Source organism: Diuraphis noxia, unplaced genomic scaffold (genome assembly GCF_037042655.1).
Source record: "Diuraphis noxia isolate RWA-SAM2 unplaced genomic scaffold, SU_Dnox_SAM2 contig0005, whole genome shotgun sequence".
Classification (NCBI taxonomy): domain Eukaryota; kingdom Metazoa; phylum Arthropoda; class Insecta; order Hemiptera; family Aphididae; genus Diuraphis; species Diuraphis noxia.
Genome location: NW_028301715.1, coordinates 36,819,121 through 37,074,063, shown reverse-complemented (window position 1 = coordinate 37,074,063; position 254,943 = coordinate 36,819,121). Strand labels below are relative to the sequence as shown.

Genomic DNA, 254,943 nt, shown 5'->3' with positions numbered 1-254,943 from the left:
TTACATAGTAGGCATAAACGTAATCTAAACCATAGTTATTTATTTTTGTTTGTATAATTAATTATATAATTATATAAATAATATCATTAATTGTACAATATAAATTATGAATAAAGGACGAAAGTGTTGTATGCATTTTATTTAGATAACGAAATTATAAACCATTGGGATCAAATGTTGCAGATTATTGACGATTTAAAATATTTCGAAATATGTAAAATATTAATATTGTTGCAAACAGACACGTAGACATTGTAGTATTCAATTGTCGTATTAATAATATAAAATATGAAAGAGAACATGTGTAACAACATATATTGTAGAAATCTGAATCATATAGTACAATATACATTCTTTGCATAAATACAGCCGAAGATGTGTATACCAACATCTAAAAAGCCTCTTGGATACACCACTGCAGGTTGCAAATAATATTCCTTTTTAATACCTTTGGCACTTGCGATTATTGTTTAAGACAAATATCATTTATGGATGCATACACCACAAACAAATTTAAAATGTAAGAACATTAAACGTTACAATATAGGTACATATAATAATACCCATTATTCTGACAATAATTTCGTCAAAATAAAGAAATATTATAAATACATATATGAAATTAAAGTTATACAAAAATTTAATCAAAGTAAATATATCGTTTAAAAATTTAAATTTATGAGATAATGTTTGAATTTTGAAAGAACGAACAGAATGTTTTAAAATATATTGTTTTCTGTAACGTTGTGTGACACATAATGATATTAAATTTTTTGGTTTTTATCAAACCTGGTGAATTTCAAAGTTGTAAAAGTATTTTCTCTGGGCTCAATTTTATAAAAATTAAAAACAATTTATTATGTGATGGAAAAAATAACGTCAGATGAAAAGAACATTAATCTATTAACGAGCTATCCGAAAAAAAGTTGAGATAAAATCAAAAATTAGTTTCAAAACTATTTTAAACACTTAACAGTTTTGATTGCTTTTCTAAAAAATACTATAATAACTATACATGTAAGTATGTACTACGTTAAAATATCGTAAAAATATACAATTGTTAAAAATCAATATACTTATTAATTAATCAGATTTAGTTTATTCATCCAATAAAAACTTAAAACTATGGCGTAATAATACAGGTTATGACAGAAGTAACTAAGTTTATAGGTAGGTAACTATATATAAGGTACAGTTATTGTGGGGTAAAATATTTTTATCCATTCAATTTTGAAAAACCAACAGTGATATAATATAATAGTTGTTGGTGTTCTACGCAAATCCTCCAATGACATATGGTCTGGCTGCATAATAAAAATATGTTATACATATTATTAATTACACTCTTCAAAACTCATAACTAAAATATTCTGTATTTCTATATATTGATAACTTAGATAGATATTATTTAATTTATATTATTATGGTTAAACATATTTCTAATTCAATCATTATACTCGAAAATCTTGAAGAGTAGAAATATTAAAATAATGAAAGTCGTTACCATATTAATGAAGTTAATTATAAAGAGTAAAAGAGCAATTCAATATTTTAAACAAAATGCTTCCTTTAGCTACTTCCTTAAGCTACTTAGCTATAATTTTTTTTTTTTAATGGGATTTTAAGTACATAATTTGAGTGATTTTTGTTGTCTTAATTCAAATAATATGTATTACATAAAAAAAAGTAAAAACATTTCATACAAATAAATCTCGGATTTAGGATTTTAAAAATTCCTAAACTCAGGTTCTTGATTATAAAATTCAGATTTATAAGTTAAATTTTTCTCATCCAGAATAAACAAAATATGATTAATATTATTATAATATTATACTTAAAATTTTCTACAATACATTTTAAGGTTACAGTATTACATGAATCAAAAATACTTTTATTTCTATGAATGGGTAATCAGCCAGTATATAGTGATCAGTAAAAAATGATGGTTCAGAATTTAAATTTAGTGTGAATTTGATGTCAGACAAGCCAAAAATTCCAATGCCATCTACTGCTGTCATTAATAAACTTCTCAAAGTGCAAGGAAAAAGAACCACCCTCAATTGTCACAAACTTTTGTCACTGTATAACACTGACTTAAAGGCCCCAAAGTTATAAAAATGTAAAAAATGAAAATAAAAATTTCTCAAACAGTAAATTCAAATAAAATGAGAAAGAGGGTATTGACGCCCACAGGAAAATGCATTTCAAGAAGCTAAAAAAAATTTTGTTAAAACTATATAGTTGTAATAATACACAATAAAGACCTCAAAATGCGTGTAAACTCAAAATTAATAAATGCAATGTACCATATTAAGAATAATTAAACCATGATAAAATCATTATTTATAGGGCACATCGTTTATGAAAGTTAAAATTAAGTAAACAAAAATCTAATAGATTCAAATTATGAAAATAAAAATTGGAAAGAGGGTATTGGCGCCCGCAGGCAAATGCATTTCGAGAAGCAAAAAAAAATTTAGTTTAAACTAGTTATATAGTTGTAATACACACTGATGACTTCAGCGTGTAATCTCAAAATTAATAAATGCAATGTAACAAATTAAAAATAATTAAATCATGATAAAATTATTATTTAAAGGGCACATCATTGATAAAAGTTAAAAATTGAGTAAACAAAAATCTAATAGATTCAAATTATGAAAATAAAAATTGGAAAGAGGGTATTGGCGCCCACAAGCAAATGTTTTTCGAGAAGCAAAACAAAAATTTAGTTTGAACTAGATATATAGTTGTAATACACACTGAAGACTTCAGCATGCTAATAAATGCAATGTACTATATAAAGAATAATCAAATTATGATAGAATCATTATTTATAGAGCACTTCGTTAATAAATAAGTTTAAAATTGAGTAGGTAAACAAAAATCAAATTATGCTTGCAGGCAAGGACTTCAGTGAATTTTTATTTACTCATCAAATTGTATTGTATACCTTTAAATTAAAGAATAAAATATGATTAGAGGACCCATTATTTATTATGATTGATAATAATATTTATTTTTTCTTTGAAATACTGGTATAACAATAACTTGGCTTTAAAATCTTGTTAAAAACTACGGTAATATTAATCTCGTTGTATATTTATTATTTCCTCTGCAATATTTAAATATTTTCTTTCATTGATATGTTTACAATGTCGTATACCTTTATAGTTAATAGGAAAAGATCATTTCAATGGTCACGACCAGTGATGGTAGTCATCTATCATCACCTTAGCTTCAACTCACCAAAGTCTATACAATAGACTCTATAGGTACCTAACCTAACCTTTCTGCTTATCACGCGGGGAAGGCAGTGCCGTAGCCAGGGTTAGGATTTGGGGAGGGTAAAAGTGTATACAGTACTATACACCCAATATCCCTCCGAAAGGCTGACTACATCACTGTGTTTAATAAGTATCAATCTGAATTATCGTAGAAAAATTAATAGAATTTGGGTAACGCGTGACAGACGGATAGTTAACTAGGACACTTTGAATAAAAAGATCCTTAGTTGGTTTCTGATATACATGTTTGCTTATCAACTTGTTCTATTGATTGTTAACCTCTTAGAACAATTTTTTACCAGAAAAAATCTAGGACTGGGTGGAAACTGTTTAGCACAATACTGCCACCTTATAGCTTCTTAGAACTTATGTCATACTTTATGGGTAGAATCACACTGATCTCGTCTGCGTTAACAATTTAAAACACATAATATACATGAGCGACGAATCACTGACATATATGGATTCGCGATATGAAGTGTCGGGATACGGTCACATCTATAGTAAATGATCTAAGGACTAAGGTTGACACAATAACTGTGATCAAATCTCGGGAATATGATTGGACGTAAATAGTAAAAGTTATAATAATTATCATTTATAACTTAGATCATACCTATTGTTAACTGCTGTACATAAAGTTTTTATATTTTGCACTTGTAAGAATAACTGAATACTTTGACATTAATGATATCCTCATATTAAAGCAAACAACTTTGAAATGTAAGTTTATAAATGGGTTATAGTATCTAAACTCTGACCTCATTCAACACTAAAATTATAGTTATTATTCTTTTCCGGCCCCATAAACGTCATGTGGCATTATGATTATTTTATTTTATTTTTTATATGGACATATGGTACCTAAAAAATTGGCCCTCGACACTAGAAGTTGAATTATTACGGGTTTGAATATATTTTTAAGTGAAATAATCTAATAAATAAAATGTTGCTGTGTGATAGGTAATCTTTAAGTCACAGTGTCTGTATAATTTTAGAAAACAATGATGTAATATGTAACAAAAATTAAGTTTCCAGAAAAAAATGTAACCATCCAAAATATTTCAAATTACTTACATACTTATTGTTAATTATTATTCTTGAAAATTTTAATATGAACTATGATATCTTATATAGACTTAAACAGTTTACAATTGAATAGCCAGGCAATGCTTGGAAACATTAAAGACTACGGTCAACCACCGCGCCACACCAGTCCAACATTACTCTTTTTGTTAGGTGTGATAATTGTGTGCATACACCAAGCTAGATAAAAAATTTTTTCCGGGCATAATCTACATAGCCCAATTTTACATCGGCAGCTATTGCAATATTACGAGTGTTTGCTTAGAAACACGTGAGCGTGTGGGGCAAGGATTCGTCACTAAGAACCCAGGTGGTCACCCATCCAGGAGCTAGTGACGCCAGGCGATGTTTGACCACGGCAAACCACCGCGCCACACCAGGCCCCAAAATACACTTTTGTGTATTCTAAATATAAATGTTATTTTTTGGTATTCTCATATTAGTATACGACTAATGTATGCATAATATATCAGATCAAGAGGCAATTTTTTTTCAAGGAATCTACTGCATAACCTGATTTTACTGTTTGGTTTAAAATAAATGTAAATGTAAATAGGACGAGGATTCGTTACTAAGAACCCAGGTGATCGTCCATCCGGGAGCTATAGTTACGCCAGTCGATGCGTTGACCTCAGAACAAGTAAGTGACTGCGGCCAACCACCGTACCACACCAGGCCTCAAATTTACTTTTTTAACATATAAAAACCATAACATAATCTATTATATAAGGTAATTAGTACTTGTACGTCTATCTTTTTATCAAGTTCAAGTATGTTTTTTTTGTTTATTTAGATAATAATTACAATAGATAAGTCATTTAAAATATTGAATAGGTAATAAATACCTATGTAATCGTTATAACTTTTTTTTTAATGTCTAAAATCTTAGATTTAAAAAGTCAATTAGAATAGTCAAAAGAATAAGCAACTAAATCTAGTATAGTTTCCAAAAACTCTACTAAAACTAGATGTTTAATAATGACTGTATTTCTCTAAAAAATCACCTATCACCAGATCTTATTCTTTTCCAGCATTAGAGATTTGAATTAATTTTATAAAACTAGTAAACGATATTGCATTTAATTTCGTAACGTAATTCTTATAATAATTAACCACATTCAAAAATTGTTTTAATTTTATCTGGTCAAATTACTAGTACAAATCTGTATTTAAATATTTTTACGTAATACTAGAGCAAGGACTTTTTATACATTTTGAATATTTTTTTTATTTTTTTTTTTGTAAACTTAGTCTACATCAGCTTAGTTAGTATAGGTACAGCTTATTTCAAAACGTATGTGATCATATCTTAAATGTTTTTAATGCATATTTTGATAGTTTATCGAAAATCTTAGGTAAATATTTTCCTGAATCAATGTATTATTATTAAATTAAATTAAATTAAATTAAAATAATAAAAATAATAAATGAAATAAAATGAAATTTGTACTTTGCTGTTCAATTAATTTTTTTAAATTTATACATCCAGTGTGATCACATAAAAGTAATTTATTATGTTATTATGTTTTGAATATTGCATTCAAATCCTTATTATTTATTAGTTTTATACGAATATAATATTTCTTCACTAGTCACGACAAGTTAGTCTTAGTTATCTACTAGAACTCGGGTATCTACTGGTTTATTTCTGTTTTAATAATAGAAGGATTAAGTATATAATTACTAATTAGTTGGTGTATTTGATTTATTTCAATATTTTATAAATATTATATCAATTAATTATATAAGATTTTTTAAATATTGTTTTTTTAGAAAATAAATTATAAGCGTGGTTATGATAAATAAAAGTTAGGTATATAACGTAGATAGTAGGTATCTCCTATATGAAAAACATCAAAATAATAATATTAATTGCAAAATGTTGAGGGAAATAAGAATTCCTGTATGTATGTATATTACACTATTTATATAGATACGATAATACGATTATTAAATATATTTTTCATAAGCCCACACACGGGGTGGTCATCTGCAGACAGGATAGGCGTTTACCACTAGGTGAACATTTTTTTTTTTTAGATGCAAGTACAAGATAATTAGTCCCTATAATAACGGACATTAGATGAACAATACAATTTATATATAACTATAATATATACCTAATTTAGCAATAGAATATACGTTATGCTAATTAATAGTTTCCTATGACTTCTATAGTGTTGGATTTAGAAACAATACTAGTTAGAAATAAAATTGTCTTATGAGTTATGATTAATCAGTTATCATGCAGGGTATTCCTATTAATTAAACCAAAATTTCTAGTTCAAGCACCTGCCTAGATTATAATTATTATAATTATAGTACCTACGCCACCCGGTGACCTGAAAAACGACGACAGAGTTAGAATTATTCGATCTTGTGTAGATATATTTTATGCATTTCACGCTCAAAAATAAAATATGCGGCTACGACACTTGGGTAGCATGTTTTCGTGACATTAAATATTTATTTAAAGTTTGAAAAATAAATTTAAACTCCAAAACAATATGAAAACAAACTTACCTTAAACATCTACTCTTTTGAGCTTCGGTGCAATCCGTGACGTGTGCACTGTAACGCTGACGTGAGAACGCATCAAATGTGAATTGAAAGTCTGGAAATATTGTAAATTATGAAAAAAAAATCGTATAGAATGCGTTATGTTTTTAGTTCAGAATTACTTTGCTCATTGAGATTTAAGAATTTTCTGAAATAATAATATTAATAATAAACTGAGTCTTTCGCAACGACTTAGATAATCGCCATAGACGATATTTTTATAGCTATATTACGCCAATAAAATAAACCCAAAAATAAATGCAACTTAAATCAGAGAGTTAAATTATTTGTTCATTCATTCATTCGTTGTAATAATGAAATGTAATACTATGTATAAGTACATCAATAACCAAAATGTATGATTTTAAATTTAAATTATAACAATATATTATACAATAATATTTTAACTATTTTTTCATTATTTGATTATTTATTAATAAGATGATATTTAAATTATAGAAGCGCATGCATATTTTTATAAAACTTTTTTTGTGAGTTATTAAATATAAATATTATTGTAAAAAAATGTAATTATTACTGCTTTCCAAGTGGGCAGTGCGAGTACTGCAAATTATCATAAAGGTATGCAGCGAATACATAAAATTTACTGTACATTTACCTCCATAATTTTATTCACAGGCGATTAACTATTAGTTAATTCAACATACTATATAGGTACTATATGCAACGTCTACAACTAATACATTAGGCAGTGAGGTGTTTTGGGTAATTTCTCGGGAGGTGTCCAATATTTAATGAATATACACATAGGTACTAAAACAAAAAAATGATAAAATATAAAATAAATAGGACTTTTTTTAAAAAATTCGGAGGGTGCCAGACATGGAAAACACCCCTAAAAAAAAAAATTCGCCACTGACATTAGGTATACCTATGACCTATATGTATACCTTATGAAATTATTCATTTACCCGAACGGAATTTATAAAATTACCTTTTGCCATAGGTTAATGTTTATAAACTATTATAGTTATTATTGTATGATAAATAATCAAATGTATTTATAGTCAGAGATTTTAGAAATTTACCGCGTTCACCGATGACATAGGTAGCCATCGTGATAATATTATGTCGTATTCTTAAAAATATAAAACTTTAACCGTTATAATAATTAAGTTCTACTTGATATAGTTTCAGTTGTCTTACAAACGTAGCTGTGTGTGTCAGCACTCAGCATACTACCTTGGGATAAAGCAAAAAGGCTTTGTTGTATAACTATACCAAATACCTCTGATACTTTGAAATCACATTGGTCGTCCCCTCGATGATAAGAATAAGAATTCAAAAGTTATCAACAAATTGCAAAATATTTTATATTATTTCCAATCATGGGCATTGAGTAAAAAAAAACTTTTAACTCATATTAGTACCTACACAACAACGATAAAAAGAGTTTTTCTTTAATAATATTAAGGAATATTATTTTATTCCAAATGTACCACTAGAATATTAAGATTTACTCTAAACGTCTAAAATACCTACCACATTTGATCACCTACCTAATCGAAATGAAATTACAACCATTTGAGGTAATTACCACCCAATCGACAAGACTGAAATTATAATACATAAGACTTATATAGTTTTATGTGTGCCTGGATGATTACAATTGTATGTCTAGTTCCTTACTTTCAATAATTATTTTTATACTACCTACCAAGTTTATCCCTTGAATAGTTCGATGATATACCTACTAAATGTATGATCTGGCAGTGTCACACTAGGTATTATGCATAGAGTAATAGTATTATGCGATCCTGCACTATAATTTACCATATACAATATACAATATACACATAACAAATTACAAGTTATTAGTTAAACTAAACGTCATTTTTATTTTGTTTCAAATTGGTATTAATTCCATCATCGAAAAATGCAAAAAAAAGATTACTTTAAAAATAACCAGTATCACAGAAGATAAAATACCAATATTTTTTTTGGGTGGTTGGGGGGGGGGGGGGGGTTGGAAACCCCTTACACCCCCCCCCCCCATAACTACGCCACTGGTACCTACACATCTATGTTTATATGTCTATACCTCGATTTGTTAAGCGACCATGAGCGTCAACTCATGACGTACCACCTATTTTCCGTGACGTCACGGTTGTAGTCTGAGCGTTTCAAAGCGCCAAGACGAACGACGCGGAAGCGCTTAAAGCGTTCAAAACGCCCATGTCAAACGCACCCTATACTAACTATTTAATATTTATAGATCAAGTGATAGTCTTTTTTTGTTCCATTCTTTTATAGTTTATCATCTATAAGATATAGGAAAAAGTTAACAATTTAACATAATTAAAAAAAAAAAATAAATAGCCATTTTATTTTGAACAGTGGAAAATAATGAATTTCAATTTTCGTACTCGTATCTTATTTAATATTCATGAGAGTAAACGGGATAAGTTATGTATTTAAAATGCATCTACTTCTTTTATTGTAATTTGCAGTGTTACAATTTGATAAAATGAAACCCATAGTTGTATAAATTTAAAATGTTTTTTTTTTATGTCAATAAATACAAGAAGTGTACTTTTAAAGAAGACAAAAAAACTGTTTTACATTTTTATTCATACAACTGTATTACCTACCAGTATAAATAATTATATAAAATAAATATAATATATATATATTTTTATAAATATTATGAAAAAAATATTTTTAAATTAAACAACTAGGTACCTATAGATACTATCATTAATCATAAATACTATTCAACTTAAAAGACAGTGATGTAGTGACCTGCTAGCCTAACAAAATGTTTTACTGAGCCGTAGTATCTCCGCTGGGAGGCTTCTGCAATCTGCCTTTTTATTTTTATATTTATTTTAGCTATATACCATAAATTGTTCTTATTGTTCTCTTTTTTTTTTTTTTTTTTGTAACAGATTAAACAAAAAACTTATGACAAAAAATTAATTTAAAAAAAAAAACAAACTATTAATAGATATACACCGTAAACATTGGAGAAATTCTTTGATATTCATGAATGTAACATAATTTCAACAGATATTTATTAGTTTTTACTTACTCATCTATAAACTCATATGCAATTGCTTTCAATTGAGTATTTTATTTTTTATAACTAAATATTAAATGATTTTAAAAATTGAACATTTTTCAAATGTTTAACCATGGAATAATTTAAAATGTTCAATTTGAAACATTTCAACATTTCAACTTTAAACGCTTAAAAAAAAACCATGCTTATATATTTTTAAAATTTGAAACTGCTGTTAAAACAACTTAAGAGGAACTTTGAATTACATTTTCAAACTTATTGACCCAACAAAAACTTTTAATCTGCATTTGTATAAAAACATTTAATTATATTAATGTTCCATATGCTCTTAAATAACCCTAAAAAAGTGAAAATATTTCCAATATTATCACGTATAGAAAATTATAAAGTTAATATTTTGTGTAAATTTCAAGCATCTATATTCTATAGTTATTCATTTTAAAATTACGAATTAGATGAATATCTTACTTCAAACGCTCATATTTTTTTTTAATTTTTGATTATAGATGGACACTCCTACACATACTTACACAAGAACTATAGTATGTCAAAATTTAAGGTGTACATGTACCTAAATGATTATGCAAACATTAATTTTAGGTTAGATGAACTTCAATTACATAAATTCCAATAATTTAAGAAGGTTGGTACCACATAGATGATCGGTAGGTAGTAGCCACTAGGTAAGGGCATCACCCTTTTCCGCCAAAATTTATTTTTGTGAAAAACGTTTCCGTCAATTTGGGAACCATGTACAAATATTATATATTCTTATCATATAAAAATATTTTTAGTATTATAAATTATAAAACAATTAGATAATAATAATACATTATATTATTTAACTATTTCAAATTATAATACAAGTATAGGTCAAATATAGTCTCAATAGAGTTTTGAAAAAACATATCGTTATTTTTAAATAATTAAAAATATTAACAAATTCCATTTTGAAAATCGTATTAACTGTTGTTAAACTGATGACGAACACGGAACAGAACAGCTGATACTGAATTAAAATATAAGAATTTAACATTAGTCAAATAATTATTGTGTGCAAATTATAAATAAACTATGATACAGTAATACAATATAATATACCTCCTTTCGTTATCGATGATTATCAACAATTATCGAAGATTATCGCTGTATACATTGTTGTACCTATTTGCAATTTCGCAATTATTTACAAATGTCATTGCTATTAAGTATTAACTACATTTAACCAGTAGCGTGGCGATGGGGGTAATCGAGAGGCGGCCGGCTCTCAGTTTTTTCGGTGGGTGATGTGTGACACTGAGTGAATGGGAAATAGTTTAAATTCATAATAACGAATTTAGGAAAATAACACAGAAAATGATATTTTAATATTGTTTAATATTGATATAAACGAAAGCTAGTATTCAGTAGGCAGTGGTTACTAACCATTAGTTGGCAATAATACCTACATAATAAGTACAATTGTCTGTGAAAAGCAATCACCCCCCTCACTCTATTTCCAATTGGGATTTGGGAGACAAAATTATGGTTGATGGGTTGGTGGGTATCGCAAAATTGAAAATATACTTGCCTCTGAAAATATTCGAGTTCGCCACGCCACTGCATTTAACATTACTATTTACTATTTTATTTTATATACACCACAACATTATATATTGCTTAAAAATTAAAACCATTGGTTTCCAAACTTTTTTTTGTGGAAATGTCTTTTGGCGGAAACGGGAATCGTACCTTTTTCGTTTTTGGCGGAAAAGGGCTATGGCGGAAACGGCTAATAATATTTTGGTGGAAACGGGTAACTCCCCTAGGTAAGCTGGTTATATCCTTAGGTTTGTATCTGCATACAATGATATTACGATTTACGACAGCCATAAATCATACATTATAAACGTATAAAACAAAAAACATAAGTAGCAATCAAATTGATTTCCTTTTAGTTTCTTTTTATTTTATACTCAGTTCTAAACAATATTTCATTACAACAGAATATTTAATGCAAATCAATTCCATGTATAATTAATAATTAATATAGATGCATTTATAGTATATTATATTATTAAACTACATTACATAAAATAGTTAATTAACATAATAACGCAATATAATATAGATACTTTAAACAATTAAGAAAATCAACCAACATTCATAAATAATCATACAACCTAGTGTTAACAATTTATTTTACACAACTATAATGCTAATGAGCAATATATTTTATTATGTTGTTAAATTAAGTGATAGCGCAAATGGTAAATTGTAAAAACATTTTTTTGTGCTTGCAAGTGCTTGAAATGAGACACCAAACCCTATCACTTTCTATTATAGCGTAGTCGCGTGCAAAAATGATTATTGTTAGGATATAAGTGCCTCCAAATGGATGGTTTTTATTTTGTTTTGAATGTACGATACCTACAATGAAAATATTGCACGCCACCGCCATTGTAAATAATTTTAATTAAGAGGATATCAGTGCACTATTTGTTTTCTCCATATAACCCAAACGTGCAACACAGGACATTTAGTATTTACGTTCAGCAAAACAAATTTTATGTGGTTGTTGATCCATTTAAGAAAATTGACCATCCCTTAAGTTGAGAACATTAATTATGTTCTTACGTTGACCTTTATACGGTACCTAGGTAATTTAAATTTTTACGCGAGTTATACGATTAAAATACTAAAATGTTGCAATATTTGATAATTTTCATATAATATATTGCTTTAAAATTGAAACATCTTAAAAAAGCTAACGTAAAAACGCATATAATATTCTTAACTTTTAACATGATAATTTACTTTAGTACATGTCTACACTAACGACACAATATTGGTTCTGCTAAAAACAAATTTGTTATGTTGCGCATAGTTTGGTTAAAAAAATAATTAACGCACTGACATCCTTTAATAACAATTATTGTATAATTATAACATTGATTAAAAAAATAAATTAATAATTATATTGTGTATATTAGTTATATTTCTCAATCTCACTTATAAATTACTTCTTAATTCGACTTAGTTTATATAGTTACACAAATCGCAAAGGTAAGAGTCGTAAAGGCAATACGTTAATGACTAAAAATGTAATTTATATTTTTAGAAGCCAGAAAATATTTTCAAAAAAATACATTTAATTCTCTTTACCTTTCAGTCAAATGAACTTGTTTACAATATATATTTTGGAATGTCTTTTTGTTACAATAAACTAATAAACATAATATAAATGTATAAGTGTAAAGTATACTACTTTAGTCTTCTATGGTTAAAAATGATAAATATGATTGAATATAATAACATTACATTGTAGTCTGTTAAACTATAATATAATCACACAGTATGTACCTATATAATATATATATGCATATATATCATATTAATTATATATAATATAATAATAAACCACATAACATTATAAAATACATCAAACATTAAACCTCCAAAATTTCATAAAATAATAAAAACTCAATAATTTTGCAAACTAAGAGATCAAAACTAAAACAAACTAAATATTTTATAATCATAAAGTATTTTAATTATTTGCTCAAATTAATAAAATCAATATTTTTTTATTCACTAATGCACTTTTATTTGAGCACAAACAGTTTTAATAATAATAGCTGTAATACTATAGTTATAATTACTAATTTTTCTTTCACATAAAACAATAAGTGCTTATATGTCATCATATCCCCACATAAAAAAATTGTATTATGTGTCTAATATTTTGTGTAGCAGACACTAATATTTTATAATTCAAATAGGTATGATAGGTAATATCTCACTGTGACTTCTGGCTCATGTTGCCAAACTCAAGGTCCTATGGTATAGCTAAACTTTCAGCGGTGGAAATAGATAGTCCACTTAAAAAGTTAAGAAACCCTTAAAGTCAAGGGAGAGTTGGGTAATTGTATACCACCCTCTGGGTAAATAAGTAAATGTTCATCTGTTGCTGATTAAAGTCATTGAGTATCACGCTGGTTTTCTGGTCATAACACATTACAGGAAGTACTTATTAAATCATTTCATGAGCATGATAAGATTATAAAAGTGTATTAATATTAGATAGGTACCTAATAAATAATGAGATAACATTGTTCATGTTTTTCTGGGTCACAGTAACACTCACATACCAAACAAAAATACTTAACTATGGATGAATTTTAAATGTGTACAGCATTAATTTCATTTTTTTTTACCATGTCGTTATCATCAACATTCAAATATAAACATGAAGTAACAGATCTTGTGTTAGAAGGTTGGAATTTTAGAGGAGGAACAGTTAAATTTTCCAACTCTTGAGCTGTAGATTGATTAACAATAGCAGTGCTTATACATGACACAGTTGACTCTGAAGCAACATTAGAAAATGGAGAAGCGTGTCTTGCACGATTTTTATGTCTTTCATTCATATTTATGTTTCGTAATTTCTTACAACAACGATATGGATATGGTCCATGATCATAATCTGAACCAAATACTGATAAAAGTGATACTAAGAAAAAAGTTGAGTAAAACCAACTTATGAACATTATAATAATCAAAAAGATACCGAGCTGAGCATAAGGTAAAACATCTGAAGGCAACATAAATGCTCCACTAGCACCAGTCGTGATTGCACCCATCAAAGATGGACAAGCCATTAAAGACAATGCTTTTGAAATGGCTGTTGCTCTTGGTGAATCTTCACAAGCCAGCTGATACTCAATAGTATAATGAAGACTAAAATCAACAGATAAACCAATAGCTACAGAAGTAGCGATAGATTCCAAGACGTTGAGATGCCAACCCATCAAAACTAACATAGCAATTGTAGTGCATATGATAAAAAATATGGTGAGCACTGTAATTACAGTTAATGAAATACTTGTAGTTACAAAGAACATTATCGTAAAAGCAAGAAAAATTGCAATAAAAGCTGACATTATAGTATCTTCAATTAATGTCTTTTGAAGATCATAGAAACCAAGATGACTGTAAAACCAACCATTTCTGAGACCAGGCGGAGCAGTTTCCATCATTTTAGATGACCATGACTCAACCTAAATTGTAAACAATCAGTTTTAACATAAAACAAAAAAATTTTATTAGTATACAGTTATATAAAATCAAAGTCAAATTACTTGTTTATAAAAGAGTTCCATATCCGTATAAGATGTAGTAAAAATAAAATTACTCTCAAACTCTACTACAACAGCTTTTATGATTGGCATGAGTGTTTGGTTATCTGAATGAAATAATGGATTTGAAAACTTAGGTCCTGCAGCAGAAGGGACAAATATGGAAACTGGTGTATTATATACAATATACATAGCTTTCATAATACAAAAATGAAATATGTTTCTTGGATATGGAAACTCATAAGAATTACAGCATGGCCATCGATCTTTTTCAAGATTATTTAAACATGCATGGCCCATCCACTTAACAAAAGTTTCCATAAAACAATTTGTCATTTTTGGTCCGCCAACAGCTCGATAGAAAGGTTGTAAACGTAAATTTGCACAAAACTGCAATAGCCAACTTTGAGACTTTGGATGCGCTATATCAAAGTTTGGATCATACACTAAACTTCCATGATCTTCTGGATCCAAATGATTACCCGTATCATTGGGAAACACACCCCAGACAAAGCGCAATGGAACACGATTTTCTGGATTATTATCAATCTAAAAAATTAAAATTAAATATGATACAGTTGAATTTATATTTTAAATAATAATTATGGTTAGACTTACCCTTAAAATTTTTTCAAACCAGAATTGGTTTTTATATACCAAATCATATTGCTCGAATGGATGAGACTCTCGAAACAACTGAAATTCCACAGATTCTGGTAGTTTCATGCCTGGCCATATCCATATTATAGTTATACTCAAAATTCCTAAGATGAAAAATAATACTATCCACACCCAGCGAAATCGAAACACAATTTTCAATAACCATGCATTAAAAGAAGTTTGAATTCCATGTAGCATTTTCTCCATTGAAAGAAATTTATTAACGGGTCCAACTTCAAATAACACAATATTATGCCTGTTCTTTGAGCTTAAAAGTACAATACAGGATGGCAGTAAACTTACAGTTATTAACAAATTCACAAAAACTGCCATAGCTGAAAAAATACTAAAAAAATAATAATGATTAAAAGAACAAAATATTTTTTGATAAATATGATTTTAATAAACATACCTAAAACAACTAATCCCATTAATAGCACTGAGAAAAGATGATGCAAAAGCACAAAATGTCGTTGTTGTGGATAATGATATAGATAGTAATGAATGTTTTAATGTCTTAGAAATTACATCAATCAAAGATCCAGCCTGATCATTGATCTTGATTACTTTCCACACATCACACATGATGAATGATGAATCTGCACTGACTCCAATAAGTACAATTATGGCAAGGACATTCATGAATGGGAAAAAATGTATTTGAAACACAAATGTATAAATAAAATAGGAAACAGATAAGGAAAACAGTATATTCAATAAGGTCACAATTGTAATTATTATTGACCAAGTGTAAAATAATACACATAACATAATGAAAAAGATACTCAGGAAAATTAGATATATATCCCTGACAAGCTCAAGATCAAATAACTTTTCTTTAATGCCTAAAAATAATTAATATATTTATATAATAATATAAATTTTATATATAATAATTTATCATTAAGTTATTTTAAAACATATTTCTTACCAAAATCAATCGCTGAAATTCTAACTAATGGTGTTGATAAATTAGCATCTTTCATTGCTTCATATACATGAACAATTGATCCTTTTCCAAATGGTAAAAACATCATTGAACTTGTTAAAATATTAGTAGGAGCCTAAAAAATTATATGTATATGTATATATTACGTAGATATGTAACAAAAAATTTGACTTACATGTGGTGGCATAAAATTCACGTCTAAATGATAATGCATTAAATTATAAACACCACTAAATTGAACACATTGGCGAGGTATTGTTTTATGGTCTGTTTGCCATTCAAACAACTTATTGTCATGATAGAAATGAGTACATCCTTCAAGTATTGTCATTGTTGCATTAATATCTCTAGGCTAAATAATATATTATGTAACATAATTAGTACTTTAAATTTAAAACTAATTAATTTTTATTCAAAATACCGTAATTTCAGAGCAAGACTTATGTTTTCTTAACAACGTAATATAGTTGACCAAAGACCACGGTGGGCAACATGCATGGTCTTGCATATCACAAACATCTTTATATGCTACTAAGTTTTCTAAATGCTCCTGTATAAGACACATATCCTTGATTGCTTGATATGTAAATAAATGTTCACCATTAGTGGATGTAAATACCACCCTTGCATGATCATACGCTAAAAATCATAAGAATAAATAATTTTAATTACAATAATGAACGTACTAAATAATTAAAAATTTAAGATGCTGATGTTGTGTATTTGATTCAATTTTCAAACTCAAACACACAAATTTAACCTAATATTAATCTATTTTAAAATTGAACCAATTTAATAAAAAGATTTAATAAAACATCGCTGACTAATAATATTTTTAAAGAAATGGTGATAGTAAATTTTAAAATCGAAGTAGATAATTACAATAAAATGCCATAAATCATTTACCCCAATTTTTAAAAATATAATATATTGATGATTGAGATTTTCAACCTCTATCTGTACACAAAATATTTACACAGAAACCACTTTTCAGTCAATATTGAAATTACATAAGACTTTTGAAACACATCTAATCCCCAAAACATGTTTACCAAGAAGTATATTATTTCAAGAACTTTTTATTCTCCTCAAACCACAATATACAAGACATCAATTTATAGCACTAAAAAGTAAGTACTGAGATATACAATACACCTATACATTAAAATCATTAAAAAACTATATTTATTATTTCAAATTCAAAATTATCTAGAAAATAATAAACATTTTAGGGTATTTTCTAATCTGAAATTCATATAACTTTTTTCTTTTGTTAATGATATACCCACAATAAATAATATTGAATGCATAATATGAAAAAAATAGCACTACAAATTTAAAATGCTCAAGACATCCAATATAAAATTATATATTTATTTAGAATCCTCAATGCACAACAATTTTAGCCTTTAGTCTTTATCCATAATAATTTATATTAATAAATATTTTTCTGTATCTTAAAATAATTATGTCATAAAATCTGATTAATACCTATATAAACTAGTAAAATAAAATAGAACTGTTAAAATTAAATTAAAAGTTTAAAAGCATTTAAAAATTAATATTACTAACTTGGTTTGGAACAAAAAAAATCTAATCTATTCTTTCGTCTTTTTTTATCATTTCGTTGAATCATAATTTCAGTTTCTTCAAATATTTCATCATCTAATGGAGACGTTTGAGGTAGAAATTTCTTTAAATCTGTACTTGTAGACTCAGTATCAGAATTCAAATTCTTCTATGAATAAAAAAATTATAGAATATTGTACATAAATAAAATTTTATTTACAAGCATCTAAATTTTAAACATTTGAATAGTGCCGTAAAAATACATATAGCAATATAAGAACATAATAGTATTCAATTCTTATCTACTTCTCTCATCAAAACTAAATGTACAAAATTAAATATTTGTAATCAACATATTTAATTTAGATAGTATTGTATATAAATCAAAAAATAATATAATTTCACTAAACTATCCAAAGGATCATAGTTTTTAATAAATTGAAATACATTGAATTTTAAGTTATTTAAAATATTTAAAAAAAATGCTAAAAATAACCTACATAATTAACTAAAACTTCATTTTTTTTTAAGTCCATATCTTTATATTGTTGTGGTAATATATTTGTTGGTATTCGTGTGATATCATCTATTATCTCTGTGCCTTTTTCTAATGCTTTAATTAAATTGTCCCAAGTCACTTGACGATTACCGATTTCAGTACCACGTGTCTCAAAACCCTGTTTAAAACATAAAACATTATTTAAATAACTAAATTTTAAATTATATAGTATAGTTTGTAGCAATAGATATGTTTTGTATATAATAAATTCACAATATTATTTTATAAAACAAAATAAATTAATATTAAAACAGCTTGAATTTACTAACTAGTTTTTAGTTTATTTAAAGTTATTCTAGCTATGAAATATTGTTCTGTTAGCAGTATTCTACTCATTCAGCCAAGGGTGGATTCTCTCTTTCTTTATTTCTTTGTTATTTTTTTTTTTAACCATAATATTATGTTAACTAATCTAAACAAAGCAATTTAAATGCCTGACAAAAAATCATGGACAAAATCAAACAATTAACATAATACATTCATAAATAAAATCTACTCCTTCCCATTTTAAAATTGTTTTTTTGTCGATTTGATAAAATAAATATTTTAGATATAAATCATAATTGATTAAATAAATATAAAAGTTTTAAATACTTACAAGTTCAGGATGTGAAAACTCTGGTAAGCGTCCAATAAAATAGGGTATAAGAATAGTGCTACTACATAATAACACCACAGTCGCTATTACTTTACGTGGATGGTTTACTAATAATTTCACATACCTAAAATAATTTTTAAAATAATGTAAATAAAAATAAATGAAAAAATAAAGACAAATTTTAATAAAAAATACTAAATTAAAATAATAATTCATTTTAAGAAATAATAATTAAAATTCACCAACATTATATCATCAAGACAATACAATCACAAAAATTTATTTTTTTAACTAGAACTAAACTATATTATTAAAATATTATAATTTATGAGTTATGAGCAATTACAAACAATTATTTATAATTACACAAATTGTATCAGCATTTGCAATAATGTCATAAAAGATAAACTCTAAAGCATGCAAGTATGTATGTATAAAAATCACTTAAATTTATTATAAAAATAAAAAAATAAACAATAAGAAAAATAATAGATTAAATAACCAAATTACACAAAAGTTAATACCTACTTGCCTATGTCAATTAAATCAACATGTCACTACCTAACAACTAAATTACTATAAATATAACCATATCAAAAAACATCACCCACAATTGATTATTATAAAAATAAATCAATTATACCATTTATACCTATTATTTGTATCTAACATAGTAATGTTTATACTGTTAATAGTTACTATTAGGTCCCAGGTGTCCATGCATATCGTAGAATTATATAGGTAAAATAAATATAAATATCTACACAGAAATTCAAAATATACAAAGAATAGGTGTACATCAAAAATCTATAATACCCATAAGCACAAATAGTGTTTAAAGATTTGGAGGAGGGAGCTGAAGCTCAAATCGATTCTTATAAAGCTATTTTGGTACCTATTAAAAAACCCCTAAAAAATATTGAAAGTATGTAAAATCTTAAAAATTTTTAGGGTGGAAGGGCTAAATTAAATTTAGATGTTTGACCCCTGGACCACACTACTTACACCTATATTAATAACTATTCATAAAAAATACTTGGAAAATGATATAAAGTTTGTATTACTTTATTAAGATTATGAAACAATTTAAACTACATTAATAGAAAATTATAAATTTAGTTTCGAACAAAATACTTAGAAAACTATGGTAAATTTATTTATTTATGTCACAAAATAATTTATTGGCTCGCCAAAAATCAAAAATGTAATGAAACTTAAATTTATTATGTTTTAATACTCATAAAATATGCAACAATAATGTAATCGTCTAAAATTATATAAACTTAATGAAAAAATTAAATATAATGTTATATTTACCAGTCAATCATTTTAATAAAATCAGAGAACAAATTGAAGACTTAATTTACAAAATCGAATAATGTGTAGTAGGCACCTTATAATACACTATAAATTAATTTCTTCCAAAATTCCAACCATCAATTTATATACCCTGAAAATATAAATACATTAATGTAAAGTCTAAACATGGTTCTTTTTAACTTAATTTAAAGTTAAACACATTAGAAACACTTATTTAGTTTGCAAATATAAATATATTTATTAACCCAACAGGCAACCACTGATTTATCTTTTGCCAACTATGTTTAACTTATGTTTCATACTCTCATATATAAGCAAAATCAAAATCTATTTTACATTTCTAATTGATATATGAAACAAAAAAAATAGCAATGAATCACGGTAGCAATAGAAATAACTAATAAGACAAGGGCGCTTATACGTACACTGAGATTGGCACTTCCGGAATTCCTTTGAAAAATTAACCACATGGACATTGGAGCATTGGACATGGCTATTACTTTTTATATAGCCGACATTTGGCCGGTGCAAACACTACTTACGGATATCCCGCAGTGGACTTTCCACTATAATTTGTCCAGTAGTATTTAAATGTAGGTATGAATTTCGATATTTTGGAATACCCACAACACAATTGTGACACCGGTCTTAGGTCGTAAATAACAATTAATGGCAATAATATTATTATGATAAGATTCCAATTATTAATATATTTCAAATACTCCAGAATATTCTAATCTATAGATTTTAGTATTTTCCATTATCTTAATAATAATGTAGATTATTATGATCTGGTCAATTTATGGTTTGGTGGTAGCGGAGCAATGTTCGTCCCGTGTTCAACACAAAACCATTATTCATCACAATATTACGATAAGTTTAAATGATTGAATAAAAATGTGCAGTTAGAGTTGTAGAGTATTGCAGACTGCAGTACAAGTCATAGGTAACTAAAATACCTATCCTTTTTTATAGATGCGAGTATCGTGTATTATTGTATTATGATTTATAGGAGCCGTAGAACTATCGAAAAATTATCAAAGGTATTAAGTCAATAATAATAATCACATCGCTCATAAAAATGTGCAGTTTAAATTATGTGCAAGTCTATGAGATTTGTAAATATTTCAAATAATTGATATATTACACGAACACGATGCTATAGTTTCACATAATATACCTTCTCGTTTGAATAAAACTATAAGGAAATGAATGTGCACATCACAAAAAGTAGAACTAATATTTATAATCGCAGTAAGTTATAAACTTATAACGCAATTTTGATAGATACTGATTCAAAATGTTTTGTATTTTTTTTATACATTTAATATCATCTTTTAGAGCAAGGTATTGTTTAAACCAAGTCGTACAAATAATATATCTCATAGTCTTACTTTACAAGTGCGATCTCAAGACGATTTAAAATTACACTGTACCGTCTGTACCTAACCAAACACATTTTACACGTCTCACCTAAACACATGGCAATATTTACGAGGCAATTTATATGCTTAAGCTTAAGAGTCAAGAAAAATTAATTAGCCCAAAACTCATAACATACGGCGTGCTATAATAATGTAGTCAGTAGATGAGAAATACCCAACAGGTATACCTAATAATAACTCTTTACCTAAATCTGTAATGAATAATGATTGTTAAACGACGTGCTCAATCGAAAACGATTATACCAGCTGGTATTAATGGTAGAATTCGAGCAGTCGGTGGTTTGGCGCGTATTTATTGATGTATATTGTAATGTAAATGTTGTGATTTTACGAGGAAAATAATATGATCTCTCGAATACCGAAATGTGCTACATACCTGCATACATTTAAAATGAATAATTATAATAAATATATTTTTTTGTAGTTTTAAAAGCGTCAGTTTTGACCACAATCACATATAGTACATTAGTACGTATAGGTAATCGTTAAAAAGCGGACGTTTTAAATGAGCAAACATAAATACTACATAGGTAAATGGTAATACAGTTTAAAATAAAAGATCTTGTTAATATCGGAGTCAATTCCTGTCATTATTCACAATATTATACTGATGAATGATGATAAAATCATTATAAACAAGCTAAAAACCTATGATCTATATAAAAAGCATGTTAACTATATAATTAACCATTTATTTAAGATAGATTTATATAAAATCAACAAACCACTGGGTCAATCTATTGTATATTTTGAAATTATTTCGTTTTATAAATGTATTAGCTACTTATATTAGTGTACTACTGTATTATTATTTTGTACCTATTAGTAATCGTAGTTATATGTATTAATTGTTAAAATTGGATTGCAATGTGTTACCTAATACCTACAGATGAATATATATTACATAAAAAAACACTTTGATAAGAAATGTTGATTTCTCACAAGCTTGAACACATTTGGAGGCAAATAGACAATCATTTATATTGTTAAACAGAACCGTATTACAAACGTATTGTAAAACATGTAACATACTAACATGTAAATAATAATTAGAACGCAATGTTGTTCGGAATATCCTATAATAAGACATACAAATCCCTTAAAATTATACTACATTCTAATATAAAATTTTTAAAACGTCACACATAGTCTCGGTTAGATGGGCCCCGCTTTATAGCATAACTATTATATTATTATTACATGTAGCCATGCAGGTACATTGGTACATACCTAGTCTACCAGACCTATACTAGTCGGTCTCGGTTGGTTCGAAGACGACACGAAAGAAGATTAAACGCCACGCATACCGCAATGGTTATGTATATTACAACGACCACAGACGTTCGCAAATGTCGACGTTAAATTTTAATATTGACGATCTATGCCACGCACGATAAATGAAAACAAGCGATGCACAATCCGTGCGATCTGCAACGGGCGACGACCCATCAGTACACATCGCAGACACGGCACAGCACTAAGGACTGACTGCACTGAGCGCCGGCCGCCGACTGAGCCACTGAGGAGACTGACGGGCCGCCCGAGTGGCAAGCGCGAGAGAATGTCGTCGTCGTCATCGTCACCGTGGGTCGGCAGACTCGGCAGATCGTTAGAGCCTTGGCTTGTTCGGGCCGTGCGCCCGTGCAGGGCGCCGCGGTAACGCCACCGACAACGCGGTAACGCGGTATACGACAAGTGATTACGGGCGGGAAAGCGCGGCGAGATCACGGTTCCCATGGAAACAACGACATCACTGCACCTGTACGGCTGTACAGCGGCTCGCTACATGCGTACATGGTACATCCAGCATCAGCACCACCGCCACCACCACCGCCCCACTGACGACCAAGACACCTGTTGGTTCGATCGGTTCACACTTCACATCGGCTTCTAATACATGAAGATAAGGTGGTGGGGAATAGCAACGTTTACCCAAATCTCATAGGATTTCACTGATCTGTCATCTGTGCATTTAATACGTTGAAAGTGGGGCCTAACAGAAAAGGCTAACAATGAATAATCAAATAAATGCAGTGTCCGACAATGTAAATATTGTGAAATAATACTTATAATAAACAGTCACACTGATGTAGATTTATAAATTTGGGTAATTAGAAAATACAAGCTAATCAACAGAGGAAAGGATACCACTATCATAAATTCATAATTAGAATAACCCTAACCCTACAATTTATCTGTAAATTTACATTAACATTTTAGTCACAGTCACACAGAACAATAGACCATGACCATTGACAAAAATTAAAATTTAAGTTGTAATTTCCAGAGAAATTGAGTTGTGATAGAGTGGACTTGATTTGAATTGAGTAGGTAATATTTCAAAATATAAAGTTTACAAATCAGTGGCGAATCCATAAAAAATATTGGGTGAGGAGATTTGAAAAATAATTGAATTGAATGAACGAATGAAACATTATTTATTGATTTTTTGCAACTATTGATACTTTATGGTGGGTTAACCCTTCAAGTATCATCACTAATGTTAAATTTCTGAAAACAACTCTAACCTCAGGCAGCGGTTAAAAAGCATCCACTTTAAAATGTAGAACCTAGATGGCAAAGTATTATTTGTAATTTAAACTTTATATAAATTACAAATTTTAACAACAGGTACCATTGGTACCAATATCATAAATATGTCATCTTAGCAGTCGTAACCTAATAATTTTTCCCATCTAAATTATTTAAAGATAAAGTTAAATAAAAAATATGTCGCATACTCAATTATATCTATAATAATATGATCTAGTGTTTGTATATTTTTTACCTATAATGAAATATATCTAAATTATTATTGATTTGTCTACTGTCTACTAATACGTACTGTAGTTTCCTTAAGAATTCTATTTATTTGTCGTTGACTAATCCCTAATTGACCTTTTTTTAATCAGCTTTTTGTATGTGCAATTATAGCTCAACAAATGAACAATAAATTTAAATAATACACTATATTTATAATAAGACTAGATGCTGAAGCCAGCCTCCAATATAAAGGTTCTGATTTAAATTATAACTATTTCTAAATTAGAATTAAGAATAAATAAAAGGTTAGGAGTGATATAAAAGGCTTTAAGAGAGTTAAACAGAATAATGCACTCAACTTGATATTGATGGTTGATTGTTGGTCTGGTTCTATTGATCTGTGGAATATGGTGTTTTTTTCTTATGTCTGTATTTTTGACATTCAGTGATTATATGTTTGACTGCGTGTAAGCCAATCAATACATTTCACTGATTGGTGGCTCTTTATGTGTCTTAAAATGGTTGTGTGTGATATATGTGTGTCCTATTCGTAGCCAAATTAGTATAGTTTCCTCTTTCCTTTTTAGTTCTGGGTTATGCCATAACTAGATGTTGTTTTTTATTTAGTTTAACTTGGCATCCTGGTTTGTTTATTGTATGGTATCATTGGTGGTTTTGAACTTGCTTAGTTTAGTTTTTTTTTTGTCTTCATATGTGTATATATTGAGAAGTGGGGGTGTCCTTGGAGGAAGCTGCATTTGACGCTTCTATATCTGCTTTTTCGTTACCTTGTATACTACATTACTACAGTACCCAGTTACCCTTAGATATTGTATGTGTATTTGTGGGTTTTTTCTTGGATAAGTTTGGATATGCCTGAAGGGTGTGTTGTGTTTTTGATTCTGTGATGCTACTTAGTGAGTCACTGATTATGAGATACTTATTAGGTATTGTTTCTTTGTTTTGTAATATATGTAACACTGCACCGCACTTTATATTGCTGTAATGCTGTTGCTTCAACTGTATAGATTGAGCATTCAGTTGGAAATATATTGTATATTGTATAATAAGAGAATGCTACATTTGTATGTGTAGTCTCTATCTTACAAGTGTATATCTATCATACCAAATGATATGTTTTGAATAATTCATTGAACTCTGTTAAGTTTAATATTAAAGTAAATTTACCTATTATAAAATTTAAAAATAAGAATATTATCTAGTGAATCTTGGGACTTTTGTTTTCAATTTAAATTTGAAGTGTTAATGTCTGTAGTGTAAGTTAATAGCATTTTAAAATGTATAAGAATTTTATAAATTTAAAATGCTTTTAACTCGCTTTAAACTTAAAATATAAAACCTATGAGATTCAGCAGATACTATTCTTATTTTAAATTTGATAAAAGGTCATTTCACTCTAATATTTAACGTAATAGAGGTAAATTCATTATTCAGGACCTATAATAGTGCTGCACTATTTTATTTTTAATGAAAATAACAATAATTCTTACATTAAAGTAATCATTAATATTATTTCACTTTTATTTTAAATCAAAAAAAAAAACTAATTTTACAAAAATAAACTGAAGTTAAATAATATGATAACAATAGTTAATAATATAATAACTTACAAAAATTCATATAAAATTTGATATATTTCTAAATTGAATTAAACATTCTTCATAAATAATTTTAGTACATGAAAATGATACTAAAATTTAACTAGTAATTTATAATTTGATCAATATAAGAGTATAAATTACTTGGATTTAGAGTTAAGTTTACTTTTTGAAGTCTTTTTGTTCTTAGTTTGTGACTCAATTTCTGGCCTCGATGATTCAAACACAAGTGGAGTAGACACTCTGAATATAGTCGGAACCATTGTTGCTAGTATTCCAAACACTTCTTCAGATATTCCCTAAGTATATTATTATTATTATTTTATATTTGTTATCAATTTTATAAATACATTAGGTAATCAAACAGTAATATAGTAAAACTCACTTTTGGAACTAGGAACTGGATAGTTTTTAGCTCTGATCCACCTAATGATACAGATTCTATCATAAATCCTTTTACACACTTTAAAACTAGTTCTGCTCGTTTCTGACACCAAGGAACAGTCATATCCTAAGCAAATAATCAATAATTTATAACAACAAAATTAATATAGGTGACAAATAATAGAAGTTTAATTTAAAATTAAATTTTAACTAAGAGTATTTTAACTTGAAGACTAATATTCTTTTATAATTTAAACTTTAATAAAGTATTTTTTAAATAAAGGAGCAACACTTAAAATTTGTATATCCAAAGAATTTTCTTATGTTTAAAATTTAAAAAGTTTAATATCAAAGTATATTAAAAAAAAAAATTATATTAAAACTTCAAGGAATGAATTAAGAACACGCATATAGAGGTTAATAACTCAGAAATCAGATTAAGAAAGAATATAATAATTAATTTTGTTTATAAGATGAAAGCTTATAAAATAAAAATAGATTAGGGGGGGGGGAGATTTGCCAAGCATTCTAAGGCATTGACTATAATGCATGCCGTCGCTGGTTTGAACCTCGGTCACAAGCAGCACCTCTCTTCAAGCAGTCAAAGGTGTCTGGAGAGAGGCCGCTATTCCCCACCCGGGTGTGGCAGAAACCTACAGGTGCCCACTATGAAATTCTGCCAAAACACACAAGTGTTTCAAACTCTGTAGTCCCAAAAACCCAATAGTACCAACCAACCAACTTACAGATAATAGCCTCAGTTGTTGAAGCTTAAAAAAAAATAATTAAAATCATTAGCGGTGAACAGTATACATACATCATTGCTCCTTTAGACACAACTTTAAAAAATGGAAATATACAGGGTGTAACAGAAACACCTGACCAAAAAAAAAAAAAATATACTAATTAAACGTATGACAACAATTGATAACATTATATGATAAGTAAATCATTTAAGAAATATACTCATGTCAGCATATTCTCAAAAATCATATTTTTTAAAAAAGGAATTATATTCCAAATTAATTTAACCAAAAAATATTGGAATTTAAAAAAAAATCTAAAAAATAAACTACTTGACTTAGATAAATCTTTTAACTGTCAAAATTGTTCTTATAATAAGATTCACAAATAGGATATTTTGAATTTATCCAAAAAATTTTTATTTTTAGTACTAAGAAATAAATATAAAAATTAATTTTATCAAAAGTTAATCGAAAAGTCAGTTTTAACCTTTACACCTTGTATATGTCACTGCTTGTCAAAAGGTTAAAAAGGTCCAGAACATAAAATGTATTCTTTTTTTTTTTTAATTTTAATTTGGTCTTCTTTGGTATATATTGAAGTATTTGTAATTACCTCTGTCATTTCATGAGTCAAAAATAATGGAATTGTAATCATAGTAATATCATATGAACAAGCTGTTTTTAATATATTCCTTAATCCTAAAATTACTGGATGTCTTGAGTTGATATCACCTAAAACCATTAATTAGTGTTAAAAAGTGTCACATATTTTTTAAAGGCATACTAAATAGCTAACCTGATTTTAATGAATCATCAATAACCATATGAAATACAAGATGAACCGAAGCGAGATTTGAATGTTTTGTAATGTAAACATCGCCACATTGTAAAAGTTTTGATTTATTTCGTCGAGCCTACAATTTCACAAATTTTGTACTGATAGAGGAATTAAATTAATAAACAAATACCTTACTTGCAATTCCGGGGATAAAAAATTACTAACGGGTCCCTTGCACTTTCGATTTTCAACAGCAATTTTAAGATCAGATTTGATAATTTCTAATTGATCTTGTAAAGAATCAAAGTGAAATTCTGTACTGCTTTCGCAAATATCAAAAAACTCTACAACAAAGACATTTACTATAAATTATAGAGTCAAATTAAAATGATATTAATTACCTTTTGCTAGACCAGAATAGAAATCTAAATTATTTGTATCAATAAATAAAACAAGACCTTTAAGATCTTGAGAATATAATTCTAATACTGTTTGTAACCTTTGAGGATGATGTACAACTGTTCTAAAAAAAAAAAGTGTTAGTAATTATTGCTAACAATATATTTAGCATATCACATAAATTAAATACCCATTTTCTTCCAATGTAAGATTTAAAAGGTTTAAAGTATCTGCTGACATAATGCGAATGTTATGGGTAGATTTCATTTGTGACCCAAGATGTATAGTGAAGCTTTCTTCCATATCATATAAAGACATATTTGAAATAGTAAACCCATTTGTAACAATACTAATAGGAGAATTCCTATAAATTATTACTATTTAAACATATTTATTTTTTTTTGTTATTGTTTTTAGTTTTTACCCAACAGGGGAATACAATCCATCAATGCCTTGCATTTCTTCTACTGTTTTCATAACCCATTCTCTATACCCAGTACGCTGTTCCTGCTTCAAAGTATCAAGTCTGCTATTCCATTTACCCTAAGAACATTTTTTTAAATAAGATATTTAGTCACAAAGTACAAACTATAGTAAAGTAATAACATAAACATAAAATCTGTAGATCATCCTTGGCATCTAGTCCATTCCACAAGAGAGTAATCAGTCTGCTGACTGATTTCCATCAGAACTGCGCATCTCTCACCTATTTTTCTGTGTTATCGAGAACAATGTAGTTCTTGTGATGCCAATGGAATCATTCCACATTCTTGATGCGTGAAAAGTGATTATTCTCTTGTGGAATAAACTATAGTCACAAAAAGTTCATAGTTCACTATCTGTTATTGCTAATGATGTCATATACAGGGTGATTCTTTTAAGTGGGTATACTAATTATCTCGGAAAGTATCTACTTTTTTTACATGGCTTCAAGTTGTTAAAAAACCAACGTTTTCATTAAAAAATTATATTTTTAAATATTTTTTATCCTTATCATTTTTTTAAGTTTTTTTACTTTTTTGAATGACAACATAGAGTTTTAATTTCATATTCCAAAGCAGAATATTTTTCTAAGTATTTTGATTCATAAAAATCGAATTTAGGGCTAGTAGTTTTTGAGTTATAAGTATTCAAAGTTTAGATTGGCAGAATGGAGTTGTACGGGGTTACCCCACAAAATGTTTGTCCACTACTCCGCTTCACTAAACTTGAAATACATTTAACTCATAAACTACTCGTCCTAAATTCGATTTTTATGAATCAAAATACTTAGAAAAATATTCTGCTTTGGAATATGAAATCAAAACTCTATGTCATTCAAAAAAGTAAAAACTTAAAAAATTATAAGGATAAAAAATATTTAAAAATATAATTTTTTAATAAAAACGTTGGTTTTTTAACAACTTGAAACCATGTAAAAAAATATTTTTAAAAAAGTAAATACTTTTCGAGATAATTAGTGTACCCACTTAAAAGAATCACCCTGTATATAGCATGTAATAAAATAAAGAAATAAACTTTAGATCAAAAAAAAATTAAAAGATAATTTGTATTTTGTACCAAAAAAATAAAAATAAAATAAAAATAACTGTGGATAATTCCACTAAATCTATGGTCAGTCATGGTTGAAGTCTGTGGTCTACACCACTAAAGTCCTCATGGTTTATTCTAGGAATATTCAATCACTATAATATTTTCAGAATTACAGTATTCCAATTACTATAAGTTATTATACATTATAGTAATTCATGTTGCTAATTAAAAAACAATAATATTACTTTATTATAAAGGGATTAAGTATTTAAATTACTTGAAGTAATGTTTGGTCATCAAAGTGCTTTAGTGCTAAAGCATTAATATCATCTTCAGTAGTGTATTTATTTAACCCATCCATAGCATAATTCATTTCTTCAGTTTGACTAAACATAATTTAAAAAATTTAGTATTTCATTCAACGAAAACAATTTATTTAAATTATTTTAACACACGTTTTTGTTAAAGATGTTACTTGTCTACATTTTCTACTCATGATATCTTGGACTGCTTGAGCATAACCATATTCAATATGAAGAATAGCATCTAAAGAAGGTCCCGAATGAGCTAATTTGTGAAATGCAGTACCAAACAATTGATCATTACTAGGTCCTTTATTATCAGTGAATGAGAAAGTTTCCTAAAAGCATTAATAATTCAAATTAAATCTGTAAAATACAAACAAAAAAAACCATTTATGATCTTGACACATTACTTCTAGAAATGCTTTTTCCCAATATTTAACAATATCTTCTACTTCAATGCTTTCATTTTTAATGCTTTCTATAGCGTCAATTGTTTGGCAATCATAAAATTCAGTTGTGCATTTTTCAATAAACTTTTTTAACTCAGCAGATAGTTCTATAAAGATAAGATAAATAAATAAATGTTTTTATAATAAATATAAACACAACTATATTATTACCTTCTATGACATATAACGGTAAGTTAAACCCATTTATAATTCTATGACTGAATTCAACTATACTACCTTCAAATGGTATATGAACTGGCACTTCAATCTTATAACTGTCAGAAATATTAAGCGTAGAAATTGTGTAACAGAAAGTTTTTTGGTGTTTTTTCTCGAAATCCTTTACTCCATTCATCCTTAAAATTAACTTAAAGTAACCTATTATAAATTACAACTTACAATAAACCACAGATGTAGTATAGATTAGATAGATATAGTAATATCTAATCTAATAAGTTCAAAACTTTGTAAACAGTAACAGTTATAAGCAGATCATATCCATAGATATTAGATAGTAAAAATCTTTACAGAATTTATTTACAGAAATTGCTTATCAACTACCTCCTTTATCAATAAAATTTATTTAATCTCAGAAAAGGTGATATCACATATCATCAGATTTCCAGCAGTAATGAACATGAGAGAATTTTAAAGATTCTTTAATGTTCGTCTTTGTAAGCTTGACCATAAACATAAACTATGTGTCTGTACACATCTTATTATACATTATTGCATGACAAATTTAGTTTCTAATATCTATTATCTACTTTATCATCCATTAATATATAATTAGATATTATGATCCAAGGGTTTATTAATATTTAATTTTATTGTTTGAAGTTGTTGAAAAATAAACCCATTAATATGACTATTGATTTATACATTTTAGGTATAAGTGTATAAAATAAATTTATAAAACCCATGACAAATAAAATCTTATTTGTTATGGCTCGTGATTAACTCCACATTAAATTGGTGACTTTATTATCTGCTAATATCGTTTATTTTTTTAATATTATTATTATTTGTACACAGCAAAGCTCTCAATTTAGAACTAATTTAATTTATGACCAGTATTTGTTTATTCATGCTTCATACATACATTTTGTAGACTTATCTACAATACGAGTTTTTTCTATAATTTATGAAACTCCTACAGCATCTAAAGCTAATTAGATTTCAATTAAAGAAATCCTTTTAAACTTAGTTGAATGCTAATGTTCATAGAGTTTTAAAAATGATTGTATACACACTTAACATTTAAGTACAACCATACAAGAATAAGATGAATAAGTATTTTGGTAAGTTCTTCATACACTTTTTAGTGAAATATTTTCTGCAGACCAAAATTAAGAGACCATATACTTTTAAGGTTTTCTAAGAGACCATGATAATTTTATATTATTTACATATTATATTTAAAAATGAATATAAATATTTATTTAGAAATAACTGATTAAACTTTTCTTTTTTTTGTCTGTTATTCATAATAGGCACATCAATTTAATTTTTAACTAGAAAATATATTCTAATCAAATATTTAAATAAATCTTGCAGACTAATGATTCAAATTAATGTAAAACTGTTAATATTCCAATAATATATACAATGGTCCATGAAAAATATTCTTGTGTTGTTGTTCTAACTCAATAGTGTGGAGTATTACATCATGCTTAAATATACTTTATCATTTGGATAAATTAAATTTACAATGAAAAACATAACACTGCTCAAATGCTGATTTCTAACAGAAGTCCATTACAAGGAATTAAATTAAGTCATATAAAATCATTTCATTCTATAATCTCGTTTCAAAATCTAGATTTTTGTAAAATATAATGCAATATTAAAAATATTAAATTGAATTCTTTTTTATTCAGAAAAGTCAAATATAATATCCATTTTACAAGAAACTGGTTGTTGGGCGTCGGATAGAGAATGTATTATAACGACGACGTTTTCCTTCAACACGGTGAGGTAGAGGGAAACGAATATCACTGTCGTGGAATTGTTTCACATGTGGTCTTCTGGTGTTCTTAGCCTTCACAACTTCTACTTTAATGATCTGAAAAAAATTATATCCCATAAAAACTTGAATAAAAGTAAAATAAATTTTTAACAATTTATATCTTATGTTATTCCCTGGATAGTCATAACCTAGGTTATACATCAACAAAAATATTCATTATACCTATTGTCGGATAATTTGAAAATAATAGTCAACTATAATATGACTTAAAATTACTATAAACTTTTCAATATGTCTTTCTCTTTTTTATATTTTACTTAATTGAAGAGTAATATCATTGGATATTTACTCTTAACATGTGAACCCGTGTCAACAATTCCTTAACTGTTATTAAATATAGATTGCAAATAAAAAAAAAGGAAAAATACTTGATTAGTTATTTTGTAATAAATGTAGAAAAAGCTTATTTTAGGAACAATTTCTTTTTTTTATGCATTTTGATAAAACCTTGAAAAATTACTAATTAGTAATTACTAATCAAACTAGTTAAAAATTCATAAAAATTATCATTTTTATAGGTGACCAATATTAGAAATTATAATTGAAGATTCCAAATAATTTATTTTACCTTTATCAAAAAAAGTTCAGCAGAATGTTATGTTATTTAAACCAAGAAATATTTTCAATTTTTATTAAGTTGTTTAATTTGTTTATTTATTCGAGTATGACACAATGTCTTAGCTCAGAATAGTCTTCAATTTGCAATTTTTTAATATTGAATTTAATAAAACCACTTCCATTACAATGAGTTCAACTTGTATCCTATAATCTACAATTTATCAGATTTGAAATTCTTATTAATTAATACAAATGTACAGCATATTCTGCTAGTTTTATCAGTATTCTATTATATTATAATCAATGCTACCATAATCCAAGCACTAAAAATAATGGAATTCAATGATTTTTATCCAAAAAGACAATCTTTCATACTGGTTTCTAGATTTATATTTAAAGTTATTCATTACCATTTTTTAAATTTTAAAGTAAAATTTGGCAGCATATATGTATAACACTTATTAAATTAACAAACTAATAAGAGGTATTTTCTCAAGAATTTAATTAACAGAAGAACAAGTTCAATAACTAATGGGCAAAAATTAAAATAAATATATTGAAAAATAATTATTAAATTCACTGACAAACAATCATTTTGATTTAAATTAAAAAATAGCATAATATAGTTTATGGAAATCTGTATGCTTCTAAAAAATGGACTAATATGTTTAAGTATTTCATTTGAAATCTCAATTAGAACTGAATAATATTGTTTAAAATCTAAAATTTAATTACAATAAAAACCAACCTGGATAGCATGAGCCCTGGCTCTATGTCTAGCACCCATATCTCTGTAACATTTAGTGACAGCACTAGCAACAGTGGTGTCTCTGTATTCACGGTACATGTTGTGTGTACCTGATCTTGAATCATAACGTAACCACACTCCGAAGTTCTTAATTTTGGTTGGCGATTTATCAGTAACCTATAGAAAAATGTATAGCATTAAGTAAATTATATACATTCAGCAAGAGCAATCATTATAGAAATACATACTTGTTTCAAAGATACAATTTCTCCTGTGCTTTTTTTAAACTTCTTAAGTTGTCTTAAGAAATACCAAAACCTAGATTTGGCAACAATGCGATCTGGAGCGAAAATCCTCATCTTATATAAAGGTGTAGTCTTTTCCTTCTCGGTAGGCAATTTGCGTCCGATAACCTCATATTCTTTCAACTACAAACAGTTTAAACAAATATAAATAACTAAATATAATGCAATCCGCAATTAAGTTTAATTTCACTCTAGTGCCACATGTCATGTGATAATGAATACTTCATCATTAAATCAGTTGGATATAACTCAACATAAGTATTATAAGTGTAATATCTGTGGCAATATACTAAATATTCTAAATAAATAACTAAAAATATGAAAATACTTACATCTCCTTTGGCTTTCATCTTGAATTTGACAAAATCCTAAAACTCAAAGGAAAATCGTAACTACAGAAACACTTCAAGAAGACAAGAAATGAAAGAGCTCCAAACATAACCCCAAACCTGATTGAATAATTATTTAATCTTCTATTCCAATTGACACTGGAATAATGGTCATGGAATAATAAATCTAATCTTGCTATACAATCTCTCTACAGCTGCAGCCACCACGATACGACATTTTGCGCTTTTTAAATTTATGAAACCGCAACACTGTGCCGTTCCAAAAAAAATATATTATTGTTATTATTATATTATTATTCATTGGCAGATTGGCTGTATTAGAGATAAGAATTTTATTAATAATTTCAGACGACAATACAAGTTTTTTACGTTTCAACTGTATATATATATTATATTATATAATAGTAATAATAATAATGAATCATTAACCAAAACATTCGTTTTTTCGTTATGTGTTGGCAGATAGTGATTGAAAAAAAATATCAGTCTCGAAGGTCGTGACGTTAAACGTGTATGGCCGTGGATAACTATGTCTGCTACTTGTCAAAGTAAAATATTATGATTGTTCGGTTATCGAAAAATAAAGCAGTCATAACGTTTCAAGATGGCCAATTGGACTGCTTTCACTTCCGACAGCTGTATGTGGTTTTTATTTTCGTCTATTTCATTTGTTTTTTGATATCTTAATGAAGAGATTTTTTGTGTTTCAGCCCCCAAGGTGCCAAATCGTCCCGCTCCCCCACCTCCCAAAGTGAACAAGCCTTTGTAAGTTGAAAAGTACTTTGTATGTTTTTTATAATCATAAAATATTTAACATTGTGTTTATTTTTTTATTAATATTTGGTTCGAACTCAATCAAGATTAGCAAAAGTTCTTTCTTTGAAACAGTCAAAATCTCTCAATGGTTTTCAACAACCTGTCAAGAAGAAACCTCCGCCTAGACCACCTCCCCCTAAATTTGCACAAACACCTAAACACCAAGTAATACATAAACAATATTTTATTCTTTTATTTTTACACAGTATGTTGTAATTTGTTGTTAGGTCTTTCATTAAATTTTAAATCATCATCAATCAGAAGGTATAAAGTTTTACTCTATTAGTAGATAATAAATAGGTAGTAGAATCTTCCTTTTCTTAAATAAAATTGCCTATCTAACTAAACCTTTAATTTCCTTTATTAAAATATGATATAAGTCAATTTAGAAATAACAAATATTATAGAATATTTGTTTTACAACAATTGAGTGTCATCTCAACTATTGTTTATTGAAACATTTAACATTTTTTACATTATCCTAAATAAACTAGATGTACTCATTTTTATAAAAAAATATATTTTACACTCATGTTTAACAATTACTTTATTTTTAGGGAAAATCTGTTTTGTCATCTTTAATTGGATTTAAAACGAAGCATACTGTCCCAACACCTTCTTGGGTTGCAAAACCCAATGAAATACCTAAGTCTTCAAGTACTTCTCAGATGGTGGGTTGTCTTATAGACTTTGGTTCACCTCAAACATCTCCTACATCTACTCATAAGTTTGTATTTTATTGCAAAAAATAACTATGATTGAATATTAACCAAATACAATTATATTTATAGATCTAGTAGTGATGGAAATAGTGTTGATAGCTTCAACAGTGATTTTGGGCCATGGAAAGGTTCTCAAGCTGAAAGCAGTGGTTTTGAAGATGATTTTGATTTATTATGTTCAAATGCAGATATGGATTATTTCAAAAATCGTTTTTCAATTGAAAGTTCATTACCACCACCTTCATTACCGCCACCAATGTTACCACCAGATGCCCTAAATGTATTATTAAATGGTCCTAAATTACCTCCAAGACCAAATGAGATGGTAAGTCCAATATATTAAATCAAAAGATAATATTTGATTATTGCTGTAAATAAACTTCATTCATCAATGATTGTATCCATTTTATTTTAAACACAATATTTTGTTTTTATTTATTTTTAAATATTAATAATATAATACCATGAGCGCCAAACTTTTACTTGGAATGAATACATAAATACTTAAAGTATTTTTAAATCATTCTACTTATGATAAAATGTTCAGTTTTTTAATAGTTGTTGTACTAAGAAAGATGTTATTTTATGCAACTCATTACAGTTCAAAATTAATTTTCAGTATAATTTTTTAAAACTTATTAATTTTAATTGTCACATTTTAATATTAAATACATTTAATTAAATAGCAATCACTACTTAATTATATATGTTATTTAATATTATATTATTAACTATGTTTTAATCTTAAACCTTAGATGGAATATGCAGATAGTGATCACAAATCTAAAGTGTATTCCGGTTATATTAATAATTATTAATGCATTAGTATCATAATTATAGATTTATAATTTGTTGTAAACTATAATAATAATAATTTATTAATATTCTAGGAAACTCAACTATCAAAATCACAGTCGAAGTGTATTGCTCAATATGATTACTTGTCTGGTCATGCAGATGATCTAGATTTTAAGGTAATACTTTAACTATCTATATTTTAATAATACTCTTATTTGTTTAAATATTTATAATAATCTTAGAAAGGAGATGAAATTTTTATAACACGGTGTGTTAACGATGAATGGTTAGAAGGAACATTGAATGACCACACTGGAATATTTCCCATTAGTTATGTTGAAGTTACTGAACCGTTACCCAAAGAATCTCTAACCAACCAAGAAATCCGCAAAGTAATAGCTGTGTTTGCATTCAAACCAGAATGCTGGGAGGATCTAAGTATACAAGTAATAAAGAATAATTGTACACTAAACATTTCCTATTAAATATTATCATTAATGTTTAACATTTAATACTAATTTCCAACTATTATTTAGGAAGGCGATCAAATTCAAGTATTAAGAAGAATCAATGAAAATTGGTTGTACGGGGAATGTAATGGATCTAAAGGTCAATTCCCATCAAATTTTGTTACCGAACTACCTGATGATTTATAAGAAGCATATTGTGATATTAAAATAAAATACATATACATATTTACCAAATTAATTAATTTTAATACCTATTTTTTTATTTTATATATTTAGTAAAGTAATTACATGTGATGTTAAAATTATATACAGTATGATAACTAAATATTAATGAGCATATATGAAATCAAAATGTAAATGATCAATCTTTAATGCTCAATTATTTAACGAACAGGGTATTATTATTATTTATTTCTTACTCATTAACTTTGCTTAATTTGTTATACCGATATTTTTTTTATATTGTTATTATATTCATTTTCATATTTCAATTAAAATGTTAATTGTAATTATTTTGATTTTTAGGTTACATAATTTTGTCCATAGTATGCCTAAACGCCAATATGCCATTATTAGTTGTATTATACACAATTTTTTTTATGAATTTATTATATTATGTTCTCTGAAAGTTATGTTTCACAATTTTTATTAAATTATTCATTTTGAATTTAAATAAACACTTATATAATGAATTATTATTTTTAGTCATAATCTTATTTAAATCCTATAACTGAACTTAATTTCTACTTGGCACTGTTATCAACAAATATATTTAGCCTAACATTAGTGTAGTGTTTTTGAATTTCTAAATACATTATAATATAAAAACGAAAGTAAAAAGGCAACTCATAATAAGTTCCATATTTTATACTTTTATCACAATATTACATTATGACAACATATAATGCAAAGCTAAGTTGATGGTTTAATACACTTAGATTAATTAATTAAAATCTAAGCGTAAAAATGTAATATATATTAATATGAAGAACAAAGATCTTTCAAGCAGACTTTTATGCCAAAAAAATTCACAGCACACCTGTGTCTTGAACCTCAATGACGTTTAGAATTTTAATTTTTTTGGCGTTTACCTATTCTAGAATAACAATTTTTAGTTTATACAATAACATATGGTGTCACTAAATTGATTTAATAATAAAATACTTTACTTTGTTATCTTATTTATAAATTTCCTTGCTGTATGTCCAAGATCCAATGACTAAAGTCACAATCATGACTGGTTTGTCATTTAAATATTCATCACTGAATTACCCAACTGCATAATTTTAATCTTTTTGTCAGTCTTTTCTATTACAGTCTAATTATAACTACACCTGTTAAATATACTATACAGCCTAGTTTGTATAATAAGAAACACTAGTATTTATATCTATTTTTTTCTTTTATTCAGAAGTTAAACAATATTACACTTAAAACAATAAATAATAACTATCATAATATGTATAAGCTCGTTTACAAACAACATTTATTGAAATTAATATTTACACCACAATTACAAACAATTAGATAATACACATATTAACATTAAAATATGTATTTATGAAACAAATTAATCACTTGGAACTAAGATACTTGATCCTTTGGAAGCATGTACGTTGGATACGTAATTAATATAAAAAAAAATATAGGTTAATCTTAATATATCTCATACAGTTAAAACCGAACAATAATAAGTTTACTTGCATTTATAAACTAAAGTTTAAAATAAATAAAAAATACAAATTTATGTGATGCTGTCATGAAAAATTTACTTAAACATATATATATATATATTAATTTTTTAAGTACTAAGTTTAAGTTTTAAACTTGATATTAATTTTTGTTCAAGTAGGTAATTGACTTAAAATTATATTTTTAAAGTCTAAAAGTTATAAAATCACTTTAAAAATAAATAAACAGGTCAGATTTTTTTAGCAACGAGATAAACATATAACTCTCGATATTAAGTACCAATCAGGTATCACACAAATCGATATCACATTAAATCATAATTTTTAAATTAAGTATTAAAGGTATAAAGACATAAACTTATATCTTTATTTCATTCAACTTTGTTGAAAGAATTATCGAATCATACATTTAAAAATTAATGAAATATATATACAACTAATTTAGTTTCACATAGTCATAAATCCATTTTATTTTACGATATTGAGCAAGTTTGGATGACTGATAAATAACTCCAAAAATTAAAATTGATAAGAGTACATTACAAATTCTATATATTACCTGGTAAAAAGATTATTGGTTTAATTTTATTGTGCCATGCAAATTAATAACTAACCAATATCCTATTTTTACACTGATAGAAATAAAAAAATGTAAATCTTAATGTACAATTTTACCTAATCTGGTTTATAAATTGGTATTTTTGGAATAAACTCCACCAAAAGTACCTGTAAAAAAAAAAAAAAGTGAAATTTCAAAGTAGAATAAAGTTTTTGTAGGGATAATAGACATTTCTTAGTATTTTACACTACTTGTAATGTAAAATTTTTTCTGCAATACTTAATAAAAATATATTTTAATTAAATAAACGTTTGAAAATTATTTGTAAAAGATCCACATTGTAAATTATCCAATTAAACTCAAGTCAATTTATAGTTAAAAATAAGTAAAGTAGATAATTGCTCTGCTGTACAGTAGGTGTTGAGTGCACCTTGTCACTGTAATGTTTATTGTGTTAATTTCATTTTAAAAAAAAGATTCTGAACAAAGGATATCTGTCAGCAATGTATTACAAGTATATACAGTGAAACCTCCCTTAACGGACACCTCCAAATAATGGAAATTTTTTTGGAAACGGGGACAATTTCACTATTATTGTACAGGAAAATCCCTAAATATTGGACACTGTTACAGAGTTACGGTAATTTAACTTTGATTTCAACAATTCTAAAATATAGAATAATCGTGGAATGCCTTTATAAATATCAATTTATCTATTATAGTTTTAAATTAATCTTATCTGTCCACTATCTCGTCAATTAAAACATTTTTCTAGTTTATGTTCTGAGAAGTATCCTAAATTACTATTTCCTACTCGTATTTAGTTGTGTTTGTTATTCCATTACATATGAACGTGTTCATAAATGTATTATTTCCAATGCAGTTGAATTAGAAAATGTCTTGATACACTAAATTATTATGCATCAAGGTCTAAACAAGCTAAAGTAACTGAAGTTATAAATATGTAATTATTAATTTCTCAAAGTTGTCCTCTGAATAGAGAACATCTCTAAATAACCGACAAAATTACGGCAACCGAGAGTGTACGGTATTTACAGGTTTCACTGTATAAGTTAACCTATATTAAGTATTCATAAGTTATTTGATATTGCTATTAAAAGAATTAATTTTACTATTCATTAGTCGTTTTTGATTTACAATAAAATAAGAAAATAATTTGTCAAGAAATTGTTATTTTAGAAGTGAATATGAACTTTTGTTAACACAAGACAGTTAAGTCCCACCCCAACAATGCTTGCATAAACACTATACACAGAGGCAGCAATGAGAATGGTGAGAACCGATTGATTTTCAACTAATGATAAAATGTATAGTGATTGCATGGATGGTGGAGGGGGTGGGGGATTAGGCAGTGGTCATCGGTGTGGTCTACATGCCAGAAAGCAGTTCAATCTTAATCTGAATAGAATATAGTACATTAATCCTGACTCTACCAACATGTAAAATACATGCAAATTAATTTTTTTAATAAATAATTTGCACTTTTCATACTTATTTTTGGAGCACTGGATTTGACAAAAAAAAATTTCAAATATACAAGAAGTTTAAAGAGTGTTACTGATGTTATACATTAAAACTTAAATACATATTAATAATCATGTTTGTTTGGTTGCTTTAATATATACAACAACCACTGTGTACATAAAATAAATTTGTTTAAATACTATACTCTAGTTCATAAAAGAACATTATTGTACCACACTCTTACAACAATTACCGACACAAATGTTATTGGTATATTAAATTGGTGGAGGGTTACATTTTAGTCTGGAAATGGTAATGTGTACAACATTTTATAACTTAGCTATCAATTATAAAGGTTAAATATAGATTAAAAATATCATACTTTAAAAACTTACATATTCCGTTATAGAAGAAGTATCTACTTTTTGTTTGTTTAATCTCCAATGCAAACCAATTTTATTATAAAGATGATTATTTTCCCAATCGAGTAATTTGTTCAAACTATGCTGAGTCTGAAATAATAATAAGTTTATTAATTGACATAATAAAATAATTTGATAAATAAATACATAAAACTAAAAATATTATATTAATAAAATTAAGAGTAGTTACCCGTTTGCTAAGGCAAATAACAGGCCAAAGTGAACAACCAAGAGTACAGCAGCAACACATACATCCACAAAACAACCATTTAGCATTCATTGGTAAACTTTTCTTTAAAACAGAATTGATTCGTGCCATTGTTTCTTCAAATTCTTCAGGAGCCACACGTGATACAAGCGCACTTGGAAATTCTGATTGGAATCTGCTACTCAGTCCAAAACTATAATATATAAATAGATATGTATTTACTAATAAAATAATTGCTTATATATATATATATATATTATATAGATACAGCCACACAAGGTGATATATTTAACAAAGACACTTGAATATTATAATTAATAAGAGTTTCATACATAAAATTGATCACCGTGTATATATACAATACTGTCTATGTAATTCATATTTCACCATTAAAATATATATTATAAAAACTTCATGTGTTTTGTAGAAATTTAAAAAGAAAAAGGATGTGTTAAATTTGAGTTCAATGATTTAAAAATATTATAAATGAAAAATGATTCTGAGCAAACATGATCTCTCAGCTTAATATTACTTAGAATATTATATGATATTTTTGTGATTAAAATAATTTGTTCTACTATTACGGATTAGTACTATAATAAAAGGTTGAATTCATTTTTAACAAAAAATTGCATTTGAAAGTGTCATTATGTGTAAAAGTACAATAATATACTCAAAAGTTTCAAGTACCAAAAATGATATTTTGTTTGATTACAACAAAAAAACTAAAATTGATATATTGTAATATGTTTAAATACGCCCATATTTGAACTTAAAATGTATGTTAAAAAGAATGGTTTAAATATTTTTAAGATTCATTACTTACAATAAGAATTATTTTTAAGAATCCTGGTTTTAAAGTTTTAATCCTTAGCTATAAGAATTGAACATTTTATAGATAAAAAATAATTTGAAAATTTTTAAGTAAATGTTGTCGAAATTTGAACTTTACTAGTTTAGTACTCAGTTTAGATCAGTGGCGTGGCGAACTTCATTAAGTTATGAGGCACAGTTATAATATCAGACCAACCACCCACTCGAACCATCACAAAAAACATTAAAACATTTTTTTAAGATAAAATATATTTATTCATTTAAATAATAATGCTTTTTTTAACATATTAGATGATCTTCGAGGACACCCACCACCCCTCAAACTGAGGCACGTGCCTCAAATATAGTCCTTCGTCACGCTACTGGTTTAGATAATGATCATATTTCTGTTGTTAAAGAGTGTAAATTTAAAATGTTTGAACTACATAAAATAAACTATGTACACACAATTTTTATCACTTGGGATAGTTATTTTAAAGATGAAATAAATAAATAAAAGTACCTATAAAACTGCAATTAATAGAATTGTGCAAAAAACTTTTGAATAATCATGTCAATAAATTATCATTATTAGACTCGGAACATTTATACTTACACAGTAAGATTCCCAATTCCTCTGATTATCACCGGGTCTTGAACATGCATTAGGTATGCTTCATCCATAGACGTGCATGCAATCTCTTCATCGTACTGCTGTATGTCGTCGAATACAGCCATGACATTTGTGACGGTATACGCTGAATAAACAACAATTTGGTTAAATCAGCTTCAATTACTCAACGTGACTCAGAGATAAGCACAGATTGCAAGGGCATCCATCTTAGAACTCGTTGGATATAATTGGTAAGTGGTGAGTGGTATAGTTTATCAGACCCACCAAATTTTCGGAAATGGGACAAACGGCCTGGATATCTTACTATATATTTTACATTACCTATATTAGCTGTATTCTTGACGAGTCTTAACAAGCAATAATTCCAAAACAAAATATGGTACTTACCCTGAGATCTAGCGTGATAAATAATATAATATGTAGATCGTGTCGATCGCCGAGTTTTCGGCGAGAACGGTCTACCGCACCAAAAGATACTGACAGAGAGACAGACGAAACCAAAAATAAGATGACACGAACAGTAAATATTGATGCAAGTTAGAAGTATTTATTATTATTAAAGCAGTCGGGTTTTGTTATTTATTAATTATTATTATTATAACTATGTTATTGTTCTTCGTCGTACAGTAAGTACTAAGTAGCAACAGCACTACATCAGTAGAAAATAATTATGTCATTGTGATTTAGAACGCAAAAATAATAATATTTTGTTTTTGTTTTCTCGTTGTATTGGCAACAACGACTGTGCTACTACCACCACTGAATGATATCATTTTCTTTTATCAATATCGCACGATATCTAGAAATCCGCGATTATCGACAAAAATGTAAATATTAATAAAATATCTAATAGGCATTACTCGCCTATATTGGCTATATTTTATTATGTTTATTGTTACTGTTCATGTTTTGGTAATTTAGTATTTACTGATTTGATTTGTATTTTGTCCACACTTCCAAGTTCTAGTCTAATTCCTTGCCTCCTGGATAACAGATGCATTAGTGTAAGGGCACCAGACGTGTACGTGCATATACGTACCTACGATGGAAGAAAACAGAGACAAGTCGCCGGAAGACAGTATTCCTTTGGCGGACGATGACCCTCAAGGTATGTTTCGAACAGTAGATTTGACAATATTTACTGCTTTGGTCCCGCGTTGGCGTTTACTTTAATATTAAATTATGATCACAGCCATTATCCACGATGACCAAGACATATCTCAATGTTCTGATGTCATTGTGCGCAATCAAAGTATGGATTCATTACAGTCATCATTTACGAACGGTAGTAATAGTCCAAGCAGAAATAGTAAGTTTTCTATGTACATTATAGAGTTGCCATTTGTTCATATTTTACCAGAACTACACTACGAGTCTAAATAACTGTTTGTTTTTGTAGGTTTAGATCGTGATATGAGTCCTGATGAATTAGAAGAAAAAGCCAGACTTATTACACAAGTTTTAGAACTACAAAACACATTAGATGGTAAACATGTTTTATTTATATAATTGTATTGCAGAGGAAAAATTGAAATAAGTACATGATTAAAGTTGATTAAACATAAAATATATTTTTTAGATTTATCTCAACGTGTAGATAGTGTAAAAGAAGAAAATTTAAAACTACGATCTGAAAATCAAGTTCTTGGCCAATATATTGAAAATCTTATGTCTGCTTCTAGTGTATTCCAGACTACTTCTCCAAGAGTGAAAAAGAAATGAAAAATAAATTATTTATTTTATTTGCTGCCATAAACAATGCAAATTAATTTAATTTCAATGAATACAATACACACAAAACTTTATCATATACTTTAACTTCAAATCTTTAACACCATACACAACTTAACAGTTTTTAAAAATTATTAATTTACCCTCAATATTAATTTTAACATATAAAATCTAAGTTAACATTTTTATTTTTAAATACAGTTGTACTAGACTATTTGTTAAATTTAATAATTTATTGAAAAAGTTTATTTTTATCTTATTCTTATCATATCATATTTACACGATGAGAATAATTTACAAAAAAATAAAATGGACAAAAAGTTTCTATTTAATTATGTTAAACAAATAAAACATATTTTGAATTATTTTTAGTTTATAATACATTCCACCCATTCCACCCATGCTTATATTATGTAATCAGTATATTGTTATGAAAATAGTATATTTATTTTTTTGTAATTCCTTATAATAAAATATTTACAAACAGCATAAGCTGTTAAAAATAAAGTATGTACCTCATCATCAGTATTTAACTAATTTGATTAAAATGTAGGTGCTTATTTAAAGTAGATTATTGCTTTAGTTTTAAATTTAAATGTATTATGATTGTTTTTATTTTAAATTATAGCTAGATTATATTTAAACATTTATAATTAATATTTATGTCTTATTTTATCATAATATACTGATGGCTATTATAATACTCTGTTTCAAAAGACGGCAGTCAGTTTTTACTATTTACACATCATGAAAGATTGACACGTAAAAACTATACATTGATACTGGCACAAGTTAAGATTTAATTGTTTAGTGGTAGCTGGTAGAAGATATACAGAACTGGATGAAGATTTCTAGGGAAACAGCTAATTCTCTTCAAACAGTAATATAAATACAGAAAAAATAATACCATACAAATTTTACTATTTTAGTAATAACTTTATTTATTTATTTTAATGACATAATGAAGAATCTTAATACACAAAAATAATGACTAGTTTAGTAATACTTACAATAGTAATGTTATACTAGCCTTGACTTTACAGAGCTTCAACTTTTTCGCAATAAATAACTATTAACTATTATAATAATATTATTTATTTAATATTGTTTTCATATTATAAATATATAAAATAATGTTATATCTGTATTGTGTGCTAAATAAAACTAAAATTTTACTTTAAAACAAATTTCATGAATTTCAAAAATAAAAACTAGATTTAATGCTTACTATAGAGTATAGACTATAGCCGGGGTGGCCAACATTTATACGCCTACAAGCCACATGGACCAAATAAAATGATATAAAGAGCCAAAATGTTAAAAAATACATTTTATTATTTTTATAATGATATTGTATTTTATTGACAATAAGTAAATGGTGGGTTTTTTTAAATAAGACACGAGCCGCAAATTGGCCACCCTTGGATTATTAAGTACCTATTGATATATTTTATTTGACAATAATTTTGAAATTGTATTTAAATAAAAATTAAAGAATGTATGATGAATTTTACCTATACAACAATTGTTAAAAAATGTGTAGCATGTTGTCCTCTTTTAGTTGTTGGGCCTAATTTTATTTTACCATTTTTTTTTATAGCCACATACCATTTTTTTCGTTGATATTTATAAGATAGGTATGCACTGTAAGGACCTTCTGGTTGTTCAATGAATATTGTTGAACTGTTGTTAGGATCGGCCTAAGAATTAATGAAAATAAATAAATTTTAAACTTGAAAAAAATTATTAGATACAATTCTCACTTCTCCATAAAGAAGTCCATCTTTATTCATAGCTAAAAACAAATTGGCTTCAACTCCTCTAATACGGACATGACCAGGAAACATTGATGTAAATTCCATCACACAATGACTGTCTATGTCGTCATCAGAACTAGACACTTTTCCGTCCTGAAGTATTAAAATATTATACCCATGCCTGCAGTTCAATTTCATCCTTCGGCCATAATGTTTGAGCACACGTGAGTCGATAATTACTGATTTTTGATTCTGCTGAGAAGAATGACCATTTGACACATGTGCATTGCTCAACATGTGACTAACATAAATCACAAAATTCAAAAAAATTATTCATATTTTTAAAATTGGTAGTAAACATATTAACCTCTTGGAAGCTGCTACATTGTATGTTGTTGTTTGAGATGTTTCTTCTTCTTCTTGGTCCATGAAAAATGTGCAAATAAAATTATTACGATACCAGAAAACTAGGTAGGTACATTGTTTTTTAACAATATATCTCCAAGTACATAACAGAATTCACTAAAAATAATAATAACTACCTACATGTATACATTAAATATTATGTTTATGTACAATAAGTCATAAGAGGCAATGCTAAGATTGCCAATGAGGCATGTGTGGGTTTGATGTGGGCAGACCACAATCTAAAATTAAATTTGTTGAGCCCCTCCATAACTTATTATATTATGTAATACTAATATAGTATAATTTAACTAATTTAAGCTATTCGCTCTGAATATTAAGATAGGTAGATACCTAACCCAGTGACTCCAAACGTGGGCATTTTTTATTTTGAAGGGAGCGTTTTTATGAGGGGGTGCTCATCTATCATTTAATTTTTTTTGTTTATAACTGATTGTAATGAAATGTATAACTGCGTAGAATAAAATACCTAATTTAATCCACAGAATTATGTAGGTATAATATTTATAGACATTTAAAAAATATCAAAATAATTATCTTGACAGGTACTTGACGTTAGGTTAGGTTTTAAATTTAAAATTAAAATTAACTAAATTGTAGTGTTAAATTGTTAAATGATATTTTGTCTTAAATTAAATACCTTATTAAAAAATAAAACGTTTGTCATTTTAAAAAATTGATTGGGGGGGGGGGGGTGTAAGATTTTTAAAATCTAAAAGGGGCGTTGAGTAAAAAAAGGTTGGGAAACACTGTCCTAACCAAATACAAAATATTATGTCTATGATCCTATAACCTTTCATTAATTATTGATAAAAATATAATTGCTTGTTTAGTTATAGTCTTTATATGCTTAATAATTATACTCATTCATATCAGAGTTCGAAACTAGCTAGGAAACTATAATTACTAAGTATACTTGCATAGCGTTTTGAATGTCCATAAAATGTACCTCATGAATATCATAACCATATCGCTTATCAAAAGTACCTATAATATTGTATTTTTGATATTTATATTTTTTAAATTGTTGGTTTCGAATATCGGTACCTACTTGCTTATTTTATTCGATTCCGATATCATTTTAGATATCGATTTTGGTTTTGTACGGTTTAACTGGTAGATATTCCATATAGGTATTGAACTATTAATAATGGTTTCAAGTCCTACTGGGGGAGAGTATGAAGTTTATACACTTAAAATATATGTGGAAGAAATGTTTGGATCATAGACGTAAATAGTGAGGGGGGCTTGGGTGGGCTAGCCCACACTTCAGCCTCACAAGCCATCTAAAATGAAGTATCAATTGTATTTAAATCGTATTTCTTCATTGAAAATTTTGGTATTCATATAATTTTAATATATTTTCGTGTTTATTAAAGGTGAGGGTGTAGTCCCACAACCCCTCTGTTAAACATTTTGGCTATGGGCTTAAGCCCACTCAATTTAATGGCTCTATAGTAGCGTCTATTGTTTGGATTTCAAGTTCTAGCTTTTAATCTTAAGATTAAAATTAAATGTATTATTATTATATTTATTATTTGAATTTAATTTACAAAAAAAAAAAATATATATTTATAATTCTTCTTTTTGGTGTTACGACAGTTTATCAGAGATAAGGCAAAAAATGTAGATATATTACCTCTCTTTAACATGACGGCGGTGATTAGTGATTTTTAACGCAAAATGAAAATTGTAAAATTTTTTTTTTCATACATTTATTTTTTATACAATAATTAAATTGCACATTTTAGATGGTAACCGTGGGGCGTGGGCCGTGGGCCGTGGGCCGTTAAGATAAAAATGGTCGGGCTGTGTGTTTAATGCCTGATGTACCACACGGGAGATGAAAAATAAATATAGGTACAGCAGTAAAAAAATGCATAGATTTTCAATTTTTATGGTGGTTTCTGATAGCGAAATGGATTCATAGTTATGTAAGATCAAAATGAAAAGTTCTTAGAAACTTTTAAAATAATTAAACTGATAAAATTAACAAATTTATAATTTATACAACTTTTTATTTTAAATAAATTAACGGAAATGTTGACTTTTAAGGAACTGTGACGACTCCTAATGGTAAAAAAATAACTATAGATTTAAATGAATAGAATAAAAAAGGAAAGGGAAACTAACCAAACGCATTTTAAAAATCCAAAATCAAATATCAGGTACAATTCTACAGTACAAACACATACTATACAGACTATAGTTTACAATATTCAGAATCTTAACTGAAAAAGCCATATTGAAAGAGGAACGTAAAGGAAAATATGTAAATGATTCAATTAATGGCTAGAGACATCAGTCAATTATGATTATTATGAATTAAACACTAAAAACTATTGCACCAATAGGTACATTAAAATTTTTAATTTTTCTTAATTTATTTATTAATTAGGGAAACAGTATAGGTACGAATTAAAGCAATATAAATTTAAAGGTATTAAGAAAATGATTTGAGTTTATTATTCGTTAAAAAGAGCAGTTAACGTAAAAAACTGATAGATAATTAAATAATCAACTTAAAAATGAGAACAAACGAATATGATAAGTTATGGGTCATTAATCATTATACATTTATTTTATACTATATCAACTGGATCGGAAAGATATCAATATATTTATACTTAAAGATCGCCGGTTAATACAATAGTCTGTAAGAAGATAATTGAATATTAATAATTGTTTTAAAATGTTCACACGAACAAAATTTGTTGAGCAGTGAATTATGTATTTATGTATATGTATAAGAACAAATAAAATTGGAAAAATAACTGAAGTGATAAATATTGAAAAACAAATGTGTACAAAACTACATACAGTTCATGTACAGTGTAGGTAGTATAGTTACCTACCTATTCTGTTTGCGGAAGAAACTAGAAAGTGGTTACACACAATTCAAAATAGGTCATAAGTACCGTATCACAAACACCCTAATCCACAGCTCTTAGATCCATTTAAACTCACGAAAAAACTACCTTCTAACGGTTAACGGGGTAAACACATTTCATAATGCACACTTGTCACTTACTAAAAAAAGGACTTGGGCACCCAACATACTGCAGTCTATAAATAAATAAAAGATAAAATGAAACCAGGTTAAGACATTGTAAATCAAATCAATTATGATAAAATTAGGAAAAAAAATGAGAAGGTGAACATGGGCGCCCGCAGGTAACTAAGTCATAAGAAGCAAAACAAATTATACAATAGGAATACACACTGCAGATTGCAGTATGTTATTTCAAAAAAAATTAATGCAGTATACTATTAAGAAAAATTATAACTATTACGAGAATCATTATTTATACTATAAATATAATATATAAATTTTATAGGATACATGATTATTTTTAAAGTTGAAAATTGTGTAACAAAATATAAACCAGAAATAAAAAATGAGAAAGAGGGTATTGGCGCCCGCAGGCAAATGTATTTCAAGAAGCAAAAATGAAAATTAAAAACAATTTTACAATAGGAATACACAGTGGCGTATTTTTGGTGATTTCTCGGGGGGTGTCAACATTTAATGAACCTCAAAAACAAAATTTTTACTATTATTTACTAATGTAAAAAGACATTGAATTAATTTTTTAACAAATTAATATGTTAGGAATTGACAAGAAGTTTTACATTTGAAAAAAATAGTATACCATAAAATAAGTGACAACACTGACTTTTTTTTAAATGTCGGGGGGTGTCAAGACACGGAGGACACCCCCCCCCCCACCAAAAAAAAAAATTAAAAAAAAAAAATACGCCACTGGGAATACACTCTGCATACTGCAGTTCATTATCGCAAATTAACTAAATGCAATATACTAATAAGAAGAATTGAATTATAATAGAATCAATATTATTATATTTATAGCGCACATGATTATTTTTAAAGTTGAAAATTGTGTACCCAAATATAAACCGGAAAAAAATGTAAAAAAATGAGAAAGATCGAGGGTATTGGCGCCCACACGCAAATACAATTCAAGAAGCAAAAAAAACAAAATTAGAAAAAATTATAATTGTAATACACACTGAAGACGTCAGCATGACAGCATGTTATCTCAAATTAATTTATTGCAATGTACTAGATTAAGACTAATTAAATCATGATAAAATCATTATTTATAGAGCACATCGTTTATGAAAGTAAAAAATTGAGTAAACAAAAATCTAATAGATTCAAATTATGAAGATAAAAATTGGAAAGAGGGTATTGGCGCCGGCAGGCAAATGCATTTCAAGAAGCAAAAAAAAAAAAAAAATTAAAAATTATAATTGTAAAACACACTGCAGAAGACTTTAGCGTGTAATCTCAAAATTAATAAATGCAATGCTCCATATTAAGAATAATTAAATCAAGATAAAATCATTATTTATAGGGCACATCATTGATAAAAGTTAAAAATCGAGTACACAAAAATCTAATAGATTCAAATTATGAAAATAAAAATTGGAAAGAGGGTATTGGAGCCCACAGGCAAATGTTTTTCGAGAAGCAAAACAAAAATTTAGTTTGAACTAGATATATAGTTGTAATACACACTGAAGACTTCAGCATGTTAATAAATGCGATGCACTTTATAAAGAATAATCAAATTATGATAGAATCATTATTTATAGAGCGCTTCGTTAATAAAAGTTTAAAATTAAGTAGGTAAACAAAAATCAAATTATGCTTGCAGGCAAGGACTTCAGTGAATTTTTATTTACTCATCAAATTGTATTGTATACCTTTAAATTAAAGAATAAAATATGATTAGAGGACCCATTATTTATTATGATTGATAATAATATTTATTTTTTCTTTGAAATACTGGTATAACAATAACTTGGCTTTAAAATCTTGTTAAAAACTACGGTAATAATAATCTCGTTGTATATTTCCTCTGCAATATTTAAATATTTTCTTTCATTGATATGTTTACAATGTCGTATACCTTTATAGTTAATAGGAAAATATAATTTCAATGGTCACGACCAGTATCATTAATAACTGATGATCATACCTGTGGGCGCGGCAAGTGCCTAAATACAAATAATAGGCTGGCTTGTTCGCCTTAAATGAAAATAAATAAATGAGCCTTATAATAATAAAATGTAATAAAAACAATGATTTATAGAAAAATGATAATAAATATAATAATAATAATTTATGCAATAAGAAATATTTGTGCAATAACAATAATAATAAGTATAATAACAATAATTCGAGTAATAACAATAATAATACTGGCCTTATAGCTGCACAATGACTACAATAAAATAATGCAATAAAAATATTACAAGAAAAATATGTGGCCCATACGGCACACAATAAATAATTAATAGGAACACTATTTTTATAAGTATAATAATAATAAATAGCCTTTGCGGCTAGGCCCGTCGGCCTTAAACAATGAAAAAACAAACAAATATGGTCGACCAATACTTACATGTGATTGTGATTGATGGCGGATTTAATCCCAACGCGACCGTACCAGAACTGTAATGACCTGCCTAAGACGGCACACAGCAGTATTATAAAGTAACGATCACAGTCCAGTACGTGCGACCACCAAGCCACAATCACCAACGAAGACAAAATACAAATTGCTGTGCTCTGCAGACCAAGAACGATCACACAATTGACAAAACAACGTTATTCACAGGCGACCGCTGGCAAGCTAAAAAACAAAGAAAGGTTTAGACGTTGGACAATATTAAATTGCCTCGAACGATACTTTACCAGACGGCCGATTCACAAAAACGAAGAGGTGACAAAAACGTGTTTTTCAAAAGAACAAATGGCTGCAGACACAGGAACATAAACGAATTGATGTGTACACTACGAGAAGTAAGCGCAAAAAAAACAACGACGGTGCCGACGACATTCACCACGAAGGCTATGCCGCCGGACACAACAAGATGAAGATAAGTGTCTCAGTGCCACCACACAAAACTGGACAAACACGCGAAATTAAGAAAACTTGTGACACTGAGAGCATGACTTTAACTTTTTACTAAAAACATAACCGAAAAATCAAAAATGTTAACACACAACGAACATTTCCGTGCCATGATAACAGCGCGATTACGTAACCGGTCTGTCGCACACGGAGGCTTTGTTGCCGCCGCCGACAATGACCGCGGCTACGTAACGCACCGATACGCAACGCAATGCATCGCGCGAAAATACTAAAACGAAAACAACAACGAATGCAACACCATGACATATAAACGCGAACATTCTCCCCGCCTTGAAAGGACGCAGGAGTTTCAATTCAACACAAATTAAATATGATATAGTATAACATAAACATTCGATTAGCTAACAATATAAATAGATTATAAACATTTAAAAAAGAAAACAAAAAAAATAAATAGATAATAGCAATCCAAAAAAAAAAAAAAAAAATATAATAACAAATAAATAATGGTAATCCAAAAAAGAATATGATAACAAATAAATGAATTCAATGAAATTAAGAAGGAATGGGGTCTTCGGAATCTGCAATGTCGACAGTACTGGGTAAGAGTGCAAGTTTGACGACAGGTCTCTTCATTTCAGCACCAGCACTCTGTTTGATGGTCACAACTCGAATGATTCCGTCTGCCCCGGGGTGCACGGCACTGATTCTGACTAACTTCCACTGTAGAATGGGGACATTGTCTTCCTTAAGTATTGCCAGATCACCGACTTGAATAGCTCTGCTTGGAGAAGTCCACCTACCGCGTTTTTGCATCTGTGGTAGATATTCCATGCTCCAACGGGTCCAGAATCTTTGTAGCTGTGCTTGCATTAATTGAAATCTACGCAATCTGTTCATAGGAACGGCCGATAAATCCGGCTCTTGTGGCAACATGAGATTCCCTCCAATAATGAAATGACTTGGAGTAAGGGCCTTATATTCACTGGGGTCATCAGACAACGATGTCATAGGACGTGAATTTAAAACAGCTTCGATCTTACACAACAAAGTATTCAGCTCTTCCGCAGTAAGTAGTGCACCCTTTGTGATCTTTAGCATAAGCCGTTTGGCGGACTTTACAGCTGCCTCCCAGAGGCCGCCAAAATGGGGTGCAGAAGGAGGAATAAAATGCCACTGTATTCCCTGGTTAGCCATCAGATCCGTGACTCGCTGGTTTTTGCTACTTTGTGAGAAGTACTGTTTCAACACCTTGTGAGCTCCTACAAAATTTGTAGCATTGTCACTATACAAATGCGAGCACATTCCCCTCCTGGACATGAACCTTGATAGAGCAGCAATAAATGCATCGGCTGTCAGGTCAGTAACTAGCTCCAGGTGCACCGCTCTGGTAACAAAGCATACAAAGACGGCGATGTAACATTTAATAGCAGTGACTCGTCTAATACCACTCCTAATTAAAACTGGTCCGCAGAAGTCTACTCCAGTGCGATTAAAAGCTCTGTCAATTGTCACACGCTCCTTTGGTAACGGAGCCATTGGTGGGGCTGAAAATCTAGGATTCGCTCGAAAACATTGTACACATTGCTGGACAACCTTTCTGGCTACAATTCTGCCTCGAATAGCCCAATATTTTATAGATATATGAGCCAGTAAAGCTTGAGGGCCTACATGCATGAGGCGACAATGTTCGTAACGAAATATTAATTTAGTTATTGTGGCTCGGGAAGGAAGAACGATTGGATGCTTGCTGCTGCAATGCATATGCGCATTTGTAAGTCGACCACCAACCCTGATTAAGCCTTCGTCGTCAATGAACGGACTTAGCGAAGTCAATGCACTTTTGCGATGCACATTTTTTTTAGCCTTCAAGCACACCAATTCATCATGAAATGCAGAACTTTGAGCCTTGATTAACCAAAAACGTTCAGCTAGCAGTAACTCATTTAGTGTGATAGAATCAAAAACACGTCTCTCAGGGTGTTTTGATAGGGAATCCTTGCAATTGGAGACAAATCGGCGTACCAAAGCAGTGATTCTTATGAGCATAATCCAACTTGAATATTTATTCAAAATCCAGAAATTTTCTTCTGCTATGGCCGACAATACCATATTGATAGGCCGAATTTCTGGTAATTCTGATGGTAAGGTAGGATTTTTGGGCCAACTTTGTTTATCTTTACTCAACCATTTTGGACCGTGCCACCAAATGTAACAAGTGCTTACTGAGTCTGCATCTACACCTCTGGAGATTAGGTCTGCAGGATTTTCAGAAGTCGGGGTATGATGCCATTGTGATGCATGCGTTAGATCATTTATTCGAGCAATGCGATTGGCAACGTAGACTTGAAAGAGAGATAAACTATTGATCCATGCAAGGACGATAGTTGAGTCCGTCCATAAATAAGTATTATTTGACGTCACGGTAATATTTGATTTTTTGAGTTCGTCCTTAACCTCAGTAATTAATTCAGCCAATAGTAAAGCACCACATAATTCAAGGCGTGGAATGGTAGTGGCCTTGATTGGTGCAACTCGAGATCTGGATGTATATAAATTTACAACAAAAACATTGTCGCTGGTCTCTGAACGGATATAGACACAAGCACCAAATGCATTCTGTGAGGCATCACAGAAGCCATGAAGTGTATATCTGGTAGAACAATGTGCTAGTGCTAATCTTGGTATGATCAATTTATCAAGGTTACCCAAACTCGAATAAAACTTGATCCACTTTGAATATAATTCTCCAGGCAATGGTTCATCCCAATCCATTTTAAAACTCCACACTTGTTGCATAAAAATTTTGCCTTTGATTAGCACACAAGAAATGAAGCCGATAGGATCATACACACTATTTATATTTGATAAAAGACTGCGCTTGGTAATGAACTGAGGTGGCGTCCATTTCTTCATTAAAAACCGAAAACTGTCAATAGATGGCTGCCACAACAGTCCCAAGGCACTCACTACATCGTCCTCACTTAATTTGACCATAAAGTTTGGATCATCCTGCGCATGAGGCAGGCGATTGAGGAGATCTTTAGAACTTGAGCACCATTTTCGTAGAGGAAAACCAGCAGAGCCCAAAATGGATTGAAGCTGTTCATATATTGAAAAACAATCCTGATCAGAGTCACCTCCACTAATGAGGTCATCTACATAAAAATCATTACAAATAGTTTGACCAATTGCAGTATCACGATGTTCATAACCAAGTTGGAATAGGCAACGTGTTGCCAAAAAGGAAGCAGACTTTGTACCGTAGGTCACAGTTTTTAAGTTGAAATGTTTCAAAGATTCATCAGGATGCGAGCGATAAACTATTCGTTGTAGATAACAGTCTCCTTCATCCACTAACACTTGGCGATACATCTTTGCCACATCAGCAGTTAGTGCAATACGGTTTAAGCGGAAACGCAATAAAATATTATAGATATCAGGTTGGATCTTTGGTCCTCTCAGCATAATATCATTTAATGAAAGTCCAGAAGTTGATTCCGCAGACCCATCAAAAACTACACGAAGTTTTGTTGTTGAACTGTCTGATTTGAAGACCGCGTGATGTGGTAAATAATACATAGGCTTGTCACTGGCGGATGTTGTTAATTCCATGTGACCTAACGCTATGTACTCTTGAATGAATTCATCATACTGCTTAGCTAATGAGTTGTCTCTGGCAAGTCTTCTTTCTAAATTGAAAAACCTTTTTTCGGCCATAGTGAGGGAATTGCCAAGTACATCAGGATTTTGAGATAGTGGCAACCGCACGATAAAGCGACCATTTGTACTGCGACAAAAATTCTCTTTGAAATGCTCCTCGGCCCTGAGTTCCTCCATAGTACGTTGATTACTTTTTGATATAAAAAAAGACAAAGCAGAATCGTGATTTACCATCAAGGCAGATGACTTGTTACAGTTTGATGTCTCCAGAACCTTGCCAGTAACTATCCAACCAAATTTCGTATGGTGGAGAGCAGCATGTTTATTCAGTGCGACCTTCGTTCCAGAAAAAATTTCAAAAAATAGGTCAGCACCTAGTAATAAGTCAATTGGTCCTGGTAGATGAAATTGTGGATCAGCTAAGAGATTTTGCAAGTTATTAGGAATTTTCAAATTTTCACGGATAACTAAATGGGATGGAAGTGAGTTGACAATGATTGGCAATGAATGCAACGTAATTTTTGTAGTATAATCACCGAAACGTGAACACACAGTAGTATCTTCAAGTTGTTTGGATGAAGATGACATAGACGAAACACCAATAATATTGAGAGACTTCATTATTTCAGATAGTTTCAATTTTTTAGCAAAGGAATCCGTTATAAAATTTAATTGAGAGCCCGAATCCATAACGGCTCGACATGAATGCATAGTTCCGAATTTGTCACAAATGTTCACAATAGCAGTGGCTAGAAGTACATTTAAATTTGAAGAGTGTGTGTTGGCTACCCCAGTGCACATGGCAGTGGCAATGGGATGTGATGTTAGTTCATCATTGGTTTGAGAAATGCTTGGTCTTTCACTAGAAGGTTCTTCATGCAATTTTGAATTATGCCTTTTGTTGCATTTAGGACAATGCGAAAATTTACAATCTGCACTTTGATGACCATAATTTAAACAATTGAAGCAGAGCTTGGCATTTCGGACCACAGTTCTCTTCTCAGATAATGGCAATTTATCAAACGTATCACAATGATATATTCTATGTGCAGATGAACACAATGGACATTTGATAGTCTTTTGATCTGATGAGCGAGTAAACAACGATTTGTTATTGCCATGGTTATGATACGGAGGTTTAGCTTTGGAAATTTTATCTGATATATTGACTGAATTAGAGCATACTTCATATGCTGATACACGCTTAGACAAGAATAGTTCGATCTGCTCATAAGTCGGAAGCTCTTTGTTGTCTTGACGTAACTGCCACTCGCCAGCGGTGATTGAATCAAGTTGGCTACAAATTAAAGTCACCAGCCAGGCGTCCCAGTACTGCACCGGCTGACCAAGAGCTTTAAGAGCACGAACATGTGAAGCAATGTGGTGGTGCAATTTTCGTAAATCAGCTGCAGAAGGTGAAGTTATTTTGGGTGATTGCAGTAAGGCACGTATGTGTGTCTGAATGGTTAGACTTCTATTTTCAAATTGACGTACCAACTCATTGTAAGCAACCTGATAATTTTCAGCAGTGATCGTGAATGTTTTTATAATATCAGCTGCAGGTCCACACACACTGGTTTTTAAGTAATGGAGTCTTTGCACATCATTTAAAGTTACATTATTGTGAAAGAGTGCATTAAACGTATCAAAGAATGAAGGCCAGTCTTCAAGATTTCCATTAAAGGTCGGAGGCTGGATTGTTGGAAGTCTTAAAGAATCTCCAGTGGATGAATGAGATGAGTGTGAAGTGTTAACGATTTCAGCAGGTGTATTTTTGGCAATAAGATCTTCCATGGTAGCCTTCAATGTTAAGCATTCATCTTCAAACTTCAATCGCTCCCTTTCTTCATCATGTCCTTGATCTAAATCAGCAATAGACTGTTGAGCTTCATTAAATAAATCAATACATTCATTTAATTTAGTTAATCTTATTTGCAATTGTCTACTGGAATGAATTGCTGGATTGAAGTTTTTGACATATTCATTTATAACTTGGATAGTGGATTTAGTCGAGACTCGATGCTTGATCAATTTGCGCATTTCCTTGGAAGGCCCAGCCTCAGGAGTCGACATGGTGCAGTTGAGTTTGTGATTGATCTGTTGAACTTGAATGTGATGTGTTCGACAATTAAGGAGAATACAAAATCAAAATAACAAAAAATATGAATATAAGTACAAATCACGTCGAGGTCACCAAATGTGGGCGCGGCAAGTGCCTAAATACAAATAATAGGCTGGCTTGTTCGCCTTAAATGAAAATAAATAAATGAGCCTTATAATAATAAAATGTAATAAAAACAATGATTTATAGAAAAATGATAATAAATATAATAATAATAATTTATGCAATAAGAAATATTTGTGCAATAACAATAATAATAAGTATAATAACAATAATTCGAGTAATAACAATAATAATACTGGCCTTATAGCTGCACAATGACTACAATAAAATAATGCAATAAAAATATTACAAGAAAAATATGTGGCCCATACGGCACACAATAAATAATTAATAGGAACACTATTTTTATAAGTATAATAATAATAAATAGCCTTTGCGGCTAGGCCCGTCGGCCTTAAACAATGAAAAAACAAACAAATATGGTCGACCAATACTTACATGTGATTGTGATTGATGGCGGATTTAATCCCAACGCGACCGTACCAGAACTGTAATGACCTGCCTAAGACGGCACACAGCAGTATTATAAAGTAACGATCACAGTCCAGTACGTGCGACCACCAAGCCACAATCACCAACGAAGACAAAATACAAATTGCTGTGCTCTGCAGACCAAGAACGATCACACAATTGACAAAACAACGTTATTCACAGGCGACCGCTGGCAAGCTAAAAAACAAAGAAAGGTTTAGACGTTGGACAATATTAAATTGCCTCGAACGATACTTTACCAGACGGCCGATTCACAAAAACGAAGAGGTGACAAAAACGTGTTTTTCAAAAGAACAAATGGCTGCAGACACAGGAACATAAACGAATTGATGTGTACACTACGAGAAGTAAGCGCAAAAAAAACAACGACGGTGCCGACGACATTCACCACGAAGGCTATGCCGCCGGACACAACAAGATGAAGATAAGTGTCTCAGTGCCACCACACAAAACTGGACAAACACGCGAAATTAAGAAAACTTGTGACACTGAGAGCATGACTTTAACTTTTTACTAAAAACATAACCGAAAAATCAAAAATGTTAACACACAACGAACATTTCCGTGCCATGATAACAGCGCGATTACGTAACCGGTCTGTCGCACACGGAGGCTTTGTTGCCGCCGCCGACAATGACCGCGGCTACGTAACGCACCGATACGCAACGCAATGCATCGCGCGAAAATACTAAAACGAAAACAACAACGAATGCAACACCATGACATATAAACGCGAACAATACCTATTGTTAACTTCTGTACATAAAGTTTTTGTTATACTTATATAAGATAATTAGTACTTGTACGTCAAGTTATACTTGTATTTTTTATCAAGTTCAAGTATGTTTTTTGTTTATTTAGATAATAATTACAATAGATTTATGTCATTTAAAATATTGAATAGGTAATAAATACCTATGTAATCGTTATAATTTTTTTTTAATGTCTAAAATCTTAGATTTAAAAAGTCAATTAGAATAGTCAAAAGAGTAAGCAACTAAATCTAGTATAGTTTTCAAAAACTCTACTAAAACTAGATGTTTAATAATGACTGTATTTCTCTAAAAAATCACCTATCACTAGATATTATTTTTTTCCAGCATTAGAGATTTGAATTAATTTTATAAAACTAGTAAACGATATTGCTTTTAATTTCGTAACGTAATTCTTATAATAGTTAACCACATTCAAAAATTGTTTTTCTTATATCTAGTCAAATTACGTACTAACACAAATCTTTATTTAAATATATTTTTACATATTACTAGAGCAAGGACTTCTTAAGCATTTTGAATTATTTTTATTATTTTTTTTTTGTATACTTAGTCTACATCAGCTTAGTTAATATACATCATATTTCAAAACGTATGTGATCATATCTTAAATGTTTTTAATGCATATTTTGATAGTTAATCCAAAATCTTAGGTAAATATTTTCCTGAATCAATGTATTATTATCTAATATATAATATTAAATATGAATGAAAAATGAAATTTGTACTGGCTGTTTAATTTTTTTTTAAATTTATACATCCAGTGTGATCACGATTTAAGGTAACATTAAATATCACAGGTAGATGACCTTTTATTGAAATAGTTTTCAGGAGGTGATAGAAAGTACCTAAATACATATTTTCAGATAAACTTCAAATTCTTAACACTTTTGGCGTGTATACACACGCACAATACACTTACTCTCTATCACCTCCCAAAAACTCCATATCAATACAATGTTATCCACCTGTGATATTTAGTATTACCTTAAATCGTAATTGCATTGTATACAAACATATGATAAGTACATAAGAAATTAAATTTAGTGATTCTTGATGAGATGAAGGAATGTAATTTTTTTAGGGCATATTAAATTGCATATAATTGATACATTTTTAATACATAACATAGAAGTCCTCATTCTACAGTTATTACTTATTACTTTTAGTTCCAATCATGCCTTGCCTACTTTCAAATTTACTATTTTAATCAAAGTTATAGTCAACTGTTGTAAAGTACCTACTTTAAAGTCCTCAAATGAATATTTTAAGAATGAAAATTTATGGCGTAACTAACCTAACCTAACCTGATTAAAATAATAAATACATTTAAAATTTAAAAATTAATTAATATTATAACCTATACCTTGCAGCTCTCCCTAATATTTTAACACACTTCTGTACTTGAATACTTTATGAACTATCTTTTACAATACTGTGAAAATGTAAACAATCAACAATCAAGAGCTCTTTCAACTTGATAACACCTAAGAGGATGTCAGGGCATTTCTTTTCTCTCTCTCTGACCCATGCACTTGAATCATAATAATTTCTAAAATTAGAATGAAATGATCTCTTTTAAAATTTAAAGATAACCTAACCTAACCTAACCTAACCTATCATATATGATTATTATCTAGAGCACCTCATAGGTTCAATTTTGAAGCGAGTTATGAATATTTTAAAATACTTATAATACTCCCTTAAAAATTAATATATAATAAATAGCCTATGATATGCTCTAGACAATAATCTGACCATTCATTTCACTCTAATTTTAGAAATTATTAAAATTATTATCATTATTGTGAACGAAGAATTTGCTATATCGCACATGAGTCAGAAGGATCCTCTTAGCCTAACCTAACCCACCAACATCCTCTTAATCAAAAACCAACCTTCTCTTTTAATTCTATCCCATAAGTCGAAGGATGCAAACCTATTAACTTGGTAGCTTCAGCCAAAGGGTCGAGTGACCTTTGCATTTCAAGATCCTTTCCTACGTATTCGAAATTGTTATCATACGAGGTATATCCAGAAAGTAAGTTCCGTTTTCTATTTTTATCGCGTTTACGATGTTATCTTAATTACGGTCATATCAGATTATTTCATTTACTCATTTAGAACATTTTAAAACCATTCCGTGACTAGTTAGTGTACGTATGTCACGTGGCGAGTGTTTTAAAATGGATAAACTAATAGAAAATGCCGCCACATGTGAGTTACGATCTGTGATTCGTTTTTTAAATGCAAAGAATATCAAACCAGTTGATATTCATCGTCAAATTTGTGAAGTTTATGGAGAAAATGCGACGAGTGATTCAATGGTAAGGAGATGGGTGCGACTTTTCAATGAAGGCCGTACAAATGTTCACGATGAAGAACGAACTGGGCGACCATCTTTGATTAGTGATGTTTTGGTGCAAGAAGTTCAAAAAAAAATTCATGAAAACAGAAGGTTCACCATGACGTCATTAGCAAAACATTTCCCTCAAATTTCTCGTTCTCTTCTTTATGAAATTGTGTCAATAAAATTAAATTTTCAAAAATTGTGCGCTCGTTGGGTGCCGAAAATTCTTACTGATGAGTGAAACGTCAAGGTAGTGCACTTCAGTTTTTGTCACGATACGAAGAAGAGGGAGATAACTTTTTAAGCCGTATTGTCACAGGGGACGAGACTTGGGTTTCTCATGTCACCCCTGAATCAAAACAACAAAGTATGGAGTGGAGACATACCACATCGCCATCAACGAAAAAGAGCAAACAGACACTGACTACTCGAAAAATCATGTGCACGGTGTTTTGGGACAGACAAGGAGTTTTGTTAGTGGACTTTTTACCGCGTGGTCAAACAATCAACGCAAATTCTTATTGCGAGACACTTAAAAAACTACGTAGTGCAATAAAAAATAAACGACGAGGCATGCTTAGCCGTGGCATTGTTTTCATCCACGACAATGCCCGCCCGCACACAGCAAATGTGACAAAACAACTTCTTGCAGATTTTGCATGGGAACAATTTAATCATCCGCCCTACAGTCCAGATTTGGCACCCAGTGATTTTCATCTTTTTTTACACATGAAATCATTTATGGGTGGCCAGAACTTCAACGAAGATGATGAGGTGAAAAGGGCTATTAGCGCAATTAAGGTCAGAGAACTCACTCTACTCTCGACCGGTTCGGAGTCTCGGCGGATCGACTGTTTCAGGCGCGCTTATCGCGTGTCGGTGTCGTCGATTGGCGGTTGAAAAGAGAAGTAATTGCGCGGGTTTCCGCGTCAGGTTGTCACACATTATAAATCGAATTACCTATTATTATTATTTATTTATTGCAATTTATTCAGAAATTATAAATATTGAAAAAATTACAAAATAAATCAGAAACCTATTAATTATTTATATTTAAATTAGTATTGTGCATTTAATAAATAAGTACATTTTGTTGAAAGTCAGAAAGTTGTATTTGTCAGAGGGAGCGAAATAAATTTCAGGGTAGGCGTTCGCCCCCCCCCCCCTTGAAGTATACCTGGATTCAATACTGTAGGTAATACATTTCGCGCTCAGAAATAACATAATTTGTGTCTAATTTATACGACCGCAGCACTTGGATCACATATTTTCGAGACAATATATATTTATTTGAAGTCCAAAAATTAAATTTGAGCCCTAAAATAATTCGAGTACAAACTTATCTTAAACGAAAACTTTCAGGTTAATCTTAGACGCGTGTGAACTGCAACGCTAGTTATTCAGTTACTGATAGTGATTTAAAAAAAAACTGTACGTAAACGTAATGCGATACGATTTTTGTTCAATTCTGCAGTCTGAAATTTTAAAATCTTTAATCGGTTACATCTTCTGCAATGACTTTGGCAATTGCCATAGATTATAGGTATTAATGTATGGCGCGAATAAGATAAATCCAAAGATATATATTATAATACAACTTTTTACATAAAAGTTTAATTTTTACAACTTGTTTATTGAAATAAGAAATGAGATATAATATCTATATATAACAATAATCAAAACAGTTTATTTTTTTAAATTTATTATTTTGCTTACCTATTGATTAAACCTACCTATACATGACATTTTTTTAAAGTTGAAATTATAGTATGAATAGTTTTAAGAATATTAAATATAAAATTAAATAAGAATTTAAATGTGAAAAGATGATTGAATGAACATTTTAAGATTATATGGCAGTGTGCTAAATCACTATTGTAAAATGCACACAAACATGGAGATAAACTTAAAAATTTACCACCATTATTTTGTTGACAGGCGGTAACTATATACTATACGTCCGTCATAAATACTGATTTATAAGCAGTTAACTATAATATATTATGACACAAATATACAATGTTTTTGTCAAAAGTGAATCCAACATAGGTACCTTATACGTCATTGATTATTTATAATCAATGCTTATACCTATCTATAGTAGGTACCTGCAGCCTACTTATGGGCTATGGCCTATGACAGCAATTTCACAAAGATATGGAGTATTTTACATATAAATATATAATAATATCAATGTAAAAGTAATATGATGTAATATAATATGAATAATCTATAAATATTAGGTAATAGATAATAATATATGGAATAAATTAAATCCAATTATCCAAACATACTACTTCAATTTTGTAGTCAAAAGCTGTAAAAATATATTTTTTTCAAATTTAAATTTGTTAATAGGTAATTATTAAGACACTTAAATAATAGCAGCAGTAGCTAGTGTACGCCAGACGCCAGCTAGTACAGGTATTTAAATATTAAATATAATTAAGAATAATAGGTTAGGGGTTAGGTACCTATAAGGTATATAATAAGAATTTTTAATACATTTTCTTATATTATACTATTCAATTAAAACAATTACTCATAAGACATTAATCGTGGTGTCTAGCATGTACTCTTCCCATAGTCTCATTTACTCACGCTAGAGAAAAAAAATTTTATTTTAATTCATAGTTTCATCACGTAATCACAGAATACTACGAGAAACCGGAGAAACGGACTATCTTAGTCAGTGCTACGAGAAGTAGAATAGGTTATAATAGTAACTGTCAGCTGACCTGATTGTTATTGAATGTTATCACACAATGGACTCGTACAACAGTGTACACTGACAAAGTGATAAAACATATTATAATGAAAAGTGTGAAACTAAGAATTCGTCATAAATATATATACTTCAGTGTTCAGTATAACACAACAACAGTATATAATATTATCATTATTTTCTATTAGATATTTTCATTCTATACATTTATAACTAGAATTTTAAGTTATTTATTTATTAGGTAGGTATATCATTGTTTCTTTTTTTTCTTATATATATATTTTATATAATGAAAGTTCTCTTAATTGGCTGTGGACTTACCTCTACAATAACTGCCTACCTGTTACGGACCCGCATACCAAACATTCATTTGACAATATGGGACAAAGCCAGAGGCCCAGGTGGCCGCACTTCAGTCCGTCGTGGCCCCAACGATACATTTGTCGACCTTGGTGCTCAATTTATTACCTCTGATGCATCAACATTATCAAAATACTCTGATATATATGAACCATTAATTTCCACGAAAACATTGACACCTATGAATTGCAAAATCGAAGGGATTACAGAATCAAACCACAAGCAGCATTTTATTGCTCCAAATGGTGCTAATTCATTAGTAAAATATTTTTTAAACTATGCTAATATTGATTGCACCAAATTTCAAAAGAGAGTTTCTGCAATCACATCTACAGGTCAAGTGACTTGTGTCTGTGGAAGTGAAGAGTCGTTTGATTTAATAGTTATAACAGCACCAGCACCACAAATTCTTCAAATAAATTGTCCAATGTCTCAAACGGTTCGCAATGAACTTGAAAAAGTCATCTACAGTACACGTTTTACGTACAATATGTTTTATGAAAAACCTGTACTAGAAACAGAATGGGACGTAAAATTTTTGGATGATGAAACATTCAGATATGTTTCTATAGAAAATAGAAAACGAGAACAATATAATTCACCAGATTGCATTATTTTCCATACAACCAAGGAATTTGGACAAAAACATATAGAAGAAACCAAAGAAAGTGTGTTTCCAATGTTAAATGATAAAGTACACAAATTGTTTCCAGACTGGCCATTACCTGCATCATGCAATGTTCATAAATGGTTATATTCACAAGTGACAACTCCTTACAACAACAGTCCAGGATGTATTTTACTAAATGAATCCATTCCAATTATAGCTGGTGGTGATAGTTTCACCCAGTCAACATTCAACGGTTGTATAGAATCTGCATTTAAAATTTGCGAGACTGTAGAAAATTTAAGGTCATAAACATGTATACTTTTTTTAAATTATATTTAATAACAAGAGGATGCATTTTAAGAGTTATTATTAAAAATAATTATTTGTTGAAGCAATGTTTTTTTTCTTAATCTATTTTGTAGAATCATCATTATCATCTATATTCAATTCATCTAGGTCATCATCCAGATCATCTAGATCTTCATCTACAAAAAGGTTTTCATTGATTGGGATCGTAGCTATATCAGAATCATTAAATCGATTCTGGGGTAGTCGGGTACCAGTATCATCAACTTCACTTGCTTCCGATTCTAATGTTTCTAATTGAATTTCTCTAACCTATAAAATCATAAATTATAAACATTTTATATGGAAAAATGAATAATAATGTATTTAGGTATACATATAAATGTTCAAAACATAATACTTTCATAAGTTTTAAAATAAATTAATTTTTAAGGTTTAAATAAATATTAAATTGTATGCACTGTAGCTGCAGGCCCTAAACCATGTTTATCTTGGTGAATAAATGGAGTTTATATGCCTGACGGTTGAGAAAATTTGGAAATATGAAAGCATGTTTTTACAGCTCAATTATGTTACAAGAACAGCCTCTTGATCAAGTACAATTTGAGGGAATGCTTAAGAAATAGAAATTAATAGTTCAATAGGAATTTGTCTAACTTGTTTGGTTTTTTTACTTATCTGTAAGTATGAAATATTAACTGTATAAATCAACAAATTGAATAAATGTATACCTTTTCTATTAGATTATATAGATATTAAATAGATTACTCTGTAATTGCTTTGTATTTGATTATTGAAGTACTAAAAACATTTTAGTAAGTTTTTCCAATGGTTTTTACAATATTAAATCTAAATTTAATTTACAACTTACTTTAACATTTCCATCTACTTCCTCATCTTCATCACGTATATAAGCATCAAATGCTTCTTCTCCATCATCCATTGAGTCACCAATTGCCATCTCAGGATTAAATGAGAACATTTCACGACCAGAAAGCTAAGAAATTATAATTTAGACATTTAATTAGACATTAAAAAAACAAAAAATAAATTACGAACCCCAATTTGTCTTCCAGCTTTATAGTCTGTTCGTTTCTTTTCTTCATCTTTAATTATTGCATCTTTCTTTTCTCTAACTTTACGTTTTTTCCAAGCTAAAAAGCTTTCTAAAGTTACTCTTGTAAATTTAACAGAATTTAATGCAGCTCTTTCTCTTTCTATTAAATCTTCTAATTGAATTTCATCCTTTTTGTCATCTTTTTTCTTATCCTATTTATATATATATATAATAAGTAGGTAATATAAGGACATAAATAATATTTAGATATCCTGTTATTTAATAAAAATAGTATTCTATATTATACATACAGGGTGATTCTTTTATCAAACAACACTCATTATTTAAAAAAGTATTGACTTTTTTCAATTTTTTTTTTTTTCAAAATTGTAGATTTACACTCTTCTTGAATTGTTTATTATTTTTATATTTTTCACCCTTATATTTATTATATACACCACCATCAACTTTTGATTTTCAAATGGTAACCTATACTTCAAATTTCATAATTTAATAAAGCTATTTTTTTAATTAATTATTACGTTAAAATTTTGAATTTAGCGCTAGTAGTTTATGAGTTATAGGTATTTAAAGTTTAGATTGGCAGAGTGGAGTGGTACGGGGTTACCCCGCAAAATGTTTGTCCACTACTCCGCTTGTCTAAACTTTAAATACTTATAACTCATAAACTACTAGTCCTAAATTCGATTTTTATGTATCAAAATTTTTAGAAAAATATTCTGCTTTGGAATATGAAATTAAAAAACTATGTTGCCATTCAAAAAAGTAAAAAACTTAAAAAATGATAAGGATAAAAAATATTTAAAAATATAATTTTTTAATAAAAGCGTTGGTTTTTTAACAACTTGAAACTATGTAAAACAATATTTTGAAAAAAGTCAATACTTTTATAAATAATGAGTGTTGTTTGATAAACGAATCACCCTGTATATTAAGAACCAACCTTTTTAAGAACAAACCCTGGCGGTAACGCATGTCTATAAATACAAGAGGTACCATTTGGACATGACCAGAACCATCCATATTTACTTTTTTCAACAGCTTCCAAAAAAAACATGCAAATCTAAAATAGAAAAATCACATTAAAGTTTAGTTTTATACAATATCTAAACGTTTAAGTAACTAACAATATCAGTTGTTGGATGTTTTTTATCAGTTTCTCCGTGTTTTTTGTTCACTACTTCTTTAAGCTTGTCTTCATCCCAGTTTTCCATGGTATCATTTTCTTCACCATCTCGTAGATCCACATACATACTTCTTTTTTCAGCTTTCTTTTCGGTAGCCAAATCATGAGAAAATTTACATTTTGATCCTTTAGCACACTGACCTTGTTTGAAAAATGCACATAGGACGGATTTTGGATCGGCACCTAATTTATTTGTTACGTAATAAAATCTTAAATTATTGCTGAAATTATAAATAATACAGGATATTTTTTCAAATTAATAAAGTAGATTAGGACTAGCTGGATTCTTTTTTCATATTAAAATATACATGGTACGTCTATTGATGCTATTACACAAATTAAGTTTTTAAAATTTTCAAAATAAGGTATTACCTACTAGATATTTGAAATATTAATGCTAATTTTTACTAAATAATAATGTATGAATAATGAATTGACGTTTGTAAAAAATAAAAATACCTAGATATGTTATTATCATACTAGTTATGCTTTTGTCTTTACTAACTAAAGAATTAAATATAATTTCTTATGAACCTACAAAAATAACAAGCTAAACTGTAAAAAACTATATTAAGTAGGCAAAGAATTATAGATTTTGGTTTTTGGGTTTTTTTTTATTTGACAAAACATAATATTTACAAGCTTTATTTACCAGTTATACAATAAGTAAATGCGATGGTGATTGATTGACAGGAGGAAGTCGCCCAGTGACGGCACCCCGTGGAAAGTGAATAAAGGAGATAGTAGGTCCCTACACCAGTTCTTTTTCAGACGCCATTATAGATTTTATAGGACTTAAAATAACTTTTTAACTTTAAACCAAATCTGAAGTTTTACCTTTTTCAACTTTTTGAACTGGTTTAAATATCACTCCTAATTCATCTTTAGTTTTATCATCTTTTTTCTTTTCATCCGTTTTACGCACTAATCCACCAGATTTAACTTGTTTCTCAACTTGCTGAATGAATCTTTGTTGTTTAGCCCCTTTTTTATTTTTTAGGCCAAAAGTTTTATCCTATAAGCCAAATAAGTAGGTAATTGATAAGATTTTAAACAAATGCTATACAATTTTTAGTATAGATTGAATATAAAATTGTATATCTTACTTCAATAACCCTTTCTTTTTTCTTAGCGTCGGCTTTTTTACTAGTCCCCTGAGCTTTCGGCTTGGGAGGCATTTTTTTTTTTTTTAACTTCTAAGTATTAATTAAATTAGTTTATTAAAAATAAATACATAAAAGATTTTATTCTAGTTAAAAAGTGTAGAGAAAAAAAAATTACAATATTTATAATATTTATAAACAGACATATAAAAAATCATGACAAATTTATCATGTAAAAAAATTATAATAATGAATACTGAATAGGTCTTACTTTACTTGTAAGAATAATATATCAAATTATCAAGTCTTATGAACCATAACCTTAAAAATAACAAATTATCGTGAAAATTCAGTGTGTCAAACACAATCAAAATACATAATATATAAAATATAGATAAAATACAGTATTACCAGTATTACCCTTAGATAATGTATACAATTTTTATTATTGGGGAAGAAACGAAGAACCGAGTACAAACTTACTTACAAAATATAAGTTACTATACTCTAATCCACTGAACTCTATATAGAGTTCAGTGCTGCCGATACACGCCAGCGGGGGTCTGAGTCTGACTGTCTGAGTGGTCTGACGGTTGCCGGCGGCTCAGTTGCATGCGCGAAAGTGGGAATTCTTATTTTGAATAGTTTTTTTTTTTTTTTTTTTATACCTACTACTATATCAACTAATCCAAATTAATTTGCACTATTGGCAGTTTGTTAAATTTGTCCATGGGCTCTTTAGATTTTGGTGACCCCGCGATTTAGAGTAAATGGGTAGAAATAATAATAGAAAGTCTTCTCTAGATCGTGGGTAACCCCTAATGCTGTATAGATTACTTTAGGTCCACCTAGTTTGGGAGTTTTAGGATGATGGCTGGCCTATATTTTGAGTTGCCTACCGAGATTTTCTAAACAATGGCTAGGCGACCACCGACTATATTAGTGATGTACTGAACCACTAATTGTTATTCACTATTCACTTAAAAATATACTACTATATTATTGTCTAAAACATTGAAAATTAATATGAATCTCAAAGGCTCACCTATTAAACTAATGACCCCTGTAAAATGTTTTTTTAAATAAAAATAAATAAATAACAAAATCTGACTACAATGTATGAAAGCTTTACCTGTAAGACACGTTTTTATAGTAAAAACCAGACCAGATCGAACTGAATTAATAATTATGACTTATATAGTTCATGTCATCAATCAATGTCATAATCCATTGTTCTGTAGGCTGGCGTTAATGAGCTAAATTAACACAATGAAAAACTTTTAACAATATTTAAACAAGCTGTTTAAAAATTTTAGTAGTTCTTAGAACTTAATTCTTCTCACTAAAAAAATTAAAATAAATTGCTATAAATTTATTGGCATTTTGTACTTTTTTTATGGTTTACTGGTTCTGGGATGACCAAAAAATATTTTGTCATTGGTAGAAATATTGTACATTACAAATCAAAATTTAAAACTAGCATTAAAATCAATCTGTTTTAGCAATATTTCATTCAAAAAGTTAAGAATATTTTTAAATATTATTTGAAATTAAATAAAATTAAAAAATATTATATTTGACACATGCAATAATATGCACATAAAATAACATACAATTTATGCAATACAAAACATATTATATTTCTTAAATATTGGCTAACACTTTAGTCTATAACTATTAACTTCAAAGTACACCAATTAAGTGAATACACAATATCAAAATATTATGTAAAAAATTTGATTTTTTTTAACTAAGTTATGGTAAATTTCATCACCATTCCCTTTGTTTTTTTTGCTGTACACCTGTCAGAATATAGTAAGCCTTGTCTGTTTGTCTGATGCTCATTTGCTTATGTTTTTGAAAAGTTTTGCATAAATTGTATAGTCGTTGATCCCTGGTAACAAAGTAACAATCCTTGCAACGCTTTCTTACTTTTCCAAAAACTTTGAATCCTCTAGAAGGAACTATAGTTGATCCTTTAACTGGTGGTGTTTGTAACACTGATACAATTTGAGGAGTTCTAGTTATTATTGTGGCTCTTTTGAATAAATTGCTTAAAAAATTCATTCTGAAACACAGAAAATAAAAATATTTTAAATATACATTATATTATGTATTTTATACATTGAAAAATAGGTATATAAAACTGTTTATAATTAAAATACTGAGTCGTCATCATTAACCAACCTGGATTCCTTGTTGACAATCTGCAGATTGTGAAGATTGAAGTACAAAGTAAAGAAATTGTCGAGCGATTCAAGCCAGCCCTGGACAACAATTTACATTCTTATCAATGTTTTTTTATTCTTTATCATAAATTAATATCATTGGAATATGTTGACTTAAAAAAATTGTGGAATAAAAGATAGTGACTTTTTCCATTATCAATTTATCATATTGAATGTATGTTATAAACAATATAAACTTAAATTTTAAATTTTAAATTATCTAGTAAATTTAAACTATTTCTTGGTACACCGTACTATTATAGTACTAATTTAATATAATCTAAAAAAAAAAAAATGTATGTATTTAATGTTTGAGTTTTAAAAACTTACTTGAAATATATAGTAAGGACCTAAAATCCAGAGTTCAAATATTTGTTTTAAAAACATTCAAATTTCAAGTGTTAATTGTGAAAAGTGAGTTGTTATTCTATTTATATTGTCATTATCATCTAATTTAAATGTATCCAAATAATTTTTAATTTTAGAAACTATTATATAAGTATAATGAAAATTGCCATTGAAGGCTGTGCTCATGGAGAGCTTCAGCAAATATATAATACAATAGGTTTGATTGAAAAACGTGATAACATAAAAGTAGATTTGCTAATATGCTGTGGCGATTTTCAAGCAACCCGAAATACTGAAGATCTTTTAGCAATGGCAGTACCACTTAAATATAGACAGATGTGCTCTTTTCACAAGTTAGAATTGAGATTAAATTATTTTGAAAACAAATTAAAATATTTAAATTGTTTACAGATATTATTCCGGAGAATTAGTGGCGCCAATTTTAACTATATTTATTGGTGGAAACCATGAAGCTTCCAACCATTTACAAGAGTTAAGCTATGGTGGCTGGGCAGCACCCAATATATACTATATGGGGTTGGCTGGTGTAATAAATGTTGGTGGCATTCGAATTGGAGGATTATCTGGCATTTACAAATCTAATGATTATATGCGAGGTAGATTTGAAAAGCAACCGTACACTGAACAAACAAAAAGAAGTATATATCATATTCGGCAATTGGAAATATTTCGTTTAAAACAAGTAATTATTAAATTTTATTTTTTTTACACAAGTAAATTAAATATGCTTTAAAATGCCTTAAAACAAATACGTTTATGCATTTTTATAGCTGCGACAACCAATTGACATAATGTTATCACATGATTGGCCTCAAGGAATAGAAAATTATGGAAATTTACAACAATTACTTAAATACAAACCTTTTTTTGAGTAAGCACAAAGTTTAATAAAATATTTTTTAATCATGATTCAAAAAAAAAAACAAATTTATGTTATTCATAAGTCATGACATAATAACATGTATTGTTTTAGAACAGATATTAATGAAGGGAAATTGGGTAGTAAACCTACAAGAGAATTGTTAGATGAATTAAAACCCAAATACTGGTTTTCTGCTCATCTTCATTGTAAATTTGCCGCCATAGTTAACCATACATCAGACAATAATGTAACTATATTTCTAGCAATAATAATTGTATACCATTTTTTTAAAAATATATTGCATGCACATAGGCGTGTGCAGACTTCAATTTCCAGTCGAACTTAGAACAATTTTAGTGCCTTAATACTTGAACAGTGCTCCTCTTTATTTTTTTAACACATCAGTATTATAAACCTATAAATTAGTTTATTGGTGATAGGTCTATGATCAGTATACATTCTAATATTAGTATTAGTATTTAGTATTATTCTAATATTAAACAACTGTGTTATTTATATTCACTAGAATTTAAATAATAATAATAATAAAATATTGAGTCATAATATTTTACAGTACTATGTACATTAAAAATCTAAATACAGTAGACGCCGCTTATAAGACTCACTTTGGGACCAGCACAAAGTGAGTCTTATAACCGAATGAACCTTATAGGCGAAGTGGAAAAAAAAAATTAATTACGTATTTATAAATTTTATTTTATTACATATTTTGCTTTGATTTTATTAATACATACATTAAAATAATTAAACGTTAATACATATTACATATAAAAATTATTTTTGAAAAAAATTAAATTTAAATAATTAAACGTAAATTTATATTACATATAAAAATTATTTTTGAAAAAAATTTGTAATTTTAGTTTGTTTTTTATTTTCTTCTAATATTCCGAAAATATACTGTTCGTATTCGTATTGTATATTAAAATTATTACCACGGTGATGGACAGCTCTCCTTATCACGTCTAAAGCTAACTGAGTATGTACATGTGCACGTGTACGTATGTGTATTTATGTACCCGTAATTACGATAACTGTGCAGCCACCAGATAATCAGTACACTATAATAACGATAATCGTTGCGATAAATGTGAACTTTTATCTGCGATAAAAATTATTATACGTTATTAGGTACCAACAGAAACTAGAAATAATCAACACGAATATTATTTAATTTTTCAATACCAATTTATTTCTAAATTATAACCAAAAAAGTTTGTTTTCTACTATTTATTTTACGAAATTTGAGTCTTATAACCGATTTTTTTTTAATGTATTTGGACACGTCCGGACCGTTCCAGACGATTTTGAGTCTAATAAGCGACTGAACCTTATATCCGTGAGTCTTATAAGAGGCGTCTACTGTATTATTAAATAAAGAAATACAGTAAATCAGTGGCGTCGAAGTTTTTAAAATGTGGTCGGGCAATTTTAAAACTTCGCGGCCTCAATATCCATTGGCGTAAAAAAGTATTCAAATTTGGGGTAGGGGGTGTGAAATATACATTTATTCATAATAAAAGTTATATGATGTTTATATAAAGCGGCCTACCAGCCACATTTTTAAAAAAAGAGGTCGGGCCATGGCCCGACTTCAACATAGACTTCGGTGCCACTGCAGTAAATAGTTGTTAACATACATTATTTAGGGGTAATTTACAGTATTTCATTTTTTTTTTTTTTAAGAAAAAGACAATCTTCAGTATTTAATTTGAAAAGTATTTTGTATAAGTAAATGTATAAATTTTTCTGTAAAGCTGTGCATCTACGAGTTGGTACAAGTCTTAATTTAAAATAAATAAACTAGTATCATAAACGCATTAACCTATTAATGTCTATATTTATTGTATTTGTTAAATGAATAAAATTGGTATAGTGGTACACACAAATATTTGTAATTTTATTACACTTTAATGACAAATATAATTTTCTTGATCATGAACATATTACAATATATGCATTATAATAAAATATTTACTCAAATCTTAAAATGCCCCTTAAAGATTCCAGCTGTACACGTCTATAAGTAATGTGACTAACTAACATTACATTGAGATCAGACGCGGATCCAGAAAAATTTAACAGGGGGTGCTCAAAAAAAAAAAAAAAATTGTTACACCTTAATATTTATTTAAATATTACCATTTTCTATTTGATTTATTAGTGCTAACTTTTTTTTCATAATAATTGTAATTGGTGCTTTCCGCCGTTGACGCGTGTCGTTATACACACTAGTATACTTCGAAAACAATTAACAATAATAGTTATTATTGTCATAGTGACGGCGATAACTGACGATAACGTGACTAGCCAAAATTATTATTATTATTAATTTTATTTTGAAAAATAACAAATTATATTATAATTTATAATATAAATTAATTTTGAAGGTGTCTAGATGACAGGGGGTGACTGAGCACCCATAGCCCCCCTCTGAATCCGCGTCTGATTGAGATTATTATGTATTCTAAATTTAAGACTAAACTTAAATGTCAATTAATAAACCAATAATTCAATGATTAAAAACAGATAGGATTTGAGTGTAAATTTATGATTTTATATGTATGTACCTATATTTACTTGATGATATTATCTAAATTATACATTTACAGGAAGAAATGGAAAAAAGATGTACTAAATTCTTGTCTCTTGACAAGTGTTTGCCAAAAAAAAGATTCTTACAGATTTTAGATGTACCTCATGATGATTCTAAATCAATTAATTTAATGTATGACCTGGAATGGCTTTCAATTTTGCATCTTACCAATCATTTATTAAATATTAACAGTAACATGTATTATTTACCAGGACCTTCTGCTTCAGAAAGGTTTTTATATAAATTATTAAATTCTACTAAACTTTGTATCAACATTTTTGCAATTGTATTTACTATTCATTTTTTATTTATATTTAGGTATGATTTTACTCCAACTGAAGAAGAAAAAACTGTTGTTCTTAACATGTTCTCTCATGACTTGAGAATCCCAAATAATTTTATTTCTCTTGAAAATTATAAATCTAAAACAAATCCTCAGACTACTACTTTTTGTGGAAAGTTATGTATAGACGACCCTCTTGCTTTGTTATTAGGACAGTGGTCTCGTTCTAATTTAACTGAAAATGAACCTGAAATGGATTCTACATTTTCATCATTTGTAAACTCTACTGTGTGTTCAATAAATGAAGATGAATTATTGGATAAGACATCAGAAAAAATAACAATGTCTCCATTTGTGCTACCCGAACCAAAAAATGATAGCACGTGTTCAAATAGTAATGAAAATTCATTTTTGAATAATTGCTCAAGCATAATAATGCCAAATACATCTACAGAAGAATCTCATGAAAATATTTTCCAATCACAAGGTAAATTTTATAAAATACTTAAAATAATTTATATTAAATAACTGTAATTTATTTTAGATGCCACGGTAAATAATGATATACATAATGAAGTAAATAATACAACCACTAAAACAAAATGTTTAAAAAGAAGAAATTATCAACAAACTTATGAGGATGACTGTGAATAGTATTATGTTATATTTTTAGAATTCATAATATCTTAAATGTTTATTTTCTAATATATGATTTGATATGTTTATAACAATACCAATGCATAATATAATATAATTTGGTTTAATATATTTTATTCCCAATTATATTTCTATATGGGATCAGGCCATCCTTATCATACATTTTCATAAAGCTTCATCTCCTTCACTACAGCTATTTTAGTGCCATTACCTATTCTATTTATCCATATCTTCTTTGGTATTCTCCTCTTTACTTCTAAATTTATTTCCATAGCCATTGTCATTGCGTTCAGTCTGAATTACCTCTTCACGCTATGCTACCCCACCATCTCAACCAATTCTCCCCCATTTTTTTCTACAACTCGTAAAGCTCCTGCACTAACCTTAATAAGTAGATTTCTAATCTATGCTCCCCAGAACTCCACACATCAAAATTGATTACACATAAATGATTCATGGACATTTCCTCGTCACGCGTTTTCCACCACTTCCTCGTAAGATATTTCCCCGTCCAATACGTTTCCCCATACGACATATCCCCGTCTATTATAAGTATACTCATAAATATAAAATATAAGTAGTAAAAAAACAAAAAATTACCATAAAATATTTTAATGTTGTAGTTCTAAATTATGAGCGATTCCAATTATTAAGTACTCATTTAGATCACGTTCATCATTATGTAGACACAATATTTTCTATACGTCTACATTTCGCTATTTTATTGTTATATGTTTTCGACTAATATTTTTCGTTATCGGTGTAAAATCCAAATGATTCGTCGATAAACTAATATAAATAAACTAAATTTGATAAATTAATGTCTCGACAGCTTTTTGTAGACAATGAAGAGTTATTAATCCATTTAAATCATTTAATTGATTATTTTGAAGAGACTTGGATTAGGAGACCAATATCACCAATATCAATATTTGATTTGAAATTGTGGAACCAATATGATGCTACACTAGCAGGTTTACCAAAAACAAACAATAATATTGAAGGTTGGCATAGAGCATTCTCGTCTTTGTTAGCTGCGGCTCATCCTACTATATGGTGACTTATTGAGGTTCTTAAAAAAGAACGACATTTAACTGAAGTAAAAATTAATCAATTTATTGCTGGACAGGAACCTTCAGCAAAAAAGAAAAAATATCGAGATATTGCTAGGCGTATAGAAAATATTACATATTATGATGAACGTGATCTAGATGAGTACTTAATTGGAATCGCTCATAATTTAGAACTACAACATTAAAATATTTTATGATAATTTTTTTGTATTTTTATTACTTATATTTTATCAGTGGCGTATTTTGGGGGGGTGTCCTCCATGTCTTGACACCCCCTGACATTTAAAAAAAAGTCCTAATATATTGGACATTAGTGTTGTCACTTATTTTATAGTATCTATACTATTTTTATCAAATGTAAAACTTCTTGTCAATTCCTAACATATTAATTTGTTAAAAAATTAATTCAATGTCTTTTTACATTAGTAAATAATACTAAAAATTTTGTTTGTGAGGTTCAATAAATGTTGACACCCCCCGAGAAATCACCCAAAATACGCCACTGTATTTTATTAATTATATTACACATATTATTATATTTTCACGATCTCGGTATAGTTTGAATATTTCAGAAATAAATACAATATGGACGGGGAAATGTCAGACGGGGAAGTGACCAGATACCCACATAAATACCTGATTTCTGATATCATACTAAAAAACGACCATTCTTTTAAATTCTCTTGAATCTAATCACCTCATGGCTTACATATTAAAATCCTCCATGCTCTGCCGGCTGCCCCATCAATTTCGCGATTAGTACCTCTATAATGAAGCACAGATTCCATTTGCTTCTATTCTACTCCTAATTATCCCTTAACTTGAAACCAAAATATTTTTTCCGAATTTGGTTTCAGATATCCGTGTAGGACATAGGTATTTATTTTTTCGAGTTCTTTTTTGGTTTTGAATATACGCTATTATTTTCCAATTTAAATTTCGGTTTTGATGACCAGTATTGATTCATTTCGTTTTTGTTTTAAGTTTCAATGTTAAGTGTTAACTTCGGTTTAATTAATCGATAGATGCCCGGTATTCATGGCTAGTAATCTCGCCCAATGTAGACTTGTGTAAATTTACATTGTCAACTACGCAAAAATGTCCTAACTTTTTTCATTCCGATTCGTTCATTTGATGAAAGCGATCTACTTTTAAAGATTTTTAACTTTTGTACATACCTACCTAAGCTTTTTCTCACTATTAACCTGACTATAATTGAAATTTACTTTGTGTTCCATTTGTTCCAATTGTTGATTTTTTCATATCCAGCGAGTGCAAGGTTGTATAAGTATAATATGATGGGTGGTTGAGGGTTCGACCCCCCCACCCCGGAAATATTTTATAGTTAATAAATTTAATTTATATGTTAGTTGGTAGTTGAGCTGGTATGTATTATAGCCGTAAATGTACTATTGAATAATAAATTTATACTAGTACTTATATATTATAATTAATGGCAATACATAATATATTTCATATAATTTATAAATTAGGTATTATTATAGTATAATAATATCACGATATTAATTTATTATTAAGCAACCCAATAATTATTTCCAAAGTTCCAGCACTCCTCATCTGGCCATTTTAATAATAATAATCTTTTATAATTTTCACCTGCTCCAATTCCTCTAGCCAGTCGACTTCTGGGATTAACATTATTAGTTATCAATTTGTGAAAACTATAATATATGTATCTGGTTATTATCTGCGTAATAGGTATGTTAACAATTTTAGTATTCCTTAATATTGGGCTGTATTTTTGAAGATATAAGTTGTTTTCATATATTCAAAATTTAACCCATTTCAAAGCCGTTTTTCCCCATATCACAAATTAATAACCATAAACTAGGTAGCTACTTTCGATTTTTAAAAATATCAATAAAAAACGTTAAACATTTTTTGAAATTTATTTTTAGACTGCGGTATAAGAAGAAAGCTTCAAACTATTAGTTATATATATGTATATATTAGTAATGTATCATTAAAAAAACGGCACTCAATATCTGTTTCGTATTTTCAATTAGAGCAGATGATTTTCGATTTCATTAATGCATGCATAGTATAAGTACATTGTACATATTACATAGGTATACCACTATATATAATATCAGTGGGTCAGCCATCAGGGTGTGTGGTTACACCCTTCAATTTCAAAAGAGTAGGAAACTTTAGTATAAAATAACTATTAACAAATATATAAAAAAATTTGATTTTGAAAATTCGATTAGATTTGTTAATCGGTCTTCATTTACATTCACAAAAAATAACGCAAAATTATAAGTTATTGAGAAAAAAAAAATATGAAAATAATATTACGGCAGAAACCAACCAATTGATAGGATGATGCGCCTTGGCAATGAGCACCCTCACTTGTTTATTAGATATCAATAAATATTGTATTATTACTATTTTTTTTTTATATATAAAAGTTTATTAAGGCTTCAACAACACAGATTTTTAGCCCACTTTAATCAAAATGTATACAAGAAAAAGAAAGGAATATATATTATATATGTTATGTATACATTAAATTTTAGAATACATTTTACTACATTATTAAAGTTATTATTTACAATGGGTATTTAGTGTTTATATTAATTATTATTACTATTATGTACCTAAAAATGTAAATATTTATGTCTCACTATATATATTATATCATGTGTTTGTATTATTACTATTGTCTCCATAAAATTTCTATTTTTTTGTACATTATATTGGGTCACAGCCCGTAATAAAAAAAAATAATAATTATGTAACTATCTAATTATTTTAGTTATACAAATAGGTATTCGTAAATCGTATGACTGTATATACTATACGCGTTTCGGCGATCATTCTAAAATTAATACCTATTATGGTGTATTGGAGGGTATACCCAGGTATACACGCGTATACCTTCAAAAAAATTGTATTGAATTACCAATTGTCTTATAATCGTTAGAAAAAATGTATAAGATTCATTTTTTTTACCTCATACATGGCAAACAGAACGAAATAATGAGATAAAAAGTAAGTTCTAACTCCATCTTATCCTATTGCATGGCGTAAATATGTCTAACAACCTTTTTTTTTTTGAGGGGGAGGGGTAGATAAATCAATTTAAATATAAAGACGCGATGGTATACCCCACGATCCACCATAAGTTAATTTTATGTTTGGTGAGAAATTTATTTTTGAGAGAGAGAGAGAGAGGAGGATTAAGCTCCCCACCACTCTCCACTCAATATACGTTTGTGCGCTGAGCGTACCTATACCCTGGAAAAAAATTACGAATACATCACTGATTTATAGGTATACATATGTATGTACTCATCAGAGACTGTGTTATATTACATGTAGGCAGGTATACGTCGTACGCGACGGTTAATGGTGATAATAAACCATTTTTTTTCCTGACTTAAAATAATCCCAATAATTGTCATGCTAAAATAATGCTACACCACTCTTTGTACCTACCTATAAGTAATTGAATGTAAATGTTACTTTTCAAAGAATGCGGATTCCAACTCAACGAATCCAAATCCATCCACTGCAGCACATTCACTCTCAGACTACGGAAAAGATTTAATCTATTCTGTGCTCAGACAAATAAGCTGCCCCTCTATCACACTTAACAACCAACCTCTCCCGACCGCTCAAAATGTTCATTATCTAGGTTTATACATTATACCTATAGATCACCGACTAACGTGTGCTGCCCACATACGTAACAAACGACTAGTATCTACTCAATAGTCGTCAAAGACAGGCAAGACAGCTTCGTCTTCTCCTTTCTTCCAAATAACTAATAAGTCACACTACATAATAAAATCCTTATGTATAAAGCACTCCTCAAACCTATCTGGTCCTATAGGGAATTCTACTCGGGAGATCAGCCAAACGCTCTAATATAATAATCCAAATATTTCAATCTAAAGATTATCCTGAAGCAATCAACGAAACTTAAAAAATGATTTCTATGGTAAAAACACCACCAATTATATCACTTATTGGATTAAAATGAAAGATTTTTTTTTTCATCTCTCAAAAGAGTAAAAATATATTTACGAACCCTCTGGGGGACGAAAGATTAAATTTTAAATGATCTAATGATTATTGCAGTTTAGAAAGAAGCATAAGTAATATTGATTTACCAGTGGGCGTTTTCTAAAATTATTTTGTCGGACCAAATAGACCATAGTAAAATGAATAGGATGCTAATAGTTAAATTACGTTAAAAAAAAAAACTTCACTAAAATATCTCCATACTTATATTTTGAATTAAGGCTACTGACTTTCCAAATAATTAACATATTATTACATATAGGTGCTGTATTATACTAAAGTCAATATGTTAATATATTATATATTTATATTCACAATCCACTTTGGTACTTAATAAAAACCTATAAACATAAATTATAGATTATAGAACAGAACAATTATTATAGGTACTTGTAGATTATCGATACGGGGACGGGTGGCAGAATTGTGATGATTCATCACTGATGAAGTGATGAACAGTTCCCACCCGTTCTTGGTTTTTGAACAGGAAAAAAAAAGAAGGTACTTGTAGATTATTACAACCATATTGCATAGGCCTATAAGTTAATGATTTTATGTCTATACTGACTATTCTCTCTAGAGTATAGAAAAATTATATATAATACGTGTTATTTAGTGTTTAGTGTCGACTGTCGAGTACTAGAGTTAGAGTAGTTGACTCGTTGACTGTCGACGTCTCGACGATTACAAATAAGTCAGAGTGGGTTAAAAAAAAATTGTTATCGTTTTATCAGCGACGTTTCCGGTATGGTGTTATCACTGACATATACTCGTATTCCCGTATCAAGTATTAGCACAGTATTAGCTATCAACGATATTTTATTTAGTTATTTTTGAAAAATGTAGTAAATAATTCAGTATTTTTTTGTACATACAATTTTTTTTCACCTCTGCATTTACATTTTATTTCGTGACATCGCGTTCAACGTGATATTATAGTTTCTTTTATATTCAAACCCGTCAAGAGCTATGTGGAAATCCAGTAATTGGGCTAGTTTGTTCCCCAATATCACATCGTTTGTCGTATTTGTCTTGTACATATTGCTGTCAATGAACCACGGTAAAAATGCAGATTCTATTACTTAAATAAAATTGTCCATAATTCATAGACTAATTCATAAATTTAAATAATCTGATTGTATATAATTTAGAATATTATGTTAAAAAAAAAAATAATAATTGAATATACTGTTTTTTTCGCGGGGACAAAGGCACTATTTTGTTTTAATTAAAATATTTAAAATTATAATCGATTTCACAAAAGACCCTCCACGCAGAGTAAGCCAAAATAAAGATGTTACATACATGTTTGTTACATTTATACAATATAAAAATAATATATACAGGGTGTAACAGATAGAACTGACTTTTAGAATGACTTTTGTTCTAATTAATATTTTTTTAATATTTTTTTTGTTTATTATTAAGAAACCCTTGCGCTACACGTACAAAATAAAAAAAATTTTCATTTTTATAATAGTACAAATAAAAAAATTTAAATTTGTCTAAATTTTTGTTGGAAAAATTCAAAATAGTCAATTTGTAAATTTAATTAAAAGAAATATTTTGATGGCAAAAATATTTATCTAAATCAATTAGTTTATTTTTTAGAATTTTTTAAAATATCAATATTTTTTTGCATAAATTACTTTGGAGCGTTATAGCTTCTTTCAAATATTATTTTCAATATTATTTCTGAAATGAGTATATTCCTTAAATTAGTTATTAATTATATAATTTTCACAATTTTTGTTGTACGTTTAATTAGCATAATTTTTTTTTTTTAGTCAGTTCTATCTGATACACCCTGTATACTAACTTAGGTACAATTTATTATAATATTATTTTAATAATTATTACATTTACCTAGTTAAGTATAAAATTATAATTCACAACTATGTATATATTTTTAATAGAACTCATTAAAAAATATAATATTCTTGATCCTTGAGACCATTAACAGTCACATTAGGGAAACTACTATGTTATGCTTAAGCCTCTATCTACCACTGGATATAAATAATAAACATATTAAATTTGAGTTGTAATAGTTCTAAAAATTTATTTTTTATTTTGCAGGATTATTAGTAAAATTATCTCAAGATAAAGGCACTTATAACTATAACGTTGTCTCAGTAATTATTTTAACCGAAGTTACAAAATTAGTTATATCCCTTTTTTTGTTTTGTAAAGAGTAAGTAAAATTTTTAAAATACCTAATATAATTTATATTTACTTAAAAAAAAAAAATAACAATTGATTAATATTATTAATAGTTTTAAAATTGGTTTAACAAACAGGTTTTCAGTTAGGTAAGTTTAATTATAATTCATTGTCATTTATAGTAACAGGTTTATTGTAAATGATTTATCTATAATATGAAAATCTATTGAAAAAATAGAGTAGTTAATATTTCCAGGTACCTACTCTGCAGCATGATATAATAAACTAGTTTATTATATTATGTTCTGTAGGATAGTTAATCACATTTAATGTTAAAATCCCTAAAAAATCTATTTAAATTGAATGAAAATAATAAATAATTAAATTTTATGATATTTTCTATTGTACTTAAAATTTCTTTGTATTAGATAGTAGTAGAAACAATGTTTTTGGCAATAATCACGAATTGATATTATTATAAAACTACCTAATAACACTAACTGATTTTAAATATCTTGCTAATGGATCTACACTTATGGATTTTTTTTTTTATCATTATGGTTCTAATAGTGGTTTTGAAAAAAACGAGTTCCTCCATTTACCACCTAAATTTGCAGATATTGAGTAGCAATTCTAGTATCAGTTATTCCCAATTTAATTAGTATTTATTTTTCTTTACAGCCATCCCTTTAAAAACATTATCGATCAGACTAGAGAAAACTATACAGGTCAGTAGTACCTACTTACAGATTTAAATTAAAATATTTTGTTTTTTAAATTTATATGCATACTTTAATACTTATGTATGTATATTTGGATATTTTATTATCAGTACTCTTTCTCTACATGGTACCGGCACTTCTCTACTGCCTGTATAATAATTTGGCATTTGTGAACCTATCAATATTCGACCCGACTACATATTTTATTCTTCTTCAGCTACGGGTCATACTTACTGGTATTGTATATCAATGTTTGTTTAAAAAGGATCTCAGCAAAATTCAATGGCTATCTTTAGTCCTTTTAACGATTGGATGCATGATAAAAGAGTTAAAAATGGAGGGCAATATTCAACAACAGTCTTATGGTTTTTTTATCAGTATATTGTTGATGTTGACTCAAATACTTTGCTCGTGTTTAGCTGGTGTCTACAATGAATATTTACTCAAAAAAGGCCAGGGTGTAAATGTTAATGTTTATGTGCAAAACATATATATGTACACTGATTCAATACTTTGTAATATATTACTGTGGATAACATTTAAACATAATGAAACAGAAAGTGATACCTCTGTAACAAACATTTTTAAAAACTATATGGTATGAGATTTATTATATTATTGTACATTTTTCATACTTTTAATTTATTTAAACAATTGCTTTTTTAGGCCATGTATATTGTAATGAATAATGCCATGTATGGTGTTGTCACTAGTTTACTACTACACAGTTTAAATTCAATCATTAAGGTTTTTGCCACAGCAATTGAACTAGTCCTTATTGCAGTATTATCATGGGTAATTCTAGGATACCCAATCACTTTACAGACTGTGTCAGCTGTATGTATTGTTTCGTGTTCTGTGGTTATTTATGCCAAACATCCTATTACAAAAAGTTTACCACCAGATACTAATAGTAATAAAAATTTGATAAATATTTAAAACTTAATTAAATAAATAATTATTCATCTAAAATATTATATGTATTTACTTACTTAATTTTTATTCTCCAAAATTAATGTATACACATAATTTTTATGGTAATTTTAAATTTTGTATCAATATTATTATTATTATTATTTCTCAATACCTAAATACGTAACTATTAACTAATTATATTAATTTAATTTATTTGAAATCCTAAACATTTGTATTATATTGCCTAATAATTTCTATTTTTTTATTTGTAAAAGGAAGGATTTTAATCCTCTAAAATGAACTAAGTCACTATACCAATGTATTATGTATTCTATTGTAATCAAATTAACTTATATATTATGATTCTGATTTCTATCAAACCCATCGTTTTTTGGGCTAGTCCTGTAAATATAAATAAATTAAAAATATATTGTGATAACTTATCATAGCTTTAGTTAATAAACAAGTTTTTTTATTTTATAAATGAGTTAGCTACCTAAATCATTTTTATTAGTTACCAGTATAATATAGTCAGACAAATGTAATTTATTTTTATTGTATTAATAAACGATAGTATGTATTATGGAAATATTTTATTTAATTATAAATACTACACTCAGTTGTTATATATTACCTATTAGGTTAGAAACCACTTATCTTATTTATTACCTATTAGGTTAGAAACCACTTATCTTATTTAGTATATATTTCTTAATTTTGCAGTTGTGTTAAATACTATAACATATTAATTTTTACCTAAGTATTACTTGTTACTTCACTTATGTATAATGATTAGCAACTATTTATTTAATATCCGGTATTAATTATGAAAAGTAGATGTTTAAAAAAAAAAAAAACTGTGAAAAATTATAATAGAATATTATAAGAAATAATGTATTTCAAAAAATATAGTTTTAAGCTATTCAAAATTTGAATAAAAATTAATCATTACTGCTGACAATATAAAAGTAAATGAACATTTTGTCATAAGACATCAGCACATATGAATTTCGGAAAATGCTTTCTTTGTGCACACTCAGGGGCATCATTTGGGGGGGTGACAGGGTGTGCGGTTGCACCCCTTACTTTTAGAATGTTACAATAATTCCAGGCCAATGCCTGCGCCTTGCTGAAGCCTAAAATAATGCACGAGCCACGAATGCACAATTATTTATATGATTGAAATCAAATTGTAATAACCGGTCTATAATGTATGGAAATAATTGAATGCAGGATAATATACATATACGTATGTATATCTATTTTTATATGGCCTGGTGAAATTTAAAAATGGCCTGCTTGAAACTTCGCACACCCGAAAAAAAACCTGAAATGCACACTTTTATTGTGGTACCGTGAAAATCGCAAGCCTTAAGCTATTATTGTTTAGGTTCTATCTACGTTGAAAGTCCAGTCCAATTTTCTGCAGAAAACGTTCGATGATAATAAAATTCAATGGTTGTAACACAGAATAGATGAAATAAAGTCTTCCCACCTGGCGTTGCCCGTGAGATTCTCTTGTGATAATGCGCCAACGTGACCAGTATATGATATTATCTTTAACAGATAAATAATAAGGTCTTAATTTATTACCTATTTAACACGTGATACCATAAACTTATATTAATTTAGGTATTTATTGAAAAAATGTTCAAAACTTAAGGTGAAAAAAATATTTACGTTTAACTTTGATTTTTATTTGTTTTTTAACATATTAATCATAACAACATTGTACATTTATATTTTGTACTTAGGTCTGGGTTTGTTTTTGTAAAAATTGTGCCTAATACATTATATCATGGAATTCCATATAGAACTCATTTTTTTTTTTTTTAATAAATACAGCCTATACTATATTTACAATTTTTAGCTATATAAACTTTAAAGAATTTTTAAAATCAGTCAGGTAAGTAGTTTTGGAGCCTAACCATTCTAAACAAACAATTTTACTTACCTAATTATAGTATTAGTAAGTATATATATTAAAAAATAAATAGATATAGATGTATTGTTTAATAAATTATAATATTAGATATTAATGATTGTGGTGTTGAAACAAGTGGCAGCGCAAACCATTTTACCATTGAAAATACAATTTAAAAAAATAAAAGAGTGCTCAAACGATGTCTCAAATTGTCTCTTCATAATTTATATATTCTCGAGTCAACAATTTTAAAAACGACTCGTTCATTTATGGAGCACTCTCTAATTTCTCCAAAATATTTCCATAATTGCATTACCACATTCGCTTCAAAAGAACAATAAATTAGAAATAAAAAGAATAAATTCTAAATATTAGAATATTGACGATATTTATCAAGTTTAAACTGTGTAGTTAACTATTAATTAAGAACGTACATTTATAAACGTCTTAAGGGGCCTTGCTACGTCTATAGGTAACTTAAGGGATAACATTTAGTCAATTTATATTCTCGTCTAAAGTAAAAAATTCAAATGTCAGTAAGTGTAGGTATAGGTACTATGCTATTATATTATGAAGTATTATTAGCCATTAGGTGTTTAAATTTATTATTAAACTATATTTCATGTATTAAATATGTAAATATACCTAATCAAACTTATAATAATTGTCTTAAAAAAAAAAAAATAAAGGGCATACATTTCATAAATAAATAGTAGCTATTGACAATAATCTATCGTCATACAATATATTGAGCATTTTTTTATATGATTCTTAAATAAAGTTAAACATTTCAAAAAAAAAGAATTTGTAGGTATAAATGGAAAAAATGAGTGTTATGACCATGTATCATATTATATGTACAGTATGTAGTAGGTACCTATTACCATTGATTATAAATACTATAATTATATTTATAATCAATGCTATTACGTATCAATGTTTCATCTATATTCTAAAGGCTGCAGATTTTTTATTTATTGTAGTGTATGTCATTCGTATACGCGATGACGTTTCGGGTACCTCCCTGCAACTCCTAACTTAAAATTGACGCGTTTATAATAGTAATATGTTCTACATTAATGTACAAGTCCCGATGTATAAACACAAGCTAAAATATGTCCTAGCCTCCTAGGGTGGTAGCGTGGTAGGGACGGGGACTGTAAGAAGTAAGAAGTTACAGTTTGTGGCTTTGCCCACCCTTACACGAAGTATGTGCGTCAACCACCGAGCACTAAGTGTTATGTTTCGTGTGATTTATTTCGGTATATCTACATAAAACATTCTAAGTACTGCATAAGTCATAATATATTACAATGTAGGTACGGGGTGATCCATACATTTTATTTTTTTTTTTTAATTTTCAATAAAATATCTTTTTACCCGTAGTTTGTAAAAAATATTATAATATAATCCTTTAAATTGAACTATATTTTAATTTTCTAGCAACAATTAATATTTTTGATTTTATAATCTGAAGAATGATAATTTAGGTATTTTTCTTAAAATTTCGATAGTTTTGATTTATACATCAAAAAGGTGATGGAATTGGAGTAGGTATAATTGGACAAACATAGTTTATGTTAATATGTCATTTTAATTTTTAAGTTCAATTAATGAGTAGATATGATATAATAATATATACTAATATACATATTACTCATTTTAAAGAATTAGTCTAGATGATGGGTGGATTACAATTTTCCTAGCAGAGTTGAGTGTACTCCATATAGTGTCTTAACTCGACTCGTCTAACTATGAATGCGTTTGTAGCTCGTGATCACGAATAAATATAAGGCATAACTAATGTTCAATATTCGATATAATACGCCCCCGCATCAACAATAATTAAAGACAAAAAAACTCTACACAAATAAACTAGGTATAAAATATTAAAGAAAGTAATGTAGGTAGTATTATTTATTATAGTCACTTAAACAACGGTTCACCCCGTATACACCCTTCATTATTACACCAACATATACATATATATATATATATATATATATATATATATGTACAGGTACACGATTCGACAATTGTGTACGTACATACACACACAATTTTGTGTTGCTATGCGAACGCTATATTTAGGTATATAAGACACCTACCTACAACACAGCAATTTAAGTCGTTTTGCGCGCGGGTGAACCGACTGAGACGGGCGGTCATAAGTGGTGTGCGATGCCTGCAGCAGCACTCACATTGTTGCACCGTAATAAAAATTTATAATATTTCATGATAATTTTTAAAATAATGTACATTATATAGATCCAAGGCCTAATTATTATTATTAATGTTATTGTGGATATGTAGCTGCGCACGTGACTATAACTCCGTACTGGTGCAAGTACGCCTCGGTACCTACATCGTCGTAACTCGTGGTCATAATGAAAACAGCCACGCTGCGTCCGGATGTCCGGCTCGCCACCGATCCGGTGTCCACGCCGGAAAAATTTCGCTCTGGCCACTGTCATTTGGAGCTGACTCCCGTTTGGCAGTACGTGATCAAGAAGAACCGGTTCCCGACCCACGTCGACCGACAGGAAGTGTTCGACGAGCTGGCTGTCCGACTGCAGCATCCCGAATGGCAGGTCGGTGCATCAAGCGCGGAATATATTTACCGAATGGCTGTTGCGATTGTGCAGTACTTATACGATTATGTTGCATGTATATTGAACTATGACGTCTGTGTATTTGACGCAATAGTATCGGTAAAACGTTACGAAACCAGGATTGGTTTAAATATCATATTTTTTTTAATTTATTTTTTTAGGCGTGTTTTCCTGCAAATTTTACTCAAGGATTCATTTTGTTAATAGATATTATTTGCTGTCAACAGATTAAATCGGCTTTCGTTTATACCACATTATTTTCACGACAAAAATTATCCATGCACTTGTCACTTATATACCCAAGTTATAACTTTATTATAGTTTTTTTAGTAGGTATACTTATATACTCGCTATTCATATACCTACGAGATGCAAGTCTTAGAATTTGTATACCAAATTGGCAACCACAAAAAGTTAAATTAAAACTAAAATAGGGGTAGTTGGGGTGATGTAGCTTTTTTCTTTAAGGCTGTAACAGAACACATTGTACGCAATAATACGTTTCAGGTGAGACTTCACGGTTCGCGAGTGCTGGCTTACGTTATACCAGCAGTCGGCCCACAACTGGATCTATTGATGTCCCCAACAATACTCCCGGCGGTCATTTCGAATCTTGCACACTTTTCACCAGCTCTCAGAAGTAGCTCTATGGATGCAATATTGATTTACGTACAACACTCGGCTGATCCTGAATTCGTTCTTAAGTCCATGATCGTACAAGGATTGGATGTACCTGGTGCCAAATCGAGTCTCACCGTGAATGTTATGGAATGCGTTCCTGTAGTACTTCAGCAAATCGTTAAGAGAAATGGAGAACGACCAGTGAGTGGAAAAAAAATTAAATAATGCGACTATTTGAATTGTATTACATACAAAAAAATATAATTATTATGTATAGCCGTATAGGTGATCCTTATAATAAGGTATATAATATATATATTTTATACTCGAAATTCAGCGATGTAAATATAAATATAATAGCTACATACCATATTTTATAGTGATGCAGTATAATTATAGGGAAGCTATTATAGCTAATGCCATAATAACTGATTTCTAAGTTTTAAAATGGTTTTAACTTTTAAGTTTGCAAGTTGTAAAAACATATTTATAAAAGGTAATTTTAGAATAATAGATTTCATAACTTATGGTGCTAAAATATTGGTAAAGGATCTTAATTGTTGATGACACAAAAAATGCGAAGCATTGTATTTATCAATAATGATCTATTAAAACAATAATTATCGTATATCATCATTTTAAATGTCATTAAATAAATTGTACTAAATTGTAATTATAAATTGTTATGTAAAAAAAATTTCCCAATTAATGGTAAATAATATTAAGTTCTTATGATCGAATTTTATTATATTTTGACAAGTATTATGGTTTGAGACACTACAATTTAAACACAATCAATTTGGACTTTAAAATATTAGTATATTTTTTTTAGATTGCCATACCTACGTTTGTGCATCTTGTAACTGCCTTATCCAACAAAATGGTACAAGCTACATTTCAACAAGCTGCAGTTTACTGTTTGGACAGAGTTAAAGAAATTGTTGGAAGAAATAAATTTGATCACTATCTTGAAACATTTCATCCTATCATCAAAAAGGTAAATTATTTAAATTAGTAACATTTTATTTCAACTGAATAACGTATATATTTATGGTAGTCGCCAGTCGGTAGATTTATTTATAATACTATACCGTACGCCTGTACTATATTATTTACTTACCTCCACCTATCATAATACCATATTATGTCCATAGTCCATATAAATATAAAACATTTATGTTATGGTAATTTATAAACATTTAAATACCAAATCATACTTAAGAGTTAAGACTTACGATACGTCATATACTAGTAGGTAGGTAGTAGGTACTTATAAATCATATTAAATAATAATAACCTATATTGCAAAATATTTATTGTACCTACAACTAGCACAACCAACGTATTATCAAGGCTCTCTAGCTAACCTATACCATACATAAAAAATGTCGTTTTTATCGATACCTATCAAGTTAATTTATTATTTTTATTCCAATTTTACTTACCATTACATTTATATATTATATTTCTGAATATGTGTATAAAATATAAACCATTTTGGAATATATTTATGTATAATAATAATATTATTATGTACAATATACCTACCTACATTTAGTATATACATAGGTTTAATCAATAATCATCCTATAATTATACATATTATTAAGTATTTATTTAAGCACATATATAACTTCTAGTTTTTGGATCATATTAAGTTATACTTTCTTCGTAGGATTTTGAAGTATTGTGTGAAGTGTATAGAATATCTTCATCATCTGGTCGAGATTCTTCTATATCATCATTTGACGATGAAGACGATGTAGAAATTCCCAAAACACCTAGAAGAGTAACATTTGGAGGAGAGCTTATTAAAATTCGAAGTCCTGACGTTTCTGATGACCCCGAGGTAATCAAATCTACTGGAATTCCAATTCCAATCAAGCCTGCATTAAGCATACCAAAACACCCCAAAGATGAAATGGAAAACATAGCAATAAAATTACCACTTTCGAGACAAGTAAAAATCACATTTACCTAAACGGTTTTACTCTATTATATATTTAGCATGATTTTTATTCAATTATTAATGTCTCTTTGTCTCTATATAGCTGCTGTAGTATTATTTTTATGCCTGTATAACTATATTATACTTATAGACAATTTTAGTTTCACAATTTAATTAATAAATTAGTTTGATCTACCGGCTACCTTATATATTATAGTGCTTTTTTAATAGTACCCAATACCCATTATTAACAATTATACATTAGGTATTTATCATATTTTTTTACTTTGCCTTTAATTGTCAGTTTTTTAATTACAATCGACGCACAAACAATAAACATAGGTACCTAATATAATTTTACGCGTATTTGACTGGCTAATTGCGATATTCCGCTAACTTGATATACCTATGACTTTTTCACACATTGATAATGTATTCTCTAAAAAAAAACTGAGGATCTGTTCCACAATAAAATAATATTGAATGAAACTAAGTAGAATATCACAAACTTTCAACTCAACACAAGTTTTCCCCAAAAGTCATAACTTTATTATTAGCTAGTGCCTAGTAAGATATAAACTTTGTAAATAATTTGGTTCCTTCACTTTTTACTAGATTTTGTACACCTATAATACCTAATAAAAATAAGTAAGTACCACTTTTTGGCCATATACTAAGCCAAATCAATGCATTTGCGGTTACTAACATATACATTCTCAGATTTTTTTGCACTTGAATTTGTAACTCAACATATTGGGGTGGTTGACTAGGGATCAGATATTTTTATTCCGTTTTCAATTTTCATCGTCTATATAAGTATATTATGTTATTATGTATATTATTTTAGACTATCTACATCTGTAATATGGTCTTATGAGCCATGCCAATGAAAACTTTACGTTTAATTATCTCTAACCTAACCTTTTTAAAAACTGAGATTATACTAAGCCTCTAGGTGTTTAATTATAAAAATTATTATTAGGTATTACTATAAATTATATATAAGATATTATTGTTGGTATAAAATGGTACTATAACTCATTTTATTGAGACTCAGCTTTTGTTAGTAAAAAATTTAATTTTCCACAACTAATGTAATGCATTTATTATTTAGTTTTAAATTAAATAATATTCAACTTAAACAAATTTAGTTTTTAATTTTGAAATGAATTGCGTCATACGTATCTCAGAAATTAGAATCGACCTGTATGTGTTAGTAAACAGTTTTTGTATAGATTTAGGTGCCTGATAACGTCCAAGTCTTTCCGGCTATTGTTGTGGGGGATGGTAGTAGACGGTGGTGTAGACATTATAAATAGGCCAACATCGAGCCATTAAGGTAGTTATTTATCACGAAACACTATTGCCCTACATTAAGCTCTAAACAAGAATTAAAAATTTGCATTTTTGCGTGTTACTGTAGGTCTGTAGATAGGTATTTAATTATAACGTGGGTACCTACTGTGGAAAAGTGACGGCACGTGAAATTGGGTCAAACTATAAGTTTTTCATTTATATGAAAATATGAAATGCATACCACCTGCGTGTCAGTTGTTGACTTTTTATTTACATGTGATATAAATCGCCAAATCGGACATTGGTATATGTATATGTAGTACCTACAATACTATAACATATTTAGCGATTATACAATATTGTCTTGTGTTATGTTAGGTCATCTTAAATCAATACATTATAATAGGGAAATGTAACATTTTACGTTAATGGTAAATTACTAGTGACCATGCGAGTACTTATGGCGTGTGACAGGAAATCTATAAAACAGTTTTGACCAAGGGTGAATAACCCCATTTTTCGTTATTAGATAGGACAGATAGGTGTATGTATTCTATAATATGTATCCATTATTTATATTTACTAAATATGTTAGAAATTATACATTATTTTTAAGTCTCTCAACTTGGCATAACAATTTTATTTTATTCTTAGACTCGATATCGAAGCCCCGGTAATTATTTGTATCAAAAACGAGTAATCAATCAAGTCAGGCCAAACACTTTACCACCCTTACGACATTCAAGTATTTACCTATATTATGAATAATTTTTCGTGTGTTTCAATTTTTCGAATAACTAGAAATTTTTTTCTAAACATTTTCAGATTTCAAACAATTTTCAAGTGCTCGTGTAGGTCCATTATTAGGTACAACTTTCAGAAGGAAATTGGACGATAGGTATATAATAATATGTCAATGAAATTTCCAGTAGTTTTATCAACATTTGTAAATCAAAAAACAAAATTATAATTTTTTTTTTTTAGAACCTCATTTAATAAAGGATTTTTTTCTCCACACGCTATTCTTTGCACTGGAAGGACCAACGATTCATTCGATGTTAGTATACAACTTTTATGAAACAATACATTTTTACTATTATACACACGTGTATATATACATTATACACCCTACTATACCTATAAGCCTGCAGGCGCGTATCCAGGATTATCAATGCGGCATACCCGCATAACGCAGAGACTAGTGGATATATAGAGAATAGACTGGTGAAGCTTTATCACCCATTAGGTACGCATCAAGGAGACACACTTTGTATTTAATTTTTCAACTTTTTTTGACAAACTTTTAAATAATTTCACAATTGTTTTTCACGCAGTTGTGGAAAATGCCTCTTCCGATCTCAAACCTTTTAGATACGACTTAAAGCATTAAAAAAAAACACTGAACCAAGAACATCAGTAGGAAAAATCGAATATGTTTATTATAATGTTAGTACCTATAAATTGAATGAGCCAGTGAACTCTAGCTACCTATCATTCATCCATAAATGACAACATGGCTGTGATATATGTAACTCCAGTATATTTAAGCATACTTTTTTCTCAAGTCAATAATTACATACATCCAAATTCTAACTTATTGGATATTATAAAAATAATGTTCAATAACTTAACCTCTTGTCCTATCATCATACGCGCCTGAATGAGTGTAACATTATATTATTATTTTTAATCACTAGATAATAGATATCATTATAATATTATTTATAATATATACAGTGAAACCTCTAAATGCCTGACACTCTCGGTCGCTTAAATGTCGTCCGCTATTAAGAGGGGAAACACAGGGAGTACAAATTTCACCGTTCCCAAAATTCCGTCCGTTTTTCGGAGGTGTCAGCTATTAAGAGGTGTCCATTAAAGGAGGTTTCACTGTATATAATACCATAATTGTACCTATAAAACTATTACTATAGATTTTTAACAATTGTTACGTACTACCTACTTAGTTTTAACATAGTTTTACTCACTTAAATAATCACAAACATACACTATTGTAGTTTTGTCCATCACTATGACACTATTTCCATCTAGAGGACTATTGAAAATTGGTTAGATGTTTTTATGACTTAGCGCTTTGGTTTCTAATTAATTTCTCCACTCCAAATCATTTCAATATTTAATAGTTTACTGATAGAAATCTTGTATAATATACTAGATAAATACATTACCTTTTATACTATTATTGTATACACTATACATTATAAATTCATAGCCGATTCATTTATTATTAATCTTGGAGTTTCTCGATTACTAATTAATCATTGATAATCATAATTTAGATTGAAGAAGGTAATCCTTTTGAGTTAATGTAATTTAAACTTTTAATTTGCATGGTATATTGATTTTTTATTTTGAACATAAATTAGCTATACTGTATACATTTGTTTAATCTTTATACTAAAATAATACAATTCAATACATTATTGGTTATATAATTTGTACATGAAATATTAAAGTAGGTATTGATTATTATTTTATATCATTTATATTTTATAATTATTTTTTTACTATTGATTTATTGTTGTTTTTTTTAGAGAAATTATAAAAATATGAAGATTGACAAAACATTTAAAAAGTGAGTACACTGTTTAGAATAAATAAAAATATATTATACATTATTCATCATATTAATTTTAGTAACTTAACAAATATATAATAGGTATATAATGTAAGCCAAAGGTTTTTTTATTTATTATAATTTGATAGTGACCCACTGATCTCTATTATAACTTATTATTTAATACAAATTTTGAATTTTGAAAACCAGGAATTAAGAATATAATTTATAAACATAGTTTCAAGTTTCAATACAATATAATTAATATAAATTAATAATTTACATAAACAATTAAATGTAAGAAGTTATTTACATTAAACAATAAATTCATGAGGTCAATCCTTCATCAAGATAGAGGACTCTTTGTCCATATTTTTGTCTCAATTCAGGCCATTGAACAATTATTAAATCAGCAATAAAATACATACATTTTCCAGTAAGAGATAGAGACTTTACCCGGCAGATACTTTCTACAAATATAATCGATATATCTGCATAATGGAATAATTTCATCATGAAAGCAACCAGACAAACTGGAACACAAGTACCTGGTCCATTGCATAAAACCAAATCAGGTTTGAATGATATGACCACAGGCACAGTTAAAATAATTGCATAAATAGTTGAAAAAATAGACGTTACATATGATTGATTGACATGTCTTGATCGAGGTATAGTTGCTATGGACCAATCTATACCACTTTCATTGTTTTCTACACGGTTACGGCTTGTTGTATCTGAATCGGCTAATAGATACAAACGTGGCACAAATTTCAACTTGTTCATAGTATTCATTAAACGCAACATTTCGGCTGTATGTCCGCCTGAACCAATGACAATTAATGTTCGAATAGATTGTTTTGATTCTCTATGAGATTTTGAATTAGTTATACGTTGCAAAATCATATACAAAAGACGAGCAGAAAAGTATGCTGAAAATATGGTTGAGATCAGCAACCACATAAAAAATAATAACATAGTTAACTGTTTTATAATTTACATCAAACTACATTTTAAACTTGAACTCACAATATTTAAAATATTTAATACACAACTTAAACTATGAATGATAACTTAAGAGAAAATATAAGTTTGAAAAAAAAAGTTCTAGCTTTAGTTCTAGCTTTACTGCTTTACAACATAATGATAATAGTCAGATACTCAGGTAGAGAAACGCTTAGAAGAAACGGAACGGTAACACCAATATTTGATAAGCGTAAAATAAAAGTTTTAATAATATGATAACATTGATAACCCATAATAAGGTATCAATATATTTTAAACCATGATAAATCTAATTTGTCATGTTTTATATTTTGTTTTCGTCGGTATTATTATTGTGTTGGTAGGTACCTTCTATTAAGTTATTTATAAATACTTATAAATTAAAATAATATGAACACTACTATAATAATATATTATCTTAGTTCGTGGTTATGGCTTATGAAGTACAAAATTGTTCAATTTTATATTGAACACTCATTATTTCAAAAAAATATTGATGTTTTTGAAAATATTATTTTACATAGTTTTAAGTTGTTATAAAAACCAACGTTTTTATTAAAAAATTATATTTTTTATCCTTATAATTTTTTAAGTTTTTTACTTTTTTGAATGACAGCATAGAGTTTTAATTTCATATTCCAAAGCAGAATATTTTTCTAAGTATTTTGATTCATAAAAATCGAATTTAGGACGAGTAGTTTATGAGTTATAAGTATTTAAAGTTACAACTCATAAACTAATCGTCCTGAATTTTTATGAATCAAAATACCCAGAAGAATATTCTGCTTTAGAATATGAAATTAAAACTCTATGTTGTCATTCAAAAAAGTAAAAAAATTATAAGGATAAAAATTATTTAAAAATATAATTTTTTAATAAAAACGTTAGTTTTTTAACAACTAGAAATTATGTAAAATAATATTTTCAAAAACATATAATTTTTGAAATAATGAGTGTTCACTGTATTTTATGTTCCGATGATTATTTGAAATTTTGGATGCATCAGCGCGGTGCGTTCTTGTTTTAAAAAGAGTACCTATATAATACGATAAATAATAATATATATTAACAGTAGTCCCCAGGCAAGTTAGGAAGTAATGTAACTTCATGTGTTCTCGGGGGGTGGTTGAATACCAAAAACTACCAAAAATGTTGAATAATAATTTAAACATTATACCGCTCAATTAGAATTTACATACTTATTTCATAAAAAAAATCGCATTAAAAAATATTGATTTTCCACGGAAAAACTAATAGGAGTGATGTAGAATTTTAGGCATATACATATATACTAGAACTATATGTCTATATATATTTGTATAGTAGAGCTAGGGGAAAAGTCGCTTTTGTTCCCCTTAAATCCACCTCTGCTGACAAGTGATACCAATAATGTCACTAAACTGCATGTACATTTTACACATATATATATATATTATGGCTCTATATTGACTATTAGATAAACATAATATAATCGTCGGGTCAAATCGTTATAGTCCACAGGCGAACACATCAACAAGTTTCCCTCATATATAACACATGAATTCATCCTATACCTATATAATATAAAGGAGAAAAATAGTAGACGTTTTGTCCACCATGAGTTGACCGTTGACCTTGTTTAAAAATCCAATCAATCGCGTGAGTCCATAACTTAATATACCTGCAATAACATGATATATAGATAATATATATAATATCAATGCGTGCATATAAAAATCCACTCCCCCTTGCAAGAAACAGCAGGACCCTGTACCGCTACACCACACATCATATTATTAATATATTATTAGGTATAATTTACTATACCTATAAACCTATATATAATATATTTACATATATTGATATACCTATACTTCATATCATTAAATATACCTTTACCGCGTGAGTATCTATATTTGTAAATGTGGTGGTCGGTACATCGGCAGTCCGTTTTTCACATTACCGGCGACGGTCGTTGACGGCTTTTTCGTTCTTTTTTTTTTTAACACGAGACATGTCCATAATTTCGTTATGTTTCGATCTTGTTTCTGTTGCGGCTCTGCTCGTTCTCGTCGTCATAGCCTTGTGGCGTCTTCGCCGCCGTCGAAAGACCGCGTCGTCACGCCGGTCCTTACCACATTGACAACGGCTAAACGAAAATACAGATTTCACAATTCCGTGCAACGAGAAAAACGAAATAAATTGCACCGTAAACAGATATCTCTCAATCACACCGTATTCGTAGTGCCCAGACACGTACCGTCGTGTAAGCCGACCATCATCGAGTAAGATCTTAACACAAATACTTCATTACATATTTTGATTTATCGTATTTTCATCATACGACCATACATGCATTTGGTAATATTTATGAAAATAACACCACTCTAAGTATGGGTTGAACATTCAGTCACGACTATTATGTAGCGTGTTTGTTTATTATGTGACATAATTTATGTACAGCTCTATTATAATAATACAATTTGGCTATGCATGTGAATATAAGACCTAAAATCTAAATATATATGTACTACAACAATTGGGGTGTGACTATTTTTAAGTTTTCACGAATGGCACTTATTAGTTCATCTAAGAAATATGTAAAAAAATATTTTCTATTGCATATGTATCTAAAATAACTAAATTATGTCATACGTGGGCCGAGGGGCTGGGGTCCAGATAATCTTGCCATTTAGTTTAAATTGTAAAATAAGTCAAAGTTAATATCAAAGTTAACATCACACTATTGAAATTAATAAACGAAAATATGATATGCCGTATAAGAATGTATAAGACGGAGACTATACACATACGAGATCGACGACGTCCTCTGTACCTACTAATTAGTAGGTACATATTATAATAGTACAACCTATATTATATTGTACTATGTATACAAAAAATCTTCTCACCTTATTGCACGAATAAATAATGGTATACATTTTTGACAGCAAATCTACATTTAAATATAAGTATTTAACAATAATAGATTTTATACTTTGGTACATATACAGGCACAATGTGCCTACCATTGTAGCCTGTGTAGTAGGTATAAGCTATAAATGTATAATAAATAATAATACTAAAAATCATAGAAAAAATTAAAATTTAGAAAAATTTAAGTCATAGGTATGCACGTCTATAATATTGCCCCACCTATTATAAATAACATCACACCTGAATTTTTGTTCTCATCAGTTTTGAGTCTTCTGTGAGAACAACGTTTTCAATGACCGTGGTTCCGGAAACCAATAGACAGGAGCACAACAATAGAAGGATATCCGACACTGCAGACGACGATTCCCGTCGTAATTTCATTCGTCCTGCGGAATCGTCGAGCGACGTAATCAAGCCACCGGATGGCGAACATGATGTCGGACCACATACTTTGGCTAACAGCACGTCATCAAATATTCCAGTCGATAAATCTGATGGCGGAGCAATATTGGGAACCCGACGTGTCGACCCCGACGATCGAATTCTGCCACAACAGCAGCTAGTGATTAACGATCGCAAAAAATCATTGACCCAGTCCGACAATAATGGTGATTGCGATGCGGGTCTCGTCAAACCGGCCAATTTCAAAGTGCAGCAGTGTTCTAGTGGAACTGCAGGCGCAAACGTTCGATCGCAAAACGAGTGAGTCCATACTCCGATCCGCCTTCATGTACAATGCACAGCTGTAGTCAACGTTTTTTTTATAAACAGCAGACATATTCCAAAATTAAGATTACTGACATTAGTCTAAAAAAACTATTAATTTGCGTCAGTCTCCTTTGTAAAGCTTACACGTATCTGCAGTATTTAGAAAGTAGGGCACTAATATTTACACACCTCGAATTCGTCTACCTATATTTTTAATGCATTTATATTCATGATTTGTTTTCACGCAGTAAAAAACCTGTGGCAGAAGTAAGACCTACGAAGTCTGTGGCACAACCGCCGGCGCCACACGCAGCATCATCAACACTCGAAAGGAAGAAGTCCGTCGGAACGCATCTGAAAAAACGATCTAGTGAAATGGGACCAAACTTCACCCCGTTCAATGATCCTCAAAGAGCTCTACATTTGGTTTCTACTCAGATCAATAGCCCGGAATGGTATCTATACTTATTGATGGAACTTACTTAAATGTATAATCACAACTTTACAGAATGGTGTAGTGTACGGAAGTATAGGCGCTTTTAGACCCACCCCATTCCTCTCACTCTCTCTCTCTCTCTCACACACACACACACAAATTCTACATCATTTTTATACCTCAAACAATCGCGTTTATCGTGTCATTCAATTAACAAATTATCGATATGTCATGACAGGGAAGCGGCCGTTACGGGTCTTCAGAATATTTCACGACTGTCCATGTTCCACAGTAAAGAATTGCGTCCGGGTTCCTTGCAGCCATTTGCTCGCAACGTGGCTAAACACATTAAATGTCTTCGATCTCAAGTGGCTCGAGCCGCGTGTACTGCTGCACAGAAAATGTTTACCTACGTACCGAAATCAATGGAACCGGTACGTCGAGGCAATAAATAGACGATAAAATATTATTTGAAATCGATACGTTTTTGTTTACAGGACATTGAAGAAATAACATCTGCACTGTTTCCACGTACAGCAGATACAAATAAATTTCTTCGGGTGCAAAGTGCTGAAGCTTTGAATGCAATGGTCGACAACGTGAATCCCGTAAAGTGCATACACGTGATCACAGCTAAAGGGATAAAGTGAGCTTTGACGCATCAGCTAAAACAAAGTTCGCTATAATATGGAATAAAGAAAATAATTGTTGCATTTAATATTCTAGGCATGGAAATCGAATGGTTCGTGCTGAAGCGTGTCGTCTCTTAGCCAGAGTGGTCGATAAGCTCGGAGTCAGTGGAACACTTCATTTACCAACAGATGCTAGAGATGCAGTGATAACTGCTGCCACTAGCATGGTATTTGATAACACGCCTACTTCTCGGTAAGTAATATGAATCTTAACTATATCACCAATATTGAAGATTGACATATTTATGTACATGGCTTTAGTCAAGCCGCTCAACATATATTAACCAGGTTGAGCGAAGATCCGAGAGGTGCAGCATTAATATCATCAGCAGCTTCACCAAATGTAAAAGCTACATTAAATAAATCGTTGTCAAGAATATTTCTTAAATGAAATATTTTGTTCGATCAACGAATTATCGATTTTTTTTTTTAAAAATCAAGTGACATATTATTATATTTTAATCTGTAACATTTTGTACAATTGAACCATATTTATTTTTATTTTTATTTTTATTTAAAATGGTAATATATTTATCATATTTATTTACATAATTTTGTTTAATATTTACATAATTTCATAATTATTTATTGTTTTTCATGACTAAAAATAAAAACAACATAAATAATAAAGGAATACGGATAAGATATTAAAATAGATACACAATATTGTTGTAACGAATAACAAAATACTAGTTAAATAAAAATAAATAAAAATAAATTATAAGTGAATAGTAATACATAATAATAATCCATTTTACTTGGTTTAATTTATGTGGAGGACTATACCATTGTTTATAAACTTAAATTTAAAGTATTTATTGTAGCTTTGACCGCTCAATGGCAGTACTCTGATCATCCTGAAAATGCAAAAATTATATGGTTTAGTGTACATGCTATAAATCAGTAAATTAAAATAAAATAAATATTAACCTCACTATAATCCAAAATTGGTACAGTACTAGAAGTAAACAAATTTAAATATAATATTAATATTAAATGTTTAGCTGAAACAAATTATTAACAACTTACGTTTCATACAATGAACCTGGTATGTTTTCTTCAACCCATTTTAAATCATCATCCTGTAGAATATTAAAAAAAATTAATTCGTGTAATGCAATATCATAAAAAAATTTTTTTTTTTTTTTTGTTTTAAAAGAAACTTTGTAAACAATTAGCTTCGACAATTATGATTATAAATATTACATATGAAAGCAAGATTAACAACAAAAATAATATTACAGATAAATTAAATTTTTAAACCAGTCTGGTTGAAGAAGGATAAAAGTGAGGTAATAATTGGTACATTTGGTGAAGAGAGAATGGATTGAATGTCGAGTTTGATATTAAAGGAGTGAATTAAGGTGAAGAGGGTATTGCGTTGGGGAACCAGAGAGGGACAGTGAAAAAGTATGTGTGAGATATCACAAATCATGGGATCGTGAACGTGGAACATACATAAAGGAGAGTCATTGAGAGAAAGTTTATAAGAGTGAGAAGGTAGTAAGGTGTGTCCAAATCTTAGACGTGAAAAAGAGGTAATTATTTTACGATTTAATTTGAGGTTGTGAAACCAAGGATGAGAGGGGATAGATGGTGAGATATTTTTGTACCAAGAGGCATAATTGGGGGCTAGATTGTTCCATTGGTTGCGCCATAAATTATAAATATGGTATTTTAATAAGGGACAAAAATCGGTCCAGGGAATTAGAGTTGGAGAAGGACAGCAGAACGAGGAGGTGGATTTTGCAATGGAGTCCGCTATTTCATTTCCTTTTATACCAGAATGGCCGGGCACCCAAAGGAATTCAACTATAAAATCTGAAAGGGTAAGTTCATATAGAAGTTGCCTGATCCTGATGGAAATAGGAGAAGGACGGGAATTGAAAAAATCGGAGGAGAGGCTGAGAAGACATGATAAGGAATCAAAAAAAAAAAAAAAAAATTAAATACATACAAGTTGTGTTTGGCTTTTTGTGCTACTATTTGAAGCGGGATAGTCTTTGTATGGCGTCACATTAGAATTATTGTGGTTCGATGTATTTGTAGTAGTTCTCATTTTAATATCTGAACAAATGTAATAAACATTGAAAAATAATTTTTTAGTGTTTAATAATAAACATTTTATACCACCATTAGAAGTATCTTTAATAAATAATTCGGTTTCGTCTCTATCATCATCTGGAGCATCTAATAATGGAGTAAATGCATATCTGTGTAACAAAACAAGTTTTGGATATTAATTATTATAATATATTAATTAATATAAAAAAAAAAACTAAATTTTAACCTTTGATTGTTATTTGTTGGTCTCCAGAGTATCATAATCACAAGTAAAATTATAGAAAACTCAATATGCCAGAATGCATCGTCTAGCCACTGTTCCTTCCAATTCTATAAATATGAATATTTAAAAAAATATTAATGTTTATTAAATAATCAAATAAATTTTTATATTAACTTACACCACCACAATCTGACAATCGTTGTGTTTTTATAGAATACAACATGAACAAAGTTGAAGTCACAACTGTGAAACCAAGAACATTGGTAAAATGTGTATACAATTGGAGTTTCACTGCATTCCTTAAAATAAATTGAAATGTATAAATAAAAAAGTCTACACATAAAATGAAAATTGTTTATAATATACTCAGTTGTCAATATGTCAATTAAATTCTAATTAGAAGTTCAATCTTTGTCCTGACATAACAAATTTGTCTTAGTAAACATCATAAACCATGCAACAATGTCATAGTCTTGTCTTTGTATTTGACAAAAATAATATATACAATATACAGGAGAAATATTTATTTAATACCTCCGAAGTCTTAAGGCCCTAGTTGTTTGAGTTAGGGCAGCAAATATCCAACATACAATTCCAGAATCTAAAGCAGCTAATGGCAATTCAACTAATAAAATCTCTGCACTCATGTTACTTGACAAACGAAAATAGGATTCCATTAAAGACATAGCTAAGTATAAAGAACTGACTCCTAAAACCTTTGGTAAAAGTGGTCCTAATCTGGGCCTAAATAATAACATGTATTTATAAGTAATCAAACATTATTATAATAAATAATTATTTTATCAAATACTTACTTTACTATACCAAACCCTAAGCTTACTATGATAACTAAAGTCCGTGCAAGTGTTCTTTTTAAGCAAGAAATCACTTCAGCCATGGTCATTACTCCATAAATATTATCTAAATGTCCAGTTAGGTTTAATTCATGATATTCAGCATAAAAGGCTGCTTTTTCAACCATTCCTGAAATGTAAAAGTTGGTAAATATTTGTATATTTTGGATTTATAATTATTGCATTTATTTACCTAAAAGAATGACAGCTCCAATCCAAAATTGTATTTGAAGTAAATCCCTCCATTGCATAAATAATAAAACCAACCACGTTATACCAAAAAATATGTAAACGAAACACATGAATCCATAAAACTAGAAGAATGTTAAATTTGAATAAAATTGTATTCATGTACATTGTACAATGTAATTTGTTAAAATGAATTACATGTAGTAATGGCCAATTTGTAGCTGATAAATAGCCATGTGGTCCTTTCATTGAAATTTCTATATTGGCATTAAATTTGTCATCTAATTTAACATATCTGGTATCTTGTTTAACTGTTGCTGTTAATAAGTAAACTCCATCTTTTAAAACAGTATAAACTCGATGATTGGATCTCTAATTGTGAAATAAAACAAAAAAATTGTCTTTACACTTAAATTTAATATGATAAAAATTACTTACTTGGCTAAGTACTTTATTATTAGTTTTATTAGTCTCATATAACGATAAATCATCCTATAATAAAAAAAAAATTAAAAAATTGTACAAATAATTTACTGAAATATCATTTTTAATAAGCATAAATACCAAATCTACTCCACTGGCACAAGAGTATATTTTTTCTGCGGATCTTGCATGGTTCACGTATGTATTATTGGTATTAAAATCGTGTTTAATATCTTCTATTTGGAGTTTTCTTATAAGCTGAAAAAAATAATTCCAAATGTAGATAATAAGTTGTTATAAATTAAAAAAATAGAACTTACATTTTGGCCAAGGTTTAAGTAATCATTCCAGCACTGGGGTTCTGTCAGGATCCAATCGACAGAGACATTGTACACATCACTACAACTGACTATAACACAAATCAAAATTAGAATAATTGATTTGTGAGTCAATAATACATCAGTAAATCGACATAATATGAATAAATTTACTTTTAATTGATATTTCTGTGCCTTTAAATAGGCTGCTGGTACAAAACTGTATATAATGGTCCTAAAAAAAAAAAATTAATGTATCGTCAACTTATAGAAACGCCAAGCACGTTGGCATAATTAACACCTCACATTATCCATAACGGAGGACCATGATCCTTCACCAGGTCTCACGGCGTGACACGTAAACGCTATGAAAGTACAATACAACAAATAGATTGGGACATTTGACAACATTGAAAGAAAGTCAAATGTACAAAATTTTGTAATAGAATTCCTTATCGATTAAAGTAAAATAAATTCTACACTACGTTGGTCGTTCAAAAACAGAAACTCGGCAATTCGCCATTCGGCATCATCAATATTCTAAAATGTTTAAAAACATTATGTAAATAAAATTATATATCTTATCACTGTTGATACTTATTCAGTGATAACGGTGTTATATCTTAATAACTTATTAGCCAATAGAAATTCAGGATATTTCCCGCCATATATTTAAACCACTATTTAGAAAAGAAATTCCTCTACCTCGTGATTTAAACAAATCTCAAGATAAATAATATTGGATTGAAATTCAAAATTATTAAACATATGATAATGAACTTGGCAAGTATCTTACCTTTAGGCTTGACAATAGGTCAATTCAACTTATTATCGGAGCTAACAACACAAAATCGGAATTGCTGAATACAAATTTGTTATGTTTTTCTCTATTTAATGAGACTGAGCGTAGTGCGTAACCACGATTTAAGATGTATAAATATAAATAATATAATATCTTAAATAGTAGTGGTAACGGTAACTCTACAGTAAGAATTTTAATTTTTATTGTACCTTTAATTTTAGATTCTGAGCGGAGCGAGGAATGTATTGGTTTTACAATGATGTTTATTTCTTTTTCTTTATCTTTTTTATTCTGTAAACACTTTTTCTACTTCTAATTTAGTAACTTACTGTACAGCAGAGCGATATTCATTTTCCTGCTTTTTATATATATATATATAAATTAAACAGGTGTCCCGTGAGGATTTACCCATTGTGATATCTCCCGAAATAATGTAGATATCAAAATTCTGGTTTTGTAATAAGACTCGTAGGATAAGAACTACAATTATTTCATATTTTAATTTATTTTAATGTTTCGGTAAAAAGTCTAAAAGATATTTTTTTATCTTTTTCATTTCCAACAAAATTGACTATAATAGCCATTTTGTAGTTTATTTTTTATTTTTTGAAAATATCGACGTTTCAACATTTTATGTTCATTAATTTCCTGATTTTTAATTATTTTTAGTTTCGAGAAAAATTGCGAACTATTTGTCTATTTAACACCCTAGTGTTATCGAATCTAGAAATAAAAGTCGCTGCTATATCTTCGTCTCATCGGCTGACACTTCCAGTGTCATTTTTTTTATGAGGTTCCAAATAGAAGGATGCTTCTTGTGCTTCTTCGAGCATAATTTTTTTACGTAAATGAGACAATCCTTTTAATATATCAGATACCGGCAAAAAAGCCAAACTATCGACTTGTCCACAAAATAACATAAATTCTTCATTTTCACGGTACAAATTTTCCAAACCAAATTGCTGGATTTTCCTATGGGTGCTTTGCTTAACCTTTAATTTCTATATGTTCCCCACAAAACATTACCAATAGCTTGAATAACGGCTTTCTCAAAATCGAATTAAATAAGATTATTTTTACTCGCTTAGTGACTTGTGGTTGGGTTGTCATCAATAAATTGTAAAACCTCTCAATGAGAGAGAGAAGAAGGGAGACCCAGAGGGCTAAAGCAAAAAATAACTACGCATATTTAACGTCTATTTTCGTTTAATATTATTTATTATTATAATTATTTTCGTAATCTAATTTTCATTTGCCTTTTTTTCCGTTTGCTTTTTTTTCCTACCAGTGTTATCAAACATGTGATCTGCCCCGCCAAACGTGTTCTCGTACAGCCGGCCGAACACTTTCAGTGTGCCTATATAATATAGTTACAATCATATTTTATTTCTTCAAAACTAGAAAAAATATAAAAAATCAGGAAATTAATGAAAATACAATTTTGAAACGTCAATATTTTCAGAAAAATAAACTCTACAAAATGGCTGTATTTATTTTTTTTGGAAATAATTAAATAAATAAAAAATATAATTTTAATTTTTTTACCAAAACATTAGAATAAATTAAAAAATTGTAGTTCTTATATCCCTGTGAGTCTAATTATAAAACCAGAATTTTGATATCTCCATTATTTCGTCGGTGAAGGTGAGTTGATTCCCAAGACCTATTTTATGTATTAGTTGATTCCTGAGTCATTAAGAGGTACGTACAAGTTGATTCCCTATTGTTGTATATTAATTATCAAAATAGATTGCATAATTAAAGAATTTATAACCGAAAAGAGTTCGACCGTCACACACAACTCGCTCTTGTCCACCGAGACCAGATTCTATTAGAATTGAAGAGTTTATGGACTATGTATTTGATAATTATATTTCCCCAGAAGCAAGTTTTCCACCAAGTATATGGGCTCAATTTTCAACTACTTTAAATAAACAGACAATTTAAACAAACAGCTGACGGAGTTTTTATTCTAAACTCAACAGTTGTTTTTATAGTGGGCACCAAATATTTACATATTTATAAATGAGCTGTTAGATGTACAATCAGAAACATACATAAAATGCAGGAGTAATGGAACTAAGAAATCTAAAAAACACCAAGAAAAACAAATTTTTTTAAGAGAAGTGATGTCACGGTATACTGGTAATATCATTACCAGATACCAATTTATAAAAACAGTGAGTTACAAATTTTTACCAAATTACTAAAAATTTTTATATTTTTTTTACCTATAATTACTAAATTTTTTTAATAAATAATAAATATAATACAATTAATAAATAAAAATTGAATGATTTTCAAAATATGAAAAAACTAAATTTTTATTTAAAAATATTTTACTAAATATTAAATAAAACACATAATGATCCGGGAATCAACTCGTACATACTTCCTGATGACCCGGGAATCAATTTGTACGTACCTCTTAATGACCCAGGAATCAACTAAACGGTATTGGGGCAGGTAAACAGGTACCCGGGAATCAACTCGTATGCGGCCTATTTCGTGAGATATCGTAATGAAAGTTCAATGCTCACGGGTCACTCTATATATTATATGTACCTATAGATAAGAACTATCAAATAAAATTATAAAAAAAAATAATATCCAAATCTTTAAATGCACTGGAACTTAAATAATTTAAGGGAAATTTGAAAACTAAAAATATTACATATTTTTAAATGTAAAGAAAATCAAAATTAAGCAATGGCGGTCCTTGGCCAATTCCATGGGGAGGGGGGGGGGCGAAATACTTTTCACATTAAATACAATAAGTACTCAAAAAAAGGTGCATGGTAACTTTTTATAAGTAAATAATGTATACAACTGTATACTAGACCTACAATATATATTCTATGTACTAGACTTGGGGGTGGTGGTATATATTTGAATATGAAATTGCGTAATTTAAGTTCAGTTTGCCACTGTATATATAATAATAAATATTAGGTTACCTACATATATAGCACAATTTTCATTTTGAAAGAAATAGTTGAGTTATAAATAAAGTATTGATTTTAAGTAATAAAATATTAAAACTGTTGGAATTACTTGAAGTCCAGTGTATTTGAGAGTTCAATAAGTTCAAGAACCCATCTCTAGATAATATACAAAGATTGGTTTCATAAATTATTTATGGAATTAATAATATAAACATAGTATCGTTACACTTAATCTGTAATATAATTTACAATAAAATTGAACATTTTTATGATAGGATTATTTAAGTGAATAAAAAAATTAAACAAAATTGGACATAGGATCATCTTCTCTGCGTTTTTTCATGTGGTATGCTTCAATTTCTTCATCAGTAGGCTTAGAAACTTCATACATACTATTATAAGGACGTTTTCTCTCATCCATATTCATAACTCGATCGACTTCTTTTAATCGTTCTTCTTCTTTATCTAATGCCTTTTTCAATGCATCTTTTACTTCCTCTTTTTTAGCCTTCTTTTTCATCATTTTCTTCTTCTTCTTTTTTTTCTTTTTTTTTGACTTTTCTTTCAATGTTTCAGAATCTGATGAATTAGATGCTGATGATGATGCCGATGATGATCTACGAGAAGGAATTGATTCAGCTTTAATAACTTTGTCCTTAAATATACCAATAGACTCTGGTACAGTATTTTCAATAACTGGGACAATTTTTCCTAATTCTGGTACATTTATAGACGATGCAACTCCTGATTTTCCCGTACAATAAGAATTTTGAATCAACGAACGACAGCATTTATAGCCCCATTCTCCTGCCTCCCAGTAAGAACCCCAAACGGATGTATGATTTGAATGGTAAACATCTTCTTCATAACGTGAACGTACAATACCTTTTTCCTCACCCTAACAACAACAAAAAATTAAAAAATTAAAAAATACATTAATATTGAAAGGTTAAAAGTTATTCAAATCATACTTTAATTATATCTCCTCTTCTAGAATATTCAACATACTCTTCAGTTTGTGCTAATAATAATTGTACAGGAGGTGTTTGCAAGTGTTCTTCACCACCATATTTTGCCAATACTGTATTCTGAGTTTTCTTTTTAAAACGATCTTTATGAGTTTCATACTCTTTTTTAAGTTGCTCTAATTTTGTAGGTTCAGCTAATAGATGTACATCAACACCACGTTCATATGCTTCCCAAGCAAATAACTGTGCCTGAGCATGTTTAGTAGTATCACCACTGAATCTAACAAAATTCTCCCCAGCATATTCCACTCTAAAATTGATTAATAAATTAATACCTTGTAATTATTTGATTAATTTATTACTTACTGTTCTGGATCTTCTCCAGGTTTGTGTGGATTGTCCCTCATTGATCTTGTTTTAGGATCATAGTAGGCTGATGATAAATCTAAATTTCTAAGATATTTTGCTGTATCTTCACGGATTCTTAAATTTCTAACAGTAATACGCTGTTTGCTGTCTACTTTTGTTCCAGGCATGTCAAAATCATCTACATATTTATCTTCATCATTTTCATCAGCAGAACTGTTACCCTATAGATTAAATATATTATAGTAAAGATAGCTATAATTTAAATGGCCTAGAAAAATTGAATTTACTTCTCCTTTTTCATCTCCATCAGCATTTAGTTTTTGAGCACGGAGATCACGTTTGGCCTCTTCAATTTTTTGATACTGTTCAATAATAGCTTTATGCTGAGAAGGATCATATCCAGCCCATCGATCTCGTTTCCCATCAAAATCTTGATTGAGTTCGGGTTGTACATATTCATCTGGTGCAATATTAATTGAATTATGAATAGCTCCAACTTTTCGTGGTCTTTCAAAACAGTCTTTTTTTTTATGTGTCATTGCACCACAGTTTTCGCACGCTCCTTTACGGAATTTAGTGCTAACAGATTCCTTAAAAATGTATCAAAGTAAATATTTTATTAAATGAATATGCAATAAACAGTGATGTTTTTATTCTGAGATAAGCAAGATGTTATTGAGTTAAGGACTACATTATTTTAGTATAAACTTAACTTCAATACAAAAATATAGAATTTTTTTTTAGAAGAACATAGGTATTATACTACATTTTTATCTAATTCATTCATTTTTTTCTTAAAATAAAAAGAAAAGAAATATAAATTTAATTGTATGATACAAATACATAATGGATGTATAAGATTTCTGAATAATAACAAAAGAAAGTACTATGTACACATGTTACACACTATATAGTATGCAGTGGCGTACCCAGGATTTTCGAATGGGGGGGGGGGCTAAATCTATATCGGTATTCGGTACCATAATAAACATAACGTTTATGCTTTGCTTAGACTAGGTCATTGTTACTAAAGATAATACGTTGTATTCAATACCGTTTTTTAGAAATATCATGGTTTGTACTTTGTCTTTTATAATATAAAATGTATTCCAAAACATGGCCAATGGGAGGAGCTGAAGCCCTCTAAGCCCCCCCTGGGTACGCCACTGATAGTATGGTAATACATAGAAATATCAAAATATTGACATAATGAATACAATTTTTTATTTGGTATGATGTGATAAATTCAATAAGACAATAAATAAATACAAATAGTTTGAATGAAGTATAATACTTATGTATTGTTTAGATGAAATTATAATTTTGTATTTGAATTGTATTAACCAATGAATTAACTATCAATGAATAATGTGTTATTAATATTGTTCCGAATTTGTTCGACTACATAATATATATAGAACGTTAAATCTTACACTTTGGTAAATGATTTAAATAAACATAAAAATATGTAGTAGCATTAAAATGCTTTTAGTAGAACTCTGTAATTACACCATGCACATTGTAGTATAATACAATATACATTGTTTAAATGGACTTCTTCACACTTCAAAATGTTGCTCCAGACACATTGCTTGCTACTTAGTATTAATATAATAGATAACTATTCAAACATTAAACATTTTGAAAAATACTTACAGTGTTTACACCTCGTTTATACCATTCGTTTAAACTCGAATATTCTTGGGCTTTTCCGGGAACACGTTGATGTTTTAGCGTTGGACCAGAAGTGCCATAATACCATGGCGCTGATGATATGTATTGTGGAATGTGAGGATTAATATCCTTACCCTCTTCGTCAACTGCTGCTGGAGCTGTTCCTGCCTAAGTATAATATAATTAGTTAACATTTGTAATACAAATTAGAAACAACAAATATTATTTTTACTAACTTTTCGGGCTTCTTCAAGTTCTTTAGCTTTTCTCCAATCTTCACGCGATTTCTTTTTTGGTTCCTCTTCTTCAACCTCAATCTTGGTTTTTAAAACTTCAGATATTGTTGCCATTGTAATTGTATTAGAAGTGAACAAATCTACCTTTGAGACTTGTCAATACTCAGTTGTTTATATCTTATTAAGATTTAATTGGAAACTCGAAAATCAAAACACTCGAATACCTAAACATGGTTATCAATTATTTTGATAGGTTATCAAGGAAAAATGGAAACAATTTAATTCAATCATGAAACCATGATCATGCGGCGTTGTGTATAGGCTACTAAAGGTACATGTCATGATTTTTGTATTGGTGTATCATCCAATATAATGTTGTGAGTTTGTGACGTTATTGCTCTCTAATGTTTGTGGTTTCCCTTTTGATTTTATTTCACAAGTACAGCAATTTTACCCTTATTTTCATAATTTTTTATATAGATATCTGAATCATATTAGTAATGAGTATATTTTTGTATAAATACGGTTTTGGTGAAGCGGCTGTTTTTAACACCCTCCCCCCCGATAAACTACTGGAGACAATTACATTCGTATTTTATGGTTACTATAATAGGCAATAAAAAGTAACAATATATGAGGTAGGACTTTTGGGCCTCCGAGATGAGTTATAGAATGTTATTTAGCCATAGTAAGTTTGCTCCTCCGGTATTTTAAATCAGTCAAATTTAAATCACTACTTTTTAATTTGTATCAAAAAATAAGTTTAAATGTTAGTATTATGATTATTTATTTTTAATTTAAAATGTCAATACCTGTCATATCTAAATTATATAACATATATATATATACCTATTGTTCTGTGCTGGTGTGCTATTACTTAACATATTTGTATTATATTTAAAAAAATATATTGTAATGAATATTTTAAATTTCATAATTTTACTAAAGTTTTACATTAAAAAAAATTAAGCGACTAAACGTCACTACCTTAGATAATAATTATTGACGGAGACCAAAGTTCATGCACTCGTTTTATTGAGAAGAACGAAACGTCCGGGATTTAATATTAATATACCTTGAGTCAAAAATTATAATCATTTATAAGACGGCTTTTAAAAACAGTTCTCTCATTAAACACCGAGGACTAAGGTATAGACTATAGATACTAGTTTGCCATAGTCCATACCAAATACTATAAATGACAATACGGGACAACTAGTGTCAAAAATCGCGAAATAAGTATGCCCCCTGATAAAGTAACTAACGCGCTCTAGGATTGTAATTTGTAATATTCAGCTATATAGGTAACAGAAAATTTTGATCAGCTGTAAAATACCAAATACTATAAATCATTTATAGTATTTGAAAATACTAAAACTAATTACTAAATAGTAAAAGTAAATACATATTACATAATATTTTTATATTTAAGTATTTAACATTTTAACAGTTATTATATTATTATAATATAATAATATAATATACAATAAATTTATTTACCAAAAATATTCATACCTATTACATACAAATACAACAATACAAGTAAAATAGGTACTTACATTATTATAAATGCATTATTTTTTTTAATTTCTTACTTTTCACTTGTTTAAAAGTTGGTGTATTATTACATTTTTTTATAAAAGAATTGATGGTTACATTCAAAATTTTATCAATGAATAAAAATCTACAATTTTGACAAATATTGGGACATATTTTTATGTAACATTCAATTTTAGCCAACATTCTACTCTTTATACCATGTTTGTTGTCTATCAATAAATTTTCTATATTATTATTGAAAAGACAAACTATTTTTTCAACAAATTTTGAAGTGCCCGGAAGTGGTAAAAGTAAGTTACATTCTTCGTATTCTTTCATAGTTATAAAATTGTTTTTCATCGTTATTAATTGGTCTTTATCCTTTGTAGCCAGTTCATTTACACATTCTATGTGGCTTAATTTTGAACTAGCCCAACCAGCTATGTAAGCTATAGCATTTTCTTCATGAATACCCAACTGTATAACTTTGATGTTCATGTCACTTAAATTATCATCAAACCTGGAATCTATATCATCAGGTGAAGAAATATTTACTTCTTTTTGTTGAAATTCAAATTTAAACTTTTTTTTATTTTTAAGTAAATCAGCACAGCTTATTAAAAATGCACATGCATCAACCTCACAATTTCCATTAATGGGAGGCATAAGAAGTTGTTGAGCAATGCACATTCGTATTGCAGAATGAAACTTGGAGGAGTCTGGTGTGATGTTATTACCTCCTTTTGCACGAATCACCGAAAACAAACTTTCAAGGCAATCTTGAGTTAAGCGTCTCACTAAAAGGTACTCAAAATTAAAATTATCATGTAAATCTTGATATAAATGTTTTACTGGTTACAGAATAAATAATATTTTTGACCAATTATTTCTATGAAAGTATGAAATGTATAAAATTATAAAAATCTTAATGAACTACCACAGGTTATATAATTGTATTTGTATAGGTACAATCTGTGATACCTCCTTGAAATGGCCAAAAAATCTCCTTATAGATATTTGACTATAGTCAGTGGCGTAACTGAGGGCTGCAGACCATGCGTTGCGGGGGGCCCACAGTAATTTGAGACCATTGGTTTAAGGGTTATATTTGATACAACAATATATTAGGGGCCCATTTTTTTATTTTTGCGTGGGGCCCAAAATTTTTTGTTACGCCACTGAGTCTATAGTACTTACCTGAGTAATTAGAATAACTATACACTTACTAATTATCATCTGATGGAAATTTATGAAAACTTAAACCTCGATTTCGTCGGCTGTTATTTGTGCAACTCCAAAACGAACAACTTTTGTGTGAAGGCATTTTATTTTTTATTTTAAATTATAAATTAAATTCATGAAGGCTCATTACATAGAAAAGAGATATTATATGCCTTATATCACATATTTATTATAAACATTTATGTTTGTAAAAATAAATGTTTATTTTGGTTATCGGATACTATTTATAGATATTTATATTTATATTATATTTATAGATTCCTTAAAATAAAACAGAGAGCGGGTGTTTTTAGATTCTGAACTAAGTGATGAATGTATTGATTTTACAATGATGTTTTTTTTTTATTGTGTATGTGTGTAAATCATAACTTGTCGAAATAATGTTTTAATTTCAAACATCAGAGGTGGTTACCTATAGCAAAGTAGGAAAGTATCCTTGGTACATTATAGAGGTCAAAAGTAAAAATTTTCCAGTAGTTTTCAAAAAAAAAAATCGGGAAACGGAAATTTTTACGCAAAACCAGTTTTCGACAAAATCGATTTTTTATATGACATATGATTTTTTTTATTTGACTTTATCATTTTTTTTCAGTATATTTTGTTTCATGCTTTTCTCAAAATGTATGAAATTTTTATTTTTTCACCCATTTATTTAATAGTGAAACCATTATCAACTTGATTTTCAATTAGCAACCCATATTTAAAGTGTCCTAAATTAATAAGGTTATTTTTTTTTTAATTTTATCGTTCGAATTATCATTTTTGTTAATTTTTAGCGAGATATAGCTTTTTAAAATTGGGCGGTCTTCGTATTAGTATATTAATATGAAATTCAGTATTTGACACATAGAGCGCGTCCGAGTATTTTCAGGGGGCTATGTCGTCTACAATTATCATTGTTTGTCCCGTATTGTCATTTATAGTATTTGTCCATACTAAACACTATTCTTACTCATTACCTATTAATATGGGATATGGCAATATTTTATAGTGAAAATAATAAATAATGGATTCTAAATATTGTACTATTACATAAGGTTGTCAGACAATATTAATATATTATTACATATTATACAACTATACAAAGTAATAAAGTAGAAATATTACCAAAAATATATTATGTAAAAAAATATATATTTCATATATTCTGTGATATTACTCAGTATTATTGTAGCTCGCAATGTAATAATACTTACTGAGAGTCTGAGATAGTGAAACAACCGTAACTGGCTGTATCATGTTTATATACGAACGTCAAAGTGTGGTCAAGAGACTTCAAAACCACGGCTATAGCTGATATCTAATCTGTGTTCAAAACAGAATAGATGAGAGATGACGTAAAAAATGAATTTTTTGTGATAAAATTGCAGATCCGAGATTTAATTATCAAGTATCAATGCTATCAAATACCCGACTGGCCGAGTGCCGACTGGCGACTGTTTCGTGCCTTCGTGGTATCTGGATAGTCATGTTGGTGGGCAGGTCCTTGGATATAAAAAAAACATAAATATTTTTTAATAAATGCCATTTAATTTTTTATCAGTAGTGAATATAGATAATGTAGTAGTGAATATAAAATATAGATAGTGTAGTAGTAATTAAATTATCTGTATGAAAATAATGCATTAAATATTAAATATATTTCTCGATAAATTTATACCTTGGTATCTAGTGTGCATTTTTGTATTTAAAATTTTAATTTAGTTAACCAATTTTATTGTGCAATGGAATTTGCTTCAGTCGTTTGCTTGTTGTTGAAAAAATCTTGATGAGACAGATCACTGAACACCGAATAAAGTCTTCGAGGAACACAGTTGTTGAATGATCAACTACAATTTACTGTGTTACATAAAATCTTTTCATACATAATTCCCCTACTTGTTGCTAATTGGTATTTGTTTTTACTATTTTGTACCTACTTTTGTATAATTGGCGTTTCTTTAACTGCAGTGTTTAAATGGCTCACGTTAATACAAGTGAGGCTGGCAAGTGTGAAAGATTACAAAAAAATCTTTTGAACTCTGTGAAACAATGTCAAAAACGATTTGGTAGTTCTTCTGAAATAGCAACTGAATCTGATCAGGAAGTCTCTAACTTATGTCAGTGCATTGAAGCCATATTGAGTCATGGGTTGAAATCAATTAATTCAGAGGACAAGTAAGAATTATGAAAATATAATTTTCACTAAGGTTGTATACACCTTTAATGTATCATGGTTTTAGAAGTTCATTGTTGAAACGGCAAGTGACAAAAATCGTTACTGGTCTTTCAGATGGAGACAAAAGTCAAAATCGCCTTATTCCATTTTGGTGTTTTATTAAAGAAATATTAAATGAACCAGAAATACAACGTTTTTTTTTGTTATCAAATATCAAGAACGATTATGGTCGAGGTAAAGCTTGGTTAAGAGCATCCATTAATGAACGGTGTTTGGAAAAGTACATGCATTTGTGTATTAATAATGAAAATCTCATCAATCGATTTTACGAAAAATGGGCTTTTATGAGTAACACTGAAAAAAATTCAATATTGCCCATCACTGCTGCTGGTTGGTATAATGTCATGTATATTTTATACCAAACTCTATAAAACTTACATGTAACAGTTTGATAATTATCATTTTTTATTTTCAGGTTTATCATCAATTGTATTTGCCTTGGCAATAGATAAACTTGAATTCAATAAAGATGTCTTAGATTTCACCTTTAATGAACCAATCATTTATGGAGGTAATATTTCTATTTTTAAGTGATAATTAATTTTAATTTTCAACTTGTACTGATTATCATTCACTTTATTTTTTTAATCCAAAAAATTTGACATTTAATAGATATGTACTGGTGTATCAAGGTCTGAGTTCAATATGGGTTTATATATTGCTGGTACATCACTCATATTTACTTGAATGCTTAATTTTGAAACATAGTTATGTATATATATATATTGATATGCTCCTTTCCCCTCCTTCCCCTTGAAAATATTGAATAGGTATAAATTGAGAAAAAAATTCTTTAAAATTAAAACATTGTTTTCTTTACTCTTTAGAGACGGTATATTATTTATGTCTGGAACATAAAATTGTTATATACACAAAGCTAATAATGATACTTTATTGATTTGTTTTATTTATGTAACATTTTAAATTATAGATAGCAATTTAATATTAAAAAAGGAAAATAATGGAAAATTAAAAAAAATTAAAGCAAATGTAATAAATTTTGATCAAAGTGAAGATGATATTCAAACTGCTGAAGAAGTAAAATCAGATAATGATGTATTGTTAGCTGTTGGTGATGAAGCTGCAGCTGTATCAGTAACTTCGTATGATACGATTGTAAGGTTTATATTACATATATTAAAACTGTTTTGAAGCATTTTGTGGCTTTTTTTTAGACTGGTTATTTTATCGGAGAGTTCGAAGATCTGCCATCAACTGAAAATGAGCTGGAAAATAGGTAATATTGTAGTAAGAATAATTATTTTATACTATCAATTATCATTAACTATTAAACCGGATTCACAGTTATGTTGTATATTGTGTGCCTTTTATCTTATTATGATTAAATCCAGATATTTATTATTCACAATTTACTGGGAAATTTCTAGAGTTGGGCCATGTTAAATTTTTAGGCATGCCATGAAAGACAATGTAGCTTTGAACCTAGCTTTACTGATACAATATGCGTGTTTAATAAATATATGTTATCTTATATAATAAAATGTGTAATATTTATTACTTAAGGTTGAGAAAATTAAGTACTATTAATGAAAATACTGACTCTTATGAAGTTTTTGTGCCTGTATCTTCTTTAAGTCCTCCTTGTGACACAGGTACTACATTTTTGTATTCATATATTTATCCTTTAGTGAAAAACATTTTTTAAATGATAATGTATTTTTTAATTTGTTTAAAACTTCACTATTATGGTGTATATTTTCTATTACTTATAAATATTATGCAATAATAATAATACAATATTTGTTTTATGTAGATGATGATAGTAAGTCAATGGGATCCAATGAAGATAGTAATAGTTTACATAGATTTGACGAAACGAGAGATCAATTGTTAATTTTAGAGAAACAATATCAGGAAAATATTAATGGACTTAGAACTAAAATCACTGATTTAACTCGGTAAGTAAAAAATCTTATGTCATATAACATAAATTGTCTACTAATACATGGATTTTATTTTTTTTTTTCACAGAGAAAATGACTTATTGAAACATCAATTGAGGAAATATGTCAGTGCTGTACAGTTAATGAAACAAGATGAAAATGAAAGTGAGGAAGCTAAATTATATCAACAAAAACTAATTCAAGTTAGTACTTTTCATCCTACCAGTTAAGTAAATATTTAAACCTTGGAAATGATTGAATAATTAGGTTGCTGAAATGCACAGTGAACTGATTGAATTAAATGGTCGTTTAAACAATCAAATTATAGCAAAAGATCAGTGCATTACTAAACTAAGAACAGAATTGGTATCATTGAGAGGCCCATTACCTTCAGATGAAATACCACACACAAACATACACTTATGGGTACCGTCTGCATTTTTAGTAGGGCGAATTAATGACCCACATCATGTATACCAGGTGTGTGAGCGCATGCAATGAGTTTTAATTTATTTAAATTTTAGTACTAATTAGTTTATTTTAATAGATCCATATACGAATTCTAAATGAAGAATGGAATGTTTACCGGAGATATTCACAGTTTACAGAATTTCACAAACAATTAAAAAAACAGTATAATGTAGTGTCAACAATTTCATTGCCACCTAAAAAAACTATCGGAAATAAGGTAGAATAATAATTAATTTATGAAGATGTAGCGTATTATTTTATAAAAATATTTTTAACAAATAGTTCTAATTCTAATAATATATTTAGCATTTGATAAAAATAGGCACATATACAAGTTTAGAGGTTGAATACCTTTCCTACCTAAATATTTTCAAATTATTTTTATCAACATGGCATTTTGATTATTTTTTTTTATTTTTATAATGACTAATGTCCCATCCCTTCTTGGCCAGTAAAATTCTGTATGTATGCCTGAATAATGATAATCTTAGTGACAAATATATATACATGAATTATTTGTAAAAGTACCTATTTAAATATTTAAAAAATACATGATTTATATAGTTTGAAAATTTACTAATATTATATACATTTTTATTTATATCAAAACATTTGATTAAACCTAAATACTCAAGTAACATAAAAATCAAGATAATTTATATTTTCTAGGGTGCCAACTTTGTTGAAGAACGACGTAAAAAGTTGCAAATTTACTTAAGACAGATAATGAATTTTTTGATAACGATTAACAGGATATTGGCCAATTCTCCCAACAAGTATAACTTGGTTAATCTAGTACCATTTTTCAGGTATTTTTGATCTTGCTTTTACTTAGAAAAATAACACCCATGTTAATGTTATTAAATCTTTTTTAGTGAGCAATATAACCAAAGTTATAGTGGAAAACTGACGTGGTTAAATGTAAGTTGTCTGATGGCTCAAAATTCCGTAGTAGATTTAAATAGTTCTAGTTCTCATCATCAGTATACTGGCTTATGACATAAATCTCTTAAATTATTTATATTTATATAATATTACCTATTATAGCAATAATTTTATAATATATTTATTAAAATGTTAAACGTCTGTGATTTATAATAAAATGTTTTATCTAATAAATCTTATATAATACATAATTAATAAAATATAAGTTTTATTTTCTTGATTTAATTTAGTTATTTATTATAAATTGATACCTTACTTTTTGGGGCTACTGAACAATTTTTGTAGAACAACAAGTTTTTACTACAACAAATTATTGTATGCAAAATTAATACAAAAGTATCTGGTACACAGAATAATATTTTTCTATGCTGGAAAAAACTATGTATAGGTTTATGAAAAATTTTTCAAAAATAAACTATAAATTAATTTTTTATTACGTAAGTAACTATTAAAATGTAGTTTAAATAACCGAGTCTCATATTGTTCAGTTTATTTTTCTGAACCATTTATTTATAAAAACAATTATGACAAAACTCAAACGAAAATAATACTCCAATGCAATTCCATATTACTCTCTAACAGCCCCGTAAAATATGGGATTTCCACTTTAAGTTATCTGTTGTAGAAATATCGCAAAGTTATAAACTTTTCAGATTATTATGAAATTCTTTACAAAGTACTAAATATTCGTTATTTGATTAAATTAATTAAAATCAATTTAAACAAAAATTAAATACATAATTCAATTTATTTATTTAGCTGAGTATAAAAATTTTTTCAAATTAAATTGCTATCAAAAGCACATTAGTTATGACGCTTATTTATTTTAAGTTATATTTGTTTCAAAATTTGTTTATGCAACTAAACAATATATGTTCAAAATATTTTTTGTTCTAATTATTCTAAGGTTCATTCTTCCAAACTATACTTATATATTATTATAATGTTGGTTTATTATAAATTACATTTAAAATAATTAAATTTGAACAATAATTACATTTTAATTTCTTATACATTATATATTTCCCAAGGATGGAACAATTGTTAACTGAAACAACTGTTATTTGGAATAAATATTGGTTAGAACAATCAAATATCATTAGGGACACTGGTAAAATAATTAGAAGAAATTATAAAGTAAAATTACAATTTGAAGATTATGTCTGTAATCTCCAGATCCATAAGCCGAAAACACTAATTACAATAAGAAAATAATTAAAGACATATTAAAAGAGGGAAATAATTATTTAAATATCAAAATGTAAATACAAAAATCATGGATGATAAATATATATACAAACCGAAAGCACATTCTATTGTCATTCGTGCTCTGGAAAGTCTATAGTTGAAGTAACTTTTATTTTCATCGTTCAATAACCTCCTTGGGTATGGTCGCATCATGTATGTTCGCAAAGGAAATGCTTCATCAGCAATGAAAGTATATGGACCAGTTACATTTGAATTTGGTAGTTTTTTAGGATAGGGTAGTTTCAAAGTTTTACTTTCAAGTCGGAAAACGGTTAAAAATGTAAGAAAATTGTGTCCACTAAAATAAACTATAGCTATATTTTAAAAATAAAAATGGAAAGGGGTTGTTGGTGCCCGCAGGCAAATATTTTATACGAATCAAAAAAGAAATTTGGATAAAATTATGGTCTTAATGTAAACAATGAAGACTTCACTATGTGTTCTCAAGAAAAATTAATGAAAAAAAATATGAAGGATAATTAAATCATAATAAAATTATGTTTTTTACTGGCAAGTGGCTAATAAAGTTTAAAAATTGTGTCCACAAAAAAAAACTAGAGCTACATATTGAAAATAAAAATGGAAAGGTGGTGTTGGCACCCGCAGGCAAATATTTTTTAAGAATCAAAAAATAAATTTGGATAAAATTATGGTCTTAATGTACACAATGAAGACAGCACAATATATTCTTAAGAAAAATAAATGAAAGATAATTAAATCATGATAAAATTATGTTTTTTTAGTGGCAAGTGGCTAATAAAGTTTAAAAATTGTTTCCAGAAAAATAAACTAGAGGTAAATTGTGAAAATAAAAATGGAAATGGGGGTATTGGCGCCCGCAGGCAAATGATTTTTAAGAATCAAAAAAGAAATTTTGATATAATTATGGTCTTAATGTAAACAATGAAGACTTCACTATGTAATCTCAAGAAAAATTAATGAGATAAAATATGAAGGATAATTAAATCATGATAAAATTATGTTTTTTACTGGCAAGTAGCTAATGAAGTTTAAAAATTGTGTCCACAAAAATAAACTAGAGCTACATATCGAAAATAAAAATGGAAAGGGGGTGTTGGCGCCCGCAGGCAAATGATTTTTAAGCATCAAAAAACAAATTTGGATTATATTATGGTCTTAGAATAGAATATGAAGATTGCACTATGTATTATCAAGAAAAATAAAAGAAGGAGAATTAAATCATGATGAAATTACGTTTTTTAGTTGAACATGGTTAAAAAAGTTTGAAAATTGTGTCCACAAAAACAAACTAGAGCTACATATTGAAAATAAAAATGGAAAGGGGGGTATTGGCGCCCGCAGGCAAATGATTTTTAAGAATCAAAAAAGAAATTTGGAAAAAATTATAGTCATGGAATACACAATGAAGACTGCACTATGTAATCTCAAGAAAAATTAATGAAATAAAATATGAAGGATAATTAAATCATGATAAAATTGTTTTTTTAGTGGCAAGTGGCTAATAAAGTTTAAAAATTGTGTCCACAAAAATAAACTAGAGCTACATATTGAAAATAAAAATGGAAAGGGGGGTATTGGCGCCCGCAGGCAAATGATTTTTAAGAATCAAAAAAGAAATTTGGAAAAAATTATAGTCATGGAATACACAATGAAGACTGCACTATGTAATCTCAAGAAAAATTAATGAAATAAAATATGAAGGATAATTAAATCATGATAAAATTGTTTTTTTAGTGGCAAGTGGCTAATAAAGTTTAAAAATTGTGTCCACAAAAATAAACTAGAGCTACATATTGAAAATAAAAATGGAAAGGGGGGTATTGGCGCCCGCAGGCAAATGATTTTTAAGAATCAAAAAAGAAATTTGGAAAAAATTATAGTCTTGGAATACACAATGAAGACTGCACTATGTAATCTCAAGAAAAATTAATGAAATAAAATATGAAGGATAATTAAATCATGATAAAATTATGTTTTTTACTGGCAAGTGGCTAATAAAGTTTAAAAATTGTGTCCACAAAAATAAACTAGAGCTACATATTGAAAATAAAAATGGAAAGGGGGGTATTGGCGACCGCAGGCAAATGATTTTTAAGGATCAAAAAAGAAATTTGGATAAAATTATGGTCATAATGTACACAATGAAGACTGCACTATGTTTTCTTAAGAAATATAAATGAAAGATAATTAAATCTTGATAAAATTATGTTTTTTTAGTGGCAAGTGGCTACTAAAGTTTAAAAATTGTGTCCACAAAAATAAACTAGAGTGAAATTGTTAAAATAAAAATGGATATTGAAAATAAAAATGGAAAGGGGGTGTTGGTGCCCGCAGGCAAATATTTTTTAAGAATCAAAAAATAAATTTGGAAAAAATTATAGTCTTGGAATACACAATGAAGACTGCACTATGTAATTTCAAGAATAATTAATGAAATAAAATATGAAGGATATTTAAATCATGATAAAATTATGTTTTTTACTGGCAAGTGGATAACAAAGTGTAAAAATTGTGACCACAAAAATAAACTATAGCTATATTTTGAAAATAAAAAGGGAAAAGGGGTATTGGCGCCCGCAGGCAAATGATTTTTAAGAATCAAAAAAGAAATTTGGATAAAATTATGGTTTTAGAATAGACTATGAAGACTGCACTATGTATTATCAAGAAAAATAAAAGAAGGAGAATTAAAACTTGATAAAATTATGTTTTTTTAGTGGCAAGTGGCTACTAAAGTTTAAAAATTGTTTCCAGAAAAATAAACTATAGCTATATTTTGAATATAAAAAGGGAAAGGGGTATTGGCGACCGCAGGCAAATGATTTTTAAGAATCAAAAAAGAAATTTGGATAAAATTATGGTCTTTGAATACACAATGAAGACTGCACTATGTATTCTTAAGAAAAATATATGAAAGATAATTAAATTATGATACAATTCTGTTTTTTTAGTGGCAAGTGGCTACTAAAGTTTAAAAATTGTGTCCACAAAAATAAACTTGAGGTAAATTGTGAAAATAAAAATGGAAAGGGGGTATTGGTGCCCGCAGGCAAATGATTTTTAAGGATCAAAAAAGAAATTTGGATAAAATTATGATTTTAGAATAGACTATGAAGACTGCACTATGTATTATCAAGAAAACTAAAAGAAGGAGAATTAAATCATTATGAAATTATGCTTTTTTAGTGGCAAGTGGCTAAAAAAGTTTAAAAATTGTGACCACAAAAATAAACTATAGCTATATTTTGAAAATAAAAATGGAAAGGGGGGTATTGGCGCCCGCAGGCAAATGATTTTTAAGAATCAAAAAAGAAATTTGGTTAAAATTATGTTCTTAGAATACATAATGAAGAATGCACTATGTATTATCAAGAAAAATAAAAGAAGGAGAATTAAAACTTGATAAAATTATGTTTTTTTAGTGGCAAGTGGCTACTAAAGTTTAAAAATTGTTTCCAGAAAAATAAACTATAGCTATATTTTGAATATAAAAAGGGAAAGGGGGTATTGGTGCCCGCAGACAAATGATTTTTAAGGATCAAAAAAGAAATTTGGATAAAATTATGATTTTAGAATAGACTATGAAGACTGCACTATGTACTATCAAGAAAACTAAAAGAAGGAGAATTAAATCATTATGAAATTATGCTTTTTTAGTGGCAAGTGGCTAAAAAAGTTTAAAAATTGTGACCACAAAAATAAACTATAGCTATATTTTGAAAATAAAAATGGAAAGGGGGGTATTGGCGCCCGCAGGCAAATGATTTTTAAGGATCAAAAAAGAAATTTGGATAAAATTATGGTCTTAATGTACACGATGAAGACTTCATTATGTAATCTCAAGAAAAATTAATGAAATAAAATATGAAGGATAATTAAATCGTGATAAAATTATGTTTTTTATTGGCAAATGGCTAATAATGTTTAAAAATTGTGTCCACAAAAATAAACTAATGCTACATGTTGAAAATAAGAATGGAAAGGGGGGTATTGGCGCCCGCAGGCAAATGATTTTTAAGAATCAAAAAAAAAATTTGGAAAAAATTATGGTCTTAATGTAAACAATAAAACAATAAAGACTTCACTATGTATTATCAAGAAAAATTAATGAAATAAAATATGAAGGATAATTAAATCATGATAAAATTATGTTTTTTACTGGCAAGTGGATAACAAAGTTTGAAAATTGTGACCACAAAAATAAACTATAGCTATATTTTGAAAATAAAAAGGGAAAAGGGGTATTGGCGCCCGCAGGCAAATGATTTTTAAGAATCAAAAAAGAAATTTGGTTAAAATTATGTTCTTAGAATACATAATGAAGAATGCACTATGTATTATCAAGAAAAAAAAAAGAAGGAGAATTAAAACTTGATAAAATTATGTTTTTTTAGTGGCAAGTGGCTACTAAAGTTTAAAAATTGTGTCCACAAAAATAAACTAGAGGAAAACTGTGAAAATAAAAATGGAAAGGGGGGTATTGGGGCCCGCAGGCAAATGATTTTTAAGAATCAAAAAAGAAATTTGGATAAAATTATGGTCTTAATGTAAACAATGAAGACTTCACTATGTATTATCAAGAAAAATAAAAGAAGGAGAATTAAAACTTGATAAAATTATGTTTTTTTAGTGGCAAGTGGCTACTAAAGTTTAAAAATTGTTTCCAGAAAAATAAACTATAGCTATATTTTGAATATAAAAAGGGAAAGGGGGTATTGGTGCCCGCAGGCAAATGATTTTTAAGGATCAAAAAAGAAATTTGGATAAAATTATGATTTTAGAATAGACTATGAAGACTGCACTATGTATTATCAAGAAAACTAAAAGAAGGAGAATTAAATCATTATGAAATTATGCTTTTTTAGTGGCAAGTGGCTAAAAAAGTTTAAAAATTGTGACCACAAAAATAAACTATAGCTATATTTTGAAAATAAAAATGGAAAGGGGGGTATTGGCGACCGCAGGCAAATGATTTTTAAGGATCAAAAAAGAAATTTGGATAAAATTGTGGTCTTAATGTACACGATGAAGACTTCATTATGTAATCTCAAGAAAAATTAATGAAATAAAATATGAAGGATAATTAAATCGTGATAAAATTATGTTTTTTATTGGCAAATGGCTAATAATGTTTAAAAATTGTGTCCACAAAAATAAACTAATGCTACATGTTGAAAATAAAAATGGAAAGGGGGGTATTGGCGCCCGCAGGCAAATGATTTTTAAGAATCAAAAAAGAAATTTGAAAAAATTATGGTCTTAATGTAAACAATAAAACAATGAAGACTTCACTATGTATTATCAAGAAAAATAAAAGAAGGATAATAAAATCTTGATAAAATTATGTTTTTTTAGTGGCAAGTGGCTAATAAAGTTTAAAATTTGTGTCCACAAAAATAAACTAGAGGTAAATTTTGAAAATAAAAATGGAAAGGGGGGTATTGGCGCCTGCAGGCAAATGATTTTTAAGCATCAAAAAAGAAATTTGGATAAAATTATGGTCTTAATGTACACAATGAAGACAGCACAATATATTCTTAAGAAAAATAAAAGAAGGAGAATTAAATCTTGATAAAATTATGTTTTTTATTGGCAAATGGCTAATAAAGTTTAAAAATTGTGTCCACAAAAATAAACTAGAGCTACATATCGAAAATAAAAATGGAAAGGGGGTGTTGGCGCCCGCAGGCAAATGATTTTTAAGCATCAAAAAACAAATTTGGATTATATTATGGTCTTAGAATAGAATATCAAGATTGCACTATGTTTTATCAAGAAAAATAAAAGATGGAGAATTAAATCATGATAAAATAACGTTTTTTAGTTGAACATGGTTAAAAAAGTTTGAAAATTGTGTCCACAAAAACAAACTAGAGCTACATATTGAAAATAAAAATGGAAAGGGGGGTATTGGCGCCCGCAGACAAATGATTTTTAAGAATCAAAAAAGAAATTTGGAAAAAATTATAGTCTTGGAATACACAATGAAGACTGCACTATGTAATCTCAAGAAAAATTAATGAAATAAAATATGAAGGATAATTAAATCATGATAAAATTATGTTTTTTACTGGCAAGTGGCTAATAAAGTTTAAAAATTGTGTCCACAAAAATAAACTAGAGCTACATATTGAAAATAAAAATGGAAAGGTGGTGTTGGCACCCGCAGGTATATATTTTTTAAGAATCAAAAAATAAATTTGGATAAAATTATGGTGTTAATGTACACAATGAAGACAGTACAATATATTCTTAAGAAAAATAAAAGAAGGAGAATTAAATCTTGATAAAATTATGTTTTTTATTGGCAAATGGCTAATAAAGTTTAAAAATTGTGTCCACAAAAATAAACTAGAGTGAAATTGTTAAAATAAAAATGGAAAGGGGGTATTGGCACCTGCAGGCAAATGGTTTTTAAGGATCAAAAAAGAAATTTGGATGAAATTATGGTCTTAATGTACACAATGAAGACTTCACTATGTAATCTCAAGAAAAATTAATGAGATAAAATATGAAGGATAATTAAATCATGATAAAATTATGTTTTTTACTGGCAAGTAGCTAATAAAGTTTAAAAATTGTGTCCACAAAAATAAACTATAGCTATATTTTGAAAATAAAAAGGGAAAAGGGGTATTGGCGCCCGCAGGCAAATGATTTTTAAGAATCAAAAAAGAAATTTGGATAAAATTATGGTTTTAGAATAGACTATGAAGACTGCACTATGTATTATCAAGAAAAATAAAAGAAGGAGAATTAAAACTTGATAAAATTATGTTTTTTTAGTGGCAAGTGGCTACTAAAGTTTAAAAATTGTTTCCAGAAAAATAAACTATAGCTATATTTTGAATATAAAAAGGGAAAGGGGTATTGGCGACCGCAGGCAAATGATTTTTAAGAATCAAAAAAGAAATTTGGATAAAATTATGGTCTTTGAATACACAATGAAGACTGCACTATGTATTCTTAAGAAAAATATATGAAAGATAATTAAATTATGATACAATTCTGTTTTTTTAGTGGCAAGTGGCTACTAAAGTTTAAAAATTGTTTCCACAAAAATAAACTTGAGGTAAATTGTGAAAATAAAAATGGAAAGGGGGTATTGGTGCCCGCAGGCAAATGATTTTTAAGGATCAAAAAAGAAATTTGGATAAAATTATGATTTTAGAATAGACTATGAAGACTGCACTATGTATTATCAAGAAAACTAAAAGAAGGAGAATTAAATCATTATGAAATTATGCTTTTTTAGTGGCAAGTGGCTAAAAAAGTTTAAAAATTGTGACCACAAAAATAAACTATAGCTATATTTTGAAAATAAAAATGGAAAGGGGGATATTGGCGCCCGCAGGCAAATGATTTTTAAGAATCAAAAAAGAAATTTGGTTAAAATTATGTTCTTAGAATACATAATGAAGAATGCACTATGTATTATCAAGAAAAATAAAAGAAGGAGAATTAAAACTTGATAAAATTATGTTTTTTTAGTGGCAAGTGGCTACTAAAGTTTAAAAATTGTTTCCAGAAAAATAAACTATAGCTATATTTTGAATATAAAAAGGGAAAGGGGGTATTGGTGCCCGCAGACAAATGATTTTTAAGGATCAAAAAAGAAATTTGGATAAAATTATGATTTTAGAATAGACTATGAAGACTGCACTATGTACTATCAAGAAAACTAAAAGAAGGAGAATTAAATCATTATGAAATTATGCTTTTTTAGTGGCAAGTGGCTAAAAAAGTTTAAAAATTGTGACCACAAAAATAAACTATAGCTATATTTTGAAAATAAAAATGGAAAGGGGGGTATTGGCGCCCGCAGGCAAATGATTTTTAAGAATCAAAAAAAAAATTTGGAAAAAATTATGGTCTTAATGTAAACAATAAAACAATAAAGACTTCACTATGTATTATCAAGAAAAATAAAAGAAGGATAATAAAATCTTGATAAAATTATGTTTTTTTAGTGGCAAGTGGCTAATAAAGTTTAAAATTTGTGTCCACAAAAATAAACTAGAGGTAAATTTTGAAAATAAAAATGGAAAGGGGGGTATTGGCGCCTGCAGGCAAATGATTTTTAAGCATCAAAAAAGAAATTTGGATAAAATTATGGTTTTAGAATAGACTATGAAGACTGCACTATGTATTATCAAGAAAACTAAAAGAAGGAGAATTAAATCATTATGAAATTATGCTTTTTTAGTGGCAAGTGGCTAAAAAAGTTTAAAAATTGTTTCCAGAAAAATAAACTATAGCTATATTTTGAATATAAAAAGGGAAAGGGGGTATTGGTGCCCGCAGACAAATGATTTTTAAGGATCAAAAAAGAAATTTGGATAAAATTATGGTCTTTGAATACACAATGAAGACTGCACTATGTATTCTTAAGAAAAATATATGAAAGATAATTAAATTATGATACAATTCTGTTTTTTTAGTGGCAAGTGGCTACTAAAGTTTAAAATTTGTGTCCACAAAAATAAACTAGAGGTAAATTTTGAAAATAAAAATGGAAAGGGGGGTATTGGCGCCTGCAGGCAAATGATTTTTAAGCATCAAAAAAGAAATTTGGATAAAATTATGGTTTTAGAATAGACTATGAAGACTGCACTATGTATTATCAAGAAAACTAAAAGAAGGAGAATTAAATCATTATGAAATTATGCTTTTTTAGTGGCAAGTGGCTAAAAAAGTTTAAAAATTGTGACCACAAAAATAAACTATGGCTATATTTTGAATATAAAAAGGGAAAGGGGGTATTGGCGCCCGCAGGCAAATGATTTTTAAGAATCAAAAAAGAAATTTGGATAAAATTATGGTCTTAATGTACACAATGAAGACAGCACAATATATTCTTAAGAAAAATAAAAGAAGGAGAATTAAATCTTGATAAAATTATGTTTTTTATTGGCAAATGGCTAATAAAGTTTAAAAATTGTGTCCACAAAAATAAACTAGAGTGAAATTGTTAAAATAAAAATGGAAAGGGGGTATTGGCACCTGCAGGCAAATGGTTTTAAAGGATCAAAAAATAAATTTGGATAAAACTATGGTCTTAATGTACACAATGAAGACTTCACTATGTAATTTCAAGAATAATTAATGAAATTAAATATGAAGGATAATTAAATCATGATAAAATTATGTTTTTTACTGGCAAGTGGATAACAAAGTTTGAAAATTGTGACCACAAAAATAAACTATAGCTATATTTTGAAAATAAAAAGGGAAAAGGGGTATTGGCGCCCGCAGGCAAATGATTTTTAAGAATCAAAAAAGAAATTTGGTTAAAATTATGTTCTTAGAATACATAATGAAGAATGCACTATGTATTATCAAGAAAAAAAAAAGAAGGAGAATTAAAACTTGATAAAATTATGTTTTTTTAGTGGCAAGTGGCTACTAAAGTTTAAAAATTGTGTCCACAAAAATAAACTAGAGGAAAACTGTGAAAATAAAAATGGAAAGGGGGGTATTGGCGACCGCAGGCAAATGATTTTTAAGGATCAAAAAAGAAATTTGGATAAAATTGTGGTCTTAATGTACACGATGAAGACTTCATTATGTAATCTCAAGAAAAATTAATGAAATAAAATATGAAGGATAATTAAATCGTGATAAAATTATGTTTTTTATTGGCAAATGGCTAATAATGTTTAAAAATTGTGTCCACAAAAATAAACTAATGCTACATGTTGAAAATAAAAATGGAAAGGGGGGTATTGGCGCCCGCAGGCAAATGATTTTTAAGAATCAAAAAAGAAATTTGAAAAAATTATGGTCTTAATGTAAACAATAAAACAATGAAGACTTCACTATGTATTATCAAGAAAAATAAAAGAAGGATAATAAAATCTTGATAAAATTATGTTTTTTTAGTGGCAAGTGGCTAATAAAGTTTAAAATTTGTGTCCACAAAAATAAACTAGAGGTAAATTTTGAAAATAAAAATGGAAAGGGGGGTATTGGCGCCTGCAGGCAAATGATTTTTAAGCATCAAAAAAGAAATTTGGATAAAATTATGGTCTTAATGTACACAATGAAGACAGCACAATATATTCTTAAGAAAAATAAAAGAAGGAGAATTAAATCTTGATAAAATTATGTTTTTTATTGGCAAATGGCTAATAAAGTTTAAAAATTGTGTCCACAAAAATAAACTAGAGCTACATATCGAAAATAAAAATGGAAAGGGGGTGTTGGCGCCCGCAGGCAAATGATTTTTAAGCATCAAAAAACAAATTTGGATTATATTATGGTCTTAGAATAGAATATCAAGATTGCACTATGTATTATCAAGAAAAATAAAAGATGGAGAATTAAATCATGATAAAATAACGTTTTTTAGTTGAACATGGTTAAAAAAGTTTGAAAATTGTGTCCACAAAAACAAACTAGAGCTACATATTGAAAATAAAAATGGAAAGGGGGGTATTGGCGCCCGCAGACAAATGATTTTTAAGAATCAAAAAAGAAATTTGGAAAAAATTATAGTCTTGGAATACACAATGAAGACTGCACTATGTAATCTCAAGAAAAATTAATGAAATAAAATATGAAGGATAATTAAATCATGATAAAATTATGTTTTTTACTGGCAAGTGGCTAATAAAGTTTAAAAATTGTGTCCACAAAAATAAACTAGAGCTACATATTGAAAATAAAAATGGAAAGGTGGTGTTGGCACCCGCAGGTATATATTTTTTAAGAATCAAAAAATAAATTTGGATAAAATTATGGTCTTAATGTACACAATGAAGACAGTACAATATATTCTTAAGAAAAATAAAAGAAGGAGAATTAAATCTTGATAAAATTATGTTTTTTATTGGCAAATGGCTAATAAAGTTTAAAAATTGTGTCCACAAAAATAAACTAGAGTGAAATTGTTAAAATAAAAATGGAAAGGGGGTATTGGCACCTGCAGGCAAATGGTTTTTAAGGATCAAAAAAGAAATTTGGATGAAATTATGGTCTTAATGTACACAATGAAGACTTCACTATGTAATCTCAAGAAAAATTAATGAGATAAAATATGAAGGATAATTAAATCATGATAAAATTATGTTTTTTACTGGCAAGTAGCTAATAAAGTTTAAAAATTGTGTCCACAAAAATAAACTAGAGCTACATATCGAAAATAAAAATGGAAAGAGGGTGTTGGCGCCCGCAGGCAAATGATTTTTAAGCATCAAAAAACAAATTTGGATTATATTTTAATCTTAGAATAGAATATCAAGATTGCACTATGTATTATCAAGAAAAATAAAAGATGGAGAATTAAATCATGATAAAATAACGTTTTTTAGTTGAACATGGTTAAAAAAGTTTGAAAATTGTGTCCACAAAAACAAACTAGAGCTACATATTGAAAATAAAAATGGAAAGGGGGGTATTGGCGCCCGCAGACAAATGATTTTTAAGAATCAAAAAAGAAATTTGGAAAAAATTATAGTCTTGGAATACACAATGAAGACTGCACTATGTAATCTCAAGAAAAATTAATGAAATAAAATATGAAGGATAATTAAATCATGATAAAATAACGTTTTTTAGTTGAACATGGTTAAAAAAGTTTGAAAATTGTGTCCACAAAAACAAACTAGAGCTACATATTGAAAATAAAAATGGAAAGGGGGGTATTGGCGCCCGCAGACAAATGATTTTTAAGAATCAAAAAAGAAATTTGGAAAAAATTATAGTCTTGGAATACACAATGAAGACTGCACTATGTAATCTCAAGAAAAATTAATGAAATAAAATATGAAGGATAATTAAATCATGATAAAATTATGTTTTTTACTGGCAAGTGGCTAATAAAGTTTAAAAATTGTGTCCACAAAAATAAACTAGAGCTACATATTGAAAATAAAAATGGAAAGGTGGTGTTGGCACCCGCAGGTATATATTTTTTAAGAATCAAAAAATAAATTTGGATAAAATTATGGTCTTAATGTACACAATGAAGACAGTACAATATATTCTTAAGAAAAATAAAAGAAGGAGAATTAAATCTTGATAAAATTATGTTTTTTATTGGCAAATGGCTAATAAAGTTTAAAAATTGTGTCCACAAAAATAAACTAGAGTGAAATTGTTAAAATAAAAATGGAAAGGGGGTATTGGCACCTGCAGGCAAATGGTTTTTAAGGATCAAAAAAGAAATTTGGATGAAATTATGGTCTTAATGTACACAATGAAGACTTCACTATGTAATCTCAAGAAAAATTAATGAGATAAAATATGAAGGATAATTAAATCATGATAAAATTATGTTTTTTACTGGCAAGTAGCTAATAAAGTTTAAAAATTGTGTCCACAAAAATAAACTAGAGCTACATATCGAAAATAAAAATGGAAAGAGGGTGTTGGCGCCCGCAGGCAAATGATTTTTAAGCATCAAAAAACAAATTTGGATTATATTTTGGTCTTAGAATAGAATATCAAGATTGCACTATGTATTATCAAGAAAAATAAAAGATGGAGAATTAAATCATGATAAAATAACGTTTTTTAGTTGAACATGGTTAAAAAAGTTTGAAAATTGTGTCCACAAAAACAAACTAGAGCTACATATTGAAAATAAAAATGGAAAGGGGGTGTTGGCGCCCGCAGGCAAATGATTTTTAAGAATCAAAAAAGAAATTTGGTTAAAATTATGATTTTAGAATAGACTATGAAGACTGCACTATGTATTATCAAGAAAACTAAAAGAAAGAGAATTAAATCATTATGAAATTATGCTTTTTTAGTGGCAAGTGGCTAAAAAAGTTTAAAAATTTGGTTAAAATTATGTTCTTAGAATACATAATGAAGAATGCACTATGTATTATCAAGAAAAATAAAAGAAGGAGAATTAAAACTTGATAAAATTATGTTTTTTTAGTGGCAAGTGGCTACTAAAGTTTAAAAATTGTTTCCAGAAAAATAAACTATAGCTATATTTTGAATATAAAAAGGGAAAGGGGTATTGGCGACCGCATGCAAATGATTTTTAAGAATCAAAAAAGAAATTTGGATAAAATTATGGTCTTTGAATACACAATGAAGACTGCACTATGTACTATCAAGAAAACTAAAAGAAGGAGAATTAAATCTTGATAAAATTATGTTTTTTATTGGCAAATGGCTAATAAAGTTTAAAAATTGTGTCCACAAAAATAAACTAGAGCTACATATCGAAAATAAAAATGGAAAGGGGGTGTTGGCGCCCGCAGGCAAATGATTTTTAAGAATCAAAAAAGAAATTTGGAAAAAATTATAGTCTTGGAATACACAATGAAGACTGCACTATGTAATCTCAAGAAAAATTAATGAAATAAAATATGAAGGATAATTAAATCATGATAAAATTATGTTTTTTACTGGCAAGTGGCTAATAAAGTTTAAAAATTGTGTCCACAAAAATAAACTAGAGCTACATATTGAAAATAAAAATGGAAAGGTGGTGTTGGCACCCGCAGGCAAATATTTTTTAAGAATCAAAAAATAAATTTGGATAAAATTATGGTCTTAATGTACACAATGAAGACAGCACAATATATTCTTAAGAAAAATAAATGAAGGAGAATTAAATCTTGATAAAATTATGTTTTTTATTGGCAAATGGCTAATAAAGTTTATAAATTGTGTCCACAAAAATAAACTAGAGTGAAATTGTTAAAATAAAAATGGAAATGGGACATTGGCACCTGCAGGCAAATGGTTTTTAAGGATCAAAAAAGAAATTTGGATGAAATTATGGTCTTAATGTACACAATGAAGACTTCACTATGTAATCTCAAGAAAAATTAATGAGATAAAATATGAAGGATAATTAAATCATGATAAAATTATGTTTTTTATTGACAAATAGCTAATAATGTTTAAAAATTGTGTCCACAAAAATAAACTAATGCTACATGTTGAAAATAAAAATGGAAAGGGGGGTATTGGCGCCCGCAGGCAAATGATTTTTAAGAATCAAAAAAGAAATTTGGTTAAAATTATGATTTTAGAATAGACTATGAAGACTGCACTATGTATTATCAAGAAAACTAAAAGAAAGAGAATTAAATCATTATGAAATTATGCTTTTTTAGTGGCAAGTGGCTAAAAAAGTTTAAAAATTGTGACCACAAAAATAAACTATAGCTATATTTTGAAAATAAAAATGGAAAGGGGGGTATTGGCGCCCGCAGGCAAATGATTTTTAAGAATCAAAAAAGAAATTTGGTTAAAATTATGTTCTTAGAATACATAATGAAGAATGCACTATGTATTATCAAGAAAAATAAAAGTAGGAGAATTAAAACTTGATAAAATTATGTTTTTTTAGTGGCAAGTGGCTACTAAAGTTTAAAAATTGTTTCCAGAAAAATAAACTATAGCTATATTTTGAATATAAAAAGGGAAAGGGGGTATTGGTGCCCGCAGGCAAATGATTTTTAAGGATCAAAAAAGAAATTTGGATAAAATTATGATTTTAGAATAGACTATGAAGACTGCACTATGTATTATCAAGAAAACTAAAAGAAGGAGAATTAAATCATTATGAAATTATGCTTTTTTAGTGGCAAGTGGCTAAAAAAGTTTAAAAATTGTCACCACAAAAATAAACTATAGCTATATTTTGAATATAAAAAGGGAAAGGGGGTATTGGCGCCCGCAGGCAAATGATTTTTAAGAATCAAAAAAGAAATTTGGATAAAATTATGGTCTTTGAATACACAATGAAGACTGCACTATGTATTATCAAGAAAAATAAGAGAAGGAGAATTAAAACTTGATAAAATTATGTTTTTTTAGTGGCAAGTGGCTACTAAAGTTTAAAAATTGTTTCCAGAAAAATAAACTATAGCTATATTTTGAATATAAAAAGGGAAAGGGGGTATTGGTGCCCGCAGGCAAATGATTTTTAAGGATCAAAAAAGAAATTTGGATAAAATTATGATTTTAGAATAGACTATGAAGACTGCACTATGTATTATCAAGAAAACTAAAAGAAGGAGAATTAAATCATTATGAAATTATGCTTTTTTAGTGGCAAGTGGCTAAAAAAGTTTAAAAATTGTGACCACAAAAATAAACTATAGCTATATTTTGAAAATAAAAATGGAAAGGGGGGTATTGGCGACCGCAGGCAAATGATTTTTAAGGATCAAAAAAGAAATTTGGATAAAATTGTGGTCTTAATGTACACGATGAAGACTTCATTATGTAATCTCAAGAAAAATTAATGAAATAAAATATGAAGGATAATTAAATCGTGATAAAATTATGTTTTTTATTGGCAAATGGCTAATAATGTTTAAAAATTGTGTCCACAAAAATAAACTAATGCTACATGTTGAAAATAAAAATGGAAAGGGGGGTATTGGCGCCCGCAGGCAAATGATTTTTAAGAATCAAAAAAGAAATTTGGATAAAATTATGGTCTTTGAATACACAATGAAGACTGCACTATGTATTATCAAGAAAAATAAGAGAAGGAGAATTAAAACTTGATAAAATTATGTTTTTTTAGTGGCAAGTGGCTACTAAAGTTTAAAAATTGTGTCCACAAAAATAAACTAGAGGAAAACTGTGAAAATAAAAATGGAAAGGGGGGTATTGGCGCCCGCAGGCAAATGATTTTTAAGAATCAAAAAAGAAATTTGGATAAAATTATGGTCTTAATGTAAACAATGAAGACTTCACTATGTATTATCAAGAAAAATAAAAGAAGGATAATTAAATCATGATAAAATTATGTTTTTTATTGACAAATAGCTAATAATGTTTAAAAATTGTGTCCACAAAAATAAACTAATGCTACATGTTGAAAATAAAAATGGAAAGGGGGGTATTGGCGCCCGCAGGCAAATGATTTTTAAGAATCAAAAAAGAAATTTGGAAAAAATTATGGTCTTAATGTAAACAATGAAGACTTCACTATGTATTATCAAGAAAAATAAAAGAAGGATAATAAAATCTTGATAAAATTATGTTTTTTTAGTGGCAAGTGGCTAATAAAGTTTAAAATTTGTGTCCACAAAAATAAACTAGAGTTAAATTTTGAAAAAAAAAATGGAAAGGGGGTATTGGCACCTGCAGGCAAATGGTTTTAAAGGATCAAAAAATAAATTTGGATAAAACTATGGTCTTAATGTACACAATGAAGACTTCACTATGTAATTTCAAGAATAATTAATGAAATAAAATATGAAGGATAATTAAATCATGATAAAATTATGTTTTTTACTGGCAAGTGGATAACAAAGTTTAAAAATTGTTTCCAGAAAAATAAACTATAGCTATATTTTGAATATAAAAAGGGAAAGGGGGGTATTGGCGCCCGCAGGCAAATGATTTTTAAGAATCAAAAAAGGAAGTTGGTTAAAATTATGGTCTTAATGTACACAATGAAGACTGCACAATGTTTTCTTAAGAAATATAAATGAAAGATAATTAAATTATGATAAAATTCTGTTTTTTTAGTGGCAAGTGGCTACTAAAGTTTAAAAATTGTGACCACAAAAATAAACTATAGCTATATTTTGAAAATAAAAATGGAAAGGGGGGTATTGGCGCCCGCAGGCAAATGATTTTTAAGAATCAAAAAAGAAATTTGGTTAAAATTATGTTCTTAGAATACATAATGAAGAATGCACTATGTATTATCAAGAAAAATAAAAGTAGGAGAATTAAAACTTGATAAAATTATGTTTTTTTAGTGGCAAGTGGCTACTAAAGTTTAAAAATTGTTTCCAGAAAAATAAACTATAGCTATATTTTGAATATAAAAAGGGAAAGGGGGTATTGGTGCCCGCAGGCAAATGATTTTTAAGGATCAAAAAAGAAATTTGGATAAAATTATGATTTTAGAATAGACTATGAAGACTGCACTATGTATTATCAAGAAAACTAAAAGAAGGAGAATTAAATCATTATGAAATTATGCTTTTTTAGTGGCAAGTGGCTAAAAAAGTTTAAAAATTGTCACCACAAAAATAAACTATAGCTATATTTTGAATATAAAAAGGGAAAGGGGGTATTGGCGCCCGCAGGCAAATGATTTTTAAGAATCAAAAAAGAAATTTGGATAAAATTATGGTCTTTGAATACACAATGAAGACTGCACTATGTATTATCAAGAAAAATAAGAGAAGGAGAATTAAAACTTGATAAAATTATGTTTTTTTAGTGGCAAGTGGCTACTAAAGTTTAAAAATTGTTTCCAGAAAAATAAACTATAGCTATATTTTGAATATAAAAAGGGAAAGGGGGTATTGGTGCCCGCAGGCAAATGATTTTTAAGGATCAAAAAAGAAATTTGGATAAAATTATGATTTTAGAATAGACTATGAAGACTGCACTATGTATTATCAAGAAAACTAAAAGAAGGAGAATTAAATCATTATGAAATTATGCTTTTTTAGTGGCAAGTGGCTAAAAAAGTTTAAAAATTGTGACCACAAAAATAAACTATAGCTATATTTTGAAAATAAAAATGGAAAGGGGGGTATTGGCGACCGCAGGCAAATGATTTTTAAGGATCAAAAAAGAAATTTGGATAAAATTGTGGTCTTAATGTACACGATGAAGACTTCATTATGTAATCTCAAGAAAAATTAATGAAATAAAATATGAAGGATAATTAAATCGTGATAAAATTATGTTTTTTATTGGCAAATGGCTAATAATGTTTAAAAATTGTGTCCACAAAAATAAACTAATGCTACATGTTGAAAATAAAAATGGAAAGGGGGGTATTGGCGCCCGCAGGCAAATGATTTTTAAGAATCAAAAAAGAAATTTGGATAAAATTATGGTCTTTGAATACACAATGAAGACTGCACTATGTATTATCAAGAAAAATAAGAGAAGGAGAATTAAAACTTGATAAAATTATGTTTTTTTAGTGGCAAGTTGGTACTAAAGTTTAAAAATTGTGTCCACAAAAATAAACTAGAGGAAAACTGTGAAAATAAAAATGGAAAGGGGGGTATTGGCGCCCGCAGGCAAATGATTTTTAAGAATCAAAAAAGAAATTTGGATAAAATTATGGTCTTAATGTAAACAATGAAGACTTCACTATGTATTATCAAGAAAAATAAAAGAAGGATAATTAAATCATGATAAAATTATGTTTTTTATTGACAAATAGCTAATAATGTTTAAAAATTGTGTCCACAAAAATAAACTAATGCTACATGTTGAAAATAAAAATGGAAAGGGGGGTATTGGCGCCCGCAGGCAAATGATTTTTAAGAATCAAAAAAGAAATTTGGAAAAAATTATGGTCTTAATGTAAACAATGAAGACTTCACTATGTATTATCAAGAAAAATAAAAGAAGGATAATAAAATCTTGATAAAATTATGTTTTTTTAGTGGCAAGTGGCTAATAAAGTTTAAAATTTGTGTCCACAAAAATAAACTAGAGTTAAATTTTGAAAAAAAAAATGGAAAGGGGGTATTGGCACCTGCAGGCAAATGGTTTTAAAGGATCAAAAAATAAATTTGGATAAAACTATGGTCTTAATGTACACAATGAAGACTTCACTATGTAATTTCAAGAATAATTAATGAAATAAAATATGAAGGATAATTAAATCATGATAAAATTATGTTTTTTACTGGCAAGTGGATAACAAAGTTTAAAAATTGTTTCCAGAAAAATAAACTATAGCTATATTTTGAATATAAAAAGGGAAAGGGGGGTATTGGCGCCCGCAGGCAAATGATTTTTAAGAATCAAAAAAGGAAGTTGGTTAAAATTATGGTCTTAATGTACACAATGAAGACTGCACAATGTTTTCTTAAGAAATATAAATGAAAGATAATTAAATTATGATAAAATTCTGTTTTTTTAGTGGCAAGTGGCTACTAAAGTTTAAAAATTGTGTCCACAAAAATAAACTTGAGGTAAATTGTGAAAATAAAAATGGAAAGGGGGGTATTGGTGCCCGCAGGCAAATGATTTTTAAGGATCAAAAAAGAAATTTGGATAAAATTATGATTTTAGAATAGACTATGAAGACTGCACTATGTATTATCAAGAAAACTAAAAGAAGGAGAATTAAAACATTATGAAATTATGCTTTTTTAGTGGCAAGTGGCTAAAAAAGTTTAAAAATTGTGACCACAAAAATAAACTATAGCTATATTTTGAATATAAAAAGGGAAAAGGGGTATTGGCGCCGGCAGGCAAATGATTTTTAAGAATCAAAAAAGAAATTTGGATAAAATTATGGTCTTAATGTACACAATGAAGACTGCACAATGTTTTCTTAAGAAATATAAATGAAAGATAATTAAATCTTGATAAAATTATGTTTTTTTAGTGGCAAGTGGCTACTAAAGTTTAAAAATTGTGTCCACAAAAATAAACTAGAGGAAAACTGTGAAAATAAAAATGGAAAGGGGGGTATTGGCGCCCGCAGGCAAATGATTTTTAAGAATCAAAAAAGAAATTTGGATAAAATTATGGTCTTAATGTAAACAATGAAGACTTCACTATGTATTATCAAGAAAAATAAAAGAAGGATAATTAAATCATGATAAAATTATGTTTTTTATTGACAAATAGCTAATAATGTTTAAAAATTGTGTCCACAAAAATAAACTAATGCTACATGTTGAAAATAAAAATGGAAAGGGGGGTATTGGCGCCCGCAGGCAAATGATTTTTAAGAATCAAAAAAGAAATTTGGAAAAAATTATGGTCTTAATGTAAACAATGAAGACTTCACTATGTATTATCAAGAAAAATAAAAGAAGGATAATAAAATCTTGATAAAATTATGTTTTTTTAGTGGCAAGTGGCTAATAAAGTTTAAAATTTGTGTCCACAAAAATAAACTAGAGGTAAATTGTGAAAATAAAAATGGAAAGGGGGGTATTGGCGCCTGCAGGCAAATGATTTTTAAGCATCAAAAAAGAAATTTGGATAAAATTATGGTTTTAGAATAGACTATGAAGACTGCACTATGTATTATCAAGAAAACTAAAAGAAGGAGAATTAAATCATTATGAAATTATGCTTTTTTAGTGGCAAGTGGGTAAAAAAGTTTAAAAATTGTGACCACAAAAATAAACTATAGCTATATTTTGAATATAAAAAGGGAAAGGGGGTATTGGCGCCCGCAGGCAAATGATTTTTAAGAATCAAAAAAGAAATTTGGATAAAATTATGGTCTTAGAATACATAATGAAGAATGCACTATGTATTATCAAGAAAAATAAAAGAAGGAGAATTAAAACTTGATAAAATTATGTTTTTTTAGTGGCAAGTGGCTACTAAAGTTTAAAAATTGTGTCCACAAAAATAAACTAGAGGAAAACTGTGAAAATAAAAATGGAAAGGGGGGTATTGGCGCCCGCAGGCAAATGATTTTTAAGAATCAAAAAAGAAATTTGGATAAAATTATGGTCTTAATGTAAACAATGAAGACTTCACTATGTATTATCAAGAAAAATAAAAGAAGGATAATTAAATCATGATAAAATTATGTTTTTTATTGACAAATAGCTAATAATGTTTAAAAATTGTGTCCACAAAAATAAACTAATGCTACATGTTGAAAATAAAAATGGAAAGGGGGGTATTGGCGCCCGCAGGCAAATGATTTTTAAGCATCAAAAAAGAAATTTGGATAAAATTATGGTTTTAGAATAGACTATGAAGACTGCACTATGTATTATCAAGAAAACTAAAAGAAGGAGAATTAAATCATTATGAAATTATGCTTTTTTAGTGGCAAGTGGCTAAAAAAGTTTAAAAATTGTGACCACAAAAATAAACTATAGCTATATTTTGAATATAAAAAGGGAAAGGGGGTATTGGCGCCCGCAGGCAAATGATTTTTAAGAATCAAAAAAGAAATTTGGATAAAATTATGGTCTTTGAATACACAATGAAGACTGCACTATGTATTATCAAGAAAAATAAGAGAAGGAGAATTAAATCATTATGAAATTATGCTTTTTTAGTGGCAAGTGGCTAAAAAAGTTTAAAAATTGTGACCACAAAAATAAACTATAGCTATATTTTGAATATAAAAAGGGAAAGGGGGTATTGGCGCCCGCAGGCAAATGATTTTTAAGAATCAAAAAAGAAATTTGGATAAAATTATGGTCTTTGAATACACAATGAAGACTGCACTATGTATTATCAAGAAAAATAAGAGAAGGAGAATTAAATCATTATGAAATTATGTTTTTTTAGTGGCAAGTGGCTACTAAAGTTTAAAAATTGTGTCCACAAAAATAAACTAGAGGAAAACTGTGAAAATAAAAATGGAAAGGGGGGTATTGGCGCCCGCAGGCAAATGATTTTTAAGAATCAAAAAAGAAATTTGGATAAAATTATGGTCTTAATGTAAACAATGAAGACTTCACTATGTATTATCAAGAAAAATAAAAGAAGGATAATTAAATCATGATAAAATTATGTTTTTTATTGACAAATAACTAATAATGTTTAAAAATTGTGTCCACAAAAATAAACTAATGCTACATGTTGAAAATAAAAATGGAAAGGGGGGTATTGGCGCCCGCAGGCAAATGATTTTTAAGAATCAAAAAAGAAATTTGGAAAAAATTATGGTCTTAATGTAAACAATGAAGACTTCACTATGTATTATCAAGAAAAATAAAAGAAGGATAATAAAATCTTGATAAAATTATGTTTTTTTAGTGGCAAGTGGCTAATAAAGTTTAAAATTTGTGTCCACAAAAATAAACTAGTGTTAAATTTTGAAAAAAAAAAATGGAAAGGGGGTATTGGCACCTGCAGGCAAATGGTTTTAAAGGATCAAAAAATAAATTTGGATAAAACTATGGTCTTAATGTACACAATGAAGACTTCACTATGTAATTTCAAGAATAATTAATGAAATAAAATATGAAGGATAATTAAATCATGATAAAATTATGTTTTTTACTGGCAAGTGGATAACAAAGTTTAAAAATTGTTTCCAGAAAAATAAACTATAGCTATATTTTGAATATAAAAAGGGAAAGGGGGGTATTGGCGCCCGCAGGCAAATGATTTTTAAGAATCAAAAAAGGAAGTTGGTTAAAATTATGGTCTTAATGTACACAATGAAGACTGCACAATGTTTTCTCAAGAAATATAAATGAAAGATAATTAAATTATGATAAAATTCTGTTTTTTTAGTGGCAAGTGGCTACTAAAGTTTAAAAATTGTGTCCACAAAAATAAACTTGAGGTAAATTGTGAAAATAAAAATGGAAAGGGGGGTATTGGTGCCCGCAGGCAAATGATTTTTAAGGATCAAAAAAGAAATTTGGATAAAATTATGGGTTTAGAATAGACTATGAAGACTGCACTATGTATTATCAAGAAAACTAAAAGAAGGAGAATTAAAACATTATGAAATTATGCTTTTTTAGTGGCAAGTGGCTAAAAAAGTTTAAAAATTGTGACCACAAAAATAAACTATAGCTATATTTTGAATATAAAAATGGAAAGGGGGGTATTGGTGCCCGCAGGCAAATGATTTTTAAGAATCAAAAAAGAAATTTGGATAAAATTATGGTCTTAATGTACACAATGAAGACTGCACAATGTTTTCTTAAGAAATATAAATGAAAGATAATTAAATCTTGATAAAATTATGTTTTTTTAGTGGCAAGTGGCTACTAAAGTTTAAAAATCGTGTCCACAAAAATAAACTAGAGGTAAATTGTGAAAATAAAAATGGAAAGGGGGGTATTGGCGCCCGCAGGCAAATGATTTTTAAGAATCAAAAAAGAAATTTGGTTAAAATTATGTTCTTAGAATACATAATGAAGAATGCACTATGTATTATCAAGAAAAATAAAAGAAGGAGAATTAAAACTTGATAAAATTATATTTTTAGTGGCAAGTGGCTACTAAAGTTTAAAAATTGTTTCCAGAAAAATAAACTATAGCTATATTTTGAATATAAAAAGGGAAAGGGGTATTGGCGCCCGCAGGCAAATGATTTTTAAGAATCAAAAAAGAAATTTGGATAAAATTATGGTCTTTGAATACACAATGAAGACTGCACTATGTATTCTTAAGAAAAATAAATGAAAGATAATTAAATTATGATAAAATTCTTTTTTTTTAGTGGCAAGTGGCTACTAAAGTTTAAAAATTGTGTCCAAAAAAATAAACTTGAGGTAAATTGTGAAAATAAAAATGGAAAGGGGGGTATTGGTGCCCGCAGGCAAATAATTTTTAAGGATCAAAAAAGAAATTTGGATAAAATTATGATTTTAGAATAGACTATGAAGACTGCACTATGTATTATCAAGAAAACTAAAAGAAGGAGAATTAAATCATTATGAAATTATGCTTTTTTAGTGGCAAGTGGCTAAAAAAGTTTAAAAATTGTGACCACAAAAATAAACTATAGCTATATTTTGAAAATAAAAATGGAAAGGGGGGTATTGGCGCCCGCAGGCAAATGATTTTTAAGAATCAAAAAAGAAATTTGGTTAAAATTATGTTCTTAGAATACATAATGAAGAATGCACTATGTATTTTCAAGAAAAATAAAAGAAGGAGAATTAAAACTTGATAAAATTATGTTTTTTTAGTGGCAAGTGGCTACTAAAGTTTAAAAATTGTTTCCAGAAAAATAAACTATAGCTATATTTTGAATATAAAAAGGGAAAAGGGGGTATTGGCGCCTGCAGGCAAATGATTTTTAAGCATCAAAAAAGAAATTTGGATAAAATTATGGTTTTAGAATAGACTATGAAGACTGCACTATGTATTATCAAGAAAACTAAAAGAAGGAGAATTAAATCATTATGAAATTATGCTTTTTTAGTGGCAAGTGGCTAAAAAAGTTTAAAAATTGTGACCACAAAAATAAACTATAGCTATATTTTGAAAATAAAAATGGAAAGGGGGGTATTGGCGCCCGCAGGCAAATGATTTTTAAGAATCAAAAAAGAAATTTGGTTAAAATTATGTTCTTAGAATACATAATGAAGAATGCACTATGTATTTTCAAGAAAAATAAAAGAAGGAGAATTAAAACTTGATAAAATTATGTTTTTTTAGTGGCAAGTGGCTACTAAAGTTTAAAAATTGTTTCCAGAAAAATAAACTATAGCTATATTTTGAATATAAAAAGGGAAAGGGGGGTATTGGCGCCTGCAGGCAAATGATTTTTAAGCATCAAAAAAGAAATTTGGATAAAATTATGGTTTTAGAATAGACTATGAAGACTGCACTATGTATTATCAAGAAAACTAAAAGAAGGAGAATTAAAACATTATGAAATTATGCTTTTTTAGTGGCAAGTGGCTAAAAAAGTTTAAAAATTGTGACCACAAAAATAAACTATAGCTATATTTTGAATATAAAAAGGGAAAAGGGGTATTGGCGCCCGCAGGCAAATGATTTTTAAGAATCAAAAAAGAAATTTGGATAAAATTATGGTCTTAATGTACACAATGAAGACTGCACAATGTTTTCTTAAGAAATATAAATGAAAGATAATTAAATCTTGATAAAATTATGTTTTTTTAGTGGCAAGTGGCTACTAAAGTTTAAAAATTGTGTCCACAAAAATAAACTTGAGGTAAATTGTGAAAATAAAAATGGAAAGGGGGGTATTGGTGCCCGCAGGCAAATGATTTTTAAGGATCAAAAAAGAAATTTGGATAAAATTATGATTTTAGAATAGACTATGAAGACTGCACTATGTATTATCAAGAAAACTAAAAGAAGGAGAATTAAATCATTATGAAATTATGCTTTTTTAGTGGCAAGTGGCTAAAAAAGTTTAAAAATTGTGACCACAAAAATAAACTATAGCTATATTTTGAAAATAAAAATGGAAAGGGGGGTATTGGCGCCCGCAGGCAAATGATTTTTAAGAATCAAAAAAGAAATTTGGTTAAAATTATGTTCTTAGAATACATAATGAAGAATGCACTATGTATTATCAAGAAAAATAAAAGAAGGAGAATTAAAACTTGATAAAATTATGTTTTTTTAGTGGCAAGTGGCTACTAAAGTTTAAAAATTGTGTCCACAAAAATAAACTAGAGGAAAACTGTGAAAATAAAAATGGAAAGGGGGGTATTGGCGCCCGCAGGCAAATGATTTTTAAGAATCAAAAAAGAAATTTGGATAAAATTATGGTCTTAATGTAAACAATGAAGACTTCACTATGTATTATCAAGAAAAATAAAAGAAGGATAATTAAATCATGATAAAATTATGTTTTTTATTGACAAATAGCTAATAATGTTTAAAAATTGTGTCCACAAAAATAAACTAATGCTACATGTTGAAAATAAAAATGGAAAGGGGGGTATTGGCGCCCGCAGGCAAATGATTTTTAAGAATCAAAAAAGAAATTTGGAAAAAATTATGGTCTTAATGTAAACAATGAAGACTTCACTATGTATTATCAAGAAAAATAAAAGAAGGATAATAAAATCTTGATAAAATTATGTTTTTTTAGTGGCAAGTGGCTAATAAAGTTTAAAATTTGTGTCCACAAAAATAAACTAGAGGTAAATTGTGAAAATAAAAATGGAAAGGGGGGTATTGGCGCCTGCAGGCAAATGATTTTTAAGCATCAAAAAAGAAATTTGGATAAAATTATGGTTTTAGAATAGACTATGAAGACTGCACTATGTATTATCAAGAAAACTAAAAGAAGGAGAATTAAATCATTATGAAATTATGCTTTTTTAGTGGCAAGTGGGTAAAAAAGTTTAAAAATTGTGACCACAAAAATAAACTATAGCTATATTTTGAATATAAAAAGGGAAAGGGGGTATTGGCGCCCGCAGGCAAATGATTTTTAAGAATCAAAAAAGAAATTTGGATAAAATTATGGTCTTAGAATACATAATGAAGAATGCACTATGTATTATCAAGAAAAATAAAAGAAGGAGAATTAAAACTTGATAAAATTATGTTTTTTTAGTGGCAAGTGGCTACTAAAGTTTAAAAATTGTGTCCACAAAAATAAACTAGAGGAAAACTGTGAAAATAAAAATGGAAAGGGGGGTATTGGCGCCCGCAGGCAAATGATTTTTAAGAATCAAAAAAGAAATTTGGATAAAATTATGGTCTTAATGTAAACAATGAAGACTTCACTATGTATTATCAAGAAAAATAAAAGAAGGATAATTAAATCATGATAAAATTATGTTTTTTATTGACAAATAGCTAATAATGTTTAAAAATTGTGTCCACAAAAATAAACTAAAGCTACATGTTGAAAATAAAAATGGAAAGGGGGGTATTGGCGCCCGCAGGCAAATGATTTTTAAGAATCAAAAAAGAAATTTGGAAAAAATTATGGTCTTAATGTAAACAATGAAGACTTCACTATGTATTATCAAGAAAAATAAAAGAAGGATAATAAAATCTTGATAAAATTATGTTTTTTTAGTGGCAAGTGGCTAATAAAGTTTAAAATTTGTGTCCACAAAAATAAACTAGAGGTAAATTGTGAAAATAAAAATGGAAAGGGGGGTATTGGCGCCTGCAGGCAAATGATTTTTAAGCATCAAAAAAGAAATTTGGATAAAATTATGGTTTTAGAATAGACTATGAAGACTGCACTATGTATTATCAAGAAAACTAAAAGAAGGAGAATTAAATCATTATGAAATTATGCTTTTTTAGTGGCAAGTGGCTAAAAAAGTTTAAAAATTGTGACCACAAAAATAAACTATAGCTATATTTTGAATATAAAAAGGGAAAGGGGGTATTGGCGCCCGCAGGCAAATGATTTTTAAGAATCAAAAAAGAAATTTGGATAAAATTATGGTCTTTGAATACACAATGAAGACTGCACTATGTATTATCAAGAAAAATAAGAGAAGGAGAATTAAATCATTATGAAATTATGCTTTTTTAGTGGCAAGTGGCTAAAAAAGTTTAAAAATTGTGACCACAAAAATAAACTATAGCTATATTTTGAATATAAAAAGGGAAAGGGGGTATTGGCGCCCGCAGGCAAATGATTTTTAAGAATCAAAAAAGAAATTTGGATAAAATTATGGTCTTTGAATACACAATGAAGACTGCACTATGTATTATCAAGAAAAATAAGAGAAAGAGAATTAAAACTTGATAAAATTATGTTTTTTTAGTGGCATGTGGCTACTAAAGTTTAAAAATTGTGTCCACAAAAATAAACTAGAGGAAAACTGTGAAAATAAAAATGGAAAGGGGGGTATTGGCGCCCGCAGGCAAATGATTTTTAAGAATCAAAAAAGAAATTTGGATAAAATTATGGTCTTAATGTAAACAATGAAGACTTCACTATGTATTATCAAGAAAAATAAAAGAAGGATAATTAAATCATGATAAAATTATGTTTTTTATTGACAAATAACTAATAATGTTTAAAAATTGTGTCCACAAAAATAAACTAATGCTACATGTTGAAAATAAAAATGGAAAGGGGGGTATTGGCGCCCGCAGGCAAATGATTTTTAAGAATCAAAAAAGAAATTTGGAAAAAATTATGGTCTTAATGTAAACAATGAAGACTTCACTATGTATTATCAAGAAAAATAAAAGAAGGATAATAAAATCTTGATAAAATTATGTTTTTTTAGTGGCAAGTGGCTAATAAAGTTTAAAATTTGTGTCCACAAAAATAAACTAGTGTTAAATTTTGAAAAAAAAAAATGGAAAGGGGGTATTGGCACCTGCAGGCAAATGGTTTTAAAGGATCAAAAAATAAATTTGGATAAAACTATGGTCTTAATGTACACAATGAAGACTTCACTATGTAATTTCAAGAATAATTAATGAAATAAAATATGAAGGATAATTAAATCATGATAAAATTATGTTTTTTACTGGCAAGTGGATAACAAAGTTTAAAAATTGTTTCCAGAAAAATAAACTATAGCTATATTTTGAATATAAAAAGGGAAAGGGGGGTATTGGCGCCCGCAGGCAAATGATTTTTAAGAATCAAAAAAGGAAGTTGGTTAAAATTATGGTCTTAATGTACACAATGAAGACTGCACAATGTTTTCTCAAGAAATATAAATGAAAGATAATTAAATTATGATAAAATTCTGTTTTTTTAGTGGCAAGTGGCTACTAAAGTTTAAAAATTGTGTCCACAAAAATAAACTTGAGGTAAATTGTGAAAATAAAAATGGAAAGGGGGGTATTGGTGCCCGCAGGCAAATGATTTTTAAGGATCAAAAAAGAAATTTGGATAAAATTATGGGTTTAGAATAGACTATGAAGACTGCACTATGTATTATCAAGAAAACTAAAAGAAGGAGAATTAAAACATTATGAAATTATGCTTTTTTAGTGGCAAGTGGCTAAAAAAGTTTAAAAATTGTGACCACAAAAATAAACTATAGCTATATTTTGAATATAAAAAGGGAAAAGGGGTATTGGCGCCCGCAGGCAAATGATTTTTAAGAATCAAAAAAGAAATTTGGATAAAATTATGGTCTTAATGTACACAATGAAGACTGCACAATGTTTTCTTAAGAAATATAAATGAAAGATAATTAAATCTTGATAAAATTATGTTTTTTTAGTGGCAAGTGGCTACTAAAGTTTAAAAATCGTGTCCACAAAAATAAACTAGAGGTAAATTGTGAAAATAAAAATGGAAAGGGGGGTATTGGCGCCCGCAGGCAAATGATTTTTAAGAATCAAAAAAGAAATTTGGTTAAAATTATGTTCTTAGAATACATAATGAAGAATGCACTATGTATTATCAAGAAAAATAAAAGAAGGAGAATTAAAACTTGATAAAATTATATTTTTAGTGGCAAGTGGCTACTAAAGTTTAAAAATTGTTTCCAGAAAAATAAACTATAGCTATATTTTGAATATAAAAAGGGAAAGGGGTATTGGCGCCCGCAGGCAAATGATTTTTAAGAATCAAAAAAGAAATTTGGATAAAATTATGGTCTTTGAATACACAATGAAGACTGCACTATGTATTCTTAAGAAAAATAAATGAAAGATAATTAAATTATGATAAAATTCTTTTTTTTTAGTGGCAAGTGGCTACTAAAGTTTAAAAATTGTGTCCACAAAAATAAACTTGAGGTAAATTGTGAAAATAAAAATGGAAAGGGGGGTATTGGTGCCCGCAGGCAAATGATTTTTAAGGATCAAAAAAGAAATTTGGATAAAATTATGATTTTAGAATAGACTATGAAGACTGCACTATGTATTATCAAGAAAACTAAAAGAAGGAGAATTAAATCATTATGAAATTATGCTTTTTTAGTGGCAAGTGGCTAAAAAAGTTTAAAAATTGTGACCACAAAAATAAACTATAGCTATATTTTGAAAATAAAAATGGAAAGGGGGGTATTGGCGCCCGCAGGCAAATGATTTTTAAGAATCAAAAAAGAAATTTGGTTAAAATTATGTTCTTAGAATACATAATGAAGAATGCACTATGTATTTTCAAGAAAAATAAAAGAAGGAGAATTAAAACTTGATAAAATTATGTTTTTTTAGTGGCAAGTGGCTACTAAAGTTTAAAAATTGTTTCCAGAAAAATAAACTATAGCTATATTTTGAATATAAAAAGGGAAAAGGGGGTATTGGCGCCTGCAGGCAAATGATTTTTAAGCATCAAAAAAGAAATTTGGATAAAATTATGGTTTTAGAATAGACTATGAAGACTGCACTATGTATTATCAAGAAAACTAAAAGAAGGAGAATTAAATCATTATGAAATTATGCTTTTTTAGTGGCAAGTGGCTAAAAAAGTTTAAAAATTGTGACCACAAAAATAAACTATAGCTATATTTTGAAAATAAAAATGGAAAGGGGGGTATTGGCGCCCGCAGGCAAATGATTTTTAAGAATCAAAAAAGAAATTTGGTTAAAATTATGTTCTTAGAATACATAATGAAGAATGCACTATGTATTTTCAAGAAAAATAAAAGAAGGAGAATTAAAACTTGATAAAATTATGTTTTTTTAGTGGCAAGTGGCTAATAAAGTTTAAAATTTGTGTCCACAAAAATAAACTAGTGTTAAATTTTGAAAAAAAAAAATGGAAAGGGGGTATTGGCACCTGCAGGCAAATGGTTTTAAAGGATCAAAAAATAAATTTGGATAAAACTATGGTCTTAATGTACACAATGAAGACTTCACTATGTAATTTCAAGAATAATTAATGAAATAAAATATGAAGGATAATTAAATCATGATAAAATTATGTTTTTTACTGGCAAGTGGATAACAAAGTTTAAAAATTGTTTCCAGAAAAATAAACTATAGCTATATTTTGAATATAAAAAGGGAAAGGGGGGTATTGGCGCCCGCAGGCAAATGATTTTTAAGAATCAAAAAAGGAAGTTGGTTAAAATTATGGTCTTAATGTACACAATGAAGACTGCACAATGTTTTCTCAAGAAATATAAATGAAAGATAATTAAATTATGATAAAATTCTGTTTTTTTAGTGGCAAGTGGCTACTAAAGTTTAAAAATTGTGTCCACAAAAATAAACTTGAGGTAAATTGTGAAAATAAAAATGGAAAGGGGGGTATTAGTGCCCGCAGGCAAATGATTTTTAAGGATCAAAAAAGAAATTTGGATAAAATTATGGGTTTAGAATAGACTATGAAGACTGCACTATGTATTATCAAGAAAACTAAAAGAAGGAGAATTAAAACATTATGAAATTATGCTTTTTTAGTGGCAAGTGGCTAAAAAAGTTTAAAAATTGTGACCACAAAAATAAACTATAGCTATATTTTGAATATAAAAAGGGAAAAGGGGTATTGGCGCCCGCAGGCAAATGATTTTTAAGAATCAAAAAAGAAATTTGGATAAAATTATGGTCTTAATGTACACAATGAAGACTGCACAATGTTTTCTTAAGAAATATAAATGAAAGATAATTAAATCTTGATAAAATTATGTTTTTTTAGTGGCAAGTGGCTACTAAAGTTTAAAAATCGTGTCCACAAAAATAAACTAGAGGTAAATTGTGAAAATAAAAATGGAAAGGGGGGTATTGGCGCCCGCAGGCAAATGATTTTTAAGAATCAAAAAAGAAATTTGGTTAAAATTATGTTCTTAGAATACATAATGAAGAATGCACTATGTATTATCAAGAAAAATAAAAGAAGGAGAATTAAAACTTGATAAAATTATATTTTTAGTGGCAAGTGGCTACTAAAGTTTAAAAATTGTTTCCAGAAAAATAAACTATAGCTATATTTTGAATATAAAAAGGGAAAGGGGTATTGGCGCCCGCAGGCAAATGATTTTTAAGAATCAAAAAAGAAATTTGGATAAAATTATGGTCTTTGAATACACAATGAAGACTGCACTATGTATTCTTAAGAAAAATAAATGAAAGATAATTAAATTATGATAAAATTCTTTTTTTTTAGTGGCAAGTGGCTACTAAAGTTTAAAAATTGTGTCCACAAAAATAAACTTGAGGTAAATTGTGAAAATAAAAATGGAAAGGGGGGTATTGGTGCCCGCAGGCAAATGATTTTTAAGGATCAAAAAAGAAATTTGGATAAAATTATGATTTTAGAATAGACTATGAAGACTGCACTATGTATTATCAAGAAAACTAAAAGAAGGAGAATTAAATCATTATGAAATTATGCTTTTTTAGTGGCAAGTGGCTAAAAAAGTTTAAAAATTGTGACCACAAAAATAAACTATAGCTATATTTTGAAAATAAAAATGGAAAGGGGGGTATTGGCGCCCGCAGGCAAATGATTTTTAAGAATCAAAAAAGAAATTTGGTTAAAATTATGTTCTTAGAATACATAATGAAGAATGCACTATGTATTTTCAAGAAAAATAAAAGAAGGAGAATTAAAACTTGATAAAATTATGTTTTTTTAGTGGCAAGTGGCTACTAAAGTTTAAAAATTGTTTCCAGAAAAATAAACTATAGCTATATTTTGAATATAAAAAGGGAAAAGGGGGTATTGGCGCCTGCAGGCAAATGATTTTTAAGCATCAAAAAAGAAATTTGGATAAAATTATGGTTTTAGAATAGACTATGAAGACTGCACTATGTATTATCAAGAAAACTAAAAGAAGGAGAATTAAATCATTATGAAATTATGCTTTTTTAGTGGCAAGTGGCTAAAAAAGTTTAAAAATTGTGACCACAAAAATAAACTATAGCTATATTTTGAAAATAAAAATGGAAAGGGGGGTATTGGCGCCCGCAGGCAAATGATTTTTAAGAATCAAAAAAGAAATTTGGTTAAAATTATGTTCTTAGAATACATAATGAAGAATGCACTATGTATTTTCAAGAAAAATAAAAGAAGGAGAATTAAAACTTGATAAAATTATGTTTTTTTAGTGGCAAGTGGCTACTAAAGTTTAAAAATTGTTTCCAGAAAAATAAACTATAGCTATATTTTGAATATAAAAAGGGAAAAGGGGGTATTGGCGCCTGCAGGCAAATGATTTTTAAGCATCAAAAAAGAAATTTGGATAAAATTATGGTTTTAGAATAGACTATGAAGACTGCACTATGTATTATCAAGAAAACTAAAAGAAGGAGAATTAAATCATTATGAAATTATGCTTTTTTAGTGGCAAGTGGCTAAAAAAGTTTAAAAATTGTGACCACAAAAATAAACTATAGCTATATTTTGAAAATAAAAATGGAAAGGGGGGTATTGGCGCCCGCAGGCAAATGATTTTTAAGAATCAAAAAAGAAATTTGGTTAAAATTATGTTCTTAGAATACATAATGAAGAATGCACTATGTATTTTCAAGAAAAATAAAAGAAGGAGAATTAAAACTTGATAAAATTATGTTTTTTTAGTGGCAAGTGGCTACTAAAGTTTAAAAATTGTTTCCAGAAAAATAAACTATAGCTATATTTTGAATATAAAAAGGGAAAGGGGGGTATTGGCGCCTGCAGGCAAATGATTTTTAAGCATCAAAAAAGAAATTTGGATAAAATTATGGTTTTAGAATAGACTATGAAGACTGCACTATGTATTATCAAGAAAACTAAAAGAAGGAGAATTAAAACATTATGAAATTATGCTTTTTTAGTGGCAAGTGGCTAAAAAAGTTTAAAAATTGTGACCACAAAAATAAACTATAGCTATATTTTGAATATAAAAAGGGAAAAGGGGTATTGGCGCCCGCAGGCAAATGATTTTTAAGAATCAAAAAAGAAATTTGGATAAAATTATGGTCTTAATGTACACAATGAAGACTGCACAATGTTTTCTTAAGAAATATAAATGAAAGATAATTAAATCTTGATAAAATTATGTTTTTTTAGTGGCAAGTGGCTACTAAAGTTTAAAAATTGTGTCCACAAAAATAAACTTGAGGTAAATTGTGAAAATAAAAATGGAAAGGGGGGTATTGGTGCCCGCAGGCAAATGATTTTTAAGGATCAAAAAAGAAATTTGGATAAAATTATGATTTTAGAATAGACTATGAAGACTGCACTATGTATTATCAAGAAAACTAAAAGAAGGAGAATTAAATCATTATGAAATTATGCTTTTTTAGTGGCAAGTGGCTAAAAAAGTTTAAAAATTGTGACCACAAAAATAAACTATAGCTATATTTTGAAAATAAAAATGGAAAGGGGGGTATTGGCGCCCGCAGGCAAATGATTTTTAAGAATCAAAAAAGAAATTTGGTTAAAATTATGTTCTTAGAATACATAATGAAGAATGCACTATGTATTATCAAGAAAAATAAAAGAAGGAGAATTAAAACTTGATAAAATTATGTTTTTTTAGTGGCAAGTGGCTACTAAAGTTTAAAAATTGTGTCCACAAAAATAAACTAGAGGAAAACTGTGAAAATAAAAATGGAAAGGGGGGTATTGGCGCCCGCAGGCAAATGATTTTTAAGAATCAAAAAAGAAATTTGGATAAAATTATGGTCTTAATGTAAACAATGAAGACTTCACTATGTATTATCAAGAAAAATAAAAGAAGGATAATTAAATCATGATAAAATTATGTTTTTTATTGACAAATAGCTAATAATGTTTAAAAATTGTGTCCACAAAAATAAACTAATGCTACATGTTGAAAATAAAAATGGAAAGGGGGGTATTGGCGCCCGCAGGCAAATGATTTTTAAGAATCAAAAAAGAAATTTGGAAAAAATTATGGTCTTAATGTAAACAATGAAGACTTCACTATGTATTATCAAGAAAAATAAAAGAAGGATAATAAAATCTTGATAAAATTATGTTTTTTTAGTGGCAAGTGGCTAATAAAGTTTAAAATTTGTGTCCACAAAAATAAACTAGAGGTAAATTGTGAAAATAAAAATGGAAAGGGGGGTATTGGCGCCTGCAGGCAAATGATTTTTAAGCATCAAAAAAGAAATTTGGATAAAATTATGGTTTTAGAATAGACTATGAAGACTGCACTATGTATTATCAAGAAAACTAAAAGAAGGAGAATTAAATCATTATGAAATTATGCTTTTTTAGTGGCAAGTGGGTAAAAAAGTTTAAAAATTGTGACCACAAAAATAAACTATAGCTATATTTTGAATATAAAAAGGGAAAGGGGGTATTGGCGCCCGCAGGCAAATGATTTTTAAGAATCAAAAAAGAAATTTGGATAAAATTATGGTCTTAGAATACATAATGAAGAATGCACTATGTATTATCAAGAAAAATAAAAGAAGGAGAATTAAAACTTGATAAAATTATGTTTTTTTAGTGGCAAGTGGCTACTAAAGTTTAAAAATTGTGTCCACAAAAATAAACTAGAGGAAAACTGTGAAAATAAAAATGGAAAGGGGGGTATTGGCGCCCGCAGGCAAATGATTTTTAAGAATCAAAAAAGAAATTTGGATAAAATTATGGTCTTAATGTAAACAATGAAGACTTCACTATGTATTATCAAGAAAAATAAAAGAAGGATAATTAAATCATGATAAAATTATGTTTTTTATTGACAAATAGCTAATAATGTTTAAAAATTGTGTCCACAAAAATAAACTAATGCTACATGTTGAAAATAAAAATGGAAAGGGGGGTATTGGCGCCCGCAGGCAAATGATTTTTAAGAATCAAAAAAGAAATTTGGAAAAAATTATGGTCTTAATGTAAACAATGAAGACTTCACTATGTATTATCAAGAAAAATAAAAGAAGGATAATAAAATCTTGATAAAATTATGTTTTTTTAGTGGCAAGTGGCTAATAAAGTTTAAAATTTGTGTCCACAAAAATAAACTAGAGGTAAATTGTGAAAATAAAAATGGAAAGGGGGGTATTGGCGCCTGCAGGCAAATGATTTTTAAGCATCAAAAAAGAAATTTGGATAAAATTATGGTTTTAGAATAGACTATGAAGACTGCACTATGTATTATCAAGAAAACTAAAAGAAGGAGAATTAAATCATTATGAAATTATGCTTTTTTAGTGGCAAGTGGCTAAAAAAGTTTAAAAATTGTGACCACAAAAATAAACTATAGCTATATTTTGAATATAAAAAGGGAAAGGGGGTATTGGCGCCCGCAGGCAAATGATTTTTAAGAATCAAAAAAGAAATTTGGATAAAATTATGGTCTTTGAATACACAATGAAGACTGCACTATGTATTATCAAGAAAAATAAGAGAAGGAGAATTAAATCATTATGAAATTATGCTTTTTTAGTGGCAAGTGGCTAAAAAAGTTTAAAAATTGTGACCACAAAAATAAACTATAGCTATATTTTGAATATAAAAAGGGAAAGGGGGTATTGGCGCCCGCAGGCAAATGATTTTTAAGAATCAAAAAAGAAATTTGGATAAAATTATGGTCTTTGAATACACAATGAAGACTGCACTATGTATTATCAAGAAAAATAAGAGAAAGAGAATTAAAACTTGATAAAATTATGTTTTTTTAGTGGCATGTGGCTACTAAAGTTTAAAAATTGTGTCCACAAAAATAAACTAGAGGAAAACTGTGAAAATAAAAATGGAAAGGGGGGTATTGGCGCCCGCAGGCAAATGATTTTTAAGAATCAAAAAAGAAATTTGGATAAAATTATGGTCTTAATGTAAACAATGAAGACTTCACTATGTATTATCAAGAAAAATAAAAGAAGGATAATTAAATCATGATAAAATTATGTTTTTTATTGACAAATAACTAATAATGTTTAAAAATTGTGTCCACAAAAATAAACTAATGCTACATGTTGAAAATAAAAATGGAAAGGGGGGTATTGGCGCCCGCAGGCAAATGATTTTTAAGAATCAAAAAAGAAATTTGGAAAAAATTATGGTCTTAATGTAAACAATGAAGACTTCACTATGTATTATCAAGAAAAATAAAAGAAGGATAATAAAATCTTGATAAAATTATGTTTTTTTAGTGGCAAGTGGCTAATAAAGTTTAAAATTTGTGTCCACAAAAATAAACTAGTGTTAAATTTTGAAAAAAAAAAATGGAAAGGGGGTATTGGCACCTGCAGGCAAATGGTTTTAAAGGATCAAAAAATAAATTTGGATAAAACTATGGTCTTAATGTACACAATGAAGACTTCACTATGTAATTTCAAGAATAATTAATGAAATAAAATATGAAGGATAATTAAATCATGATAAAATTATGTTTTTTACTGGCAAGTGGATAACAAAGTTTAAAAATTGTTTCCAGAAAAATAAACTATAGCTATATTTTGAATATAAAAAGGGAAAGGGGGGTATTGGCGCCCGCAGGCAAATGATTTTTAAGAATCAAAAAAGGAAGTTGGTTAAAATTATGGTCTTAATGTACACAATGAAGACTGCACAATGTTTTCTCAAGAAATATAAATGAAAGATAATTAAATTATGATAAAATTCTGTTTTTTTAGTGGCAAGTGGCTACTAAAGTTTAAAAATTGTGTCCACAAAAATAAACTTGAGGTAAATTGTGAAAATAAAAATGGAAAGGGGGGTATTGGTGCCCGCAGGCAAATGATTTTTAAGGATCAAAAAAGAAATTTGGATAAAATTATGGGTTTAGAATAGACTATGAAGACTGCACTATGTATTATCAAGAAAACTAAAAGAAGGAGAATTAAAACATTATGAAATTATGCTTTTTTAGTGGCAAGTGGCTAAAAAAGTTTAAAAATTGTGACCACAAAAATAAACTATAGCTATATTTTGAATATAAAAAGGGAAAAGGGGTATTGGCGCCCGCAGGCAAATGATTTTTAAGAATCAAAAAAGAAATTTGGATAAAATTATGGTCTTAATGTACACAATGAAGACTGCACAATGTTTTCTTAAGAAATATAAATGAAAGATAATTAAATCTTGATAAAATTATGTTTTTTTAGTGGCAAGTGGCTACTAAAGTTTAAAAATCGTGTCCACAAAAATAAACTAGAGGTAAATTGTGAAAATAAAAATGGAAAGGGGGGTATTGGCGCCCGCAGGCAAATGATTTTTAAGAATCAAAAAAGAAATTTGGTTAAAATTATGTTCTTAGAATACATAATGAAGAATGCACTATGTATTATCAAGAAAAATAAAAGAAGGAGAATTAAAACTTGATAAAATTATATTTTTAGTGGCAAGTGGCTACTAAAGTTTAAAAATTGTTTCCAGAAAAATAAACTATAGCTATATTTTGAATATAAAAAGGGAAAGGGGTATTGGCGCCCGCAGGCAAATGATTTTTAAGAATCAAAAAAGAAATTTGGATAAAATTATGGTCTTTGAATACACAATGAAGACTGCACTATGTATTCTTAAGAAAAATAAATGAAAGATAATTAAATTATGATAAAATTCTTTTTTTTTAGTGGCAAGTGGCTACTAAAGTTTAAAAATTGTGTCCACAAAAATAAACTTGAGGTAAATTGTGAAAATAAAAATGGAAAGGGGGGTATTGGTGCCCGCAGGCAAATGATTTTTAAGGATCAAAAAAGAAATTTGGATAAAATTATGATTTTAGAATAGACTATGAAGACTGCACTATGTATTATCAAGAAAACTAAAAGAAGGAGAATTAAATCATTATGAAATTATGCTTTTTTAGTGGCAAGTGGCTAAAAAAGTTTAAAAATTGTGACCACAAAAATAAACTATAGCTATATTTTGAAAATAAAAATGGAAAGGGGGGTATTGGCGCCCGCAGGCAAATGATTTTTAAGAATCAAAAAAGAAATTTGGTTAAAATTATGTTCTTAGAATACATAATGAAGAATGCACTATGTATTTTCAAGAAAAATAAAAGAAGGAGAATTAAAACTTGATAAAATTATGTTTTTTTAGTGGCAAGTGGCTACTAAAGTTTAAAAATTGTTTCCAGAAAAATAAACTATAGCTATATTTTGAATATAAAAAGGGAAAAGGGGGTATTGGCGCCTGCAGGCAAATGATTTTTAAGCATCAAAAAAGAAATTTGGATAAAATTATGGTTTTAGAATAGACTATGAAGACTGCACTATGTATTATCAAGAAAACTAAAAGAAGGAGAATTAAATCATTATGAAATTATGCTTTTTTAGTGGCAAGTGGCTAAAAAAGTTTAAAAATTGTGACCACAAAAATAAACTATAGCTATATTTTGAAAATAAAAATGGAAAGGGGGGTATTGGCGCCCGCAGGCAAATGATTTTTAAGAATCAAAAAAGAAATTTGGTTAAAATTATGTTCTTAGAATACATAATGAAGAATGCACTATGTATTTTCAAGAAAAATAAAAGAAGGAGAATTAAAACTTGATAAAATTATGTTTTTTTAGTGGCAAGTGGCTACTAAAGTTTAAAAATTGTTTCCAGAAAAATAAACTATAGCTATATTTTGAATATAAAAAGGGAAAGGGGGGTATTGGCGCCTGCAGGCAAATGATTTTTAAGCATCAAAAAAGAAATTTGGATAAAATTATGGTTTTAGAATAGACTATGAAGACTGCACTATGTATTATCAAGAAAACTAAAAGAAGGAGAATTAAATCATTATGAAATTATGCATTTTTAGTGGCAAGTGGCTAAAAAAGTTTAAAAATTGTGACCACAAAAATAAACTATAGCTATATTTTGAATATAAAAAGGGAAAGGGGGTATTGGCGCCCGCAGGCAAATGATTTTTAAGAATCAAAAAAGAAATTTGGATAAAATTATGATTTTAGAATAGACTATGAAGACTGCACTATGTATTATCAAGAAAACTAAAGGAAGGAGAATTAAATCATTATGAAATTATGCTTTTTTAGTGGCAAGTGGCTAAAAAAGTTTAAAAATTGTGACCACAAAAATAAACTAGAGGAAAACTGTGAAAATAAAAATGGAAAGGGGGGTATTGGCGCCCGCAGGCAAATGATTTTTAAGAATCAAAAAAGAAATTTGGATAAAATTATGGTCTTAATGTAAACAATGAAGACTTCACTATGTATTATCAAGAAAAATAAAAGAAGGATAATTAAATCATGATAAAATTATGTTTTTTATTGACAAATAGCTAATAATGTTTAAAAATTGTGTCCACAAAAATAAACTAATGCTACATGTTGAAAATAAAAATGGAAAGGGGGGTATTGGCGCCCGCAGGCAAATGATTTTTAAGAATCAAAAAAGAAATTTGGAAAAAATTATGGTCTTAATGTAAACAATGAAGACTTCACTATGTATTATCAAGAAAAATAAAAGAAGGATAATAAAATCTTGATAAAATTATGTTTTTTTAGTGGCAAGTGGCTAATAAAGTTTAAAATTTGTGTCCACAAAAATAAACTAGAGTTAAATTTTGAAAAAAAAAAATGGAAAGGGGGTATTGGCACCTGCAGGCAAATGGTTTTAAAGGATCAAAAAATAAATTTGGATAAAACTATGGTCTTAATGTACACAATGAAGACTTCACTATGTAATTTCAAGAATAATTAATGAAATAAAATATGAAGGATAATTAAATCATGATAAAATTATGTTTTTTACTGGCAAGTGGATAACAAAGTTTAAAAATTGTTTCCAGAAAAATAAACTATAGCTATATTTTGAATATAAAAAGGGAAAAGGGGTATTGGCGCCCGCAGGCAAATGATTTTTAAGAATCAAAAAAGAAATTTGGATAAAATTATGGTCTTAATGTACACAATGAAGACTGCACAATGTTTTCTTAAGAAATATAAATGAAAGATAATTAAATCTTGATAAAATTATGTTTTTTTAGTGGCAAGTGGCTACTAAAGTTTAAAAATCGTGTCCACAAAAATAAACTAGAGGTAAATTGTGAAAATAAAAATGGAAAGGGGGGTATTGGCGCCCGCAGGCAAATGATTTTTAAGAATCAAAAACGAAATTTGGTTAAAATTATGTTCTTAGAATACATAATGAAGAATGCACTATGTATTATCAAGAAAAATAAAAGAAGGAGAATTAAAACTTGATAAAATTATATTTTTAGTGGCAAGTGGCTACTAAAGTTTAAAAATTGTTTCCAGAAAAATAAACTATAGCTATATTTTGAATATAAAAAGGGAAAGGGGTATTGGCGCCCGCAGGCAAATGATTTTTAAGAATCAAAAAAGAAATTTGGATAAAATTATGGTCTTTGAATACACAATGAAGACTGCACTATGTATTCTTAAGAAAAATAAATGAAAGATAATTAAATTATGATAAAATTCTTTTTTTTTAGTGGCAAGTGGCTACTAAAGTTTAAAAATTGTGTCCACAAAAATAAACTTGAGGTAAATTGTGAAAATAAAAATGGAAAGGGGGGTATTGGTGCCTGCAGGCAAATGATTTTTAAGGATCAAAAAAGAAATTTGGATAAAATTATGATTTTAGAATAGACTATGAAGACTGCACTATGTATTATCAAGAAAACTAAAAGAAGGAGAATTAAATCATCATGAAATTATGCTTTTTTAGTGGCAAGTGGCTAAAAAAGTTTAAAAATTGTGACCACAAAAATAAACTATAGCTATATTTTGAAAATAAAAATGGAAAGGGGGGTATTGGCGCCCGCAGGCAAATGATTTTTAAGAATCAAAAAAGAAATTTGGTTAAAATTATGTTCTTAGAATACATAATGAAGAATGCACTATGTATTATCAAGAAAAATAAAAGAAGGAGAATTAAAACTTGATAAAATTATGTTTTTTTAGTGGCAAGTGGCTACTAAAGTTTAAAAATTGTTTCCAGAAAAATAAACTATAGCTATATTTTGAATATAAAAAGGGAAAGGGGGGTATTGGCACCTGCAGGCAAATGATTTTTAAGCATCAAAAAAGAAATTTGGATAAAATTATGGTTTTAGAATAGACTATGAAGACTGCACTATGTATTATCAAGAAAACTAAAAGAAGGAGAATTAAATCATTATGAAATTATGCTTTTTTAGTGGCAAGTGGCTAAAAAAGTTTAAAAATTGTGACCACAAAAATAAACTATAGCTATATTTTGAATATAAAAAGGGAAAGGGGGTATTGGCGCCCGCAGGCAAATGATTTTTAAGAATCAAAAAAGAAATTTGGATAAAATTATGGTCTTTGAATACACAATGAAGACTGCACTATGTATTATCAAGAAAAATAAGAGAAGGAGAATTAAAACTTGATAAAATTATGTTTTTTTAGTGGCAAGTGGCTACTAAAGTTTAAAAATTGTGTCCACAAAAATAAACTATAGGAAAACTGTGAAAATAAAAATGGAAAGGGGGTTATTGGCGCCCGCAGGCAAATGATTTTTAAGAATCAAAAAAGAAATTTGGATAAAATTATGGTCTTAATGTAAACAATGAAGACTTCACTATGTATTATCAAGAAAAATAAAAGAAGGATAATTAAATCATGATAAAATTATGTTTTTTATTGACAAATAGCTAATAATGTTTAAAAATTGTGTCCACAAAAATAAACTAATGCTACATGTTGAAAATAAAAATGGAAAGGGGGGTATTGGCGCCCGCAGGCAAATGATTTTTAAGAATCAAAAAAGAAATTTGGATAAAATTATGGTCTTAATGTAAACAATGAAGACTTCACTATGTATTATCAAGAAAAATAAAAGAAGGATAATTAAATCATGATAAAATTATGTTTTTTATTGACAAATAGCTAATAATGTTTAAAAATTGTGTCCACAAAAATAAACTAATGCTACATGTTGAAAATAAAAATGGAAAGGGGGGTATTGGCGCCCGCAGGCAAATGATTTTTAAGAATCAAAAAAGAAATTTGGAAAAAATTATGGTCTTAATGTAAACAATGAAGACTTCACTATGTATTATCAAGAAAAATAAAAGAAGGATAATAAAATCTTGATAAAATTATGTTTTTTTAGTGGCAAGTGGCTAATAAAGTTTAAAATTTGTGTCCACAAAAATAAACTAGAGGTAAATTGTGAAAATAAAAATGGAAAGGGGGGTATTGGCGCCTGCAGGCAAATGATTTTTAAGCATCAAAAAAGAAATTTGGATAAAATTATGGTTTTAGAATAGACTATGAAGACTGCACTATGTATTATCAAGAAAACTAAAAGAAGGAGAATTAAATCATTATGAAATTATGCTTTTTTAGTGGCAAGTGGCTAAAAAAGTTTAAAAATTGTGACCACAAAAATAAACTATAGCTATATTTTGAATATAAAAAGGGAAAGGGGGTATTGGCGCCCGCAGGCAAATGATTTTTAAGAATCAAAAAAGAAATTTGGATAAAATTATGGTCTTTGAATACACAATGAAGACTGCACTATGTATTATCAAGAAAAATAAGAGAAAGAGAATTAAAACTTGATAAAATTATGTTTTTTTAGTGGCAAGTGGCTACTAAAGTTTAAAAATTGTGTCCACAAAAATAAACTAGAGGAAAACTGTGAAAATAAAAATGGAAAGGGGGGTATTGGCGCCCGCAGGCAAATGATTTTTAAGAATCAAAAAAGAAATTTGGATAAAATTATGGTCTTAATGTAAACAATGAAGACTTCACTATGTATTATCAAGAAAAATAAAAGAAGGATAATTAAATCATGATAAAATTATGTTTTTTATTGACAAATAGCTAATAAAGTTTAAAAATTGTGTCCACAAAAATAAACTAATGCTACATATTGAAAATAAAAATGGAAAGGGGGGTATTGGCGCCCGCAGGCAAATGATTTTTAAGAATCAAAAAAGAAATTTGGATAAAATTATGGTCTTAATGTAAACAATGATGACTTCACTATTTATTATCAAGAAAAATAAAAGAAGGATAATTAAATCATGATAAAATTATGATTTTTATGTGGCTAGTGGCTAACAAAGTTTAAAAATTGAGACCACAAAAATAAACTATAGCTATATTTTGAAAATAAAAGGGGAAAGGGGGGTATTGGCGCCCGCAGGCAAATGATTTTTAAGAATCAAAAAAGAAATTTGGATAAAATTATGGTTTTAGAATAGACTATGAAGACTGCACTATGTATTATCAAGAAAACTAAAAGAAGGAGAATTAAATCATTATGAAATTATGCTTTTTTAGTGGCAAGTGGCTAAAAAAGTTTAAAAATTGTGACCACAAAAATAAACTATAGCTATATTTTGAATATAAAAAGGGAAAGGGGGTATTGGCGCCCGCAGGCAAATGATTTTTAAGAATCAAAAAAGAAATTTGGATAAAATTATGGTCTTTGAATACACAATGAAGACTGCACTATGTATTCTCAAGAAAAATTAATGAAATAAAATATGAAGGATAATTATATCATGATAAAATTATGTTTTTTACTGGCAAGTGGCTAATAAAGTTTGAAAATTGAGACCACAAATAAACAAGAGCTATATTTTAAAAATAAAAATAAAAAGGGGTATTGGTGCCCACGGTCAAATGATTTTTAAGGATCAAAAAAGAAACTAAAAAAAGTTATAGTCTTAGAATACACAATGAAGACTTCACTATGTATTTTCAAGAAAAATAAAAGAAAGATAATTAAATCATGATAAAATTATGTTTTTTACTTGAACATGGTTAAAATTTTGAAAATTGTGAACACAAAATTAAACTTGAATTTTACTAGTTTATTGAACAAATTATGATCAGAGGACTCATTAATTACTGTTGTTGACATTAGTTCATGTGAAATACTGGTATAACACTAATACTCGTATGGCTTTAAAACCGTGATCCATATTATGACAATATTAATCAGGTATATATAATATTTTAAGTATTAAGTATTCATTTTAAATGCTAAAAAAAAAGTATGTAAAATTCACTAATATTATATTTTATTATAATTGTAGTATTAATATTTTCCTCGTTAATTTTTAAATATTTTTCATTGTTATGTTGACAATTTCGAATACCTTGGTAGTTAGTAAGAAAAGATCTATGCAAAGGTCACGACCAATGATGATAGTCATCTATCATCACTTGAGCTCAACTTACCATTGTCTATAGGTACCTAACCTAAACAAACCTCCTTATGACTTAATTAACCATCTGCATGTCCGCGGGGAAGGCAGTGCCGTAGCTAGGGTTAGGATTTAGGGAGGGAAAAAGTGTATACAGTACTATACACCCAATAGCCCTCGAGAAGGCTGACTACGACACTGGGTTTAATAACTATCAATCTAAATGATCGTAGAAAAATAAATGCTATTTGGGTAACGCGTGACAAACGGATGGTTAACTAGGACACTTTGAATAAAAAGATCCTTAGTTGATTTCCGATATAAGTGTTTACTTATCAAGTTGTTCTCATGATTGTTAACCTCTTAGAAATAGCTTTTATTATTAAGATGTTGAGCCTCTTGAAATATTTTTCTCCCTACCAGATTTTTAGGACTTTGGTGCAACTGCCTCTTAGATAATATATTATGGATAGGGCCAGACCCATTTTTTTGGTGTACATAACTTTAAGCACATATTTATATGACCACGAGTGTCTGGCCGCGATGAGTGCATAAATGAGTATACGTGAGGGGAACTGTTATTAACACATCCATATTACATTGTAGGTATCAAGTCCTAATCAAAAATGATCATCTAAACTCGCAAGTATGATTGGATGTAAATTGTACAAGTAATAACTAATAATTTATAAAGATTTATGTGTTTGTATTGTCTCCGACTTACAAAAGTCCTGTTGAAAAGAATGAGAGTGCGACATCCCCATTAAAGCAAAACAACTTTTGTTATATTATTACATAAATGGTGTAATATCTGAATTATTTCCCCTTCCAACATACTAAAATTATGGTTATCATGCTTTTCTGGGCTCAAAAACGTCGGGTGGTACCATAATGGTAGGTAATTTTATTTTTATTTTTATATGGTACCTAATAAAAACCACCCTAGACACCAGAAATTGAATTATTACGATTTTGAAAATTTTTTAATGAAACGACCTAAAAAAATGTTTAGACAATCTTTTCTACAATAAAATATTATTATTTATTATTTCAACATAACGTTTTGCTGTGTGATTGGCAATCTTTACATCACAGTGTCTGCACATTTTTTGTGACAAAGATCAAGTGTCCAGAAGAAAATTTAATCATCTAAAATATCTCAAATTACATACTTATTGTTAATTATTATTATTAAAAAGTTATAGTATGAAGTATAATATCTCATATAGACTTAAACAATGTACAATTGGTTTCTTATTATTTTTATTATTACATAATATATGTTTTTTTTTTAAACAAATCCTTCGGCAATTATACATCTATATTGCGTGTGTTTGTTTAGAAACACGTGAGTATGTGGGGTAAGGATTCGTCACTAAGAACCCAGGTGGTCACCCATCCAGGAGCTACTGACGCCAGGCGACGTTTGACCATGGCAAACTACCGCGCCACACCATACCCCAATTTTTTGTTTTCATGATATCAACTGCATAACCTGATTTTGCTGTTTGGTTTTTAACACATGTAAATAAGACGAGGATTCGTTACTAAGAACCCAGGTGGTTGCCCATCCGGGAGCTAGCGACGACAGTCGATGTGTTGACCTTTAGGTCCAAAATTTATTTTTTTAACATATAGAAACCATATCTATTATATGAGATAATAAGTAATTGTACGTCTATTTTTCATCATGCTCAAGAATGTTTTTTTATTTTTATAGCTAATAATAACAACAACACGTATGTCACTTAAAATATTGAATACCTAGGTAATAAATACATATGTGAACAACTCAATTTTTATTTTTTTTAATCTTAAATTTAAAAATTCCATTAGACTAGTTGAAAAAGTATAGGTACGATTAACACTAGTATAGATTCCAACACTCAACTAAAATAATACTTTAAAAATGATTGTATTTCTCAGAAAAATTAGCTATCACCAGATCTTATTTCTTCTTTCCAGTATTAGAGATTTGTATTAATTATAAAAAAACTAGTAATATAAGTTGCTTTCTAATTCATAATGAAATTCTTTTAACTCTTAATCACTTTCAAAAGTTGTTTTTCTTTTATCTGGACAAATAACTATTACAAATTTTTATTTGAAAACATTTTATGTTTTCTAGAGCAAAGACTTTTATGCATTTTATATATATATTTTTTTTTGTAAGCTTTATTGTATGTCTATTTCTAGGTTAGTAGTAGTACACAGCATATTTAAAAACTTATGTGATAAAATTCTAAATGTTTTTAGTGCATCTTTTGATAGTTCATCAAAAATCAAGCACTTAGGTAAATATTTGTATGAATCAAAATATAATTATATTAAATATGAAAGAAAAATGAAATTTTTACTAGCTCTTTAATTTTTTTTTTTTTTTAATATATACATTATATCATGTGTCTCAAATAACAGGGTACACTTTATTGCTCATTAACCTGTAAATCTTTCAATTCTGTTTGTTGGACATCAAATTAGACAAATAAATCATAAATTCCTATATCACTTAAAATTCTTATAAGTCATGTATTTCTTCATTCTTTTTAAAAGGAAATCCCTATTTTAAATAACATTTTTGGATATCATGAAATTCTCATACAAGGAAGGGCTCATCTGATCATACCAATCTAGTATGTCGGACTAAAAAAAAAATTAATTTTCAATAATTTACAAAATAAATAATGCCATTATACACTATAAAAAAAACCAAATTTACTGGAGACCAAACCAAAAAACTAAGAAATATAAATAAAATATAAATAATCACCATTTAAATCATCTACAAAATATTATTTAATCAATTATACTTATATTAACCAAAAAACTATTTAATCAAATAACAAAATTTGTAATCAACATTGTCATACTAAACAATTATAACTATAATTTTTATAGGATTTAAATAAAAATATTTAACCAATTTATTCACTTATGAACAGGCAAGAAATTATATTAACATAGGTATATAATATATTTTATTCATACAACTTCAACAACAAAATTATCATTAATGACAAATTAATAAAGAAACACAGACTCAGGTGTAACATAAATTAACTAAATTTTATATATCTATACTCACGTTCCTATTCAATCATAATGACTATATGCTTTAATTAATAATAACAGGTAGGATAGGAGAAAGCCGACATTCAAAATCCTTTTGATTATTATCAATTAAAATATCAAACTATAGCATACCAATTAATATATTATTAAAATGTAAGAATTTAATTCATCACAAAGTTGCGTCCATAAAAAGTGATTCTTATTTATAAAAGATTTATATAAACATATACATTTCACTAAAATAACCCTGATCAGATTAATTTTAAAAAGAATATTTTAAATGAAGAATTAAAACACAGAGTTGTTAAGATTCAAAAAAAATTAAAATTATAGTCCAAGCGTTGAATTATAATAAATAAAATATAATCCAAAGAAGATTAACACATTTTTTATAAAAGAATTAAACACAGAGTTGTTAAGATTCAAATGAAATTAAAATTAAAGTCCAAGCATTGAATAATAATAAATAAAATATAATCCAAAGAAGATTAATACATTTTTTATAAAAGAATTAAACACAGAGATGTTTAGCTTCAAATAAAATAAAAATATATTATAGTCCAAATTGTAGACTAATAATAAATAAAATATAATCCAGAGAAGATTAAAACATTTTTTTTAAATTAATTAAATACATAGTTGTTAAGATTCAAATAAAATTTAAATTATAGTCCAAGCGTTGAATTATAATAAATAAAATATAATCCAAAGATTAACACATTTTGTATAAAAAAATTAAACACAGAGATGTTTGGATTCAAATAAAATTAAAGTTATAATTCAAACGACGACTAATAATAAATAAAATATAATACAAAGAAGATAAATTATACATTTTTTATAAAATAGTTAAACACAGAGATGTTTAGATTCAAATAAAATAAAAATATATTATAACTATATTATAGTCCAAATGATGACTAATAATAAATAAAATATAATCCAGAGAAGATTAAAATATTTTTTTTAAATTAATTAAATACATAGTTGTTAAGATTCAAATAAAATTAAAATTATAGTCCAGGCGTTGAATAATAATTAATAAAATATAATCCAAAGATTAACACAATATTTTTTATAAAAGAATTAAACACAGAGATGTTTAGATTCAAATAAAATTAAAATATATAGTCCAAATAATAACTTATAATAAATAAAATATAATCCAAGGAAGATTAATTATACATTTTTTTAAAAAGAAATTAAACTCAGAGATGTTTTAGATTCAAATCAAATCAAAATATATTATAACTATAAGTATATTATAGCCCAAATGATGACTAATAATAAATAAAGATCAAATAAATATATTAATATAATAATAACAAATTATATTAAAATTATAGTCAAAGCGTTGAATAATAATAAATAAAATATAATCCAAATAAGATTAATACATTTTTTATAAAAGAATTAAGCACATAGATGTTTAGAATCAAATAAAATTAAGATTATAGTCCAAATGATGGCTAATAATAAATAATACATAATCCATAGCAGATTATCGGAAATATAATTCATAGCCCACTTTTAACAAATAATTCTGATTTAAATACAAAAGAAAAAAAACAATGATAAAAAAATAAATGTCCAGAGATAATAACAATGATCAAATAACTGAAACATACAACAAAGTTTACTTAACATAAGTGTCCATAATCATGGGAAAAATGAATTTTTCAATAATATCAAACAAATGTTTCTTTTTCAAAAATAATATCGAACTATAAGATATCAAAGTTATATAAGTTTATATCACATAAAAATGGTAAAGAAAACAGAGTATCAGACGGGCTATACGACATAAATCACTCAAATTCCAAAGATCAATTTCGCATTTACAACAAAAGGAATTAATGAACCCCAAAAAAATATAAATAAAAACATATTAAGGAAATCACAACAATTTGTCATAATAAATAACATATTATATTATCAACAATGCACACCATATTATACCAATTATAGCATTTTTTTTCCTAATGCATGATTTTGAACCTTATTTTCCAATAGATATTATACTAATAGCAGAAAAAGCATGCCTTACAACATATAAATATTATTAAAGGAACTAAACGAAATAAGGAATGAAATTCCACAAATAGTAAAAAAGGGCAAAAATTAAACAAAAAAATTATTTAGACAAAAGTCACGGAATAGTAAGCTTTAATCCAGGTGACCAAGAATTAATAAAATTTTCATTTTCACAAATAGGAAAAATGCCTAAATTAGCACTAAAACACAGAGGCCAATTTAAAATAATTTAAAAATAATAAATAAATATCAGATTTAAATTCTAAAGTAAAATTAATCTTTGATAATAAACTAACTGAAAACATCATTCATGTGAATGAATTCAGAAGAATAAAATCATATTATTACAAGTTAACCATACAGCAAAAATACAAATTTAACATAGGTAATAACCAATTAAAATGTCATAATTTACAGATTTCTACAAGACTATAGGTACCTAAAAATAATACTAATAATCTAATTACAAATCAATGTTCAAAAACAATAAAATAAAAATAAAATTTTGTAATTTATAAAAATAAATAAATGTAAGCTACAAGAAATTAAATGGATTATCCATTCAGATTCCAGATCATAATCATGAAATCCTTGTACAAGAAAGGGCTCGTCTGATCATACTAAACCACTACAAAAACAAAATTCTAATTTTCAATAATTTACCAAATGAAAATTGTCATTGAACACTATTGCCACAATCAAGCAAATATTCCAAAAGTCTAAAGAAAAAGACAACAAAACATCAAATAAGAATAATACAATAGAGATTCTAATATCCAATCTCATACATATTAAGTACTTCATAAAAAGACGTTCGATATTCTACTACCTACATACCTACAAGTTATCAAGATAAGACATTTCTACGATAAATAATTATGCCAGGAAACGCTTGATGCTAACTTCATAATAAATATAGACAACAATAACAACGTATAAAAATATTAAAAGGCATCTTCACAAATCTTACTCTCGCATATACAGCATAAAAATTAATTAAAAAAAAAAAAAAAACACTAAAGATAATAAATTTAAAGAAGACGTAACATTTCAACATTCAATCACAACAACAAAATGCCTTGATAAAACCAAAATCAAAAACATTAAATGTAATATCACCATACTAAACACAGACCTTAACATATCGCCACTATACCAAACTATTGAATGGAGTATCAAAATAATAGCAAGACATTTTACTAATCTAACACTATGTTTCATGAATAAACAACATAATAATATACTAAAAAAAAAAATACTCATGGGAAACAAAAAGTCTACGCCAATCACAAAAACAACAAAACCCAGTTGTATGGATACCACTAAAATATTTGAGTTTAAAGAATTTTAAGTAATTTAGGAATTTATGATTGATAACAGGGTATAATTAAAGGGTAATGAGGGAAAAAGTGTACCTACCCTGTTTTATGGGACACACGGTATATATATATATATATATATATATACATAAACATATGATAAAATTCATAAAATATTTAATTAAGTAATTTTTATACCTAGTGTAATAAAATAATATAATTTTTTTTAAGGCATATCTAACTGCATATTATATTTGATAAATTATTAGTAAGTACATAAAAGTCCTAGCCCTACAGTTATTAATTATAACTTTTACTTCCAATCATGCCTACATTCAATTTTATTTTTTTAATCATAATCATAATACAATCTTGTATAAGTAAAGTAATATTAAACAAAAGTGTTCAAATATTTTATTTTTAAATTGAAGTCCTACCTAAGATGAATATTTTGAGAATGAGAATTTATAATATTTAAATTTTTTTACTTATCAACCCACAACTATAATACTTTTTTTATTGAGCATTACAATACTTTTCATTATAAGACTATTAACTATACTATGTTTAATGAAATTGTAAATTTGTATATAAAAATAAAATTTGTTATTTTAAAGTTAATATTAATTTGATTGATGTGATATTTTAACAAAATATGTAATGACAAAGTCATACTTTTTACAAGACTTATAATAATGTAAACAATCAACAATCAAGAGCTTTTTTGACTTGATAACACCTAAGAGGATGTCAATGCATTTCTTTTTTTTTCTCTGACCCACGCACAACATAGCAAATATTACGTTCACTATGATCATAATAATTTCTAAAATTAGAGTGAAATGGCCTCTTTTAAAATTTTAAGATACTTATTTAATACCTAGAGCATCTTATAGGCTATATCTGAAGCGAGTTATGAATACTTTAAAATACTCATAACTCAATTAATAATTAAAATATAATAAGCCTATGATATGCCCTAGAAAAATTTAACCATTAATTTTTCTCTAATTTTAGAAATTATTAAGATTATTGTGAACAAAAAATTTGATATATTGCGCATGAGTCGGAGAAAAAAAATTCCACTGACATCCTCTTAATCGGCCTAACCAACCTTCTCTTTTTATTCTATCCTATAAGTCGAAGGTTGTAAACCTTACCTAACCTGGTAGTATCACTCAAAGGGTCGAGTGACCTTTGCAATTTAAGATCCTTTCCTACATATTCAGAATTGTTAACATAACTATTCTACCTAACTATTCCCCTTCCCCCTCCTAACCTAATCCTCTCTCTCTACCACTACCCCTCTTTCTTCCTATCCCAATCACACCCTACCCTTAACCTATCTCACTGTCTCTCACAACCTCTCACAATTCTCTCTCTCCTTTTGTTCTGTTCCCCCACCTAACCTTATCATCTCCCTTTGACACTACCTCTCTCTCACCCTATCACACCATCACCCTCACCTATATCTCTCACACTCACTCGTCTTACATTCCCCCTATACCCGTTTTTTTCACACTTGCACCCTCTCATTTACTTTATCTCCTTATCCTTCATCCTATCATCCTCTCTCACTCCCTCTCACACTATCCTTCTCTCACCCTCTCTTTACAAGTCACTATAGGTACCTACCTTACCTAACCTAACCTCACACTATCTATCACTCTTACTATCTCTCCTTTTCTTTCTCACCCTTTTCTCTCGATTTTTCTTCTGCTTCTCTACCATCTCTCTACACTACTTCTCTCTCTCTCTCTCTCTCTCTCTCTCTCTCCCCCTATCTCTTTATCCTTCTCCGCCCCCACTCACACTCTCCCAGTCCCTATAGTACCTACAGGTCATCGTACCTGATAATTGGAAAAATATTTAAATATCATTGAGGAAATTATTAAAAAAAAAAAATTTTAAATATTATACCTGATCAATTTCCTAATTTTTATCACGATTTTATTGATAACTTGAATAGTGTTATACCAGTGGTTAGAAACGAATAATTTAAAAATTGCAAGTAATCTATCCTCTGATCAATTAATAAATTAATAAAATAAAAATAAACCTACTGAAAAATAGAAAATCACTTACCCAATATCTGAATTTACTATAAAACTTCATCTTCGAAACATTGTTAATACACAGGCTTCACAACGAATATGATATTTAGTTGGCAAATCTTCACTGACGAATACCATCTCTGAAACTTCAATAAAATATTCAACAATATTTTTTGACCTATTCATTTTAGATTCTGAACGAAGTGATGAAGGTTTTGATTTTACAATCATGTGTGTTTTTATTTTTTTTTTTTGTGTCTGTACAGCTTAACTAGTCGAAATAATGCTTCAACTTCAAACGTCGGGGGTGGTTTCCGATGTAAAAGTGAATATCCTTGTTGCATTATAGAGGTCAAAAGTAAAAATGTTCCAACAGTTTTCAAAAAAATCGAGAAAAACAAAAAAACAAATGACAGAAAAACGGAAATTTTACACAAAACCAGTTTTCGACCAAATCAATTTTTTTATATGGTTGTAATTCAAAAACTAATCACTGTTAATACTTGAAATTTGCACCAAATGTTTATGTTAGTGTAATCTATATACAGTTTAATTTTACAGTTATTTTTAGACCACTGAAATTTTAGATTTTTCTGAAAATTTTATTTTGAAGTTTCGATAAATTTTTTTTAGCCCTATCAAAATACTTGAAATTTTAATAAAAATGTTCTCATAGGTTATTCTTATAGTGATTAAAAAATTATAAGAATACCTATGCACAATTTTTTTTTATTAGCATTCGAAGTTTAAATATTGACAAAAATTCGTCAAAACCATGAATATATTTATTTTTTTATGTCTGTCATCACGTTTTGGGGCTGTAAAAGTGCTTCGATTTTTGACCTCAGTACCTTATTCGATCCGTAAGTGAATCTAGTTGTTACTTTGGTGGTAAAAAGTATACTTAATATTTTTCTAAATAATCGGGATAAACAAACTAAAAATTAAGGTAAAAACGGGAAATTTTACGCACAATCAGTCTTCGACAAAATCGATTTTAATTTTTGATGTATCTTTAAAACGAATGACCATTGGTACATGAAATTTTCACCGAATGTTTATATAAGTATATTCTATCCACCAGGCAATTTTCAAAAATGTATGACTTAAGTTGAACTATTCATAGGTATATGCAATTTTCGATTATTATTAGTTTTTTTAAATTAATATCGATAAAAATTTATTTTTCGGGTAAAAAATCTTGAAAATTTAATACAAGGCTCTTAACATATTGTTACAATAGCAGTTGAAAAATAAAATAAATTCATTGTCACAATTTTTTTTTATAAGCATTCAAATTTTGAATTTTGACAAAATACGTAAAAATCACAAAATTCGCAAATTGTTTTAAGCTAGAAATTCATAAAAATTTTTTTTTTAAATCTAAAATTTGAAAATTTAATACAAGATTCCTTACAAATTTGTCAATCTTTATCACAAAAAAAATGTCTTCCGGAAATTCAAATTGAATTTTATTAGCATTTGAATTTCAAATATTAACAAAAATTCGTCAAAACCATAAATATTTGCAAATTATTTTGTAGTTCAAAATTCACAATATTGTTGGTATTTATATCTAAGGTTATAAAATTTAACACTAAGTTTTCCATAAGTTTTGTTTCAAATAGCTATAGAGAAAATTTGATGCATCATTATAGGAAAAATGTTTTGAGCGTTTGAGTTTTAAATTTGTATGAAATCGCGTAATGATAACGATTTATCCTCAAACCAGGTACCTATATGTATATCTATGATAAAATAATATAAGGTATTATGAATTATGATAAATACATGCAATGTTTTTGGAAAAATTGATTAACCATGCCTAATGCAAAATGCGTCTTAATTGAAAATTAAAATATTTGTTTCAAAATATAATATAATATATTGTGACAATATTTAAATATAATATATCCTAGACTGACAAATCATCTCCGTTCAGAATCGTTTTTCGTATACAAAGATACCTATCATTACATTCAAATTTAACCTACCCTTGTAAAAGGTCCACCCCACCTCATATTAATTTTTGAAAGATTGAGTTTTAGAAAATGAATAAAAATTCGATTGACATAAATTAGAGTTTGTTTATTTACCTAACATATTTTGTACGTAACTTCATAATAAATAATGACTGTACAATTTTGATGAAAATAATAAATACTGTGTGTATGAATTAGGTAGACATGCTATTTAAACAGATATTTATTATATGTATGATAACTAAGTTATAATATATTTTTCATAACTACTTAGTTCACCACTCAGTGATCAATTCTTTTAACCTTTAGGTCATTGGGCTTTATACATAGGTGTACCTACAATGTAATAACTTAATAAGTACCTATGATATTAGATATAAGATAAAAAATAAAGGTTATAAATAACTATAAATATCTATAATATACATAATTTATCAAAATAAAATATATTTTATTCTAAATTCCTGACTTCTAACGTTGGATTTGGAACAAATTACCGTTTACGAATTAAAATTGATCCCTATGAGTTTTGGTGACTGGAGTTATCAGTTAAAACGGATATTAAAATTAATTAACTAAACAAAAATTGAAAAATGTCGATTACAAACACATACCTAGGTTATAATTATGAAATTATAATTATTATACGTCTGGCAACCTAGCTGAAAAACGACGCAGCGCGTTTATATTATTCGATCTCGCGTATTTCTTAATTTCGCGCTTAGAAATAAAATATGCATCAACGATACTTGGAACTTGGGAATATATTTTTCGTGACGATAAATATATATTTAAAGTTTAACATAAGATTCAAGCCTCAAAAGAATATGAAAATAAATTTACCTCAAACATCGACTCTTTTTCGGGGTTTTGGTGAAATCCGAGATGTGAGACATCAGATACTTAATTGAAGTCTGAAAATATTATTAATTATGAAAATAAAATTATACGGAATACAGAATATTTTTAGTTTATGTTTGATCTAGTGCTCTTTGAAATTATAATTTTAGAATCTTTAATCGACTGTCACTTCTGATTCTGAAAAGACAATTGCCACAGATTATATTATTATGTTACGCTAATAGGATAAATCCAAAGATATGTAATATTTCAATAAAACTTCTATTACCAAGGAGGTTCACGTTTATGAATAATGTGTGATATAATAAAATGTGATACAACAATAACCAAAAAATATTTGTAATTTTAAATTTAAATTATAATATAATATATTATTTTTCTTAGCCTATTTTTGTTTGATTATTGATTGCGATCATGCTTCTTTTATGCATTACAGGTATTATATATCTAAAATAATCCGATTAATGTTTAATTTTTATCTTCCCTTTCTAGTTATAATGTGTTAACTTATGTTTTAAATATTTTATTCAAGATCTTATTATTTCTTCACTAATTCATTAACCACAACATGTTAACTACTAGAACTCGGATACCTACCGGTTCGTTTTTATTTTAATAACGTAAAGATTAATTATAATAACTTGTATTAATGTTTATTTATTTTACTTCGATAATTTAAAAATATTATTCCAATTTATTATTTATGAATTTTTGATATAATATTGTGTTTTTTTTAGAAAATAAATAATAAATGCAATTTTAATAAATTATTGAATTAGGTACCTACGTAAAATATAAAATAACCTATACATGAAAAAAACCTAGACATAATTATTTTTTTAAGAAAAACAAAATTTTTCAATCTTAAATAAAAAAAAAATGTTTTATCCTAATTAAATAACTTACCATTGTATCAGTACCTACATATTATATTAAATCATTATTGTAAATAAGTGTAACTAATGGCCTTTGTTGTCGATGTGAATATGCTCAATAAAAAAAAGAAATATATAAAATTGTTATAAAATTGTTTACCAATAAATCTGTAAAAATTTAATTTAATTTTAAATGGTTTAACTTTTAACCAATATGAATTATAAATATAATGTATAAATAGGTAATAATATATTAATCTATGTCAGTTGTTGGTTAATTGTATATATTTTGTATAATATTATATACCCTAATAAATACCGAATACGTGTAATTAGCCACATCACAATAAGATACGTGGTATTTCAATTTAGAGATACGTGTTATTATAAAAAAAATCCCTGAATTATCATAAAATAATAATGTCGAGACCACGTCACTAAAAGAGAGAAAAATATTTTGGTGAAGTTTTAAAAAATATAAAATATGAATTATCATAATATTACTTTACATGACAGTTACAATGTTTTAACAAAATAATAACAAAGAAGTATCAATACGTTTTATAGAATCTATTCCAGTCTTTGGATTTATTTGGTACAATTTAAGGATTAAGCTTAAATATTATACTTAAAATAACTAAAAATTCTTTTATAAAATAGTTAGGTAATAGGTTTATATTAAATTAAGTAATAATGAAATTTGCATTTATTGAAAAGCCTGGAATCTTACAAATAAAAAAGATTTAATTTTATCACGCAAAGCAAAACTTATTCCAGATACTTATTATCATTTTTATAAAAACTTAAAAATATCTGAAATTTATAATACTTATAACAAATACTAATAAAAAACTATGAAGATGGTGATTAATTTATATAATAAATTAGACTTATTATTTATTTATTTTCAAAGCCAAAGGTAGCATAATATTATTAAACATAAGGCCATGATAATTATAATGAGTAACTTTTTTTTTACATTGTATTTCAAACAAGTATTACCTATATTATTAAAATAATAATAAATTATTCAAATTCGTACATAATGTTATAGTCTTGTACTCTTATAAGTTTAGAATATATTTTTTTTTTAATTTGTCATATTATTTGTTAATTCGATACATAAAAATAAGCTTATTGTCTTAAAGACAAGTAGTATTTTATTTAAATTATTTTTAAAGATATTGATTACATACCTACAACTATTAAATTATTAATTTTCATCCTTATTATATATTACCTATACAACTATAAAATATAACATAACAATTTTAATCAAATTTCAAATAAAATTAGCAGTTAATAATATTTTATTATTCATTAATAATTTAAAGTTCAATACTGCCATAATTGGATATATGACACGAAAATAAACATAGCGTAAATTCAATACTGCCATATTTTGGTATGTCTGAAAATCAATTTCTGTATGCAATATAGCCACATATCAAAATGACAGTCTTGCATTTACTTAAAAAATTGTAAAAGACCATAATAAGTCTGACTTTTTGGGTTCAAGGGAATATTTTATTATATTTGAAAAATTCACAATTTAAAGTATGATTAAAGTACCTATTGTAGTTTTTAGTTTCAAATGCATAGGTGAAGAACTCTACATCAAAACATCTAGCAAACATCACCATTGTAAAAGTGTACGAATGTGTACCTCAATTCTTTTATGATATTAAGCCGCAAAAGAATTGGTATTAAAATAAACTTACCTTAAATATAAATTATTTTGGGCTTTGTTAGAGTCCGCGACGTGTATGCACTCCGACGCTGAAATGGAAACGCATCAGATACTGCTGAATTGAAGTCTAAAAATAATGTGATTTATGAAAAAAAAGATTAAACGGAAAGCAGGATGTTTTTCGTTCATGTCTACTTTGCTATCTAATTGAAATGTTAGAATCTTTAATAGACTGCGTCCTCCGCGACGACTTTGACAATCGCCATGGATTATATTGTACCAAATCAATAAGAGAAATCCATAGATACCTAGGTATATATTATAATACTACTTTTATATCAACGATGTCCTTGTATACAATCTGTTCATTGCAGGGCATCGGGCAATAATGAAATGACATAACTATGCCGAAATAATGCATAACTTGAAGTTAAAATTATGTATAACAAAATAAAGTACTTTGGTATTATTTTAATTATTATTTTTAAATTTATTTATTTGATTATCGATTAAGAATATTTAACATGGTGTTTAAATGTTAGAAGCACATGCATATTTTTACTAAAATATATATTTTTTATGAACTATTAAATAAAATAATAAAAATGTTGATTTAAATAAATGTGATTACTGCTTTTTAAAGTTAAAATTAAGTTATACAGTGCTAATTAGTAGGTATATAATAATATTTTATTGTAGGTATTGTTGCCGCCCCAACATAATTATAAATAAACGTAAACTAATATATCGGGCACGGAGAATAGCTGGTCGTGCGCGCGCGCGCGCGCACGCACACACACACACATACACACAATTTAAAATAAATAAATTTAATACAATACTTTTACTTTTACAACATAGTTTATTCAAACAAAAACAATTCAGATTTTAATTATTTATAAAATATTTTTAAATGAAAAAATATGTTTGGTATGTCCTTATACCTTATGGCCTATGTATCAAAGAAAAAAAAATCATCCAGTTTGAGGTAGGCGGTAATCCTAATAAATCAGCTATTGAATAATTGCTCGCACTTTCATAAAAATCCCGAAGTTAATGATGTGTTACTCGCGATCGATTTGTATGATGTCTCACTGCTTGGTAAATTATAAGTGTGTACCGAGTTGGAAGAGTTTTGTGGTCCAACAAAATATTGAGAATTGGCAGTAGAGTTGCCGGATTACATGGGTGAAATATTTTGTTCATAATACTGCACTTCTTTCATTTCAGTTTGTGCAATAACGTAGCTATCTTTATTTTCAATTCAGCTTGAGTTCTTGGGTGAAACTTTTTGAAAGTATCCGCAATGCTCAAAAATAAATTATCTATGCCATCATGAATTTTCGGTTTTTTTTTGTTTTCCAAATATTCAATCACTCTATCCACTTCAGAGAGCCAACAACGAGTCGCACATAAAAATAGTTTCGATTGTCAGCGGTCTGGCGTCGTCAACGTCCCGCGAAAAGTAACGTATTAAAAGTTAGTGTTACTCACAATATTACGGCGTCATCGCAGTGGTAATTTATTTGTCTCGGTTCGAATGATACGTCTTTTCCCTTTCGACAAGTCGCACGCAAAACACATTTTTTCGATTGCCAGCGGTCCAACGTAATCATCGTCACACGAAAAGTAACGTATAATATAATCGCGTTACACCCAATAATATGGCGTGCGCAATGTTATTAATTATAATGTCAGCAATGCGTCTTGGCTTCGTCGTCATCGTCACGCGACGAGTTACTCGAATTTGTTATACGTTACTTTTCTCGTGACATAGAAGACGTCGACCGCTGATATAATTAAACTCAGCGCGCACGCCGTACTATTACGAGTAACTCTAACTTGTTTTACGTTTCTTCTCGAGAAAACCATGACGACATCTGACCGATGACATAGTTATAATCAGCGCGCACTTCAACTTAATACGAGTAACTCGAAATTGTTATACGTTACTTTTCTTGTGACGACGACAACATATCGGACTGCCGACATAATAAATCTCAGCGCGCACGTCGTACTATTGCGAGTTACTCGAGTTTGTTATACGTTACTTTTCTCTTGACGTCAGACTGCCGGCATAATTAAACTCAGCGCACACATCAACTTATTACGAGTAACTCGAAATTGATATGTTACTTTTCACTTTACGACAACGATATAGGACCAAAGACATAATTATTCTCAACGCACACGCCGTTCTATTGCGAGTTACTCGAACTTGTTATACATTACTTTTCTCGTGACGTCAAAGGTGTCGGACCACCGCCATAATTAAACTCAGCGCACACATCAACTAATTACGAGTAACTCGAAATTGATATGGTACTTTTCACTTGACGACGATGACGTTGGACCGCCGACATAATGGATCTCAAAGCGCACACCGTACTATTGCGAGTTACTCGAGTTTGTTATACGTGTCGTATACGCCGATCACCGACGTACACAAATAAACGAACAAATCAATTATAAGCACTTTTATTAAACACTTTAACGTCCAGTGGCGAGTCACACGATCGCCACCTGGCTCTGACACTGGTGGTCAGTGGTAATCGAGTCACACGACTCTCGCCAACTGACCCCTTTTCTAACGACATCAACCAAACTTAACGAAATCAAGAGATCCGCCTTACCGTATCCTTCTCCAGATAACATCTCAAGAAAACACGAGACCTCTATAAACCGTCTCAGAATTGGCCACACCCACCTTACACACTCCCACTTAATGAAGAAGGAAGACCCCCCAGTTTGCACATGTTGCGGAACACTACTTACTGTGAAACACATCTTAACCGAATGCAGAATATACGACAAAGAAAGAAGGCTATATCAAATATCCAACCACCTTGCTGAAGCACTCAACCCGGACCCCAACAATATACACAAGATCATACAATTTCTCAAACAAACGAATCTTATAAACAAACTGTAAATTGTAAATAATACTAATCACTTAACTCCTAATTATTACTACTTTATCTTGTTTTAAATACTAAATTACTTTGTATATCTTTTTAAATATTAATGTAATATGAAAATGTACTAATAGATAATGTACTGTTACATCCAATGGCCATAGACGCCGCGGATAGTTGTTAGTTTAATAATAAAAAAAAAAAAAAACTATCGGTAATATCGATATTAAGTTTGACCAAGTTAGATTATACTTACTGACTATGCTCAAAATTATACTAATTGTTATTGTTAAAATTTCCTGTTACATATGATTGTTTACTTAACCTGGTTTATAGATTTAATTATAATATGATTTGTATATTATGCATTATACAATAACACACCCCTATGTAACATATAATATGTCCTCATATTTTTAAATAATTCTTTCAGTTGCGAATGAAATTTACATCATATGGGTTTTGTACATAAAATTAAATAGAAGTTGATGGTCTTCTCCCAAAGAAGTGGTCGTTGAATATAAATGTAGTAGTCTTCGTTCTAGTCCTTAGATTGGTCGAACATTGTTGTGTATTGGTGTTTCGGCGATGGACAATGATTTTTGTTTGAATTGCTTGGTTTATTACTTCGTCACATGCATTTAATCATATTACAATTATCAATGCCAAGGTTAAAAAATATGCAAACCTATTCAATTCTACACGTAATTGATAAGTAAAAGTATAAAACCCAAGTCAACAATCAGGTAAAAGTAAACATGTGTCAACATAATTAGTAATTACAAATGATAAAATAAAAATAAATATATATAAATTTTCAATAGAAGTTAAATTTTACATTATTCTTGTATACAAATAATAAAATGTTGTTAAAGATGTAAAATAAAGGTGTCATTTAAAAGTTATATGACATAATAATACTTACCTACTTATAAATATGTAATTACAGCAATTTGTTTACACGGCAAAAATTTAACAATTTGTTGCACTGATAGTTTCATATTGAAATGAGAAATATGTTGCAATAAGCTAATACATAAAGGTATAATAATAACATTTTTGTTCTATTTAAAATTACGAAAGTATAAACATAAATAATAAAACAATTAACACAGGAAAGGAAAAAAACAATGTATAGCATTAGAGAAAAATGAATAATATGCAGTTTTGATTATTAAATATTAGATAAATAAAACTATTATTGAGCTATAATCTTACAATATTGATTGTTACGTATGTACTATTATGTAATTATTTATGATATAGGTATGTTAAAAGTTCCATTAGATAATATATTTTGGTAAATTGATGAGCTAAATATAACTTATACATTTCTAAAATCCTAATAATTATTATAGACAGAAAAAAAACATAGTTAATACTAATACATCATTGAATTAAAGATAATAAGGTATATTATGCATTAAAAAGATTAAATAAATAAATATAAGATATTATTTTTATTCACACTTTTTTTTTTTATTCATAATAATATATTAAGACAATTTTTGAGTAATATTTTTTATTATTTGTTAAATGAATATAATAAGATATTATTAAAATGCAATGCAATACCATTTATATAAACAAATTTCAAATGGTCCTAAAACATTGTAGTTTTTCTTTGTATGATGCTCTCGGTTAATATACAGGCCGGGTGATTCTTTTAAGTGGGTACACTATTTATCTCGAAAAGTATTGGCTTTTTCAAAATATTTTTTTACATGGTTTCTAGTTGTTAAGCCAACGTTTTTATTAAAAAATTATATTTTTTAATATTTTTTATCCCTATCATTTTTTAAGTTTTTTACTTTTTTGAATGACAACATAGAGTTTTAATTTCATATTCCAAAGCTGAATATTTTTCTAAGTGTTTTGATTCATAAAAATCGAATTTAGGACGATTAGTTTATGAGTTATATGTAGTTAAAGTTTTGACAAACGGAGTAGTGGAAAAACACTGCGGGGTAACCCCGTACCACTCCACTCTGCCAATCTAAACTTTAAATACTTATAACTCAAAAACTACTAGCCCTAAATTCGATTTTTATGAATCAAAATACTTAGAAAAATATTCTGCTTTGGAATATGAAATTAAAACTATGTTGTCATTCAAAAAGTAAAAACTTAAAAAATGATAAGAATAAAAAATATTTAAAAATATTATTTTTTTAATTAAAACGTTGGTTTTTTAATAACTTGAAACCATGTAAAATATATTTTGAAAAAGTTAATACTTTTCGAGATAATTAGTGTATCCACTTAAAAGAATCACCTTGTATGCAAATCTAATATACTACACTGACTATTTGAGTTCAAAATCAAAATATCTCTCATGCACTGCAGAATATTTTTCTAAGATTTTTTGATTCTATTGTAAAATAAAAATTGCTCCTCATTTATATTACGACATTATAATTTTTTTTCCTATCTAATGGCTGATGAAAATTAAAATATTTAAACTATTAAATTTGAATTTTTTTTTTTGTACGACTAAGCTACAAAAATAACTTTAGCAACTATAGATTTATATTTTGCATGAGGAATATATAATTAATTATTATTAATCAAATAGGTATCAAAAAAAAAAAAATAAATAAATAAAAAAAATATTAAATACGAACCTTTAAAGTTATGTCACTCACACATGTGAACATTAATGTTGTATTTCTTCAAAACGTAGGTACCTAATCTCAAAAATACGCAATAATACTGTATGAATGCACATACACGCCAAGTCAAAATATCGCATAAATATGTGATAGGTACATATTAAGTCAAAATATCGAATTTTTACTTTGCACAAAAATTCGTATTCGCGAAAATTGTGCGCTAAGGGACAATATACCCAAATAAATACACGTAAAAAAAAAAAATAAATACTTAAGTCTTGAGGTACCAAAACATGAATATATGCACAAAAAAAGAAAAATTTAGTGAACACACACATAAATGTTGAGTCAAAAATATCGTCTAGGTATATAGATTCCACAATCTGTGGAAAGGTTGAGGTACCAAGTCACGCAAAAATTCTCAGAAAAAAAATCCGTGTATACTGTACACACACACACACACACAGGTCGTAAAATCACGAGCCACGAATTATTGGGCGCCACTTTGTCGTATACGCCGATCACCGACGTACACAAATAAACGAACAAATCAATTATAAGCACTTTTATTAAACACTTTAACGTCCAGTGGCGAGTCACACGATCGCCACCTGGCTCTGACACTGGTGGTCAGTGGTAATCGAGTCACACGACTCTCGCCAATAACTGACCCCTTTTCTGTCTTCACATATTCTTTAAATATAAATTTTACAATCGAAACACTATCGGTAATATCGATATTAAGTTTTATCTAGTTAGATTATACTTACTGACTATGCTCAAAATTATACTAATTATATTATTAATATTTCCTGTTACATATTATGATTGTTTACTTAACCTGGTTTATAGATTTAATTATAATATGTTTTGTATATTATGCATTATACAACATACATTACTTTTACGACAATGAAGTTGGACGGCCGACAATATTAATCTCAACACGCACGCCGTTCTATTGCGAGTTATTCGAGTTTGTTATACGTTACTTTTCTCGTAACGATGACGACGTCGGCACGCCGATAATATTAATCGCAATGCGCACGCCGTAATATTACGAGTAACTCTAAATATAGTTATACGTTAATTTTCGAGTAAACCATGACTACGTCGGTCCCACGGCATAATTAAACTCAGCGTGCACATCAATTTATTACAAGTAACTCGAAATTTTTATGCGTTACTTTTCTCATGACGACGAAGACGTCGGACCGCCGACATAATATTAATCCCAGTGCGCACATCAACTTATTACGGGTAACTCGGAATTGATAAGGTTACCTTTCTTGTGACGACGACGATATCGGACGGCCGACATAATTAAACTCAGCGCGCACATCAACTTATTACGAGTAACTCGAAATTGTAATACGTTTCTTTTCTCGTGGACGACAATGAAGTTGAACCGCTGACATAATTAATATTAACGTGCACGCTGTTCTATTAAGAGTTACTCATGTTTGTTGTACCTTAATTTTTTTGTGACGAAGACGGCGTAGGACCGCCGACATAATTATTCTCAACGCGCACGCCGTTCTATTGCGAGGAACTCTAACTTGTTATACGTTACTTTTCTCGTGACGACTACGACGTCGGACCAAAGACATAATTAAACTCAGCGCGCACATCAACTTATTACGAGTAACTCGAAGTTATTTTAAGTTACATTTCTCGTAACGATGACGAATTTGTTATACGTTACTTTTCGTGTTAACCATGATGACGTCAGACCACCGACATAATTAATCTCAAAACCTATGCCGTTGTATTGCGTGTAACTCAAGTTTGTTATACGTTACTTTTCTCGTGAGACCACTTTTGGCGACCGGCATCGCTGACCACTGGTTCTCCAGCGGTCCGGCCATCCTCAGGCCATCCTGTTCCTGTCTGTTCACCACCGTCGTCCGGTATAGTTTGCTGTGACCGTGGGTGTCGTCTCAAATTTGTTATACTACGTTGTCGTTGTGGGACGATCGACAAATCCAGTCTGTATATTGTGCCGCATGTCTACGATATTATATATTTTATTATTATATTAAAGTTGCGTCGATCGTCGATCTGTTATTATAATAGTTTGTGTGCGGGTGTGATTCTCATCGCCACCCGCCGCACGTATTTACACGTGCAGCCCGCACTTTCGTGTGCGTCCGTACTAAGTCGTGGAGCGTGCGTATGTCTAGTGTGTGAAGCATGTACGTTGCAGCAGTCACGAGGTAAACGGACTCACTCCGGCTGAGCCGTCTGCGACATATTATAGTATATTCGCGTGAACATATCCGATATCCGTCATCATCGTAGGATCCCGTCAGTTGTGACCAGCGGTATCGTTATTAATATTATTATTATTGTTAGTGAAAACACTGACAATAGTATGGCGTTCACAATATATTTAATTATGTCAGCTGTCCGACGTCATCATCGTCACGTTTAAAGTTATGAACAAGAAAATCTAATTACTTGCAATAATATGGCGTTTAAACATGGTTTAGATCAGGGATGGCGAACCTTTTTGTACCAGCGTGTCAAATAAAAATGTTGGTTGGATTTTGTTTTCCTTGCGTGTCAACTAGTTTGATAACCCTTCTTTAAACTTAAAAATTCCTACATCTATGGTTTTAATGATAAAAATACAAGTCAAATATTATATTATCAAACAATTTAAATATATTAGATATCAAAAGTATAAGTAACACGTAAGTTTGTAAAAAAATTTAATTCATAAAAAATAAAAAATATTGAAACGTTAAAAAATACAATTTTTATACATGTATTTTTAATGAGAACTTTGTTGCTGCATTTTATTGGCTAATGAATCAATTTTTGGACTGTAACTGGTTGATTTTAATTGAACACACGCTTCGCTTAAATCTGTCCCAAGACGATTCCTTACAGTTGACTTAATAAAATTCATTGAAGAAAAAAGCTGCTCACAAGCATAAGTAGATCCAAACATTGTCAATAAAGAAAGAGCTAGTTTTTTCATAGATGCAAATGAATTTGGAAGACTTTTCCACTCATTATAAGAATCAAATTTTCCGATTCAATGTTCCTACCAATTTCACTATGATTATTTTCCAGCTCATTATTCAAATTAACAAATTTATTTCTCCAAATATTACTTCCCTGAAATTCTATTAACTCCATTTCTAAATTTTCAATACTTGTCCTCTCAAAAAAACTAAATTCAATTTTGTCAAATTTAATATTATGTGGATTTATTAAAAATTCTAAAGTTGAATCTAGTTGACGAAATTGGGAAAATTTGCTTGAAAATAATTTGTATGCATTTTTTAATATTTTTACATATTTTGTTATCATTAATTTCATATCAAGTTGATTATCTTTAAAATGTTTTGAATTAATTAATTGCTTTTTCAAATAAGGAAAATATTTCAAGTTTTCATTTTATAGATCTTTACAAAAAACTTCAATTTTTTAAAAAAAATGTTTAATATTATCAAACATAGTTATAATTGTTTGATCTCGGCCTTGGAGTTTTTATTTTAATCATTATAAATTGCAGCAAAATCTGTGAAAAATATCAAATCATTCAACCAATTTAAATCATTAAGCTCTGGATAATCTTGAGATTTGTCCGACAAAAATAAACGTACTTCTTCCAGTAATTCAACAAATCGATGAAGAACTTGCCCGTGACTCAACCATCGAACATTATTATACATAAGAAGGCCAGAGTATTGCGACTCGACCTCTTCTAATAATTTGGCAAACTTTCGGCTGTTTAGAGCTCGAGATGTTATGAAATTGACAATTTTTGTAACAGTTTCCATTACTTTTTGAAGCGATTTCATACTATATTTTGCACACAACGCTTCTTGGTGTAAAATACAGTGAAAGTTGATTATAGGATGCGAAATTTCATTTGAAAAAAGTTTAATAAATTCATTGTGTTTACCAACCATATTTGGAGCCCCGTCAGTAGTTATTGAAACAATATTTTGAATATTGATTTTTAAATTTATAAACTCTTTATGTACTTTATCCATAATATCATGACCAGTTGTTTTAGTAGAAATTGTTATTAATTTTATTAATTCTTCTTTCATAATATTAACACTAATAAATCGAACGAAAACTACTAAACGAGCCTGAGAAGTTACATCTGTACTTTCATCAAGACAAATCGAAAAAACTGTTACTACATCTTCATAAAACACAAATATTTTTAAGAATGATTCAAATGCAACTAAACTAACAACTTTTTCAAGTAATATTTCAAGAAAATCAAATACTAGAACTTTGGATGGATATGTCGATCGCCTCATTAATATACAATAACATGTAATAACTAATATTGTTTTCTTTAGTAGAATAAATTCTAGATAACTGAATACTAATAAAGATACCTAATTATGATCAAAAGGCAGTTAGTAATTAGTTGAATTTTAATATTTTTTAACTACCTACCAACCTACCTAATGATTAGGTATATATATATACCTAATTTATTTATCAAATAAATTAATGTATAATATAGATTAGGTCATAATCTATATTATACATTCACTAATCAATTGTTTTTTTTATTTAACTAAACTAGTGCTATTATAATTTATAGGAAGAAATATGGGAAATTCGTGCTAGAGCGTGTTATGATGCATCTGCAGGGACAGCATTAAGTTTAACAAAAATAAAGAGTATTAAAAATAAATATTGGTAATTTTTAATTTTATCGTTATACAATGTATTATAACTTTTAAAGAAAATAATTATTATTTTATTTTGTTTGTTATTTAATTTTTTGTTATTACCTATATATTATTAATAGTTAATTTTGTATAGGTAATTTAAAATAAAGTTATTCATTTATGTTCTGTTTTTATAATAATTATAATAAAGTTTGTTTCTTTTTTTGTTAAAAGTTCTTATTTATTAACACTATAGTGTTGAGGTCGTTGAAGGGTCTAAATAGTTGTGTAATTACTGTAAACACTCACAAATTAATTAATTAAATACTAATTCTAATTACTAATAATATTAAAATCTAATATTCTAAACTTAGAAACAATATATTTTTATTTATTTATAATTACCTAACTCATAACTACCATTATTTAATTTAATATTTAAAATGGATCATTATTCATCAATAAACTTCAATAGTTTTGATTTTACTATACTTGAATAACTATATTTAACAATAATGTAAACATCAAAAAATGTTTTATTTAATACAGTATAATAGACGTATTATACAAATGAAAAATATAATACGGTATTTTTACATCACTAAGTGGGATACAGAAAAACTAGCAGCTGTTAAATTATTATTTGGTTTTGTTGCATATTCAGCATTTATATTATATGATATTACACCTATACTGTTTATACTAACAATAATCATAAGTATCATATTACGATCGGTGGGGACTGTCCATCGGTTATTAACGAGTAGAAATATATTGTACGTCATTACGATTTATACTGTTAACAATAAATGTCTATATAATACGTTTATGTTATTATTTATATTTATAATACATAACAAGTATAAACGCAGCATTGAAATTATTTGATTGATTTTTAAAAGGTTTCAATCCTTGCGAAATTTATTCCAACTTTTCTTCAGTTGATAAAGAAAATATGTCCGAATGAATTGTTTCAAAAAGTATTTTTACATTAAAACTGCGACTAACTACTGTTTCATTACATAAAAAACATAACATTTATTATTTTTTTGAACTACCCCATAATCTACGGTCCATAGTTCGTGAAATGATCTCCCACTTTTACTTTTTGACATCATTATTTCTACAAATATAACCTTTGAATTACTATAAAAATAACACTCACCAATAATGAAAACTGCAAAAATTTAACACATGAAACACATTCGACTCGACGAATGAGTAATGACTAACGCTAGCCGTGGGAGCTACACGTTATATCCGTTATGTAAAATATATATAGCTAATAAAGTTCTTAACGAATAAGATTTTTTATCGAAAAGTAATAAAATTGATAGTTGTTGAGCAGTGTAGATATTCGATTCAATGCGTTTAGGTATAATACCATAAACTTAATATTTCATTTTTGTAACCTCAATATATTTTAGTCTACGTCTATAATATTATGGTCTTAGAATAGACTATGAAGACTGCACTATGTATTATCAAGAAAATTAAATGAAAGGGAATCGAATAATGATATAATTACGTTTTTTAGTTGAACATGGTTAAAAAAGTTTGAAAATTGTGACTACAAAAATAAAATAAACTAGAGGTATATTTTAAAAATAAAAATGGAAAGGGGGTGTTGGCGCCCGCAGGCAAATAATTATTAAGAATCAAAAAAGAAATTTGGAAAAAATTATGGTCTTGGAATACACAATGAAGTCTGCACTATGTATTCTCAAGAAAAATTAATGAAAAAAAATATGAAGGATAATTAAATAATGATAAAAATTATATTTTTTAGTGGCAAGTGGATAATAAAGTTAAAAAGTTGTGTCCAAAAAAATAAACTAGAACTATATTTTGAAAATAAAAATGGAAAGGGGGTGTTGGTGGCCGCAGGCAAATATATTTTAAGAATCAAAAAACAAATTTGGATAATATTATGGTCTTAGAATAGACTATGAAGATTGCACTATGTATTCTCAAGAAACATAAATGAAAGGGAATCGAATATGATATAATTACGTTTTTTAGTTGAACATGGTTAAAAAAGTTTGAAAATTGTGACTACAAAAATAAACTAGAGCTATATTTTAATAAAAAAAATGGAAGGTGGTGTTGGAGCCCGCAGGCAAATGATTTTTAAGAATCAAAAAACAAATTTGGATAATATTATGGTATTAGAATAGACTATGAAGATTGCACTATGTATTCTCAAGAAACATAAATGAAAGGGAATCGAATCGTGATATAATTACGTTTTTTAGTTGAACATGGTTAAAAAAGTTTGAAAATTGTGACTACAAAAATAAACTATAGCTATATTTTAAAAATAAAAATGGAAAGGTGGTGTTGGCGCCCGCAGGCAAATATTTTTTAAGAATCAAAAAAAAATTTGGATAAATAATGGTCTTAATGTACACAATGAAGACTGCACAATGTATTCTTAAGAAAAATAAAAGAAGGATATAAATTATCATGATAAAATTATGTTTTTTTAGTGGCAAGTAGCTAATAAAGTTTAAAAATTGTGTCCACAAAAATAAACTAGAGGTAAATTGTGAAAATAAAAATGGAAAGGGGGAATTGGCACCTGTAGGCAAATGATTTTTAAGGATCAAAATATAAATTTGGAAAAAAATTATTGTCTTGGAATACACAATGAAGACTGCACAATGTATTCTTAAGAAAAATAAAAGAAGGATATAAATTATCATGATAAAATGATGTTTTTTTAGTGGCAAGTGGCTAATAAAGTTTAAAAATTGTGTCCACAAAAATAAACTAGAGGTAAATTGTGAAAATAAAAATGGAAAGGGGGAATTGGCACCTGTAGGCAAATGATTTTTAAGGATCAAAATATAAATTTGGAAAAAAATTATTGTCTTGGAATACACAATGAAGACTGCACAATGTATTCTTAAGAAAAATAAAAGAAGGATATAAATTATCATGATAAAATGATGTTTTTTTAGTGGCAAGTGGCTAATAAAGTTTAAAAATTGTGTCCACAAAAATAAACTAGAGGTAAATTGTGAAAATAAAAATGGAAAGGGGGAATTGGCACCTGTAGGCAAATGGTTTTTAAGGATCAAAATATAAATTTGGAAAAAAATTATTGTCTTGGAATACACAATGAAGACTGCACAATGTATTCTTAAGAAAAATAAAAGAAGGATATAAATTATCATGATAAAATGATGTTTTTTTAGTGGCAAGTGGCTAATAAAGTTTAAAAATTGTGTCCACAAAAATAAACTAGAGGTAAATTGTGAAAATAAAAATGGAAAGGGGGAATTGGCACCTGCAGGCAAATGATTTTTAAGGATCAAAATATAAATTTGGAAAAAAATTATTGTCTTGGAATACACAGTGAAGAATGCCCTATGTATTATCAAGAAAAATAAAAGAAGGATAATTAGATCTCAATAAAATTATGCTTTTTTAGTGGCAAGTGGATAACAATGTTTAAAAATTGTGACCACAAAAATAAACTAGAACTATATTTTGAAAATTAAAATGGAAAAGAGGTATTGGCGCACGCAGGCAAATGATTTTTAAGAATCAAAAAAGAAATTTGGAGAAAATTATGGTCTTAGAATAGACTATGAAGATTGCACTATGTATTCTCAAGAAACATAAATGAAAGGGAATCGAATATGATATAATTACGTTTTTTAGTTGAACATGGTTAAAAAAGTTTGAAAATTGTGACCACAAAAATAAACTAGAGCTACATATAGAAAATAAAAATGGAAAGGGGGTATTGGTGCCCGCAGGCAAATGATTTTTAAGGATCAAAAAAGAAATTTGGATAAAATTATGGTCTTAGAATAGACTATGAAAACTGCACTATGTATTCTCAAGAAAATTTAATGAAATAAAATATGAAGGATAATTAAATCATGATAAAAACTATGTTTTTTAGTGGCAAGTGGATAATAAAGTTAAAAAGTTGTGTCCACAAAAATAAACTAGAACTATATTTTGAAAATTAAAATGGTAAAGAGGTATTGGCGCACGCAGGCAAATGATTTTTGAGAATCAAAAAAGAAATTTGGAGAAAATTATGGTCTTAAAATAGACTATGAAAACTGCACTATGTATTCTCAAGAAAAATTAATGAAATAAAATATGAAGGATAATTAAATCATGATAAAAATTATGTTTTTTAGTGGCAAGTGGATAATAAAGTTTGAAAATTGTGACTACAAAAATGAACTAGAACTATATTTTAAAAATAAAAATTGAAAGCGGGTATTGGCGCCCGCAGGTAAATGATTTTTAAGAATCAAAAAAGAAATTTGGAAAAAATTATGGTCTTGGAATACATATTGAAGACTGCACTATGTATTTTCAACAAAAAAAAATAAATGAAGGATAACTAAATCATGATAAGATTATGTTTTTTAGTGGCAAATAGCTAATAAAGTTCAAAAATTGTGTCCAAAAAAATAAACTAGAGCTATGTTTTGAAAATAAAAAATGGAAAGGGGTATTGGTGCCCGCAGGCAAATGATTTTTAAGGATCAAAAATAAATTTGGAAATAATTATAGTCTTGGAATACATAATGAAGACTGCACTATGTATTTAAAAAAATAAAAATAAATGAAGAAAAACTATATCATGATAAAATTATGTTTTTTAAGTGGCAAGTGGCTAATAAAGTTAAAAAATTGTGTCCACAAAAATAAACTAGAACTATATTTTGAAAATAAAAATGGAAAGGGGTATTGGCGCCCGCAGGCAAATGATTTTTAAGAGTCAAAAAAAAAATTTGGAAAAAATTATGGTCTTTGAATACACAATGAAGTCTGCATTATGCATTTTCAAGAAAAATAAATGCAATAAAAACTGAAGGATAATTAATTCTTGATAAAATTATGTTTTTTAGTGAGGAGTGACCAATAAAGTTTAAATATTGTGTCCACAAAAATAAACCAGAGCTATATTTTGAATATAAAAATGGGAAGGGGGTATTGGCGACCGCAGGCAAATGATTTTTAAGGATCAAAAAAAAAATTTGGAAAAAATTATGGTCTTTGAATACACAATGAAGTCTGTATTATGCATTTTCAAGAAAAATAAATGCAATAAAAACTGAAGGGTAATTAATTCATGATAAAATTATGTTTTTTAGTGAGGAGTGACCAATAAAGTTTAAATATTGTGTCCACAAAAATAAACCAGAGATATATTTTGAAAATAAAAATCGGAAAGTGTTATTGGCGCCCGCAGGCAAATGATTTTTAAGGATCAAAAAAAAAATTTGGAAATAATTATGATCTTGGAATACATAATGAAGACTGCACTATGTATTTTCAAAAAATAAAAATAAATGAAGGATAACTATTTCATGATAAAATTATGTTTTTTAGTGGCAAGTAGCTAATAAAGTTAAAAAATTGTGTCCACAAAAATAAACTAGAACTATGTTTTGAAAATAAAAATGGGAAGGGGGTATTGGCGCCCGCAGGTAAATGATTTTTAAGAGTCAAAAAAAAAATTTGGAAAAAATTACAACTATATTTTGAATATAAAAATGGGAAGGGGGTATTGGCGACCGCAGGCAAATGATTTTTAAGGATCAAAAGAAAAATTTGGAAAAAATTATGGTCTTGGAATACATAATGAAGACTGCACTATGTATTTTCAACAAAAAAAAAATAAATGAAGGATAACAAAATCAGGATAAAATTATGTTTTTTAGTGGCAAGTAGCTAATAAAGTTTAAAAATTGTGTCCTCAAAAATAAACTAAAACTATGTTTTTAAAATAAAAATTGGAAAGGGATATTGGCGCCCGCAGGCAAATGATTTGTAAGTTTCAAAAACGAAATTTTGGAAATAATTATAAACTTGGAATACATAATGAAGACTGCACTATATATTTTCATCAAAAATAAATAAATGAAGGATAACTATATCATGATAAAATTATGTTTTTTAGTTGGAAGTGGCTAATAAAGTTAAAAAATTGTGTCCACAAAAATAAACTAGAACTATATTTTGAAAATAAAAATGGAAAGGGGTATTGGCGCCCGCAGGCAAATGATTTTTAAGAGTCAAAAAAAAAATTTGGAAAAAATTATGGTCTTTGAATACACAATGAAGTCTGCATTATGCATTTTCAAGAAAAATAAATGCAATAAAAACTGAAGGATTATTAATTCATGATAAAATTATGTTTTTTAGTGAGGAGTGACCAAAAAAGTTTAAATATTGTGTCCACAAAAATAAACCAGAGCTATATTTTGAAAATAAAAATTGGAAAGTGGTATTGGCGCCGCAGGCAAATGATTTTTAAGGATCAAAAAAAAAATTTGGAAATAATTATGATCTTGGAATACATAATGAAGACTGCACTTTGTATTTTCAACAAAAAAAAATAAATTAAGGATAACTAAATCATGATAAGATTATGTTTTTTAGTGGCAAGTAGCTAATAAAGTTTAAAAACTGTGTCCTTTAAAAATAAACTAAAACTATATTTTGAAAATAAAAATTGGAAAGGGGTATTGGCGCCAGCAGGCAAATGATTTGTAAGTTTCAAAAACGAAATTTTGGAAATAATTATAAACTTGGAATACATAATGAAGACTGCACAATGTATTTTAAACAAAAAAAAATAAATGAAGGATAACTATATCATGATAAAATTATGTTTTTTAGTGGCAAGTAGCTAATAAAGTTAAAAAATTGTGTCCACAAAAATTAACTAGAACTATGTTTTGAAAATAAAAATGAGAAGGGGGTATTGGAGCCCGCAGGCAAATGATTTTTAAGGATCAAAAAAAAAATTTGGAAATAATTATGATCTTGGAATACATAATGAAGACTGCACTATGTATTTTCAACAAAAAAAATAAATGAAGGATAACTAAATCATGATAAGATTATGTTTTTTAGTGGCAAATAGCTAATAAAGTTCAAAAATTGTGTCCTCAAAAATAAACTAAAACTAAGTTTTGAAAATAAAAATTGGAAAGGAGTATTGGCGCCCGCAGGCAAATGATTTGTAAGTTTCAAAAACAAAATTTTGGAAATAATTATAAACTTGGAATACATAATGAAGACTGCACTATATATTTTCATCAAAAATAAATAAATGAAGGATAAATATATCATGATAAAATTATGTTTTTTAGTGGCAAATAGCTAATAAAGTTCAAAAATTGTGTCCAAAAAAATAAACTAGAGCTATATTTTGAAAATAAAAATGGAAAGTGGTATTGGCGCCCGCAGGCAAATGATTTTTAAGAGTCAAAAAAATAATTTGGAAAAAATTATGGTCTTTGAATACACAATGAAGTCTGCATTATGCATTTTCAAGAAAAATAAATGCAATAAAAACTGAAGGGTAATTAATTCATGATAAAATTATGTTTTTTAGTGAGGAGTGACCTATAAAGTTTAAATATTGTGTCCACAAAAATAAACCAGAGATATATTTTGAAAATAAAAATTGGAAAGTGGTATTGGCGCCCGCAGGCAAATGATTTTTAAGGATCAAAAAAAAAATTTGGAAATAATTATGATCTTGGAATACATAATGAAGACTGCACTATGTATTTTCAAAAAATAAAAATAAATGAAGGATAACTATTTCATGATAGAATTATGTTTTTTAGTGGCAAGTAGCTAATAAAGTTAAAAAATTGTGTCCACAAAAATAAACTAGAACTATGTTTTGAAAATAAAAATGAGAAGGGGGTATTGGCGCCCGCAGGTAAATGATTTTTAAGAGTCAAAAAAGAAATTTGGAAAAAATTATAACTATATTTTGAAAATAAAAATTGGAAAGTGGTATTGGCGACCGCAGGCAAATGATTTTTAAGGATCAAAAAAAAAATTTGGAAATAATTATGATCTTGGAATACATAATGAAGACTGCACTATGTATTTTCAAAAAATAAAAATAAATGAAGGATAACTATTTCATGATAAAATTCTGTTTTTTAGTGGCAAGTGGCTAATAAAGTTAAAAAATTGTGTCCACAAAAATAAACTAGAACTATATTTTGAAAATAAAAATGGAAAGTGGTATTGGCGCCCGCAGGCAAATGATTTTTAAGAGTCAAAAAAAAAATTTGGAAAAAATTATGGTCTTTGAATACACAATGAAGTCTGCATTATGCATTTTCAAGAAAAATAAATGCAATAAAAACTGAAGGGTAATTAATTCATGATAAAATTATGTTTTTTAGTGAGGAGTGACCAATAAAGTTTAAATATTGTGTCCACAAAAATAAACCAGAGCTATATTTTGAAAATAAAAATTGGAAAGGGGTATTGGCGCCAGCAGGCAAATGATTTGTAAGTTTCAAAAACGAAATTTTGGAAATAATTATAAACTTGGAATACATAATGAAGACTGCACAATGTATTTTAAACAAAAAAAAATAAATGAAGGATAACTAAATCCTGATAAGATTATGTTTTTTAGTGGCAAATAGCTAATAAAGTTCAAAAATTGTGTCCTCAAAAATAAACTAAAACTAGGTTTTGAAAATAAAAATTGGAAAGGGGTATTGGCGCCCGCAGGCAAATGATTTGTAAGTTTCAAAAACGAAATTTTGGAAATAATTATAAACTTGGAATACATAATGAAGACTGCACTATGTATTTTAAACAAAAAAAAAATAAATGAAGGATAACTATATCATGATAAAATTATGTTTTTTAGTGGCAAGTAGCTAATAAAGTTAAAAAATTGTGTCCACAAAAATTAACTAGAACTATGTTTTGAAAATAAAAATGAGAAGGGGGTATTGGCGCCCGCAGGTAAATGATTTATAAGAGTCAAAAAAGAAATTTGGAAAAAATTATAACTATATTTTGAAAATAAAAATTGGAAAGTGGTATTGGCGCCCGCAGGCAAATGATTTTTAAGGATCAAAAAAAAAAATTGGAAATAATTATGATCTTGGAATACATAATGAAGACTGCACTATGTATTTTCAAAAAATAAAAATAAATGAAGGATAACTATATCATGATAAAATTATGTTTTTTAATGGCAAGTAGCTAATAAAGTTAAAAAATTGTGTCTACAAAAATAAACTAGAACTATGTTTTGAAAATAAAAATGGGAAGGGGGTATTGGCGCCCGCAGGTAAATGATTTTTAAGAGTCAAAAAAAAAAATTTGGAAAAAATTACAACTATATTTTGAATATAAAAATGGGAAGGGGGTATTGGCGACCGCAGGTGAATGATTTTTAAGGATCAAAAAAAAAATTTGGAAAAAATTATGGTCTTGGAATACATAATGAAGACTGCACTATGTATTTTCAAGAAAAATAATTGCAATAAAAACTGAAGGATAATTAATTCATGATAAAATTATGTTTTTTAGTGAGGAGTGACCAATAAAGTTTAAATATTGTGTCCACAAAAATAAACCAGAGCTATATTTTGAAAATAAAAATTGGAAAGTGGTATTGGCGCCGCAGGCAAATGATTTTTAAGGATCAAAAAAAAAATTTGGAAATAATTATGATCTTGGAATACATAATGAAGACTGCACTATGTATTTTCAACAAAAAAAAATAAATGAAGGATAACTAAATCATGATAAGATTATGTTTTTTAGTGGCAAGTAGCTAATAAAGTTTAAAAACTGTGTCCTCAAAAATAAACTAAAACTATATTTTGAAAATAAAAATTGGAAAGGGGTATTGGCGCCAGCAGGCAAATGATTTGTAAGTTTCAAAAACGAAATTTAGGAAATAATTATAAACTTGGAATACATAATGAAGACTGCACTATATATTTTCATCAAAAATAAATAAATGAATGATAACTATATCATGATAAAATTATGTTTTTTAGTGGGAAGTGGCTAATAAAGTTAAATATTGTGTCCACAAAAATAAACTAGAACTATATTTTGAAAATAAAAAATGGAAAGGGGTATTGGCGCCCGTAGGCAAATGATTTTTAAGGATCAAAAATAAATTTTGAAATAATTATAGTCTTGGAATACCTAATGGTAACTGCACTAAGTATTTAAAAAAATAAAAATAAATGAAGAAAAACTATATCATGATAAAATTATGTTTTTTAAGTGGCAAGTGGCTAATAAAGTTAAAAAATTGTGTCCACAAAAATAAACTAGAACTATATTTTGAAAATAAAAATGGAAAGGGGTATTGGCGCCCGCAGGCAAATGATTTTTAAGAGTCAAAAAAAAAATTTGGAAAAAATTATGGTCTTTGAATACACAATGAAGTCTGCATTATGCATTTTCAAGAAAAATAATTGCAATAAAAACTGAAGGATAATTAATTCATGATAAAATTATGTTTTTTAGTGAGGAGTGACCAATAAAGTTTAAATATTGTGTCCACAAAAATAAACCAGAGCTATATTTTGAAAATAAAAATTGGAAAGTGGTATTGGCGCCGCAGGCAAATGATTTTAAAGGATCAAAAAAAAAATTTGGAAATAATTATGATCTTGGAATACATAATGAAGACTGCACTATGTATTTTCAACAAAAAAAAATAAATGAAGGATAACTAAATCATGATAAGATTATGTTTTTTAGTGGCAAGTAGCTAATAAAGTTTAAAAACTGTGTCCTCAAAAATAAACTAAAACTATATTTTGAAAATAAAAATTGGAAAGGGGTATTGGCGCCAGCAGGCAAATGATTTGTAAGTTTCAAAAACGAAATTTTGGAAATAATTAAAAAATTGGAATACATAATGAAGACTGCACAATGTATTTTAAACAAAAAAAAATAAATGAAGGATAACTAAATCCTGATAAGATTATGTTTTTTAGTGGCAAATAGCTAATAAAGTTCAAAAATTGTGTCCTCAAAAATAAACTAAAACTAGGTTTTGAAAATAAAAATTGGAAAGGGGTATTGGCGCCCGCAGGCAAATGATTTGTAAGTTTCAAAAACGAAATTTTGGAAATAATTATAAACTTGGAATACATAATGAAGACTGCACTATGTATTTTAAACAAAAAAAAATAAATGAAGGATAACTATATCATGATAAAATTATGTTTTTTAGTGGCAAGTAGCTAATAAAGTTAAAAAATTGTGTCCACAAAAATTAACTAGAACTATGTTTTGAAAATAAAAATGAGAAGGGGGTATTGGCGCCCGCAGGTAAATGATTTATAAGAGTCAAAAAAGAAATTTGGAAAAAATTATAACTATATTTTGAAAATAAAAATTGGAAAGTGGTATTGGCGCCCGCAGGCAAATGATTTTTAAGGATCAAAAAAAAAATTTGGAAATAATTATGATCTTGGAATACATAATGAAGACTGCACTATGTATTTTCAAAAAATAAAAATAAATGAAGGATAACTATATCATGATAAAATTATGTTTTTTAGTGGCAAGTAGCTAATAAAGTTAAAAAATTGTGTCTACAAAAATAAACTAGAACTATGTTTTGAAAATAAAAATGGGAAGGGGGTATTGGCGCCCGCAGGTAAATGATTTTTAAGAGTCAAAAAAAAAATTTGGAAAAAATTACAACTATATTTTGAATATAAAAATGGGAAGGGGGTATTGGCGACCGCAGGTGAATGATTTTTAAGGATCAAAAAAAAAATTTGGAAAAAATTATGGTCTTGGAATACATAATGAAGACTGCACTATGTATTTTCAACAAAAAAAAATAAATGAAGGATAACTAAATCATGATAAGATTATGTTTTTTAGTGGCAAATAGCTAATAAAGTTCAAAATTTGTGTCCTCAAAAATAAACTAAAACTATGTTTTGAAAATAAAAATTGGAAAGGGGTATTGGCGCCAGCAGGCAAATGATTTGTAAGTTTCAAAAACGAAATTTTGGAAATAATTATAAACTTGGAATACATAATGAAGACTGCACTATATATTTTCATCAAAAATAAATAAATGAATGATAACTATATCATGATAAAATTATGTTTTTTAGTGGGAAGTGGCTAATAAAGTTAAAAAATTGTGTCCACAAAAATAAACTAGAACTATATTTTGAAAATAAAAAATGGAAAGGGGTATTGGCGCCCGTAGGCAAATGATTTTTAAGGATCAAAAATAAATTTTGAAATAATTATAGTCTTGGAATACATAATGGTAACTGCACTAAGTATTTAAAAAAATAAAAATAAATGAAGAAAAACTATATCATGATAAAATTATGTTTTTTAAGTGGCAAGTGGCTAATAAAGTTAAAAAATTGTGTCCACAAAAATAAACTAGAACTATATTTTGAAAATAAAAATGGAAAGGGGTATTGGCGCCCGCAGGCAAATGATTTTTAAGAGTCAAAAAAAAAATTTGGAAAAAATTATGGTCTTTGAATACACAATGAAGTCTGCATTATGCATTTTCAAGAAAAATAATTGCAATAAAAACTGAAGGATAATTAATTCATGATAAAATTATGTTTTTTAGTGAGGAGTGACCAATAAAGTTTAAATATTGTGTCCACAAAAATAAACCAGAGCTATATTTTGAAAATAAAAATTGGAAAGTGGTATTGGCGCCGCAGGCAAATGATTTTTAAGGATCAAAAAAAAAATTTGGAAATAATTATGATCTTGGAATACATAATGAAGACTGCACTATGTATTTTCAACAAAAAAAAATAAATGAAGGATAACTAAATCATGATAAGATTATGTTTTTTAGTGGCAAGTAGCTAATAAAGTTTAAAAACTGTGTCCTCAAAAATAAACTAAAACTATATTTTGAAAATAAAAATTGGAAAGGGGTATTGGCGCCAGCAGGCAAATGATTTGTAAGTTTCAAAAACGAAATTTTGGAAATAATTATAAACTTGGAATACATAATGAAGACTGCACTATATATTTTCATCAAAAATAAATAAATGAATGATAACTATATCATGATAAAATTATGTTTTTTAGTGGGAAGTGGCTAATAAAGTTAAAAAATTGTGTCCACAAAAATAAACTAGAACTATATTTTGAAAATAAAAAATGGAAAGGGGTATTGGCGCCCGTAGGCAAATGATTTTTAAGGATCAAAAATAAATTTGGAAATAATTATAGTCTTGGAATACATAATGAAGACTGCACTATGTATTTTCAAAAAATAAAAATAAATGAAGGATAACTATTTCATGATAAAATTATGTTTTTTAGTGGCAAGTGGCTAATAAAGTTAAAAAATTGTGTCCACAAAAATAAACTAGAACTATATTTTGAAAATAAAAATGGAAAGTGGTATTGGCGCCCGCAGGCAAATGATTTTTAAGAGTCAAAAAAAAAATTTGGAAAAAATTATGGTCTTTGAATACACAATGAAGTCTGCATTATGCATTTTCAAGAAAAATAAATGCAATAAAAACTGAAGGGTAATTAATTCATGATAAAATTATGTTTTTTAGTGAGGAGTGACCAATAAAGTTTAAATATTGTGTCCACAAAAATAAACCAGAGATATATTTTGAAAATAAAAATTGGAAAGTGGTATTGGCGCCCGCAGGCAAATGATTTTTAAGGATCAAAAAAAAAATTTGGAAATAATTATGATCTTGGAATACATAATGAAGACTGCACTATGTATTTTCAAAAAATAAAAATAAATGAAGGATAACTATATCATGATAAAATTATGTTTTTTAGTTGGAAGTGGCTAATAAAGTTAAAAAATTGTGTCCACAAAAATAAACTAGAACTATATTTTGAAAATAAAAAATGGAAAGGGGTATTGGCGCCCGCAGGCAAATGATTTTTAAGGATCAAAAATAAATTTTGAAATAATTATAGTCTTGGAATACATAATGGTAACTGCACTAAGTATTTAAAAAAATAAAAATAAATGAAGAAAAACTATATCATGATAAAATTATGTTTTTTAAGTGGCAAGTGGCTAATAAAGTTAAAAAATTGTGTCCACAAAAATAAACTAGAACTATATTTTGAAAATAAAAATGGAAAGGGGTATTGGCGCCCGCAGGCAAATGATTTTTAAGAGTCAAAAAAAAAATTTGGAAAAAATTATGGTCTTTGAATACACAATGAAGTCTGCATTATGCATTTTCAAGAAAAATAATTGCAATAAAAACTGAAGGATAATTAATTCATGATAAAATTATGTTTTTTAGTGAGGAGTGACCAATAAAGTTAAAAAATTGTGTCCACAAAAATAAACTAGAACTATATTTTGAAAATAAAAAATGGAAAGGGGTATTGGCGCCCGCAGGCAAATGATTTTTAAGGATCAAAAAAAAAATTTGGAAATAATTTTGATCTTGGAATACATAATGAAGACTGCACTATGTATTTTCAACAAAAAAAAATAAATGAAGGATAACTAAATCATGATAAGATTATGTTTTTTAGTGGCAAGTAGCTAATAAAATTAAAAAATTGTGTCCACAAAAATAAACTAGAACTATGTTTTGAAAATTAAAATGGTAAAGAGGTATTGGCGCACGCAGGCAAATGATTTTTAAGAATCAAAATAGAAATTTGGAGAAAATTATGGTCTTAGAATAGACTATGAAGACTGCACAATGTATTTTAAACAAAAAAAAATAAATGAAGGATAACTATATCATGATAAAATTATATTTTTTAGTGGCAAGTGGATAATAAAGTTAAAAAGTTGTGTCCAATAAAATAAACTAGAAATATATTTTGAAAATAAAAATGGAAAGGGGGTGTTGGTGGCCGCAGGAAAATATTTTTTAAGAATCAAAAAACAAATTTGGATAATATTATGGTCTTAGAATAGACTATGAAAACTGCACTATGTATTCTCAAGAAACATAAATGAAAGGGAATCGAATATGATATAATTACGTTTTTTAGTTGAACATGGTTAAAAAAGTTTGAAAATTAAGACTATAAAAATAAACTAGAACTATATTTTGAAAATAAAAATGGAAAGTGGTATTGGCGCCCGCAGGCAAATGATTTTTAAGAGTCAAAAAAAAAATTTGGAAAAAATTATGGTCTTTGAATACACAATGAAGTCTGCATTATGCATTTTCAAGAAAAATAAATGCAATAAAAACTGAAGGGTAATTAATTCATGATAAAATTATGTTTTTTAGTGAGGAGTGACCAATAAAGTTTAAATATTGTGTCCACAAAAATAAACCAGAGCTATATTTTGAAAATAAAAATTGGAAAGTGGTATTGGCGCCGCAGGCAAATGATTTTTAAGGATCAAAAAAAAAATTTGGAAATAATTATGATCTTGGAATACATAATGAAGACTGCACTATGTATTTTCAAAAAATAAAAATAAATGAAGGATAACTATATCATGATAAAATTATGTTTTTTAGTGGCAAGTAGCTAATAAAGTTAAAAAATTGTGTCTACAAAAATAAACTAGAACTATGTTTTGAAAATAAAAATGGGAAGGGGGTATTGGCGCCCGCAGGTAAATGATTTTTAAGAGTCAAAAAAAAAATTTGGAAAAAATTACAACTATATTTTGAATATAAAAATGGAAGGTGGTGTTGGCGCCCGCAGGCAAATGATTTTTAAGAATCAAAAAACAAATTTGGATAATATTATGGTCTTAGAATAGACTATGAAGATTGCACTATGTATTCTCAAAAAACATAAATGAAAGGAAATCAAATCGTGATATAATTACGTTTTTTAGTTGAACATGGTTAAAAAAGTTTGAAAATTGTGACTACAAAAATAAACTAGAGCTATATTTAAAAATAAAAATGGAAAGATGGTGTTGGCGCCCGCAGTCAAATATTTTTTAAGAATCAAAAAAGAAATTTGGATAAATAATGGTCTTAATGTACACAATGAAGACTGCACAATGTATTCTTAAGAAAAATAAAAGGAGGATATAAATTATCATGATAAAATGATGTTTTTTTAGTGGCAAGTGGCTAATAAAGTTTAAAAATTGTGTCCACAAAAATAGACTAGAGGTAAATTGTGAAAATAAAAATGGAAAGGGGGAACTGGCACCTGCAGGCAAATGATTTTTAAGGATCAAAATATAAATTTGGAAAAAAATTATTGTCTTGGAATACACAGTGAAGAATGCCCTATGTATTATCAAGAAAAATAAAAGAAAGATAATTAGATCTCGATAAAATTATGCTTTTTTAGTGGCAAGTGGATAACAATGTTTAAAAATTGTGACCACAAAAATAAACTAGAACTATATTTTGAAAATTAAAATGGAAAAGAGGTATTGGCCCACGCAGGCAAATGATTTTTAAGAATCAAATAAGAAATTTGGAGAAAATTATGGTCTTAGAATAGACTATGAAAACTGCACTATGTATTCTCAAGAAAATTTAATGAAATAAAATATGAAGGATAATTAAATCATGATAAAAACTATGTTTTTTAGTGGCAAGTGGATAATAAAGTTAAAAAGTTGTGTCCACAAAAATAAACTAGAACTATATTTTGAAAATTAAAATGGTAAAGAGGTATTGGCGCACGCAGGCAAATGATTTTTGAGAATCAAAAAAGAAATTTGGAGAAAATTATGGTCTTAAAATAGACTATGAAAACTGCACTATGTATTCTCAAGAAAAATTAATGAAATAAAATATGAAGGATAATTAAATCATGATAAAAATTATGTTTTTTAGTGGCAAGTGGATAATAAAGTTTGAAAATTGTGACTACAAAAATGAACTAGAACTATATTTTAAAAATAAAAATTGAAAGCGGGTATTGGCGCCCGCAGGTAAATGATTTTTAAGAATCAAAAAAGAAATTTGGAAAAAATTATGGTCTTGGAATACACTATGAAGTCTGCACTATGTATTCTCAAGAAAAATTAATGAAAAAAAATATGAAGGATAATTAAATCATGATAAAAATTATATTTTTTAGTGATTTTGAAAATAAAAATGGAAAGGGGGTGTTGGTGGCCGCAGGAAAATATTTTTTAAGAATCAAAAAACAAATTTGGATAATATTATGGTCTTAGAATAGACTATGAAAACTGCACTATGTATTCTCAAGAAACATAAATGAAAGGGAATCGAATATGATATAATTACGTTTTTTAGTTGAACATGGTTAAAAAAGTTTGAAAATTAAGACTACAAAAATAAACTAGAGCTATATTTTAAAAACAAAAATGGAAGGTGGTGTTGGCGCCCGCAGGCAAATGATTTTTAAGAATCAAAAAACAAATTTGGATAATATTATGGTCTTAGAATAGACTATGAAGATTGCACTATGTATTCTCAAAAAACATAAATGAAAGGAAATCAAATCGTGATATAATTACGTTTTTTAGTTGAACATGGTTAAAAAAGTTTGAAAATTGTGACTACAAAAATAAACTAGAGCTATATTTAAAAATAAAAATGGAAAGATGGTGTTGGCGCCCGCAGTCAAATATTTTTTAAGAATCAAAAAAGAAATTTGGATAAATAATGGTCTTAATGTACACAATGAAGACTGCACAATGTATTCTTAAGAAAAATAAAAGGAGGATATAAATTATCATGATAAAATGATGTTTTTTTAGTGGCAAGTGGCTAATAAAGTTTAAAAATTGTGTCCACAAAAATAGACTAGAGGTAAATTGTGAAAATAAAAATGGAAAGGGGGAACTGGCACCTGCAGGCAAATGATTTTTAAGGATCAAAATATAAATTTGGAAAAAAATTATTGTCTTGGAATACACAGTGAAGAATGCCCTATGTATTATCAAGAAAAATAAAAGAAAGATAATTAGATCTCGATAAAATTATGCTTTTTTAGTGGCAAGTGGATAACAATGTTTAAAAATTGTGACCACAAAAATAAACTAGAACTATATTTTGAAAATTAAAATGGAAAAGAGGTATTGGCCCACGCAGGCAAATGATTTTTAAGAATCAAATAAGAAATTTGGAGAAAATTATGGTCTTAGAATAGACTATGAAAACTGCACTATGTATTCTCAAGAAAAATTAATGAAATAAAATATTAAGGATAATTAAATCATGATAAAAATTATGTTTTTTAGTGGCAAGTGGCTAATAAAGTTAAAAAATTGTGTCCACAAAAATAAACTAGAACTATATTTTGAAAATAAAAATGGAAAGTGGTATTGGCGCCCGCAGGCAAATGATTTTTAAGAGTCAAAAAAAAAATTTGGAAAAAATTATGGTCTTTGAATACACAATGAAGTCTGCATTATGCATTTTCAAGAAAAATAAATGCAATAAAAACTGAAGGGTAATTAATTCATGATAAAATTATGTTTTTTAGTGAGGAGTGACCAATAAAGTTTAAATATTGTGTCCACAAAAATAAACCAGAGCTATATTTTGAAAATAAAAATTGGAAAGTGGTATTGGCGCCGCAGGCAAATGATTTTTAAGGATCAAAAAAAAAATTTGGAAATAATTATGATCTTGGAATACATAATGAAGACTGCACTATGTATTTTCAAAAAATAAAAATAAATGAAGGATAACTATATCATGATAAAATTATGTTTTTTAGTGGCAAGTAGCTAATAAAGTTAAAAAATTGTGTCTACAAAAATAAACTAGAACTATGTTTTGAAAATAAAAATGGGAAGGGGGTATTGGCGCCCGCAGGTAAATGATTTTTAAGAGTCAAAAAAAAAATTTGGAAAAAATTACAACTATATTTTGAATATAAAAATGGGAAGGGGGTATTGGCGACCGCAGGTGAATGATTTTTAAGGATCAAAAAAAAAATTTGGAAAAAATTATGGTCTTGGAATACATAATGAAGACTGCACTATGTATTTTCAACAAAAAAAAATAAATGAAGGATAACTAAATCATGATAAGATTATGTTTTTTAGTGGCAAATAGCTAATAAAGTTCAAAATTTGTGTCCTCAAAAATAAACTAAAACTATGTTTTGAAAATAAAAATTGGAAAGGGGTATTGGCGCCAGCAGGCAAATGATTTGTAAGTTTCAAAAACGAAATTTTGGAAATAATTATAAACTTGGAATACATAATGAAGACTGCACTATATATTTTCATCAAAAATAAATAAATGAATGATAACTATATCATGATAAAATTATGTTTTTTAGTGGGAAGTGGCTAATAAAGTTAAAAAATTGTGTCCACAAAAATAAACTAGAACTATATTTTGAAAATAAAAAATGGAAAGGGGTATTGGCGCCCGTAGGCAAATGATTTTTAAGGATCAAAAATAAATTTTGAAATAATTATAGTCTTGGAATACATAATGGTAACTGCACTAAGTATTTAAAAAAATAAAAATAAATGAAGAAAAACTATATCATGATAAAATTATGTTTTTTAAGTGGCAAGTGGCTAATAAAGTTAAAAAATTGTGTCCACAAAAATAAACTAGAACTATATTTTGAAAATAAAAATGGAAAGGGGTATTGGCGCCCGCAGGCAAATGATTTTTAAGAGTCAAAAAAAAAATTTGGAAAAAATTATGGTCTTTGAATACACAATGAAGTCTGCATTATGCATTTTCAAGAAAAATAATTGCAATAAAAACTGAAGGATAATTAATTCATGATAAAATTATGTTTTTTAGTGAGGAGTGACCAATAAAGTTTAAATATTGTGTCCACAAAAATAAACCAGAGCTATATTTTGAAAATAAAAATTGGAAAGTGGTATTGGCGCCGCAGGCAAATGATTTTTAAGGATCAAAAAAAAAATTTGGAAATAATTATGATCTTGGAATACATAATGAAGACTGCACTATGTATTTTCAACAAAAAAAAATAAATGAAGGATAACTAAATCATGATAAGATTATGTTTTTTAGTGGCAAGTAGCTAATAAAGTTTAAAAACTGTGTCCTCAAAAATAAACTAAAACTATATTTTGAAAATAAAAATTGGAAAGGGGTATTGGCGCCAGCAGGCAAATGATTTGTAAGTTTCAAAAACGAAATTTTGGAAATAATTATAAACTTGGAATACATAATGAAGACTGCACTATATATTTTCATCAAAAATAAATAAATGAATGATAACTATATCATGATAAAATTATGTTTTTTAGTGGGAAGTGGCTAATAAAGTTAAAAAATTGTGTCCACAAAAATAAACTAGAACTATATTTTGAAAATAAAAAATGGAAAGGGGTATTGGCGCCCGTAGGCAAATGATTTTTAAGGATCAAAAATAAATTTTGAAATAATTATAGTCTTGGAATACATAATGGTAACTGCACTAAGTATTTAAAAAAATAAAAATAAATGAAGAAAAACTATATCATGATAAAATTATGTTTTTTAAGTGGCAAGTGGCTAATAAAGTTAAAAAATTGTGTCCACAAAAATAAACTAGAACTATATTTTGAAAATAAAAATGGAAAGGGGTATTGGCGCCCGCAGGCAAATGATTTTTAAGAGTCAAAAAAAAAATTTGGAAAAAATTATGGTCTTTGAATACACAATGAAGTCTGCATTATGCATTTTCAAGAAAAATAATTGCAATAAAAACTGAAGGATAATTAATTCATGATAAAATTATGTTTTTTAGTGAGGAGTGACCAATAAAGTTTAAATATTGTGTCCACAAAAATAAACCAGAGCTATATTTTGAAAATAAAAATTGGAAAGTGGTATTGGCGCCGCAGGCAAATGATTTTTAAGGATCAAAAAAAAAATTTGGAAATAATTATGATCTTGGAATACATAATGAAGACTGCACTATGTATTTTCAACAAAAAAAAATAAATGAAGGATAACTAAATCATGATAAGATTATGTTTTTTAGTGGCAAGTAGCTAATAAAGTTTAAAAACTGTGTCCTCAAAAATAAACTAAAACTATATTTTGAAAATAAAAATTGGAAAGGGGTATTGGCGCCAGCAGGCAAATGATTTGTAAGTTTCAAAAACGAAATTTTGGAAATAATTATAAACTTGGAATACATAATGAAGACTGCACTATATATTTTCATCAAAAATAAATAAATGAATGATAACTATATCATGATAAAATTATGTTTTTTAGTGGGAAGTGGCTAATAAAGTTAAAAAATTGTGTCCACAAAAATAAACTAGAACTATATTTTGAAAATAAAAAATGGAAAGGGGTATTGGCGCCCGTAGGCAAATGATTTTTAAGGATCAAAAATAAATTTTGAAATAATTATAGTCTTGGAATACATAATGGTAACTGCACTAAGTATTTAAAAAAATAAAAATAAATGAAGAAAAACTATATCATGATAAAATTATGTTTTTTAAGTGGCAAGTGGCTAATAAAGTTAAAAAATTGTGTCCACAAAAATAAACTAGAACTATATTTTGAAAATAAAAATGGAAAGGGGTATTGGCGCCCGCAGGCAAATGATTTTTAAGAGTCAAAAAAAAAATTTGGAAAAAATTATGGTCTTTGAATACACAATGAAGTCTGCATTATGCATTTTCAAGAAAAATAATTGCAATAAAAACTGAAGGATAATTAATTCATGATAAAATTATGTTTTTTAGTGAGGAGTGACCAATAAAGTTTAAATATTGTGTCCACAAAAATAAACCAGAGCTATATTTTGAAAATAAAAATTGGAAAGTGGTATTGGCGCCGCAGGCAAATGATTTTTAAGGATCAAAAAAAAAATTTGGAAATAATTATGATCTTGGAATACATAATGAAGACTGCACTATGTATTTTCAACAAAAAAAAATAAATGAAGGATAACTAAATCATGATAAGATTATGTTTTTTAGTGGCAAGTAGCTAATAAAGTTTAAAAACTGTGTCCTCAAAAATAAACTAAAACTATATTTTGAAAATAAAAATTGGAAAGGGGTATTGGCGCCAGCAGGCAAATGATTTGTAAGTTTCAAAAACGAAATTTTGGAAATAATTATAAACTTGGAATACATAATGAAGACTGCACTATATATTTTCATCAAAAATAAATAAATGAATGATAACTATATCATGATAAAATTATGTTTTTTAGTGGGAAGTGGCTAATAAAGTTAAAAAATTGTGTCCACAAAAATAAACTAGAACTATATTTTGAAAATAAAAAATGGAAAGGGGTATTGGCGCCCGTAGGCAAATGATTTTTAAGGATCAAAAATAAATTTTGAAATAATTATAGTCTTGGAATACATAATGAAGACTGCACTATGTATTTAAAAAAATAAAAATAAATGAAGAAAAACTATATCATGATAAAATTATGTTTTTTAAGTGGCAAGTGGCTAATAAAGTTAAAAAATTGTGTCCACAAAAATAAACTAGAACTATATTTTGAAAATAAAAATGGAAAGGGGTATTGGCGCCCGCAGGCAAATGATTTTTAAGAGTCAAAAAAAAAATTTGGAAAAAATTATGGTCTTTGAATACACAATGAAGTCTGCATTATGCATTTTCAAGAAAAATAAATGCAATAAAAACTGAAGGATAATTAATTCTTGATAAAATTATGTTTTTTAGTGAGGAGTGACCAATAAAGTTTAAATATTGTGTCCACAAAAATAAACCAGAGCTATATTTTGAATATAAAAATGGGAAGGGGGTATTGGCGACCGCAGGCAAATGATTTTTAAGGATCAAAAAAAAAATTTGGAAAAAATTATGGTCTTTGAATACACAATGAAGTCTGTATTATGCATTTTCAAGAAAAATAAATGCAATAAAAACTGAAGGGTAATTAATTCATGATAAAATTATGTTTTTTAGTGAGGAGTGACCAATAAAGTTTAAATATTGTGTCCACAAAAATAAACCAGAGATATATTTTGAAAATAAAAATCGGAAAGTGTTATTGGCGCCCGCAGGCAAATGATTTTTAAGGATCAAAAAAAAAATTTGGAAATAATTATGATCTTGGAATACATAATGAAGACTGCACTATGTATTTTCAAAAAATAAAAATAAATGAAGGATAACTATTTCATGATAAAATTATGTTTTTTAGTGGCAAGTAGCTAATAAAGTTAAAAAATTGTGTCCACAAAAATAAACTAGAACTATGTTTTGAAAATAAAAATGGGAAGGGGGTATTGGCGCCCGCAGGTAAATGATTTTTAAGAGTCAAAAAAAAAATTTGGAAAAAATTACAACTATATTTTGAATATAAAAATGGGAAGGGGGTATTGGCGACCGCAGGCAAATGATTTTTAAGGATCAAAAGAAAAATTTTGAAAAAATTATGGTCTTGGAATACATAATGAAGACTGCACTATGTATTTTCAACAAAAAAAAAATAAATGAAGGATAACAAAATCAGGATAAAATTATGTTTTTTAGTGGCAAGTAGCTAATAAAGTTTAAAAATTGTGTCCTCAAAAATAAACTAAAACTATGTTTTTAAAATAAAAATTGGAAAGGGATATTGGCGCCCGCAGGCAAATGATTTGTAAGTTTCAAAAACGAAATTTTGGAAATAATTATAAACTTGGAATACATAATGAAGACTGCACTATATATTTTCATCAAAAATAAATAAATGAAGGATAACTATATCATGATAAAATTATGTTTTTTAGTTGGAAGTGGCTAATAAAGTTAAAAAATTGTGTCCACAAAAATAAACTAGAACTATATTTTGAAAATAAAAATGGAAAGGGGTATTGGCGCCCGCAGGCAAATGATTTTTAAGAGTCAAAAAAAAAATTTGGAAAAAATTATGGTCTTTGAATACACAATGAAGTCTGCATTATGCATTTTCAAGAAAAATAAATGCAATAAAAACTGAAGGATTATTAATTCATGATAAAATTATGTTTTTTAGTGAGGAGTGACCAAAAAAGTTTAAATATTGTGTCCACAAAAATAAACCAGAGCTATATTTTGAAAATAAAAATTGGAAAGTGGTATTGGCGCCGCAGGCAAATGATTTTTAAGGATCAAAAAAAAAATTTGGAAATAATTATGATCTTGGAATACATAATGAAGACTGCACTTTGTATTTTCAACAAAAAAAAATAAATTAAGGATAACTAAATCATGATAAGATTATGTTTTTTAGTGGCAAGTAGCTAATAAAGTTTAAAAACTGTGTCCTTTAAAAATAAACTAAAACTATATTTTGAAAATAAAAATTGGAAAGGGGTATTGGCGCCAGCAGGCAAATGATTTGTAAGTTTCAAAAACGAAATTTTGGAAATAATTATAAACTTGGAATACATAATGAAGACTGCACAATGTATTTTAAACAAAAAAAAATAAATGAAGGATAACTATATCATGATAAAATTATGTTTTTTAGTGGCAAGTAGCTAATAAAGTTAAAAAATTGTGTCCACAAAAATTAACTAGAACTATGTTTTGAAAATAAAAATGAGAAGGGGGTATTGGAGCCCGCAGGCAAATGATTTTTAAGGATCAAAAAAAAAATTTGGAAATAATTATGATCTTGGAATACATAATGAAGACTGCACTATGTATTTTCAACAAAAAAAATAAATGAAGGATAACTAAATCATGATAAGATTATGTTTTTTAGTGGCAAATAGCTAATAAAGTTCAAAAATTGTGTCCTCAAAAATAAACTAAAACTAAGTTTTGAAAATAAAAATTGGAAAGGAGTATTGGCGCCCGCAGGCAAATGATTTGTAAGTTTCAAAAACAAAATTTTGGAAATAATTATAAACTTGGAATACATAATGAAGACTGCACTATATATTTTCATCAAAAATAAATAAATGAAGGATAAATATATCATGATAAAATTATGTTTTTTAGTGGCAAATAGCTAATAAAGTTCAAAAATTGTGTCCAAAAAAATAAACTAGAGCTATATTTTGAAAATAAAAATGGAAAGTGGTATTGGCGCCCGCAGGCAAATGATTTTTAAGAGTCAAAAAAATAATTTGGAAAAAATTATGGTCTTTGAATACACAATGAAGTCTGCATTATGCATTTTCAAGAAAAATAAATGCAATAAAAACTGAAGGGTAATTAATTCATGATAAAATTATGTTTTTTAGTGAGGAGTGACCTATAAAGTTTAAATATTGTGTCCACAAAAATAAACCAGAGATATATTTTGAAAATAAAAATTGGAAAGTGGTATTGGCGCCCGCAGGCAAATGATTTTTAAGGATCAAAAAAAAAATTTGGAAATAATTATGATCTTGGAATACATAATGAAGACTGCACTATGTATTTTCAAAAAATAAAAATAAATGAAGGATAACTATTTCATGATAGAATTATGTTTTTTAGTGGCAAGTAGCTAATAAAGTTAAAAAATTGTGTCCACAAAAATAAACTAGAACTATGTTTTGAAAATAAAAATGAGAAGGGGGTATTGGCGCCCGCAGGTAAATGATTTTTAAGAGTCAAAAAAGAAATTTGGAAAAAATTATAACTATATTTTGAAAATAAAAATTGGAAAGTGGTATTGGCGACCGCAGGCAAATGATTTTTAAGGATCAAAAAAAAAATTTGGAAATAATTATGATCTTGGAATACATAATGAAGACTGCACTATGTATTTTCAAAAAATAAAAATAAATGAAGGATAACTATTTCATGATAAAATTCTGTTTTTTAGTGGCAAGTGGCTAATAAAGTTAAAAAATTGTGTCCACAAAAATAAACTAGAACTATATTTTGAAAATAAAAATGGAAAGTGGTATTGGCGCCCGCAGGCAAATGATTTTTAAGAGTCAAAAAAAAAATTTGGAAAAAATTATGGTCTTTGAATACACAATGAAGTCTGCATTATGCATTTTCAAGAAAAATAAATGCAATAAAAACTGAAGGGTAATTAATTCATGATAAAATTATGTTTTTTAGTGAGGAGTGACCAATAAAGTTTAAATATTGTGTCCACAAAAATAAACCAGAGCTATATTTTGAAAATAAAAATTGGAAAGGGGTATTGGCGCCAGCAGGCAAATGATTTGTAAGTTTCAAAAACGAAATTTTGGAAATAATTATAAACTTGGAATACATAATGAAGACTGCACAATGTATTTTAAACAAAAAAAAATAAATGAAGGATAACTAAATCCTGATAAGATTATGTTTTTTAGTGGCAAATAGCTAATAAAGTTCAAAAATTGTGTCCTCAAAAATAAACTAAAACTAGGTTTTGAAAATAAAAATTGGAAAGGGGTATTGGCGCCCGCAGGCAAATGATTTGTAAGTTTCAAAAACGAAATTTTGGAAATAATTATAAACTTGGAATACATAATGAAGACTGCACTATGTATTTTAAACAAAAAAAAAATAAATGAAGGATAACTATATCATGATAAAATTATGTTTTTTAGTGGCAAGTAGCTAATAAAGTTAAAAAATTGTGTCCACAAAAATTAACTAGAACTATGTTTTGAAAATAAAAATGAGAAGGGGGTATTGGCGCCCGCAGGTAAATGATTTATAAGAGTCAAAAAAGAAATTTGGAAAAAATTATAACTATATTTTGAAAATAAAAATTGGAAAGTGGTATTGGCGCCCGCAGGCAAATGATTTTTAAGGATCAAAAAAAAAAATTGGAAATAATTATGATCTTGGAATACATAATGAAGACTGCACTATGTATTTTCAAAAAATAAAAATAAATGAAGGATAACTATATCATGATAAAATTATGTTTTTTAATGGCAAGTAGCTAATAAAGTTAAAAAATTGTGTCTACAAAAATAAACTAGAACTATGTTTTGAAAATAAAAATGGGAAGGGGGTATTGGCGCCCGCAGGTAAATGATTTTTAAGAGTCAAAAAAAAAATTTGGAAAAAATTACAACTATATTTTGAATATAAAAATGGGAAGGGGGTATTGGCGACCGCAGGTGAATGATTTTTAAGGATCAAAAAAAAAATTTGGAAAAAATTATGGTCTTGGAATACATAATGAAGACTGCACTATGTATTTTCAAGAAAAATAATTGCAATAAAAACTGAAGGATAATTAATTCATGATAAAATTATGTTTTTTAGTGAGGAGTGACCAATAAAGTTTAAATATTGTGTCCACAAAAATAAACCAGAGCTATATTTTGAAAATAAAAATTGGAAAGTGGTATTGGCGCCGCAGGCAAATGATTTTTAAGGATCAAAAAAAAAATTTGGAAATAATTATGATCTTGGAATACATAATGAAGACTGCACTATGTATTTTCAACAAAAAAAAATAAATGAAGGATAACTAAATCATGATAAGATTATGTTTTTTAGTGGCAAGTAGCTAATAAAGTTTAAAAACTGTGTCCTCAAAAATAAACTAAAACTATATTTTGAAAATAAAAATTGGAAAGGGGTATTGGCGCCAGCAGGCAAATGATTTGTAAGTTTCAAAAACGAAATTTAGGAAATAATTATAAACTTGGAATACATAATGAAGACTGCACTATATATTTTCATCAAAAATAAATAAATGAATGATAACTATATCATGATAAAATTATGTTTTTTAGTGGGAAGTGGCTAATAAAGTTAAATATTGTGTCCACAAAAATAAACTAGAACTATATTTTGAAAATAAAAAATGGAAAGGGGTATTGGCGCCCGTAGGCAAATGATTTTTAAGGATCAAAAATAAATTTTGAAATAATTATAGTCTTGGAATACCTAATGGTAACTGCACTAAGTATTTAAAAAAATAAAAATAAATGAAGAAAAACTATATCATGATAAAATTATGTTTTTTAAGTGGCAAGTGGCTAATAAAGTTAAAAAATTGTGTCCACAAAAATAAACTAGAACTATATTTTGAAAATAAAAATGGAAAGGGGTATTGGCGCCCGCAGGCAAATGATTTTTAAGAGTCAAAAAAAAAATTTGGAAAAAATTATGGTCTTTGAATACACAATGAAGTCTGCATTATGCATTTTCAAGAAAAATAATTGCAATAAAAACTGAAGGATAATTAATTCATGATAAAATTATGTTTTTTAGTGAGGAGTGACCAATAAAGTTTAAATATTGTGTCCACAAAAATAAACCAGAGCTATATTTTGAAAATAAAAATTGGAAAGTGGTATTGGCGCCGCAGGCAAATGATTTTAAAGGATCAAAAAAAAAATTTGGAAATAATTATGATCTTGGAATACATAATGAAGACTGCACTATGTATTTTCAACAAAAAAAAATAAATGAAGGATAACTAAATCATGATAAGATTATGTTTTTTAGTGGCAAGTAGCTAATAAAGTTTAAAAACTGTGTCCTCAAAAATAAACTAAAACTATATTTTGAAAATAAAAATTGGAAAGGGGTATTGGCGCCAGCAGGCAAATGATTTGTAAGTTTCAAAAACGAAATTTTGGAAATAATTAAAAAATTGGAATACATAATGAAGACTGCACAATGTATTTTAAACAAAAAAAAATAAATGAAGGATAACTAAATCCTGATAAGATTATGTTTTTTAGTGGCAAATAGCTAATAAAGTTCAAAAATTGTGTCCTCAAAAATAAACTAAAACTAGGTTTTGAAAATAAAAATTGGAAAGGGGTATTGGCGCCCGCAGGCAAATGATTTGTAAGTTTCAAAAACGAAATTTTGGAAATAATTATAAACTTGGAATACATAATGAAGACTGCACTATGTATTTTAAACAAAAAAAAATAAATGAAGGATAACTATATCATGATAAAATTATGTTTTTTAGTGGCAAGTAGCTAATAAAGTTAAAAAATTGTGTCCACAAAAATTAACTAGAACTATGTTTTGAAAATAAAAATGAGAAGGGGGTATTGGCGCCCGCAGGTAAATGATTTATAAGAGTCAAAAAAGAAATTTGGAAAAAATTATAACTATATTTTGAAAATAAAAATTGGAAAGTGGTATTGGCGCCCGCAGGCAAATGATTTTTAAGGATCAAAAAAAAAATTTGGAAATAATTATGATCTTGGAATACATAATGAAGACTGCACTATGTATTTTCAAAAAATAAAAATAAATGAAGGATAACTATATCATGATAAAATTATGTTTTTTAGTGGCAAGTAGCTAATAAAGTTAAAAAATTGTGTCTACAAAAATAAACTAGAACTATGTTTTGAAAATAAAAATGGGAAGGGGGTATTGGCGCCCGCAGGTAAATGATTTTTAAGAGTCAAAAAAAAAATTTGGAAAAAATTACAACTATATTTTGAATATAAAAATGGGAAGGGGGTATTGGCGACCGCAGGTGAATGATTTTTAAGGATCAAAAAAAAAATTTGGAAAAAATTATGGTCTTGGAATACATAATGAAGACTGCACTATGTATTTTCAACAAAAAAAAATAAATGAAGGATAACTAAATCATGATAAGATTATGTTTTTTAGTGGCAAATAGCTAATAAAGTTCAAAATTTGTGTCCTCAAAAATAAACTAAAACTATGTTTTGAAAATAAAAATTGGAAAGGGGTATTGGCGCCAGCAGGCAAATGATTTGTAAGTTTCAAAAACGAAATTTTGGAAATAATTATAAACTTGGAATACATAATGAAGACTGCACTATATATTTTCATCAAAAATAAATAAATGAATGATAACTATATCATGATAAAATTATGTTTTTTAGTGGGAAGTGGCTAATAAAGTTAAAAAATTGTGTCCACAAAAATAAACTAGAACTATATTTTGAATATAAAAATGGGAAGGGGGTATTGGCGACCGCAGGTGAATGATTTTTAAGGATCAAAAAAAAAATTTGGAAAAAATTATGGTCTTGGAATACATAATGAAGACTGCACTATGTATTTTCAAGAAAAATAATTGCAATAAAAACTGAAGGATAATTAATTCATGATAAAATTATGTTTTTTAGTGAGGAGTGACCAATAAAGTTTAAATATTGTGTCCACAAAAATAAACCAGAGCTATATTTTGAAAATAAAAATTGGAAAGTGGTATTGGCGCCGCAGGCAAATGATTTTTAAGGATCAAAAAAAAAATTTGGAAATAATTATGATCTTGGAATACATAATGAAGACTGCACTATGTATTTTCAACAAAAAAAAATAAATGAAGGATAACTAAATCATGATAAGATTATGTTTTTTAGTGGCAAGTAGCTAATAAAGTTTAAAAACTGTGTCCTCAAAAATAAACTAAAACTATATTTTGAAAATAAAAATTGGAAAGGGGTATTGGCGCCAGCAGGCAAATGATTTGTAAGTTTCAAAAACGAAATTTAGGAAATAATTATAAACTTGGAATACATAATGAAGACTGCACTATATATTTTCATCAAAAATAAATAAATGAATGATAACTATATCATGATAAAATTATGTTTTTTAGTGGGAAGTGGCTAATAAAGTTAAATATTGTGTCCACAAAAATAAACTAGAACTATATTTTGAAAATAAAAAATGGAAAGGGGTATTGGCGCCCGTAGGCAAATGATTTTTAAGGATCAAAAATAAATTTTGAAATAATTATAGTCTTGGAATACCTAATGGTAACTGCACTAAGTATTTAAAAAAATAAAAATAAATGAAGAAAAACTATATCATGATAAAATTATGTTTTTTAAGTGGCAAGTGGCTAATAAAGTTAAAAAATTGTGTCCACAAAAATAAACTAGAACTATATTTTGAAAATAAAAATGGAAAGGGGTATTGGCGCCCGCAGGCAAATGATTTTTAAGAGTCAAAAAAAAAATTTGGAAAAAATTATGGTCTTTGAATACACAATGAAGTCTGCATTATGCATTTTCAAGAAAAATAATTGCAATAAAAACTGAAGGATAATTAATTCATGATAAAATTATGTTTTTTAGTGAGGAGTGACCAATAAAGTTTAAATATTGTGTCCACAAAAATAAACCAGAGCTATATTTTGAAAATAAAAATTGGAAAGTGGTATTGGCGCCGCAGGCAAATGATTTTAAAGGATCAAAAAAAAAATTTGGAAATAATTATGATCTTGGAATACATAATGAAGACTGCACTATGTATTTTCAACAAAAAAAAATAAATGAAGGATAACTAAATCATGATAAGATTATGTTTTTTAGTGGCAAGTAGCTAATAAAGTTTAAAAACTGTGTCCTCAAAAATAAACTAAAACTATATTTTGAAAATAAAAATTGGAAAGGGGTATTGGCGCCAGCAGGCAAATGATTTGTAAGTTTCAAAAACGAAATTTTGGAAATAATTAAAAAATTGGAATACATAATGAAGACTGCACAATGTATTTTAAACAAAAAAAAATAAATGAAGGATAACTAAATCCTGATAAGATTATGTTTTTTAGTGGCAAATAGCTAATAAAGTTCAAAAATTGTGTCCTCAAAAATAAACTAAAACTAGGTTTTGAAAATAAAAATTGGAAAGGGGTATTGGCGCCCGCAGGCAAATGATTTGTAAGTTTCAAAAACGAAATTTTGGAAATAATTATAAACTTGGAATACATAATGAAGACTGCACTATGTATTTTAAACAAAAAAAAATAAATGAAGGATAACTATATCATGATAAAATTATGTTTTTTAGTGGCAAGTAGCTAATAAAGTTAAAAAATTGTGTCCACAAAAATTAACTAGAACTATGTTTTGAAAATAAAAATGAGAAGGGGGTATTGGCGCCCGCAGGTAAATGATTTATAAGAGTCAAAAAAGAAATTTGGAAAAAATTATAACTATATTTTGAAAATAAAAATTGGAAAGTGGTATTGGCGCCCGCAGGCAAATGATTTTTAAGGATCAAAAAAAAAATTTGGAAATAATTATGATCTTGGAATACATAATGAAGACTGCACTATGTATTTTCAAAAAATAAAAATAAATGAAGGATAACTATATCATGATAAAATTATGTTTTTTAGTGGCAAGTAGCTAATAAAGTTAAAAAATTGTGTCTACAAAAATAAACTAGAACTATGTTTTGAAAATAAAAATGGGAAGGGGGTATTGGCGCCCGCAGGTAAATGATTTTTAAGAGTCAAAAAAAAAATTTGGAAAAAATTACAACTATATTTTGAATATAAAAATGGGAAGGGGGTATTGGCGACCGCAGGTGAATGATTTTTAAGGATCAAAAAAAAAATTTGGAAAAAATTATGGTCTTGGAATACATAATGAAGACTGCACTATGTATTTTCAACAAAAAAAAATAAATGAAGGATAACTAAATCATGATAAGATTATGTTTTTTAGTGGCAAATAGCTAATAAAGTTCAAAATTTGTGTCCTCAAAAATAAACTAAAACTATGTTTTGAAAATAAAAATTGGAAAGGGGTATTGGCGCCAGCAGGCAAATGATTTGTAAGTTTCAAAAACGAAATTTTGGAAATAATTATAAACTTGGAATACATAATGAAGACTGCACTATATATTTTCATCAAAAATAAATAAATGAATGATAACTATATCATGATAAAATTATGTTTTTTAGTGGGAAGTGGCTAATAAAGTTAAAAAATTGTGTCCACAAAAATAAACTAGAACTATATTTTGAAAATAAAAAATGGAAAGGGGTATTGGCGCCCGTAGGCAAATGATTTTTAAGGATCAAAAATAAATTTTGAAATAATTATAGTCTTGGAATACATAATGGTAACTGCACTAAGTATTTAAAAAAATAAAAATAAATGAAGAAAAACTATATCATGATAAAATTATGTTTTTTAAGTGGCAAGTGGCTAATAAAGTTAAAAAATTGTGTCCACAAAAATAAACTAGAACTATATTTTGAAAATAAAAATGGAAAGGGGTATTGGCGCCCGCAGGCAAATGATTTTTAAGAGTCAAAAAAAAAATTTGGAAAAAATTATGGTCTTTGAATACACAATGAAGTCTGCATTATGCATTTTCAAGAAAAATAATTGCAATAAAAACTGAAGGATAATTAATTCATGATAAAATTATGTTTTTTAGTGAGGAGTGACCAATAAAGTTTAAATATTGTGTCCACAAAAATAAACCAGAGCTATATTTTGAAAATAAAAATTGGAAAGTGGTATTGGCGCCGCAGGCAAATGATTTTTAAGGATCAAAAAAAAAATTTGGAAATAATTATGATCTTGGAATACATAATGAAGACTGCACTATGTATTTTCAACAAAAAAAAATAAATGAAGGATAAATAAATCATGATAAGATTATGTTTTTTAGTGGCAAGTAGCTAATAAAGTTTAAAAACTGTGTCCTCAAAAATAAACTAAAACTATATTTTGAAAATAAAAATTGGAAAGGGGTATTGGCGCCAGCAGGCAAATGATTTGTAAGTTTCAAAAACGAAATTTTGGAAATAATTAAAAAATTGGAATACATAATGAAGACTGCACAATGTATTTTAAACAAAAAAAAATAAATGAAGGATAACTAAATCCTGATAAGATTATGTTTTTTAGTGGCAAATAGCTAATAAAGTTCAAAAATTGTGTCCTCAAAAATAAACTAAAACTAGGTTTTGAAAATAAAAATTGGAAAGGGGTATTGGCGCCCGCAGGCAAATGATTTGTAAGTTTCAAAAACGAAATTTTGGAAATAATTATAAACTTGGAATACATAATGAAGACTGCACTATGTATTTTAAACAAAAAAAAATAAATGAAGGATAACTATATCATGATAAAATTATGTTTTTTAGTGGCAAGTAGCTAATAAAGTTAAAAAATTGTGTCCACAAAAATTAACTAGAACTATGTTTTGAAAATAAAAATGAGAAGGGGGTATTGGCGCCCGCAGGTAAATGATTTATAAGAGTCAAAAAAGAAATTTGGAAAAAATTATAACTATATTTTGAAAATAAAAATTGGAAAGTGGTATTGGCGCCCGCAGGCAAATGATTTTTAAGGATCAAAAAAAAAATTTGGAAATAATTATGATCTTGGAATACATAATGAAGACTGCACTATGTATTTTCAAAAAATAAAAATAAATGAAGGATAACTATATCATGATAAAATTATGTTTTTTAGTGGCAAGTAGCTAATAAAGTTAAAAAATTGTGTCTACAAAAATAAACTAGAACTATGTTTTGAAAATAAAAATGGGAAGGGGGTATTGGCGCCCGCAGGTAAATGATTTTTAAGAGTCAAAAAAAAAATTTGGAAAAAATTACAACTATATTTTGAATATAAAAATGGGAAGGGGGTATTGGCGACCGCAGGTGAATGATTTTTAAGGATCAAAAAAAAAATTTGGAAAAAATTATGGTCTTGGAATACATAATGAAGACTGCACTATGTATTTTCAACAAAAAAAAATAAATGAAGGATAACTAAATCATGATAAGATTATGTTTTTTAGTGGCAAATAGCTAATAAAGTTCAAAATTTGTGTCCTCAAAAATAAACTAAAACTATGTTTTGAAAATAAAAATTGGAAAGGGGTATTGGCGCCAGCAGGCAAATGATTTGTAAGTTTCAAAAACGAAATTTTGGAAATAATTATAAACTTGGAATACATAATGAAGACTGCACTATATATTTTCATCAAAAATAAATAAATGAATGATAACTATATCATGATAAAATTATGTTTTTTAGTGGGAAGTGGCTAATAAAGTTAAAAAATTGTGTCCACAAAAATAAACTAGAACTATATTTTGAAAATAAAAAATGGAAAGGGGTATTGGCGCCCGTAGGCAAATGATTTTTAAGGATCAAAAATAAATTTTGAAATAATTATAGTCTTGGAATACATAATGGTAACTGCACTAAGTATTTAAAAAAATAAAAATAAATGAAGAAAAACTATATCATGATAAAATTATGTTTTTTAAGTGGCAAGTGGCTAATAAAGTTAAAAAATTGTGTCCACAAAAATAAACTAGAACTATATTTTGAAAATAAAAATGGAAAGGGGTATTGGCGCCCGCAGGCAAATGATTTTTAAGAGTCAAAAAAAAAATTTGGAAAAAATTATGGTCTTTGAATACACAATGAAGTCTGCATTATGCATTTTCAAGAAAAATAATTGCAATAAAAACTGAAGGATAATTAATTCATGATAAAATTATGTTTTTTAGTGAGGAGTGACCAATAAAGTTTAAATATTGTGTCCACAAAAATAAACCAGAGCTATATTTTGAAAATAAAAATTGGAAAGTGGTATTGGCGCCGCAGGCAAATGATTTTTAAGGATCAAAAAAAAAATTTGGAAATAATTATGATCTTGGAATACATAATGAAGACTGCACTATGTATTTTCAACAAAAAAAAATAAATGAAGGATAAATAAATCATGATAAGATTATGTTTTTTAGTGGCAAGTAGCTAATAAAGTTTAAAAACTGTGTCCTCAAAAATAAACTAAAACTATATTTTGAAAATAAAAATTGGAAAGGGGTATTGGCGCCAGCAGGCAAATGATTTGTAAGTTTCAAAAACGAAATTTTGGAAATAATTATAAACTTGGAATACATAATGAAGACTGCACTATATATTTTCATCAAAAATAAATAAATGAATGATAACTATATCATGATAAAATTATGTTTTTTAGTGGGAAGTGGCTAATAAAGTTAAAAAATTGTGTCCACAAAAATAAACTAGAACTATATTTTGAAAATAAAAAATGGAAAGGGGTATTGGCGCCCGTAGGCAAATGATTTTTAAGGATCAAAAATAAATTTGGAAATAATTATAGTCTTGGAATACATAATGAAGACTGCACTATGTATTTTCAAAAAATAAAAATAAATGAAGGATAACTATTTCATGATAAAATTATGTTTTTTAGTGGCAAGTGGCTAATAAAGTTAAAAAATTGTGTCCACAAAAATAAACTAGAACTATATTTTGAAAATAAAAATGGAAAGTGGTATTGGCGCCCGCAGGCAAATGATTTTTAAGAGTCAAAAAAAAAATTTGGAAAAAATTATGGTCTTTGAATACACAATGAAGTCTGCATTATGCATTTTCAAGAAAAATAAATGCAATAAAAACTGAAGGGTAATTAATTCATGATAAAATTATGTTTTTTAGTGAGGAGTGACCAATAAAGTTTAAATATTGTGTCCACAAAAATAAACCAGAGATATATTTTGAAAATAAAAATTGGAAAGTGGTATTGGCGCCCGCAGGCAAATGATTTTTAAGGATCAAAAAAAAAATTTGGAAATAATTATGATCTTGGAATACATAATGAAGACTGCACTATGTATTTTCAAAAAATAAAAATAAATGAAGGATAACTATATCATGATAAAATTATGTTTTTTAGTTGGAAGTGGCTAATAAAGTTAAAAAATTGTGTCCACAAAAATAAACTAGAACTATATTTTGAAAATAAAAAATGGAAAGGGGTATTGGCGCCCGCAGGCAAATGATTTTTAAGGATCAAAAATAAATTTTGAAATAATTATAGTCTTGGAATACATAATGGTAACTGCACTAAGTATTTAAAAAAATAAAAATAAATGAAGAAAAACTATATCATGATAAAATTATGTTTTTTAAGTGGCAAGTGGCTAATAAAGTTAAAAAATTGTGTCCACAAAAATAAACTAGAACTATATTTTGAAAATAAAAATGGAAAGGGGTATTGGCGCCCGCAGGCAAATGATTTTTAAGAGTCAAAAAAAAAATTTGGAAAAAATTATGGTCTTTGAATACACAATGAAGTCTGCATTATGCATTTTCAAGAAAAATAATTGCAATAAAAACTGAAGGATAATTAATTCATGATAAAATTATGTTTTTTAGTGAGGAGTGACCAATAAAGTTAAAAAATTGTGTCCACAAAAATAAACTAGAACTATATTTTGAAAATAAAAAATGGAAAGGGGTATTGGCGCCCGCAGGCAAATGATTTTTAAGGATCAAAAAAAAAATTTGGAAATAATTTTGATCTTGGAATACATAATGAAGACTGCACTATGTATTTTCAACAAAAAAAAATAAATGAAGGATAACTAAATCATGATAAGATTATGTTTTTTAGTGGCAAGTAGCTAATAAAATTAAAAAATTGTGTCCACAAAAATAAACTAGAACTATGTTTTGAAAATTAAAATGGTAAAGAGGTATTGGCGCACGCAGGCAAATGATTTTTAAGAATCAAAATAGAAATTTGGAGAAAATAATGGTCTTAGAATAGACTATGAAGACTGCACAATGTATTTTAAACAAAAAAAAATAAATGAAGGATAACTATATCATGATAAAATTATATTTTTTAGTGGCAAGTGGATAATAAAGTTAAAAAGTTGTGTCCAATAAAATAAACTAGAAATATATTTTGAAAATAAAAATGTAAAGGGGGTGTTGGTGGCCGCAGGAAAATATTTTTTAAGAATCAAAAAACAAATTTGGATAATATTATGGTCTTAGAATAGACTATGAAAACTGCACTATGTATTCTCAAGAAACATAAATGAAAGGGAATCGAATATGATATAATTACGTTTTTTAGTTGAACATGGTTAAAAAAGTTTGAAAATTAAGACTATAAAAATAAACTAGAACTATATTTTGAAAATAAAAATGGAAAGTGGTATTGGCGCCCGCAGGCAAATGATTTTTAAGAGTCAAAAAAAAAATTTGGAAAAAATTATGGTCTTTGAATACACAATGAAGTCTGCATTATGCATTTTCAAGAAAAATAAATGCAATAAAAACTGAAGGGTAATTAATTCATGATAAAATTATGTTTTTTAGTGAGGAGTGACCAATAAAGTTTAAATATTGTGTCCACAAAAATAAACCAGAGCTATATTTTGAAAATAAAAATTGGAAAGTGGTATTGGCGCCGCAGGCAAATGATTTTTAAGGATCAAAAAAAAAATTTGGAAATAATTATGATCTTGGAATACATAATGAAGACTGCACTATGTATTTTCAAAAAATAAAAATAAATGAAGGATAACTATATCATGATAAAATTATGTTTTTTAGTGGCAAGTAGCTAATAAAGTTAAAAAATTGTGTCTACAAAAATAAACTAGAACTATGTTTTGAAAATAAAAATGGGAAGGGGGTATTGGCGCCCGCAGGTAAATGATTTTTAAGAGTCAAAAAAAAAATTTGGAAAAAATTACAACTATATTTTGAATATAAAAATGGAAGGTGGTGTTGGCGCCCGCAGGCAAATGATTTTTAAGAATCAAAAAACAAATTTGGATAATATTATGGTCTTAGAATAGACTATGAAGATTGCACTATGTATTCTCAAAAAACATAAATGAAAGGAAATCAAATCGTGATATAATTACGTTTTTTAGTTGAACATGGTTAAAAAAGTTTGAAAATTGTGACTACAAAAATAAACTAGAGCTATATTTAAAAATAAAAATGGAAAGATGGTGTTGGCGCCCGCAGTCAAATATTTTTTAAGAATCAAAAAAGAAATTTGGATAAATAATGGTCTTAATGTACACAATGAAGACTGCACAATGTATTCTTAAGAAAAATAAAAGGAGGATATAAATTATCATGATAAAATGATGTTTTTTTAGTGGCAAGTGGCTAATAAAGTTTAAAAATTGTGTCCACAAAAATAGACTAGAGGTAAATTGTGAAAATAAAAATGGAAAGGGGGAACTGGCACCTGCAGGCAAATGATTTTTAAGGATCAAAATATAAATTTGGAAAAAAATTATTGTCTTGGAATACACAGTGAAGAATGCCCTATGTATTATCAAGAAAAATAAAAGAAAGATAATTAGATCTCGATAAAATTATGCTTTTTTAGTGGCAAGTGGATAACAATGTTTAAAAATTGTGACCACAAAAATAAACTAGAACTATATTTTGAAAATTAAAATGGAAAAGAGGTATTGGCCCACGCAGGCAAATGATTTTTAAGAATCAAATAAGAAATTTGGAGAAAATTATGGTCTTAGAATAGACTATGAAAACTGCACTATGTATTCTCAAGAAAATTTAATGAAATAAAATATGAAGGATAATTAAATCATGATAAAAACTATGTTTTTTAGTGGCAAGTGGATAATAAAGTTAAAAAGTTGTGTCCACAAAAATAAACTAGAACTATATTTTGAAAATTAAAATGGTAAAGAGGTATTGGCGCACGCAGGCAAATGATTTTTGAGAATCAAAAAAGAAATTTGGAGAAAATTATGGTCTTAAAATAGACTATGAAAACTGCACTATGTATTCTCAAGAAAAATTAATGAAATAAAATATGAAGGATAATTAAATCATGATAAAAATTATGTTTTTTAGTGGCAAGTGGATAATAAAGTTTGAAAATTGTGACTACAAAAATGAACTAGAACTATATTTTAAAAATAAAAATTGAAAGCGGGTATTGGCGCCCGCAGGTAAATGATTTTTAAGAATCAAAAAAGAAATTTGGAAAAAATTATGGTCTTGGAATACACTATGAAGTCTGCACTATGTATTCTCAAGAAAAATTAATGAAAAAAAATATGAAGGATAATTAAATCATGATAAAAATTATATTTTTTAGTGGCAAGTGGATAATAAAGTTAAAAAGTTGTGTCCAATAAAATAAACTAGAAATATATTTTGAAAATAAAAATGGAAAGGGGGTGTTGGTGGCCGCAGGAAAATATTTTTTAAGAATCAAAAAACAAATTTGGATAATATTATGGTCTTAGAATAGACTATGAAAACTGCACTATGTATTCTCAAGAAACATAAATGAAAGGGAATCGAATATGATATAATTACGTTTTTTAGTTGAACATGGTTAAAAAAGTTTGAAAATTAAGACTACAAAAATAAACTAGAGCTATATTTTAAAAACAAAAATGGAAGGTGGTGTTGGCGCCCGCAGGCAAATGATTTTTAAGAATCAAAAAACAAATTTGGATAATATTATGGTCTTAGAATAGACTATGAAGATTGCACTATGTATTCTCAAAAAACATAAATGAAAGGAAATCAAATCGTGATATAATTACGTTTTTTAGTTGAACATGGTTAAAAAAGTTTGAATATTGTGACTACAAAAATAAACTAGAGCTATATTTAAAAATAAAAATGGAAAGATGGTGTTGGCGCCCGCAGTCAAATATTTTTTAAGAATCAAAAAAGAAATTTGGATAAATAATGGTCTTAATGTACACAATGAAGACTGCACAATGTATTCTTAAGAAAAATAAAAGGAGGATATAAATTATCATGATAAAATGATGTTTTTTTAGTGGCAAGTGGCTAATAAAGTTTAAAAATTGTGTCCACAAAAATAGACTAGAGGTAAATTGTGAAAATAAAAATGGAAAGGGGGAACTGGCACCTGCAGGCAAATGATTTTTAAGGATCAAAATATAAATTTGGAAAAAAATTATTGTCTTGGAATACACAGTGAAGAATGCCCTATGTATTATCAAGAAAAATAAAAGAAAGATAATTAGATCTCGATAAAATTATGCTTTTTTAGTGGCAAGTGGATAACAATGTTTAAAAATTGTGACCACAAAAATAAACTAGAACTATATTTTGAAAATTAAAATGGAAAAGAGGTATTGGCCCACGCAGGCAAATGATTTTTAAGAATCAAATAAGAAATTTGGAGAAAATTATGGTCTTAGAATAGACTATGAAAACTGCACTATGTATTCTCAAGAAAAATTAATGAAATAAAATATTAAGGATAATTAAATCATGATAAAAATTATGTTTTTTAGTGGCAAGTGGCTAATAAAGTTAAAAAATTGTGTCCACAAAAATAAACTAGAACTATATTTTGAAAATAAAAATGGAAAGTGGTATTGGCGCCCGCAGGCAAATGATTTTTAAGAGTCAAAAAAAAAATTTGGAAAAAATTATGGTCTTTGAATACACAATGAAGTCTGCATTATGCATTTTCAAGAAAAATAAATGCAATAAAAACTGAAGGGTAATTAATTCATGATAAAATTATGTTTTTTAGTGAGGAGTGACCAATAAAGTTTAAATATTGTGTCCACAAAAATAAACCAGAGCTATATTTTGAAAATAAAAATTGGAAAGTGGTATTGGCGCCGCAGGCAAATGATTTTTAAGGATCAAAAAAAAAATTTGGAAATAATTATGATCTTGGAATACATAATGAAGACTGCACTATGTATTTTCAAAAAATAAAAATAAATGAAGGATAACTATATCATGATAAAATTATGTTTTTTAGTGGCAAGTAGCTAATAAAGTTAAAAAATTGTGTCTACAAAAATAAACTAGAACTATGTTTTGAAAATAAAAATGGGAAGGGGGTATTGGCGCCCGCAGGTAAATGATTTTTAAGAGTCAAAAAAAAAATTTGGAAAAAATTACAACTATATTTTGAATATAAAAATGGGAAGGGGGTATTGGCGACCGCAGGTGAATGATTTTTAAGGATCAAAAAAAAAATTTGGAAAAAATTATGGTCTTGGAATACATAATGAAGACTGCACTATGTATTTTCAACAAAAAAAAATAAATGAAGGATAACTAAATCATGATAAGATTATGTTTTTTAGTGGCAAATAGCTAATAAAGTTCAAAATTTGTGTCCTCAAAAATAAACTAAAACTATGTTTTGAAAATAAAAATTGGAAAGGGGTATTGGCGCCAGCAGGCAAATGATTTGTAAGTTTCAAAAACGAAATTTTGGAAATAATTATAAACTTGGAATACATAATGAAGACTGCACTATATATTTTCAACAAAAAAAAATAAATGAAGGATAACTAAATCATGATAAGATTATGTTTTTTAGTGGGAAGTGGCTAATAAAGTTAAAAAATTGTGTCCACAAAAATAAACTAGAACTATATTTTGAAAATAAAAATGGAAAGGGGTATTGGCGCCCGCAGGCAAATGATTTTTAAGAGTCAAAAAAAAAATTTGGAAAAAATTATGGTCTTTGAATACACAATGAAGTCTGCATTATGCATTTTCAAGAAAAATAATTGCAATAAAAACTGAAGGATAATTAATTCATGATAAAATTATGTTTTTTAGTGAGGAGTGACCAATAAAGTTTAAATATTGTGTCCACAAAAATAAACCAGAGCTATATTTTGAAAATAAAAATTGGAAAGTGGTATTGGCGCCGCAGGCAAATGATTTTTAAGGATCAAAAAAAAAATTTGGAAATAATTATGATCTTGGAATACATAATGAAGACTGCACTATGTATTTTCAACAAAAAAAAATAAATGAAGGATAACTAAATCATGATAAGATTATGTTTTTTAGTGGCAAGTAGCTAATAAAGTTTAAAAACTGTGTCCTCAAAAATAAACTAAAACTATATTTTGAAAATAAAAATTGGAAAGGGGTATTGGCGCCAGCAGGCAAATGATTTGTAAGTTTCAAAAACGAAATTTTGGAAATAATTATAAACTTGGAATACATAATGAAGACTGCACTATATATTTTCATCAAAAATAAATAAATGAATGATAACTATATCATGATAAAATTATGTTTTTTAGTGGGAAGTGGCTAATAAAGTTAAAAAATTGTGTCCACAAAAATAAACTAGAACTATATTTTGAAAATAAAAAATGGAAAGGGGTATTGGCGCCCGTAGGCAAATGATTTTTAAGGATCAAAAATAAATTTTGAAATAATTATAGTCTTGGAATACATAATGGTAACTGTACTAAGTATTTAAAAAAATAAAAATAAATGAAGAAAAACTATATCATGATAAAATTATGTTTTTTAAGTGGCAAGTGGCTAATAAAGTTAAAAAATTGTGTCCACAAAAATAAACTAGAACTATATTTTGAAAATAAAAATGGAAAGGGGTATTGGCGCCCGCAGGCAAATGATTTTTAAGAGTCAAAAAAAAAATTTGGAAAAAATTATGGTCTTTGAATACACAATGAAGTCTGCATTATGCATTTTCAAGAAAAATAAATGCAATAAAAACTGAAGGATAATTAATTCATGATAAAATTATGTTTTTTAGTGAGGAGTGACCAATAAAGTTTAAATATTGTGTCCACAAAAATAAACCAGAGCTATATTTTGAAAATAAAAATTGGAAAGTGGTATTGGCGCCGCAGGCAAATGATTTTTAAGGATCAAAAAAAAAATTTGGAAATAATTATGATCTTGGAATACATAATGAAGACTGCACTATGTATTTTCAACAAAAAAAAATAAATGAAGGATAACTAAATCATGATAAGATTATGTTTTTTAGTGGCAAGTAGCTAATAAAGTTTAAAAACTGTGTCCTCAAAAATAAACTAAAACTATATTTTGAAAATAAAAATTGGAAAGGGGTATTGGCGCCAGCAGGCAAATGATTTGTAAGTTTCAAAAACGAAATTTTGGAAATAATTATAAACTTGGAATACATAATGAAGACTGCACTATATATTTTCATCAAAAATAAATAAATGAATGATAACTATATCATGATAAAATTATGTTTTTTAGTGGGAAGTGGCTAATAAAGTTAAAAAATTGTGTCCACAAAAATAAACTAGAACTATATTTTGAAAATAAAAAATGGAAAGGGGTATTGGCGCCCGTAGGCAAATGATTTTTAAGGATCAAAAATAAATTTTGAAATAATTATAGTCTTGGAATACATAATGGTAACTGCACTAAGTATTTAAAAAAATAAAAATAAATGAAGAAAAACACACAATGAAGTCTGCATTATGCATTTTCAAGAAAAATAATTGCAATAAAAACTGAAGGATAATTAATTCATGATAAAATTATGTTTTTTAGTGAGGAGTGACCAATAAAGTTAAAAAATTGTGTCCACAAAAATAAACTAGAACTATATTTTGAAAATAAAAAATGGAAAGGGGTATTGGCGCCCGCAGGCAAATGATTTTTAAGGATCAAAAAAAAAATTTGGAAATAATTTTGATCTTGGAATACATAATGAAGACTGCACTATGTATTTTCAACAAAAAAAAATAAATGAAGGATAACTAAATCATGATAAGATTATGTTTTTTAGTGGCAAGTAGCTAATAAAATTAAAAAATTGTGTCCACAAAAATAAACTAGAACTATGTTTTGAAAATTAAAATGGTAAAGAGGTATTGGCGCACGCAGGCAAATGATTTTTAAGAATCAAAATAGAAATTTGGAGAAAATTATGGTCTTAGAATAGACTATGAAGACTGCACAATGTATTTTAAACAAAAAAAAATAAATGAAGGATAACTATATCATGATAAAATTATATTTTTTAGTGGCAAGTGGATAATAAAGTTAAAAAGTTGTGTCCAATAAAATAAACTAGAAATATATTTTGAAAATAAAAATGGAAAGGGGGTGTTGGTGGCCGCAGGAAAATATTTTTTAAGAATCAAAAAACAAATTTGGATAATATTATGGTCTTAGAATAGACTATGAAAACTGCACTATGTATTCTCAAGAAACATAAATGAAAGGGAATCGAATATGATATAATTACGTTTTTTAGTTGAACATGGTTAAAAAAGTTTGAAAATTAAGACTATAAAAATAAACTAGAGCTATATTTTAAAAACAAAAATGGAAGGTGGTGTTGGCGCCCGCAGGCAAATGATTTTTAAGAATCAAAAAACAAATTTGGATAATATTATGGTCTTAGAATAGACTATGAAGATTGCACTATGTATTCTCAAAAAACATAAATGAAAGGAAATCAAATCGTGATATAATTACGTTTTTTAGTTGAACATGGTTAAAAAAGTTTGAAAATTGTGACTACAAAAATAAACTAGAACTATATTTAAAAATAAAAATGGAAAGATGGTGTTGGCGCCCGCAGTCAAAAATTTTTTAAGAATCAAAAAAGAAATTTGGATAAATAATGGTCTTAATGTACACAATGAAGACTGCACAATGTATTCTTAAGAAAAATAAAAGGAGGATATAAATTATCATGATAAAATGATGTTTTTTTAGTGGCAAGTGGCTAATAAAGTTTAAAAATTGTGTCCACAAAAATAGACTAGAGGTAAATTGTGAAAATAAAAATGGAAAGGGGGAACTGGCACCTGCAGGCAAATGATTTTTAAGGATCAAAATATAAATTTGGAAAAAAATTATTGTCTTGGAATACACAGTGAAGAATGCCCTATGTATTATCAAGAAAAATAAAAGAAAGATAATTAGATCTCGATAAAATTATGCTTTTTTAGTGGCAAGTGGATAACAATGTTTAAAAATTGTGACCACAAAAATAAACTAGAACTATATTTTGAAAATTAAAATGGAAAAGAGGTATTGGCCCACGCAGGCAAATGATTTTTAAGAATCAAATAAGAAATTTGGAGAAAATTATGGTCTTAGAATAGACTATGAAAACTGCACTATGTATTCTCAAGAAAATTTAATGAAATAAAATATGAAGGATAATTAAATCATGATAAAAACTATGTTTTTTAGTGGCAAGTGGATAATAAAGTTAAAAAGTTGTGTCCACAAAAATAAACTAGAACTATATTTTGAAAATTAAAATGGTAAAGAGGTATTGGCGCACGCAGGCAAATGATTTTTGAGAATCAAAAAAGAAATTTGGAGAAAATTATGGTCTTAAAATAGACTATGAAAACTGCACTATGTATTCTCAAGAAAAATTAATGAAATAAAATATGAAGGATAATTAAATCATGATAAAAATTATGTTTTTTAGTGGCAAGTGGATAATAAAGTTTGAAAATTGTGACTACAAAAATGAACTAGAACTATATTTTAAAAATAAAAATTGAAAGCGGGTATTGGCGCCCGCAGGTAAATGATTTTTAAGAATCAAAAAAGAAATTTGGAAAAAATTATGGTCTTGGAATACACTATGAAGTCTGCACTATGTATTCTCAAGAAAAATTAATGAAAAAAAATATGAAGGATAATTAAATCATGATAAAAATTATATTTTTTAGTGGCAAGTGGATAATAAAGTTAAAAAGTTGTGTCCAATAAAATAAACTAGAAATATATTTTGAAAATAAAAATGGAAAGGGGGTGTTGGTGGCCGCAGGAAAATATTTTTTAAGAATCAAAAAACAAATTTGGATAATATTATGGTCTTAGAATAGACTATGAAAACTGCACTATGTATTCTCAAGAAACATAAATGAAAGGGAATCGAATATGATATAATTACGTTTTTTAGTTGAACATGGTTAAAAAAGTTTGAAAATTAAGACTACAAAAATAAACTAGAGCTATATTTTAAAAACAAAAATGGAAGGTGGTGTTGGCGCCCGCAGGCAAATGATTTTTAAGAATCAAAAAACAAATTTGGATAATATTATGGTCTTAGAATAGACTATGAAGATTGCACTATGTATTCTCAAAAAACATAAATGAAAGGAAATCAAATCGTGATATAATTACGTTTTTTAGTTGAACATGGTTAAAAAAGTTTGAAAATTGTGACTACAAAAATAAACTAGAGCTATATTTAAAAATAAAAATGGAAAGATGGTGTTGGCGCCCGCAGTCAAATATTTTTTAAGAATCAAAAAAGAAATTTGGATAAATAATGGTCTTAATGTACACAATGAAGACTGCACAATGTATTCTTAAGAAAAATAAAAGGAGGATATAAATTATCATGATAAAATGATGTTTTTTTAGTGGCAAGTGGCTAATAAAGTTTAAAAATTGTGTCCACAAAAATAGACTAGAGGTAAATTGTGAAAATAAAAATGGAAAGGGGGAACTGGCACCTGCAGGCAAATGATTTTTAAGGATCAAAATATAAATTTGGAAAAAAATTATTGTCTTGGAATACACAGTGAAGAATGCCCTATGTATTATCAAGAAAAATAAAAGAAAGATAATTAGATCTCGATAAAATTATGCTTTTTTAGTGGCAAGTGGATAACAATGTTTAAAAATTGTGACCACAAAAATAAACTAGAACTATATTTTGAAAATTAAAATGGAAAAGAGGTATTGGCCCACGCAGGCAAATGATTTTTAAGAATCAAATAAGAAATTTGGAGAAAATTATGGTCTTAGAATAGACTATGAAAACTGCACTATGTATTCTCAAGAAAAATTAATGAAATAAAATATTAAGGATAATTAAATCATGATAAAAATGATGTTTTTTAGTGGCAAGTAGATAATAAAGTTTGAAAATTGTGACTACAAAAATGAACTAGAACTATATTTTAAAAATAAAAATTGAAAGCGGGTATTGGCGCCCGCAGGCAAATGATTTTTAAGAATCAAAAAACAAATTTGGATAATATTATGGTCTTAGAATAGACTATGAAGACTGCACTGTGTATTCTCAAGAACAATAAATGAAAGGGAATCGAATCATGATATAATTAAGTTTTTTAGTTGAACATGGTTAAAAAAGTTTGAAATTTGTGACTACAAAAATTAACTAGAGCTATATTTTGAAAATAAAAATTGAAAGGGGTTGTTGGCGCCCGCAAGCAAATATTTTTTAAGAATCAAAAAAGAAATTTGGATAATATTATGGTCTTAGATCAGACTATGAAGACTGCACTATGTATTCTCAAGAAAAATAAATGAAAGGGAATCTTATCACGATATAATTACGTTTTTTAGTTGAACATAGTTAAAAAATGGAAAGGGGGTGTTGGCGCCTGCAGGCAAATATTTTTTAAGAATCAAAAAAGAAATTTAGTTAAAATTATGGTCTTAGAATAGACTATGAAGACTGCAATATGTATTATCAAAAAAAATAAAAGAAGGATAATTAAATCATGATAAAATTATGTTTTTTATTGGAAAATGGCTAATAAAGTTTAAAAATTGTGTCCACAAAATTAAACTAGAGCTACATATTAAAAATAAAAATGGAAAGGGGGTATTGGCGCCCGCAGGCAAATGATTTTTAAGGATCAAAAAAGAAATTTGGATTATATTATGGTCTTAAAATAGACTATGAAAACTGCAAAATGTATTCTTAAGAAAAATAAAAGAAGGATAATTAAATCATGATATAATTACGTTTTTTAGTTGACCATGGTTAAAAAAGTTTGAATATTGTGACTACAAAAATAAACTAGAGCTATGTTTTAAAAATAAAAAGGGAAAGGGGTTGTTGGCACCCGCAGGCAAATGACTTTTAAGGAGCAAAAAGAAATTTGGAAAAAATTATAGTCTTAGATTACACAATGAAGACTGCACTATATATATTCAAGAAAAATAAATGAAATAAAAAATCAGTATATGGAAAAAATTATTGTCCTAGAATACACAATGCTGACTGCACTTTGTATTTTCAAGAAAAACTAAAAAAAGGAGAATTAATTCATCATAAAATTATGGTTTTTATATGAACATGGTTAAAAATGTTAGAATATTATGACCTCAAAAATAAACTAGAGCTATATTTTGAAAATAAAAAATGGAAAGGGGTATTGGCGCCCGCAGGCAAATGATTTTTAAAAGTCAAAAAAAAAATTTGGAAAAAATTATGGTCTTTGCATACACAATGAAGTCTGCATTATGCATTTTCAAGAAAAATAAATGCAATAAAAACTGAAGGATAATTAATTCATGAAAAAATTATGTTTTTTAGTGGCAAGTAGCTAATAAAGTTTAAAAATTGTGTCCTCAAAAATAAACTAAAACTATAATTTGAAAATAATAATTGGAAAGGGGTATTTGCGCCCGCAGGCAAATGATTTTTAAGGATCAAAAATAAATTTGGAAATAATTATAGTCTTGGAATACATAATGGTAACTGCACTAAGTATTTAAAAAAATAAAAATAAATGAAGAAAAACTATATCATGATAAAATTATGTTTTTTAAGTGGCAAGTGGCTAATAAAGTTAAAAAATTGTGTCCACAAAAATAAACTAGAACTATATTTTGAAAATAAAAATGGAAAGGGGTATTGGCGCCCGCAGGCAAATGATTTTTAAGAGTCAAAAAAAAAATTTGGAAAAAATTATGGTCTTTGAATACACAATGAAGTCTGCATTATGCATTTTCAAGAAAAATAAATGCAATAAAAACTGAAGGATAATTAATTCTTGATAAAATTATGTTTTTTAGTGAGGAGTGACCAATAAAGTTTAAATTTTGTGTCCACAAAAATAAACCAGAGCCATATTTTGAATATAAAAATGGGAAGGGGGTATTGGCGACCGCAGGCAAATGATTTTTAAGGATCAAAAAAAAAATTTGGAAAAAATTATGGTCTTTGAATACACAATGAAGTCTGTATTATGCATTTTCAAGAAAAATAAATGCAATAAAAACTGAAGGGTAATTAATTCATGATAAAATTATGTTTTTTAGTGAGGAGTGACCAATAAAGTTTAAATATTGTGTCCACAAAAATAAACCAGAGATATATTTTGAAAATAAAAATTGGAAAGTGGTATTGGCGCCCGCAGGCAAATGATTTTTAAGGATCAAAAAAAAAATTTGGAAATAATTATGATCTTGGAATACATAATGAAGACTGCACTATGTATTTTCAAAAAATAAAAATAAATGAAGGATAACTATTTCATGATAAAATTATGTTTTTTAGTGGCAAGTAGCTAATAAAGTTAAAAAATTGTGTCCACAAAAATAAACTAGAACTATGTTTTGAAAATAAAAATGGGAAGGGGGTATTGGCGCCCGCAGGTAAATGATTTTTAAGAGTCAAAAAAAAAATTTGGAAATAATTATGATCTTGGAATACATAATGAAGACTGCACTATGTATTTTCAACAAAAAAAAATAAATGAAGGATAACTAAATCATGATAAGATTATGTTTTTTAGTGGCAAGTAGCTAATAAAGTTTAAAAACTGTGTCCTTTAAAAATAAACTAAAACTATATTTTGAAAATAAAAATTGGAAAGGGGTATTGGCGCCAGCAGGCAAATGATTTGTAAGTTTCAAAAACGAAATTTTGGAAATAATTATAAACTTGGAATACATAATGAAGACTGCACAATGTATTTTAAACAAAAAAAAATAAATGAAGGATAACTATATCATGATAAAATTATGTTTTTTAGTGGCAAGTAGCTAATAAAGTTAAAAAATTGTGTCCACAAAAATTAACTAGAACTATGTTTTGAAAATAAAAATGAGAAGGGGGTATTGGCGCCCGCAGGCAAATGATTTTTAAGGTTCAAAAAAAAAATTTGGAAATAATTATGATCTTGGAATACATAATGAAGACTGCACTATGTATTTTCAAAAAATAAAAATAAATGAAGGATAACTATATCATGATAAAATTATGTTTTTTGTGGCAAGTAGCTAATAAAGCTAAAAAATTGTGTCTACAAAAATAAACTAGAACTATGTTTTGAAAATAAAAATGGGAAGGGGGTATTGGCGCCCGCAGGTAAATGATTTTTAAGAGTCAAAAAAAAAATTTGGAAAAAATTATGGTCTTGGAATACATAATGAAGACTGTACTATGTATTTTCAACAAAAAAAAATAAATGAAGGATAACTAAATCATGATAAGATTATGTTTTATAGTGGCAAATAGCTAATAAAGTTCAAAAATTGTGTCCTCAAAAATAAACTAAAACTATGTTTTGAAAATAAAAATTGGAAAGGGGTATTGGCGCCCGCAGGCAAATGATTTGTAAGTTTCAAAAACAAAATGTTGGAAATAATTATAAACTTGGAATACATAATGAAGACTGCACTATATATTTTCATCAAAAATAAATAAATGAAGGATAACTATATCATGATAAAATTATGTTTTTTAGTGGCAAGTAGCTAATAAAGTTAAAAAATTGTGTCCACAAAAATTAACTAGAACTATGTTTTGAAAATAAAAATGAGAAGGGGGTATTGGCGCCCGCAGGCAAATGATTTTTAAGGATCAAAAAAAAAATTTTGAAATAATTATGATCTTGGAATACATAATGAAGACTGCACTATGTATTTTCAAAAAATAAAAATAAATGAAGGATAACTATATCATGATAAAATTATGTTTTTTAGTGGCAAGTAGCTAATAAAGTTAAAAAATTGTGTCTACAAAAATAAACTAGAACTATGTTTTGAAAATAAAAATGGGAAGGGGGTATTGGCGCCCGCAGGTAAATGATATTTAAGAGTCAAAAAAAAAATTTGGAAAAAATTATGGTCTTTGAATACACAATGAAGTCTGCATTATGCATTTTCAAGAAAAATAATTGCAATAAAAACTGAAGGATAATTAATTCATGATAAAATTATGTTTTTTAGTGAGGAGTGACCAATAAAGTTTAAATATTGTGTCCACAAAAATAAACCAGAGCTATATTTTGAAAATAAAAATTGGAAAGTGGTATTGGCGCCGCAGGCAAATGATTTTAAAGGATCAAAAAAAAAATTTGGAAATAATTATGATCTTGGAATACATAATGAAGACTGCACTATGTATTTTCAACAAAAAAAAATAAATGAAGGATAACTAAATCATGATAAAATTATGTTTTTTAGTGAGGAGTGACCAAAAAAGTTTAAATATTGTGTCCACAAAAATAAACCAGAGCTATATTTTGAAAATAAAAATTGGAAAGTGGTATTGGCGCCCGCAGGCAAATGATTTTTAAGGATCAAAAAAAAAATTTGGAAAAAATTATGGTCTTGGAATACATAATGAAGACTGCACTATGTATTTTCAACAAAAAAAAATAAATGAAGGATAACTAAATCATGATAAGATTATGTTTTTTAGTGGCAAATAGCTAATAAAGTTCAAAAATTGTGTCCTCAAAAATAAACTAAAACTATGTTTTGAAAATAAAAATTGGAAAGGGGTATTGGCGCCCGCAGGCAAATGATTTGTAAGTTTCAAAAACGAAATTTTGGAAATAATTATAAACTTGGAATACATAATGAAGACTGCACTATATATTTTCATCAAAAATAAATAAATGAAGGATAACTATATCATGATAAAATTATGTTTTTTAGTGGCAAGTAGCTAATAAAGTTAAAAAATTGTGTCCACAAAAATTAACTAGAACTATGTTTTGAAAATAAAAATGAGAAGGGGGTATTGGCGCCCGCAGGCAAATGATTTTTAAGGATCAAAAAAAAAATTTGGAAAAAATTACAACTATATTTTGAATATAAAAATGGGAAGGGGGTATTGTCGACCGCAGGCGAATGATTTTTAAGGATCAAAAAAAAAATTTGGAAAAAATTATGGTCTTGGAATACATAATGAAGACTGCACTATGTATTTTCAACAAAAAAAAATAAATGAAGGATAACTAAATCATGATAAGATTATGTTTTATAGTGGCAAATAGCTAATAAAGTTCAAAAATTGTGTCCTCAAAAATAAACTAAAACTATGTTTTGAAAATAAAAATTGGAAAGGGGTATTGGCGCCCGCAGGCAAATGATTTGTAAGTTTCAAAAACAAAATGTTGGAAATAATTATAAACTTGGAATACATAATGAAGACTGCACTATATATTTTCATCAAAAATAAATAAATGAAGGATAAATATATCATGATAAAATTATGTTTTTTAGTGAGGAGTGACCAAAAAAGTTTAAATATTGTGTCCACAAAAATAAACCAGAGCTATATTTTGAAAATAAAAATTGGAAAGTGGTATTGGCCCCCGCAGGCAAATGATTTTTAAGGATCAAAAAAAAAATTTGGAAATAATTATGATCTTGGAATACATAATGAAGACTGCACTATGTATTTTCAACAAAAAAAAATAAATGAAGGATAACTAAATCATGATAAGATTATGTTTTTTAGTGGCAAGTAGCTAATAAAGTTTAAAAATTGTGTACTCAAAAATAAACTAAAACTATATTTTGAAAATAAAAATTGGAAAGGGGTATAGGCACCAGCAGGCAAATGATTTGTAAGTTTCAAAAACGAAATTTTGGAAATAATTATAAACTTGGAATACATAATGAAGACTGCACTATGTATTTTAAACAAAAAAAAATAAATGAAGGATAACTATATCATGATAAAATTATGTTTTTTAGTGGCAAGTAGCTAATAAAGTTAAAAAATTGTGTCCACAAAAATTAACTAGAACTATGTTTTGAAAATAAAAATGAGAAGGGGGTATTGGCGCCCGCAGGTAAATGATTTTTAAGAGTCAAAAAAGAAATTTGGAAAAAATTATAACTATATTTTGAAAATAAAAATTGGAAAGTGGTATTGGCGCCCGCAGGCAAATGATTTTTAAGGATCAAAAAAAAAATTTGGAAATAATTATGATCTTGGAATACATAATGAAGACTGCACTATGTATTTTCAAAAAATAAAAATAAATGAAGGATAACTATATCATGATAAAATTATGTTTTTTAGTGGCAAGTAGCTAATAAAGTTAAAAAATTGTGTCTACAAAAATAAACTAGAACTATGTTTTGAAAATAAAAATGGGAAGGGGGTATTGGCGCCCGCAGGCGAATGATTTTTAAGGATCAAAAAAAAAATTTGGAAAAAATTATGGTCTTGGAATACATAATGAAGACTGCACTATGTATTTTCAACAAAAAAAAATAAATGAAGGATAAATAAATCATGATAAGATTATGTTTTTTAGTGGCAAATAGCTAATAAAGTTCAAAAATTGTGTCCTCAAAAATAAACTAAAACTATGTTTTGAAAATAAAAATTGGAAAGGGGTATTGGCGCCCGCAGGCAAATGATTTGTAAGTTTCAAAAACGAAATTTTGGAAATAATTATAAACTTGGAATACATAATGAAGACTGCACTATATATTTTCATCAAAAATAAATAAATGAAGGATAACTATATCATGATAAAATTATGTGTTTTAGTGGCAAGTAGCTAATAAAGTTAAAAAATTGTGTCCACAAAAATTAACTAGATATATGTTTTGAAAATAAAAATGAGAAGGGGGTATTGGCGCCCGCAGGCAAATGATTTTTAAGGATCAAAAAAAAAATTTTGAAATAATTATGATCTTGGAATACATAATGAAGACTGCACTATGTATTTTCAAAAAATAAAAATAAATGAAGGATAACTATATCATGATAAAATTATGTTTTTTAGTGGCAAGTAGCTAATAAAGTTAAAAAATTGTGTCTACAAAAATAAACTAGAACTATGTTTTGAAAATAAAAATGGGAAGGGGGTATTGGCGCCCGCAGGTAAATGATTTTTAAGAGTCAAAAAAAAAATTTGGAAAAAATTACAACTATATTTTGAATATAAAAATGGGAAGGGGGTATTGTCGACCGCAGGCGAATGATTTTTAAGGATCAAAAAAAAAATTTGGAAAAAATTATGGTCTTGGTATACATAATGAAGACTGCACTATGTATTTTCAACAAAAAAAAATAAATGAAGGATAACTAAATCATGATAAGATTATGTTTTATAGTGGCAAATAGCTAATAAAGTTCAAAAATTGTGTCCTCAAAAATAAACTAAAACTATGTTTTGAAAATAAAAATTGGAAAGGGGTATTGGCGCCCGCAGGCAAATGATTTGTAAGTTTCAAAAACAAAATGTTGGAAATAATTATAAACTTGGAATACATAATGAAGACTGCACTATATATTTTCATCAAAAATAAATAAATGAAGGATAAATATATCATGATAAAATTATGTTTTTTAGTGAGGAGTGACCAAAAAAGTTTAAATATTGTGTCCACAAAAATAAACCAGAGCTATATTTTGAAAATAAAAATTGGAAAGTGGTATTGGCGCCCGCAGGCAAATGATTTTTAAGGATCAAAAAAAAAATTTGGAAATAATTATGATCTTGGAATACATAATGAAGACTGCACTATGTATTTTCAACAAAAAAAAATAAATGAAGGATAACTAAATCATGATAAGATTATGTTTTTTAGTGGCAAGTAGCTAATAAAGTTTAAAAATTGTGTACTCAAAAATAAACTAAAACTATATTTTGAAAATAAAAATTGGAAAGGGGTATAGGCACCAGCAGGCAAATGATTTGTAAGTTTCAAAAACGAAATTTTGGAAATAATTATAAACTTGGAATACATAATGAAGACTGCACTATGTATTTTAAACAAAAAAAAATAAACGAAGGATAACTATATCATGATAAAATTATGTTTTTTAGTGGCAAGTAGCTAATAAAGTTAAAAAATTGTGTCCACAAAAATTAACTAGAACTATGTTTTGAAAATAAAAATGAGAAGGGGGTATTGGTGCCCGCAGGTAAATGATTTTTAAGAGTCAAAAAAGAAATTTGGAAAAAATTATAACTATATTTTGAAAATAAAAATTGGAAAGTGGTATTGGCGCCCGCAGGCAAATGATTTTTAAGGATCAAAAAAAAAATTTGGAAATAATTATGATCTTGGAATACATAATGAAGACTGCACTATGTATTTTCAAAAAATAAAAATAAATGAAGGATAACTATATCATGATAAAATTATGTTTTTTAGTGGCAAGTAGCTAATAAAGTTAAAAAATTGTGTCTACAAAAATAAACTAGAACTATGTTTTGAAAATAAAAATGGGAAGGGGGTATTGGCGCCCGCAGGCGAATGATTTTTAAGGATCAAAAAAAAAAATTTGGAAAAAATTATGGTCTTGGAATACATAATGTAGACTGCACTATGTATTTTCAACAAAAAAATATAAATGAAGGATAACTAAATCATGATAAGATTATGTTTTTTAGTGGCAAATAGCTAATAAAGTTCAAAAATTGTGTCCTCAAAAATAAACTAAAACTATGTTTTGAAAATAAAAATTGGAAAGGGGTATTGGCGCCCGCAGGCAAATGATTTGTAAGTTTCAAAAACGAAATTTTGGAAATAATTATAAACTTGGAATACATAATGAAGACTGCACTATATATTTTCATCAAAAATAAATAAATAAAGGATAACTATATCATGATAAAATTATGTTTTTTAGTGGCAAGTAGCTAATAAAGTTAAAAAATTGTGTCCACAAAAATTAACTAGAACTTTGTTTTGAAAATAAAAATGAGAAGGGGGTATTGGCGCCCGCAGGCAAATGATTTTTAAGGATCAAAAAAAAAATTTTGAAATAATTATGATCTTGGAATACATAATGAAGACTGCACTATGTATTTTCAAAAAATAAAAATAAATGAAGGATAACTATATCATGATAAAATTATGTTTTTTAGTGGCAAGTAGCTAATAAAGTTAAAAAATTGTGTCTACAAAAATAAACTAGAACTATGTTTTGAAAATAAAAATGGGAAGGGGGTATTGGCGCCCGCAGGTAAATGATTTTTAAGAGTCAAAAAAAAAATTTGGAAAAAATTACAACTATATTTTGAATATAAAAATGGGAAGGGGGTATTGGCGACCGCAGGCAAATGATTTTTAAGGATCAAAAAAAAAATTTGGAAATAATTATGATCTTGGAATACATAATGAAGACTGCACTATGTATTTTCAACAAAAAAAAATAAATGAAGGATAACTATATCATGATAAAATTATGTTTTTTAGTGGCAAATAGCTAATAAAGTTCAAAAATTGTGTCCAAAAAAATAAACTAGAGCTATATTTTGAAAATAAAAATGGAAAGTGGTATTGGCGCCCGCAGGCAAATGATTTTTAAGAGTCAAAAAAAAAATTTGGAAAAAATTATGGTCTTTGAATACACAATGAAGTCTGCATTATGCATTTTCAAGAAAAATAAATGCAATAAAAACTGAAGGATAATTAATTCATGATAAAATTATGTTTTTTAGTGAGGAGTGACCAAAAAAGTTTAAATATTGTGTCCACAAAAATAAACCAGAGCTATATTTTGAAAATAAAAATTGGAAAGTGGTATTGGCGCCCGCAGGCAAATGATTTTTAAGGATCAAAAAAAAAATTTGGAAATAATTATGATCTTGGAATACATAATGAAGACTGCACTATGTATTTTCAACAAAAAAAAATAAATGAAGGATAACTAAATCATGATAAGATTATGTTTTTTAGTGGCAAGTAGCTAATAAAGTTTAAAAATTGTGTACTTAAAAATAAACTAAAACTATATTTTGAAAATAAAAATTGGAAAGGGGTATAGGCACCAGCAGGCAAATGATTTGTAAGTTTCAAAAACGAAATTTTGGAAATAATTATAAACTTGGAATACATAATGAAGACTGCACTATGTATTTTAAACAAAAAAAAATAAATGAAGGATAACTATATCATGATAAAATTATGTTTTTTAGTGGCAAGTAGCTAATAAAGTTAAAAAATTGTGTCCACAAAAATTAACTAGAACTATGTTTTGAAAATAAAAATGAGAAGGGGGTATTGGCGCCCGCAGGTAAATGATTTTTAAGAGTCAAAAAAGAAATTTGGAAAAAATTATAACTATATTTTGAAAATAAAAATTGGAAAGTGGTATTGGCGCCCGCAGGCAAATGATTTTTAAGGATCAAAAAAAAAATTTGGAAATAATTATGATCTTGGAATACATAATGAAGACTGCACTATGTATTTTCAAAAAATAAAAATAAATGAAGGATAACTATATCATGATAAAATTATGTTTTTTAGTGGCAAGTAGCTAATAAAGTTAAAAAATTGTGTCTACAAAAATAAACTAGAACTATGTTTTGAAAATAAAAATGGGAAGGGGGTATTGGCGCCCGCAGGTAAATGATTTTTAAGAGTCAAAAAAAAAATTTGGAAAAAATTACAACTATATTTTGAATATAAATATGGGAAGGGGGTATTGGCGACCGCAGGCAAATGATTTTTAAGGATCAAAAAAAAATTTGGAAAAAATTATGGTCTTGGAATACATAATGAAGACTGCACTATGTATTTTCAACAAAAAAAAATAAATGAAGGATAACTAAATCATGATAAGATTATGTTTTTTAGTGGCAAATAGCTAATAAAGTTCAAAAATTGTGTCCTCAAAAATAAACTAAAACTATGTTTTGAAAATAAAAATTGGAAAGGGGTATTGGCGCCCGCAGGCAAATGATTTGTAAGTTTCAAAAACGAAATTTTGGAAATAATTATAAACTTGGAATACATAATGAAGACTGCACTATATATTTTCATCAAAAATAAATAAATGAAGGATAACTATATCATGATAAAATTATGTTTTTTAGTGGCAAATAGCTAATAAAGTTCAAAAATTGTGTCCAAAAAAATAAACTAGAGCTATATTTTGAAAATAAAAATGGAAAGTGGTATTGGCGCCCGCAGGCAAATGATTTTTAAGAGTCAAAAAAAAAATTTGGAAAAAATTATGGTCTTTGAATACACAATGAAGTCTGCATTATGCATTTTCAAGAAAAATAAATGCAATAAAAACTGAAGGATAATTAATTCATGATAAAATTATGTTTTTTAGTGAGGAGTGACCAAAAAAGTTTAAATATTGTGTCCACAAAAATAAACCAGAGCTATATTTTGAAAATAAAAATTGGAAAGTGGTATTGGCGCCCGCAGGCAAATGATTTTTAAGGATCAAAAAAAAAATTTGGAAATAATTATGATCTTGGAATACATAATGAAGACTGCACTATGTATTTTCAACAAAAAAAAATAAATGAAGGATAACTAAATCATGATAAGATTATGTTTTTTAGTGGCAAGTAGCTAATAAAGTTTAAAAATTGTGTACTTAAAAATAAACTAAAACTATATTTTGAAAATAAAAATTGGAAAGGGGTATAGGCACCAGCAGGCAAATGATTTGTAAGTTTCAAAAACGAAATTTTGGAAATAATTATAAACTTGGAATACATAATGAAGACTGCACTATGTATTTTAAACAAAAAAAAATAAATGAAGGATAACTATATCATGATAAAATTATGTTTTTTAGTGGCAAGTAGCTAATAAAGTTAAAAAATTGTGTCCACAAAAATTAACTAGAACTATGTTTTGAAAATAAAAATGAGAAGGGGGTATTGGCGCCCGCAGGTAAATGATTTTTAAGAGTCAAAAAAGAAATTTGGAAAAAATTATAACTATATTTTGAAAATAAAAATTGGAAAGTGGTATTGGCGCCCGCAGGCAAATGATTTTTAAGGATCAAAAAAAAAATTTGGAAATAATTATGATCTTGGAATACATAATGAAGACTGCACTATGTATTTTCAACAAAAAAAAATAAATGAAGGATAACTAAATCATGATAAGATTATGTTTTTTAGTGGCAAGTAGCTAATAAAGTTAAAAAATTGTGTCTACAAAAATAAACTAGAACTATGTTTTGAAAATAAAAATGGGAAGGGGGTATTGGCGCCCGCAGGCGAATGATTTTTAAGGATCAAAAAAAAATTTGGAAAAAATTATGGTCTTGGAATACATAATGAAGACTGCACTATGTATTTTCAACAAAAAAAAATAAATGAAGGATAACTAAATCATGATAAGATTATGTTTTTTAGTGGCAAATAGCTAATAAAGTTCAAAAATTGTGTCCTCAAAAATAAACTAAAACTATGTTTTGAAAATAAAAATTGGAAAGGGGTATTGGCGCCCGCAGGCAAATGATTTGTAAGTTTCAAAAACGAAATTTTGGAAATAATTATAAACTTGGAATACATAATGAAGACTGCACTATATATTTTCATCAAAAATAAATAAATGAAGGATAACTATATCATGATAAAATTATGTTTTTTAGTGGCAAGTAGCTAATAAAGTTAAAAAATTGTGTCCACAAAAATTAACTAGAACTATGTTTTGAAAATAAAAATGAGAAGGGGGTATTGGCGCCCGCAGGCAAATGATTTTTAAGGATCAAAAAAAAAATTTTGAAATAATTATGATCTTGGAATACATAATGAAGACTGCACTATGTATTTTCAAAAAATAAAAATAAATGAAGGATAACTATATCATGATAAAATTATGTTTTTTAGTGGCAAGTAGCTAATAAAGTTAAAAAATTGTGTCTACAAAAATAAACTAGAACTATGTTTTGAAAATAAAAATGGGAAGGGGGTATTGGCGCCCGCAGGTAAATGATTTTTAAGAGTCAAAAAAAAAATTTGGAAAAAATTACAACTATATTTTGAATATAAATATGGGAAGGGGGTATTGGCGACCGCAGGCAAATGATTTTTAAGGATCAAAAAAAAATTTGGAAAAAATTATGGTCTTGGAATACATAATGAAGACTGCACTATGTATTTTCAACAAAAAAAAATAAATGAAGGATAACTAAATCATGATAAGATTATGTTTTTTAGTGGCAAATAGCTAATAAAGTTCAAAAATTGTGTCCTCAAAAATAAACTAAAACTATGTTTTGAAAATAAAAATTGGAAAGGGGTATTGGCGCCCGCAGGCAAATGATTTGTAAGTTTCAAAAACGAAATTTTGGAAATAATTATAAACTTGGAATACATAATGAAGACTGCACTATATATTTTCATCAAAAATAAATAAATGAAGGATAACTATATCATGATAAAATTATGTTTTTTAGTGGCAAATAGCTAATAAAGTTCAAAAATTGTGTCCAAAAAAATAAACTAGAGCTATATTTTGAAAATAAAAATGGAAAGTGGTATTGGCGCCCGCAGGCAAATGATTTTTAAGAGTCAAAAGAAAAATTTGGAAAAAATTATGGTCTTTGAATACACAATGAAGTCTGCATTATGCATTTTCAAGAAAAATAAATGCAATAAAAACTGAAGGGTAATTAATTCATGATAAAATTATGTTTTTTAGTGAGGAGTGACCAATAAAGTTTAAATATTGTGTCCACAAAAATAAACCAGAGATATATTTTGAAAATAAAAATTGGAAAGTGGTATTGGCGCCCGCAGGCAAATGATTTTTAAGGATCAAAAAAAAAAATTTGGAAATAATTATGATCTTGGAATACATAATGAAGACTGCACTATGTATTTTCAAAAAATAAAAATAAATGAAGGATAACTATTTCATGATAGAATTATGTTTTTTAGTGGCAAGTAGCTAATAATGTTAAAAAATTGTGTCCACAAAAATAAACTAGAACTATGTTTTGAAAATAAAAATGGGAAGGGGGTATTGGCGCCCGCAGGTAAATGATTTTTAAGAGTCAAAAAAAAAATTTAGAAAAAATTACAATTATATTTTGAATATAAAAATGGGAAGGGGGTATTGGCGCCCGCAGGCAAATGATTTTTAAGGATCAAAAAAAAAAATTTGGAAAAAATTATGGTCTTTGAATACACAATGAAGAATGCACCATGTATTCTCAAGAAAAATAAAAGTTGGATAAATAAATCATGATGAAATTATTTTTTTTTAGTGGCTAATAGCTAATATATAGTTTAAAAATTGTGAACACAAAAATTAACTAGATTTCTTATAGTTTATTGAACAAATTATGATCAGAGGACGTATTATTTATTGTGATTGACATTAGTTCATATGATATACTGGTATAACACTTATACTCGTATGGCTTTAAAACCGTGATCCAAATTATGACAATATTAATCTGGTATATATAATATTCTAAGTATTAAGTATTCATTATAAAAGCTAAATATTTTAATATAAATGTAGTATTAATATTTTCCTCGTTAATTTTTAAATATTTTTCATTGTTATGTTGACAATTTCGAATACCTTGTTAGTTAATAGGAAAAGATCTATGCAAAGGTCACGACCAGTGATGATAGTCATCTATCATCACTTGAGCTCAACATACCATTGGCTATAGGTACCTAACCTAAACAACCTCCTTATGACTTAATTAACCATCTGCATGTCCGCGGGGAAGGCAGTGCCGTAGCAAGGGTTAGGATTTGGGGAGGGAAAAAGTGTATACAGTACTATACACTCAATACCCCTCGGGAAGGCTGACTACGACACTGGGTTTAATAAGTATCAATCTGAATGATCGTATAAAAACAAATGCTATTTGGGTAACGCGTGACAAACGGATGGTTAACTAGGACACTTTGAATAAAAAGATCCTTAGTTGATTTCCGATATAAGTGTTTACTTATCAAGTTGTTCTCTTGATTGTTAACCTCTTAGAAATAGCTCTTATTATAAGATGCTGAGCCTCTTGAAATATTTTTCTCCCTACTAGATTTTTAGGACTTTGGTGCAACTGCCTCTTAGATAATATATTATGGATAGGGCTTGACCCATTTTTTTGGTGTACATAACTTTAAGCACATATTTATATGACCACGAGTGTCTGGCCGCGATGAGTGCATAAATGAGTATACGTGAGGGGAACTTCTGTTAACACATCCATAGTACATTTTATGAAGTCCTAATCAAAAATTGTCATCTAAACTCGCAAGTATGATTGGATGTAAATTATACAAGTAATAACTAATAATTATTAAAGATTTATGTGTTTGTATTGTCTCTGACTTACAAAAGTCCTGTTGAACAGAATGAAAGTGCGACATCCTCATTAAAGCAAAACAACTTTTGTAATATTATTACAATAATGGTGTACCTAATATCTAAATTATTTCCCCTCCGACATACTAAAATTATAGTTATCATTCTTTTCTTGGCCCAAAATTGTCAGGTGGTACCATAATGGTAATTTTATTTTTATTTTTATATGGTACCTAATAACAACGACCCTAAACGCCAGAAATTGAATTATTACGATTTTTAATATTTTTTAAATGAAACGATCTAAAAAAATGTTTACACAATCTTTTCTACAATAAAATATTATTAATTATTATTTCAACATAACATTTTGCTGTGTGATTGGTAATCTTTACTTCACTGTGTCTGTACATTTTTTGTGACAAAGATCAATTGACCAGAAGAAAATTTAATCATCTAAAATATCTCAAATTACATACTTATTGTTAATTATTATTATTAAAAAGTAATAGTATGAAGTATAATATCTCATATAGACTTAAACAATGTACAATTGGTTTCTTATTATTTTAATTATTACATAATATACTTTTTTTTTAAAACAAATCCTTTGGCAATTATATATCCATATTGCGTGTGATTGTTTAGAAACACGTGAGTTTGTGGAGTAAGGATTCGTCACTAAGAACCCAGGTGGTCACCCATCCAGGAGCTAGTGACGCCAGGCGATGTTTGACCACGGCAAACCACCGCGCCACACCATACCCCAAAATACAGTATTCGACTAGTGTGCAGTACACATACCAGGCCAGAGGCAATTTTTTTGTTTTCAAGATATCAACTGCCTAACCTGATTTTATTGTTTGGTTTTAAACACATGTAAATAAGACAAGGATTCGTCACTAAGAACCCAGGTGGTTGCCCATCCGGGAGCTAGCAACGACAGTCGATGTGTTGACCTTTAGGTCCAAAATTTATTTTTTTAACATATAGAAACCATATCTATTATATAAGATAATTAGT

The 254,943-nt window shown here is 27.8% G+C and overlaps 18 protein-coding genes and 1 long non-coding RNA gene across 30 annotated transcripts; 7 read left to right on the top strand and 12 right to left on the bottom strand.

The window, feature by feature from the left end:
• Nucleotides 1-11,897: 11,897 nt before the first annotated feature.
• On the bottom strand, nt 11,898-23,929 carry disp (RND transporter family member dispatched). Of its 3 annotated transcripts, none has more exons than XM_015517947.2 (12): nt 23,423-23,929; nt 20,745-20,877; nt 19,428-19,551; nt 18,771-18,947; nt 18,274-18,436; nt 17,123-17,340; nt 16,877-17,053; nt 16,684-16,816; nt 16,165-16,597; nt 15,711-16,098; nt 15,096-15,641; nt 11,898-15,014 (listed from the first exon to the last, which is right to left on the bottom strand). In XM_015517947.2, exons 2-12 carry the CDS (start codon nt 20,753-20,755, stop codon nt 14,136-14,138), a joined length of 3,249 nt encoding a protein of 1,082 aa, XP_015373433.2. In that variant the 5' UTR covers nt 20,756-20,877; nt 23,423-23,929; the 3' UTR covers nt 11,898-14,135. The 3 variants fall into 3 exon arrangements, with proteins under 3 accessions (XP_015373433.2, XP_015373432.2, XP_089084900.1); XM_015517946.2 differs by having other exon boundaries at nt 18,274-18,439; nt 23,423-23,928; XM_089228774.1 differs by lacking the exon at nt 23,423-23,929 and adding an exon at nt 21,173-22,529 and having other exon boundaries at nt 18,274-18,439.
• A 2,544-nt stretch (nt 23,930-26,473) lies between these two features.
• On the bottom strand, nt 26,474-31,693 carry LOC107168513 (FERRY endosomal RAB5 effector complex subunit 3). 3 transcript variants are annotated; one of them, XM_089229401.1, is made up of 12 exons: nt 31,340-31,693; nt 31,130-31,275; nt 30,870-31,054; nt 30,692-30,800; nt 29,306-29,424; nt 29,072-29,230; nt 28,884-29,005; nt 28,678-28,826; nt 28,501-28,618; nt 28,318-28,436; nt 26,960-27,085; nt 26,474-26,873 (listed from the first exon to the last, which is right to left on the bottom strand). In XM_089229401.1, exons 1-12 carry the CDS (start codon nt 31,521-31,523, stop codon nt 26,715-26,717), a joined length of 1,695 nt encoding a protein of 564 aa, XP_089085527.1. In that variant the 5' UTR covers nt 31,524-31,693; the 3' UTR covers nt 26,474-26,714. The 3 variants fall into 3 exon arrangements, with proteins under 3 accessions (XP_089085527.1, XP_015373438.1, XP_089085528.1); XM_015517952.2 differs by having other exon boundaries at nt 29,072-29,245; nt 31,340-31,692; XM_089229402.1 differs by having other exon boundaries at nt 29,072-29,245; nt 31,406-31,692.
• Nucleotides 31,694-33,014: 1,321 nt separating this feature from the next.
• On the bottom strand, nt 33,015-35,300 carry RpL18A (ribosomal protein L18A). Its single transcript, XM_089229852.1, has 4 exons — nt 35,141-35,300; nt 34,752-34,931; nt 34,504-34,680; nt 33,015-33,233 (listed from the first exon to the last, which is right to left on the bottom strand). The coding sequence occupies exons 1-4, from the start codon at nt 35,156-35,158 to the stop codon at nt 33,072-33,074; spliced, it is 537 nt and encodes a 178-aa protein (XP_089085978.1). The 5' UTR covers nt 35,159-35,300; the 3' UTR covers nt 33,015-33,071.
• A 116-nt stretch (nt 35,301-35,416) lies between these two features.
• On the top strand, nt 35,417-38,656 carry LOC107168504 (SH3 domain-containing lethal (3) 05822). 2 transcript variants are annotated; one of them, XM_015517939.2, is made up of 9 exons: nt 35,417-35,536; nt 35,621-35,796; nt 35,869-35,923; nt 36,019-36,139; nt 36,532-36,701; nt 36,766-37,021; nt 37,587-37,670; nt 37,737-37,940; nt 38,031-38,656. In XM_015517939.2, exons 2-9 carry the CDS (start codon nt 35,763-35,765, stop codon nt 38,148-38,150), a joined length of 1,044 nt encoding a protein of 347 aa, XP_015373425.2. In that variant the 5' UTR covers nt 35,417-35,536; nt 35,621-35,762; the 3' UTR covers nt 38,151-38,656. The 2 variants fall into 2 exon arrangements, with proteins under 2 accessions (XP_015373425.2, XP_089085974.1); XM_089229848.1 differs by having other exon boundaries at nt 35,512-35,796.
• A 770-nt stretch (nt 38,657-39,426) lies between these two features.
• On the bottom strand, nt 39,427-44,486 carry LOC107168515 (cysteine-rich hydrophobic domain-containing protein 2). The gene is made up of 5 exons (XM_015517953.2): nt 44,164-44,486; nt 43,759-43,900; nt 42,312-42,522; nt 42,095-42,211; nt 39,427-40,381 (listed from the first exon to the last, which is right to left on the bottom strand). Exons 2-5 carry the CDS (start codon nt 43,878-43,880, stop codon nt 40,331-40,333), a joined length of 501 nt encoding a protein of 166 aa, XP_015373439.1. The 5' UTR covers nt 43,881-43,900; nt 44,164-44,486; the 3' UTR covers nt 39,427-40,330.
• A 105-nt stretch (nt 44,487-44,591) lies between these two features.
• Nucleotides 44,592-47,032, top strand: LOC107168506 (uncharacterized). Its single transcript, XM_015517941.2, has 4 exons — nt 44,592-44,884; nt 44,969-45,085; nt 45,176-45,262; nt 45,356-47,032. The coding sequence occupies exons 1-4, from the start codon at nt 44,821-44,823 to the stop codon at nt 45,496-45,498; spliced, it is 411 nt and encodes a 136-aa protein (XP_015373427.1). The 5' UTR covers nt 44,592-44,820; the 3' UTR covers nt 45,499-47,032.
• LOC107168505 (fibroblast growth factor 1-like) lies at nt 46,423-53,991 on the bottom strand. Of its 3 annotated transcripts, none has more exons than XM_089229850.1 (4): nt 53,123-53,991; nt 47,632-47,683; nt 47,271-47,565; nt 46,423-47,207 (listed from the first exon to the last, which is right to left on the bottom strand). In XM_089229850.1, exons 3-4 carry the CDS (start codon nt 47,559-47,561, stop codon nt 47,022-47,024), a joined length of 477 nt encoding a protein of 158 aa, XP_089085976.1. In that variant the 5' UTR covers nt 47,562-47,565; nt 47,632-47,683; nt 53,123-53,991; the 3' UTR covers nt 46,423-47,021. The 3 variants fall into 3 exon arrangements, with proteins under 3 accessions (XP_089085976.1, XP_089085977.1, XP_015373426.1); XM_089229851.1 differs by having other exon boundaries at nt 47,632-47,680; XM_015517940.2 differs by lacking the exon at nt 53,123-53,991 and having other exon boundaries at nt 47,632-50,049.
• On the bottom strand, nt 52,804-60,656 carry LOC149055258 (uncharacterized). Of its 2 annotated transcripts, none has more exons than XR_016192196.1 (2): nt 53,416-59,332; nt 52,804-53,353 (listed from the first exon to the last, which is right to left on the bottom strand). XR_016192196.1 is itself a non-coding variant. In XM_089229846.1 (2 exons), exon 2 carries the CDS (start codon nt 59,330-59,332, stop codon nt 54,152-54,154), a length of 5,181 nt encoding a protein of 1,726 aa, XP_089085972.1. In that variant the 5' UTR covers nt 59,333-60,113; nt 60,176-60,656; the 3' UTR covers nt 52,804-54,151. The 2 variants fall into 2 exon arrangements, 1 of the variants encoding a protein (XP_089085972.1); XM_089229846.1 differs by adding an exon at nt 60,176-60,656 and having other exon boundaries at nt 52,804-60,113.
• A 5,669-nt stretch (nt 60,657-66,325) lies between these two features.
• Nucleotides 66,326-67,063, top strand: LOC107168502 (renalase-like). The gene has a single exon (XM_015517936.2). It carries the CDS (start codon nt 66,326-66,328, stop codon nt 67,061-67,063), a length of 738 nt encoding a protein of 245 aa, XP_015373422.2.
• A 7-nt stretch (nt 67,064-67,070) lies between these two features.
• On the bottom strand, nt 67,071-70,700 carry LOC107168503 (zinc finger CCCH domain-containing protein 15 homolog). The gene is made up of 7 exons (XM_015517938.2): nt 70,431-70,700; nt 70,162-70,339; nt 69,266-69,507; nt 69,082-69,201; nt 68,120-68,329; nt 67,932-68,057; nt 67,071-67,372 (listed from the first exon to the last, which is right to left on the bottom strand). Exons 1-7 carry the CDS (start codon nt 70,500-70,502, stop codon nt 67,166-67,168), a joined length of 1,155 nt encoding a protein of 384 aa, XP_015373424.1. The 5' UTR covers nt 70,503-70,700; the 3' UTR covers nt 67,071-67,165.
• A 1,342-nt stretch (nt 70,701-72,042) lies between these two features.
• mRpL36 (mitochondrial ribosomal protein L36) lies at nt 72,043-72,770 on the bottom strand. The gene is made up of 2 exons (XM_015517945.2): nt 72,615-72,770; nt 72,043-72,495 (listed from the first exon to the last, which is right to left on the bottom strand). Exon 2 carries the CDS (start codon nt 72,492-72,494, stop codon nt 72,198-72,200), a length of 297 nt encoding a protein of 98 aa, XP_015373431.1. The 5' UTR covers nt 72,495; nt 72,615-72,770; the 3' UTR covers nt 72,043-72,197.
• An 82-nt stretch (nt 72,771-72,852) lies between these two features.
• On the top strand, nt 72,853-77,554 carry ldbr (lariat debranching enzyme). Its single transcript, XM_089229847.1, has 8 exons — nt 72,853-73,069; nt 73,141-73,356; nt 73,415-73,706; nt 73,795-73,895; nt 73,998-74,133; nt 76,520-76,734; nt 76,822-77,273; nt 77,331-77,554. The coding sequence occupies exons 2-8, from the start codon at nt 73,160-73,162 to the stop codon at nt 77,438-77,440; spliced, it is 1,503 nt and encodes a 500-aa protein (XP_089085973.1). The 5' UTR covers nt 72,853-73,069; nt 73,141-73,159; the 3' UTR covers nt 77,441-77,554.
• A 5,790-nt stretch (nt 77,555-83,344) lies between these two features.
• senju (UDP-galactose transporter senju) lies at nt 83,345-86,955 on the top strand. The gene is made up of 5 exons (XM_089229849.1): nt 83,345-83,626; nt 84,646-84,760; nt 85,411-85,457; nt 85,562-86,049; nt 86,118-86,955. Exons 1-5 carry the CDS (start codon nt 83,536-83,538, stop codon nt 86,388-86,390), a joined length of 1,014 nt encoding a protein of 337 aa, XP_089085975.1. The 5' UTR covers nt 83,345-83,535; the 3' UTR covers nt 86,391-86,955.
• Nucleotides 86,956-89,886: 2,931 nt separating this feature from the next.
• LOC107168507 (uncharacterized) lies at nt 89,887-103,650 on the top strand. Of its 3 annotated transcripts, XM_089228674.1 has the most exons (15): nt 89,887-90,502; nt 90,604-90,881; nt 91,410-91,724; nt 92,356-92,520; nt 93,199-93,483; nt 95,422-95,512; nt 95,593-95,665; nt 95,752-95,824; nt 97,323-97,363; nt 101,528-101,968; nt 102,223-102,429; nt 102,649-102,844; nt 102,908-103,056; nt 103,137-103,295; nt 103,364-103,650. In XM_089228674.1, exons 2-15 carry the CDS (start codon nt 90,678-90,680, stop codon nt 103,491-103,493), a joined length of 2,529 nt encoding a protein of 842 aa, XP_089084800.1. In that variant the 5' UTR covers nt 89,887-90,502; nt 90,604-90,677; the 3' UTR covers nt 103,494-103,650. The 3 variants fall into 3 exon arrangements, with proteins under 3 accessions (XP_089084800.1, XP_089084801.1, XP_089084802.1); XM_089228675.1 differs by having other exon boundaries at nt 89,887-90,881; XM_089228676.1 differs by lacking the exons at nt 95,422-95,512; nt 95,593-95,665; nt 95,752-95,824 and having other exon boundaries at nt 89,889-90,502.
• Nucleotides 97,584-98,493, bottom strand: Alg14 (ALG14, UDP-N-acetylglucosaminyltransferase subunit). The gene has a single exon (XM_015521704.2). The coding sequence runs from the start codon at nt 98,321-98,323 to the stop codon at nt 97,673-97,675; it is 651 nt and encodes a 216-aa protein (XP_015377190.2). The 5' UTR covers nt 98,324-98,493; the 3' UTR covers nt 97,584-97,672.
• LOC107168501 (transmembrane protein 87B) lies at nt 103,584-107,728 on the bottom strand. Of its 2 annotated transcripts, none has more exons than XM_089228678.1 (16): nt 107,479-107,728; nt 107,347-107,407; nt 107,176-107,264; nt 106,997-107,113; nt 106,871-106,924; nt 106,631-106,804; nt 106,437-106,557; nt 106,205-106,373; nt 105,924-106,133; nt 105,568-105,688; nt 105,393-105,496; nt 105,236-105,315; nt 105,060-105,169; nt 104,132-104,184; nt 104,033-104,060; nt 103,584-103,959 (listed from the first exon to the last, which is right to left on the bottom strand). In XM_089228678.1, the coding sequence occupies exons 1-16, from the start codon at nt 107,581-107,583 to the stop codon at nt 103,918-103,920; spliced, it is 1,638 nt and encodes a 545-aa protein (XP_089084804.1). In that variant the 5' UTR covers nt 107,584-107,728; the 3' UTR covers nt 103,584-103,917. The 2 variants fall into 2 exon arrangements, with proteins under 2 accessions (XP_089084804.1, XP_089084803.1); XM_089228677.1 differs by having other exon boundaries at nt 105,233-105,315; nt 107,479-107,727.
• A 3,296-nt stretch (nt 107,729-111,024) lies between these two features.
• Slu7 (Pre-mRNA-splicing factor Slu7) lies at nt 111,025-118,279 on the bottom strand. Its single transcript, XM_015517949.2, has 7 exons — nt 118,144-118,279; nt 114,167-114,390; nt 113,913-114,098; nt 112,544-112,846; nt 112,254-112,477; nt 111,891-112,197; nt 111,025-111,817 (listed from the first exon to the last, which is right to left on the bottom strand). The coding sequence occupies exons 2-7, from the start codon at nt 114,278-114,280 to the stop codon at nt 111,218-111,220; spliced, it is 1,734 nt and encodes a 577-aa protein (XP_015373435.1). The 5' UTR covers nt 114,281-114,390; nt 118,144-118,279; the 3' UTR covers nt 111,025-111,217.
• A 106-nt stretch (nt 118,280-118,385) lies between these two features.
• Nucleotides 118,386-122,705, top strand: LOC107168511 (sorting nexin-29). Its single transcript, XM_015517948.2, has 13 exons — nt 118,386-118,838; nt 118,898-119,104; nt 119,170-119,495; nt 119,581-119,676; nt 120,097-120,281; nt 120,341-120,402; nt 120,690-120,778; nt 120,940-121,084; nt 121,158-121,272; nt 121,337-121,549; nt 121,617-121,757; nt 122,210-122,349; nt 122,416-122,705. The coding sequence occupies exons 2-13, from the start codon at nt 118,905-118,907 to the stop codon at nt 122,537-122,539; spliced, it is 1,836 nt and encodes a 611-aa protein (XP_015373434.2). The 5' UTR covers nt 118,386-118,838; nt 118,898-118,904; the 3' UTR covers nt 122,540-122,705.
• Nucleotides 122,706-176,487: 53,782 nt separating this feature from the next.
• Nucleotides 176,488-187,984, bottom strand: LOC149055257 (uncharacterized). Its single transcript, XR_016192070.1, has 4 exons — nt 187,399-187,984; nt 181,891-181,986; nt 179,277-179,347; nt 176,488-176,597 (listed from the first exon to the last, which is right to left on the bottom strand). It is a non-coding gene; the product is annotated as an uncharacterized LOC149055257 (long non-coding RNA).
• Nucleotides 187,985-254,943: the final 66,959 nt, after the last annotated feature.

Excerpts from the sequence above, each read along its gene's own strand:
- ldbr (XM_089229847.1), top strand. The coding sequence starts at position 73,160 with ATGAAAATTGCCATTGAAGGCTGTGCTCATGGAGAGCTTCAGCAAATA. Across the intron at positions 73,896-73,997 it reads AAATACAAACCTTTTTTTGA|AACAGATATTAATGAAGGGA; the intron begins GTAAGCACAAAG and ends GTATTGTTTTAG. Across the intron at positions 74,134-76,519 it reads ACCATACATCAGACAATAAT|GAAGAAATGGAAAAAAGATG; the intron begins GTAACTATATTT and ends ATACATTTACAG.
- LOC107168503 (XM_015517938.2), bottom strand. The coding sequence starts at position 70,502 with ATGCCTCCCAAGCCGAAAGCTCAGGGGACTAGTAAAAAAGCCGACGCT. Across the intron at positions 69,202-69,265 it reads AACATCCAACAACTGATATT|ATTTGCATGTTTTTTTTGGA; the intron begins GTTAGTTACTTA and ends TTTCTATTTTAG. Across the intron at positions 67,373-67,931 it reads AAGTAGATGGAAATGTTAAA|GTTAGAGAAATTCAATTAGA; the intron begins GTAAGTTGTAAA and ends ATGATTTTATAG.
- LOC107168515 (XM_015517953.2), bottom strand. The coding sequence starts at position 43,880 with ATGGCTGTATTCGACGACATACAGCAGTACGATGAAGAGATTGCATGC. Across the intron at positions 42,212-42,311 it reads TTATTTGCCTTAGCAAACGG|ACTCAGCATAGTTTGAACAA; the intron begins GTAACTACTCTT and ends TTATTATTTCAG. Across the intron at positions 40,382-42,094 it reads CTTCTTCTATAACGGAATAT|GTACTTTTGGTGGAGTTTAT; the intron begins GTAAGTTTTTAA and ends TTTTTTTTACAG.
- disp (XM_015517946.2), bottom strand. Across the intron at positions 17,341-18,273 it reads TTTTTTTTGTTCCAAACCAA|CGTATGATCATGCAAGGGTG; the intron begins GTTAGTAATATT and ends TATGATTTTTAG. Across the intron at positions 17,054-17,122 it reads AGTCTTGCTCTGAAATTACG|CCTAGAGATATTAATGCAAC; the intron begins GTATTTTGAATA and ends TATATTATTTAG.
- LOC107168504 (XM_015517939.2), top strand. The coding sequence starts at position 35,763 with ATGGCCAATTGGACTGCTTTCACTTCCGACAGCT. Across the intron at positions 36,702-36,765 it reads TCTCCTACATCTACTCATAA|ATCTAGTAGTGATGGAAATA; the intron begins GTTTGTATTTTA and ends TTATATTTATAG. Across the intron at positions 37,941-38,030 it reads GGGAGGATCTAAGTATACAA|GAAGGCGATCAAATTCAAGT; the intron begins GTAATAAAGAAT and ends ACTATTATTTAG.
- LOC107168506 (XM_015517941.2), top strand. The coding sequence starts at position 44,821 with ATGGAAGAAAACAGAGACAAGTCGCCGGAAGACAGTATTCCTTTGGCG. Across the intron at positions 45,086-45,175 it reads TAATAGTCCAAGCAGAAATA|GTTTAGATCGTGATATGAGT; the intron begins GTAAGTTTTCTA and ends TTGTTTTTGTAG. Across the intron at positions 45,263-45,355 it reads ACTACAAAACACATTAGATG|ATTTATCTCAACGTGTAGAT; the intron begins GTAAACATGTTT and ends TATATTTTTTAG.
- LOC107168513 (XM_015517952.2), bottom strand. The coding sequence starts at position 31,523 with ATGAATGGAGTAAAGGATTTCGAGAAAAAACACCAAAAAACTTTCTGT. Across the intron at positions 31,276-31,339 it reads ACCGTTATATGTCATAGAAG|AACTATCTGCTGAGTTAAAA; the intron begins GTAATAATATAG and ends TTATCTTTATAG. Across the intron at positions 30,801-30,869 it reads GTAACATCTTTAACAAAAAC|TCAAACTGAAGAAATGAATT; the intron begins GTGTGTTAAAAT and ends AATTATGTTTAG.
- LOC107168511 (XM_015517948.2), top strand. The coding sequence starts at position 118,905 with ATGGCTCACGTTAATACAAGTGAGGCTGGCAAGTGTGAAAGATTACAA. Across the intron at positions 120,403-120,689 it reads GAAAATGAGCTGGAAAATAG|GTTGAGAAAATTAAGTACTA; the intron begins GTAATATTGTAG and ends TTATTACTTAAG. Across the intron at positions 120,779-120,939 it reads AAGTCCTCCTTGTGACACAG|ATGATGATAGTAAGTCAATG; the intron begins GTACTACATTTT and ends TGTTTTATGTAG.
- LOC149055258 (XM_089229846.1), bottom strand. The coding sequence starts at position 59,332 with ATGTCGACTCCTGAGGCTGGGCCTTCCAAGGAAATGCGCAAATTGATC.
- LOC107168507 (XM_089228674.1), top strand. The coding sequence starts at position 90,678 with ATGAAAACAGCCACGCTGCGTCCGGATGTCCGGCTCGCCACCGATCCG. Across the intron at positions 93,484-95,421 it reads AATTACCACTTTCGAGACAA|ACTCGATATCGAAGCCCCGG; the intron begins GTAAAAATCACA and ends TTTTATTCTTAG. Across the intron at positions 95,825-97,322 it reads GGACCAACGATTCATTCGAT|AGAAATTATAAAAATATGAA; the intron begins GTTAGTATACAA and ends TGTTTTTTTTAG.
- LOC107168505 (XM_015517940.2), bottom strand. The coding sequence starts at position 47,693 with ATGGACCAAGAAGAAGAAGAAACATCTCAAACAACAACATACAATGTA. Across the intron at positions 47,566-47,631 it reads AATGTAGCAGCTTCCAAGAG|TCACATGTTGAGCAATGCAC; the intron begins GTTAATATGTTT and ends GATTTATGTTAG. Across the intron at positions 47,208-47,270 it reads ATGGACTTCTTTATGGAGAA|GCCGATCCTAACAACAGTTC; the intron begins GTGAGAATTGTA and ends ATTAATTCTTAG.
- senju (XM_089229849.1), top strand. The coding sequence starts at position 83,536 with ATGTGGAAATCCAGTAATTGGGCTAGTTTGTTCCCCAATATCACATCG. Across the intron at positions 84,761-85,410 it reads CTTTTTTTGTTTTGTAAAGA|CCATCCCTTTAAAAACATTA; the intron begins GTAAGTAAAATT and ends TTTTCTTTACAG. Across the intron at positions 86,050-86,117 it reads ACATTTTTAAAAACTATATG|GCCATGTATATTGTAATGAA; the intron begins GTATGAGATTTA and ends TTGCTTTTTTAG.
- LOC107168502 (XM_015517936.2), top strand. The coding sequence starts at position 66,326 with ATGAATTGCAAAATCGAAGGGATTACAGAATCAAACCACAAGCAGCAT.
- Alg14 (XM_015521704.2), bottom strand. The coding sequence starts at position 98,323 with ATGTTATTATTTTTTATGTGGTTGCTGATCTCAACCATATTTTCAGCA.
- Slu7 (XM_015517949.2), bottom strand. The coding sequence starts at position 114,280 with ATGGCAACAATATCTGAAGTTTTAAAAACCAAGATTGAGGTTGAAGAA. Across the intron at positions 112,847-113,912 it reads ATAAACGAGGTGTAAACACT|GAATCTGTTAGCACTAAATT; the intron begins GTAAGTATTTTT and ends TACATTTTTAAG. Across the intron at positions 111,818-111,890 it reads GAAGAGGAGATATAATTAAA|GGTGAGGAAAAAGGTATTGT; the intron begins GTATGATTTGAA and ends TGTTGTTGTTAG.
- mRpL36 (XM_015517945.2), bottom strand. The coding sequence starts at position 72,494 with ATGAATTTTTTAAGCAATTTATTCAAAAGAGCCACAATAATAACTAGA.
- LOC107168501 (XM_089228677.1), bottom strand. The coding sequence starts at position 107,583 with ATGTTGTCAAATGTCCCAATCTATTTGTTGTATTGTACTTTCATAGCG. Across the intron at positions 106,134-106,204 it reads TTAGGGTTTGGTATAGTAAA|GCCCAGATTAGGACCACTTT; the intron begins GTAAGTATTTGA and ends GTTATTATTTAG. Across the intron at positions 105,170-105,232 it reads TAAAGATACTTCTAATGGTG|ATATTAAAATGAGAACTACT; the intron begins GTATAAAATGTT and ends ACATTTGTTCAG.
- RpL18A (XM_089229852.1), bottom strand. Across the intron at positions 34,681-34,751 it reads AAATTGTATCTTTGAAACAA|GTTACTGATAAATCGCCAAC; the intron begins GTATGTATTTCT and ends ATTTTTCTATAG. Across the intron at positions 33,234-34,503 it reads CCAGGGCTCATGCTATCCAG|ATCATTAAAGTAGAAGTTGT; the intron begins GTTGGTTTTTAT and ends AATTTTTTTCAG.